General features: G+C 32.2%; 15 protein-coding genes and 1 non-coding gene across 20 annotated transcripts in view; 7 read left to right on the forward strand and 9 right to left on the reverse strand.

The window, feature by feature from the left end:
• Positions 1–865: 865 nt before the first annotated feature.
• LOC129909576 (uncharacterized) lies at positions 866–1,402 on the reverse strand. The gene has a single exon (XM_055986650.1). It carries the CDS (start codon positions 1,400–1,402, stop codon positions 866–868), a length of 537 nt encoding a protein of 178 aa, XP_055842625.1.
• A 12,519-nt stretch (positions 1,403–13,921) lies between these two features.
• LOC129911217 (GATA zinc finger domain-containing protein 14-like) lies at positions 13,922–21,088 on the forward strand. Its single transcript, XM_055988937.1, has 8 exons — positions 13,922–16,515; positions 16,579–16,870; positions 17,999–18,170; positions 18,230–18,373; positions 18,434–18,627; positions 18,691–18,812; positions 18,879–18,994; positions 20,799–21,088. Exons 1-8 carry the CDS (start codon positions 14,228–14,230, stop codon positions 20,960–20,962), a joined length of 3,492 nt encoding a protein of 1,163 aa, XP_055844912.1. The 5' UTR covers positions 13,922–14,227; the 3' UTR covers positions 20,963–21,088.
• Positions 21,089–65,017: 43,929 nt separating this feature from the next.
• LOC129911234 (tigger transposable element-derived protein 2-like) lies at positions 65,018–66,004 on the reverse strand. Its single transcript, XM_055988963.1, has 2 exons — positions 65,540–66,004; positions 65,018–65,467 (listed from the first exon to the last, which is right to left on the reverse strand). The coding sequence occupies exons 1-2, from the start codon at positions 65,912–65,914 to the stop codon at positions 65,165–65,167; spliced, it is 678 nt and encodes a 225-aa protein (XP_055844938.1). The 5' UTR covers positions 65,915–66,004; the 3' UTR covers positions 65,018–65,164.
• A 7,336-nt stretch (positions 66,005–73,340) lies between these two features.
• LOC129911218 (ankyrin repeat and LEM domain-containing protein 2 homolog) lies at positions 73,341–83,786 on the reverse strand. Its single transcript, XM_055988938.1, has 10 exons — positions 83,589–83,786; positions 80,259–80,423; positions 79,715–80,193; positions 79,496–79,648; positions 78,361–78,438; positions 77,206–78,276; positions 76,777–77,142; positions 76,588–76,703; positions 73,941–74,072; positions 73,341–73,869 (listed from the first exon to the last, which is right to left on the reverse strand). Exons 1-10 carry the CDS (start codon positions 83,638–83,640, stop codon positions 73,632–73,634), a joined length of 2,850 nt encoding a protein of 949 aa, XP_055844913.1. The 5' UTR covers positions 83,641–83,786; the 3' UTR covers positions 73,341–73,631.
• A 1,871-nt stretch (positions 83,787–85,657) lies between these two features.
• LOC129911228 (putative nuclease HARBI1) lies at positions 85,658–86,948 on the forward strand. Its single transcript, XM_055988954.1, has 4 exons — positions 85,658–86,084; positions 86,148–86,283; positions 86,336–86,489; positions 86,559–86,948. The coding sequence occupies exons 1-4, from the start codon at positions 85,672–85,674 to the stop codon at positions 86,930–86,932; spliced, it is 1,077 nt and encodes a 358-aa protein (XP_055844929.1). The 5' UTR covers positions 85,658–85,671; the 3' UTR covers positions 86,933–86,948.
• A 1,919-nt stretch (positions 86,949–88,867) lies between these two features.
• On the reverse strand, positions 88,868–89,669 carry LOC129909577 (uncharacterized). Its single transcript, XM_055986651.1, has 4 exons — positions 89,652–89,669; positions 89,409–89,597; positions 89,138–89,341; positions 88,868–89,071 (listed from the first exon to the last, which is right to left on the reverse strand). The coding sequence occupies exons 1-4, from the start codon at positions 89,667–89,669 to the stop codon at positions 88,868–88,870; spliced, it is 615 nt and encodes a 204-aa protein (XP_055842626.1).
• Positions 89,670–91,404: 1,735 nt separating this feature from the next.
• LOC129911235 (ubiquitin-conjugating enzyme E2 H) lies at positions 91,405–105,632 on the forward strand. 2 transcript variants are annotated; one of them, XM_055988965.1, is made up of 3 exons: positions 91,409–91,671; positions 91,741–91,929; positions 104,973–105,632. In XM_055988965.1, exon 3 carries the CDS (start codon positions 104,983–104,985, stop codon positions 105,529–105,531), a length of 549 nt encoding a protein of 182 aa, XP_055844940.1. In that variant the 5' UTR covers positions 91,409–91,671; positions 91,741–91,929; positions 104,973–104,982; the 3' UTR covers positions 105,532–105,632. The 2 variants fall into 2 exon arrangements, with proteins under 2 accessions (XP_055844939.1, XP_055844940.1); XM_055988964.1 differs by having other exon boundaries at positions 91,405–91,929.
• A 1,710-nt stretch (positions 105,633–107,342) lies between these two features.
• LOC129911231 (trypsin beta-like) lies at positions 107,343–110,555 on the forward strand. The gene is made up of 3 exons (XM_055988959.1): positions 107,343–107,524; positions 109,435–109,636; positions 109,770–110,555. Exons 1-3 carry the CDS (start codon positions 107,464–107,466, stop codon positions 110,443–110,445), a joined length of 939 nt encoding a protein of 312 aa, XP_055844934.1. The 5' UTR covers positions 107,343–107,463; the 3' UTR covers positions 110,446–110,555.
• A 4,221-nt stretch (positions 110,556–114,776) lies between these two features.
• Positions 114,777–154,279, reverse strand: LOC129911225 (gamma-aminobutyric acid receptor subunit beta-like). The gene is made up of 10 exons (XM_055988951.1): positions 152,560–154,279; positions 130,563–130,720; positions 128,923–129,026; positions 128,781–128,848; positions 123,744–123,928; positions 123,443–123,600; positions 118,316–118,600; positions 118,043–118,258; positions 117,744–117,965; positions 114,777–115,305 (listed from the first exon to the last, which is right to left on the reverse strand). The coding sequence occupies exons 2-10, from the start codon at positions 130,625–130,627 to the stop codon at positions 115,127–115,129; spliced, it is 1,482 nt and encodes a 493-aa protein (XP_055844926.1). The 5' UTR covers positions 130,628–130,720; positions 152,560–154,279; the 3' UTR covers positions 114,777–115,126.
• Positions 154,280–166,579: 12,300 nt separating this feature from the next.
• On the reverse strand, positions 166,580–212,177 carry LOC129911219 (gamma-aminobutyric acid receptor subunit alpha-2). The gene is made up of 11 exons (XM_055988939.1): positions 211,757–212,177; positions 175,327–175,515; positions 174,954–175,246; positions 174,713–174,873; positions 174,524–174,651; positions 174,315–174,397; positions 168,932–169,131; positions 167,382–167,630; positions 167,144–167,323; positions 166,923–167,085; positions 166,580–166,860 (listed from the first exon to the last, which is right to left on the reverse strand). The coding sequence occupies exons 1-11, from the start codon at positions 211,789–211,791 to the stop codon at positions 166,730–166,732; spliced, it is 1,812 nt and encodes a 603-aa protein (XP_055844914.1). The 5' UTR covers positions 211,792–212,177; the 3' UTR covers positions 166,580–166,729.
• A 6,215-nt stretch (positions 212,178–218,392) lies between these two features.
• LOC129909581 (uncharacterized) lies at positions 218,393–220,165 on the reverse strand. Its single transcript, XM_055986655.1, has one exon. It carries the CDS (start codon positions 220,163–220,165, stop codon positions 218,393–218,395), a length of 1,773 nt encoding a protein of 590 aa, XP_055842630.1.
• A 5,004-nt stretch (positions 220,166–225,169) lies between these two features.
• Positions 225,170–225,243, forward strand: Trnat-agu (transfer RNA threonine (anticodon AGU)). Its single transcript has one exon. It is a non-coding gene; the product is annotated as a tRNA-Thr (tRNA).
• Positions 225,244–231,339: 6,096 nt separating this feature from the next.
• LOC129911229 (mitochondrial uncoupling protein 4) lies at positions 231,340–243,510 on the forward strand. 4 transcript variants are annotated; one of them, XM_055988956.1, is made up of 7 exons: positions 231,340–231,464; positions 231,866–232,159; positions 232,222–232,440; positions 232,558–232,667; positions 235,170–235,483; positions 235,546–235,726; positions 242,902–243,510. In XM_055988956.1, the coding sequence occupies exons 3-7, from the start codon at positions 232,225–232,227 to the stop codon at positions 243,074–243,076; spliced, it is 996 nt and encodes a 331-aa protein (XP_055844931.1). In that variant the 5' UTR covers positions 231,340–231,464; positions 231,866–232,159; positions 232,222–232,224; the 3' UTR covers positions 243,077–243,510. The 4 variants fall into 4 exon arrangements, with proteins under 4 accessions (XP_055844931.1, XP_055844930.1, XP_055844933.1 ...); XM_055988955.1 differs by lacking the exon at positions 242,902–243,510 and adding an exon at positions 237,991–238,703; XM_055988958.1 differs by lacking the exon at positions 242,902–243,510 and adding an exon at positions 237,991–238,703 and having other exon boundaries at positions 231,346–231,464; positions 231,922–232,159.
• Positions 243,511–247,757: 4,247 nt separating this feature from the next.
• On the reverse strand, positions 247,758–248,255 carry LOC129911237 (U7 snRNA-associated Sm-like protein LSm10). The gene has a single exon (XM_055988967.1). The coding sequence runs from the start codon at positions 248,180–248,182 to the stop codon at positions 247,766–247,768; it is 417 nt and encodes a 138-aa protein (XP_055844942.1). The 5' UTR covers positions 248,183–248,255; the 3' UTR covers positions 247,758–247,765.
• A 3,676-nt stretch (positions 248,256–251,931) lies between these two features.
• Positions 251,932–252,762, reverse strand: LOC129911236 (gametocyte-specific factor 1 homolog). The gene is made up of 2 exons (XM_055988966.1): positions 252,426–252,762; positions 251,932–252,362 (listed from the first exon to the last, which is right to left on the reverse strand). The coding sequence occupies exons 1-2, from the start codon at positions 252,606–252,608 to the stop codon at positions 252,090–252,092; spliced, it is 456 nt and encodes a 151-aa protein (XP_055844941.1). The 5' UTR covers positions 252,609–252,762; the 3' UTR covers positions 251,932–252,089.
• A 30,700-nt stretch (positions 252,763–283,462) lies between these two features.
• The window catches only part of LOC129911227 (probable RNA 3'-terminal phosphate cyclase-like protein), a 6,399-nt gene continuing 6,344 nt past the window's right edge, over positions 283,463–283,517 (forward strand). The window contains exon 1 of the mRNA XM_055988953.1: positions 283,463–283,517. This exon is cut by the window's right edge and continues 857 nt beyond it. The gene's annotated coding sequence lies outside the window, so the exon portion shown is untranslated.

Here is a 283,517-nt window from a genome sequence, read left to right on the forward strand (position 1 = left end):
GGCAATGGGTGTGCTGGTAATAATTTTATTTTAAGTTACGTAGCCGATCAGAGTATAATCTTTATTATTCAGGAATCAACAACAACATCAGAGCAGGTGCAATGGAAGTGGGCAACGCTCTATAGGGCTTATAAGTCTGCCAAGGACAGAGGCACCGGAACCAGTGCAACAAAATTTGTGTTTATGGAGGAAATGGATTCCATTTTTCACGACAATCCCCTTTTAAACTCTCCCCATTCGGTGATGGTTGGAACTTGCAAACAACCCCAGCCTATTACCTCAACAACCATATCATTGTCGGAGGAAATAGTGGAGGTTTCCATTGAACCAACGCCAACGCCACCCCAACAAAAAAAATTGCCACAAAAAGCCATAAAACCGACTTCCCAATCCCACCCAAAAAAAAAATCATTGCTTGAAATAAAGCAAGAATACTACAAAGAAAAAATAGAAGAAAAGCGAAAGAAAAGAACATTTATGGAAAAATATTTGATTGAAAAAGAAGCAAATCGGGCTAAAAGGCACAAGGAGCAAATAGAGGTTTACAAAAAGCGAAATCAAATCTATGATGAAGACTGAATTTTCTTTCCCAAAAATAGTTTTTGTTCCTTTCTTTATTGTATTCCTCTTTTGATTGTTTTTCTTTTTCAAGTACATTCTTTTTTTGTTTTAGAATTAAGGTTTTTTTGTTTGTTAAATTTGTTATTTGTTTTTGTTTGAATTAAAATATTTTTGTTATACGTTTATACGTTTTAATATCTTTTATTTATCTTTTAATTCTTTTATACATAGATACACAGTTTTTATATACAAAGGTATACACATAAAGCTAGCAAGAGGCTGATCACCCTACACAAAGCACTAGCTAATCAAGTAAATGCCGTTCGAGCAACAAAGAAAACATTTGTTCCCTATGAGCAGAACCATTTTCAGGGTTGATCATGTCAGTTCCTCCTCCACTGTCATCATCGTTGCTTTCAAGATCCACCCACTCTTCTAAGTCATTTGCGTCAATACAAATATTGTGCAGTACACATGTGGCTACCACGCAGTTTACAATGAATCCAATGTTTGGACCCTCGAAAAATTTTAGCCTCCGGAAGCGAGTTTTAAGTAGCCCAAATGCATTCTCGACAACCATTCGAGTTGATGAATGTAAATAGTTAAATTTATTTTGTTGTCTGGTAAGATTGCCGAAGTCTTTGAAGGGAGTAATTAAATAGGGTTTGTCCGGGTAAGCAGAATCTCCCAGTATAACACCTCCTGGTATGATTAAATCAGGCTGCTCACAAATCTTTCTATAGAAATGTGACCGACGGAAGAGACGAGCATCGTGCATTGCTCCTGGTTCACCGCAATGCACATCAATGAACTTTTTGTTAGAATCAACAATTGCTTGCATTAAAATGCTGAAGTATTTTTTTCTATTGTAGTACGCTTCACTGTCATTCAAGGGTTTGCTTATCTGTATATGTGTTCCGTCAATGGCACCTGGCTTAGAAAAATTAGAAAAGAATTATTCAGAACAAATGGTATCTGTATACCCACCTATAACATTAGGGAAGCCTCTCATCATGGAAAATTTAATTTGACTTATTTTCATTTCAGACACAGTCGGCCACTTGATGTAGTTGTGGCTCTCCAGCACAATCCATTCGATGACTCTGTGCAAAACTCTGAAAACACTGCTCTTGGTGATATCAAATCTATCGGAAATTTGACGATATGTTTCCGTATTTGCTAAATACCAAAGCACAATGTATATTTCAAGGTTCGCAGCTATTTCCATTCGACCACCGTGAACGTCCTTAAGCTTAAAAGTATGGTATTTATCTGAGAGAAAAAAATATTTTATTTCTAGAAGGAAAAGTGTAATGCAAATGTTTCTTTTCTTCCTACCAATTAAAGTTTGTGCTACTGGTCGAATAAGACGAAAATGTTGTTTAAATTGCAAATCAGTATATCTTTCAATTAACTCCAAAAAGTTCTGAACTCTTGGTTTCTTTGGTGGACGTTCTTCGTCGGATTCAGAAGATGAGTCCGATGAAGAAGAGGATGTAAATAGAAAGTCCTCTTCACTGCTTGAATCAGATAATTCAGTCTTAAATAAACAAAAAAGTAGTTTAGTGATTTAAATAGATTTAATAAATTACAATTTTTTCAACTCACATTGAATAAATCCATTGCAAAAATTCTAAAAACTTTATAATTATTTCTTTCACACCCGAAAACATTCGCAAAATTATTATTTTTGAGAAACGTCAAATCAAACAACAACAATTTCTATTTCTTTTTACTGACGCCATCTGGCGTCGACTAGTATCGTAACTACTTCGAAGAACTACTTTGTCCACAGGAAAAAGTAGTTCAAAGCAGCCAGAAGTACTAAGCAGTAGATAAATATTTCCAAAGGAACGCAGCTATAATAATGTTAGTTGGAAAGTGTTTGATTTTTACCCAAGTAATAATTTAACTTGTATAAGGTTCAATACAAACTATTTTTTGACTTGTGTAAGAAGAAGGACAAGTCTTATGCAAATCATTTTGGCGCACATTACCGAATTTCCTCAAGACCTTCCTCCACAGGCAATTCACAAGCTAATAGCTTGTGACGAACAGCGTAAAACCATTTTATGCAGGCCTTTTTACAAAACAATGAAACATTTTAGGGATGTTATAGCTTCGCTAAGGAAACTATGATTTGCATTGGATGTTATAATAAGGCCTTATGGAGGTTGTTATAAGATGTTGAATTTATGAATAAAAAAGAAAAGATTTTATTGAGTTTTTTTTCTTATAATTTTTTTCTATTTTGTTTTTTCTTCTTTTTTGGCCATGTCAATGCTTTTTCTGTCGTTCTGAAATGGGAAGAATTTTATTTTAATTGAAAAAGAACACATTTTTTTTAATTTCACAAATGGCCCCGCCAGGAATCGATCCCACGTACCTCTGCATACCAAGCCAGCACCTTACCAGTAGACCCATGCTCGAATATTAAAGATGAGTGGAAAAAAGGGAGCTAATTGAAACCTCACATAAAAATGCAATGTTTTTTTCTAAAGAGTTACAAACATTGCATATCTGCAGGATAAAAGCTTTGCATACTTACTGGTAAAAAACATTGCATACTTATCAGATGAAAACATTGCATACTTACAAGAACCTCTTGGAACAGGTCTTATGAAAGCCTTCTGTCACTTGAAAATACAAGGCTTCTTTAGTACGGTTCAAACAGGTCTTATAAAGGTCTTCTTTAACTTATATTTACAAGGCTTCTTCTAAACACTTCGAGATAGCCTTAAGGAGACCTCCTTTATTTCCAAAATGGAAGATTTGCGTAAGTAAGCCTTAAACTAAACGTATACAAACTATAGCTTGCCGAATCGAAGAAAATGGACCTTATGCAAGTAAAATTGTTACTTGGGAACCTTACTAAAGTTTAAAAGCTGAAATGTAGCTTTTGTAATACCTTAACAGAAGCTGAAATGTTAGTTGGGAGTGTTGTCTGTGAATATATGTGAAAGCCACCACGTTGGTAAATGACGTTAACACGACATTCACCACACATCGAACACGAACACAACGATAGATTCACGATATTCACCACACCTCGCAGCTTGTAGGCAAACGTCATTAGACCGCTCAGTTTCCAGTCTTGATATAGTTTGTTTATGGTACGTACCAGCGATGAATGTCAAATGTTCACATGTGGAGATGTGTTCATGTTCACTTCACCAAAAGTATTTACTATGCTTTAATACTGCGCCAAAAATAAAATTACTAAATCTCAAAGAAAACCTAAAAAAGTGACAAACAATTCTTTAATTTGCTTGAAATGAAAATGAACAACCTTTTTACAAACTATTCACCGCTTGGGGACACAATCCATTTACAACTATTCACCGCTTGGTGTAATTTCCGCCTGAACTCATTCATTCTCCAACTCTCCAAAAAGAAACCATTTTAGCTCAATTTTCCCCCAAATGTCACCCAAAAAAAAAAATCAGCTGTCACTTGAAAAAAATCGTGCATTTTTACAATCGTCGTAGTCGTCCGTACCGCCGCAAGTTATTCCGATATAAAAAAAAAAATAGATTTCTGTTCGTCTTCAATTTGATAAATTTTTCAATATAAAAATTAAAAAGGTTCTACCTTTTTAAAATTTTACAATCTTGCTAGTTCAAGAAATATAAAATATTATATATATTTTTATTAAAATTATAAAAAAAAAACTCACTTTTGTGTGGAGTTTTCCCCCCGAGAGGAGATTACAAAAGAAAAAAAAAAAATCATGAGGTAATTTTTAATCATTTTTGTGCACTACTTTTTTTTTTGGGACGAACCACAGGCACAGCCATTGCCGCCGAATCGAACAAACACCATTGCATTTTTTGTGTGCGAAAAAAAAAAAATCAAATGCCTCTCAAAATTGCGAAGAGTGGTAAAATTATTTAAGTCCCGTTATTATTTTTAACTGCAGTTGTCTTGAAATGAAATAGAAATAAAAATGGATGCATTTGTTTTTCTGTTATGTCGGCTTACAAAAAAAAAAATGGAAGAATTAGAAAGAAAAAATACAAACGCTATCGTTGTCGCCGCCAAGTTGTCTATATTAAGGCATTACTTTGCATTAGCACAATTATTATGCAAAGCTCAAAGAGAACAATAATTATTCTAACCAAACTTATGCAAATTAGAATATTTTTTTATCAAATTCATAGGATTTTTTTTAAATTTATTAATTTGATTTCAATTTTATTCATCTCGGATGAGATTTATTATGTTTTGGCAATGAAAGTGTTTTTTTGTTTTACACGAAAAAGAAGAAGAACGTGATGTTGTTTTGAGAGGTATTAATTGAAAACTTTTATATGCATGAAAAAGAAAATCATATCAATAAAATCCACACAAAACAAACAAGTGGTTTGGTTTTATTTTTAGGAAAAATATAGTTTTTGGTACCTATTAGCGACAGTAGAACAGACTTAATTTCATCAGAAATTTCTATTTAGTTAGGCTAACGCCCATATCATCATTTTGGTAAATGTTAGGTTGGAAAAGGGTTTTATACTAAAAACAGCTCCTTGGTGGAAGCAGAGTGGTCTCTGCTTTTGCGAGAAAAAAAGTTAGCGTATCGTTTATTGTGGGAATGTAAAACTTGAGAGGGAACTTAGAATTTAGACATAACGGCACATCCTCTGCATATTTTTTTTTTTTTTCGATGGAATCAAATTGAATTCATTTTTGGTAACCAATAACAATTTAGTAGTTTATGGGGATGTAGGGCGACTAATTTATATTAAGTTGCTATTTGACAGACACGACAACATGTGAAGCCTTAGTGGTTGAATACAATGGTGCAAATTTAGCTGTAGCTTGTAGTACTGTCAAAATTTTAATGAGGGAACACCCTTAAAAATGGACTGCAGCTGAGGTAAAAGTTGAAAATTCTTCAACTTGCAATATAAGCTACAGCTACACAATTGTATATGTAATTCTATATGGGCAGGAAATAAATAATATTAAGCTACACAATTGTATTCAGAGGGTTAAGGTGAAGGAAATAAGTGGGAGAGTTGAAGTTTAGATCATGAAGTTTGTGGAAAATGAAGAAGAGATTTATAATATTGGCATAAAGTAGATTGATTGTTCTTGGTTTATTCCTTTCCGGTTTTTCAGATGCAACTTGAAATGTTGGTTTAGGTTCAGATTTAATTGGCGACTAGCTACTGTGGAAGGCTAACTCCTTGTTAAAGTAAAAGGAAACTACATAATGAATTACTTTTTTCTTTGGTTTATTAGTTTAGGATGTCAATCGAAGACAAAATTATTTTTGGCTCAACCTTCCTTTAGGGTCGCACGAATTTTAATACGCGAATAATTTTATGTGAAAGATTAATGACTAAAAGTAATAAAAATAACAATTTTAAAGTTAGGAAACGTGTGTTTTTATTATTAATTAATTTTTTAAAGTTCATTTTTTCATACAAATGCATGCAAATGACGACCGCGAAGAAAAAAATTTTTTTGAAGTTCTTTTTACATACCCAAACTTGTCCCCACCTCAAATCCTATAGTGAGCCCAAGCAGGGGGGTTGCAGGGGGGCAGCATGCCCCCCCCATACGCATCTCAACTTTTATACGCCTCAAACTTCAAATTCTTCGTGGTCGTCATTTGCATACATTTTGTATGAAAAATTTAAATATTTATTTTTTAATCATACTTAGGGGTGTTTCCTAACCTTAATATTTTATAAGTATTCTATTGAGACCCTAAGGGCGATTTTGTTCACTATTGCTCAACTTGAAGCAAACTCTCAAGTTAACAAACTTGAGAGTTGAATTAAACTCGAGAGTTAAAACAAAAGTTGAGAATCTATTTTGTTCACTATTTTTTTTCTTAACTCTCGAGTTTATAAAACAAAAGTTGGCTAACTTTCAGTTTTAAAAATATCCCTAGGATATTTGTGACAGCTGAAACAAATACTGCCAATTCAATGTCATTTATATCAATGTCATTTATATTTTGTGCATTTTTTGTGTTTCAAATGTGAAATTTGTTTTAACAATTATTTAAAATCGGCATTTAACTTTATTTCGTTTTATTTTAACTCGAATTTTAAGCAAATAATTTTGTTTTTTGCAAAAGTTTGAATGTGCCGTTTGACAACAAAAATTCTAAAGCTATATGTATATGTATATTAGGGTGTCCGTTATTTCCCAAAGTGATGTTTTCGGGGGAGACACCCCCTAGATCGAAAGCTTAGGGCCTAAATAAGGGGAATTTAGCAAAAAGAATTTGTTTGGGGGTCATTAACCCGTGCCTCTAGGGTCATACTTTCCCCATACAAATTTGTATGGGAAATTTTTAACTAATACATAAAATTTTTTTTCTCTCGCGTTAAATCATATTTTTTTTTAATGTTTAATAATTCTGGTTGGAAAACAGTTACTTTAAAAGATCACATTCAAAATTTCCCGTTAAAAATTTTTTTTATATTTTATTTCGGTTTTTGAAATTATTAGCTGTTTTCGTGGTTTTTGCTTTCACCTATCACACAATTTTAAATGCAGTTTTATTGTTTTTTAATTCTTTTCAAATATTGCATTCACAAATTTGTGAATAAATAAAAAATTTCAATTTTTTGAATTTTTTTTTTTTAGTTTTTGCAGTTTTTATAATAAATAAATATTATTAAATACTTTACCCTTCCTTGTTTGCAACTTTTTTGATGCAATTTTTTAGGTGAATAATTTTTAAATAAAATTCAATAAAAATATTGTAAACATATCTTTTGTAGTTCGAGAAAAATAAATTTAAACGTATAAAAACGGCAAAAATTTCAAAAAAAAATTTCAAAAATTGAAATTTTTTATTTATTCACAAATTTGTGAATGCAATATTTGAAAAGAATTAAAAAACAATAAAACTGCATTTAAAATTGAATCATTTATTTGCAAAACATGATAAGTCCACTTTTTTTCAAAATTCGTTTTTTTGACTAAATTTGTACTCCAGGGATAACCACGTCTGTCTTTAAAATATCAACTATTTACTCCATCTATATCCGATTTTACAGCTACGCGAAATATTTTTTTAGTATCAAAAACAGAATAAGTCCCGGACTTATCATCTTTTGAAAATAAACAACAGCTTCTTTTTGTGTAAATGGTATATTAGATTAATGGCTGAAAATCTTAAGTTTAAAGCTACTTTAAAGTTAAATTAGCAGTCCGGACATTGTATTTTATTCTCAAATACAATTGTTTGATAGACTGGGGCTAAAAGCAAAATTGCATATCCATTTAAAAACTAATTTCACATCCGTTTATTTTCAAAGTATGATAAGTCCAAACGCGTTTTTATTTTTTATCTTTTGAGCTATAGCTCCAAAAATTAAAAACGAAACGGTATTTTGTAGCTAGGCAAGAGTTCTACAGAATATATTTTTTAATAATTTTTCTACGCATATCAAAAGAAAATAGAACGTTTTTTTCTTCTCCTGAAAAATTTAAAATCATGGACTTATCATGTTTTGCAAATAAATGATTCAATTGTGTGATAGGTGAAAGCAAAAACCACGAAAACAGCTAATAATTTCAAAAACCGAAATAAAATATAAAAAAAATTTTTAACGGGAAATTTTGAATGTGATCTTTTAAAGTAACTGTTTTCCAACCAGAATTATCAAACATTAAAAAAAAATATGATTTAACGCGAGAGAAAAAAAATTTTATGTATGAGTTAAAAATTTTCCATACAAATTTGTATGGGGAAAGTATGACCCTAGAGGCACGGGTTAATGACCCCCAAAAAATTTTTTTTTGCTAAATTCCCCTTATTTAGGCCCTAAGCTTTCGATCTAGGGGGTGTCATCCCCGAAAACATCACTTTGGGAAATAACGGACACCCTAATGTATATGTGTGTAAATACAAAACGGCGGGAAATGTTAATGATTCATTTGATGAATTATAATTATCTAAACTAATGTTTTGATAATAAATGTAAAGTGCAACCATGAATGATGTTCGCCTAGATTTTTATTATTTGATTGCTTAATAAATCTGTCAAGTTCTACGAGCCATTTCAGTTCATTATTTAACATCCATTTTGCCCATAAAAAATTTTTTTTACCACGATAAATTGTTTAAAACAAAAATTTATAATAAAACATGAAATTTTTCTATGCAAAACCTCAAGTTTGCTTCATAACTTCTACTTTTTCTGGAAGTTGAGAAAATTGGAAGTTGATAAACTCTCGAGTTTAAAATCGAAAGTTATAAACGTCAACTTTTAGTGAACAAAATCAAATTCGAAAGTTGAAGATAAAAATCCTCAAGTTATGTTCAACTTCTAGTGAACAAAATCGCCCTAAAGGCTTGGCCACACCGGAGGGTATGCGGTAGAGGTACGGGTAGCGGTAACGATATTTGTATGAAAAAAATTTCACATCTGAACGTTGATATGTCAGTTTGGAATTTTTTTCATACAAGTACCGTTACCTCTACCCGTACCGCTACCGCATACCCTCCGGTGTGGCCAAGCCTAAGCTCACTGTAAAAAAATAAAATCACAACTCTTTGCGTGCGACCAGAAATGTTAAAATTCAACGAACAAACTATTAAATATTTAGTTTTATTTTCGTATGTTTACTTACTTGCAGTTAGGCTGCTATTTATTCCGTCAATTCCATTATAATCTTTGAACAACAACAACATTTTGAAGGTGATACCACCAAGTGCTTATGGCTAGGGTTACAGTACTGTTTTATGGATGCCAAAAATTACTAGACTAAGCACCACATACAAATGGAATAAAGGAGTCTGATGATCGGATTGGCATCCGTGAAACAGTACTGTAACTCTAGCCATAAACACTTTGTGGTAAGAACCTTCAAGATATTGTTGTTGTTCAAAGATTATATCAAATATTTATTTTTAGACATTTTCCAAAAATCCGAAAAGAAAATCCTGTAAGTTAAGAGAGAAAACAATACAGTAAAACCTGTTTAATTGGACCACCTTTCGGACCGAAGAAAAGTGGTCCGATTAGGAGGTTGTCCACTTATAGAGGTTCCTTTTTAATCGGACCGGTCCATTTAAAAAAAAAAAATTCTCTCATTCATACCTCTAACCCACTTAAAAATGGCAATAACATTAACATTTTTTTTTTTCAAATCAATTTCACAATAAAATCAACTTCAAAAACTCTATTGCACTGTCAAATTGTTTCCTTTGCCAAGAAACGAAAAATAAAATTAAACATTTTGAGGAATCCCCGCATATAACAAGTATAACTTTGCAAAATTGGCCAAGAAAAAAAAAATGCGATGCATACGTACATGAACATTGAACACACATGTTTCATATTTTTGACTTTTGGTCCAATTAAACAGGTAAAACAATAAGCAAAGAATGTTATGAAGGTGGTCCATGGTCCGATTAGCAGTTGTCCCGAATTATAGAGGGAAATTTGTATGAAAAATAGCAGGGAAAGCAATAAGTGCGGTCCAAATAGGAGGTGGTCCGATTATAGAGTGTCCCAATTAGCAGGTTTTACTGTATTTTTTTCGAATTTCTTACTTTTGTAGGCATTGGTACCTACATTTTTCAAGAAAACCAAGCTTTCAAAATAAACTGTCAGTAACATACTTATAAAGAAATTTCTGTGAAACATGTTGAACTATTTCGATTAAGTAGTATTTAAAAATTTAGTTATTAAAGTCAAAAGCAATTAACATACATCGTATGGTTTTTTACAGAAATGTCACATGGTGATATAAAGGGTTAAAAACTACCTCCAATATTTTACACAGTTCAGAGCACTCTAGAAACTGTTGATTGATGTAGGTATGCAATGTATACACCAACTGTAATTTAAAATTCAGGGTTTCCTACTTGTTGCAAATAGAATCTTTTAATGTATAAAGTGTCTATGAAAAAGGCACTTCACATTGAAATCGATTTTTTGTTTCGTAAAATCTGCTCGGCACATTGTTTACGATACGTAAACGCATTAAGATCGATTTTAATTCGATTTTTTTTTTGTTGAAAGGAATTCGACATTAATTATTGATTTGATCACGATTAAATCTTTCTTTCATTCATTCTAAAAAATAAACAAAATGTATGAAACCATAGCAAAAAAGAGTTATCGATTTGATAATAATCTTATGAAGAGCAAAGGCTTTTAGTTTTATTAAACTATCCCATGCCTCCAAAATTAACGTTTTAGATAATTCTCAATTAAGTTATTGATCAATAAAAAATGTAATAAGAAGTTGATATGTTTTAAATTGCATTATTTATAATTTTTTTTTTTCTAAATTTTTGCCGTTCTAAATTTTTAGGGCTACAAAATTAAATTAATGTTAAAACTGAAACACAATTATTATTACATACATTACAATGGTTTGACAAACATCTTTTTAGATTTATTATTCTAATCTTAAATCAAATTTATGGAGGGAAATCCCTCTGGACGACAGCTTTTTCAATAATTTTTTGTTGGAAAACCGAAAGCATTTATTAAAATTTGGAAAAGTGTATGATATTATTGACATTATAAATTTTGACACAATTTTTCTTGAAGTAAAAAAAAAAAAAAAACAAAATGGCAACTCTACAGCTCTATAAAGTTGACGCCTCGATTTTGCGCTGTGCAATGCTCAGGTCAGGTAAAGTTTTCGTTTTCGTATAGTGGTAGGTTCGGAACGCATGGATTTCGGGACTATCTAGAGACTTATGAGGCTTCATTTAAGGCTAAGACCACTGAAAATAGTTTCTTCGGTTGATAAATTAATTTATTAGGCAAAAAAAAAAAAAATAATACAAAAATAAAAAATTCCAGAGAGATTTCCCCTCTTAATAAAACTTTTTTTTTATCAAATATTTTGGAGTTGCTTTTTTTAATTTTTTAATTCTTTTCCTTTTTACTGAGAAATGTTTTTTAACTTGCGGAATATAATACAGTAAAACCTATTTGGACCGCACTTATTGCTTTCCCTGCTATTTTTCATACAAATTTCCCTCTATAATCGGGACAACTGCTAATCGGACCATGGACCACCTTCATAACATTCTTTGCTTATTGTTTTACCTGTTTAATTGGACCAAAAGTAAAAAATATGAAACATGTGTGTTCAATGTTCATGTACGTATGCATCGCATTTTTTTTTTCTTGGCCAATTTTGCAAAGTTATACTTGTTATATGCGGGGATTCCTCAAAATGTTTAATTTTATTTTTCGTTTCTTGGCAAAGGAAACAATTTGACAGTGCAATAGAGTTTTTGAAGTTGATTTTATTGTGAAATTGATTTGAAAAAAAAAATGTTAATGTTATTGCCATTTTTAAGTGGGTTAGAGGTATGAATGAGAGAATTTTTTTTTTTTAAATGGACCGGTCCGATTAAAAAGGAACCTCTATAAGTGGACCACCTCCTAATCGGACCACTTTTCTTCGGTCCCAAAGGTGGTCCAATTAAACAGGTTTTACTGTATCTGTGTATTATTTCTTAATTTGTTGGCAGCTCAGTAAGCATTTTACACTGTAAAACTAGTACAAACAATTGCTTCAAATTATTATTAGTATTTAGGGGGAAGTGGTCACCCTTCGTACACGGTCACCCTTCGTACAGTGAGCATAAAACAAAAACTAAACGGTATTCAAACACGTGCTTACTAGTGTGCATAGACATAGTAGGCGCCGAGCTACTAGATAAATTTTGAATCCTAAGTGCAACGGATTCGGTCGCCACAAGACTTTTTGTGTTTTTTAGTGCTCTGAGTAATTTTTTTATGTACATTTTATGTCATGTTGTGTTTAAGTTAAGTATGTTTTTGGCTAAACAGTACTGAAGAATTGTTGTTTAAAGTGTTAAATTTGTGTTTTAATTATAAATATTGCAAAATCTCAGTACATTTTTTCAAAAATCGATTTTTCTGCATTATGTACAGCTTGGGGAGCATTCGTACAGTCAAACATGGGGCACATTCGTACGCATACGTATGCCCGCCAGTAAATTTTCTTCAGCAGATAACAATCAAAACACGGAGTTACAGTTTTATTGAAACGAAATTTAAACCTCTATAATAAGTATTTCGCATTCTATAGTGAATTAAGGTTGGTATTTTTATATATGTAAATAATAATTTGTTTCAGAATCATCAAATCGCGAAAAATTAAGTTTTTTATTTGTTTTTGTTTTTTTCTGAGTCAAGTTCAATTAATTGATAAATTAATAAGTAATTAAATGTTTTAAAACTCATATTTGGCATTTGACAAATCAAAAGTTAGTCAAATTAACGTTTTAAATATCCTGTACGAATGTACCCCATGTGCTGTACGAAGGTACCCCACGGGTGGGGAGGATTCGTACAAAAATCTAATCCCAGTAAAATGGCTATTACTATTTAAGCCTTTGATTTAGAAGTGTAAAATTTTTTTCTAAAGTGTAATAATATACATGTTACAAATAAAGTCCATTTTCTCGAAACTGGAGTGAGTAAATAAATAACTAAAAAAAAATAAGTAAAAACTGTACGAAGGGTGACCACTTCCCCCTATTATTATTTTTAATCCTTTAAGTCCAGTCAAATAAGATTTCAACTTTGGTATAAATTGAAACATCTTAAGGGTCAAAGGGCGATAAAGTTTTCCAAAATTAACAAAAATATGCATTCTTTTATAACAACATTGGGTTCATGAATTGCATTAATGATGTTCTTCTTCTTAAATAAATCAACTAAATTATGTTTAAAACAATTTAATATCACATCACAATATTATACGGTAATACCACCAATACACCAAGGTTGAAAGATCATGTATACTAGGGTGTGTCATTTTGAGGAAACTTTTTTTCAACTAAAAAAAAGACTGAACATTTTCGAAAATGTGAAAAAAGAGTCTCAAAACATGAGCTCTTTATATAAATATTAAGAGGTACCTGTTCCTAATTTTCCATTTAAATAACATAAAAAAAATGTGATTTTTCATTGGGTTACTGTAGTTTATAACTAAAATACATATGAGATAAAGAAGATTAAATTGACGATAGTTTTAATGGTGTTGTGATCGATTGAATTTTTGCTATTTTTGGCAATTTGGTTGAAAAGGGCCGATATCAATTACTTAATTTGGACATTGCAGATCAATCGTGGTTGATTATCTTAATTAAGTAATCGCCATCTGGTTGAACCAAGCCATTTTAACTCAATAAATTTTTTCAACTCAATAATTTTTTTTTTTTAACGTGTCTATATTGAATTATTATTCAAACTCACTTCATCAAAAACAACAAAGGGAACATTTATAAAAATGTTCGAGTGGTGATTAATGTATAAATTGCAAAAAAATTAATAAATAAAATTCTAATGCTAATTAAATAACTTTGTTTTCTTCTTAATTTTTTTTTCAGTCAACAATAAAGTTCGTTTTAAAAAACGTTAAATAATTTAAAAAAGGAGAAAATTCCTGACCCAAAACTAAAAATGAAATTTTAGAAAAAATTTTGAGATTCAAAAAGTGTTGCTCATAAAAATTATATAAACCAACAAATGCGAACAAGTTGAGGTATAATCTTTATTATAAAAAAAAATTAAATACACTGGGATCAGGATTACACCAAAAATACACTTTTATAAATAATTTTGTTTTATTTTAAAAATCTCAAAAAAAAAACCTTGATATACCTCTTCGCTATACAAAGAAATTATTATTAAAAATGTTCGCATCAGATTTAAAAATTGTACCATTAGCTGCAAATGATGTTGTTCATTCATCTAAAGGCGACAATAATAATTCGCCAATGATAAGATATCAAAAACAACAACATCATTATTCACAAAAATATCAAAATAATCATCACAATAATAATAATAATGGGAATAATAATAGAAAGAAATTCCAAAAGGTACCAACAGTTAATAACAACAATATCAATGCAAATGTTAATGCAAATAAAAATCATCACAATAACAACAACAATAATAATGGTCAGTCTTATTCAACGAACAATCGTAAAAAACCTAATCATCAATTTAATAATAGCAATTCTTCTTCTAACACAAAATCTAATAACAACAATAGTAACAACACCAACAACAACAATAATATCACCAATAACAACAATAGCAATTTAAACAAAAATTCAAACAACACCTACAACACACCCACCCGAGGTGTCAGCTCCTCCTCCTCTACCACCACCAACAACAATAGTACTGTTGTTATTAAAAATAATAACACAAATAATAACATTTGCAGTGATCAAAACTTGGTACCAAAAAACCGCTGTGATACATTAGTCAGTAAAAATAATACTATTGCAAGTGATTTAACTCCTACGTCAAAACAGTTTCAAAAACCTGCAGCTAGCTCAAATTCAAACTCTTTAGTTTCATCGTCTTCTTCATTGTCTTCATCATTATCGTCGTCGTCTTCATCATCATCAAACTCCTCCTCCAACTCCACATCATCATCTACAGCCGCAAATATTGGTACTAATAACTCTAGTACCAATAACAACAATAAGAATCGACTAACAAATCGATTCAACACTGCATCAAATCATCATCGTAAAAAGGTGCAACAACAACCACAACCAGCTGCTGAATTAGAAATTAACAACAAACAGAAATCACCAATTCCAATTATGGTTATTCACAATAACAATAATGGGCTCTCGAATCATCATTTGCCAAGCAATCAACAATTGCCAGCTGTTTTCACAGCTCCAATTTGTACAACTTCGAGTGCGCCCTCCTCAGCGCCTGTCTCACCGAGTTCATATTCTCTCAATTTCTTACATTCGGTGGGTGTGCAAATGGCACATAATGGTGATTCTCGTCACCACATGGGAAATAATCATCACCAACATCACCAACATCATGTTTATAGCAACAGTGCGACGGTATCTCCAGCTGGAAGTACACACAATATGATTATGCAAGGACAACGAATCATTTACCAGGATGTGCAACAGGCTCCTCCTTCAGAAAAACAACGTCACTACCCCAATCAGAATGGACAGCGTAAATTTAGTCCAAAAGCTCATTCACCACCATACAATCATCGAAGTTATGATATTCCAATTTTGATTAATAACAATCATCATTCTGCTGGAGGTGATCATTTTTCATCGCCTTACAATTACCCGCCACTGAATAACAACAATCACAATAACTATAAACGTAACAGTTACATTCCTGTGTCACATCATCAATATCAAAAACAACAAAATGATTGTTATTCGAATGGTAATGCCCATACGCCGACGTACAATCGTAACAGAAATCAAAATCAAAAAGCATGGAACACTAACGGCGGCGTTAACGCACACAAAAATGCTACAAATGGCAATGGGATGCTGAAACATCATAATTCTGATTATAATAATCAATCAAATCAAATGATTTCGAGGGTTAAAAACCATCAAAATCTTAATAATCTTACCTATGTCACAACAGATGCTCCTCCTGAGACTAATAATAATAAGAATGTCTATGGTAATAGTCGATCACAGTCATCAAGTCCGAAAATGGATTATCCCCAAATGGTTAATAAGGCAACAAATACAACAGCCGAACATCGAGGTCCTATGAATATGATGACTCCAATTCCGGTTATTGGGAAAGGTGATTCATTTAGTCCTGGCGGCAGCGATGATACACATCAACGTGTTGCCAGCGAAGGTTATGAATCGGATTCATCGAATTCGAGTAGTTGTGATAAAAGAGCCAGTACTGGGCATAGTAATTTCCTCTCTTCCTCCTCGTCATCTCTATCGTCTACGGAAATTCCGTATCATCCACCGCCAAGCATTGTACATGCGCTTAATTATCCAACATCGTTTGCCGATGACGATCTTCCCATACAACATTATTATGGATCAGAACAGAATTTATCGCAATGGATACCAGCGCTGCATGCGCAATTTATGTTCAGTGCACATGGAATTTATCCACCGAATGGAAGTATTACTGAATTTCAGCAACAACAATTTAAAAAAAGGTGAATACAGTTTTTATATAAATAAATTTAAAATTGTATTAATTTATGTTTCTCTTTTTTTAGTCAATCAAATCGCAGTTCATATCGTGGAGGAAGAGGTCGCAATAAAATACACAACAATGATCGTTCGACGGATAATACTAATAATGACATTTCATTTTTTAACCCTGCAGATAGATTTCTTGGTCGTTCTCATATTGCTGAATTGAGAGAAGCACCTCGAACATTATTAACATGTTCAAAATGGGATAATTTGTCACAAGGAATATGGAATAAGTTTGTTAATGCACAACAAACTGATGATACATTTAAAAGGAAAATGAAATTATGGAGATATTTGTATATTATTGTAAAGGTAAATATTAAAAAATTATGTAGAGCTATAATTTAGTAAGAAGCTTGTTCTTGTCTGTCTTTTTCTTTCGAACATGGATTCCTTAGAAACAAAATGCCTATTTTTATTAACCACCTGTCTTTTACTCATTTTTATTATGAATTACTTATGAGACGGATTTAAGTCTCATAAGTAGTTGCACTAATACCAAAATAACTTTCTTTATTATACTTACATGCGAAATTTAACCATCACCATCTCTTTCTTTATTTTTTTCTAATGCACAGTCTCAAGCACGATTAGCACACTCTTTATTTCTCTTTAACAATCTATAATTTTTTTTATTTTTAATTATTGCTTTATTTAATAATTTTCTTGGAAAATGCCAACCATCTTTAAGTAATTTATGTTGTTTAAACGAATTAAGATTTTATATTAGTCCATTAAATGTTGAGTAACCACACAAATAATTTACTCTTTAATCGTTTGTAGACAGTAGACCTTCACAAGAACTGTGATGAATTTTGAGTTTTATCTCTATAGTTCCACATACGATTGTCAACTTTCGCTAAGCATATGTCGTGCTCTCTGAACCGCACGAAATGAGTAAATTTCTCAGAATAAAATGAAAACAACATGAAATGCAAGAGGGATGGAAGAATTAAATTAATTTTCACAATAAAAATGTGATAAACGAATTGTGGATGAAATAAAAACAGTTTTAAAAATATTTTTGATGTTCGACAGTGTTTAAGACTGGTCTAAGCGATGGCAAATCCTCGCACAGTGTGGCATCGATAATTTTTGTGCACAAAAATGAATAGCTTTTCGGTAGTCAATTTTAGTCTTGTGGCAGGATACTCCTAGTTAAATCGTCCCTAACTGCCATTAAAAGAGAACAAAAGCGTTTCAGTAGTATAATGTTAGCATACTGTTTTTTTTATTAAGACAAAAGGGAGTGATATCTTTTTTTTTTTTTGCTCTCAAGGGAATACTGATTTCTTAGTATAATTTCCCCCTGAAAGTAATTGTACATAATATCATAAACAACTCTTTATCCAAGAATTTAGTTTAGTTTTCAATTTTTGTGTAAAATAAGTAAAAATCATAAATTAGATACATAAATAATTATATTTCATCTTCTTTTAGAATGCGTATCCTCGATTGGGTCTTTATTTAGTTGGATCCACAATGTCAGGATTTGGCGCTGATACATCTGACATTGATATGTGCCTTGTTTCAAAAGCATTTTCTGCAATAGATCCTAGAATGGAAGCTTTATTTAATCTTACACTTTTAAAAGAATGTTTAATGAAGACTGGTAATTTAAATACATTTTTTTTTATTAAACTTATGTATAATTTTATTATTCTTTTGCAGGGGAATTTGAAAAATTCAATTTAATTGAAGCTAAAGTTCCTATTCTACGATTTAAGGATAAAGACCATAATCTCGAAGTTGATTTGAATTTCAATAATTGTGTTGGTATTAAAAATACACATTTATTATTTTGTTATTCACAACGTAAGTTCTGGAATTAGCCTAAATTATGTCAGATAAATGAAAACTTTAATTTTGTTTCAGTTGATTGGAGACTGCGGCCGCTTGTGCTTGTAACAAAACTATGGGCACAATATCACAACATCAATAATGCAAAAACCATGACAATATCTAGTTATTCGCTGGTGTTGATGGTTATTCATTTTCTGCAATGTGCTGTGAGTCCACCTGTACTGCCTTGTTTACATGAAATGTATCCCGATAAGTTTCATTTTCTTGTAAGTTACAAACAAACAAATCAACAATAACAAATAAATTTACAATATTTGAAACCAAAATAGCATCGTACAAATGATTTTGGATGCGTTGACATGAATGAAACACTCGATCCATATAACTCGCAAAACAATCAATCCCTTGGACAATTATTCCTTGAATTTCTACACTATTATAGTAATTTTAAGTAAGTTGTTCATTAATAATTTTAATTGTTTTCATTGTATTTTAACGGTTTTTTTTTTTATTTTAGTTACTCTCAATATGCCATTTCTATAAGAACAGGAGCATTAATTCCAATCGAATATTGTCGTCAGGCAAAATCATTAAAAAATGACATTCATCAATGGAAAGAGTTGTGCATAGAAGGTAAAAAGCATTATTATTAATTTTTGGGGAGAGTATGATAACTTTGGTGACATGAATATTTGACGACTTTTTGTAGAGGGCGTTATTATGACTTGCCAATCGCAAGAAAAATTTTGCGAATCAAATTTATTGTACCCTTAATAAGTCATCATTTTCTTTATTTTGACTGCATTGCGGGCTGGTCTTCGTAGTTTTCTAATCGGAATACTACGATATGAGTGTTTCCCAAATGGTACTCCAGTGAAAATTTGTAAAATGTTTCATTTGCCACAGGCATCTAAAATCTATAGTCTATAGAGTATTCATTTTTTTAAGGAAGCCCGATAAAATCAATGTTATACTTTTATACTTTTGTACCCTTTCGAAATTTATTTAAAATTAAATCTTTGTCATAGGAATTACGAATAAAATTAGTACCTTTAAAATTTTTTTCATGTTAAAGGGTGTTTTTTTGAGTTGTAAAGAAAGTGTGGGTTTTATTGTAAAAACTATGTACGTATTAATAAAATGGTTCTCTATTGAAATTCAGCAATTACATTATAGAAATAAAGTTACTATACAAATATGATTATTTAAAGGGTGTTTTTAATTATCAAAAACAAAATTGATGGGCCACTCTAAAAGAATTTAGTAACAAGACTTCAAAAAATAATTTTCGGTGAAAGGGTGTTTTTTTTCGAAGAGGGAGTAAGTTCTGTAATAGATAAGCCCAAAAAGCCAATGATTTGTTAAGCACTTTAGGGTATAGACTTTGTATTTGTAATACAAACAAGTAATAAAATGATCCTTTCTGTGAAAGGTGTTTTTTTTGACTGAAGGAAACAATACTAATGTTTCTTTCACTCAAACACCTATTTTGGGCTTTAGGAGCACACTACCTTCCAATTGTCACGTGAAAAACGCCTTTCGAAATAGATACACATTTCAAATGCATGTTTTGGCCTTTTTCAAGTACGAATTTAAAGTCACATTTATGCGCCGTTAATTTTATATGAATCCCGCGGAGTTCAGTTCCCTTTTCTGGAGGGTTCAAATTTCAATTTTAAATTAAAAGAAAAAAAAAAACATTTAAAGCGTCGAAGCGGGCCATGCTGCAAATTGCTTTTTAGTTTAAAGCTGTTGACATTTGCGCTTGCCTTGTTTGCGTTTGCGAGGATCAGAAATAGGAGATTAAATCGTGAGAACTGAGTCTCTCAGTGAATTTAGTTTCTGGGGACTTATTTCCTAGTGTTTTATGAAGACGCACAAAGCTCCCAAATAAATTTATGTATTAAATAACGAAGATCTGTTTTGATGTTGGCACTGTTAATGCCAAATCGAAAACAACAAAAAAAAAAATAACAATCTTGTAAGAAAGTAGTTTTTTTTATTTTTAAATTTTTTCAAATACTGCAAGTCATAGAATCGTATGGGTTTCAGTTTTTGATAAGTATTAAATTGTGGCAGTTTACTTTATATGTTAATTTAGAAATCCACAGTCTTGACAAAAATAGTATTGAATGAATTTTTTTTAACTTATTTTCCCATATTTTGACTATATCGATTATTTTAAAAACAATTGATCGAAATAACTTGATTTAAAAATTATAATTCTGTGTAAAGTACTGGCTTTTGAAAAAAGTATCATCCAGAATTTTTAGTCTTGTCGTTGTTTTCAAATAAAAACTTATTGTATTGAACCCCTTAACCGTTATTAATTCTTGGCGCTAAAGTTATCGTACAGGTTTTTATTTTTATTTGTACAAAATCGAATGCATACAATATATATTATAAAATAATTGTTTTTTTTTTTAATTATTTTTAGAACCATTTGATCTCACAAATACTGCCAGATCTGTGTACGATTCAGACACATTCGAAAGAGTTAAATTAGTATTTGTTTCTTCATTCAGAGTGCTCCAAGAAACACTCGATATAAATTCAATATTTTCGCCACTTGTTCCAGCCGGACTTGTACAGGAAAAATAAATGAATTGTTTGCTGTTTTCGACACCATCAGCAAACAAACAAAAGAGCTTTTATACAAAGAAACAACAAACAAACAAAAAAACCTACAAATGAAATTGATATCACCACTCGTGTTGAATGCATAAAGTAAGTCATTTATTTATTAAATTTTCTTTATATTGTTAGATATTCGAGACAAAAAAATAAGAAAAAAAAATTAAGATAGAAAATAGAAGTTTTTAAAACAAAAAAAAACCAATTCTCTGTACATAACATGTTTATAAGATAAATATCTCCTAAAAAAAAATCAACAAGACTGATTAGCTAGAAAATATTTGTTATCGAATATAATTAATGCATAACAAAAAAAAAAAAAAACAAAACGTAGTCTTATATTATACTAATTAATTTCTTATGTTTATTTTGTTAAATGTTTATTATTTTTTTTTTTTTTTTTGAACTTGTGCATCTTTTGGACAGATGTAAATAGGAATACAAACAAACTAAAAACTAAAAAAAAAAAACTATAATAATTCCTCTCGTTGAATAGACTGATTAATTATTAAGGTATTCTCTTTTTTGTCGAACAAAAAACAAAATATCAAATTTTCTTTTTTGAAGCTATGTTTTATGACAAGAAAATTTAGTTAATAGCTTAAAAGGCCTAGTTTTGGCAGAAGTCTAATTTAAAAAAATATCTTAGAAATACCTTTTTTCACTAAACAACATTTTTCTTCATTAGAATGATTAGAAGCCAAAGTCAACACTGCACAGTGCACGTATTATATGCATTTTGGGTTATATAACGACTGTCAAATCTTTAAGAAAACTGTTCGGGAAATGAACGACTTTAAAACTCTGAGTTTTTTTTAAATTTATTATTATCCATATTTTATTAACAAGCAATTAAAATTACAACCGAATTTCAAATTTAACAACTGTAGCTGCAGAGACTATTGACTTTTTTGCTAATGAATTTAAATTACTGTTTTGGTTTATTTTTTTGAGAATTCAGTGATGTTGTGATGCTTTTTTCTCGAGGCTGAAGTAAGCTCGCCGGTTTCCAGGGTTTTGCCGAAAAAAGCACAGTAAAACTCAGCTATAGAATAACCAAAAACGCAAATTCTTTATTTTTTATAATTTTCTTTTAGTAACAATTTTAATACAATGCCCAATGCCAATACTCCAAACGAGCAGGGGATCTTGGACGGAGATAAAAGAAATAAATCCTACGGTGGCCAAAATATGCAAAAAAAAAAAATGACCAAACTCAGAGTGAGAAGGTTATGGCTTAAATATGTGTATTGAGGGAGGGCTCATCTACTCGAAGTAAACTCAAAAGATCTCTGGTTTATTAGAACTTTTGTTACTTCTACTTCCTTATACAGTGGCGACAAAATAAATAGCACATGTACACTCAAATTTCTGAAATGAAAGCTTTTCTCACTTTAGACGCAACAAGACTTCGACATTTTTCAATAGGTACTGAGTACAAGGCTTGTTTAACTTCTTGCCAAAGTCTGTCCACATTTGAAACATCCGATCTATTAACTGCCTTCTCCACGTCATTCCATAAGTTCTCAATGGGATTGAGATCTGGGGACTGGGCTGGCCATTCTAAGACATCGATTTTTTGGGCGGATAACCATTGCTTCACAGACTTTGCCGTATGCTTAGGATCATTGTCCTGCTGAAATGTCCTCTTCAATGGCATTTCCTCCTCAGCATACGGCAGCATTGTATCCCTCAGGATTTCCCTGTATTTGATCTGATGCATTATTCCCTCTATACGATGGAGCGGCCCCACACCATACCAAGAAAAGCATCCCCACACAAGAATGCTACCCCCACCATGCTTAACAGTCTTTATGGTATATTTTGGGTCACATTCCTGGTTGATTCCGCGTCGGACATACTTTTTCCCATTTTGATTCGTCGCTCCATAAGATATTTCTCCACCAATTTGGTTCTTATGAAATATGCTCCTTTGCAAACCGCAGTCGACGTGACAGATTGCGCTTAGATACGTGTGGTTTTTTTCTGAGAGATTTTTTTTTTCCGAGATTTTGTTCAATTGACCTGATTTAAGTGCGCCTTGGAGCCATTTGACTTTGTTTATAAAATTATGTCTAGAAAATTAATTTCCCGTTATAGTACACTAAAAATCCATTACAAAGAAGCTTGCAGTATCGGCATTGTACATCCACTTTTTGTTAGAGTCCTAGAGAGAAATTTTAACATAACTGTGCTATTTATTTTGTCGCCACTGTACTTTTACAAAAACCAAATGTGAATTACATAAAGTTAAACGTTAAAATTGATGTTAAATTAATTACAATAATAGTTTTGTATATAAAACAAAATTGTATTTTCTCGTGTTTCTGTTGTTGCTGTTGATGGCATAGTCCGGGACATTGAGTTGTTTCGGTTTCAGGTTTATAGTCAGGGATGGGCGGTTGCCAAATAGTTTTAATTAAATTGATTTCTTTTGTTGCTCTTGATGGCATAGTCCGGGACGTTCTATTATTTCGGTTTCGGGTTTATAGTCTGGGATTGTTGGTTGCCATATAGTTTCAATCAAATTGGTTTGCGGTGGGAAGGAAAGTGTGACGCTTCGTTACAATGCTATGAATATTTTTTAAGTTGAGGATTTTGAGTATTTCATACATTGAATTCTTTTTGAAATTTATTTTAATTATGTTGGCAATTCTGGCAATGCATTGGGTTTGGGAAGTATTCCTTTACGTTATCACATTCTATGTTAAGAGACGTTGGGGGTTGGAAAATATCGAAAGTGAATAAGATTAAGCCAGCAGGATATTGCGTTCCATTTACAGTTTTATTAAATTTTAAAACTTCGGTCATTTCTTGTGATTGCATTTTTGTCAATATTTCACTATTTTTTTTATCTTCGGCTGTTCCAACTATCTCCATTGCGCCTTCGAACCTTTCAATCCATCTGGACCATTGTGTTTTATTTTTATCGAATTTCTCGAAAACTGAATGATCCGACATAAAAGATTCTAATCATCCTCGTCGCCACTAATCTGAAACACAACTTTCTTCTTTGCTAGGCGCACACTTTATTTATCTTGTTCTTAATTGGTAATTGACATTTGTACATAGATATTACAAACTAGACTAGAGAGAGTTCAGTGATAGTTAAGATAATAATAGGGATATAACTTACAACTTGTTTACTGTAATTATCCGAGTTATTGATAATGGGAAGATTTTTGGTGTTAGCGAGTTTTGCTTTCACAATTTTCGTAGTGGGACAGATTTTAGGACACCTTTTTGTCCGGGCAGTGATGGTGACATCGATGGTATCAATGCGTCCTTTGGAGGAGAGTTAAGAAGCGCGTGACCTTTTATTGGATCTGTTGAAAAAAAGGTCACCCAAATAACATCACTTGCTTATTCAAGATGATTTTTAAAAAATAAAACAAACAATTTACAATAATTGTATTAGTCCTTTCTTAAAATGAAACAAGTACGACTTTTATTGTGGGAAAAAATATAAATTAAAAAACCCACATTTATTATCTCCGTTTCCGAATGAACTAACACACGACTTGCACGTCTGAAGGACGTAACAAGACATTTTTATTTTATTTTTCCAATATTTAAAGTTTTTCGATGATATTAAATTGTTTTTCTTTTTTAGCAAAACTAACCCGCACAATTCAAGATTCGTCTTTAAACTGTGGCAAGTAGACAAACTCCTTCTAGAACATTCTCTTGTTGTAGAGAATATTTTGTTCTCCTTAAGTTGCGCGCGAGTTAAGTAACAGATCCTCCGGGATCTTAAAAAAATATAAAACTTCTCCTTACGTGGAGACAAAATGAAAACGCACAACTTTTAGTTTTAAGAATCAGATCAAGACGATCTTTCTTTATTCACGGTATGTTAAGAACTAACTTAAAACTAAGATACATTTGATAACTTAACCTACGGTGCCGAATTGATGTCTTTGAAATTATATTGAATAAAGTTTATGTGTTTATGTTGAATGGAGATGTTGTTCTGCTTGTCCTTTGTTTAGTCTACGATTATTGTTTAGTCTGGGGCTGGGGCATTGGTATCTGGATAGGTACCAACTGTGGTGTGGTCATGTGAATGGGTACCTTTGTAACTCGCGCATGAATATTTTTTGGTAATATTCCGATTCGCTCTTTCTCCATTCTCCGGTTATGGATTGTAGATATGTGTGAGTATATTCAGCACATATTACGTATGCTCCTGCATGATTTTCTCCATTATAATTTATTTGTGTGGATACTTGGACTCAGCACAAATTTATACATACTCCTGCAAGATTTTTTTCTAAAAATTTTGCTATGTGTGTGAATATATGAATATACAGTTTTGCAAGCTCCTGCATTATTTCACAAAAATCTCACTCCGGTCAAATGTTTTTTTTTTTTATAAACATCGCGACTCGAAGGACCATAATGTATTAGTCCTTTCTTAAAATGAAACAAGTACGACTTTTATTGTGGGAAAAATATAAATTAAAAAACCCACATTTATTATCTCCGTTTCCGAATGAACTAACACACGACCTGCACGTCTAAAGGACGTAACAAGACATAATAATTAAAATACAATTCAAACAAGAAATTCAAAATGGTTGACTTCAGTGCTGAATTAGGTGTTGACTTCAACGCTGACATGAATGGCCAGTGTTGCCATTCGTAACAATATTAAAGTAGTGAATTTATTGTTAACACGATTTATTAACATCCGTTCTCGTTAATGTCTCACAAACTACTCCCTCTAGAGATTTTCCAAGATACATAACTCCCACGATTCGATTAGCTGTTCCAAAGAAAAGAATTTAATAAAATATTTATGATGTTAAGAATTTGTTAGATTAAGATTTTATTGAAAAAGTTATTTTGCGAGATCAAAAATTGAAGAACGTCTACTTGTGTCAAAAGATGAAGCCAGAAGAAGGAAGGAGTTATTGAAGTTATGTTTCCTTACTAAAAATAACTTTCCTTCGTCAGGTCTGTTTGTGTAAACATTTGTAGGGAACAATTTTAATTCCAACAGGATCGTGTGTTTAAACTTTTGTTCCGCTGTTGTTTAGGTAATTATTTGTTTGGTTTACACTAGTAAAATATTCGTCGTCGAAAACAATGAATCAAAACAACACACTGATCTTTTCACTGAGTTTGGCCCCCTTGGTGAGATTTCGGGACTTTCGTCAGACTTTTTTAAATCCAATGATTTAGGTCTGAGCGTTGTGTAGGGTAGAATATAAATTCCATAATAATCTGGTCAAGTTTGAGAGAATTTAGTTAAAAGAATGTCAGGTATATCAAGATCATCTACTTCATTTGTTTCTGATTCACTACTACCCCCTGTTTCATAAGAAATTGAAAGGAAATAAACAAAAACTTAGAGAAAAAAAAAACTCAGTGACAATATTATAAATAAATTATAATAAAACTCACATTTACTGTTGCTTTTTATTTTGTTTAAATTATTTATTTTGTTAAACTCAACTACGTTAACACAATTAACACCACGCTGTTCAAAGCTTTACACTCTACTGAATGCAAATCTTTGAAGATTCTCGCCGATCTTCTCCTCCGTGCAGATTCTCATATATCCTTTCAGCACAGCCTCTCTTTCTATATATAACATGATAAATACTTCAAAATTATTATACTTAAATATTATCTTACAATTTAGTATTTATTTTACGGTGTGCAACTATTGCAATGGTGATGAAGAAATGAACTCGTGGCAAATGGCGAAATCAGGAAACAAGATGGCATTTCTTTTTTTTTGACAACCGTCGGCAGCTTAGCTTCAAGCCGCACAATAAGCGTTGCCAGGTTTGGTAACATAGTTAATATTTGGCAAATGGCGAAATCAGGAAACAAGATGGCGGCGATCATCTTTTTTTTTGACAACCGTCGGCAGCTTAGCTTCAAGCCGCACAATAAGCGTTGCCAGGTTTGGTAACACAGTTAATATTTGGTGTGAGTGTGCGTGCAGATGGCACTTCTTCTTCATTATCGTCTCCTGCTGGAGGAGCGGCATTTTAATCCCCAAGGATTCCCTCTGTTGTTCCATCATTTGGGAACAATGTATTATAAATTTCCATCGGGTGGTGGCCCGATTAGCCACAGGAATGTTGATTTTAATTTTGTTCCTTTTTATTTCTTATAACTTTACGTTGCTTTTGGGTTTTAATTAAAAACACCTTTTGGTTTATTTTTTTTTTTTAATTTTAATGTTATAATTTTATTTTGGGTTTTGGGGTTTTTATTAGTACTTTGAACTTGTCCCTGTGAATGCTGATGATTGAATTACTGCCAGTAAAGATTGAATGGTTGAAATTAAAATTGCAGAAAAAAAGGAAGGAAGGGCAGCCAACTGCCAGCCACAACAAATATTTGGTGATGCCAAATATTGTTTCGTCGATGATTTTATTTAAAATTACGTTAACACACTGACTAATTTGAAGACTTCTCGTAAGTTATTATTAATAACATTGTCATTTTCTATGCAAATTAAATTATAAGCTACACAGAGTAGGTTTTAAAAAAGATTTTATTTCTTATATCTAAACTTAAAGATACAATTAAACACACTGATTGAAGATCAAAGTAAATTAAACAATACTTGTTGTAACCTGAATGACACACAAATTGAACATGAAGTCTTAATACTCTGCAGAGCACTATTTATACAAAGGTTTCCTTTGTTCTTACTTATGACTAATTACGTCTTAAAACTATGAAACCATATGTTGATGGTGATCTCATCGGGATTCTGGATAGGTGCAATATGATCCCGTGTTATAACCTAAATAAGTTATACTTTGGGATAACGCATTGATTAAATTAACACAACTCTACTCGTTCACGTTTTAAGTTAGACTCACTGCAGTTCCATAGACCAACCTGGAACTTCTTTAAGAACTTCCAAAGTGCATTACTCAGCTTTGACCTACTGAGTTGCATTCTGGAAGTTGGCTTGGCCCACTGAGCGTTGCGTCACATTAAGTGTGACACACAACTGCCATTCTGCATAATTAGTATGCAGTAGGAACAGTGGGTTAGGTGGTAGGGTAATGTGGGCATAACATTCCTCCCCCCTTAGGAAGCTCAAGCCAGGTCTCTGGAACTGGTGTTTTTCTTTATTTGAATTTTAAAGCTTAATTCTAACAACAATTTACAATTAATTAGAAGAAAAAAAAAATTAAGTGCACAAGCTCAAATTTCCGCTTTGCACTTCATAAATTTTTTTTTTTTTTTTAAACAAATAGGTACCTACATAAACATTTATACGTATACTTACCTGTGGATATTTGCTACGTCAGTTGTAGCTTGTGGTTTTTTTTTTAACTTTGTTTTTATTTAATCACTGAATCACTAAATTTATATTTTTCCACTATTTTTTTTATTGAATTTGAATCACTAAATGCACTTTCTATATTTTGTATTATAATTTTTTTGTTATGAAACTTGAACACTTTTCTTGAATTCTTTTCTGTTATTTTTTTTCTTTTTTGGATATTATATTATTTTTTTTTTCTTTCATATTATATTATTATATTATTAGTATATTAATTTTTTTTTTTTTTCTTTTCGTATACGGTTTGCGAACCGGCTGCGCCAATATGTTATTAATAAATTAAAAAGACAAAGGACCGTCGCGGTTGATGGTTAATTTCAAACTCAACTCGAGTTCTAAAGACCAACCCGGAACTTCATGAACTTCCAAAATGCATTACTCAGCTTTGACCTGCTGAGTTGCATTCTGGAAGTTGGCTTGACCCACTGAGCGTTGTGTCACATTAAGTGTGACACAAAGTTGCTGCAATTCATTATTTAATTATAAATATATTTAAGTAGAGCGGGTCAGCTCTGAGTGATGTAATATGGGGCACAACACCCGGAACGTGCTTAGTAGGCTGTTTGCGATTTCTACATCTTCGGCACGATTTCAATTACCATTACTGGGTAATTATGACTCCTTAACTTGCATTCATCACATAAAAAAAAAACATTGGTTTGTGTTGACACTGCATTTAATTCGTATGCCGATTACTTCATGCACTTTTCCATGAAATAAACGTTTACAAAATCCAAACATTCAACTTAAATCGATTTCGTAGTAAACCGTTCCACACATTTCTTGCAATTTTCTTCCATTTTAGCACTTTTATATAAATATTTAATTATTTTTATCTTTGAAATTGATAAATCTTATGGGACCAACTTCTGACACGTCTGCTCCTTTGTTTAACATTTCTTTAACATATCTGGGTCCTGGTCAGTTTGCAATTGTCGGATCCACTTGAATGCCTTGAAATGTAATAATATGCCCAAATAAGCAAGAATTCGATTTCTCTCGTTGAACTTTGAGGTTGAATATTCTAAGATGTTGCCATACCTTTTTCAAATCTTCATTATGCTTTTCGAATCGTTAGTTTCAACAGAAATGTTTGCTTCGGGAATGCTTGGAGGTTTCAATAGCGCTAGTGCTTCTGGGGGATAAGACTGCAATTTTTTCGTGTGTGGTTTTTGCTTGAAGTAATAATAGGATCAGTGCTTAGCAGAAAATAATTGAAGATATCCTCATTTGTTTTATCGCGACCTGATTTTCTTGAAAAATGCTCTCGAACGTTTTTAAAATCTTTATTTCGAGCCTCTTGTGCTTCCTCAGATAGCTGCCCAAATAGGCAACAAGGCAGATTTTATTATTTCCGGGCCATTAATAAAGTACTTATGTAGAATTGGGGGCATATAATGCCAAGGATATTTACTGACAAACAGTCTTGCTGTTTCGTGTTTTCGGAACTTATCAACATCAATTTCATATCCACTGACCACTGGAAACTACAGTCATAATTCCAAAACTTAAGTATTCGGTGTTTATTGGTCTTGTAATCATTTCAACAATTTTATTAAATTCCTTGGAGGTTGCACCGCATAAATAACATTTTTGAGTAGATTTTGTTTCAGATAAAGCATTACAAATCTTTCCATCAATCATTGTTAAAACTAATGTATGTTGTACTTCCACTGATTTGGTACCCATCATGGGACGATTTCTTGCAGATTTTGAATCTCAGTGGTTACTCGCATCTTTTCAGCTTTTGAAATATCAGTTGACTCTTTAACATATTCAATTTTCAATGGGCGACAATAATTTGTTTTGCCAAATTATTTTTTCACCACTTTCAACTCGAATAGGGACTAAACAAGTAAGAAAAACATCTGAATCGTCAGCTTGTAATCCATGAAACGCTTGTTTATAGGAACTATGTCCTGAGCTGCCATCGAAACCCCACTTTGATATCAAAGAACAATTCCGAAGTGCTTCATCTTCCATTGTTTCTAAATAAATAAAAATTTACTAGAAAAATAAGGTAAATTTCATTTTATTGGGGAGTCATACCTATATTAACTTTACATCATAGTTAAATGTACCAGAAATAAAGTGGTTTACACCTTATTTTTTCTCTGTGTACCTATCGAAATTATCAAAATACTAAAATTCCTTTATCACTCTTAATCTTCTCGCTCTTGACCCTCCTTGTCCTTATCTACCGTAAGGATCAGTAGTTACAGATCCACTCGGTTTCTCAGGAGGATGTCAAAAAAGGGTGTCCACTCTCTTTATATCGGTATAGGTCTGCTTGTCTCAGCTTTTCCAGCTCGTTGGTGGGGTGAGTTCTTGATAATAGAAAGAGTACCGTGTTACTTTTTTATTCAGACCTAAAGTCGGAGGTTTTATTTGACTTTAAATTTTTACTGAACTTTTTTGTTATGGGATCGAGGGTTTGTCCTAAGAATTTGATTAATTAATACCTAGTTTAATTTTCAAAATGAAGAATAACTCACCTTTTACAATGAAGCCGATTGATTAGTGTCTTTTTTATAGGTTTTTTTAGAGATATGAAGGAAGAACTAATCGATCTTCTAGTGCTGGAGGGATTCGGTGACGTCTTCTAAGAAGTTTATATTATAAAACGTTCTTTCTGAACGAAAAACCTTATTATAACTCACCTATAGTAAATCTCAATTTAGTTTTTTTTTTTTTTATCGAGTCCACAATCAGTTTATTTCCAAAAAAAAAAGGAAATTACGTATACGCCCCGCTACACAGAGAATTAGAAAATTTAATAAATTCATCATTATGAATTGTGACAAAAATAAAAAAAACATCTATCTTACATTTATTCAGGGCACGTTCCAGAATTCTTTTTGTGTGACGAAAAATATATGTTTTCATTTATAACTTAAGATATGTAAGAGGAGTTTAAAAATTCTTAAGACTTTCCTCGTAGACATATTGTTAGAAACAATCGGTACTCGAGCATCTTCATCTGTTTGCCAGTACATATTCTTCCTTGGCATAGAGTTATAGCCGCTGTAAAGCAACACAAGATCAAAAGTGCTATGACTTGATGACGTTTCAACGAAGTCTAAGGCGCGTCCTAAGTTTTGAAAGCTTCTGCCATAAAAACTTGATGGTTTGATGCTTGGAAAAGCCATATCAATTTGAATATTTATCTAGAAAAAACGTGTACCTTTTATTAGCAATTGTACCCAAGCGAATACAACACTTTTTTTTACTTACCAAATGCTATCAAAAGTATTCTTTTTTCACAAAACTTTTTTTACGATATGAAAACACAAGCCGTTTACTTTCCAAATTTAGTAATAATGCTTTCAATTACAATGTAATTTTTTTTTTTGACGCTGACAAATGATGACAAGCCTACTGAAAACGTGCAAATTGACTTACACGAAGAAAAAAAAGCAATCTAGAAAGAACCTTATTTGTAAAGCGCGGTTTGAGTGAGCAAAACAAAAAAGAATCAACCGAAAAACTCTTTTCTATTCGGCTTAACGGCAATTTAAAAATTACTATTTTTCTGTACCCGCTTGGGTACAATGGCTATTAATACCATGGACACAGGAAATTATTCTTTCTGAAGTTATTTTCAAGAACTGGTTATTTTTAAAGTGGTCTTAGATATGCACGCTTTTCCTCTAAAAAAATGAAGGCCTTTTGACACTCTTTTACATTATTTTTATTTCCTGATGTTGACTTCAGAATACATAGAATCTGTTTTTCTGTAGAAGATAACTAAAAAAAAAAAAATTAATAATAATGACGGTGAAATGTTGGAATCCGTTTCTAACCGTTTTTATTTTCTTTTGTTCGTACTTTCATTGTATTTTTTAATAAATCCTATTGTCTTCAAGACACTTTTTTTCATTTGAAGTCAAATATATATTTAGAAAAAAAAGTAATTATTTTAACTTAGACGCCAATAAAAAATAAATTTTTAATAAATAGAGACAAACACAAACATATAAATTGTTCCAATATTTTTGAACAAGTGATGATTCTGGGTGAACTTATTTCTCTTATTTTTACTATTCCTTTATTTTTAGGTGTATCTTGTTTTATTTTTTTTCAGTTTCAAACAACTTACTGCGACCTTTATTTTTGGTGACTCCCTTTCCAAAAGCAAGTCTTTCCAATAATCTGGGTCGGCCAATGGCAGCTCTTGAGATGTGTCTGTTATCATACATCAAGTCAAGTTCTGTGCTGGTATCATTGGCCTCCATTGACCCTCTTTCGGTAATATCCAAAACTGTTGCTCAATCGCAACCTTGGAAGAAAACCATTGACTGACCTTTAAATCAGTTTTGTATTCTATAACCTTCCCTATCCCTACAAATAAAACTATTCAAATAAATTTGCGACTTATTTTCTTTATTAAGATTTATTCTTTTAAAGTCTTGCCACGAGTTTTTACTGCCGGTGCCCGATTCGACTCTTTCCGTATCTTTCCAACTTCTTTCCATCTTTCCTTCGAATCGAGCACGTTTGGCAGGCCCGCTATCTAGTCATTCTGCCTTTTCTTTCCGTTTTTTTGGCAGCTGCCCTCTTTCGGTTCTGCTCCTCCTTAGTACCGTGACATCAGGCTTCCGGAGCTCTTTTATTGGACACAGCAGACTGTTGTGCATCCGCTGGCCGGGACATCGAGTGCACGGACCTTGGAAGCAGTCCTTAGGTGCGTGACCACTCTTGAAACAGTTGGCGCAAATGTTCTTGGATCGCACCAACTCTTGCCTGGCCTTGAGAGACAAGGCGAGGAACTCGTCGCACTCCCATATCGGGTGTGTGAATGCTGTACATGCCTGACAGGAAGTCGACCTCTTTCCATCTTTCCGAACGAATCCCACTGCCGAGCGCCTTCTTTCCTGAGATCTTTCCAGGATCCTTTGTTGCTGTCTTTCCGTGAATCTTTCCAAGCCTCTTTGCGGCCGTCTTTCCTGCGTATTCAGACGCATTATTTCCATGGCCAACGCTTGCGTCGATGTCGTCGGACGCGGGCCATCTCTTATGCGACAATCCTGAGCACTCTCTAGAGCCACCGCCCATTTCTCCAGGAACGCACATACCTCTTTCACAGTTGGCATGCCTGATTTTCGGGATTCTTCCCACTTACATGCAGTTTCTGCATTCATCTTATCGTGTAGGACATGAACGATTATCATGTCCCATCCATCGGTCGGGATGCCTTGGGCTTTCAGTTGTCGCAACGTTGGACATTCTTTGAAGGTCGCTGGCCTTTACTGGCCCCTGAAGTGTAGGGAGCCTAAAGAACTGGCGAAGTAGTTCTCGGCAGGTGGCATATTGTCTATTGAACACCTCGTTCAACCTCTTCCACGCCTCGATATAGTTGGCACCAGTGAGCTGCCACTCACCAAGAGTTCGTGCCGCTTTCCAGTCAATGATCGCTTTAGGTATGCAAATTTATATGCCAGCTCGATGCGATCATGCACCGCAGCGGCGAAGCGATCACGAAAACCTTGCCACTTCGTGATGGTCCCATCAAACTCCTCCCAGGTATTCTGTACGTCATGCTGGGAAAACGGCATAGACACCTGGACGACGATTTGAGGAGCCTGTCTTTCCGGAGCTACGGGTTGTAGCTCAGCCTTTCTCTTCCTTAAGGCTGCTGAGGCCGCGAAGTAGTCTTCCTCAACCTCAGCTAGCTTTCTTTCCACTTCCGCCAGTGCGAACGGATCGCCTGAGCTTGTTAACTCACTTTCCTCCAACTTGGCCTGCGTCCAGGCATCGACCAATGCCTCTTGACGCACCTCGATTCCTTCCAGAGGTGTCTCAGGAAACCATCTTTCCGAACGAATCCCACTGCCGAGCGCCTTCTTTCCTGAGATCTTTCCGGGATTCTTTGTTGCTGTCTTTCCATAAACCTTTCCGAGCCTCTTTGCGGCTGTCTTTCCTGCGTATTTAGACGCATTCTTTCCATAGTCAACGCTTGCGTCGATGTCATCGGTCGCGGGCCTTCTCTTCTGCGACAATCCTGAGCACTCTCTAGAGCTACCGCCCATTTCTCCAGGAATGCACATACCTCTTTCCCATTTGGCATGTCAGATTTTTGGGATTCTTCCCACTTACATGCCGTCTCTGCATCCATCTTATCGTGTAAGACATGAACGATTATCATGTCCCATCCATCGGTCGGGAAGCCTTGGGCTTTCAGTTGTCGCAACGTTTCATGAGTCACGTTGGACATTCTTTGAAAGTCGCTAGCTCTTACTGGCTCCTGAAGTGTAGGGAGCCTAAAGAACTGGCGAAGTAGTTCTCGGCAGGTGGCATATTGTCTATTGAACACCTCGTTCAACCTCTTCCACGCCTCGATATAGTTGGCACCAGTGAGCTGCCACTAACCAAGAGTTCGTGCGGCCTTTCCAGTTAATGATCGCTTTAGGTATGCAAATTTATATGCCAGCTCGATGCGATCATTGTAATGCACCGCAGCGGCGAAGCGATCACGAAAACCTTGCCACTTCGTTATGGTTCCATCAAACTCCCCCCAGGTATTCTGCACGTCATGCTGGGAAAACGGCATAGACACCTGGACGGCGATTTGAGGAGCCTGTCTTTCCGGAGCTACGAGTTGTAGCTCAGCTTTCCTCTTCTTTAGGGCTGCTGAGGCCGCGAAGTAGTCTTCCTCAACCTCGGCTAGCTTTCTTTCCACTTTTGCCATTGCGAGCGGATCGCCTGAGCTTGTTAACTCCTTTTCCGCCAACTTGGCCTGCGTCCAGGCATCGACCAATGCCTCTTGACGCACCTCGACTCCTTCCAGGGGTGTCTCAGGAAACCGTTCATCCCGAGTAAATATATTCATACGGTGAATGAATTTCTCTGTGATAAATTTAATTCTTTCCGTATTTCTTCTTTACTAACTTCTTTCCTTTTTGTTAAATTATTTATTCTTTCCATTTTCGACCTTGTTATAAACTTTTCCACTTTCCATCCAACAACACAACGCTCACAAATAACCCTACCTTGCTTAAAAATAATAAAAAAAAAAAACTGTGGACTGTATTCCAATTACCTGTTTATTATATTTTTCTTTCGAGTAAATCTTTCCACTTCATTTTTCTTTCGAGTAAATCTTTCCACTTCATTTTTCTTTCGAGTAAATCTTTCCACTTAATTTTTATTTTTATTTTTCTAGAAAACTGTTTGTTTCTGTTTATTGTTTGATGGGGTTTTTTTATTTAAAAATGTTTCCAAAATCACTGAAACTACCGTTTCTGTTGCGCTTTACACAAGAAGTGAATGAAAAAAATTCTTTTCACCACTGCGCAACTGGTTTTGTGTCTCTTTACATATCTCTGTTGTGCAGCTATGCACGGCTCTTTCCACAGAAACAAGAACATGCGCACAACTATGTCACTTGTGCTGTTGTTTCTTTTTCGCCTTCACAAAAGTGGTGGATGGCATTCTTTCGTTTTCTTGCAGCGCCCTTTTTGTGTTCAAAAAGATGCGCGCGCATATTCTTTCATTTCTTTCGAAGAGAAAAATGAAAGTGTGTGTATATGTGCTGGTGTAGCACATTCATTCGTTCTCAAGCGATTGAAGCGAGAAAAATTAAAATGCCGTTGTTTGTGGCTTATTCTTTGGTCTCTCGTAAGAGAAAAAAGGTGTGTGTATATGCGGTGGTGGAATATTCTTTCGTGTGGGGAGATAAAATTTGAATGAAAATGCCGTTGCGGCATATTCTTTCCTCTTTACATAATATGGAATGATCTTACCATTTCTTTCCTTGCGTGTCTTGTCTTGTCTATATATCTTTCCGTTGGGATTTAAATCCATCGTACAAACCATTAGGAATTTTCGCACACTCTTTACCGACACTTTATATTCTTTTCTGTGTACCGCCATTTTTTCGTTTGCACTCTTTCCGAATAAAATAAAAAATAAAAATGATTATAAACACGCACATAAATCGCACATATATTCTTTCGTATTGCTTTTTTGAGCATTCTTTCTGCGGTACACATATTCTTTCCACGGCGCTGGTTCAAATTTGTCTCGAATGACCAATGTTTTAGCGCAAGCCCGAAAACCGGCACTAAATGAAACCCTAAATAAAACCCGATATAAATGAAACACAACTGATTTTTTTAACGTGGAAAAGCCTTAGCAAAAACCACGGTTTATTCTTTCCACTTTTCATAACTCTTTCTTTATACAAAACTTTCCGATTATAAATAACAATTCTTTCCGAGTTGATAATTCTTTCGATTAAAACAATTTAAACAATTCCTTCGATTTAAACAATTAAAACAATTCCTTTGATTCCTTCGATTCTTTCGTATTAATCTTTCCGAGTCCGCAACAAGACTAAAAACAAAAATGGTTTCTCTCCAACAAGAAGGAGAGAAAACATAGAACGAGAGCACAAAGTAGCTCTGTTCAGTTAAAAGAAAACATCGAACGAGAGTTAATCAACTCTCCGTTCGATACAGAGTACAACACAATCGAAGTGTGCTGAGTTCAACACACGACGATTTCCTCTGGTATAGGTATAGGAGGAGATACAACACACTTAAGCGCGTCGATTTCTTTTTGTTGAATACCGGTTGCTATAAAGTTTCTTCGATTTTGTCACTGAACGGTTACAGGATTGTTTTCAGTATTTTTAAGCATTGAACTGTTTCCGTGAAACACTTCAGCGACTGTCTCCGTCAATGTTTTACTGCTTTTTTTTTAAACATTCATCCCGTTTTTTTCTGAAGGATAGGTTCAATCTGGCTTACATATTCCACTTCCAGAGTGAACGAATATCATATACATATACAAGCTTTAAATAAAAAGTAATACAGTCTAAATATGTATTTAATTTAAATTTAATATTGTCCAATGACACGTAAAAATTGTTAAAATTAAATTTCTCACCGTTTTTCCTGAAGTTTTTTTCTGAAGGATAGGTTCAATCTGGCTTACATATTCCACTTCCAGAGTGAACGAATATCATATACATATACAAGCTTTAAATAAAAAGTAATACAGTCTAAATATGTATTTAATTTAAATTTAATATTGTCCAATGACACGTAAAAATTGTTAAAATTAAATTTCTCAACGTTTTTCCTGAAGTTTTTTTCTGAAGGATAGGTTCAATCTGGCTTACATATTCCACTTCCAGAGTGAACGAATATCATATACATATACAAGCTTTAAATAAAAAGTAATGCAGTCTAAATATGTATTTAATTTAAATTTAATATTGTCCAAGGACACGTAAAAATTGTTGAAATTAAATTTCTCACTGTTTTTCCTGAAGTTTTTTCTGAAGGATAGGTTCAATCTGGCTTACATATTCCACTTCCAGAGTGAACAAATATTAAAAGTTTCTCTCAGTCGATCTCCGAAGCCTCTTAGCAATTCGAGCTCTGCACTCTGCGTAGTTGACAGCCAATACCCATCACAAAACTTGACGAATGGTATTGTGATTTGCAAAAAAAGTTATTTTGAAAATATGATGTCGAGTATATGATGGATTCATCACTATAAACTTTTAAGCGCGCCGATTTCTTTTTGTTGAATAGCGGTTGCTATAAAGTTTCCTCGATTTTGTCACTGAAAGGTTACAGGATAGTTTTCATTATTTTTAAGCATTGTACTGTTTCGGTGAAACACAACAATTATTAGAGGATTAAGTTTTATGTTGATTTTTTAAAATTCGTCTCGTTTTTTCTGGCTTGCATATTCCACTTCCAGAGTGAACGAATATCATACAAATACAATCTTTAAATAAAAAGTAATACAGTCTAAATTAGTATTTAATTTAAATTTAATATTGTCCAAGGATACGTAAAAATTATTATAATGAAATCTCTCACCAGCAACAATTATTATGGCTGAAGTTTTGTTTTCGATTTTAAACATTCCTCCCGTTTTATTTTAAGCAAAGGTTTAATCTGGCTTGCATATTCCACTTCCAGAGTGAAAGAATAGGTTGAATCTTCAATTGTGAATTTCTTCAATTTACCATTGATATGATTTAATTAATTAATGAATTGATATCATTTAATAAAGTGGAAACAGAAGGTATTTTTTTAACCGTCTTGAATATTAAAGAAAAACATTTGTATAAAAACCCATACCGAAAAACACTGTGGAGGGTATGGAATATTATATACATAAACGAGCTTTAAATAAAAAATAATACAGTCTAAATATGTATTTAATTTAAATTAAATATTGTCCATGGACACGTAAAAATTGTTAAAATAAATTTCTCACCGTTTTTCCTGAAGTTTTTTTCTGAAGGATAGGTTCAATCTGGCTTACATATTCCACTTCCAGAGTGAACGAATATCATATACATATACAAGCTTTAAATGAAAAGTAATACAGTCTAAATATGTATTTAATTTAAATTTAATATTGTCCAAGGATACGTAAAAATTATTACAATTAAATTTCTCACCGTTTTTTCTGAAAGATAGGTTCAATCTGGCTTGCATATTCCACTTCCAGAGTACAACGCGACACGACGCGAAACAATGCGACACAACGCGAGACGATGCGACACGAAAGGGTACATTGTTTTGTACCCTTTCAAAACCTTATCTATGTACAGTTAACGCGTGAAGCAACTCCTTCATCATCTTTAACTATAGTTTTAACGGAGTTAACTTATTTAACTCCTTCAGCTTTTCTTTCGTTCTCGTTTCCTCTATTATACAGGTTCGATATCACTGATTTTCACACTGCATAATCTATTTTAAACAAGAAAAAAATTAAAAAATTATTTAAATGAATATTTAAATTATTGAAAATAAATATTAGACGAAAAATTGTTTTAAATGTTTTATATCATCTCTGAATATTTGTTGATTTGCTTCTCAAATACTCCAGATTATCTTCTACTTGAGTGCTACTGGCCACGTAGAGGAACGCCTCCTGAAAATCCTTTATGGTGTATTTGATAGTTGACTTTTTCCCATGATCCTGGCATCGGAATCAAAAAGCCGTGCATTCTGTGAAAAAGAATGGCATCTTTCGAATCTGAAAAAAAAGAAAACAATTTAAGAAAATATAAAAAAAACGTGTTATCTATGTACAGTAAACGCGTGAAGCAACTGCTTCATCATCTTTAACTATTGTTTTAAGGGAGTTAACTTACTTAACTCCTTCAGCTTTTCTTTCATTCTCCGTTTCCTCTTTTATACAAATTCGATATCACTGATTTTCACACTGGATAATCTATTTTAAACAAGAAAAATTTCTCTTATAATTCGAAATTTTATTTCTAAATTGTAATACATTTCAAACGCAAATTATTTTTATTTTTAAATTTTCAATAAATATAGACAAACACAAACACATATATTTTTATTGAAGCCGAAGGAAATTTGCATTCCTCAATGGCGAATTGACGAGATTGTTCTCACTTGCCAGACTTTCCATACTCTTATAAAGCTCCGATGGCTGCATGTCTTCGAGCTCAACTTTATTTAGGCGTCCAGCCGCCTTTCTTCACTATTCCGATTTCTTCCAATAAGACTTTTTTAAGATTTTCGTATTTATCTTGCGCGGGAAGAGAAACTTAAACGTTAAATATTCAGATATATTATAGTCGTCTTGACCAAGGCATAAAATAAATGGCTGAATTGTTAAGCCTATATTAAAATACTTGTTTATTAGTTCTTTGATATACTCTTCATATGTGTCAATAGATGGAACTCGCAGCACAAAACTCTCCTACGCATCAGAAATTGTGACTTTTCTCTTGTTACTCCCGTTTCTGTCTTTAAAGCCACAGATGCCAAGACCGAGTTGAGTAAGATTGCAAGAATATAATCTTCAGAATCTATTGTATAAAAAAAGGTCATTAATTAGTTTTTTTTTCACTTTCTTCACTATCCTGATTTCTTTGCAATAAGAATTTTTTAAGATTTTTCGTATTTACCTTGCGAGGGTGGGGAAGCTAAAACGTCGGCAACCGATTCCATTGTTTCATTATACACTGGCGCCACTTAATAATCATATTTTGTATTACTTGACGTAATATTTTTTAGTCGGAACTGAGTTTCAATTTGAAGAAACCATAAATCGTTCAATTTAGTTTTATTTCGTTCAATTTAGTTTTTTTTCGTTCACTTTAGTTTTATTTCCTTCAATTTAGTTTATGTTTTCATTCACTGAAACGAAAATATGTAGACACTAGGGGTTTACTTCACTTCAATTTTGCTTGGTTTTTAAGTAAAATTTCTTTGGTTTCACAGTGATTATTCCTTTCGAAGAATAGTTCGATAGTTCGATATTTTCTTCATATCTAACGCTTTGTATCATAATGTGATAGTAACCGATCCTAGTTTTATTCAGGATTACAAAACATTTAATTTATAAAACAAAAAAAAAGCAAACGACACAACATTAAGGGTTGCACCTGGTTGGTGTTGGAATCATCCTTGATCCGCTGCAAATCTGATTGGAGCTGTGGTGCATGTATCCAAAGAATTCCTTTTTTTTATTATTGTTTCGGACATTCTGTTTAAGTTCGATTCGATTGTTATGAATTTTCAATAAATAAAAGACAAACACAAACACTTATTTTCGTTTTTAAAGTAATACTTTTTATCCGGCGTTGGAGTGAAAATTAACTTTTTGACAAGAAGTGTCAAAAAGATTAGTAAGTAGCGCCCTCTAGTTTTATTTTTATATGACGTTAACTTTAACTTAATTGTCAATTGTTCAAGTTCTTAAACTAATTCGTATTTCCTTTCGAACATTCTGTTAAAGTTCGGTTCGATTGTTGTAAATTTTCAATAAATAAAAGACAAACACAAACACTTAAATTTTGTTTTTTTTTTTTTTTATATGACGTTAACCCTAACTTAATTGTTAACTGTTCAAGCCTTTAAACTAATTCGTTTTTCCTCTCGAACATTCTGTCGAAGGAGGATTGTATTAAATTTTCAATAAATAAAGGACAATCACAAACACATAATTTCGTTTATTTTTATGTGACGTTAACCTTAACTTAATTGTTAATTGTTCAAGTTCTTAAACTAATTCGTATTTCCTTTCGAACATTCTGTTAAAGTTCGGTTCGATTGTTGTAAATTTTCAATAGTTAAAAGACAAACACAAACACATATTTAAGTTTTTTTTATATGACGTTAACCTTAACTTGATTGTTAACTGTTCAAGCTTTTAAACTAACTCCTTTTTCCTTTCGGATATTCTGTTAAAGTCTGTGTTTATCATTAATTAATTAAATTCAAAAGAATTATCTAATATTCCACAATATGCATAAAACTATTCATAAAATTTTTTAATCCAAGAAAAGTGCCTTCCCATGGTACATACATTCGACGTTGAATGCAAAGCAAACGCTCGTTGAAAAAACACAGCAAATAATTTTTATTTTAATCTTACAATTGATGCTTACAGCTTGGTGGTTCCAGAAAGAAAGAGGAAGTTTTAAGTTGCAAATTTAACAACTGCAAAATTATAACAGAACAATATGTTTTGTAACTAACAGTTACAGGGTAATTTTCCAGTGAGTAACAAAAGTGTGGAACATAAATATTTTTTGATAGGTATTTTTATCCTTAAACAAACAACGCAAAATATATAAAAGATTTTAAACGAGGTGATCTCCTATATATATGTTCTCCTATATATATGTATAAATTCTATAGCGATTCTACTAGAGTTTGTTTCCTACAGGTTCTTCCTGAATTTGGCGCAGAATTTGGATTGGTTTTAACCAGTTCAGAGTCGGGTTTGGCATTTTTGTGTAGCCCCAAGCATAGACGATTTGTGGTGGCCACGGACCAAGACACAGACAGACTTTTATAGGCTAGAGTTAATAAAAAAAAAATTATTTCTAGGAAATATAAACAAAAAAAATCTAATTTTGTAAAGCACAAACTTTTCATGACCAATTACTTTTTGGAAACTGTTTACAACTTCTATACGTAAGTTTGTAGTTATGGACGTGTCCAGAGAGTTTGGATGGTTCACCCCTGATTCACCCAGAATCGGAGTTTGGGCTTTCCCAGCAAAGCTTAGGACACAGACGGACTTTACCGACTCGGATTTTAATTTAAAATTCTTTCCAATAATTTTAATTAATTGGACAAATTAAGTAAGCAATATTAATATCACTTGATATCTCAATAACGTTCGTATACAATTTCGCACAATTTTCACTTAAATTCTTTCTGCAATTCGGGATTTGGATGTTAACTTCGTAGTTGTTTCTGATATTTATTAATGAATAATCCCACTTGCTAAACAATAGGTGTTGTTTTCCAGTGTACATCAATTCGAAATCAATTTCAAACTTAAAAGAAAGTAAATAATTAAAAGTAGAGATAAAGAAATAAATTTTAATATTTAAAAATTTAAATTAAGAGAGGAGACTAAAATGTCGGCAACCGATTCCATAGTTTCATTATACACTGGCGCCATTTAATAATCATATTTCGTATTACTTGACGTAATATTTTTTAAGTCGGAACTGATTTTCAATTTGAAGAAACCATAAATCGTTCACTTTAGTTTTATTTCCTTCAATTTAGTTTTAGTTTTCAGTCACTGAATCGAAGATGTGTAGACTTAAGGTCCCTCTCACCCTAGGTCTTTACTTCACTTCAATTTTGCTTGGTTTATAAGTAATATTTCTTTGGTTTCACTATGATTATTCCTTTCGAAGAATAGTTCGATAGGTATTTTCTTCATAACGCTTTGTATCATAATGTGATAGTAACCGATCCTAGTTTTATTCAAGGTTACAAAACATTTAATTTATAAAACAAAAAAAGGCAAACGACATAACATTAACATAAAGGGTTGAACCTGGTTGGTGTTGAAATCATCTTTGATCAGCTGCAAATCTGATTGGAGCTGTGGTGGATGTATCCAATAAATTCCTTTTTTTTTTATTATTGTTGTAGTCTTTTGTGATTTTGTATATAAACGAAAGCGATGTGGTGGATGCGTCAATAGGACGACGACGATTATATTAAATACCGGTGGTAGTTGTTAGACACGTGGTTTGTGAACAGCTCTCCAGGTTGATCGAAAATGATTTTTTTGCGAATTGCTAATTGCGATGAGATATATATGATTACGAAGATAATGGTGGTTCGATGTGATCGTTTACCACTATCCGGCTCGAAGGACCAAATGTTGGGATATAACCCTTTGATTGTTTTTTCATTTTAGTATGCATCATTCAGCCCTGTACCAGATATGTGCAAAGAGGAATGATGCATACTTTCAGCTGTAGATGGCACGAACAATATCATTTGTTCCATTTGATATTTTGCTGGGAGATTTCGCCAACATCGGCTAGTCACTGTAAATTGAAATCGTGTAGTTTCGTTTAAAATCGAACATTCTGTTACTAACTTTCGGACATTTTGTTTAAGTTCGATTCGATTGTTATGATTTTCAATAAATAAAAGACAAACACAAACACTTATTTTCGTTTTTAAAGTTATACTTTTTATCCGGCGTTGGAGTGAAAATTAACTTTTTGACAAGAAGTGTCAAAAAGATTAGCAAGTAGCGCCCTCTAGTTTTATTTTTATATTACGTTAACCTTAACTTAATTGTTAATTATTCAAGTTCTTAAACTAATTCGTATTTGCTTTCGAATATTTTGTTAAAGTTCGGTTCGACTGTTGTAAATTTTCAAGAAATAAAAGACAAACACAAACACTTAATTTTTTTTTTTTATATATGACGTTAACCCTAACTTGATTGTTAACTGTTCAAGCCTTTAAACTTATTCCTTTTTCCTCTCGAACCTTCTGTTAAAGTCTGATTCGATTGTTATGAATTTTCAATAAATAAAGGACAATCACAAACACATAATTTGGTTTTTTGTTTATATGTGACGTTAACCTTAACTTAATTGTTAATTGTTCAAGTTTTTAAACTCATTCCTTTTTCCTTTCGAACATTCTATCAAAGTCTGATTCGATTGTATTAAATTTTCAATAAATAAAGGACAAACACAAACACTTAAATTTTTTTTTTTATATGACGTTAACCCTAACTTAATTGTTAATTATTCAAGTTCTTAAACTAATTCGTATTCGTAAACAAAAAAAATCTAATTTTGTAAAGCACAAACTTTTCATGACCAATTACTTCTTGGAAACTCTTAACAACTTCTATACTTTAGTTCGTAGTTATGGACGTGTCCACAGAGTTTGGATGGTTCACCCCTGTTTCACCCAGAATCGGAGTTTGGGCTCCGGACTTTGGCAGACGGACTTTACGGACTCTGATTTTAATTTAAAATTCTTTCCAATAATTTTAATTAATTGGACAAATTAAGTAAGCAATATTAATATCACTTGATATCTCAATAACGTTCGTATACAATTTCGCACAATTTCCAGTAAATTTTATCTTTTTTTGGCGTTTGCGATAATAGGTCTTTACACGTTGGTAGTCTAGGTAGAAACGGATGTTAGTAAGCCATGTCAAATGCAGCATGGTTGCATGGTACAATTTGGGATTAAAACGATAGCCACAATTTTGATATCGATTCAAAAGTTAACGAAACATTGAATGGCAAAGTTCAGTGCACATGAATAATTTAGAAGATATAAAGGCGAGTAGTAGGTATTAAAAAAAAAAAAAAAATTCTGTGCGGTAGTGGCCATGCAAATTCTTTCTGCAATTTGGGGTTTGGATGTTAACTTCGTAGTAGTTTCTGATATTTATTTTATTATTAATTTATAATTAAAAGTAGAGAAAAAGAAATTAAATTTTAATATTTAAAAATTTAAATTAAGAGAATAGACTTAAATGTCGGCAACTGATTCCCTTGTTTCATTATACAGTGACGCTACTTAATAGGTAATCTTATTTCGTATTACTTGACGTTATATTTTTTAGTCGGAACTGAGTTTCAATTTGAAGAAACCATAAATCGATCACTTTAGTTTTATTTCCTTCAATTTAGTTTTAGTTTTCATTCACTGAATCGAAGATGTGTAGACTTAAGATCCCTCTCACCCTAGTTCTTTACTTCACTTCAATTTTGCTTTGTTTTTTAGTAATATTTCTTTGGTTTCACTATGATTACTCCTTTCGAAGAATAGTTCGATAGGTATTTTCTTCATAACGCTTTGTATCATAATGTGATAGTAACCGATCCTATTCAGGGTTACAAAACATTTAATTTATAAAAAAAAAGCAAACGACACAAAATTTACATAAAGGGTTGAACCTGGTTGGTGTTGGAATCATCCTTGATCCGCTGCAAATCTGATTGGAGATGTGGTGGATGTATCCAATGAATTCCTTTTTTATTTTATTATTGTTGTAGTCTTGTGTGATTTTATATATAGACGAAAGCGATGTGGTGGATGCGTCAACAGGACGACGACGATGATAGTAAATGCCGGTGGTTCGACACTCGGTTTGTGGACAGCTCTCCAAGTTGGTCGAAAATGATTTTTTTTTTGGTGAATTGCGATGAGATAGAGATGATTACGAAGATAATGGTGGTTCGAAGTGATCGTTTACCACTATCCAGCTCGAAGGACCAAATGTTGATATAGATTTTTTTTTCTTACGATTTTCTCTTATGAGCATTTTAGTATGCATCATTCAGCCCTGTACCAGATATGTGCAAGGAGGAATGATGCATAGTTTCAGCTGTAGATGGCACGAACAATATCATTTGTTGATCCATTGATATTTTGCTGGGAGATTTCGCCAAAAATCGAACATTCTGTTTCTTACTTTCGAACATTCCTTTTAAGTTTGATTGTTATAAATTTTCAATAAATAAAAGACAAACACAAACACTTATTTTCGTTTTTAAAGTTATACTTTTTATCCGGCGTTGGAGTGAAAATTTACTTTCTGACAAGAAGTGTCAAAAAGATTAGCAAGTAGCGCCCTCTAGTTTTATTTTTATATGACGTTAACCTTAACTTTATTGTTCAAGTTTTTAAACTAATTCCTTTTTCCTTTCGAACATTCTGTCAAAGTCTGATTCGGTTGTATTAAATTTTCAATAAATAAAGGACAATCACAAACACATAATTTAGTTTATTTTTATATGACATTAACCCTAACTTGATTGTTAACTGTTCAAGCTTTTAAACTTATTCCTTTTTCCTCTCGAACATTCTGTTAAAGTCTGATTCGATTGATATGAATTTTCAATAAATAAAGGACAATCACAAACACATAATTTCGTTTTTTTTATATATGACGTTAACCTTAACTTAATTGTTAATTATTCAAGTTCTTAAACTAATTCGTATTTCCTTTCGAAAATTCTGTTAAAGTTCGGTTCGATTGTTGTAAATTTTCAATAAATAAAAGACAAACACAAACACTTAAATTTTTGTCACTTGCTCTTCGTAGATTTCGAAAAACTTTATATTATACACACAAACTGCTTTTAAATGATTAAAGAGTTGACTTTTTTCATACTTTTTCAACGCAGATTTTATTTTTATACAAAAAACTTCTTTTCCTCTTGTTTATCTTAACTGACAGAAAAACAAAATATAACGAAAGTCGTTCAGAATAGTTTTAGTTTTCATACATTGAATCTTAAGAAGATGAAGCTGGACGCTTCTCTTTTTTTTTGAATCTGGAGTACTAATTCATCAACAAATGGTGAAAGGAATGAGTTGAGATCATTGGATTTTGCTTTTCCGCAAAATATACCAATAATTTTTGGAGGAATTTTAGGCATTTCACTTATGTTAAAAAGAATTGGCCACAACTCAACTTTTGAGCTTTTGAATAGTGGCAATCCGTTCATGTATCTCTATAAAAGTTATTGCCTGTGAGACTTCAGTTTAAAGAAGCCCTTGTGTTAGTTGGGCGTCGCAATTCATGCCCAAGTAGCACCATAGTTATGGTGGTTGTGGTAGTGGTAGCTTTGAAGAAGCTCAAATCGAAGCATTCCACGAATACAAAATTCATCCGAAAGAATCATATTAAAACTAATATTAATAACATCAAAATAAATGGTCTGCCATGCTCGAAGGTTTTTACAGGATAAGCCTGTTCCTGCGGTACGAACTATAAAGACTAATATGGCTGTTCCTGTTAAAAATATTATCTTCATTTTCGAATATAGCTGAAGCGTTTTTTGGCTTCATCGAGTTCTTCAAAGTAAGCTTGGGTTTTACTAGATCGCGTATACCCCTAATATTTGTTCTTCCTTGTTAAGTTTATCTTTCGTCGCAACAGCTCGTTGTCTAGCTGTTGTTGCCTTTTTGTTGTAATTATAATATAACTCTCACCTATTTTTGACAATGTAGTGTTGGCTCGCCAATGCACGCACGCGCCCTTGTCAGTGGTCAGATTAGAACTGAACTACTTTCCAGTTGAGCATGCACACGAGACAATCATAGATGAGATAAGAGATTAGATATCAATATACTCAATATACTTACTCATTATTGTATTGAGATTGAGCATGTTTATCCATGCTCCATAAAATATGATGTTAATACACTACAGACAACTACTGTTTAACACTTTTCTGCTTCTAAACCTTAACTTCACTATAGAAAGTTTTGCACTCTGCTGAATGCAAATTTGTGATGATGTGCGTTTCAATAGAACTTGTCTATCATCATCGGTGATGACGACTGATTCTTAAACCGATTTCTTAAAAAGTGTATGGAGTTTTTGCAATATTCATAATTTAAGCACAAATTTAACACTTTTATTAACAATCTATCCTCGCTGCCTCCAGTTTCGCACGCCAAGTTGATTGAGGTCCCCTTCAATTTGGTTGCTCCACCTCAGACGGAGTTTTTTTCTAGACCGCCATTTCTCTGGGTGGATTTGAAAAGTTTCCGGGTTGGAGTATTGTTGTTCATGCGCTCCATGTGTAAGAAATCAAATAAAAACAATGACAAAAGAAAATAATTAATATTTTTTTTTTATTTCCATTTGCATAATAATTTAACTTTTATTTTAAAAGGTATTTTTTTAAGACCGTCCATCGGCAACTCTGGTTCTGAAAAGAAAACACTTTGAGCTGTTTAGCAAAAATGAAGAGAAGTAAATAAATCTCATGCTTAAATGAAACAGAAAATAAAAGAGAGACATTAACTAAGAGAGTTTGAACGAAGATGGAACCACGCACGCGCACCAACTTACTAGAAAATACAGAAATCACAAAAGTGAGTGGGATTGGGAGGGATTAAAAGAGATGAACCAAAATATGAAGAGTTCTTTTCTTCTTCTTAGTATCTTAATTTTTATTTTTTTTTTTATAGATTGTTGTTTTTTTTTTAAGTGCTTACCATTTTCTCTTACACGTGTAACCTAGCCATCTCTGGTGCTGGACTTTTACTCTCTTAGTTAGATTAGTATCCTTGTACAATCCTTAAAGTTCGTTGTTGTATCTTCTTCTCCAATAACCATCAATACACACGGGACCAAAAATCACACGAAGAATAATATAATTTTTAAACTTTACCTGAGGGTATAAACCTCTTGGTTAAGTTAGAAAGAGTGCCGTTATTTTCGGGCTCGGTTTGATCAGAAGAGTCTATTTCTTTCTGATCAGCTGATGGTTTAAACAAATCTTGAAGCAACTTCTTGCGTTGCTCAGAAGACATCCTAGGCTTAAGACACTTAACCTTAGGAGGAGTTTTATATTCAGAAATTTTTAATCTATCAGGGAAAATGATAGATTCAAACAAAACAAAAACACCGATTTCGTCGGTGTCAATATCGAGCGTGTTGGAGTTAAACTGCATATACTCATTGGTTTTTCAGAAAACCTGTTGTGCAGTCATGGATAAAGTGGCAAATTTACCATCTTTCTCCTTATATCTGACTCCACCAGCGCCAATTTTATCATTCGCATTGGCGAAATAATTGATAGAATCATAAACATAAACATCACAAAGATGTTCTTTAGCAATTTTTCGCGCCAAATCTTTTTGAATATTAATTGAAGCGCCAAATTGCGGCTGCTAAAAAGGGAAAACAACCAATCAAACATAGTAAATATTTATTTATTTATTTATTATTTTTATTTTTGTAGTAAGCAAACAAATCGGAATCTAAAAAGTAACCTTCAATCGTATCAAATCTCAAAACTGCCAAAACTTTGTGTTCAACGGAACGATGGGACCATGTCCTGGCAATGTTATCATAAATTAAATCGTTAAGGCTGTTCAATTAAATAACGAATATACGGAAATATATAAATCACGTTTAAATCCGTAGAGAGCAGTGAGCAAGAACAAAAATATTAATCCAGCATAAATATTGGAACGATAAGTAAGAAACAAAACAACAAAAAATTCAATAATCATATAATCTTCATTATACTGGAAGAGTATGTCGAAGAACATTGAAAAGATGGGTTGGATCGCTTTCATGAGTTCCTTCAAAACCGCTTTAAGCAAGTCGATCGCAAATACAGCAAGTTTCTGCGCCAGTGATAGGAACCAATGGACACAACTTTGAAATAACTTTTCCACCCAAACAAATGTTTAACAAATGTTAATGTTTATGTTGATGTTTACATTGATGTTAATGTTTAATCACTCTAGAAATTTTCTTAAATTTGTACAAAATAATTTGATTGAAATACTTGAAATAAAAATGCAACCACTTTGTTCGTTTGTAAGTTAAATTCGTTATATTGTTTTATTTTTAGTCATAAGACCTATCGTACAGCCGATTCGTACAATCAATCATCAATTTATTAGATTTAAAAAAAGTAGCTCAATAGTGGAACGTAATTTGCATATCATTGCCCAATGTATAATTTTAGTACTGAATTTACTACTTTTGTACTTTCGTACAGTTTATGTTGTGTTGTAAGTAAGAATCCTCTTGACTCGTTACTTTTTCAGCTCATCCGTAACAAGGTTGACATGAAGATTTAACTTTTGCTGAAGTGCAAATTTTTCTTCCTCTGCTTGGGCGAGGGACAACATAAGATGATCTAATTTTGTTTCCAATTCCTCAATTGTGGAAGATCCTCCTGTTGAACGATTGTTTTATCGAGCTGTTGGCTCGATAAAACATGATTATATTTGTGTAGTTTTACTTCTTCTTTAAATACAACTCGGACACCTATTTCGTTTTATCATTTTTTCTTTATTCAAATATTTATTTGTAGCAAAACAACCTTTCACTTTGAATTCTTTGGATAGACTAACTAACTTGGATGTTTGAATCTTCTCTCGTTTCTCTTTCGTTCGTTTGTGTCTGTAGTTGTATGTAGATCTGAGTATCGTTTGTCTGTATCGCTTGTGCATGTATCATTTGTGTCTGTCTGTATATCGTTTTCCCATATTTGGACACAAATTTTTTGTGTTTTTTTTTTTTTGAAAGCGTAAACGGAGTTGATGGGAACAATACGAGTTATTGTTAGTCTCTCTTTTTTTTTTTTTTTTTTTATTGCCGTTTCACACAAGAAACAAGGAGACCCCTTTCTATCGCGTTGGTATGCATAAATAAAAAAATAATAAACGGTATTCTTCTCTTTTTTTTTGTAAACAAATCACGACGAAAACTCGAGGGGTGAACAAAGTTGAACTCACTGCGCATGCAAAGATGTTAATTTGGTATGTGTATGTGTAAAAAAATCACACTCTTCTTTCTTTTCTTTTTTTATTACAAGGATTTTATTTATAATAAATATTGTTTCATTATGATTCTGTACTCTGTACATTTATTAATTTAATTACATTATATTTCTGTACTCTGTACGTTAAGATTAATTCTACTAACTTTATATAACTTTTTATTTAATAATAAAAACTCGACCGACATGCTTAATACGTCTAGTCTTTACCGGGCTATAGAGAGAACTGAATTATATAAAAGTAAGAAAAGGGTAGATTAACTAATATTATCACAAACAAAAATGGTAGACAATATTTAATACAGATACAAATACAAATACATTGACATTCTTTTGTATTGCATGTCGGTTCGATACAATATCTAATTTCACCACTTGGAATCCATGTTCTTCGGGTGATTTTATATACTATAAGATTTCCTTTGAGTCTTTCTGCAATGTTTTTTAAACCATAAGCTCATGAGGCTTGGTTCTTCTTAATCTCCGAAAATGGTTTCTTATATTCAGGACGGACACCATTTCAGAATTAGTATGACTTTGCATTCTCTGCGTATTTTTTAACAACTTCTGTAACCATTTCTATATTTGACAAATTGATCCAGTACTGTAACGTGTGGTTTTTAATGGTGCACGATGATGAGGATGGCTCTTCGAAATTTTCTACAAATTGTTCCGTTATCCAATCGGAAGTCTTCAGAGTTATATTCGGTTCCAAGCACATCGTGGACCACTCGCTGTGTTTAGAATACTTCTTAAATTTTGTATACAAAAAGTTTGATTAAAACACTTCGAAATATAATCGCAACCACTTTGTTTGTAAGTAAAAATCGTTATAAATTTTATTTTAGTCATAAGACCTATCGTATACTCGATTCGTACAATGGCTGCATCAATTTTATTATCCTTTTGAATAATAGCTCAATGATTATAGTACTATAATTGATGCAAAATTATTATGTCTAGTATTGGAGTGGATGAATACAAAAATCGCTCCGTGTAAACGCCATTCAAAACTGCTGTGTAAAAACTCTGTCTTTGGCATCACTTTTCAAGCACTATATTGCCGACCCATATTCAATACTTTTGTAATTTCGTACACGCTGTTTAAAAAGTCTTTCTTTTGGGCAATGACTATTTTCCGTGCGTAAAGAAGGGATTCCGTCAACATATGCAGAATTTTCTTGGCTTCGAACATCTTGGCTTTCAAAGAGAGTAACGTCAAAATCTCTATAATCGTAATTGAATGGATCAGAAATTCTTTCGTCCATATTATCTGGAGCAGTATTACAGAGACATATGAGTCATTATCTCTTGGCTGCAAGTTGTTGCTTTCCGCATTTCTGCGTCCTTATCTATTTTTTCGTGGTTTCCTTCACTTCTTCCGTTGCTTTTCTATTCGTTTTGTTCTTCTCCATCACTACTACTTCCTCGACTGCTTGAGTATTCGGCATCAATCTTTCGTCGTACTCTTCTAATTCCTCTCGATTCGGAACTTCTTTTTCCGATTGAATTTGCGAATCGTCGTCGATGATAACTGGATCCCGAAGTGTCACTTTCTTGGTAATCTTCATTTTCTTCTGAATACGAGTTATTGTTAGTCTCTCTTTTTTTTTTTTATTTTATTTTTATTGCCGTTTCACACAAGAAACAAGGAGACCCCACTCTATCGCGTTGGTATTGGTATGTATAAATAAAAAATAATAAACGGTATTCTTCTCTTTTTTTTTTGTAAACAAATCACGACGAAAACTCGAGGGGTGAACAAAGTTAAACTCACTGCGCATGCAAAGATGTTAATTTGGTTTGTGTAATTGTAAAAAAATCAAACTCTTCTTTTTTTTTCTTTTTTTATTACAAGGATTTTATTTATAATGAATATTGTTACATTATGATTCTGTACTCTGTACATTTATTAAGTTAATTACATTATATTTCTGTATTCTGTACGTTAAGATTAATTCTAATAACTTTATATAATATTTAGGTAATAATAAAAACTCGACCGACATGCTTAATACGTCTAGTCTGTACCGGGGTATAGAGAGAACTGAATTATATAAAAGTAAGAAAAGGATAGATTTACTAATATTATCACAAACAAAAATGGTAGACATTATTTAACACAGATACAAATACATTGACATTCTTTTGTATTGCATGTCGGTTCGATACAATATCTTATTTCACTACTTGGCTTGGTTCTTCTTAATCTTCGAACATGGTATCTTATATTCAGGTCGGACACCATTTCAGAATTAGTATGACTTTGCAGTCTCTGCGTATTTTTTAACAACTTCTGTAACCATTTCTATATTTGACAAATTGATCCAGTGCTGTAACGTGTGGTTTCCATGGTGCACGATGATGAGGATGGCCCTTCGAAATTTTCTACAAATTGTTCCGTTTTTTAATCGGAAGTCTCCAGAGTTATATTCGGTTCCAAGTACATCGTGGACCACTCGCTGTGTTTAATCACTCTAGAATACTTCTTAAATTTTGTATACAAAAAGTTTGATTAAAACACTTCGAAATAAAAACGCAACCACTTTGTTTGTAAGTAAAAATTGGTATAAATTTTATTTAAGTCATAAGACCTATCGCATACTCGATTCGTACAATTACTGCATCAATTTTATTATCCTTTTGAATAGTAGCTCAATTGTGGAACGTATTTTATATAGCATTGCCTAATGTATAATTTTAGTACTATTTTCAATACTTTTGTACTTTCATACATTCTCCCGCCTCAAATTGATGCAAAATTATTATGTCTGGTATTGGAGTGGATGAATACAAACATCGCTCCGTGTAAACGCCATTCAAAACTGCTGTGTAAAAACTCTGTCTTTGGCATCACTTTTCAAGCACTATATTGCCGACCCATATTCAATACTTTTGTAATTTCGTACACGCTGTTTAAAAAGTCTTTCTTTTGGGCAATGACTATTTTCCGTGCGTAAAGAAGGGATTCCGTCAACATATGCAGAATTTTCTTGGCTTCGAACATCTTGGCTTTCTAAGAGAGTGAGGTCAAAATTTCTATAATCGTAATTGAATGGATCAGAAATTTTTTCGTCCATATTATCTCTTTAGTTGATTCAGAATTTGATATATTAAGTTTTGGTTGTTTTTTAAGCGATTTGAGTATTTGTTGGTGGTTGTGTGATTCTTGATGTCTTTCTATATGCCGTTTGTTGTTTATAAGTTTCATTTTGCAATATGAACAAAATGGCTTTTTGTCAATTTCTTTCAGAAAAGCAAAATCACTCAACCATCCCTGACGAAACCTTTGTGTGCTCAATTTTGTAGCTTAATTGTGGAACGTATTTTATATAGCATTGGCTTATGTATAATGTTAAAACTATTTTAATACTTTTGTAATTTCGTACACGCTGTTTAAAAGGATGGTCACTAAATTCCTTAGAGAACAGCTGGATAAGTCTTTCTCTTGGGCGTAAAGAAGGGATTCCGTCAACATATACAGAATGTTCTTGGCTTTCAAAGAGAGTGAGGTCAAAATCTCTATAATCGTAATTGAATAGATCAGAAATTCTTTCGTCCATATTATCTCGAACAGTATTACAGAGACATGAGCCATTATCTCTTGGCTTCAACTTGTTGCTTTCCGCATTTCTGCGTCCACATCTATTTTCAATTTTTTCGTGGTTTCCTTCACTTCTTCCGTCGCTTTTCTATTCTTCTTGTTCTTCTCCATCACTACTACTTCCTCGACTGCTTGAGTATTCGGTATCAATCTTTCGTCGTACTGTTAGAAAAGGTCACCCAGGATTCAGTTATCTGTTCCAAATAAAAAAGTTTAATAAATATTTAAGATGATTAAGAATTTTTTAGATTTTATTAGAAAAAAAATTATTTTGCGAGAACAAAAAATTTAAGAAAACGTCTGATCGTATTAAAAGATGAAGCAAGGGGGAAACAGATGTTGAAAGTCTGTTTCCTTACTGAATATAAGTTTCTTTCGTCAGGTTTGTTTGTTTATGATTAAGGGATTCCTCTCGATTCGGAACTTTTTCTTCTTTTTCCGATTGAATTTGCGAATCGTCGTCGATGATAACTGGATCCCGAATTGTCACTTTCTTGGTAATCTTCATTTTCTTTTGAATAATTATACGAATAAACACTAGAACTTTCACTGTTTTCACTGTCACTTCCAGAACACATTTAAGCAGTTCGAAAAAACTGATCTCTATTTATATACGAATAAAATAAGTTTATATTTTCAATTATGCATGGTAAAACTAATAAAACATTGTGACAACGAAGGCGACAGCTGACGCTTTTGCCTGAAAATATGCAACGATTAAACTGGGCTCAGAAATTACTACCCATGGCTTGGCTTAATCATGGCCTTCGGCCGATTGTAATTTCGGAGCCCAGTTTTCACAATCTCAAAAACTATTTTTATTCCCAATTGGAACTTTTGCAAATTAATTAATCAATTTTTCCAACTTAACAAAATATCGCTCGAATATTCGAAATAATTTTTCGCTGAACTTTTTCCACCACTATCTCACTTAAAGGTCTTCCAAGAAGTGAAGACCAAACTAAATTTATGGTGGTGAATTATAAATCACATTTACGTTGGGCATGGGTAAATACTTCATGCCTTTATATCCTGAGTGAGTCATCTCTCACACATTATATTTAAATTGCATATTTCATCAAATCATTCTATGGACCACCCGTTCAAATAGATAATAATTCCACAAATAGTTATTATATGGACTGCCCGTCCAATACCGACTTTATAGTCTGTGTGAACCATCAATCACACGTCACACTATATGTTTTGAAGTAAACCTGTTTTGTTTGCTTTTTAATTACAACTAAAAAGGGCTTTTCGAAGTTATATTAGAACGACGTATATTTTCATCGATCGATTTCAAAATCGAATTACACCTTTTCTTTACTATTTATTGTTAATTATTAATTTTCGTTAAAAAAAAAAACTATATCAAATTATATTTGTTTTACGTATAATTCATGTTGTTGACATATACTACATTTCCTAACATATTTAGTTACATCTGACCTCATCTTAGGCCAGTAATATTTTGCTCCTACTCTCGAACATGTTTGTCTTATCCACATATATGTATGTAGGGACTAGGGCTCCCTACAAGGCTTTTCCGTTTGTTTTAAATAAAACACTGGCTCTATTCTTTAAATACGTTATAATTTATTGACTTAATAAATATTAGGTTTAAACGAATAATTTAGACGAAGTGAATTAAGTTGCTTGCGGCTTTTGAAAAAAAAATATGCGACTACTTGCTTCAATGCGAGTATACGATTAACTGATTGATTTACTTTTCTAAATGAAAATGGAATATGTAAAGGAAAATGAGTGGAAAGGGGCGCGTATTCTGTTTTGTTCGTTCGTTCGTTCGTTTGTCTGGTTTTATGTCTCGTCTTTCTTCGTTTGTTTTATCGTCACCGGGTGTTCCCGCAGAAAAGGCTGCACCTACATATATGAATCGTGAAATTGTATTTAAAATTAACGTTAATAAAAAAAAATTGTTTGGTATAATATTAAATTGAAATTATATGATAAAAAAAATATATTGAAATAGCGAAAAAAAAACTTACATAGAATTTCTGGTAATACATACAAAAGTATACCACTGGTTATGTTTCAGCTTCAAGTAGTTAGAGGAATCCCACAAAACAAAAAAAAAATACACCAATGCAATTGAATTGCTTATCAAATTTATTTGCACAATTTATAGCTTTCCACTAATGAATTATTTCCAATGATTTGACTGCAATAAAAAGAAAAACAACGACAGTAAAAAGCACAAGAATATTTTTTTTTAAATAAGAATTAAATAGAAAAAGACAACACCAGAGAAAGAATATAAGAAACAACACAGCACCAAATTATATGCTTTTCTTTTTATTTTCCACAATTTACAACGAGATTATTTAATGACCCTTGTTTCGTATTTTTTATATTTTTTGTCGGGTAGATATTTTATCCGCGCACGTCTGTATACTATCACTGATCGCAATCGCAATCTGTCAACTGTGTGAGATTGTCGATTGTTGGCCTGTGGTGGCCCTTCTTTTATCCTTGCGAGAGCTTTATGTTTCGAATATTGTATAGTTTTTTTCTTTAATACAAGAGCTTTTGTAAAGCTTTATTTAGCATGGAGTTTTAGATGAGTTATTTCTGTTTTGTTTAATTAGTGTTTTACACGTGCCAGTCAAATGAACAAATATACTTTTTTGAATAATGTTCAACAAAAATTATATAATTTAATTAAATAAAAGAAATGAAATTAGACAATGTGTCTTTGATAATAGTTTTATTTGGAATGAATAATTTCTTGATTTACAAATTACAATGGCTAGCAAAATTAACATGATTTAGCAAAAATTGATGTTGACAGGAATGACATCTTAGATTGTTGTTTACACTGTACGATAAGCAAGTTTGATGGTTCAGTTGGATGTATGTATGTTTACACTATAGGACTCCTCATTTACATGGTGCAACACATCTTTTTGTTCGCAGTTTGGTTCACTTATAACCATGTGACCATTTCCAAGTTGTAGAAACTCGTCTATTGAAAGGAAGGCTCTACACCGCAGTTGTGCGTCCAGCACTCACATACGGTTCACAATGTTGGACAATGTACAAAAAGTATGAGAGTAAGTTAACGGCAGCTGAGATGAAGATGCTTCGTATGACAGCAGGAGTAACAAAGCTTGATAGAATTAGAAGTACGAAGATCCGAGGAAGCCTTCATGTTAAAAACACCATCTCCCAAAAAATTGAACACGACCGACTCAGTTGGTATTGCCATGTTCAAAGGAGAGATCCTGAGAACCCCGTCAAAAAAGCAATATCATACAACGTTCCAACACGAAATAGAAAGAAAGGTAGGCCTAAAAACTCCTGGTACAAGCAAATGCAAAACCACCAGCATTCAGTTGGCCTTAGAAATGGAACAATACAAAACCGGGAGGCTTGCCGCCGATTTCTGAGGTCAACCCGGCGAACCCCACAGGCGGATCACTAGTGTGAAGCAGTTACGTGGGATAGTTATGATCCCCTCGACATCGAGATCATAACAGCGCCGAGAAAAAGGAAGAAGAAGAAGAAGAAACTCGTCTATTGTTTCGAAAGTCTTTCTGGGCTGTTTTAGCGCAAGCCCGAAAACCGGCACTAAATGAAACCCTAACCAAAACCCTAAAAGAACCCGATATAAATGAAACACAACAGATTTTTTAACGTGGAAAAGCCTTAGCAAAAACCACGGTTTATTCTTTTTATGTAAAAAACTTTCCGATTATAACTTAAACAATTCTTTCGATTCCTTCGATTCTTTCGTGTTAATCTTTCCGAGTTCGCAACAAGACTAATAACAAAATGGTTTCTCTCCAATAAGAAGGAGAGAAACATAGAAACATAGAACGAGAGCACAAAATAGCTCTGTTCAGTTAAAAGAAACATCGAACGAGAGTTAATCAACTCTCCGTTCGATAAAAATACTTCCAATGTTTTCCTTCGCAGTCCTCTTTTCACGAAGCTCTTTTCTTAAATTAAAAACTTCTTCGGTCAACCGCTGAAACATCTTTTTGTTCACATTTTGGTTGACCTCTAACATTTAAAATATCGGAGCAAATACAGGCATCTGAAACTAAATATCAAGTAAAGTTTAAAAGTTTGCATATTAATTATAGGTACAAAATGAATTACTTTTTTGACTTTCTTTTGATTGTCCAAATCAAGGATCAATTGTCTTGAGGTACCTTGTCCAAGTCGAAAAGCACGTGCCTATTTTAATCCGGCAAACAAGTGTTATGTACACATCCTGTATACTATCCTCTATACCCTTATCTCCAATGTTATATTATGACTTTGATTAAAATTAAAGAAAGATGATCTTGTTTGGTTTACGTTCAGCACAAGACTGACTCTTTATTATTGAAACTTTTATTATTGAAAGAAATAATAGAGATAGGAAGTAAAGATCTTACTGGAGCATCACAGATAAAAGCTAGAACTTTTATTTTGAAGTTCTTGTCCTGAAACTCAAAACCAGAATCCATAATTTCCTTAAATTTTTCTAAAAAATGGATGAAGAAAATTATCAGAATCACCTGGTTTTGAGTTTCCTCCAAGAACTCCCACTAAATGGAATTCCTTTGATCCAACAACGCTGCAAAGTATTGGCCAAACTTGGCTCCTTGAACTATTTGAAACCGCAAGCTCATCAATGTTGAAATCTAATAATAAATCTGTGTTTGTGTTCCTTCCTTTGTGATGTGCTTTGTTGTCAAAGGCTGAGGTTTCGCTCGCCGGATTCCAAGGTACAATTAAAGTAAGCACGTCAGCTTTAATCAAGCGGTTTTACTTTATTTAACTCTTGAATCTTATTTAACAAACATTAATTCTGTTAAACAAGTATGGCCCAGTTCCAACTCTACTATTTATTTCGGCTTGTTGAATCTGGAATTGTTCGTTTGACGGCTTTTCTTCGTTCTGGTATTTCCTCTAGTCGGCTTCTTTGAACCCCTTTGGCAAAGAAGGGTTTCGGTTGATAAAATCACGGATTGCTTCGGTAAAAATCACGGGTTCCCCCGGTAAAAATCACGGGTTGCCCCGGTAAAATCACGGATTACTCCGGTAAAAATCGTCGGTCGGATTATTAGACCCCTTACCACTGGTGGGGGGAAAGTCTAATAATGTATTATTTTTAACTTTATGTTGAGTGTCTAGCTTGCCACAGACCATTACCGGAGAGTGTCTAGCTTGCCACAGACCATTACCGGAGAAGGATTCTTCCAGAAGTTTTGCGTGTTTTTCCTGTATTTCGACCTTTCCTTCGGATCCAGTTTTGATCATTCGCCTGATGTTATTGATGCAAGTCTCGGCTAGTTTTAGTGTGGCATTGAGTAAATTGTTGGCGGTGCAGAGCTTCTCGATGCGTTTAATGATAATTGTTGGTATATTATCCGCCAAGCAAAATATACCCAGGCCACCATCCCGGATTGGGCATGGAAAATGCTACAGTGTGAGTGGGCGTTAATATGCAGAATTCTTCTGAGGACTAGTCTGATTTCGGAAGGTTCGGCATGCTGGAATCCGTCGGATTGGGGAGGTTCACTTCCGCTTCTGATTTTTTCCACAAAATGATTTATCATGCCGATTCGTGATAAGGGTAGGGAAATATATTAGGAATTTCTTTTCGAGCTACATATTTTAGTATAGGAGAACACGAGACAAGGGAAAATTGGAGTCAGATGTTGATGAATCACTTGGTACCCACCCAGGCAAATAGTTCGCTAGGTTTACGGGTTAAATAAATGTATTTTAAATGTGTTTAAAGTTACTCTATACGGTCCAACAAATATTGTTGCTAATTTTCCCTGAGTCATTTGGATCCGCTTTATGGCAACTAATTCATCCTTTTTGTATCTTATGGGTGGTTTTCTCTTCTTATCAAAACTTTTTCTATTTTCTTCTTGAATCTTTAAAATATTTTTGGTTGCTATATTACGAATTTCGTCTCGTTCTTGACAAAGTTCGTCATATACTTCATTATCTATTATTTGTGTGAGACTAGCAAGTTCTGAATCCTTCCTAAACTTCATTTCGCATGATAAAACATTAAGATCCGTTATCTTAACAACTGATGGTTTTGAAATGTTGCAACTACTAGATTTGTGTTCGTATTCATTGCAACGAAAACATTTGAAACCTTTAGATTTATTTGGACACGAATCTGTTGTGTGCCTTTAATCTCCAAAAATATGACATCGTTTGATATCATTTGCAAATCCAGAAGAAGACGCTTGAATGATTGGTTTGTGTTCATTTCTTTTATTTTTTATCTTTTCATAAATTTTGAAAGCTTCTTTTAATTCATCAATGGACTTAGCTCCATACAAGACATAAGTCTCACTACTTTTGTCACCAATACCTTCAATAATATAACTTATTTAAGTTTCCTCTTCTACGTTTCCGTTATTTACCAAAGCACTCATTTTATAAATATATTCGAGAAATGTTTCATCTCTCTTCTTTTTCCTACCTGTCAGTTTTTTATGCATCTCAGCGCTATTAAAGTTTTTTTTTTTTCAAATTCGCTAAGTGATTTTTCTTTTAAACTCTTCCAACTGTTTTTTCCTTCAAGCTATTTACAAAGAGTCGAGCTGACCCTCTCAGTAAACGCTTGGCAAAAATAAATTTTTGTAATGGGTTCCATCCTACAGTGTTACTCATCTCTTCAAACTCTTTTACTCAACTCAGAACGTTAAGTTCATCATCCCCTGAATATTGCGATATGGACTCTTCCATATCTCGAAATTTGAATCCTGCTCTCATCCCCACAGCACTATTTGCAACTGTATAATGGCTTGCACTGTCATCATTGTTGTCGCTTTGATTGTCTTTGTCTTGATTGTTGTGTCTTGGTTTTCGTTTCGTATGTCTTAAAAATGAGCAATTAACCGCTCTTGCAGCTCAGCCTTGTTCCCTGTACAGTCCAATATTAGTTTTTGAAGATTTTGTTTTCACTTAAAAAAAAACTAAATTCAAGATGTTGTAATTAGTTTTTGAAGATTTTGTTTTCAGTTTAAAAAAAACTAAATTTTTTTTTTTTTAGTTTTTTTTATTATTTTATTTTGTCATTTCAAACGTCTGCTTTGACGTTTCTAAACAAATTGTAAACAATTTATGGTTTGGTAGCACAGATTTAAAAATCTTCAAAAAAAAGTTAAGCCTAAAGAATTCTCCGGGCTAAACAACTAAGCCCAAGAGGCTAAAGTGTTGTTGTATTTGCTCTGAAGAATGCCACCCAGAGAAAAGTCGGTGTAAAATTAGCCTATTTCGGGCTCTAACTCTCCTTAGGACTAAGGCAATTTTGAGCTAGCTTAGTCCTAGGCTAATTTAGCCTATTTTGCTAAGGCAAATTGAAAATTTTCAAATTTACCTAAATCCTAACCTAAAATTTACCTATTTTACCTATTTCCTTAGGTGATTTAAAATTTCGGATAGTGCGTACTTTATTTTGTCCAGTACTGTATATGTAAAACATGGACTGTACAAAATAATACATTGATATGATTTAATTAATAAATGCATTTATATCATTTAATAAAGTTGAAACAGAAGGTATTTTTTTACCGTCTTGAATATTAAAGAAAAACATTTGTAGGTATAAAAACCCATACCGAAAAACACTGTGGAGGCTATTGAATATTTAATACATAAACAAGCTTTAAATAAAAAATAATACAGTCTAAATATGTATCTAATTTAAACTTAATATTGTCCAAGGATACGTACAAATTATTATAATGAAATTTCTCACCAACAACAATTATGTATTAGGGGCTGAAGTTTTGTTTTCGATTTTAAACATTCGTCCCGTTTTATTTTAAGCATAGGTTCAATCTGGCTTGCACATTCCACTTCCAAAGTGAAAGAAGATCTTGAATCTTTAATTGTGAAGTTCTTCAATTTACCATTGAATTGCTGCGATGATGGAGGCAATACTCCATGCAACAGAGTTGCATAGCAAATATTGACGTTATCTGAAAATAAATTAATACCTCATAAGTAAAAAATAATTAAAATAAATAACTGTTTCCCAGTCCCGCTTATGTTTCAGCTCGTTGCAAACCCTTTGCATCTCGGTCTCGTTTATTGGTTCTACATCACAAACCTCTTTGTAATTATCTTCCACTTCTGCTAGTTTAAGATTCCTTGATGACGTGGGATCAGTTTTATAGAGAGTTACCCACTTTTCGTTGATTTTTTTTACACATCACAGAAGTTCGATTCCACTTATATTGGCATAATGGGCTCTGCATTTAGCTACTATTTAAAATACAATTATTTGTTTTAATCTTAATCCTGACAATTAACTATATTGAATGCCTTACATAAATTCCAATTAAGTTAAAAAAAAATGAAACGCAAATTATTTTTTTAACAACTCGAGTGTATTAAAAAAAAATTATTTATTTATTTCACTTAAAAACTATCTTAAAACTATCTACGACGACGCGCTCACTTCAACTCGTTTTTGGTTGACTTCTGTTGATTGAATGCAAACTGAGTAAAATGGGAATGCGATGTTGGGGTATCCATATGGCAATGGCGTGGGTGTCATATCTTCCTGTGTAGCTGCGTGGGTGGTTCATTTTGCGGAGTGTGTTGTTTTATCTTCCTTTGTATAGCTGCATGGGTGGTTCTTTGGTGGAGTGTATTGTTCACTGGCAGTTATAAAGCTATCTGCCTTATGCAGGATATTATCTGATATTATATAATAAATATTTTCACCTGCAACAACCATAGGCTGTAAGTTGAGATGAAGGCCCTTGTGCGAGTCTTTTGTCTGGCGGTATTTCACCAAGACGTCTGCTTGGTTTTTTGCTTCTAAAATGTTGCTACTGATGGAGTCCTGAATGGAAACGTGCCATTTTTTTCCGTTTTACAGTTGAGTTTGTTGACTGGGAGGAAGTTTAAAATGCAGCAATTTGAAAGTAAGAATGTCTTTCTGATCTTGATTATCAGCATTTTTAATTTTATTCAATAACAGCTGCACGGCCTTACTTGCAGTCCCAGCTTGGTCGAATGCACTTTTCAAAAAAGCCGTTTGAAATTTTGACCAGTTTTTCTTTAAATTTAAAGACTTTTCTTCATCAAAAAGAGAAATGAAGTCTAAATCAATGAAATGAAGTCCAAAAGATTGAGTGAAAAGTGGCCAGTCTTCAAAAATGTCTGCGATATTCTCTAAAATGTCTGACCTCCTGATATTGAAGCAGTCTTTCCATATCATGAATACCAATTCTAATGGCTGTGTATTGTATTTAAGCCAATCTTTCGCGTTTAAGCTTTTGAGTGTTCTCTAACTCCGATAAACATGACGGCGATGAAGGTGATGATGAAGTTGAATTTCCCGATATTGAAGAAACCTGCTGTTTGGAGCGTCTTGATAAAACTCCTTTTTTTCTTAAAGTTTTAATTTTATTGTTATAGGTTGAATAAAGCTGGCCTCTAGCTCTACTACCATTTCCACTTGCCATCTTTGTTTTTTTTTTTTAGTTGTTCGTATTTCTTTTAGTTTTATAGTTTTTCGTATTTATTTTGCTTTTATTTTTTATATTTTTGTATTTCTTTTGTTTAAAAAGTTAAATTTTATGTTTTTCGATAGAAAAATGATCGCGTCGCAAACACAGAACACACTTCTTAGAGATGATTACACAAACAAAAACAAAGCGATATTATATTGGAACCCAGAACCGGTATTTTTATTGTCCTTTTATGTTTAGCACAAAAACAACAGTACTGACCTGGGATCGTCACCCGGCACGTGTTCGACGAAGACTGAAGTTTCAGAGCGTTGTAAAGAAGTTCCCTCACTAGCCTTGGTTTTATTTTCTTCTGCTTGAATTCTCGTAAGGTCTGTCTACTCGTGCCGATGCGACGTGAAAAGGTTTGATCGCGACTAAACTATAAATTGAATTATTTCATCATTTTAAAATAATTTTTCGGATAGTTTCAAATTAACTTATAACGTTTAATTGGTAACCCAGTTTAGCCCCGTCCGTTTCGATTATTGTAAATCTTCAATTATAAATAGACAAACACAAACACTTAAATTTTTTTTATTGTCATCGATTGATTTCAAATAATTCGATTTACACCTTTTCTTTTCTATTTATTACTATAATTGTTAAACTGTGTAGTTTTGATCAAACTATATTTGTTTCACCTATAAATCGCGTAACAATTTCAATTCGATTTACAAAACTTACTACTTAACCGCTTTGGATGTTCCTTGGCCTTCCGAGTCTCAGAAAAGAGTGAATTTCTTAGAAAAATTGTCAGCCTTTTATACTCTATTTGAGCTTGCAGCTGGTAGTTTTTTCAGATGTCTAGCCGATGATTGTTAAGATTTTGTAATTTTCTTTGAACCTGTTGGGAAGGAGAATTAATGTTAGTTAGATTTTCCATCTCAAAATTAATGAAAATTAAAATAAGCTAGACAAAGTTAGATCTATTACTTTGAAATATACTTTAAAACAATACAAGAACGAATTTCAAATAAAAGGATGCTACTTTTTATAAATTTAAGTATATACAGTGGAATCTCGCTAACTTGAACACCTACGAAACGAGGCCTGTTTAAGTTACTGGATTGTTCAAGTTACTGGAAAAAATAAAAAAGTCTTCGTTTTTATACGTTTTCATTATATTATTTTAAATGTTAGTAATTGACACAAAACACAATTGTATTTAAACCAACTTTGGAAAAAAATTTGTTATTTTACATTGCTTAGTTTTCTGCAAAACATTTTTTAGCGTACTTTCTCTGAGGTTTTGGAGTACTGTAAATTCAGATGATGTTCTGTTATTTTGACTGGCCCAATCGATCACTTTATCGATTGATTCGATGGCTTCGGTGTCAGTTACAATGTTTTGCACCATTATAACATCACCCGGGTCAGATTCATTTTCCGAATCGATGTCTTCATCTTCAACACCATCAGGAACATCTTCATCGCGTAACCATTCGTTTACTTCTTCTTCGGTGTAATGCTGTTGGATTGAAAAATAAAAGTTTGTTCATTAGGTACCTACTGTTTTGTACTTAAAGTCAAGAAATGTTACCTGATTATTGTCTATTTGTTCGAGCAAATGTATCAAGGGTGCTTCTTCCCCATCTGCAATCAAGTTTTCCCTCCAGCGTTCTCTGAGAGTAGATAATGGGACATCATCTTCGTCGTTAAAGAAACTGTTATCGACATCATTAAAAATGGGGTTCCAGCATTTTTCAAGAATTTGAGAAGTTACTTGATCCCACGATTTTGACATCAATGTAATGGCTTGGCGCAAATTGAAGTTCTTTAGGGCAGAAATTATATCTTCATTTTTGTTGGCAATGACCAACGACAGCAAGTTTGACTTATAATGCAGCTTCGTAATTCTTATGCCATTTTGATCCATCGGCTGAACTAACGCAGTGACATTCGGTGGTAAGAACATTGTGCAAATGTCTCCGTTAAGATACCTTAACTCTTCTGCCGATGGATGGCATGGAGCATTGTCTATAATCAGAAGTGCCTTAAGTGGGAGATTTTGTTCTTTGCAGTGTTTCTTTACTTGAACTACAAAGCTCTTGAAAAACCATTCCTTGAAAATGTATTTTGTCATCCCATGCATTCATAGAACTTTTGTATTCTATTGGCATTTCAAAATTTTTAAGACACCGTGGATTTTTTGACTTACCAATGATCATAGGAACGAGTTTGTGGGTACCTGTGGCGTTAGAACCGAGGAGTAAAGTCACTCTTTGCTTAGGAATTTTTCCTCCAAATGCACTTTTTTCATTAAACGATACATAGATTTTTTTGGGCAACAACTTCCAAAACAGTGCAGTTTCATCAACGTTGTAAATTTGTTGTGTTGTCAGTTGAAGAGCGGCGATTTTATCTTCAAGTTTTTTTTTGAATGGCTCAATAGGTCCTGGATCAGCAGCTAATTTTTCTCCACTAATAGTAAGCAATCGAATACCGAATCTTCTCTTCCATTTCTGAAACCACCCAGAACTAGCATTGAAAGAGCTACCTTCTTGACTCTTATACTTTATAAACAACTGTTTGGCTTTCTCTCTTAAAATGTTTCCGCTTATCGAAACATTTCTTTTGCGCTGATTCAGGAACCATTTGTAAAGGATCCTTTCCATTCTTGGATGCTCAGCTTTTTTAATTGTGCACATTTTGTCTGGTCCAGAAAAAGTATTCGCGATCCTTGCTGTGATTTGTTTCTCATTGCGCTTTATATTGCATATCGTACCTTTTGAAACACTAAATTCCTTTGCACAAACCGTAACGCTTTTTCCTTTCTTTATTTGTTCAACAATTGCTGCCTTTTGTTTAAGTGTCAACATTCTAATTTTTTGTCCTTTTTTGTTCGGAAATTTTCCGAAGTAGCCTCCAAGTCTATTGATAATTTCACTAGGCATGGAAGGGAAGTCAGGCACAAGGTGCTGACCAATGGCGGTCTCGATATTACCGAGAGACCGGAGTTGTAGTGCGATAGGCTCTGGTACTGCAAATTGAGCTGTTTGAATCATTGTCAAAACTTGCTGTTCCTCAGCAGTTAAATACTGAGAGTTTTTGCTCTTTAATGTTATGATTCTGAACCATAACATTGCGGTACTGAAATAATCGACATATTCAGGGAGGATTAGTTTGCTCAAATTAGGATTGTCGGATATGAGCTCTCCTGTCATTTCCCTAGATATCTCAATGAGAGCTGGTGCACTAGGAGTGAAAACGGTGCGGTTACCCACTTCGTTGGCTTTCTCAAATTTGTCCGAAAAGTTTCTAAAATGGATCCTCGTTTTATTTGAGGTTATAATAAAAAAAATTACATTGCTTTTGTCATGGACCACGCGCGAATTAATATTTTATTTAGTAAAATATATTTTTTTAAAAGATTTGTGGATTATATCCTTTATTTGAATCTTAATAAAATGTCTACAAAGTTATGAAACCTATGGCTTTGCTAATAAACTAAGAGTGACTCGAATGAGCACTGTTTGGTGTATTTATACACTTCTGTTACATATTGTGGCTTATGTGCTATATATATATAACGTTTTATCGTTATTTTAATATTTCTTGGATTTTGTGTACGTGACCATGATCATGTTTGCTTTTCTTTGTTTAATTCTTTATGTGTCTGGTTTCTATATTTAAAAGCAAATATGATTGTTGGTATCGTGCGCAAATTTTACAGTTGGATTTATTTTATTTTTTAATTTACAATGATATATTGGAATTAACTCGCGCCAACATCGACAAGGAGAACTTAAGGTTACGAACACACTTATTTTTATTATAAATTATTTCGATAACAATACCAAAATTATACTTAGCTTTTTTAATTCCCCAGATTCTATCTCCTGACTCTGAGATCTTCTAGATAATACTCTTCCTCCTGAGCTTATTTTTCCCCTCCTGGACAATAATCAGCTCACTCCTTTTTCAATGTTATAAATCCCCAACTGGGCTTTTTCTTTTTCCTCTTTTTTTCACAAAGTTAGTAAATTCGTAACAAAAACTATTTCTTTTTCTGTACCAATTCGTTTGGTGGGTTTTTTAAAAGCTCATGCATGAGGTTACACGGCATATAGCCATCCTTCTCTTTCGGACATTCAGCAACGTCTCTCCCATTGGCTGAGATTTGCGTCCAGGTGCATTGGTGAACATGATCACCAATAGCTCAGTGAACGCATTCAACCCTTTTCCGTCAATTCCAATATAAAAAAGTTTGCGAAAAACTATTTTTATAAAAACTCGCAAAGTAATCTCTTATTGTATGGGAGTAGAATAATAAATTGATCATAACAGTTAAAACTAGCTGTGATAAAATATACCGCAACACTATGTCAAAAGGGTTTTAAAGTAGCTAGAAATGTTCTTTACTTTTACTTTCAAGGAAAATACAACTCAATTTTTATGAATTAAATAAATTGCAGGTCATAAAACATAGTTAATTTAATAATATATTTCATGAATTTAAATTATTATTTTTATTTAATGCTTAAATTTATCTGTCCAAAATAGAGCACATTTTTTTTTGTTATTTTGTTTTGTTTATTCATGTCGTCATTGTATTAATGTATTATATCTCAGGTTGTTTATTTGTACGATATTGTTATATAAGGTCCAAGTCATAACATTATATTACTTAATTTTATGCTTTCAGAAAGAAAACAAAAAAAAAAAAGTTAAACTTAATAATAAGAAACATGGATAAAGCTAAAAATTAAAAACAAAAAAAAAATTACAAACTAATAAAAAAACAACAAAAAATAAATAAAAACAATATGAAAACTTGAAAAAAAAATTATAAAATATCTTTAAAAAAAAAAACCAACTAAAAATTTGCTCAGTTATTATAATTATTTAAAATTTGTTTAATATTCATGTAAAGCAATAGAAATAGTAAAATAATACAAAGTACTTGTGTCTTTGAATTTGAAAAAAAAAATAAAAATCACGTAAAAAGGTTGTGAATTTTTGTAAATGTATCTTCAATTTATTTATATATAAATGTACGCTTAAGTTAACGATCTATGAATGTATGTATTTTTTTTTTAATTTTATTTTTTTCTCTCTGTTTATCACCGGTTCATTTAAAATCGCATGTATAAAATATTGTTATAAGAATGTAAAAGAAAATAATTAAAAATAAAAATACGAGCGTGTCTAAATTGAAGATAGATAAAAAAAAACCTATTGCTAAAAAAACAACTAAATTTTCATTATGTCATATTTTTTTAAAACTTATCCAGTTTTTAAAGGCAAAAGTTCTTGTTATTAGGCAAAACTTAAATGAATTAAATTCCTATTTTTGTACAAAAAAGAAAAATTGCTTAAAACATAAAAATTATAAAAAAAATATAAAATAATAAAAAGAGAAGTTAAAGAAAGAAGGAACACCTCAACAAGAAAAAAAAATATTGTGAAGGGATGTGCAAGTACAAAATTTATTTCTGATCCTTCCAATAGTTTTTTTTTTATATACAGATTTATACATTTACTATTATTAATAATAATATATACATATTATAATATATTTGTTAGTTTTTTTTTGCTTTTTTTTCCATCTAAGTAACAACATCACACTCATATACATGTATAGTACTTTATGTACAGTTTGTAAAAAATATATATCAAAAACCATTCCTGTTAAAAAAAAAATATATTATTATGCTTGCACATCTTTTATTTATACACGGAAATTGTTAAGTAAATGAAATTAAAAAGAAAAATATATATAAAAAAAAAGTCTTTAAGTGAAAATAAAAAACAAAAGCACGGTTCCGTGGAAACGCGAATATATTCTAGTTTTATTTTTTTTTAGAAAAAAATTGAGTTATAGGTATACAAAATGGGAAGAATCAAGGACAGATAAGTATCTTAATATGTATAAGCAATTTTTTCAGAGATTTTAAAAGGGTAATTCCATGAAAAAGTGGACACGAATTTTGAACAAATTATGCAGTCTTTTTTACTTTTTTTATTAGCAAATTACTATTTACAAACGTCAACTCTTTATGCAAGTTGTAAGAAAAGATTCTTTGTTGTATTCCCTTATGGATAGACATAAAATTCAGGGAGTTTAATAATCTTAAAGCATTTTTATAGCATAAGCTTGCCAACAACAGAAGAATTTCACATGAAAATGACGGAAAAACAAGCAAACTGAAAATATGATGAGTCTAATAGTGACGATAACAATATCCCCTCGTGAGTGCTAAAATACATTTAAGCAAGCTTCGTTACACACTATTCGATTAAAAAAAAACTTGAGTGAAAATGCATCTTTTTTTTACTTTTGGAACCACAAATCGCAGGTAACATGAGTTACCAAAATAATGTAACGTGAGTTACCTAAATATTTAAAAAAATTTCCTCGAAATATTGAAAAAATGTTTGGTTTTGTCACTCATATTAAAAGCTTGTAATTTTGTATGTATGGAATCTTCATTGAAATCAAATTAAGATTCTTAATTTCACATAAAAACTTCATACTGTCGGACTCTAAAAATTAGTGTCCGATTTTTGTAACGTGAGTTACCATCAAACTTTTATTTTTCCCAAGCAAATGTTAAAAATAAAGACAATTTTTTCAGTTAATTATGAAAGTAATAGTTATGCTCCATTCATGGATAGTAATTTCGTATCAATTTACATTAAAATTGAAAAAAAAAAAATTATTTATGTGTTGGAAATTTTTGTGAATGTAACGTGAGTTACCATGGAATTGCCCAAAATGTGAACGCACTAGATAATGCTGCTGAATCTAACAGAAATAAGTTTGAAAGTCCAATTTTCTAAAACTTAAGCAAGTTCGTAAACGCAATATTTTGCGAAAGTCTAAAAAAGTGCTTAGCAAATTTAAATCTGTTTTCTTCTGTACTCAGTTGATAAGCAGGCTGCAGTTCATCCAAAAAATTTGCATTCATTCTATTAGATTTATCTAGTCAAACAAGACAAGATTTTAAACAGTATACAAAAGTAAGCATACGCCGTAGTGAACAAACATTTAAAATGGTGTATATGTACCCATGTAAATGCGCTGGAAGTTATACTTACCCCCGACCGACCCCTCCACAAATATGTTTGTGAAGATATAATATAAAAAAAAATATTTTCATACCGTTTTTGGATATTTTTCCTTATTTTGAAAATTTAAATTTTTCTTTGAGTCATTTAAAATTTAAACGATATTCATTAATAAAATTCTCAAATAAACTCAAGAGAATTTGATTTTGTTCATGTAATAGCAATTAGGAGTACAAATAAGTCATTTACAACTGCTAAAATGTGCTATTTTATTTCATCTCTAAACTAAACTAGTACTAAAATCGAAAAACTTGAAGAATTTATAGCTTTTTGTTTTGTCATGATACGATCATTTTTCACTGAGTCTATCAAAAATCAGTAAAAAAAAAATCACGCATTCGTTTGTTCCTTTAATTTTTTGAGACTCACATGAATTCTACCAGCAAACGCAATAATATTATAACAGCTAAACGAAAACGAAAGTTAAACGATAGGTAAATGGCAGTCGTAAAGATTAACGAGTATCGTTGAAGTAAAACGATTATCGTAATACGTAGTCGCATTTCAACGAAAAAGAAATAGTTTGAACGATAATCGTTTAACAAAATAGGGCCCCAGATCTCAAATGAACTCTTGGTTTGCATTCATGATAAAGCTTAAAGAGACCTTTCTTTTGATATCTCACTCGAAGAATGTGGAGGAAATTTTTTAAAATGCAATTTTTTTTCGCCATTTTTTGGTTTTTTTTGTTTTTTTTTTTTTTCAAAAACAAAAAAAGTTACCTAAATGCATAAGCCTGTGCACTGTGAACTCATATCTGTAAGCCAATAATTATTTGGAGCCTTTGTTCCGCAACATATTTGCCTCCGAATACAAGAAAAAATAAATATTTTGATGCAAAAAATAACTGAGCAACCACACCACACCTCCAAGAAACTTGTGTTTTTCAATAATGAAGAGAGCTCAAAGGTCAAAGAGACCTTTTTTTGATGTCTCACTCAATGTATTTGGATGATTTTTTTTTTTAAATAGATTTTTTTCGGCAAAGGGTTAACCTTGGTTTTTTTTTTTTGAAAATCTAAAAAAATAATATTATAATTTTTTTTACCTAAATGCAAAGGCCTGTTCACTGTGAACTCATATCTATAAACCGAAATCTGTTTCGAGATTTTGGTCCGTTGACATCTGCCTCCGAGTGTAAAAAAATGTTTGGATGCAAATTACTCAGCAACCACGTCTCCAAGAACGTTGATTTTTTTTCAACAACCTAAAAACAAAAATTGTTATTTTAAAGAGACCTTTATTTTAATGTCTCACTCGAAGAATTCATAGGCCCTGCTGTTCACTCTGAACTCATAAGTAAATGTAAACCAATAATTGTCTCGAGACCTTGTTCCGCTGATATCAGCCTCCGAGTCCGAATGCAAGCAAAAAAATGTTTGGATGCAAATAACTCAGCAACTACATCTCCAAAAAACGTTTGGTTTTCAGTTATGAATAGAGCTAAAACATACCTTTCTTTTGATGTCTCACTCGATGAATTAAGAGGAATTTTATTAAAATTCATTTTTTTGATTGATTTTTTTCAAAAATCTAAAAAAAAAATTTGTGATTTGTTTACCTAAGTGCATAGGCCTGTTCACCGTGAACTTATATCTGTAAACCAATACTTGTTTCGACCTTGATCCGCTGATATTTGTCTCCGATTATAAATAAGAAACATTTGGCTTTCAGTTATGAATAGAGCTTAAAGACCCCTTTCATTTGATCTCTCATTCGATGAATTTGGAGGAAATGTTTTAAAATGCATTTTTTCATCAAATATGTACATATTTATTAAATTCACTTTTAGAAGTTTATTTTTGTAAACGTTAATTAACAAGGCAAGTAAAAAGTTACAAATAAAGTTACATAAAATAAAACCATAACGGTAGATAATGGGGGGATATTGGGAATACAATTAGTTTAGTGGTATCCTCCGCACAACACATAAAATATATTTTCAATAAAAGAAAATGTTCCACATACGCCACAGTGACCGTTCAATTATTAATTTTCTTTATATGAAAAAGTTTACTGCTAATGATTATGAATCCGGTTGTATTTTCTGTGTTGTGTTACGTGATTTTTTCATTTGCCATTCGTTGTTTGCATTGTCCAGTATACTTATTTAAAGTTGGATAAAAATTGTTTTATAAATTATTAAACACCTTTAGTCGCTATTATTTTTTATTTCCAACTCTAACAACACTGTTAGCAATTAAAGCTGATTAAATCTAAAGTAAAATTCTTCAAAAACAATATAAGTAAGTATAAAAATAAAACACCACTTTTAAAAAATGCATTCGATAAGAAAAATATATTTTTAATCGATATTAAGGAAACAAAGAAGGAAAATAAAAAACTTTTTAATGATAAAATAATTAATTTGGCCGAACAATATTTATGTTTATATGTTTTATGAAATGCAAAGTATCAATTTTTGTTTTTGTTCATTTTTCCTTATTTTTTTAGTAATGCAGAAACAATACTGCTTTTAAAATTTTTGATTAATGATGAATAAAATAAAATAAAAAACATTTATAGTTCAAACAAAAAAATAAAAGTAAATAAAATTAACTTCAAGTAGATACATTCATCCATGCTAATTCACTGCAAGTACTATTTTCATTTGCATCTGGCGATGTGAAACTAACGTCTTTTCGATTTTCTCGATACAAAATTAGATTTTCCATTGTTTTATTTTTCAGTATAGACGATGGACGTGACGGTGAATTGAAGAGACTTCTAGGAGTTGGCAGTCGTTCGGTAATTGAGAATGATAATGACTTTTTAACAATTGCTGATGGTGATGGGAAACTAAAAAAGAAAAAAAAAAGAAAAAAGTTAGATACGATGTAAGCAAATAAAGTATTAAATTTTGTTCTTACTGATCCATTTCTTCGTTAGAATACCGTAAAACAGCTGCTTTCCAAGAGTAAATATACGGATAAGTTTCCTTGTTTATATCAACATGAAATATTGCATTTAATACATCTAGGTCTCGTTTTGTTGGCTCATTTCTGAAAGAAAGTTAATTTGATGTTATATATTTTTCTTAAGAAATTAAATACAATCATTGAATAATATAGACGTGACACCGATATTTTCTCATTATAAGCCCCAAACAAAATCAAAAATGGTATTTCCATTTCCACATAAAAATCAATTATTCGAACTTTCAGAGTGTCAGCTGACTCTTCGAATAAAACAAATGTTGGGAATAAATATTTTGACACAATATTGGACTATTCATTTCTTCATTGGAAGAAAAAAATCTTAATCTGTAACGGTTAAATATAAATAAAGCAAGTTGGCGGTTTTTTAAAAGGTATGTTATAAATGATGAATCTGAAAGTGCTAAATTTCTTTTTGAATGTTGATAAGGTAAGGTAATTAATTTTACATATTTCAAGGATGAATCAAACAGTTAAACTTGTAAAGACTCTGATGTAAAAATGTGGGCAAAAAGGCAGAACTAAACATAGAATTTGCAATACATAATTTCGGTCTGTCTGTTAACCAAATCATTGGAGAACTGAATTAACAGTGCTTACCTAAGAATTACCAATTAAGAAAACAAAATTTTTTACTGTGCAAAATTTAGCACGAAAAACTGTATTAATAGGAAACAGGCACATTTTGAGGCAATTTATTAAAAATCCCGGTTTGATCTCAAAAAGCAACGAGATCCTTGAAAAAAAAAAATTGTTAGCAAAAGAACAATTTGCAAGAAGCTCGGGGAAAACAATATTGGGATTTTTACCGTGAGATAATATCGAACTTACCTCTTACCACTTCTGATGGGCAAACCTAACAAAAAGAAGCAAAAAAGCTATTTGGCAGAGAAAGAAAACTGAGAAATGAATCCATAAAATTTTCATCTCAGAAATCTAAGAAAAAAAGAGCGCTGAACGGAGATTTTTTGTCTCACTTAAAAAAATCTCTGAGCCCTAATAAAAGTAATCTGAAAAACTTATTAGGAATTATGTCAAAATATAGCTTTCAACAAAAAAAATCCTGTTACGACTTAATAGCCTGATTTCACTAGACCTCATATGAGATAATTTCGCAAATACATAAGGTCAGTTCAAATTCTAAAAATTTCCTTTATAAAATTTGAATTAATCGGACCCCACTGATTAAAATCCTTTTGATTATTTTTTTCTACCAAGCCTTGAAAAAGAAAGCAGCAAATAAGGAATACATAAATATTGCTTATCTTGTTCTCGAAATGAAAAGGCTAAAATCTTTGTTTCGCCTTTATTTGTTTGAGTTTGGGACATTGGTTAAGGTTTGTTTTTCCCCTTAATAAGTACACAATCAGCGGCATTTGAGAGACTAAACAACTAAACACAAAAAAATAATTTAAAAAAAAATAATAAAATTGTAGCTAAAACACAAATGCGGTACAAAACAAGACACTCAGAAAGCTCATTTCCTTGAACACGGTCATAACTAAAAGAAACTGGTTTTCAGGAAACGAGTTTTAAATTTAGTATCGATTAGTTTTTAAAGCTAAGAAATGACTTTTTGCAGGATTAAAAATTACTTTATTCCAATAACTTTTGCATTAATAACTGAAAATTCGTGATTTTTGAGTTATGGCAATATTCAAGTAAATGAGCGATATGTTTTAGAAGAAAGACCAAAAATACAAAAAAAAGTTACAAATATCAGGAATTCTTAATTCTAAAATAAACAGTGTTTGTTTTTGCAGTTACATGTTACCCCTTTTCATTAAGACGATTGCAAAACAATTTTAGGATGGTTGTTTGGGGTCTTATTTTGTTAAGCGTTAAAAAATACCTTAAATAATGTGTCATATCGTCGGTGAAACGAGAAAAGTGTGTAACTCCATTTTAGCAAATTTTATAGGAGAGCAAAAAAACAAAATCGTTTTGAAGGCATTTGTATGAGTTTTCATTTTCTAATTTGCTAATAAAATAAAAACTATGAACTTTAAGGGGTTTCTCAGTTTAAGGAACAGTAGATATCAGGTTTGTCTAACAGATGGCATTCAAATCTAATTTTAGAAAATTTGGAGTTACACACTTTTCTGGTTTCACCGACGATATGGCCAAATTGCATGAATCTTAATAAACACAAAAACAAAATCCTTTTAAATGTGAATCAAAAATTTTAAAATATTTCTTTAGCCTCGATTATTCTAAAATTTTTAAAATATTAAACAAAACAAAAAACAAATACAAGTAAACAAAATATAAATAAGATTTTTTGCTTATAGTTTTGGTTACTTAGGCTGTGTTCCTTTGGGCTAAGCAAAGTACTTTTTAGTACTTCTGAATCCATTCAAAGACATTTTGTCTATAGAAGAAATGGAGTTGAATACAACCAGAAGTACTTAGCAGTAGATACTTTAAGCCAATGGAACACAGCTTTAGTAACTAAAAAGTCCTTTTCGGGGATTATTGGCTATTGAATACACAATCCTGTAAGTGTAAAGCGAATGTGGCGGATTTTTTTCCCGGTGTCACTTTTTTATATAAAATTATTAAATGATACATTTTTACATACCCCAATAGAAACAAATGATAATCTTCTGTATCGACACTATCTACAGAAAGTTCTGATGGACTTTCTGGAGGTGTTACAAAACACTCATCACCATCATCATCTGAACCTAAATCCGACTGAAATAATAACAAATAAATAAAATTAATAAGTTAAACGTTTAGTTATTCAAATTCTCTTATTTTAATTTACCCAAAATACATCTTCGCCATCATCATCATCATCCACTGAACTGTCTAACGTATCAGTCGAATGTGATCTCCATTCCTTTGATTTGACATCATCAACACGATTCATTGGCGGTGGTGGTGATCTCGCTTTGCGTGATTCAATCCGTGACCGACGACTCTCCCTACGACTTAAAACACTATCCCATTTGCAATCACATTTAGATTCTTTTAACCAAGTTTGCATGCAATTTTCCTCGGTCTTTAGATTTTCAGGCTGAATAATACCAATATTGCCATCCATATAGAATAGCATTTTATTGCAAACACATTGCAAATGCTCTTTTCTATCTCCAGGCGAAGAGATTATTTGTTGGAGACATTTTTGAATCTAAAAGAAAAGAAAAAAATCATTTAATAAAACCTAAAGATTAAAAAAAGAACTACAACTTACTTTCGATTTATTATTTGTATCAATACCCTGAGCATCATTTAGATAGCTAGCAATTAAGAAAGCAAATCTCGAGTGAACTTTTGTAAAATTCACATTCAAAAAACGGGCATCATCCATAAAGCTAACTATTAGCGATTTCAGTCTTTTTAATTCGGAAAGGAAGGCATCATTAATCGAAACAATGCTATCGATATTGTGTAGTAAATTTTTAGTCATTCGTTTGGCAAACACTTGCAATGACTTTTCGACACAGGTGTAAGGCATTGTTAATTGTGGGGCATTGTTTGCTATTGATTTATTATAAATTTGTCTGTCATTATCGTATTCCACAGTAGATTGTGTTTCAGTGCGCAAATTTAGCTTATCCAAAGCTGTACATAAATCATCGAGAAGTTCTTTATTTTTATTATTTACAACAGCAACTTGTGGTTTATTTTCCTTGTCTTTTTGTGCCAAAAAGTGTTCAAATTTTTTCAATCCTTTCTCTGAAGCAATATCAACAAATATTCCCAAGAAATCCCAATATTCTTTCCATTCGACATTTTGTTCTTTGGCCAATTCACGGCCAATAATTTCGAATCCTTTTTCAGCATCCATTAATTTAAGATGACGTTCTTTAAATCCAGGACTATCATAGGGATCACCACAAGTTCTATCTGCCAGCAGGGTATTTGATGTAATTGAATCATTAAAATTCAAAATAATTGGTGATGCAATATTATTCTCACGAAACATTGAGAAGAGGTCCTTTTTGCGATATGGTGTTGTGAGGCAATTTGAATTGAGGAGACCATTTTCATAGGTTCCACCATTGTTATTGTCCTCAATTAATTTATTATTGAATGATGAATTGTTTGTGTTGTTCAAATCAGTTTCATCAATATTTTGTGATTGTTTATTGTTCAAGACATATTTTCGATTTGGAGTTAGGGGGAAGGAATTATTTATTGATTTTGGTGTAAGTTTTGTTGGAGTACTACTAAAACGGACTGGGCTTTTGAATGGGCTATCTGGTAGTGGTAGGGAATTACCAGACATACGAGGAGGAGTCTTCCAGCGACGGCAAAATTTCTACAAAAATGTTTATTAAAAAGTTTTAGTTGATTTTAACGAAAGAATTCTATAGGTTAGATAATAACAAAATTTGAAATATACCTTTGCTTGTTCTTTATTCATAGGTCCTGCCACAGCTTGAATTTCAACTTCGGGACTCATTGGGTCTGAATTGAGATTCTGAAAAGAAAAATTGAAATGAAATTTTGTTTTTTTTTTAGATTGAAATATCATAGTGTAAGGCCATTAAACTGAAGGGAAGATGAGATGGTAGCTAAACACTAAAACTAATTGCAATCGACTGATCTCCATAGTAAAAGGACAGATACAGTGGGCGCATTCACAAAAGTAGTAACTACGTAGGCGAGTTTTAACTAGCTTTTGGAATGCGAATTTGCACTACAAAGCTAGGTGACAGATGCAATAAAAAAAAATGTGTTTTGAGTGGTTTAAATAGCTTTTTTTCATTGAAATTCCTCAATTTTATATGCTTTTTTCATCAATTCCACCAAATTTAAAATTCAAATAGAATTTGTTTCTATCAAAACAGCTGACTGAGAAATGTCAGCTAACTTTGAAGTCGAAAGGGAAATTGTAACTATTTTTTTAGTTCTTTTCAGCCAATCAGAACAAGTCGACTACGTAGCCACTAGGTTTGTGAATGCGCCCAGTCTCTCATTCATAATATTATTAAAGGATTTAGACCAGCATATGCTATCATGGAAAAGTTAGACTCAGTACCGTTGACTCGGCCAGAAGATCATAATGGACAGATTTAATTGAAGGATCCAGAGGAAAAACGGCACATGTCCACTTTTTGTCAAAAATAAACTAATAATGAGTTCTTGTAGTATTTAAAGGGCACTATCTGATAGCATCCTTACTTTTAGGAAAAAATAATACTTGCTAAAAAAATAAATAAAATAAATAGTCCTTAATGGTATGGAGAATAAAATTTTAAAATGTGTTTTTGTGCAATTATTTAGAATGGAGTTGTGCTGTTTTTTTCTGGACCCTTCAATTTTTAATTAATCACAATTTATTTTAAATATATTCCATTTAAGAAGAACAAAAATTAATTCAGGCAAAAATCCAGTCTCTCTGCAAGGAAGTTTTCCAATAGTAAGTACATTTAACCCTATATAATAAACTGATCTAGATTCTTTTGTTAACAATTGTTTTTCATGACGATTCCACTGATCACTAAGTCAGCAGAGATTTTAAGGTATATAATTACCGGTGGATTATTTGTTGAAAATGGTTGTCCTATCGTCGGAGGAACAGTATTGTTGGCAGAACGAATAACGGGAACATAAAACCGTTCTTCGAGAAGTGATGCAATTTTTTCTCTCAGTTCAGGACTTCCATTTGGATCACGTGAGCAAATAATCTAAAGAAAAATAGGAAAAGAAAAAATCAATTCAACGAAAATATAAGAAAAATACAAAATACTTACATCCTTTGGCAATAAACCCTCATTATTTAATGTCATTTTACATTGGCGATATGATGTCAAAACTTCAACAACTTCCACAGCTCCTATTTTAGCTGCTAAATGCAATGGAGTCTCACATCTTCCCTTCTCGGGCATATTTAAAAAATAATCCAATATGATTGCACTCGCTTCGATGCAAACTTTTTGATTCTTTTTGCCATAAACCAATTCAATAAATGCTAGATTACTAACTGTTTCGAGTATTAGTGCAGCAATTTGAGATTTTCTATTTAAAGCACAAATATGCATGGCATTGTAGCGATAGCCTTCTTTCAGTGATGTTGGTGTATCACCCGAACTGATTAGAAATCTTGGATTGTCCCAGATTTTTGTGTAAACTTTATCGCAATCACCCGATTCGATAACTTTACGAAATTCAGTTAGTTCTTGTTTAGTTGGAGCACGATATGCTGGTTTTTCAAGATTCACTGGTGAGCTTGCTGAATTTTGGAAGATAAATTAATAATATTTAAGTGTTTTGTGTTTGAAATAAAAAGGAACTTACCTTTTATGTCTGAATATTTAGATTGGCATACTTCGTAGCCAGTTTCTGCATAGTTTTCAGCATCATCTGTGTTTGAAAATACCTTGAGTCGGGCGTCTTTATGTTGCTTTAATACTTTTAGAGCTTCGCTTTTTACCCGAAAAACACATGCACGTCCATTGTTAACTGTGATTTTTCAAAAAAAATTTAATAATATTTTTTATTAAATAGATTTTTTATGGAATATAAATTTTAAATAAGGCAAAATTAATCTGCAACCGTTGTCGACTCGGACTGCAAAATCAATAAGAGGGGGTCATTGAACAGATAGAGCGAAAAGCAAATGGATATTATGTCACATTGTTAATTTCCGAAACGACAAGACCGCTAAAGGAAAGCATGCAAATGGAACATAAAAAATCTTGAAATTCTAAAGAGCACTCGCTATTTACTGAGCACTATTTAATGACATCCATACTTTTATAAAACCAATTTAAGCCTTGCTAAGAAAATAAATAAGTGACGTGCCTTTATTACTAATTTTTAAAATGTGTTTTTATCTGAATGAGTTGGAATGTATATATGCGAAATTACGAATAATTCAGAAAAAAGAATTAAAATATATGCTGTGATAATTTATTCTTATCGACGCGTCTACTTTTGAAAACCAGAAGTCCTTCGACAAAAAATTTGTACGTTTTGTCATGCAGCCTGTTTTTTTTTTATTTTCTTAAGCTCGATAAGAACAGCGTTTCTGCAGAAGCCTATGTTATTTGGGTCATGATTTACAATTTAAAAATTAAACGATTTCAAATTTTTTTGATATTTTTTTTTAACTAGCTTTATTTAGCTCATCAAATCCGTTTATATGACTTAACGATCTGATGGAAAAAAGTACTGAAAAAATGTTTTAAGCTCAACCATTAATGTCAGACAAATGGAATGAGAACATGCCCTACATTACCAATGGAGGTTATTCTAGATGTAACTCCAATCAAGTGCAACATTACATTGCAATGCAGTAACACACAAAGGATTCAAACACCTGGGCTGGTACCAGGACGAAGAGGAACATTTAGAGCGGAATTCAGAGTCGTCACTCAAGTAAAAATTTTACTCAAGTTTACGCTCTTGCGCTTGGCCCACTGCTACTCGTTACGTTAAGAAAACCTAACGGCTCGGGTACACCAAATCCGTCATCGGCCGAATTATAGTCGGGCGTTGTCGGCCGAACTCGGCCGATAGAACCAAGCACATAGAAAGAAAAGAAAGTGCGTACACCACTGAAAGTGACATCGTTCGTTGACGTACGTTGACGCCCGATAATAACCGATCAACCGGCATAATCCGAACTTGTTTGGATTTTTCGTCCGTTGTCGGGTTGATTTATACATAGATATTGCTAAAAGCCTTTTCTTTGCAAAAATTGGCGGTATGAATTTTCAAAAATATAAATTTCTTCAAAATATTCCATTGAAAACAATTATTATATGCACTTCAAGTTTCACAAAGTCAGAATACAGACCGGCAGCGACGTCCTAGACCGGAAGCAGTGTATGCAGACGATCGTCCGAGAAAGTCGTCCGAGTAGTTCCGACCCGATGTCGGCCGATAATTCGGTACGCGAACGGTAAGGGTTTCTTTGATTTAAGCTTATAAATACCAACTGAGGAAATTTTGAAGTAAATGCTTGAGTTTACTCAGAAAACTCATCTCGGACTTGTGCTTGAGAAAAAATTTTACTTGAGTGACGACTCTGAATTTCTCCCATACACTTTATGAAAATACTCAATTTCGTGAAAGGAATTAAGTTAGAGGAGGAGTTGTAATATGGGGATGAGGAACTAACTCAGTTAGCTTAAAAGGAGAAACAATAGATCTTATAGGTCCTAACTGCTTCAATCTTACAAAAAATAAGCCAAACCTGCTTTTTTTTCATAAAAAAACAAATATGTATTTGACTTAAAATTGCTATAAAACAATGTATGGAAATATATTTACATATATATATAAAATATGAAGTTTAAAAGAATTCACATTTTTGGTTCTAGTTGTTTTTACTTGTTGTTTTTATTTAATAAAAATTATTTTTTTTTTTTACTATAGATTTTTTTAAAAAAAAAGGGTATTTTGAAATCTGGTTCCATTTTTTCTCAATCTACTTCCATTTTTTCTTCAAATCTACTTTGAATGTTTTTTCTGAAAATGGTAAGTCAGTTCACTCGACCTAAATTTTTTGGATATAATTTTAGTAGAAGATATCACATAATTTTAAAAATTATTGTAAGATGAAACATAATGCGAATAGTCAAAAAAGGACCTTGATTGAAGGATGTTATGACAAAGTTTACTCCGATGAATGGAGTTTCTTTTTGTACTATGATGAAGAAGAAATGAAGTTTTTGTTAAGTAAAAAAGGAACAAAATTAGTAAGCTATAACGACCGAAATTTTCTACTTCTTTTTTATAAAGCATAATCAAGTTTCGCATAATTTTCAGTTAAACGCATTTTTTGTTACCTAAATAGATAAAAATCAAAAGATGATGCACTGTCACCCTTTTCTCGTCACAATATCGAAAGCCCCTAGATCTCAAACAACAAAGTGTGTTGAAATTTTCTAAGAATAAATCATGAGATCGTTTTAACAACAAAAGATAAAAAATAAAATATCACGTTTACATGACAAATCTAATTTAAATCATACAATTGAAAGCTGCGTGGCCCAAGGAACAAGCAAAGGAATGTTAAATAAACATCTGTTATTGGCTAAATGCCAGTCCACCAACTCATTAAAAGAAGGGCCGGCCAGCCACTGTGCTGATACCTATTGAAAGTGTATTGACTTTTCTTAAACAAAACGTAAAAATAAAAAAATAACAGAACAAAACTAAAATTAACAACATAATTAAAATGGGATTCCTCGAAAACTTAAAAAATTTCAGGTAGTGTTTTTTGTTGTTTTGTTTTGAAAACAAATCATTGGAGTGCACCCAAAATCGAAAAAGCCGAATGAAAAAGGTTGAAGAAAAAAAAATAAATGACGAAAAAATCACACCATTGTTGTCTGCCTTTGCACCTTTGTCATCAGTCTTTTTTGAGGCAAGACGACAATGCAAATGCAGGTTATCTGAGAAAAAAGGTTTTTTGGTCGCATTTTAGAAAAAAGTTGTATTCTTTGAATAAGATTGGAATTGAATGGAGGAGATGGACATTTAAGGGAAAAAAAAAGAAAGTTTCATCAGGTTCATTCAGGATGGACGAAGACGAAGAAAAACGAAAACGACACACTTCTATAAGGCGGCAGAAAAATAATCATCATTTTTTTTTTTTTTGTAAAAAAGTTTACTTACCCACTGGATCTAAGCTGGGCTTTTGTGGAATGTGCACACTATAAAATGACATTATAGTAAATTCCAATTAAATATAAAATAAACAAAATTTATTGCAAGTTAAATTATCAAAAAAATAATATTTTAACTGCGGCTTAAAATTCTTTTTTATAATAATCTGTTTATCTGCTGTTTTTTATATTAAATTTATATTTGACAATTCAAAAACAAAGATGTGTGAAGTTGGATGTGGTTTAGTTTTTGTATTTTTTAAAGGTATATCCACAATGTGTTCGCGTTCAGGTAAATAAATGTTGTCCCAAATTAAAGCTAGGAACACATTCATCAATTTTTGCAATGAGTATTACCTATAAGAATTTTTCCAAGCCCACACATTTTTTAGCAGTATATTTAACTTTTAAAAGGGGCCAACACATAGAATTCGTCGCACAATGGGCCAAAATTGTGAAAAGCTGGCATTAAGTGAACCAAAAGAGCTAAACATTTGAAATTTGAAACAAATCCTACTGATACAAAAGTTAGTACATAGCCAAAATTTCGAATGGCCACATCAATTTTTAGGGTTACCATCCTTACACTTTATTTTTTTTAAATAAATTTATTTAGGTACCTAACCATTTTTTTTTTAATATTTTCTTATACATAAATACACATTTTATAAATGAACGAATTAAATATTTTAAATACCTTTATCACTCTCAATTATTACCAAAAAAAAAAACGAGTACTTATAGAAAGTGACGTCACCAACTAAAAATAAACAATTCAGACATGGGAGCTAAATAGTAGCAAGAAAACTTGTCATATTCTAAAACAAGACAAAACACTGAACAAAATGATATAATAAAACTTATTGGCTTGTTACGGCGAACACATCTCACAAGGTGTTGATAACTCGTTTTTGTGAGGATTTATTTCTCAAAAACTTCTTGTGAGCCTAGGACGCTGCTGAAGTGAAACGAAAAATTTTGAAGTCTCCAAAGTCAACAGCGGACAACTTAACGAAATATATCATCGGGTGTTATAGCAAAGTAAAAATAATATAACTACAGATAATAAAATTCAAGAAAAACATCCGAAAATATAAGTTTTAAAGCAAAAACAAAGAAATTTAGTTTCGTTCAAGATTTCGTGGAAAATTTCGTTTCCTTTCAGCAGCGTACCAAGCTTTAAGTAGGTCGCTCGGAAGAATGATGGAGTTGAACTGGGGTCGAACTACGGCATACGTACGTTAAAGGCTTGGCCACACCGGAGGGTATGCGGTAGCGATACGGGTAGCGGTAACGATATTTGTATGAAAAAAATTCAACATCTGAACGTTGATATGTCAGTTTGGAATTTTGTTCATACAAGTACCGTTACCTCTATCCGTACCGCTACCGCATACCCTCCGGTGTGGCCAAGCCTTAACTGATTGACGCTATATGTCTCTATTATTTTCTTCTGATTAAATATATATATATAGTCAAAACGTTAACGAACATATGCCGTAGTTCGATCCCTGTTTTGAACGTTTAAAAAAAAAAGTGCATTTTGAACACTTTTTATGCAACGCCAATGCATTTTCTGCAAGAAGTGCATTTTTTAACATTTTTAGCCTGGTACGCTGCTCGCGCTAAATTTTAGCTTTCATACAAATTATCGATAACTTTTAGCCGAGATAAAATGGATCCCATACAAGTTATCGATAACTTGTATGGGAATTTTATCTAAGCTAAAATTTAGCGCGAGCAGCGTACCAGTGCCCATGTTCTGTAACTTAGGCGATAACTTTTCGCATCGTTAAAAAACCAAACCAAAAATTCCATCCCTAACGACCCTGGAAAAAACTGGGTTTCTGTAAGTCAATGCGATAAGTTTGATTTCCATCGTTATTTGAACTGGAATTTCCATTGCAATGGAAGGCGATAAAAATCGTCTGTCAAATTCAAAAACAAAACAAACAATTGAAAAAAAAATTACAAAATAAAGTTTTTTTTGGGCAAAATAAAGTGTTTTTTTGGCAAAATAAAGTGTTTTTTTTTTTGGCAAAATAAAGTGTTTTTTTTTTGGCAAAATAAAGTGTTAGAGAAAAGGTACCGAAATGTTTGCAGTGTTGCTATTATCCGAAGCCCATGAACGTAGAAATAGAATGCGAATTCAACGTCGTAATCTTCGCGATACGACAAACCCGTTTGAAATGCCTGAAGAACGGTTTAGGGAACTCTTTCGGCTCACTCGTGATGCAGCACAGATTCTTTTAACAGAAATGAGTCCTCACATGCATCAAGGACAAAGAAAAACTTTCATCCCGATACCCATCCGTCTTTGTGCCGCCTTGCACTTTTACGCATCGGGATCGTACCAACGAGACATCGGCCAAGATTTTTCGGCAGCCATGAGCCGAACTATGATATCACGAATTGTTGGTGAAGTTTCGCTTATTTTGCAGAATAAATTTTCAGGAAAATGGATTAAATTTCCTAGAGAAGATGAATATGATTCCATAAAACAAAGGTAGGTAATCATAATTTTAAAATTATTCCACACCAACATTCTGATTTTTTATAAAAAAAATAGATTTTTTGAGGCGACGGGTTTTCCTGGGGTGATTGGAGCAATTGACTGTACACACGTCAAGATTCAAAAACCCAATATGGAAGTGGAGGCTTGTTACCTCAACCGAAAAGGGTACCATTCAAAGAATGTGCAACTGGTGGGTACATTTGATTTTCTTTCTCTCCGAAAACTAATATCTTGAACTTTAGATTTGTGACTTCAATCTCCAAATACTAGGGGTCTACGCACGATTTGGAGGTGCATCACATGATTCCTTTATATGGGAAGCATCTTCGATAAAAACCTTACTTGAACAGCGGTGTGAAATTAATGGAGTTGCAGAACAGAGCTCTTGGTTGTTAGGTATGTATGGTCTTTATAGTTCTCTTTATTTGTTTTTAATTTTTTTTTTTTTTTGTCTTTTTAACAAAGGTGACTCTGGCTATCCCTTGCGTCCCTGGCTTATGACTCCTTATCGCTCTTCTACAGATGCTAACGAAAGAGCATTTAATACAATCCACGCAAAAACAAGAAATTGTATAGAACGGCTCAATGGAGTCCTAAAGTCCGTTTTCCGGTGCCTTAAAATAGGATTATTTTATTCCCCTGCAGCTGCAGGGAGGATAATAAACGCTTGTTGTGTCCTTCACAACTTTCGCATTAAACACGGAATTTATGACGATATCCCAATTGAAGAATTAAATAATGACGATGAAAACATATACCATCCTCCTGAAAACAATTCTGTTCACCATCGTGCAGCCTTAAGAATTCGCGACCGGCTTAAGACAAATATCTTAAGATAAGACAAAAACCATTGTATATGCCTTTTCAGTTTTTCAATAAAAGCTTTCAAAAAATAAAAACTTAAATACTATAGTTTCTAATAGTCGTCTTTTCCACTTATAGCATTTATATCACGATGAATTTATATTTACATTCATCGTGATTCATCTTGAATGTGCTAAACTTACCAATTTCTAATCTCCAAATCTTAAGATAATCCGAAAGTTTTTATGTTTCAAATTGAATCTACTTAACAAATTAAAAACACTTTTCACTTTTTTGATAGGTAAGTATTTAAAAATATTTCATCTCCAGACAACTTCTTCACAATCGCATTCACGATTTCTTTGAAAAAAACATGAAATTCGCGAATGTGAAAGACACAGAAAGCTCTCAATTCCAAACCTCTTGGTTTTTTTTGACGATTCGAATGTACCTCAGTTCTAAATTGAATGTACTTACAAAAATTAATGCCACTTTTCGGTTTCAAGAAGTATTTCAAAATATTTCATCTCCAGACAGTTTCTTCAAAATCGTTGAACACACGAAAATGATGAAATTGCTCCAAGATAGAAAATTTTTGAAATAATTGTTTAAATCTAAAATTAACTTTAAAATCTTTTAGGAGACTCAGTTTGCAACTAAATGCATCTCATTCATTCAAGTGCATCAAGTGGTTCATTCAAGTGCATCAAGTGGTTTCGAAAATGTGTCTGGCACATTCGCGAATTTCATATGTTTTTTCAAAGAAATCATGAATGCGATGGACTTAGGAGTGTTTATTTCGAAAACCACTTGATGCACTTGAATGAATGAGATGCATTTAGTTGCAAACTGAGTCTCCTAAAAGATTTTAAAGTTAATTTTAGATTTAAACAATTATTTCAAAAATTTTCTATCTTGGAGCAATTTCATCATTTTCGTGTGGTCAACGATTTTGAAGAAACTGTCTGGAGATGAAATATTTTGAAATACTTCTTGAAACCGAAAAGTGGCATTAATTTTTGTAAGTACATTCAATTTAGAACTGAGGTACATTCGAATCGTCAAAAAAAACCAAGAGGTTTGGAATTGAGAGCTTTCTGTGTCTGGCACATTCGCGAATTTCATATGTTTTTTCAAAGAAATCATGAATGCGATGGACTTAGGAGTGTTTATTTCGAAAACCACTTGATGCACTTGAATGAATGAGATGCATTTAGTTGCAAACTGAGTCTCCTAAAAGATTTTAAAGTTAATTTTAGATTTAAACAATTATTTCAAAAATTTTCTATCTTGGAGCAATTTCATCATTTTCGTGTGTTCAACGATTTTGAAGAAACTGTCTGGAGATGAAATATTTTGAAATACTTCTTGAAACCGAAAAGTGGCATTAATTTTTGTAAGTACATTCAATTTAGAACTGAGGTACATTCGAATCGTCAAAAAAAACCAAGAGGTTTGGAATTGAGAGCTTTCTGTGTCTGGCACATTCGCGAATTTCATATGTTTTTTCAAAGAAATCATGAATGCGATGGACTTAGGAGTGTTTGTTTCGAAAACCACTTGATGCACTTGAATGAATGAGATGCATTTAGTTGCAAACTGAGTCTCCTAAAAGATTTTAAAGTTAATTTTAGATTTAAACAGATATTTCAAAAATTTTCTATCTTGGAGCAATTTCATCATTTTCGTGTGGTCATAAAGTTAATTTTCAATTTTTCAAAAATTTTCTATTTTGGGAGCGATAACATAAATGTAAAGAAATTGTTCCGAGATGTTTAACATTGAAAGATTGTAGTACCGAAGATTTATGAAATGAAAAAAGAACACATTGACATGAACTTGAAGATTTTTATATTAATGAGTAAAAATATTTTATAAGAAAAATACAAAAAACAAAACAAAAAGAAACACTTCAAAAAATTAAATAAAAATTAAATCTAAGTGAAAACAAAAACAAGTAGTAATTAAAATTATTCATTAAAATTTTGTAGAATCCTGAGGATTTCTTTATTTTGGGCAACGATTTTGTCGAGTTTTTCCACCAACTCTTTGTGCATTGTGCCTGCTTGTTGGAGTGCACTTTCGTAAGTGTTTTGGGTAGTTTTTTTCTTCTTTGTTCTTGGTTCGGATTCGTCCACGTCGCCATCCAAAGGAACGGAAACCGCTTCGTTATTCTTAAAATAAAAAGAATAACGGATATTATTTTTGAATGCCTTGCAAAAGGAACCATCTTCACTTACTTCATTCAAAACTTCCAACCGTCCAAGTTCAGGGGTGGAGGCATCACCATCGACAGCATCATTAGTGATGATAGAGAGCACTTTCTCCTCAAAATCATTCAGCTGGCGAGGTCCATCGGTGATGCTACCACCACCTGTTTGATTCAGGAACGATTTATAAGCACTGGCCTGTTTCTTAACGCCAGACTTGATGTCAGTCCAACACTGCAACATGAATAAAATATATATTTGATGAATTAAAAGCATAAATTAACTTTCATGCTCAATATACCTTCTTCCACTGGTCGACGGTCTTCACAATTGCACCTTGTGAATTTAACCTGTTACATAGGGACTCCCAGGTACTGTTGATATTTTGCCGGCAATTAATGTCATTGAATTGCCCTCGAGCAAATGCCTTATTCTCGTACATAAATTCCACCAGAATTTGTTTTTGGGTTTTGGAAACCCTTGCACCTCTCTGAAAATAATAATTTTGTTAAAAAAACTAACGAAATTTTTAATTTTTACTTACTTTTTTTGCTTCAGCCATGATCCCGTTAGTTTATCGCTTGCTTGGTAGGTGGTGATTTATTTTGGCATTTGAAATGAAAAAGTTATCGCTTTTCGGTCTTACAGAACCGCAATTTATCGCACTTTCCAGGATTTTTTTCCAGTCGATAAAATTATCGATTGTCAAAGATACAGAAACCCGATGAAGCGATAAAATGAAATCTACTACAATTTTCATATTTTATCGACGAATTTTATCGTATCGATAGTTACAGAACATGGGCACAGGCTTTTGATGCAACGCCAATGCACTTTTGGACCCAAAAATTTTGGTGTTGAACTGTTTTGAACATTTTTTGAAAAAAGTACACGGATGCATTTTTACCATTTGGGTTGCAAAGCCAATGCATTTTCTATCTAAAAATAATGATCTTGAATTGTTTTGAGCATTTTTCAAAAAAGTGCATTTTCAACACTTTTTGATGCAACGCAAATGCACTTTTTGAACCCAAAAATGATGATTTTGAAGAAAATCGTGACTTGCGGACATGAGGTTTCTCTAGACTTTTGAGGAAAGTTATAGAATGCCAAAACGACGTTTTTGTGAAAGAAAAAAATTCGATTAGCATTCATTCTGTGGTTTACCCCTTTTTTTTACCTGTGCGCCGTGTGTGAATTGTGTTAAATAGTTAACACCGTGTAAAATTTTTGACACTATTGAGGTGAACACAAAAATTTCAGCTGTATGGCTTAGAGCCGTTTGCTGAATCGAAACTTAAGCATTTATGTTCCACAGTACACATAAATAAGGTAATATATTCCGAAAAATGTCAAAATTTGTTTGTCAAAAAATGGGCACCAATCTGTCAGGCCGGCCTTTAATTTTTATATTTCAATCGCAGTAAACAAATTTGTTTTTGTTTTAATTTATAAAATGTCATTTGCAAATATTTTAAATTGAAAAATAACAAATTTTCTGTGTGTTTTGTCTCGGAAAATAGTAAATAAATGTTAAAAAATTAGTTGTGTGCGTGGTTTTTCGGTTTTGTGCGTTTTTCGTCGGTAATTTAAACAATAAAGAATTACGGTAGTTTGACATTGGTCGCCAAATTGTCATGTTTTGACAATTTGGCGACCAATGTCAGTTCGGAATATATTACCTTTTTATGTGTACTGTGTTTATGTTCTACATAAATTCTTATGTGGCAGTTTAGGCGGAGGAAAAAGTAGGGAATAAGAGCTTATGTTCAACGTAAATTATTTAAATCTGCAAAAAAAAAATTAACCAGGTCCCAGAGCCCAATAAATTTTTAACAGCTGAAAATTTTTTATTCACCTCAATAGTGTCAAACATTTTACACACGGTGTTAACTATTTAACGCAATTCACACATGGCCCTAAAAACACGGCAGAGGGTATACGGTAGCGGTACGGGTAGCGGTAACGGTACTTGTATGAACAAAATTCCAAACTGACACATCAACGTTCTGATGTGGAATTTTTTTTAATACAAATATCGTTACCGCTACCCGTACCGCTACCTCATACCCTCCGGTGTGGCCAAGCCTTAATTTAACTGTACTATTTAATAGAATATACATCATGTGAACTTAACCTTAAAACTTTCCATTCTGTTTTCACCTTAAATAAAATTTTCAATTTATTTCTTTCACTGAATTCACTTCAAAAATAAAATATTTTTGAACACATCCGCTGTCTTAAATCGATGCAACCCTGAACGGAATTATTTTTCTCCAAAAACAAAAAAAAAAAATCAAAAATGTTCACAGAAGCAAAATAGCAAGAAGAAGATCCATCTACTTTGTTCAGAAATAAAAAAAAAAAAAAATATATAAAATTAGCAATTCTTCTCTTCAAGGCTGCTTTTATTTTTAATTCATTATTATTGTTATTCGTCGTTTAAAAATCTATTAACAAATTATATGTTCAACGAAATATAACTGTAAAAATTGAACAAAAGTGTACTTAAAGTAGTGGCTCTTCTACAGACACACAAAAATTATATTAAATTAAAACAAAGAGTACTCCCGTTTTTTTTCTGTCGAATTCAGTTATAATAAAATCACTTCATTGTACTGTTTTTTCGACAGACGACGACACAAATCCAATTGGAATTATATCGGATTTGGTATAAATTAATAAGACAACGGAAAAAGATTCTTAGCCAAAAAAAAAATAAAATAAAAAACTTAATGGAATAACAAAGCGTGAAAATAGTTTTATCAAATCTATCGGAATTTCACGCAGCTGAAACGCAATAGAATCTTTTAATAAATTTGGTAAGAAAAAAAAAACAAAAATCAAATTTTTTCAAAAGTTTACAGAGAGATAAAAATCTATTTGAAAATGGTTTTTTTTTTTGTGTGCATTTTAATGAAACAAAGAAAAAAAGAGCCCCTATTACATAGTTCTTGATCTTTTTTTTATATTTCTTTTATTTTTTTTCCTTTGTTTACTTGTCATCATAGACTTCGCATTCGCATGTGCTATCAATTTGTTATACCTTAAATATACTCGATTTGTATTGAATTGAAGTCTCGACTTGATTCTGTTAAAGAAGTCACAAAATTCAAGATTTTATTTATTTATTTTTATTTTTTCATATGAACTTGTTTTTCTCTTCGATCTATTTTGTTGGGAAATGAAAAAAAAAAAGACCAAAAAAGGAAGATAATCTTTAGGTTTGCTTATTTTTGTTTTTTGTAGGAAGGAAATAAAAACATTACTTTGCTTGTTTGTTTGTTAACAAAAAAAAAAAAGTGGGTGAGGGTCATTGTAAATTAGTTGAAATACTGAGTAGAGTAGTTGGGTGAGAAAAGATATCGATGGATAAAGGGACAAACCTATTCAAGTTTGTAAAGAGCAAAGCATTAAAACTTAAAACACCCACCCACTCTCGTTAAAAATTAATACACAATTGATATTGCAGCTGCTAACATTGGATCACATTTTTATTTATTATTATTTTTTTTTGTTTTTACTTTTTTGTTTTTTTTTTTTTTTTTTTGTTGTTGTTGTTGTCTGTTGTGTCATAATCGAGTAGAAAAATATTATATTTTAATATGCACAACAAAGTATTAAGGTATTATTAGATATACAGCTATGGACAAAGAAATAGCACACTTTTGATTTTTCTTACAAAAATTGGATTTATTTGGGACCTTTTAACTTATATATTATAATTTTTACATCAGGGCATGCATTAGCTTATGGGAATTCATAAAATTAATAATTATAAATTATTTTATTTCAATTCAATTTTTAAAAATATAATTTCTAGAGAATACCCTTTTTTCTTGTGGACAAAGAAATAGTTCACATTCCGAAAATCATAAAAATAATCATTTCTAAGCAAAAATTCTTACAATTTCCAATAAATTCAATACTACTAAGTTAGTAACTTGTTAGTAGACCACAGTTTTTCAAAGTTCTTTTGCACCTCTTTGGTAAACTTTCAACTAACGTCTGGTATCCACTTTGTGGAGTACGGCACCACGCTTCTTTGATTCTGGCCCAAAGATCGTTTGAATTTTTGAATTTCCTTTTCCCACGCTTAACATTGACATCAATTTATAAGTTTTCTATGGGGTTAAGATTGTGAATTTGAGATGGCTAGGTGCAAACATCGATTTTTTCGTCCGAAAACCTATCTTGTACTATTTCTGATGCATGTTTGGGTGATTGTCATGTATGAATATCTAATTAACTGGCGAGAAATATGGTTCCTCGGTATTCTAATGTAATATTAAGACAAAAGAATTTATCAATTTTGCCATCCACCTAACCAATCGGTCCTTACCATGCCAGGAAAATGCGCCCCAGATCAAATCCTATCCTCTTAGTTTCATCGTCTTGAGATAATACTTTGGCTTGTCCTTTTAACATTTTAGGCGATGGACAAATGTTTTGTCATCGGTTCCAATGCGGTTAACCTTTATTTCATCACTCCAAAAGACTCTCATTCAAAACAGCATGTTTTTATTCAGATGTTTTATAGCTAATGTTAGGTGATCTTTCATGTGTCTTTTTATATCATTGGATTTTTCTTGCTTACCTGTCTGTACAACTCAGCATCATTAAGTATCCTTCTTAAAAGTCTGCTTGACACTTTTTTCGCCGAATTCTATATTTACTTCGGGCAAAATCGTGCGAGATGACTTAAAAGGCTCACATTTGCGTTTCTTTGTGATCGCTCTATCCACTCGTATGGAAGTTTTGCGGGGAAGAAGTTAACGCAATTTAATTTCAGAGTTTAAATTTCTATTTGCTCTTTCCAAATAAATGACTTTATCCATCATTTATTCGAGAGAATTAGAGTTTAAGCTAATTAAGAAGGATTTTTCCCTTGACTATGAGGCTCGAAAGTAATTCTCCCTTTTTTCGCAGTTTAATGATGTTTTCTGCCTATTTTTTTCAAAAATACTTGTTAATTAAATAGTAGCAATAAAATGAATGCATTTTCGTCTACAACTTTTGAACGCGGAATAAAAACTTAACGGTTAAACAAATGTGTGCTATTTCTGTGTCCACTAGCGAAAGAGACAGAAAAAGCATTATATTGCTAGTGCAAATAAATATAGAAAATAACGGTACTTTTAAGATATTTTTGTCTCCATCACTTTATTTCGATAATATACCAAAAGAAAAAAATTTATAAAAAGCATTCCTAATATCTAAAATTCGATTCGCATGATTTTTCTCAATAGTGTGCTATTTCTCTGTCCATGGCTGTATGAGTGAGCTTCCGGATAGTACTTATTCCCAGCGTTGCCAACCCATTCAGTCAAAATTATGCCTCACTTAAAAAAAAAATTATGCCTTTTCAAATAAATTGAATCGGTGACAATAGTAACATTTTTATTTTTTTTCAGGAGAGACAAAAAACTCTGTATTTTTGACGACGCGGCCGCATTGACAATTTTAGCTTTAAATTCGGTTTAGAGGCCTTGTTAGGAGTTGAAACTAACTAAAAGTTTAAAAAAAATATCTTTATCAAAGAAGATTTAACAAAAAATAAATATTTTTTATAAGTTGTTTTAACACCCAGCGTTTTGTTGGGAGTCAAAACCACTTAATTACTTGGAAATAATGTTGTTTTGACACTCATTTTACATCCAAAGTATTAGCAAATTTAATGGAAATGAATAAAAAAACGATCATAATTCAGCAATTTTATTAATACATACATTAAAAAACAAGAACATTAAACAAATAGGCGAAAGTGGACGTTCCACGGCCAGCAATGAATTTGTTATTTTTTGACGTAGTCTTACTAATATTGTGCAAATGTTTAATCCTTGTGACGTAGGTACTTCAAAATAGTATAAAATGCATTTTTGCATTTAACACTTTTTATTGATTGTCTCATTGAATTTTAATGTTTATTTGAAGTGAAAAATATGATGGTTTGTAATTTTCCCTGAGTTTAAAGACCTTGATTTAGAATATCAAACCAATAGAACCCAAACTAGAAGCCTTTAAGACAAGATTTACGAATTTTTTTTTTATTTATTTTGCATTTTCAATTCTTTGCTGGTATTAAAAGCTTGAAAACTCTAGAACAAAAAGTCGAAGTTAATGGCTCAGGGAAAATACCAGAGCATCATATTTTATATTCAAAATAAAAATTAAATTCAATATGTCCTGCACACATTGCAAGATGCATTACCAATACTAATATTGCAATATTTTACATTCTTAATCCAAATGCAGAAAAAAAATCATAGTAAAACTTTTTCCTAAGATATAGTTTTTTTCATTTGGTACCAATTTAATTTATTAACAAGAACATTTTGAAAGATGCAATTCCATTCGAATGACCGCGATCAACTGACTGACACTAAATCATCGATAAACTGTAAGAAACAACAGTTTACTTACTTCGTTTTTCCAGCGTTGAATGTAAAAAAACAAATTAATATGAAGTACTTAAGGTGTTTTAACACTCAATTTCAAAATTGGCAGAATAGATATGTCGTTTTAGCACTAAATGCGTATTTTAACCTCGAAATTTTATATGATCCAAATATCAAATCATGTTGGTTTTGCTCTCAACGCTAGCTCTACCCATAAGCAATGCAAAACAGTTATAAAAGTGGTTTCAAAAAATTTGTCACTTATGTTATTTTAACAATCACCGATTCAATTATGCCTCAATTTAAATTTCTTAGTTTATTCTTAAAAATTATATACACAAAGTATGTTGGATATTGATTCTATTATCAACATCCGTATTCAATACTTACGTTTCATATACTTATATTTACTTTGTTATAATTTCAACTTTACAATATTTTCTAAATCTTTACTTTGACAAATCTGTTTTCTCTGTATAAATTAATTTGTTATTTTATTATTCATTCTACGTTAAACTATTGTTCAATAAACAACTTATAATTCTCAAAATATTCTTCTGGAATTTTCTTCAATTGGTGAAACAATATTTCACAGGTTATGGGCCCAGGACCTAAAGTTCCATTGTGGTATAATCATTTGAAGAATTAATAAGAATATATTTTGAGTTTTTTTATTAACTAACGGTTTTAACGTTGGTAAGAGTTTTTAAATTAATTTATTTAATTGAAATGGCTGCGGGTCTTGCGACAACGTATAGTTCTTCACGAATGGAGTTGCTATCTAAGGAGAACTATGATACGTGGTGTATGCAAGCGGAGGCACTTCTTATCAAGAACGATTTATGGGATTTTGTAAATGGAAAATCTCTCAAACCAGCAACTGGTGATGCTGAAATTGCAGCATGGTGTAAACAGGATCGTAAAGCAAAGGCTGATCTTATTCTGTCCATTCACCCATCAGAATTGAAGCAGATTCGTGGATGTGAAACCTCGAACTCAGTGTGGCTTAAATTGGAGTCCATATATGCTTCAAAAGGTCCAGCTAGAAAAGCTACGCTTTTAAAGCAATTAATGCTTCAAAAGTTGGACGATGGTGATGATGTTAGAGAGCACATGGCTAAATTCTTTGATGCAGTTGACAAACTAGAAAGCATGAAGATCAAAATTAATGGTGATCTTTTGTCAATTATGTTGCTGTACAGTCTTCCATCGTCATTTGAGAATTTTCGTTGTGCCATAGAGTCTCGTGATGACTTACCTTCTGCTGAAGTGCTTAAGGTTAAAATCATTGAAGAGAGCGAAGCACGAAAACAAACAAATGGAGGTGTCGTCATGGCTATGGCTGCCCGAAATGGAAAATTCCAATATAAGACACATCATAAGACTGAAGAAACATCACAGAAAACTTCTGGTAAAAAGGTTAAGTGTTACAAATGTGGCGTTTTAGGACACAAAGCAAATGCATGTCCTGCTAGAAAACCAGAATATTCAAAAAAGAAATCCAAGCAATTTGTCCATAATGCTGATGATTCTTTTGCTGCAAATGATTCAATCGCTGTTGGAGAGAGTTACATGTCTGAGCCAACTAGAACATGGATTCTTGACAGTGGATGTACGTCTCATTTGTGTGGTGATGAAGGTCTCTTCAAATCATTATGTGAATCATCTAAGGCGAAACTGAATCTTGCAAGTCATGCAACAGCTGAAGTCAAAGCTAGAGGTGTTGTACATTTATCCGTTGCAAATGATACAGGATTTCGCACAATTGCATTCAAAGACACGTTATTTGTACCAGAATTACGTACAAATCTGATTTCTGTGGCAAGACTTACAAACAAAGGGCATGAAGTCAAATTTGGTAAAGATTGTGCAATTGTTCAAGCAAAGGATGGTTCTGTAAGTATGATTGCAGATAGAAGGGGAGACCTTTACGTCCTTCGAGAACGGCCAGAATGCTCAAAAGTGGTCGTCCAGCCTGATTGCTCCGAACTGTCGAAGTGGCATGAAAGGTTGGGTCATTTGAACAGCAAAGATCTTCTTAAGCTGATTCAAATCGGTGTAGTTCCTGCAATTGATACAAAGAATCATGAAGAATTATTAAAATGCGAAGTTTGCTTGAAAGGAAAAATGGTAGCGTTGCCCTTTCCAAAGTCACGAGAGTCCTGTGAAGAAGTTTTGAAAATAGTTCACTCTGATGTTGTGGGTCCATTTAGGACGGAATCACTTGGAGGAGCTAAATATTTTGTTACCTTCATAGATGAAAGCACAAGGTGGTGCGAAATATATTTCCTTAAACAAAAGAGTAGTGTTTTTGAAGCTTTCAAATTCTATAAAAATCTTGTGGAAAAGCAAACGGGGGCGAAAATCAAATGTTTGCAATCCGACAATGGTGGTGAGTACTGCAGTTCAGAATTTGAAAAATATCTTTTAGATCAAGGCATCAAAAGAAGACTCTCAATTCCTCATACTCCTCAACAAAATGGCTTAGCCGAGAGGATGAACAGGACGCTCATGGACATGGCAAGATGTTTGTTGTTGCAGTCTGGATTGAGGGGTGGTTTTTGGTCTGAAGCAGTTGCCACTGCTTGTCATATTCGGAATCGTTGTCCGACAAGAAGTCTGAATGGTGAGGTTCCATTTGTCAAATGGTATAAAAAGAAACTTCAACTTAACTACCTGAAGAAGTTTGGCTCACGTGTGTATGTCTTGGATAAAAACTCTGGCAAAGACAAAATTGCGGCAAGATCCATAGAAGGAGTATTTGTTGGATATCCTCAAGACAGAAAAGGTTATCGAGTGTGGTTACCAAACAAACACCAAGTTATAAATGCTCGCGATGTTAAGTTCATTGAAGAGACTCTACAGATTCCAAGTGCTGTTCTTCCTGAAATGGATGAATTGTTTATAACGTGGGAAAATTCAACTGATCTCAGCACTCCAATTGATGAGGATCTTTTGCAAAGTCCACCAGAAAACGAAGTCAATGTGGAAGTGGAGCCTAAAACAGTTGAAAAAGAACGAATTCCAAATCACGATTTAACAAGAGCTCCTGGAAGACCACGTCTTGTTCGAACTGGCAGTAGAGGGCGACCAAGAAAAATATTTCAAGCAGCAAAATCCAAGAAAGAAGAAGAAGAAGAGGAGTTTCATGGGTTCAGTGAAACTGAAACTGAAGACGAACATGAACATTTTGCTGGGGTTGCTGAAATAAGTGTTGCCGATGCTCTGAAGAGTGAAGAAAGTGTTGAATGGAAAGAGGCAATGGAGTCAGAGGTGATGAGTTTGCTCAAAAACGACACATGGGATATCATTGAAAATGAAAAGAAGAATGATGTCGTTGGCTGCCGTTGGGTTTTAACTAATAAACATGGCCCGAATGGTAATATTGAGAGACGAAAGGCTCGACTCGTAGCAAAAGGTTACAGTCAGACTTATGGAGTCAACTTTCATCAAACATATGCTCCAGTGGCAAGATTGGAAACCTTGCGTTTGCTATTGGCTCTTTCTGTTCAAATGGGTCTTAAGGTTTGGCAGTTTGATGTGGTAACAGCTTACTTAAACGGAACATTAGATGAAGAAGTTACTATGCGAGTACCCGAGATGTTATCTGAATTGCTGCAAAGAATAATTTCCAAACAAGGGGAAACATCGAACTTAAGACGAAAAGCCGAGAAGATGCTCAATAACTTACAGAATGGAGGTAATGCTTGCAGGTTACGAAAAGCCATTTATGGGTTGCGGCAAGCTGGTCGTCAATGGTACCTCAAATTAAGTGGAAAGTTATTAAGCTTGGGGCTGAAGCCGACTGCAAACGAACCTTGTCTCTTTCGAGATGATTCTGGTGGTGACATTTTGTTCGTTCTGATATATGTCGATGACATATTAGTTGCTGCAAAAGATGTTGAAAAGTCACTGAGAATACGAAACCGTTTGCTGGAAGATTTCGAGATTAAGGATCTGGGCTTGGCAAAATACTGTCTTGGATTGGAAATTCATCAACAAAAAGGTATGATTGAACTATTTCAGAGAGGGTATACTTTAGGACTTCTCAAACAGTATGGTATGGAGAAGTGTAATCCAATAGCGACACCCTCAGAGAAGAAAGAATGTTTCGATGATACAGAAGAGATGAATCCAAAAGAGAATTTTCCGTATCGAGAATTGATTGGGTCTTTAATGTATTTATCAGTTGCTACACGTCCAGATATTTCAAACACCGTATCAAGATTGGCACAGTATACTAATAATCCAAAGAAGTGTCATTGGCAAGCAGCGAAGCGAGTTCTCAGATATCTTGCTGGAAGTGCGAATTTTGGATTAATGTATACAAAAACCAATGAATTATTAACTGGATATACGGATGCAGACTGGGCTAATTGTATAGTTGATCGTCGATCATATACTGGCTATGCATTTCTACTCAGTGGTGCAGCTATATCGTGGAAGTCACAGAAGCAACGAACCGTAGCGCTTTCATCGACTGAGGCTGAGTACATCAGCTTATCTGAGGCGTCGAAAGAAGCAATTTATCTAAGAAGTATTTTGATTGAACTTGGATTTTCAAACCTTGCTAAGACAACTATCTTTGTGGATAACCGTGGAGCAGAGTGTTTAGCAAACAACCATGTGTTTCACGCTCGCACAAAACATATTGATATTAAGCACCATTTTATCCGAGAATCGATTATGACTGGGATGTTTGTATTGAAGCATATACCAACTGAACACATGATTGCAGATGTCCTGACTAAAGCGTTATCACGAGAAGTTCACTGGAGATGTCTTGAAGGTCTTGGATTTAGAAAGAAAAATGAATTGCATAATGAACGTTCGTCTTGAGAGGGCGTGTTGGATATTGATTCTATTATCAACATCCGTATTCAATACTTACGTTTCATATACTTATATTTACTTTGTTATAATTTCAACTTTACAATATTTTCTAAATCTTTACTTTGACAAATCTGTTTTCTCTGTATAAATTAATTTGTTATTTTATTATTCATTCTACGTTAAACTATTGTTCAATAAACAACTTATAATTCTCAAAATATTCTTCTGGAATTTTCTTCAATTGGTGAAACAATATTTCACAAAGTACACAGGTACATCAATTTATGTACAAAAGTACATACATTATTCAATTTATACATTAAGGGCCAATTTTTCAATAGTCAGATAAACCTCAGATAGAGATTATTCCTAGGAATACAATTTTTTATATTGAAATTTATTCTTCTGATAGTCTAACTGACGATTAAAAAATCGGGGCTAAGGCAACTTATTTGTCACGTAACGGAAACTTATTTTCTTCGAAAGAAATATTTCAAGACGTTGCTTCATATAATTGAAATAAATTAGCGGCCAATTTCTTTCACCAATAAAAAATAATAACCTATTTGCAAGCGTTTTAGACCTTTTTACAGCAACAAAATTAGTTTTTTTTTCTAGTAAAAGGGATTAGTGTGAACAAAACTCTTCGAAAAATTAAACAGTACCAAGAGTTTAATTTTAAAAACAAATTCTGTAGATAAAATTTCGAACAACCTTTATTTAAAAGATATAGAAAATATTAGTTTTTAGTCTTTTTATCAAAATATTTAAAAAAATATAAGAAACTTTTAAAATATAAATCAAGAGTAGAATGAAAAAAATTATGCCTTTTTGGCAAAAAATAAGCCTCAATGCCTTAGCTAATAAAATTATGCCTAAAAGGCATAATTATGCCTCAGTTGGCATCGCTGCTTATTCCGTAGATACATATTTTTTTTTTTTTTTTTTGGTAGACAATACCTTTTTAGTTAGACTTTGTTCTTATTGGAGTTTTTTTGTTCTCGTTGTAAAGTCTAATAGGAATATGATATTTACTATTTACTAGAATCCAATAAAGGAAATTTATCTCAGAAAATACACACGTAACACTTGGATATCCTCACCAGAGAGCCCAACGAGTCGAGTTATGTTTTACGAACATCGAGTACTTACTCGAAAAAACGATCTCGAACAAACAGAATAAACACAACTGAAATATGTTCGAGCTGTCCTGTTTACGAGTATGATGACTCCTAAGTAATCCTACATTTCAAACGAGTTCAAACGATAATTTTTCTGTTCGAGTAAAATCGAGTAAAATGATCGTGAACAAAATGTTCATGATCAATGTGATCGAATATACTCGAACTGGAAATGAAATGTTCATAGTGTTCGAGGGTGGTTTTTCTTGTAGCATAAATAAAAAGAGAATCAGTTTGGTACACAAAAGCAAGTTACATTTGTTTCATTTAAATTAATTAATTTGACAAGAGAATGAAATGAAGAAAACATACCTATTAGGATAAAATTAAATAAAATACAGAAAAAAAGAAAAATTTAATAAAACTTAATGTTAGATACAAAGTGTTTCAGCACTCGCTTTCTCCGAAGCAATTGAAATGAAGATTATTTACTAAGGTTTTGATGACATTGGATCCTATGTCAATAACAAAACGAAAATAGTTTATGCTGTCTGTAATTCCATATTGTAAGAAAATATTTTTTTTTATTTTGTCAAAAATATTTTCTCCTGACAATGGTGCTTCAATTTCATCGACAACCAATACCCGTTGAAACAAACTTTTATTTATTATGTATTATGTAATTTCTTTACAAAATCTGTGCCTCAAAAGGTTTGTCGTTGTTTTAAAATTTTTCATCACTTATTTGCACGATCTGCATGCCACAAAGTTTGGTATAGTATCACCGTTTTGATTTTTTATTTCGCAAAAGTCCCCCATACATTAGTTCGGCAGTTTCTTTTGTCACAAATAGAAAATATATTATTATTATTAAGATTTAAGCTAATACTTTGCTCTTCCATTATTTTTTATAAAATTATTACTTTTTTAAATGAACTCAGATGATTACTATTTAAATATTAGCTGTGTTTTATTTTCCTCTTGATACGGATCAGAAACAATAACAAAACAAAATCCTGCTTTTGTTGTAAGGCTTATAAAAACAATGATCTGATCTGGATTACGAGGAAAATAAAACAAAGCTATTATTCTCGCAAAAAATCAGCTTTTGAACTAAAATTAACTTTCCCTTTAACCCTTTCATGCAGATTTGTAATTTCCCCAATATACCTACCCAAAAAAATAGTAATTTGTTTTAAAAACAATCATCCCAAATCGCATTATTGCATATTTTTTAATAATATGTTTCTATTACGCACCTAACTGCACAAATTAACTGGGCATTGCCCACTACCACATTTATATATTGTTACCTAACGACTAATTACTTTTTTGTTTACTCAGTCATTGATAAACCCTTTCTAAAAACACAATTGTAAAATTAAAATAACATGCTTTAATTGCAGGTACCTATAGGGCGTAACAATTGGAAGTGGTTGTTTTCATTGTTCAAACTGTTCATGATTTTTCGATCACGTTCGATCACTTTCGATCATTTCGAGTAAAGCCTAGTGTATGGATCTCACCCATAGTTCACTTGTAAATCATTGTTTTTTGTTTGATTTGTTTTTTGAGAGAACAGGGTGTCACTATTGTTTCTGAGATAATTTTATTTGATTGTTTAACCCTCTGTAGGCACACCTCTTTTTTGAGAATTTGGCTTATACTTTTTCATGTCGCTAGAACTTTTTTCGGTCTCACTATTTTATAAAGAATCATGTATGAAATTGATGTAGAATTTTCCGAGAAATTCGAATATTGTATTCACAATTCCAAAAAATTGTATTTTCACCCTTATAAAGACACTTTTTTGTGACCACATTTTATTTTTGTCCCGCCAAATTCGCACCCGTCCGTGTGCCGACAGAGGGTTAACAAATTAGTTGACTTTTCTTATATGTATTTAAAATTAATTTTTTTTTTATTGTAGACTTAAAGTCAATTTTATTTTATTTTTATCATTTATTTTTGCCCCTACGAAAAGAAAAGTCACCTAATTTGTTAAAGAATTTATTTATTGGAGGTCTCGCCATAAGAAAAAAATAAAAGAATGCAATTTTACACTTATATCACTGAGGAATACGGAATAAATACTACAAATAAACTTATAATAAAGTCAAATAAGGTGAAAAAAGGGGTAAACCTCGGAATGAATGCTAATAGAATTTTTTTTGCTCAATACCATCGTTTTGGCATTCTATAACATACCTCAAAAGTCTAGAAAAATTTCATGTCCGCAAGTCGCGATTTGCAAGGTCAAAGCGTGAAATGGAGATTTTCAAAATTATCAAAACTAGACGATGGTATTATATAAACATATGATTTCAAGGTATTTTTACATGCTGATTCCAACCTGTATTAATATAACAGTTGCAAACTCACTACTGAAAAAGCCTTAAAAGTAATAGTAGAGGAACCAAATTTTGCATGAAGGTTTTCATATCCATTATCATTAAGAATCAATACAATTCAATGCAAAAAACATTCATATCTATGAAAAAATAGCATTTTTGAGAAAATGGAAAATTTTGGGATATGCACTAAAAACATCTGGTAGTCCAGTAATTTTAGGTTTTATTTGCGGAAAAATTCCTACTAGGCTGAATTTTGGTATAGACCTTCGTTACAACATTGTAATGAAGATGTGAAAATCGACATTGATATCGCGCCGGCGTTAGAAGTTATAGAGGTCAAAAGGTCACGAAATGCATAAGGCAATATTTATAGATAATTTTATGACGAATAGTTTTTCTATAGACCCCTATTGACCTCCGAGCAACAGGTCGCGAGATATATGCAAAAAACTGATTTTCTTGACCTTTTGACCTCTATAACTTCTAACGCAGGCGCGATATCAATGTCGATTTTTCACATCTTCATAGCAACGCATGCCCCACTGTGCGTCGCGGTGTCATCTTCAGCGATCTGAATTCGACTAATTGATTAAAATAGAACACAAATATTCTATCGATATGACAGATTCTAATTTTAATTTAAATAAATGACAGTTTTTGTTCCATATTTCATAAATATCCCAAGGATATTTTTCAAACTTGAAGTTGACCAACTTTAGATCTTTAACTGAAGTGTTGAGAAAATAATTGGTGAATAAAAAGAAATTACAACCTGCGTTTCAACTCTTGAGTTAAAGTCAACTCTCAAGTTGGCAAACTCAAGTTGAGCAATAGTCAACAAAATGGCCCTTAAAGAGTTCGGCAAATAGGTCACATGCACCAGAAGCTTTATGAGTCTTGACTCTTGAGTGTTCGGTATTATATTTAAAAAAAATTTTTGCTCAATTTAGAATTTGAAATCGAGGAGTCCTTTTGATTCCTTTTAAGTTTATAGGTTCGTTACATCTACTGGAAAGTTTTGTTGCTTAATTATTTAAGCTTAAATTATTTTAGAACGGAATACAATGGCAAAGATCGAACTTATACTATTTAATCTTTTTATTTCCATTTTAAAATTTTGTATCTAATATATGGTTTTTTTTTTGTCGTCTTATTACAGAGCAACAAATATGTCATCCCCAAGTGCTGGTAAACGTCGTATGGACAACGATGTGATCAAATTAATTGAAAGCAAACACGAGGTGACAATCCTCGGTGGTCTAAATGAGTTTCATGTGAAGTTCTTCGGGCCACAAGGTACACCGTACGAGGGTGGCATTTGGAAGGTACGCGTATATTTGCCAGATAACTATCCCTTCAAATCACCTAGTATAGGTTTTGTCAATAAAATTTACCATCCTAATATCGATGAATCATCGGGCACTGTATGCTTAGACGTAATTAACCAAGCATGGACGGCGCTTTACGACTTATCCAATATATTCGAGTCATTTTTACCGCAACTCCTAACATATCCAAATCCGGTCGATCCATTAAATCGTGATGCTGCAGCGTTGTACTTGCATGAGCCAGAAGAGTATCGGCGAAAAGTCGCCGATTATGTTCAACGGTACGCAACAGAGGAAGCTTTACGTGCACACCAAGAGCGTGAGAGCTCAGACAGCGAGTCAAGCATGTCCGACTATAGTGAAGATGAAGCTAGGGATATGGAGTTATAATATTGTTTTCGTCGTTTTAATTTAAAAAATAAATTTTACAAATTTATTATTGTAACTATACACATACATAATAATATATTAATTATAAATTATGAATAATAGATGACTTTTTTTAATTAAGTTTCAAATAAATGAGTTTTATTTCAAAATAACAAAAAAAAAATGTTGAGTCTGTATTTTATTTGAATTAAAGAGAATTTATTTAGAGCTTTGGTTAATCTGGGTCGCATACACGCCTTTACGTATGCACTCATTAAAGCGTCCCAAAACAGCAAATTATGCCAACTGCAATACTATCTTAAAAGAATTGATTAAAAAAGCTCAAATCGAGCTGTGCTTGAAAAAGAAAGAACCAATTATGGGTACAAAATATCACCCCATATTTAAACAAACTAAGGATACAGAAGTTGACGGTAGAATCGCAGGTCAAGAAGTGGTTGGCAAAATCTGCCCTGCTAACTCATGTTGTGGTTATATAACACCTGCTATCCCACTAAACCTAGTTAGAGTTACACTAGCCCAAAAAATTAGGAGAACAAAAAAAAAATTCGTGATTTTTTTTAGTGATTTTTGATAGGCTGTATCTCAGTAAAAAATTATAGAATCATGACAAAACAGAAAGCATGTGAAAGCTACATTCTTCTATAGTTTAACTCAAATTGTTTTGAGTTGATAAATATCGTTTAAATTTTAGATAAACAAAGGAAAAATTAAAAGTTTTCAAAATAAGGAAAAAATATCCAAAAATGGTATGAAAAGTTTTTTTTTTCAAAATTTAACTTTTTTTGAAAACTTTTAATTTTTTTTTTTGTATGTGATTTGACAGATTTTTAATTTTTAATGGAGACTTTAAATATAATGGAGAGTGAATAAATTGGGTATTAGAGCCTTAGCTTTCACATGCCTTTTGTTTTGTCATGTATCGATCATTTATTACCGAGATACAGCCTATCGAAAATCACTAAAAAAAATGTTGTTTGTTCCCTTAATTTTTTGGGCTAGTGTATAAGCAAATTAATTTGAATTGTATAACTATTAATCGCAATATTTCTATAGGCGAAATTTTGGTGGTGACTCCGTGATGATGTAGAGCGCTTTCTCTGTAATTCACTTAATCGAGAATGTACAGCAAAGATTATGTTCAAGTTATCCGATGCAGTTTTGTACCCTTTTCCGCTGATCACAGTGACCAAACTTCGATTTTTCAGCAGGACAATGCCAGAATCCATATACCATAAGAGCAACAATTTATTGGTTGGAAATTAATTCATTAAAAAAAAATAAAACAAGTATACGCCACAGTGACCGCAGAAAATAGATACCAATAATGTGGATTATAAAAAAAAAACAAAAGCAAACTCAACAAACTCTTGACTGATTGCCATAAACTATAGTACAATTTCTAAACGCAGTTTACATACATTCTCAAACACAACAACTTTACTTTTATACAAAACCGCTTTATCCTTATACTTTATTCAACAACTTAATTAATGATGTCACAACTTTTTTTTTTATCTATCAGTTAAAAAAAAAACGTAATAAATTCTAATCTACTAATGATATTTTTCTAAAGTTTATATGAAGACATAATCTAAAGATATGATAACAAAAAACTTATCAATAATCAGCTGGTAATGTGGTTCGATTTTTTTATTCAGCAGTACGCTCGAAGACTTAGATTGAATGGGTAAAACCCTTATACTTTTGGTTCATTAGAACCAAATAAAGGTTTTTCAAATTAAAATTCCTTAATCTTGTTTAAAACCTAAGCACCGGGAACTATAAAATGTGCAACACCGTCCAAAGAGCTATCATTTTCGTTCGCGTGTCGGGTCGTGGTCACTTGTGCAACATAATAGTTAGCTTTCATATTTGAAAGTTGAAGTGAATTTATATTTTCAAAATTAATCAAAACTACTAAATTTCAATATGATACCAAAATTTTGCAGAATCTTTTGCTTGGTTTTCCTGATTGGAGATTTTCATTCAAGTGAGTTGGACAATTTGTTTTTTTTTATTTATTTTGGTGTTATTTTCAAATTATCGTATATTGGGATAAAAAGATTTTTTCCATCTGCATAAATTGATCATGCAAAGACAAAGAAATAAAAGGGCTCTATTCCGGTATCCAGTTAACGTGATAATCCAAAATAAGAATCATTTAAATAGAGCTCAAAATTAAGTTTAAACAAACAGTTTTTGTTAAAGTATCAAAAACAAACAGAAAAAATGTTTTGCCATCAAAATATAGAATGTGAATTCAAAATATAGATTTTTGAAATATTGAACTTTGAATCAAAAGTGCTGGGACCGAACCATTCGACCAGGCTGGACCTTGTTATTATACAAACATATACGAAAAAAAAAACTGGTGATCGCTTGCACCCTCTCTTATATCATAATCTTAAGTTTTATTACCTTTGAACAGTACGGTTCACTTGGTACGATCGTTCATTTTTTTTTTAGCCTCTGAACAGTGCGGTTCACTTAATTAGACCATTAATTTATTTTTTTTTTAGCTAGATTTCAAAAGTTTGAAAACACAATTTAAGATTTATCCGTATTCATATCAATGTGATATAACAGCTCATTTCTATTCGGATTCAGATTTGTTTCAGATTTGAAAATGACTAGGGTTGAAAGAACTCTCTTGGTGGTTCATAATATTCGATATCCTTTTCCAACCAGCTTGAACTCAGGCCAACAGTCTCAAGCGCCTTAGATCTTATGAAATCACCTTTAACAGGGTTGTTAATCGGTTGGGTTGTTTCATAGTTTCCTGTAGCTTTTGGTGTCGAAAACTATGGATTTGACCTTCGATGTTAATTGTCGCCTCTCAAGCAAGTGTTCCAGCATTTGAATGAAAACTCACTTTCCTAGTAGCGAAGACACAAACCCAACATAGCCCAGTTTAGTAAGTACACCTAAACTCGAGATAATAGCTATTATAGCTTGGGCTTGGTCTAATGCACAACTTCTCTAAGTATAAGTTAAGTTAAAAAGTTAAAAATCAGTAGGGTTTTGACTTAGTAACTTACTAAAATGGCTTTAGCATTTTACTAAATCGTTTAAAATTTTGCGCCATTATATTTAAAGTCCCCATTAAAAATTTTGAAATCGCATACAAATGTTAAAACTAGCCTTTTTAATGGCGACTTTTAACTTAACGGAACGTGAATAAAGGTTATTTAGTTAAGATTGCTTAAATATTTAAAATACCCTTAAAGCAACGTAACTAAATTCTTATCTAAAATCGACCTCCCTTTTTTTTCTAAAGCCTGATCGAGCTTAACGATCAAACCAAAAATACCCTCTTTTCTAACCTTGACGTTAAAATCACCAACGGCTTGCCCGTTCTGATATTTTACCTAATATATGTACCGGGTATTCATCACGTAAACCCTTTCCCCATCTTAACATCATCAGTGAACGTGACCTGTGCACAGCCAGCGTCGTCGTCGACAACCAGCATTTTTACAGCTTATTTCGTCAAAACCGAAATTATCTAAGATTTCTCAAGTGATTTTATTTTCTATCCACAAATAACCCCCTTCTTATCAATATCATAACCTTATCGACTTAACAATACAATTTTTGGTAGCAGCAAATGCAAGAATGTTATACGTTCAGGCATTAAATGCATGATAAACTATCAAACGATCATTCAAAGAAATAGAAACCAAAGGCAAATTGCATTGGGACATAAAAATGTATTTATAGCTTTTCAATGTTTCGCAAATTATTGTTGTAAAAATTGATAATGATAATTCTAATTGATGCCATTAATTTAAACCTCTTTGGTTATTGACTTTGTTGTAAGGTGATTGATAAGTTTTTAAGACCTTTAATGACATTTCGCAACTTCAGACTCAATACCTTTTCTTTTTATATTCATTTCAGGTTTATCCCACTTCGATAACAATAGACCAAAACTATTAAATTCAAATATAAACAATGGATCTATCGCTACATTGGATGACGCACGACATCAGGCGTCAATACGTCTAGTTAACAAAGATGTTACCTTCGGTGAAGGTCACATTTGTAGTGGTTCTTTGATATCATCACGAGTAGTTCTAACAGCTGGTCGATGCCTTTTCAAGTAAGTTATCGATAAGATCTGTTTGATTATAACCCAAAACAAAACATGCTTCGATAACGTGTTATGCTAGGAATACAAAAATTTTCCACAAAATTTGTAAATCTGATTAAATATTTTTGTTTCTTCTTTACAGTTCAGATACCAAGACCACGCGTCATCCTGCCGAATTAATCGTAGTTTTGGGTTCGATTAATCGATATCAGCGGACTGCTGATACCGTGATTTCTAGAATCACGCATATTCGATATCCATCAACCTTTGATATGGAAACAATGAGTGACGATATTGGTTTATTATTTTTGAGTCATGAAGTTCCCGAGAATCATTCAACTATTCGACCAATTGAATTAAATCGAAAAAATATCGATATCAATATGATGCGAGGAAGAGTGACTGGTTGGGAACTATCTAAAAATGGTGACTTATCTCAACAACTTTTAGTCTCGAATGCATCCATTGTTAATCAAACAAGCTGTGTAACTAAAGTCGAAGGACCTCATATTAGAAATGGAATGATTTGTGCCAAATACAATCGAATTGAAGGTAACCTTTGTCAATCCGATGTTGGGGCGCCATTAGTGAATGCTGGCAAACAAATAGGATTGGCATCTTGGACAGCAGATAGTTGTTCGACACAAAGTGACCATCAACTAGCTTCTTATACAGATGTTGCACATCACACCAAATGGATTCGAACAGAAATGTCAGATGGTAATAATACTGACAGTTCTGTTTGGGGTGCTCTTGGATTTCTGGCACTTTCGTGGTTTGCATTTAAGGACAAGCAGAAATTAAGTTTCAGATTTTAGACTTCGTAATTTTTGTTTTCTGCCAAATGAATCTGATTAGTGATTATTTATGTTTAGTTAATTTAAAAAAAAAAAATAGAAAATATACAAATTAAAAAATAGTAAAAACACGTTAGTGGTTTTTGTGTATTCTCTCAGATTTGGCATCACTTTGGGTGAGAATGTACATACAGTATGTATTTTGTGTTTGGTTTCACCTTCGGGACAATCTTTAAAGAATATTGAATTTTTTTACATTACATCGAATTCCTTTCGATTCGATTTTAAACCGATTAATAAATCATATTCGGCACATGGTTTATGAAACATAAAATGTACCATATCCATAAAAGAGGATTTCAAGAAAAGGTGCTTCAATTAAAAAGTTTCAAAAATAAGAGATAGTATGCATGGAGTCGCACAAAATCGCTCATGTAGTTTTATTCGCAAAAAAATCTACATTAGATACTGCAAGCCGTAAATACATGCAAATAGACGGTCGTTTTCATTTCATCAGGACAATGACTTGACATAGTCCTTTTCGAAATCGGATTGGTATTGACTATCGTTTGCCCAACGCACAGGGTATTTGACCCAAAAAGGTGATCAAAGGTATTTTTAAATGAAAAAGGTTCTTAAAAAGTGTAATTAATAGACAAAAAAATTACTTTCCATATTTTACAATTTGTATTAACCCTTTCGGACCCAGCGTTACTCTCATGTAACATTTTTTTTAAAATTCGTAAAAAATATTAAATTAAACAATTTTTTAGGTTACGATCTCTTAATTGAAAGATAATAATGCCTATAGTTACTGGATTATTACAAAAAGTTAGTCATTAAAGTTACCTTTAATTTTTTTTTTTATCGAGAAAGGGACTGTAATTCACATTTTTTTTTTTTGAAAAAAAAAATTTTTTTATACAGGGTGTCCCAAAAGTAATGGATCAAACGAAATATGCTGATAGGCCAACTTAAGGGCTCTCAGAATTTGGTAACTTGTTCATCCCAAATCCTTACGGTTTTCGATTTAATGCAATTTTTGTGAAATTTCGAAAAATGCCGACTTTGCATCGGTATTTTGCTTCCTCCGCTCATAATTGATTTTTGTTTTTTACAATTCTTCCACTAAAACGTTGCCTAATAATAGGAAATAATTAATTAATCAAAATATTTTTTATTTCATACGCCATTTTGCTGCAAATTAATTAACAGTTTCATGTTTTATAAAAACTCAATTTCTTTCTTTTATTTCAGAGCAACACCCTGAAAAAAATTTGTATGGTGTGGCACTGGTTTATTATTTTGAAAACTTGCCGTGTTATTGCAGTTTTCAAAAATGCATAAAAGTTTCCAAAGTTGTAATTAGAACAAAAGATATTACAATTTAAATGCAACAAAACAGGGTTTTTCAGAGAAAAATAACAAACAAAAGTCGAGACTTTTATTCAAAACGAAATAAACAAACAACTGTCGAGAAAATGTGTTTATTTTTCTTTGTTATTTTTTTCTGAAAAGCCCTGTTTTGTTGCATTTAAATTGTAATATCTTTTGTTATAATTTCAACTTTGGAAATTTTTATACATTTTTGAAAACTGCAATAACACGGCAAGTTTTCAAAATAATAAACCAGTGCCACACCATACAATTTTTTTTCAGGGTGTTGCTCTGAAATAAAAGAAAGAAATTGAGTTTTTATAAAACATGGAACTGTTAATTAATTTGCAGCAAAATGGCGTATGAAATAAAAAATATTTTGATTAAATAATTATTTCTTATTATTTGGCAATGTTTTAGTGAAAGAATTGTAAAAAACAAAAATCAATTATGAGCGGAGGAAGCAAAATACTGTTGCAAAGTCGGGATTTTTCGAAATTTCACAAAAACTGCATTAAATCGAAAACCGTAAGGATTTGGGATGAACAAGTTACCAAATTCTGAGAGCCCTTAAGTTGGCCTATCAGCATATTTCGTTTGATCCATTACTTTTGGGACACCCTGTATATGGTCATAATTTTGAAAAAAAAATATGTATAAAAAATGTTAATGCAGAAAGTGTTTTGTTTTTTTGCTTAGAAGAAGTAGCATACATTATAGTTTCATAAAAAGTTATTTTCTCAGTTCTCCGACTTTTTTTGGTGGTCTTAGGCAGTGCATTTTACTTACATGTAACATGAGAAAAACACATTAGTTCTGCTATTTATTATTTTGGAAAATAACTTCTTGCTATTCATAATTCTTAGTTGTGATGTTTTTGACCCGATAATACCGAAAAAACATTTTTTAATATTGATTTTCATAGCTTGGGTTCGAAAGGGTTAACCAATGAGATATTTCAATATAAAAACGTTACACATACGCCACAGTGACCCACGGTTAGGACGCAAACAAAATAATTAAAACACATTTATAGCTGACTAAACAATATTAAACCAGTTCACTTTTGTTGGTTGTTCAATAAATGTCAAAATAGTTTTAAGGTATCAAGGGCTAATGGGCAACTATACCTACTATATTAATTTTTATTTTTTATTTTTCGTGAAAAAACACTTTGAGCTCTCACCTCAAAAATAAAAAAAAGAAAATTTCTTAATTGAAAAAAGTATGCTTTAAATAAAGAAAAAGGCGCAAAATTTTAAACGATTTAGTAAAATGCTAAATCTATTTTAGTAAGCTACTAAGTTAAAAAGAAGAACTTGCGAATTTTAAACGATTTTACCTATTTACTATCTCTTAACATTTTACTAGAGAATCAGAAAACGGCTGCTTTATCTTTTAGTAACTTGCTAAATTCATATTAAATCTGTCATTTTCCTCGAAATAAATTGTAATTTCAATTTTATTTGAGAAAATTAAGGTGTGTTTTTTAATATTTTTGTTTTTAAATACTTAATGTACATAATAGGTACATAAATTTTAAATTTGAAAAAAAAAAAAAAATAAATAAAAAATATTTATTTTCGAAAAATGTTTAACTAGTAGGTAATACTGCCCATAATCTCGTAAAGGCCCTAACTACAAAAATTTCGATTTTGATTTTTTTCCTATTTTTGGAGTAAGGGCATTGTCACTGATTTATCCTCATTTATTTTTTTATCCTAGGTCTTCAAATACGTCAGAAAAACGGATCCACATGGCTGGCGTGGCGAATATGGTTGTCACATGATGTATTACCAGAAAAGTCGCAGTTTTGGCAAAGAAAGATTTTTATTTACCAAAGATGAAGGAATCATTAAACAGGTTATTTCAAAGTGTATTCCTAGCATTCCGGCGTCAAGAAAAAGCGGAGAGTTAATATCGGGATAACTATTAAAAAGTTTAAAAAATGGTTATTTGTGAGTATTTTAATAGTCAATAAAGACTATTTATAATAGTTAGTTACGCCTCGATATTTTAGCCAAGTTTCTGTACCCAAAACAAAAATTAAAACACATTTAATAATTTTTAAGTTTTTTTTATTTTTTTGTTTTTCCTAAAATTATTTTTAATCTTAACAGGTTCAATTACAATTAAAAGAGTTAAATTCAATACTTTTTATTTTTTTTTTTTACTAATTTCTAGAAAAAAAATCTCGTTTTATAAAAATGAGTCTTGAAACATTGGAATCTCCATTTATCAACCCGTCGAAGGATATATTTTATTTATATATATATATTTTTTGTTTTCGTATTTTCATAAATTATTTTCCAAATTGTATCTTCTTATAAGCAGAATAGTTCAAACATTTTCATTTTTTGTTTTATTGTTTTTTTTTTTTTTTTCAATTTTATAGTTTAATTAGTCAATCCTTATGCTTACCTATAGTTTTTGTTTTTTATTGAGAACCAATGGCTATAAAAATTTATAATTTAGTTTTTAATTAATTTATTTTGATATTTAAAATATTTTCCAATTTTTTTCCTAATTTATAACAATTTATTTTATTTATTTATTCTAATATTTTTATTTGTTCGAGTTTTTGTTTTTGTTTAAAGGTTAAGTTAACAAATTTTATTTAAATCTCTTAATAGACTCTCTAACAGCAAGTTTTAACATTGTTGTATGAGATTTTTATAATTAACAAGGTATTTTAGGCTAATATTGTTTTTTATTTTATACAAAATTTTTTCTATAGTACTATTATTCTACTTTTAGCATTTTTTCTTTCGACAAAATTTGCCAATTTTTGATTTTGATTTTTCAAAATTTTGATCTTTTTTGAGTTTTTTTTTTATTTTATTTTTGTGATATGAAAATTTGATTTTTTTCTTCAATTGATTTTATTTCCTTTTTTCATAATTTCTAAATTTATGTAGGTAGAAATTTTTGATTCTTTTTGTATTTTCTTGGTTCATTTTAATTTTTGTACCTAATTTATTTTTTCTTTTGATTTTCTATATTCTCTCATTTTAAAGTCATTTGCCATTTTTATTTTGGTTGGTTCTTTGAATTTTGATTAACATTTTTAAAAGTTTTATATCTTTTTGTTCCTTTTTGATTTATAACCAATTTTTGTTTGTGTCCTTTTTAAGTTTCAAGTTTTGTGTGAAATTCACTCTCTCATTTAATGTTGGTTAAAGATTTTAATTTTGTTTTCTTTGTTTGGTGTCTTTAATTTTTTTTTGTTGATTTTTTTTAATTTTTTTTTTGATTATTATAAATTGAAAAAATTCTAACACTACACACCACTGAGCTATTTTGCGTGAAGTGTTGACAACTGCTATCATTCTAAAATGTAGAACAGCCAATAGCCAAGATTAAAGGCTAAAAAGCTAACCGGGAACACCATGCGGGAATATTTATCAATAATATTGACATCTTTGATTTTTGGTATTGACGCTTTCAGTGCGGATGCGCCCTTTTTGAGAGCATGCAGCATTCGAGGTTTTTGGTTACCAGTCGCTGAAATAAAGAATAAATATTAAATTATGTCATAAAATATTTTAATGGGAATTTATATTTAAAAGTGGATATTTTTAATTTCAAAACCAATACTTGAAATACTATGAAATAGGTACTATAAAATTTAAGCAACATTTTTGAAAAAAAAAAATTTTAAGAACTGAAAGGAGAATGGGGATTTTGGACGTTGAGTGGCCATTAATAAAATTGGTATCAAATGAAAGAGCTATAGCTTAGGAAAAACTTTTACATTGGAAGTTTCATCGTTTAATGTGTGAAGGAAAAATTGAATTATATTTTTATTTTAAATATGTAATATGAAGCTCTGTCATTTTTAATTACCCTGAAGACATTGATCTTCAAAATCCGACCAATAGAACGCATAATACAAGATTTTTAATCCAAACACCTTTGTTTTTGTTCGACAGTTTTTCAAACGATTCAAACTAACAAAATAGGCTTGAAATTGTTGTTTAAAAAAGCTAATAGTTTGGGTTCTAGTGTTTGGATATTCAAGATTAAGGTCTTTAGAGTCAGGGAAAATGAGAGAATATCATAATATGCACTTAAAATACATATTAAAGTAACAACAAAGAGACAATCTGCATAAAGTGTTAAATGCAAAAATGCATTTTATCCGTTTTTGAAGTACGTCGCAAGGATAAAACTTCTGCAAAACATATGTAAGAAAAAATAAAATGCACGACTGGGTCGCACGAACTTGCTCTTAGAGTTGAAGTTGCTTAAATTTTTAAGACTTTTTATATAGAAACTTGGGAAATGTAGGTACATAAAACAAAAAAAAAAAAAAAACAAAAATAAAATAAAATTCATTTTTCAAAAAAATAAAACAATATCTGAAATTAAATCGCCCCACAAAACAAGTATGCAGTTTTATTTGATATATTAAGGTGCATTTTTAGAAAAAAAATTTCAAAATCGTTAGAGCCGTTTTTTAAAAAAACTAATTTTTTATAAATAATTTTTTGAAAAAAAAGTTTAAAAATAAAACTGGTATGCCATTTTGTAGAAATAACTAATCAACATCTAAAAACAAAATTTCAAAAAAATTCAATGTCCCGTTTTCGAAAATTTGATTTTTCAAAAAAAAATTTTCAAAAATTATTTTTTTCAAAATTTTATTTTTGGCTTATATTTAAATTATATAAATGCTTTTGTATAAAAAATTTCGTTGAAATACAATAAGTAGTTTTGTAGAAAATCCGATTTGAAAAAAGCGGTCCTATGGCAGGTACCGTTAATAACGATTTTCAAAAAAAAATTTTTTCTTCAAAAGATAGACATTGTTTAAAAACTAACATTTGAATTTTTTTAACAAAATCGTTGGAGCCGTTTTCGTGAAATTAAACTTTTCCGAAATTTTTGTATGACAGGTACCGTTATTTTTGGTCCGAAAAAATTAATTCCAAAAACCCCTCTGGAGAGTCTCCAAAAACTACTACATAGCAAGTTTGGAGTCAATCGGTCCATCCGTTTAGGCTCTAGTTCCTTATACAGACAGACAGACAGACAGACTGACAGACTGACAGACAGACGGACAGACGGACTTCCGGGACCCACTTTTTTGGCATTGTCTATCATCGTAATGTCATGGAAAAATGTTATCTCAACTTTTTTTTTTGTACGAATGCATAACTTGATATATAGTACCTATATCGCAAGTAAAAAAAGATCTAAATTGACATTTTTAATTCTTTTTGTCATCGATATTTAATAAAATGCACATGGAGTGAATTAACATAACAAGAGTTAAAGAAATTTTAAAGAAATATGTTTTTCTTGGGGTGTTTTTTATGTAAGAGATATAACCTTTTTGAAATTCACGGAAATAAGTAGCCAAAATTTAGAGCTTTAAACAACGCTTGTATTGTAATACTTCTAAATTTGTATTAAAAATGAAAAATAACAACAAAATACATAAATGAGTGGCAAAGTCTTTCAGAACCTTCTTTTGAAGAAATTTTGTATTTTGTATTGTAGATATAAAAATGAATTATATTCGAAAAGGGCACATTGCCTATACAATTCTGAACTTTTCTGTAAACATCCATGTCAATATCATAAAAAATTATATGCTGGAAAGCATATGCATATAAGAAATTGGCATTTTTTAAGAAACTAATCGTTATGCAGGTTGTGGAGTTGTTTTAAAATGCTCATCAATAACTATTTTAATAGTGACAAATTAAACTCACTATGATGTAACAATCAGCTATTTTTAACTATTAAATATATTGATACCGATTCACAATTTTGAAAATTATAACCCCCCTCCCCTCTAATATCTAGTTTTCTATTAGAGCACCAAAATCTAAGATGTTCAATAAACATTTGTTCATGCTAAAAGCAATGAGATCGCTCTCGCAATGTAATTTGAATTTAACCAGATATGGATTGAAAATTTTTACTTAACTTACCTCTGCTCCCTCTATATCGTAAATTATTTCGATTCGTTCCGTAATTTCTAGCAATTCTAAAACTAGGTGGAAATTTAGCCAAATCTAATGTTTCAGATCCTATTGATCCAATTGTATTATTGTAGTTGCCCTTTCTCAGCGATGGAATAGGACTCATTCGAACATCTTGCAACTCAATGATATCCTCAGTAGTTGAACACGTTTCGGATTTATCGCTTTTACCTAAAATTGTAAAATTTGTAAATTATTAAATATAAATTAAAAAATTTTTGTTTTTAATTCTTATTTATTTATTATACCAGTTTTCTTTTCATTTTCTTTAACTTTCTTAAGTTTCTTTTTCGCTCTTTTGCCCCAATATGTGTAATTAACTGCTGCATATTCTAATAATGCAGCAAATACAAACACAAAACACATCACCAAATAAATATCAATGGCTTTGACATAAGATATCCTTGGCAAGGAACTTCGCACACCAGTACTAATAGTGGTCATTGTAAGAACAGTTGTGATGCCTAAGAAATAAAGTAATAAAAGTTGTTAAAGAATTTAGTTAGAATCTGATTTCTTACCTAAAGCAACTCTCGCACTAGTTGCTTCATGGTTTATCCAAAATGACACCCAGGATAACATCACAATCAGTATGCTGGGCAAATATGTTTGGAATACAAAGTATCCAATATTCCTTTGCAACTTAAAGGATAACGATAGCCTTTGATAAATGCCAGTTGCTAGTTTCTCTTTTCTGTCGTTCGTTTCATAGCCGATTATTGTGAATTGTGGCAGTTCGGCATCTTCAACACCACGCACTGGTGTTGGTTTCCAGTACATTACTACATCAGTTACGGTGTATCCATCTTGAGAAATTAAAAAAAGATTTTATAAAACATACCAATTACCACTAATTGTATACAAAAAAATTTATTGTTTTGGGATAAAGCCTAAAAATGATACATATTTGCTGCATAAATTTATCTTGAACTGCCTATAGCTCTTTCACCGATCACAGTGGGACAACTTTTTAAGAGTCGTTGTAATAATCAAATTTAGCGTCTGCTTAAAATCCAAAACTAATTTATTTATTGTGTAAGGGGTAAAAGGACTCGGCTGATAGAGGTAGTCAAAGTTGCCTTATTTTTCAAAAAAGTTAATTGGAAAAATCACAGTAATTACTTATAATTTTAAAAATATGTAAAAATATGTGAATATAAGGTCTTTTTAAAAACATCTAATTTTAAGACTTTCGTGACATGAATTCATTCACCTAAGGCTACGGCCACGTCCTGAGCGGCTGAGCGTCTAAGCGGCTGAGCGTCTGAGCGGCTGAGCGTCAATCCTGAGCGACGAGGTGGCCACGTCCTGAGCGGCGATCCTGAGCGGCAATTTCAAAACCCTACAAGTGCAAAATATTCGATGAGTATTCGGCTCGCACGCGGGAGTCCCAGGTTCGATTCCTAGAAGTGCCAATTTTTTTTATTTTATAATTCTAAATTAAATAAAATTGGTATGCCATATTGTAGTAAATATAGATCAACACCTAAAACCCAAATTTCAAAAGAATTGAATGACCTGTTTGGAAAACTATAGATTTTTCAAAAAAAAAATTCAACATTTTTTCAAAAATCCAAAAATGCATTTCTTTGAAATTTTATTTTTGATTTATACTAAGACTATATAAATGCTTTTGTATAAAAAATTAAAAAACAAAATTAATAAGTCGTTTGAGAGAAATTCAGAGTTTAAAAAAACTGTTCTATGATAGGTACCGTTAATAATGACTTTCGAATAAATCTTTTTTTGTTAAAAGATATGCCTTGTCCAAAAACCCACACTTAATTTTTTTGTTTTAATCGTTAAAAGAGTATTTGAGAAAATTATACTTTTCTAGAATAGGTGCATCACAGGTATGGCTAGATAAGGTTCTAAAAAAATTAATTCCATAGAATCATCTGCACAATCTCCAAAAACTGCTACATACCAAGTTTGAAGAGAATTGATCCATCCGTTTAGGCTATAGCTTCTTAAACAGACAACGAGTTCGAGTCCCAGGTTCGATTCCTGTCGGGGCCTTTTTATTTTTTTTTTTATTTTAACGAAAAAATTAATATTTTTTTAATATTTTTCTTCAAAAGAAACCATAATTTTCACCATTTACTAAAATGTTCGTGGTAATTTTTCTAATTTAGTTTTGACGCTCAGGATTGACGCTCAGCCGCTCAGACGCTCAGCCGCTCAGGACGTGGCCGTTCCCTAAGAGTATTCTTTAAATTTGGGCTTGCTTCCCTTTATGATTCATTTGTTTTTTCAATATTGCAAAACTTGAAGTTATAAAATTTCCCATGAAAGTCCTCGGACAGAACTCAATTGAAATATAATTTTTGACTATTTCTGAAACATTTACTAAGAAAATCAACTGCCAGTTTTTGCCTATTTGAGAGATTTTTATTGAGGAAGGTACTGCATCATGTGATAACAATATTCACCACGTCATATCATTCCGACGCTTTTATTCTAAGTCAAAAGTTAGTGCTTGCCGTATAGATTTTTTTTTTGCGATTGTGTTATAATGTGTTTTTTAATAAGGTTTTACTGGATTTACTGTGTTTTTTTTGAAGAGTTTTTTTTGCCTATTCATTATATTATATTATTACAAAAGGGAAAAGTTATTAACTTTATATGAAACCATATATTATTCAATTAAGCAAGTTTCTTTTTTTAATTTTGATTATTTAAAGTGTTCTCGTGTTTTTGTGTTCGTGTTTTTTTCACGAAAGCTGATAAATAAAAATTAAAAAAAAGTAACATAGTAGCTTCTGATAACTATGTATTATTTTTTCCGATCAGGTAAGAAAAAAAAGTTCCATCAACTTCCGCCATATTTTTACGATATGTTTTCTTCGTGGGTTACCCATTTACGCTTGCGATACTTAATGTATTTTTGAGATTTATTAAATGGTCAACAAAGGTGAACTGGTGTAATTGTTTAGTCAGCTATAATTTTTTTTTAATTATTTTATTTGTGTCCTAACTGCGGGCCACTATGGCGTATGTGTTACTATTTTAGATTGAAAATATCTTTTTTTATTTTTTATTTTTTAAATGCCAACAAATAATTTTGATCACCTTTTCGGGTCAAATATGTGCGATGATATGTAAATGTTATATTGTTGCATAGGGAAAGTACTATAGAATATAAGACATTACTAATTGGAGAATTGTCAGAAGAAATTTAGGTACAAAAACACATGTAAGTTTTTAAGAATGCTCCATAACGAAGAAGTAGTTTTTATCTTTTTTTTTTAATAAAACTTTTGCTGTCATATATTGCAAAACACTTCATTTTCTTAAATAAAAGCTTTATTGATATTTATTTAACATATACAAATATTTTAAATAGGTACTTGCATTGTAAATATCAGGCAAAAAAAAAAAAAAAAACATGAAGTTCAAGACAAGATTCTGAAACACCATGTAAGCCGATTTTCTTGAAACTCATCATACATTTTTACAATTATTTAAAAATCATTCAAATATTAACCCGTTCATTTTGCAACGAAATATGAAAGATGGCCCACTGTGCCCATGTTCGTTTAACGTCAATTTGTTTACTCATGTTTGGAAGCTGATAACATCGGAAACAAGTTTCGAAACAAGTGTTTGTTTAAAGATATCATTTGTTATATCATTTGGGCAGACACAAAAATACACTCAGAGAAAAAAAAATTAAAAAAAACAGTTATTTTGTAACTATTTGCATAGTCATTTTATAGAATTCAATGAAATTTTGCGAATAAGTATTTGTGAACAGAAAATAGTCACAAAACAGTTAAAAATGCGTGTTAAAAATGCCACAGCAAAATAGTTAAAAGTAACTATTTTCTATAGTTACAGACAACTATTGCAGTACGTGTACAAGTTTCAAGTCTTGTGATACAAAAATTTGTTTGATTCTTTTTTAACAAAGTGTCTATTTTCCAGTACAATTTTTTTTTCGCAGGAATAAAAATAAGACATTCATTTTGAAAAGTCAACTGTTCCTAATCTAAAAAAATGTTTCAGGTATTTTTCGAGATTTTACAAGAACTGGATTAAATCGAACAGTAAGTAATTGGGATAAACAAGCTACCAAGTTGTGAGTGTTCTTTAATTGGCCTATCAGCATAATTTGTTTAAACCTTTACTTTTTGGAAACTCTGTATATAAAACAAAAAAAAATAAAAAAAAATAAAATAATTTTAGTCGTTGTCATATAATTTCTTCTCCCACATAAGAGGGGGAGATAAATCACTCTCGCCCTCTCCTCCAACTGTAAACAAAATTCATATAATAGTCCCTCCATCTGACAAATAACTATTTATAATAGTTATCCCGATTTAAACTATGAAAATAGTTAAAAAATAGTTATACAGGGTGTCCCAAAAGTAATGGATCAAACGAAATATGCTGATAGGCCAACTTTAGGGCTCTCAGAATTTAGTAACTTGTTCATCCCAAATCCTTACGGTTTTCAATTTAATGCAGTTTTTGTGAATTATCGAAAAATCTCGACTTTGCAACAGTATTTTGCTTCCTCCGGTCATAATTGATTTTTGTTTTTTACAATTCTTTCACTAAAACATTGGCTAATAAGAATAAATAATTATTTAATCAAAATATTTTTTATTTCATACGCCATTTTGCTGCAAATTAATTAACAGTTCCATGTTTTATAAAAACTCAATTACTTAATTTTTTTTTCAGAGCAACACACTGCAAAAAATTTGTATGGTGTGACACAGGTTAATTATTTAAAAAACTTGCCGTGTTATTGCACTTTTCAAAAATGTATAAAAGTTTCCAAACTTGAGGTTAGAACAAAAGATATTACAATTTTAATGCAACAAAACAGGCATTTTCAGAGAAAAATAACAAAGACAAATAAACACATTTCCTCGACTGTTGTTTGTTTATTTCTTTTTGAATAAAAGCCTCGATTTTCGTTTGTTATTTTGCTCTGAAAACCCCTGTTTTTTTGCATTAAAATTGTAATATCTTTCGTTATAATTTGAACTTTGGAAATTTGTATACATTTTTGAAAAGTGCAATAACACGGCAAGTTTTTAAAATAATAAACCAGTATCACACCATACAATTTTTTTTCGGGATGTTCCTCTCAAATAAAAGTAAAAAATTGAGTTTTTATAAAATATGGAACTGTTACATAATTTGCAGCAAAATGGCGTATGAAATAAAAAATATTTTGATTAAATAATTATTTCTTATTATTAGGCAATGTTTTAGTGAAAGAATTGTAAAAAACAAAAATCAATTATGACCGGAGGAAGCAAAATACTGTTGCAAAGTCGAGATTTTTCGATAATTCACAAAAACTGCATTAAATTGAAAACCGTAAGGATTTGGGATGAACAAGTTACCAAATTCTGAGAGCCCTAAAGTTGGCCTATCTGCATATTTCGTTTGATCCATTACTTTTGGGACACCCTGTATATGACTATTTTTTTTTTCTGAGCATTTTAAAAAATTAACTCCAAATCCAACGAGTGATACATCAAAAGAAAGCCCTCTATTAGCTCTTTTGAGAAATAAAAACCAAAAGTTCTTAAAAAATGATTTTGGTGTAAAAAAACTAAGATCCAAAATAGCAAAAACGCGATGTCAGTAACCATTCAATATAAAAAAATCTAGTTCAATTAACTTACAACTTTCGATTTCTACAGTGCAGTTCTGTGAATCCAGCGGATAATAGTGCAAGTCCATCATACAAGCCAGCGTTGTAGTAAATCTCATTCCATATGTGACAGCACCATCTCCACCCAAACGCACAAGTTTGTTGCGTTCTGTTACATCATGCAGGAAGCTAATTAATTACCCAAATTGAAATACAAAAAAAATACATATTTCCAATCAATATAAAACAAGAAAAAAAATATGAACAAAAAAACTCATTTAAGGATCTGTCACACATCAACATCATCATCAAGCAAGCAAGCAAGGACTCACCTGTTCTTGTCGTTTGCAAAAAACGTATCCGGCACCCAAATTTTCTCAGCAAAATCTCCTGACAACGTCAGAACATCATTTACACCATCATCGTCGGCGTCATCGTCGTAGTAAGGGCCATAGGCGTTGAACGCTAAACGCTCATCCCTCCAGTATTGATTCAAGTACATTGTGATTGTGTAATCCTTTTTGGTTTTGGGAGAGGTTGTGTATGGTGCAGCGTGTAAACAACATGGAACGAAATAAGAGCAAAAGGACATCATTTTATTATTTTTATTTTTTAAATACAGAATAAAGGTGTTGTGGAGGTGTGTATGAGGTTTGTGTTTGCACTTTGCATTCAACCTATATGCCTCTTCTCTACATGTGGTAGCTGTGCCTAACCCCATCACCATCACCACCATCATCATCATCATCATCTTGTGTCCTGGTGAGATGGTGGTTTGGTTAGTTTAAAGTGAAATGAAGCAGGTGATTCGGAGGAGATTCTGTGCCAAGGACGAAAACATTAACTCCTCTGGTTGTGTATAGTCCTTTTCCTTCCTTCCGCTGACTCCTCCTCGTCGGAGAATACCCTTATCGTTAACTACATGTAAGTTCTCACTCTCTCTGTCTCTCTCTCTGGAGAGTGTTAAGTGTGTCGTGTGGTTTCGATAAGAGCTCGGAGGATATTTATATTTCTTCATTATTTTTTTTTTTCTTCTACTCATTTTGATGGAACTCTTCATTTATAGACGGTCGACCTAATTTTTTTTTTTAACATTTGAAATCATTTAGACATTTTTCATGCAAGGCATTTTGGTTGTTGTGGTGGTAATGGTGGTGATGATAGTAAGAGGAGTAGAATTCTGAATAAATTTCTTCGTTTAGTTTCAATTTGATTTGAATTTATTTATGCAAGTTTATGGCATATAATTTGTAGAAAATTATTTAAATTTAGAAAAAAAAAGAGAGAAAAAAGTGCTATTAATGTTTTGATATTTTGCCTTAAAGAGAATGATGGCCTTGACTTTTTACCTCTTATTCTAGATATAAAAATATAAAGACAGCAAAACGAACCCTTATACAAAGATCAAACTGGAACACCTCATTTTAAAATTCAGCTTAAATTTATAAATCTCATAGAGATCATAAGATTTTCAAAGGCTATATTTAAAAGCTTCAGTAAAAGAAGTAGAAATTAAAATTAATTGATCAATAATTGAGCGGTCAGTAATTAAAAATACTTAGACCCGTGATATCCCTTTTCTAAGGTTAGATTATTTTTGTTTTTTGTTTACAAATAAAATTGAATGCCACGTTTGGGCCAGATTCCATTTGAAAGTTAAGGAAATATTCAATAAAGGTCACCTCGTCATCTATTTTGATTTTTCAGTAAAAAAAAAAAAGTTACACATACGCCACAGTGACCATCAAAACTAAATCAAAAAGAAAAATAATACAAACTTAACGACTGGACCACACGACTTTATCTTTGGAACTTTAACTTTTGGTTATGTTATTGTATATATAAAAAAAAAACTGGCAAAACCAAACCGATTCTGGGGACTGCTTACTACATCAACTACATCAGCGATGGAATGTAGCTTAATATATATACAAATACATTGTCTTGTCTGGTTATATCGTTGAACTTATTAAGTATGCTCAAATTTGATTTGAAATATTTGAACACTACTAAAACTACTGCTAGGTATTTATTGGACTAAAATATTTAGATTGAGTCACTTAAGTCGAATGAAGAAAAAAATCAACTTTTTGAAAAAGACAAAAAAGTTGACCAAAAAGATTTATTGAAAGAGATTCAAGGCCAATAATGTCGGCCAATTCAGAAACTGACATACTAGGAACGGAATGACCAATTAATTGTGGTATGAAATCAGGGTTGCTAAAATATCAATTAAAAAATATGCATTTGAAAATAAAATAAAATGCACGACTGGGTCGCACGAACTTGCTCTTGGAGTTGAAGTTGCTTAAATTTTTTTGAATATAGAAATTTGGAAAAAAAAAATAAAATGCGTTTTATAAAAAAAAATAAAATAAAATCTGAAATTAAATTGCTCTCCAAAACAAGTATGCAGTTTTGATAAATATATTAACGTGCATTTTTAGAAAAAAATTTTCAAAATCCGTTTTTTAAAAAAACAATTTTTTATAAATAATTTTTTGGAAAAAAGTTTTAAAATAAAATTGTAGTGCCATTTTGTAGAAATCACTAATCAACATCTTAAATCAAAATTTCAAAAAAATTCAATGTCCCGTTTTCGACAATTTGATTTAAAAAAAAAAAAAATTCAAAATTTTTTTTTTGGAAATTTTATTTTTGGTTTATATTTAAATTATATAAATGCTTCTTCACAAAAAGTTTCGTTGAAATCGAATGAGAAGTTTCGGAGATTTTCGAATTTGGAAAAAAAAAAACCGTTCTATAGCAGGTACCGTTAATAATGATTTTCAAACATTTTTTTTTCATTGAAAAAGAGACTTTAACTTAAAACTAACATTTGAATTTTTTAAACAAAATCGTTAGAGCCGTTTTCGAGATATTTCAATTTTACTAAAATCGGTATATGACAAGTACCGTTATTTTTGGTCCAAAAAAATTAATTCCAAAAACCCCTCTGGAGAGTCACCAAATAACGCTACATACCAAGTTTGACATTAATCGGTCCATTCGTTAAGGCTGTATCTCCTTATACAGACAGACAGACAGACTGACAGACAGAGACGGACTTTCCGGACCCACTTTTTTGGCATTGTCTACCATCGTAATGTCATGGAAAAATGTTATCTCAACTTTTTTTTTGTACGAATGCATAACTTGATATATACATAGTAGGGGAAGGGTGCGAACAGTGAGACGGTGCAAACAGTGAGACAATCCATTTTTCTCTTTTCTGAAAATAAGCACAGTAACGCTAGTTTGGGTCAAAACGTTTATTTCCCCGTCTGCGTCTTTTAATTTTGTCCCGACTAAATTAAAGCTGTCCATTTTCCCACGCCGTAAAATATCACATAAAATCAGGTGAAAGTAGTTTTTGGAGTGTTATAAAAAGAGTGTATAACACAAAAAAATCTGGTTAGTGGACAGAACTTTTTTTACATATGTATGTATTATATTTATATGTTCTTTCATAAAAAATATCATTGAATTAGAATTCCTTCTCGTTTTTTGTAATTTTATATTTTTCCGAAAAATGACAAAAAGTAAACAGTGAGACATTATTAAAAAGCAAACAGTGAGACATAGGTTTTTTAAAAAGCAAACAGTGAGACATATAGATTTTTAAAAAATCTATTATTTTAGCATGACTTCAAAATGATTTCGTATTGTTTTTTCTTTCGTTTTTTTTTTGGCTTTTTGTTATTTTTTTTTTTTTTTGAATAAATGGCTTAAAGTAACATAAATTAATTAAGTATATACTTGTCAATTACCTAATTATTTGACGTTTTCGTTAATTTTTTTTTCACCTAAGAATGTCTCACTGATCGCACCCCTTTCAAACAGTGAGACGTTTTGATGTTGAGACATTTTAGTCCAATGTGATGCCCTCATTCATTCTTTAACTATACGTTTTTTTGCAACATTAAGATAAAATATGTCTTAAACTCACTTCAAAGTTTCGTTAAGCTATCTTGAAAACATTCTAAGATATACCAATTTAAAAAAAGGGTGTCTCACTGTCCGCACCTCTCCTCTACCTATATCGCAAGTAAAAAAAAATTATTGCAAATGAAAAAAAAATGTATCTATTTATTGTAACAGAAAAATAATTGCATTGAAAATAAAAAAAAAAATTAAAAAAAAAAAAAAATCTTGTTGCACACATTATGTTGAATTTTTTTTTTTTTCAATGCAGAAAAAATGTTTTTTTTTATGCAAGATATATGTATTTGCAAAATATTTTAAGTAGCAATAAAATTATTTTTTTAATGCAAAATTTTTTTCACTTGCAATAAATATTTTTTTAATTTATTTTTTTTTTATTCGAGACAAGATAAAGGGCAAACGAGGAAATGTTCTCTATCTTTTTTTCAAAATTGTGACCATATAAAAAAAAAACTTTTACCAAAAAAAAAAAAATGGGAATTTCGGTCCCTTTTTCGATAAAAAAAATTAAAAATATGATATTTGACTAGCTTTTTGTACCAATCCTGTAACTAGACATTATTATCTTTAAATTATGAGAGTAACACTGGACTCAAAAGGGTTAACTCAGAGATTAACACAACGGAAATAGGTTATGCAAACAACTATCACAACCATTAGCGGTGAGCTTACATCTAGCGAAACAATGCGAAAACTTTTGCAGGCTACTTTTAAGACAATTATTTCCATCCAAATCCACCATGTACCTACAGGCCCCGGATTTCTAGATGGATTAGACTTTTATGTTTGTTGAATGCAAACGTATTAGGAGAATTCCTTTAACAACACAAATTTTATTACTTTTGGGAGAATAGAAGAAGCCAACTAAAGATATCAGGAGGACCTGATAAAATCTGCAACTTTGTTCTAAAAAAGACTACCCTAATTTATTATGATCATTCTGGCGATACTCCTTCACAACTGATATTTTGCCACCAATAATGGAAACATTGCAAACATTGTCGCACATTGTCTCCTTTGCAAACTCATAAGAAAGATTGGATAGATTTCTACTCCCCAAAATGAAATTGACAGATATCTCCTCCAATTTGGTACAATTAGTCTCCAAATCTATTAAAATACCCAAATCCAATGATATGAATACATTATCAGCAACCCACGACCTCAAGACCTGGCTTAATAAATACGAATGATGAAGAGTTAATCTAAATCACCGAACTTGGCTGACCTCTTTTTTGTCTAAAGCATAAGTTCAGAGACCTACCCTTTTCTTTTTAAACTAAAAACTTCTAGAGGAATAATTTTATAAAGTAATCCTTTCTAAAATAACCTAGTGCCTTCTTCAAAAATTTGTCTGTACTATATAGCAAACCAGAAATCCTTTTTTCTTTTACATTTTAATATTTTTTTTTGGTAATACTCACCATATTCACTTCAGAAATTGCATCAAAACTGGCTATGGTCAGATCCATTCCCACATGAAGTGGGTCTCCTTAAAATAAATTAATTTATACAAAAGAAAACATCCTCGTTAAGTTAAATACAAGTATTTCCTTTGTGACTCACCACCAAAATTTGGTCGCAACCTTATGTCATAACCTTCTAGAATTTTTGATATAGTTTGTGTAACATTTTCCAAACGACCGGCTGGCATTTCTTTTCTCTTGCATCTAAAATTGTGCAAAAATAAAATAGAATATTTTTTTTTTATTGAAAGGAACCTTCACTTGCACACACAAAAAAACAAAAAAAAAAAAATTAAAGAAATTTTTTAAAAGTTTAAAAGTTTACTCCTTCGAACGATGAAAGTTCAGTGAATCTTGGTATAAAAAAGCTAAAATATTTTATTAAGGTATTTTCTATGGAATTTATGTGCTAAGAAGAATACTTTTCTCCTTGAGGAATTTATGTTTTTTTCTATATACTAGTATGTATATTTTGAAATGCATTCTGGAGCATCGTATCTATATAGGGTAAAAGCGGGTGAGATGGCATACCTTTTTTGTTTTTGTCATATTTTTCAAAGTAAACCACATTTCATATTTCTAACAATGCAAAAATGTTCTATATTCAATATCCAACGTATTATTTGTTTTACAGAATTTTATATTTTAAATTCGTATTTTTAATTTAATATAGAAAAAAAGTTTAAAAAAAACCATCTCCCCCTATAGGGTGGGTGAAATGGCGCACGAGTTTGTTTTAGGTTTCTATTGCCAAATTCATTGCACAAATGGTTGAACGATGTAAAGGAGTCAAGCACCAATGCATGCCATATAATAGATTTCAACTGGTCGTCTTTTTTATAATATTTGAACTTGGCTGAATTACTTAAAAAATATTTTGAGGGTGATATGGCACATGCTAACACTATACTCAATTAAAAAATTCTTGTACGGAATACGCCATTTCACCCGCAAAAAATTGCGCCATCTCACCTTTTTTCGCATAATTCCTATATGTAAGCACCCATAAAAAGCAGATAGAAATAGAGCTCAGATTTCACACGCAATGCATAACTTATACTCTCTTGTATGTATTGGCGTATCAAGGGCATCTAAAGTCCCAACGATTCACAAAATATCGGAACAAAAAAAAAGAGCGAAAAAAAATTCGAAAAAAATCATCACATGATTTGCTTTGAAATTTTTTTTTATTTTTTCTATCACAGACAAAGAAACGAATACTGGCTACTTCGATTTAAAATATTTAAAGAAAGCTAAAAATATTTTTCATACATTTTTAGAGCAATAAATGTAAAGGATATTTCAAGTGCGCCATCTCTCCCACCGCGCCATCTCACCCGCTTTTACCCTAACCTAAAAGATTTATATACATTTAGGACTTCGGTTTTAGAATAAGGATAGAGTCTTTTAAACTAAACTTATCAAGAATTTTCCTCACAACAAAAAAGTTTTAATGAATGGAAACTTCAAAAGATATAAAGGTGTTTTTTGATATTCATTCACCTTTAAAGCACCTTTCACTTACTTTATTCTTAATTAAAATATTATAAGTTACTGTATCCTTTTTTGAACCGATATCAAGAAACTATCTTGCACATTTCAAAACAAAAGAAAATTTTAAGCGAAAATATTATTTTAATTAGATTATAATCTTGTACGATAAAAAGCCTACAAGAACTAATTAGTAGGTATAGATTAAAACAAAACAAAATCTTAAAGTAACTACATGCTCGTACTCACCTTACGAGTGGTGTGAACATCATGATTACAGTGCATGCAAAGAACAGGCCCAGAACTCTTAACATGTTGCAATGGCGATGTCGTCCTTCGTGAATTGTTAGTCATGGAAATTGTGTTGTTGTTTATTGTTGTACCACAAACAAATCATTTCAGTTTATCTAAAATGAGTTAAAAAAAAAAAAGATGAGGTTATAAATATTGTAATATTAATAATGTAAATCTTATTAAAATTAATTTTAGTCACAAAAATATTTTTAATTCACCCGCAATTTTTACAGATAAAGAATTTAATTTTAGGTTCTATAAATGATCGAAAAACTGATATTACTGACATACATTTTTTTTTTTTTTTTTTTTTACCGACCCAATTGTTTTGAAGATACATAATTTTTGTAAAGAAGCGTTTGAGAAGCCGAAGTACTGAAATTTTGCAAAACTTTAAGAAAAACAATACCAGCCGTATTTATTAGATTTGCTTAAATTGGTTCTCAACGGTTGTTTAGTTAAGCTTGCTTAAATATTTAATTCCCCTTTAAGCAACGTTGCTTAGATTTGTATTTATAATCGAATTTCCACAGATGATTAACTAATCGATAGTTGTGTCAAAAAATGAAGGGAAATTGACTAATCTAGTACAAAATACTATTACATTTAAGAAACATCACGTGGTTTTTGACAGCTTGTATGTATTTTTGTAAACAAAAATTCTTAAGCTTGACTGCAAAAAAAAAAAAAACACATTTGGTCGTTGAGGATGATTTTGCTTTCGTCGGGTTCCTTAATAAAATGCATACAGCAAAGTCAGAGAGCATTGATTTTTTTAATTTATATTAACTATTTTAATTTTTTTAACATTCTTTAATTTTAATTTAAAATTCAAGCTCCTTTTAGGGAATAATTTCATTTCAAACCAAAATGACGCCTTCACCCCACACCCTAGATAAATTATTACCATGATACTGAGCTCACGATTTTAGTAATAATTCATATGTGGTCAAATCAATCTTAAAATGGCTCTAAACAAGCTCTAAACGCGGTGAATGGCGTTTAAATTAAGCAATCGTTAAGCAACGTTGCTCAAATGTGTTCATTTTTTATAAATACACATTTTGTACTTAAAAGCTATTTAGAGGTTGTTTCTATTATTTTAGCATGACTTCAATATGATTTCGTAGTGTTTTTTCTTTCGTTTTTTTTTGGCTTTTTGTTATTTTTTTTTTTTTTTGAAAAAATGGGTTAAAGTAACATAAAGTAATTAATTATATACGTGTCAATTACCTAATTATTTGACGTTTTCGTTAATTTTTTTTTCACCTAAGAATGTCTCACTGATCGCACCCCTTTCAAACAGTGAGACGTTTTGACGTTGAGACATTTTAGTCCAATTTGATGCTCTCATTCATTCTTTCACTACAAGTTTTTTTTGCAACATTAAGATAAAATATGTCTTAAACTGACTTCAAAGTTTCGTTAAGCTATCTTGAAAACATTCTAAGATATACCAATTTAAGAAAAGGGTGTCTCACTGTCCGCACCTCTCCCCTACATTTTAAAATATGGCTGTACATTTTTAAATGAAACAAAAAAAAAATTAATTTATTGAAAAGGTATAAATGAATTTTTTTTAACTATGGCAAGATCAAAAATGACGCAAACTAAAATTTAAAATTGAAGCTTGTTGCAAAATTAAAAAAAAAAAAAAAAAATAAAAGCTCGAAGCTGAACCCGATTTGTCTATGTTGATGTATTAATAAGAAGTAAATTCTTCAAATTAATAGTTCAATAATTTGTATAATTTTTGTGAATTTTAACTTTGCCATCTCGTATCTTGTCCATCCAAACAAGAACATCACAAAACACTTATTTAAATCCAAAGATATGTATGTGTCAATCTATTTTAACATCTGAATAGAATGAAATAATTTCACAACCAAATAATGTGTGGTATCTACAAATTCCTTTAAAGATGGGTATGGGTAAAAATATAGCCTAACAGGGGCCAATAATTTACATAAAATTCATGCCTTCTATTAAAAAATATTTCTATCAAAGGGATGAGAAATGAAAAGCACTACCTACTAGAATGTTTAACTTTTTATAGCATTCACACAAAATAAAAATTAATATAATTTTTTACATTAATTTTATGAGAAATGTAAAAAAGTATAAGAGTTTGAATATTTTTCATCTCCGTTTGATTTCTTATATGTTAACGCATTTTTGGATTGTTAATTGTAGGAGCCGTTGAAAAAAAAAAAATAGTTTATTGAATGTAATCAAATTTTCCAAAATGTTTTCAAAAAATTGGCAAGTTTTTCGGAAGAAATTACTAACCCATTATTAAAACACATTAATACGAAATTACAGCAAAATTCTCTAATCCGTATTTAAATAATTTACATAAAATTTTTTTTTACAATTTTTTAAAAATAAGACTGATATTTTTGAAAATGTTCTTAAATTTAAAACTAGGTTACTAAATTACTTTCATTCAAATTTTTTTTGCTAAAATCGATTAAACGACGCACGTCCCGACCGACGTGAGAAATCAAAACAGATACCGTTAATAATAGCCGAGTAACGTGTTTTATTTCCATCGTGATCCAAATATGATGATCCTGAACTTTGCAGACAATTTGTCTGCTGAGGTTTGGACAGCCACCAAAGTCGCAAAACTAGTCTGATTTTGAAAAATTAAACGGCATTCGCTTCGTTAAATAAAAATCTAGGGGCGATATTTTTTAGTTTTTTTTTATTTGTCTTAACAAAAAAGTTATGGCCAAAAAACGCAAAACCCACCAAAAAATTAATTTCAAAATTTTTGGACTTTCGTCACCACTGTAATAATGGACACATTTCTAAAAACTAAACGCCATTCGCTTCGTTAAATAAAAATCTAGGGGCGATATTTTTTAGTTTTTTTTTTATTTGTCTTAACAAAAAAGTTATGGCCAAAAAACGCAAAACCCACCAAAAAATTAATTTAAAAATTTTTGGACTTTCGTCACCACTGTAATAATGGACACATTTCTAAAAACTAAACGCCATTCGCTTCGTTAAATAAAAATCTAGGGGCGATATTTTTTAGTTTTTTTTTATTTGTCTTAACAAAAAAGTTATGGCCAAAAAACGCAAAACCCACCAAAAAATGAATTTAAAAATTTTTGGACTTTCGTTTTTTGGTGGGTTTTGCGTTTTTTGGCCATAACTTTTTTGTTAAGACAAATAAAAAAAAACTAAAAAATATCGCCCCTAGATTTTTATTTAACGAAGCGAATGGCGTTTATTTTATGAAAATGGGTCCACTATTACAGTGGTGACGAAAGTCCAAAAATTTTTAAATTAATTTTTTGGTGGGTTTTGCGTTTTTTGGCCATAACTTTTTTGTTAAGACAAATAAAAAAAAAACTAAAAAATATCGCCCCTAGATTTTTATTTAACGAAGCGAATGGCGTTTAGTTTTTAGAAATGTGTCCATTATTACAGTGGTGACGAAAGTCCAAAAATTTTGAAATTAATTTTTTGGTGGGTTTTGCGTTTTTTGGCCATAACTTTTTTGTTAAGACAAATAAAAAAAAAACTAAAAAATATCGCCCCTAGATTTTTATTTAACGAAGCGAATGGCGTTTAGTTTTTAGAAATGTGTCCATTATTACAGTGGTGACGAAAGTCCAAAAATTTTGAAATTAATTTTTTGGTGGGTTTTGCGTTTTTTGGCCATAACTTTTTTGTTAAGACAAATAAAAAAAAACTAAAAAATATCGCCCCTAGATTTTTATTTAACGAAGCGAATGCCGTTTAATTTTTCAAAATCAGACCAGTTTTGCGACTTTGGTGGCTGTCCAAACCTCAGCAGACAAATTGTCTGCAAAGTTCAGGATCATAAATTTTTTTTACTTGCGTTACAAAAAAAAGTTATTTTTGTTATTGTACCGCAAATAAATACAATAATCTGATCTGGATGACGGGGGAAAATAAAACTCAGCTAATGATTCAAATATATTTTTGAATCAAAGCGTAGGACCTTACTTGCCAAAGTCAACAGATTTTTTTTGGAGAAAAAAGAGCTTTTTTCATTTTGGTCATATAGCAGGTACTGTTAATTTTTGTCATACAAATTTAATCTCAATTTTTTTCTAGGAAATCATTATAAACGGTACCTCCCAAAAAACCTATTTTAGCTTTATGTAATGAAATCTTAGAACTAAATTTTGACCCACTTCCATTTATCGTATCTAACTAAAACTTTGTACATATATGTATGTATATTTCGGATGACAACACAATATTTTGGTGGTCCGGACCCTGGGAAAATCTAGATCGCTTTTTGATCTAACCATTTCCAATAAGTCATTTAAACTGTTTTATAGTTTTTAGTGCGTGATAAAAGCGTATTTTTAGTTTTCCAAACTATATATTTTTTTTTATATACAAGAGTATTATTTATATATCTTTAATTTCAAATTCAAAATTAAAAATAAAAACAAAAATTTTGGAAAAATTTTAAAATAAATTTTTGGAAGACTTTTTGGAATTTTTTTTGCACTACCTATATTTAAAGCAATCAAGTTTCGTACTTTTTTTTTGGAGTTTGAAATCCGTTAAAGAATATATTTGTTTCTCTTTAATGTCGTTTTCGATTGGAATCACTCAAGGATTCACTCATACTGAAATCCAATAAAACAGTTTGAATTGCTTCCACTCAATTCTATTTTTTTTGTGTTTGTTTTTCTGTGAAATTTAAAATGTCAAATATGGCATAAGACTTGAAAAATAATTAACATGTGAAGAAAATAGTACCTAATATTCAACAAATTAATCGGGAATTCGTTTTGCAAAATATTTTAAAAGCTTAATTTATTTGTTTGAAAATATATAAACAAATTAATTTCAGAAAACGAAAAAAATTTGAATGAAAAATAATAAAAAACAATGATTGAGTGTATCTTTGACATGTGAGTATTCATGTATTAGTGCTTCTCGATTTGATTCTGATTTGAAATCAAGAAGAGAATTTCTCTTCTGAGAAGCGTTCTGGCTCTCATTTTTATGCCAATAAAACGGTTTCAGAAGTCTTCTGAATGATTCCGGACGCTTCCGGAGAGCCAATCGAAAACGACATAATTTTTATTGTTATTTTTTAATTTTTTATTTTTTTTTTTTCTATATTAAATATTTTAAACTGTAAGCAAATTGAACTCTAAGAGCAAATTCGTGGGAACCAGTCGTAGGTAGGTATATTTTATTTGCAACTGCTTTCGTTCTTTTGAAATAAAATAGTTTTGCGTTATTTCTTAATGAGGATCTAAATTCTAATGCACGCTTATTAATTGTGTATGTAAATGGCGCACTCGGTGCAAAACGTAGCAAACCTATTGAAGTTCTGTCAGGCGTTATTGAGAAGCTTTAAATAAGTGAGTTAGGAAAGAAATATTTTATTATAGCCGAAAATTGAAACAATATAAACATGAATTTGATCAATAAATCGTCAGCTACACTGAGGGAAAAGCCACCATAAAACAACGTAAAATCAATGAAAACCACATTGGTTTAACTATTATTCGGAATGATTTTGCGTTGAAGATGAACATATTAAAATCTACGTGGAAAAAAGGTTAATTTTTGATGGTTTCGTATCTTAAAGTCACATAAATCAAAGTAGTTCATCTTTGAAACAACGACGTTACAAATTCAATTTATTTTTTCCCTCAGTGTATGCATTGAATCGTCATAATATATTACTACCCATGAAACGTGACCTATGTATGTAAAATTTATGGTTTCTCGGATAGTTTTTGTGTCTGACTCGGTTTCTATTCCATTAATATCATAAAATTTTAGGGTAGCAGTTAATCATAATTATTTTTAATCGAAGAATAAAAAAGTATAAAGTTCGCTGCTCAGCTCTTTTGTTTCAAAGAGACCAATCTGTTTCAAGATCTTACCAACGTAAAAATACAGTTAACTGAACAAAAAAAATTGCAGTCTCATTCATTTTGAAATGACCTAGTGAAATTGCCAAATTTCAAGTAAATAGAAAGAACCGGGGCCGAGTTCCATTCGGGACTGTGACCACCGCACCTAAAGTAAGTACGAAAATTTTAGTATGACAGAATCCAAACTTATTGAAAATTTCCAGATAGTCAGATTTAAAAGAGATAAAAGATAAAGCCATGGTTTCCAAATTTTTGGGGCATAACTGAAACGTGTTAAAAATGTATTATTTTACTGTATTCTAAGTTGCAAAGTCTTTAACGTTACCCTTTTTAAAAATATCGTTGGGATTTGCAAGTTACTGGGGGGCCACCTCCATTAAATATCTAAGCCAATGATAGTCACAACGACCCGTTTTAAAGATATAAATAGAACATCATTCTACATAATATTTGACCATGAATCACATTATTTTGAGACAGGTCGATATCAAATATTAAAACGAAGAATGTGTCATAAAATTCATCAATAAAAAATAGATGTTACGTAATTTGATTCATAAATAATAACAATTCAACTTCAAAATGTTCAAAGCGTTTGTGATTTCAATTTGTTTCAATTTCAATTTCTTTTATTTTTGTTTTGAAAATTTTACCATTAAATCCATTTTGATTGACTCAATCTTGACGCTCTCTAAAATATTTACTCTAAGACTAAAAAAAGTCTTACTGCAATAAAATATGTGTATAAGCTTCGAATAGAAATCAAATCAAATTGAATAAAGTCATCTGGCAGACATTCAATAATAAAAATCAGAATCACCTAACAATTGGTACTTGTCCTTGTCCCACATTTGTATATATCAATCACACACTAATTCAAACAAAGCAAAAAAAAAAACAACAAGAAAAACTAAAAGAAACAACACAATGAAGCCGCCACTCAGCCCATTTGTTATTGAATCCAAGTGCCACCACCCCTTATTACATTAAGAACTAGAAGAAATATTAAAAAAAAAAAAAAGAAAATCTCTTCCATTCCATTACATTTTTTGTTAAAATACAATTGGAGAAAATCTTTTTTTTTTTTTTTGTTGTCCTAGATTTATGAAAAAATGGCGATGCATATTATTGTTTCTTACTGCTATTTTTCTGCTGCTGTTGCTGATGCTAAGGCAACTCCTACTTAAACCACGCACAATTTTAAAAGCATTCACCACAGCAACCAACAACCCTCAGGGACATTTCTGTGATAAGCTTTTAAGACCAATGATATAGTGAGTCCTTAAAGTCGTTGATATTTATTTATGTTTGATGTGAAACAAACAAACCCACGACGAGCACAATTTTATACACAAAACAATGGGAAAATGCAAGAAAAAGAAAAATAAGCAAAAAAATAGAAATAAAATCCATAGAAAGGACAACGTGTATTGTTGCGGTCAACCATGATAGGAGATAGCTTTTTTATGTGATGCTATGCTTTAGCACTTTGTTGTTAGGGTTTCAATATTATACTTAACCATGAAAAGAGGCAAAGGGGACGCAAACTATGAATATGGGATTATTTCCTCTACTAACAAAAACAGGAGAGAAGGAAAAAAAAAACTCAAATGGTAGTGAAAATAATGTTCATTTACTTCGGTGAAAAAAAAAATTTAGTGAAAAAAAAATAATAAAAAATAAAATACTCGCTCGGGAAGTCACTTAGGATAATTACAGCAGCGAACATTAAAAGTGTGGGACTCATGAAAAAATTATCCACTTGATGGAAGGACTTTTTATTATTTTTTTGTTCCGTTGGAAAGTTTAAATAGTGATTTTTTTTTGTTATTTAATTTTTTTTTTGTTGGAGTGGCAAGTGTTGAATAAATTCATATAAGATCACGAGTGTTAAAATTATTATGTAAATTGTTATAATTGTAAGTTCAAGTATTGCTTTTGTTGTTTGGTTAACCTACTATGTATTCAAATTGTTAGGAAATTATTTAAAAATTGATCCGACACACATAAGAAAAACATAGTTTCACAAAAAAAAAGTTTTTTTTTGTTTTTTTCTTTTGGATATACGAGTATACAATAATATTTTATTGAAATTAAAGGTAAAAAGGATACATTAGTTTTTAAAGATTTTTTGTTTGTTTGAATAGAACCCAATGATTAAGAAACAGATGACGTGGGGATTCAAAACAAGAACTAAAATTAGACGATTAACGAAATTGGTCAACGCGTTGACCTTCTAAATTAACTGAACCAACATCCTCACTCTGTCAACGCACTGTCAACTTCAAAACTATGTGCCAACCCGAGTGTTCATCGTACCTGTCATTGCAGTATTTTTCGTTGACTATCACAAGAGATAACATTTTTGAAACAGATTTTCACACCAAAGAGTTCATATTTTCTTTTTCACTCCCTTTTTATTTGAAATTTCAAACCCTGTTTCTTAAGCCCGTGTGACCAAAATGACTTACAAGAGGGCAGATATTTTACCAATTGACAATTTTCTACACTTTTTGAATAGGGGTGACCCGAAAACAGTAAAAAATCGGTTTATTGGATTTTCTAAATTTAGAACGTTTTTCAAACCAAGTTTGATTAGATATTGATTTTATAGAACATAATGTATTAATACGTTAAACAGTTTTCGATAGATTCGATAAAAAGCATTTTTCTCTGATCTTTACAAGGAACTTAACCATCAAGGAGCCGAATACATGCTTTGAATTTTTTGTTTTGTACCCTGAACTGCTGACTATAGTGATTATATTTATAGCACACATCATTCAAAAGATCCAATGGTAATACAAAATAATTTAGGTATGGTTGGATTAATTTGATATTATAAAATAATATTACTCATACGCCATAGTGATCATCTTTTAAAGCCATATGTTTGTTTTGCTTATTGTATTTTAGTGGACAAAATATTGATTTTTTTTTGTTGAATATTTGGTTTTAATATTGATTAATAACACTGATCAACAACTTTTTCCACAAGAACCAATATATTTTTCAGAAGGTTTTTTAGGTGCTGAACTCGAATCCGAAATCAGTAAAAATTTTATTGACTTCTGTTGTTTTGAACTATTATTCAAACCTTCCGAAATGTTTGTTTTGGTTCTTGTTGCAAACAAAATTTAAGTTTGCTGACTAGTGTAATTAATACAAAATGGCATGCATAACAACTTTATTTATTTTTTTTTTGTCAAAAAATTATTTGGAATTTTTGATTTCTATAAAAATACATCCTAATTAAAGAAATCAAATTGCAATTTGTTTTTAACTTAAATACATTTAGGATGCTGTTTTTATTTTTCATTAATAGGGTAGGGTTGCCTATTTTCGGCCGTCTCCAGTTTCCGGCCACCTTTCGGGAAATCGTTATAACTAGGGATTTCATAGGGTTTATTCCAAAATTGTGCTGTTATGCTGTTCCCACTTAGAGATGATTTAAGAAAACTCTTACTTTAGTATGTCTTTACTCATATAAATGTAAATTTCTCCATTACTACTAATAATAGAAACTTCGTTTTTTTGTAACTGCATGTTAAAAAATGTTAACATGATTTTATATGTTGTTCAGATATTAATTTATAAAGCTGTTATTTTTTCCTATCCACTATAATTTTTAACTTTGAGGCCAATTTTTTAAAGAAATGTGTGATAAACATAGTGTTTTATTAATTTATTCTGGATAAAAAGCATAGCTGTAGAAAAATATTTTCTTAGAATAAAGCTCAGAATCACCCCTTCAATTATCCCGTAACACCCTGTATATTAGGTGTGTTTTTTTTGTTTATCTATGATCATTAACATTAGTTGCGTCGTTCTTGTGTTATAAGCGTTTGAAGGTAGCTATATTGAATTTTTTTTTCGATTTTTATTTTTTTCTAATTTTTCGAAAAAACTTTGTTAATTTTATATATATATTTATTCAACAATCTTATCAGGATCCATTTAAGACTTTTATCTGAAAAATTCATTGCGTATATCTCGAAATATTAACATTTCAATACAACCATGTCAAACAAATTTTTGATTTAATTTTTTCTATGAGAGCTTTTTTCAAACCTCATTTTCTTTTTTTTTTTGTTAATATTTTCAGATATTTTTGTATGAACACAACAATTAAACTACCTTGGCACTACTATTTTTATCGAGAGAAAGTAAAATCGGGATAATTATCTGGATTTTTCAAAAATCTATGCAAATAAAGTTTTTGTTGTTTTTAACACGTAAATTGTTTTGATTTCAAATATCTCGATGTCGTTTTTTTTGCACAAAATCTATATATATATAAACAAAAAAAACACACCTTTTGTTTAAAATATTAAAAAAAAAATAAAATTAAAAGCAACTAAGAATTTTCATTATTCTTAAAATTATATCTATAAAATATATCTTTCATATCTTCTGTGTTTGGAAATAGAGAAAGAAAGCAAAAATCTTAAAAATGCAATTTAAAATTTTTCAACCATATCAATTTATATTTTTATTGATCAATTTTAATATTTATTATTTAATTTCTATTTATGAAACATTTTATTCATAAGTGTTACCAATATTCTATTGATATTTTTTTTCAAAGTTGAAATCAACAAATTTTGCCGTCGCCTCTTCAGAATGTTTAATAATAATTCAACGATTAATACTATTCCTGCAAGTAACAATCCCCTAAATAAAACACTCCAAGCAAAATGCAATGTTTCCAAATTAATCGAAACAAGTCCTGATTGATGATAAATCCTCTGTGGTTTTTCCATATGAAATCCAGCCATAATAGATTGCTTGTAAGCATCGTCATCCCACTTCTGAATAAATCCACCTTCTTTCATATGCATTATTAAAAGATCAAGAATTTCAATAAATGGTGAATGCAAATCCAACAAAAATCCATGTTCGAAAATAATATTAGAAAAAGAAATTGAACGAAATAATGATTGTTGTCCAAGATGTTTTTGCAATCCAATAAGAAATTTTGTTCTATCTTCACCAGCACTATATGCAACACTTGTGTTTTTAAGAGAATTAATTTCCTTAGAATAAACAGGATATTTAACTGGTATAACAATTTCCTTCATCCCTGGAGGACAAACGTTCATTTTTTGTACATATTTCCAACTATCTTCATGCATTATAATTGGTATATTTCGTTCTATAAGATCATCAATGGAATGAATCTCTTTAATTTTAATAAAAACCGTTAGAAATGACGTAACAAAAATTATATATAAATTTTCAAAAATAAAAGTAAATAAAAATACTTGAATTTGTATTCGGAAAGGTGTAGTTGATGGTCCTTCAGAAGGCATCGATAAAAATGCCAGAAATATTTCACTGAAACTATTCCAAAGATCAGCTTTTAAGTTGGAAAATTTCTTAATAAAGTAATCAATCAAAGCTATGTAAATTCCAGTTAGAGCTAAAAGAATCCAGACTATTGTGGAAAATGGACGCTCAAAGTACTCATTCGGATTTATATGACCAGTTTTTGGTACAATTAACGTCCATCTCATTTGTTTCAACTGTGCAAGGTAAAGTCCTTTTGTCTTAAATAAAACATTCATACTGATATCGATTTGATTGTTCAAAGTAGCATTCATAACTTCCGGTAAAATAAATTTCCTCGAATTACTGGGATAAATTTCTTGAAAACGTGCATTGTGTCGACGAAGAAAAGCTAAAAACATTTGAGCTGCATATCCTCCGAGTTGTGAAATTCCTTTAGAATCAATGTATCGAAAAGTCCTTGGTATATCCTTTAGAATTGTTGTACGAAAAACAAAACCATTTAAGTCCTTCAAACCGTTTGGCAATGATTCTTCTGCTGAAAGCCTTTGCATTTTATTATCAGCAAAAGGTAGAAATGCATACGAAACATTTTCATTAGTTGTTCCAAAAATTCTAGTAAATTTCCAACTATCGAAAAAGTTAAAATATTTTTGTAAACAATCAAAACTGATTCCATAAATTATGACAAATTTTCGATTTTCCATTGTTTCAATCAATTTTTGCAACATGCCAAATTGCTGATTATAATGCTGACTCTGACCATGAACCACAACAAGTGCACTCTTCAAAGAAACTTTTTTGAAGTAGTCATTTAATGATGAAAATATGAGAATTGCCGTTTTAGAGGTCGTTTTTAAATTTTTAATCAAGGAATTCTCTTGCATTCCAATAAAACACATTGTCTTCGAATTAGTTTCTTTGTGAATTTTAACAATGAGTTCATTAAGATCTATTGTATTGCTGCTATGCACTGCAACAATTAACAGAAAAAACACTAAGAAATTTTGAGGAAACATTTTGAATATTGTTTTCTGTTTTTTATGGTTAAACACGGATAAGGTTGAGATTTGTAATAAATATGATGGAGTTTATGCAATGGCTTTATTTGCATAAATAAATTGAAAAATACGGGCTGGACTGGACATGCAAAGCAGATTATTAGTTATTATTGGCTTATCTAAATGGAAAGTTATATGTGTAATTAAAGAAAATGCGTGTTGATTAACTATAGTACAATTATTAGGTATGGTATTTTAAATGAAACATTGCATAAATAAACGAGTATGACCTTCTCGATAACATTTGTTGTTAACGGGTTAGCTGGTTTGGGGGAATAGTTTTAAAGCAATAATACCTATATAATTGAAAATAACACGTTGGAAGTTTTATACAATATTATATATATTTCTATTTCATTTAACAACTCAAAGTGCAGTTAAACGTGCAAAACCAATCTAATTTTCAAAACAACTTTTGGATTTCTTTAATTGTTTTTTTAAATTGACATTCCGTAATGCAGTTTCTAGACTTACCAGGACAAACCTATAAGTTAATTTTTTTTTCTAGCCAATCAAACCAATGCACAGTGGTACCGGTTTCTAAGAAGGGCGGCCATAGGGGATTATGGTTAGGATAGCAACAAAATATACTTGAATATGTGTGAGAATATATTTTTTCAGCAATAAAAAATGAATTAATTTAATAACAATTGTTTTATAAAGAAATCTTGTATATATTTAATAACAAAATGTAAAAAGAGGCCTTGAATCTACATACAAACAAATGATAAGTTATTTTTTAAAATTATTTATTTGGTTTTTTTTTCAATTTCAGTCATAATTTTTATGTTACATTTCAGATTAAAAGCTTGCTTAATATCATATATTTTTATAAAAATATGTGCAAAAACTTAAGGAAAACATAAAAACTTAAAAAAAAAATTTTTTTTTTGAAAAAGTTTTAAATATGAGAAATATGGGTAAAATTGAAACAATGAGTGTGAAAGAGTCAGTCGTAGCCCGTCGCACTTATTCGCAGACAGATTCAATTGTTTAAGAAACTACACGTGCTAGAGAAAATTTATGTATATGAATCATGTATTTATATTGATGACAACATAGTTAAAAGTTTCGGTAAAGTGAGAAGAAAAACAATAGTATGGAATTTGAACCTGTCCTTTTCTAGTCTGTTTTTTATTGAAAATTTTAAATAAAATAGAATTGTAAACTCTTTAAATAAAGTACATACCTTCAACTTTAAGTTCCATAACAAAAAAAAACTTTAAAAATAATTTTAACCGAAAAATACACTTAAAAGTTTAAGTTGATTTGGGACCAAAAATAAAGCATTGAAATCAGACTTTTTTCGACAACTTTTCATGGTCGGTATGAAAAGTTCCGTTATTTTCTCAAAATGTCTGTTATGCTATCTTAAAGAATAGGCTTTTTATAACAAATATAACGAAAAATGACGTCATTATATTGACATCGATATTTCGGCCTATGGCCTACTACGGAACCACTGTGCAATGACCTAAATATATAATTGTATTATTTATTTGGTGACAATTTTTAATTTGCATGTGAAAATAAATGATTATATAAAGAAAAATGGTTCAAAAAGACCAAAAAACAGTAGATTTTGAAAGTCCATATTTTATCCAATTTTAGACGTATTCAATTTTTGTGACCATTGTGTTAAAAGATAAAGTATCTTCTTTACATGTTCAATATCTATAAATGCTCAAATGATAAAAATAGACTATTTAGTAAAAAACATCAAAAATTTCGTTTTTTTTCTCCTTTCTTAAGTGTTTTGCAATATTTCAATTTGAATGTTTTTTTTAAAAGGATACACATCGATAGGAAATTTAATTAGCTACAAAATGTTACTTGGTAAAAATTTTTAAATTTGGCCCGCTTTTCAAGTTATAGACAAAAACTCAAAAAGTAACAAAAAAAACTCAAAAATATTAACCGTTACAAAAATGGTCATAGCTTTAAAATGTATCCATAGATTTTAAAGAAAATTATCTTTTTATCTTTGCCAGAAAGTGTACTATAGGTACATGAAAAATTTAAAACTATGAGGATTTTTTCTTTCAGTTATAAAGTTTTTTTTGCAGAAATTTCCTTTAACAACTGTTTTAATACATTACACTTAAACATCTGGAGTTACCCAGAAAAGTTGTTCTGGTGTTTGTTGCTTATTTACTCAGGTTTCAGTCGCCGGCTTTTTTGTTCCGATTAGTAGTTTATTACTAAAGATATAGCCCAAATACTAAGTAAGGCTGGAAAAAACAACGACAAAAAACTTTGAAAAATCATATCTCGAAAACGTATCCATCGTAATTTTTTACAAAGTGATTTCCAAGTCCAAGTTCGTAAGAAAAAAAATAGTGGGATTGAGTGTCCATTTTGGCTGTAAACCAGTGTAATTAAAAGGTCAGGTAACTAACTGAGCAGATTTTTGGTTGTGGGTTTTCGAAAAGCAACAAAAAACTCGAAACAGAAACTGTATGGTTACTAGTTACGTTTTTTTGCATTCTTTTATAAATAAAATGTACGACTGAGTCACAAGTACTTGCTCTTATGGTTAAAGTTAAAATTGCTTAGAATGCTAACTGGTTGAACACAATGGTGTAGCTGTGGCTGTAGCTTGTGTAACTGTTAAAACTTTAATGAGGGAAACATATAAAAATTGGGGTAAAAAGTTGAGAATTCTTCAACTTGCGCTACAAGCTACAGCCACAGCTACACCATTCTATTCAGGGGGTAAATCTTTTTATAAATTTCGTCAAAGAATAATTTCAATTTTAAAAGAAATGTAAGAAAAATATAAAAAGTTTATTTTAAAATTATGAAAACACCGTTTAAAATGGTTTTAATCTAAATGAAGTATGCCATTTGATTTCTTATAGAACAAAGAATGTTTGTAATTTTTGTTTTGAAAATAGTTGGACCCGTTTTTTTAAAAATAATTTTCTGTACAAATTTTCGAAAACTTTCCAAAAAAAAAAAAAATTTAAATGCCATTTTGATGAAATTTATTAATTATTTTTGCACATATCCACCAAAATTTCAAGTAAATTTATTGATCCATTTTGAAATTTTTTTTTAAATATTTTTTAAAAATACAAAATTGAATTTTTTTAAATTTTTTTCTTAGTTTTTTTCATTAGGGCTACTAAAATGTTTTTGCATAAAAGTTTTCGTTAAATCAAGAAAACGGTTTCATGGCAGATATTAATAACGGTTCAAAAAATATTTTTTCTATATTAAAAGTAGGACCTTATACGCAATAGCAATTACCTTTTTCATTTTGGTCATATAAGAAGTACCGTTAATTTTTATCTTACAAATAAAATTTCAATTTCGTCCCTAGGGAATCTTATGAAATGTTATTTGAATTGAACAGCATCAAGCCCCAATATGACGTTTTTGTCATGAACGGGTTTAAAAGTACTTCAAACACATAACCAGCCCAACAACGCTACTTTTTGAATTTAATGCAAAAAACTAAACTTGTTCCTAGGCAAGAATTAAACAGTTCCTGCCTTTCTTCATAACCATCAAAGAGCAATAGATTCTTTCCTTATCAAAGCATTTTATTTTTTATATACTAGGTGCGATTTTATATTTTTAGAAAATTTACCTTTGAAATTCAAACAACAATAAAGTGCCGACAACCTTTTGTAGGGTTCGGAGGAGAAACTGCATAAGCCTACTTAAAATGATATGAAGAATAATACAAATACCTACATAGCAGGTTCATAAAAAAAAAAAAATATTAACAGTTTGGATTTTGTATTGCATTGTTATTTGAAGTCTGAATCATAAAATATGAAAGAGGAAATATCGATCGTAAATTTATGATTTCATTATTGAACTCGAAACAACAATTATACATTTATGACAAAGATGATAGAAAATCCAAAAAATGTGTCTTGCACTTTAACATCTCTATCTGTCTTAACTAAATGACTTTGGCAAAGGATCTTCTGCCGTACTTGGAATTGCCTTCTTTTACTTAAACAAAATATGTTTAACTATTGCAATAATTTCTTCTTATTACATTAGTTTAACACAGATGATTTTTATGTGTGTGTTTTCTTATAGCCCGTTTCGACTAGGGGAATGAGATAGTTTCCCATACAAATTTTAATTTCGAAATGAAATTGGATCAATAAAGGCCGTAGTAGAAGTTAAAACATTTCAGAAGCTAACATTTCAGTTTGTTTTTTTTTTTTCTCATTTTTAACTTTCTCTTATTATATTTCAATAATTTCTGTAGGTACAAAATATATAAACAAAATTTTCAAAAACAAATTTTGGATTTAAAAGAAATTTTGGTTTTTGGTGTTGATTAAAATTTCTACCAAATGGCATATACAAATTCTATTAAAAATATTTTTTTTTGTTAAAAAATTAAAACGACACCAAAGTTTTCTAATTTTTTTTTCTTAAAACGTATGTATCTTAATAAAAGAATAAATGTTGCAGTTTTTGTGCTCTTATAAGAATGTAATTTTCCTGATTTGTTTTTTCTTTTAAACGCCGAAGTAAGTCAAAGAATCACAACACAAAATTTTAAGTAACTTTCATTATTGTTAATTTGTCACTTGTTCAGAAATATGTTTTTATTCACTAAACATTTGAAAATTGAAGCGATACCTAAGTGAAATTAACTACATCCAGTTAAAAATCGATTCACATAGATACATCAGACCTTTTGATATTCTTCTCATGTAGATTTAAAATTTCCGGTAAAAAAAGGCAATATGGATCCTAAACGAAGAATCTAGAAACAATGGTGGTTTCATTGTGGATCTACTATATGAGGGGGTTTCGGTATAATACTTATCGAAAAAATTTTAAAAACTCTGAAACGCCCACCTAAGTCATAGAGATTGATTTTAATTTAATATTTAAATTAATAAAAATAAACAATAAAACTAGTGCAATATAATGTTTGTGTATGTATTTTATGTGCCCATTTTGTTCTTTAATTTTTCGATTTTCAATGAAAATGCAATACACAATGCAACTTTTGCGCTGTTATGTTTTTTTTCGCTGTGGCCTAGATACCCAAGACACGCTTAATTCACTGTCGAAAAGCTCTGACCCTATAATGCTCAATTCACTTCGCAAAAATAGAGCTATTTAAAGAACGCAATACCGAAGAAGAAGAACAGAATAACCATTATAACTCGAGAACGAATTCGAAAACGACTAAACTGAATTAAACGAATATTTGGTATACGGAGGCGCTTAAGAAGCCTCTACATCTACTATTGATAAAATAAATTCAAAAAATAATTATTTTTTTTTACTTAAATTCAATTTGATTTTGAAAAATAAATTTTTTGAAATCAGGAAGGTCTATACCTAATAATTATTTGTTTTTGAAATTTTGGTTATACAGGGTGACCCATAGTCACCACCCCAAATGATAAAGATGGATTCCTGAGGTCATTTTAAGTCGAAAAACTTAAGTGGCAATTTTCTCGTTTTCGTCCCGTTTTCGAGTTATGACGGTTTTTATCATTTTTGATCTCTTTTCCTTTAACTATCCTAATCTTTGCTTACTACGTCTGATTCGAAAGATTTTTTTTGCAACCCATCAAGAATTTATTACAATTTTAGTTTGTCTTAAAATTTGTTTTTCTGCGGACAACCGTTTCTACGCAATGTTGCATCAAACACAATTTTCTTCGTTTTTTTAGTAATTTTTTACACTTTCATATCATTTTAGCCAAAAAACACGTAAATGCCCAGTTTATTTTCTTGAAAAAAATAAGTTTTTTTTTCATAAAAAAGATTAGGTACTGAAAGTAATTAAAAAAAAATATGTAAACAAACTGATTGAATTAAAAAAAAAAAATAATTTTTAGATACAAAATTAATTTGAATGAACTAAAAACTTTTTCTGAGCTATTGTGGTTAAGAAAAGAACAAATACATAAAGCTCAGTAAAAGTTTTAATTTATTTAAATTAATTTTTTATTTAAAAATTATTTTTTTTAATTCACTCAGTTTGTTTATTTTTGACTTGCTCTATAGGTACGGTGACCATATTTCTGGAAGCGAAACCCGGGACAGTGGATCGTTTTGAAAATATTGATTTTTCAAAAAAAAAAAAAATTTTTAAATGAGTTTTCATAATTTTTTTTTATTTTGATATCAAGATTTCCTAAACGATTTTATGAGAGCGTTTTTGTTGAAATCATTTAAGTCGTTTACGAAATCAGAAATCAAGAAAATGGTTTTATAATAATATATGTTGATAACTTCTAAATATTTTTACTTGCTCTATAGGGCAAGTATTGGTTTCGTGTAGAAAAAAAAAATCGAGGTTTTAATCAAAACCAACATTACGATGATGGAGAAGATCAAAAAAGTGGTTTTCGTCATGCCGCCCGTCGGTCTGTGCGTCTGTGCGTCTGTGCGTCCATCTGTACATGGAGCTAGGGCCTAAACGGATGGATGGATTTGCTTGAAACTTGGTACAGATGATTTTTACGTAATTCCCTAGGACCGTTTTTTTTTTTTAATATCTCCATTTTAACGCATATCTCCCATATAACGTTTTCGAGGTATTGCAATTTTTTCGAAAACGGCTCTAACGATTTCGATTAAATTTGGTGTAGGTAATACTCTTATTGATTCTAACAAAACTGCGTTTTTAGTTTTTCTCAAAAAATGCGGAGAACGGAAATATGGCTTTGCCGTTTTTCAAAAATCGACATCAAAGCATAAGTCAATTTTATTAAAAATTTACAGACATCATTTTGAAGTATAAAATGTAAAAAAAAAAATATTTTTAAAAACATTTAAAAAAAATTTTTTTTCTAAATTTAATTTTTAAACTTTCGATTTTTTTTTTGACACTAAACAAAATCTTAAATTTCCAATAGATATTTAAGATAAAGATACTGTGAACTACAAGACCAAGTACGTGCGACCCAGTCGTGCATTTTATTTTAATTAGTTTCAGTAATCTTTTTTATGAAAAAAAAAACTTTTTTTTTTCAAGAAAATAAACTGGGCTTTAACTTTAATAATATGTGCAAGAAATTAATACTCATTTATGTGTTTTTTTTTTAACTTAAATGATATGAAAGTATAAAAAAAAACTTAAAAAACGAAGAAAATTGTGTTTGATGCAAAATTGCGGAGAAACGGTTGTCCGCAGAAAAACAAATTTTGAGACAAACTAAAATTGTAATAAATTCTTGATTGGTTGCAAAAAAAATTTTTCGAATCAGACGTACATAGTTTGGCAAAGATAAGGATAGTTAAAAGAAAAGAGATCAAAAATGATAAAAAAAACGTCATAACTCGAAAACGGGACGAAAACGAGAAAATTGCCACTTAAGTTTTTCGACTTAAAATGACTTCGGGAATCCATGGTTTTCATTTGGGGCGGTGACTGTGGGAAACCCTGTATATGTCGATTAATTTTATCAATTTTTTTTTTAAATTGTTAGAAATTTTGCATGTAGGTACTTATGTACACTCCGCGAAATAATTATAAGGACAAATTTTTTTGATTCGTCTTAAGATATATAAAGGATATTATTTTTTATTTCTTTTATGAATAAGGAGACATGTATATGGGGGATTGTTTCCCACCATTTGTTTTTATTTAATTCATTAGAATACAATAATACAGTTATTTTTTCCGGGTCTGGAGCGAAATAATTATAAGGACACATCTGATTTTTGCACTAAAAGTGAGGTTTAGCGAGATCAAATGTAAACAAAAGTAAGCAAAACAGCTAGAAAATTAATTTAAACCCATTATGACAATTTCATAAGTAAAATTTGTCGGTTATTTTTAAAATAAGGCGTGAAAAACCCTTTATCCAGGCAGAAATGGGCAAAATCGAGGCCTACCATGAATAGGGCTTGTGTTAATGGGAAAAACTGGAGGATTAGAAAGGTCAGATTGTGTAATTGATAATTTAATTTACAAAAGTGACATGTATGGTTAACTAAAACGATCAGGGAGGAAGCCTTTGGTCGAAGAGAGAGCCAAAAGTAACAAAAAATGAAGTATTTTTCGTGAGAATTTGACAGCAAGAGAAATTTTCGAGAAAATGAAATTGCAAGTGAGAGTATGTTGAGTGCACTAAGTAATGGAGGCGGACTAAGCCCATTCCTACGAAGCCAAATGGTGAAAACCGGCGCTCTTGCCGAGACATAAACTTGCCCGCCTTCGCCTAGGCAAAAAGCATATGTTCTGGGATGAAAAATGGAAAAACCGTTAGGTACACCATCTAGGCTATCCAAATTAAACTTTCTCTCATTGATGAACTTAAAAGTTTTTCCATTTTTCATCCCAGAACATATGCTTTTTGCCTAGGCGAAGGCGGGCAAGTTTATGTCTCGGCAAGAGCGCCGGTTTTCACCATTTGGCTTCGTAGGAATGGGCTTAGTCCGCCTCCATTACTTAGTGCACTCAACATACTCTCACTTGCAATTTCATTTTCTCGAAAATTTCTCTTGCTGTCAAATTCTCACGAAAAATACTTCATTTTTTGTCACTTTTGGCTCTCTCTTCGACCAAAGGCTTCCTCCCTGATCGTTTTAGTTAACCATACATGTCACTTTTGTAAATTAAATTATCAATTACACAATCTGACCTTTCTAATCCTCCAGTTTTTCCCATTAACACAAGCCCTATTCATGGTAGGCCTCGATTTTGCCCATTTCTGCCTGGATAAAGGGTTTTTCACGCCTTATTTTAAAAATAACCGACAAATTTTACTTATGAAATTGTCATAATGGGTTTAAATTAATTTTCTAGCTGTTTTGCTTACTTTTGTTTACATTTGATCTCGCTAAACCTCACTTTTAGTGCAAAAATCAGATGTGTCCTTATAATTATTTCGCTCCAGACCCGGAAAAAATAACTGTATTATTGTATTCTAATGAATTAAATAAAAACAAATGGTGGGAAACAATCCCCCATATACATGTCTCCTTATTCATAAAAGAAATAAAAAATAATATCCTTTATATATCTTAAGACGAATCAAAAAAATTTGTCCTTATAATTATTTCGCGGAGTGTATATGTACAAATTTATTTAAAAAAAATGGCTTTAAGGATTTTGAAAAAAAAAAATTTTAAATTTTTTGCTTTACAATTAATTAAATGGCATTCATCGATCAAAAGCTATATGTGTCAAAAATGACGCCCAGAAGAGAATCTCTTGTCTAATAGTTAAAGCAAAAAAATATATTTATTATTCTAATAAACCAAACAAACAGGAATCCATTCAAAATAAATGTTGATTTTCAAAAATCTCCGATTTCAATAATTCTTACCTATACACTTATTTGCGGTTTTACTATCTAGCATTGTTAATCAAAACATAAATTCAAACTTTTGTTCATTTTAAATAAACGTCTTCAATCAAAAATTAAATGACTCAAATTATTCAATCTATCAATGAATTGCTTTTGCTTTATAAAAATGACATCCAATTACACTTCAAGTAACACTCAATTAAAATGAGCGCAGAATTTTGCAAATATCTTATTCTGTCATTTCAATCAATCAATCACTTTACCTAGTCCATGGAATCTACAAAAAAGGAACAAAAATAACTTCTGTTTTAGTTTGACATTCACCAAATTTTCCAATCACACCCACACAATTTCATTTAAATATTCTCAAAAAAAAAAGACAACTTTTATTAAATTTATATTTAACGAGGTTTCTTAGTCCCAGTTTCCAATATTCCCACACAACTCAACTCACCTCTGATCAATCTCATGAATGTGAATCATCCTCGTTTTCTCGTTCTTCAAAAAAAAAAAAAAAAAATTCCTCCCAAAACACAGCAAAAAAAAATAATAATATGACACCAATGGCTTTTTTATATCCGCAATAAATGATGCCACACGATATGTCGAATAAATTTTATTTCGATTTCACACACATACACCGAATACGTATAATGAACAAAATTATAATTACTACACTCGCACACACATAAAGATCACATATAGAAAAAGCCCCGTCAAAGGAACGGGGCAAAATGAGTGTGATTTCAAAATGACGTATCACTCGACACACATTTTAAATAATTTCCAAAAAAAAAAAACGACGGCAAAAAAAAAAAAAAACAGATAGAAAATGGAAGAGACACGAAAGGATAAAAGGATATTCTAAACTCGACAACGAATATATCCTTTACCACCCACACACACCCACTCTCAACTTGTCTATCCTTTTCCTCTTGCTTATATTTTTTATAGGGTTGATTGCACAGAGACGTGTATTATCACCGTTAAACTCTCGAAAATATAGATACTTTTTTTTTATATGGGGCTGTCTTCGTCCTTTCTGGGAACTAGATTTTTTTTTTGTTAAACTTTATTTAACTTTCAACCGATGTCCTAAAGTTTGCTCCTTGAAAATCAATCCACTTGATAAAATCCTTGATCGGCAGATGCAGATAAGAAGAATTTTTTTAGGAGCAAAAAGACTCCTCCTGTGCGGTAATGTGTGAGAGTGTATTTGTGGGAAAGCCACTTGATGCCACAGTAGGAGATTAAGGTTGTTGTTATCCTTTGTCGTATCAGTAGAACAGAAAAAATCACATCATCACACAAAAATTATTACACTAACCGCACTTAAATTGACCCATTTATTGGTGTGTGCCAGCAACAGTACGCTCTTTAATGCGACATGACCGACAATGCGGGACAGTGATCAAGCACTGAGAGTGACATCCTTGTATTATGCACTCATACATACACACAAACACGAGAAAATACAGATACACGAACACGAGAGCGCATTCAACAAAAAATTAAGGACAATTAGGTAATTTCAATATTTTCTCGAGTGAAGAACTTTTTGCTGGCATCGAAATGTCTTTTCTTCACATAGCTTTTCTCAAGACTTGCCTCTGATTTCTTTTACACTGCTCTCATTTTGTCGTCCTTCAAGGACTCACACTAAAAAAAATTACTGTATTATTCACTTTAAAGTAAAGTGAAGAAAAGATTATCCACTGTTTTTTTACATAATTTTTCACTTGAATTCCTTTTTGAATTATAGAAATTATATTATGTGACCCGTTTTCAACTTTTTTTTTTTTCTAAATGTGTCGTTATTTTTCGTCGTTTATTCGTTCGTTCAACCGTGACACCTTTTTTTCTGAGAAGTACGAGAGAAGAATGCTCGAATTGAAGAAAAGGACATTATTTGACGAGAATACTATAGATATTGCTGTGATAACAGGATGAAAAATGATGCGAAAGGACTTAGTTAGAGGATAATGAAATGATGGATGTGCGCATTTTTTTCCTTTTATTTTTTTATTATAAACTTTTTTTTTATATATTTTGCACGCACCGTGAATATTGAATTAAAAAATGACAAAAAAAATGGAGAGGAAAGTAACTTTTATTATGCGCGTGGATGAGTAAGTGAGAATATATTTTTCCGTCTAGTGGATGTCGGATGCTGTAGAGAAAATGTATGTTATGAAGTTCAAATTTTTTTGGGATGTGCTTTTTGTTTTGTTTTTGTAATAAAAAAAAAAGGATTTTGCGCATAAAATGAAAAATGAGAGTGTAAAAAAGAGCTTTTTATGGAATTTTATGTGACATCTATGTGTGAGATATTGAAGATAATATTAAAACGATTTCTTTTTTAATTTTCATCAAGAGACAGTTTAATTTAAATTTATCAACATAAATAAAAAGAATGATATACATAAAATTGCTTTCTTCACTATTGAAACAGATTTGCAACTAAATTTCGATTTGATTCTGTTTTGTAGAAAAAAAAAACACGTATACGCCGTAGTGACTCATTTTTTATGAAATAAAAATTTAAGTAGTATTTTGTTATACATATTTTATAGATGAAAATACTTCTTAAAAGCCACCAGACGTTGTACAAATTTAATTTGGTTTGGAATAAAGCACCAAAATTAAAGAAATTCAAAATACAAAAAGAATAGAATGAATAAGACCAGTTTTGTTTTAGTTTGCAAATTTATTTATTCGATTTAAGCTTCTAATTATAAAATGAAATAAGCCTCTTTAAAATGAATTGAAGCTCAAAAAAATCTAGACTTGGTTTATTTTGGCAAAAAGAGTTTCTGGAAAAATAACTATTTGGGAATGTCAAAAAGTAAATTTTCACTTTGACAAACGCCGGAAAAGAAGTATAACTTCAAAAAGGAAGAATAAATCTTTCATCAATAAGCAGATAAATGCAGTCCTTTGAATTCCCCGGGATTTTTGTTTTTTTTTACATTAAAGTTGTTTCAACTTTGAAATTAAGCAAAAATTGAAAAAAAATACATAAAAACTGGAAGCCACTGGGGAAAAGATTTGTGTTAAAAGTAGGACGTTTAAAAAAAAATATATCTTCTAAACGGTTAAAGCAATCAATTTGATGCCAAGGAATTTTTTGTAGAACGTTTAAGCCCCTACAAGAATACATCTTGTTAATTTAAAAATAATGAAGTTTCAGTGGATTGGAAAATTTTTAAAAGTAAAAATTTTTGTAACAATTTTTTTTTACTTTGACCTCGAATATCTTTAGAATGGTTAGATTAATGAAAAAAGTTAATAAGACCTTTTTTGTGGAGCAATCTGTTTCCTACAAAAATATGCCATGCGCGTTTGATTATACTGGTCTGCAATTAAATAAAACTGTACTTTTATAAAGGATTTTTGTATGCTGATTCCGAATCTGATGTCAGAATTGACCTAGCACGTCACGTTTTTTAGATATTCCCGTTAGAAAATCTCAAAAACCCATTTTTTCGCTGTTTTCGAAGAAATATTTTGGCATTATGTAATCTTTTTCAATTAATATTGATACGGTTTATGAAAGAACTTATTTTTTTCTTTCAAATTCAATTTCAATCTTCTCAATATCTCTTTTCTTCTCCGAGATATCTTAATTTAAGTAAGTTTAGTAGGTTTGGTATATCTTACCATAAAGAAACTGATCTCTAAAAATTAATACATCTTTCTCCCTAGATCAAAAGTATACTTTTCTAATGGACTTTAGTGTGCTGATTTGGAATCTGAACTCAAAAAATTTTGGTCAGCTCTGGTTTTTGAGATATAGTAGTTTTCTTGAGATTTTCTAAAAAAAAACTTTTTGTTTTTGTGATACTTTAATGCGAATATCTTATAATCCTGACGTAATAGAATTTTTTTGAATTCGGATTCTAACTCAGCACATCAAAAACTATAAGAAAAGTGAACTATTGTTTCTAGGAGAAACAAATCTGAAGCTTTACAAGGCAGTTTATCGAATGGTTTATTATTATTACAAATAAGATATTTCTAAATAGAAAAATAGTAGATACAATTACAAAACACGTAAAAATTTTGTTTAATGTATTTTATTTTGGTTTTCTTTACATTTTAAATATAATGGGCATTGATATTTTACATTTTCCTTAATTAAGGTGCTTTTGTTCATGTAGGATTTACTAAAAAATGAATGATTTCGAAAAGTCTGCTTTTTTTGTCAATCAGTATTTTAAAAAATGAGTAAACATGAATGTAAAAGAACATATTTGGTGTCAATCGATAGGTCATATTATGAAGAATAAGTTCTCCAAATTTGAGCTCAATGCGACCAATAGTTTTAATTTTATACAAGTTCAAATGAATCTAAAAGGGTGATTTTTTAGAAACTACTCACATTTTTCAAAAATCATTTTTACAAAAATGGTACCTGAAAGAATTTTTCTGAAACCAGATTTAGATTCAGGAAAGTCTAATCTTTCATAATATCAAAAAATTATTTGAAGGAAAAAAAAAGTTAAATTTTGCAGACCAGTGTTATTATAATTTTTCAATTTGTTACAAAATTAAGAACAAAAAACGAATTTTAAAAGATTTTCTCGATTTTTGGACCTCAAATATGTACTTAACGGTTAGATAAATGAAAAAAATTTATGTGACAAAGCCTTTTTTGTAGAGCGTTCAATTTTCTAAATATGTAAAAACATTTGCTAAAAAGTCAATTAATAAAAAAATGATTTTTTTTTCGTAGAAGCTTGATGTAAAAATGGAAAATTTCGAAGCGGAGGACCCTCCCATTAATATAAAGAGCTCATATTTGGTGTGTATATTCTAAAGGTGTCTAGCAATCGATTATTCGGAGTAAAAAATAGAAAAAACGAATTTCGATTTTTTTGACCCACCCTAATACTTATGTAGATTCTGGAGTATTAATCGTTATTAACCGTTATTAAATGTAGAATCTTTCTAGTAGACCTTTTCAAAATAAACGATTCAATTGACGACATTAGAAAACTCAAAGTCAGAATTTTTGTTATACATATCGCTGGCTGAGAATTATAGGGTTGTATGTCAACTCCCCTTAGTTTTGAGAAAATCGATCTCAAAGTTTTTTAAGGCTGGTTTTTGGATAAAATAGTTACATAGCAGTAAAGTACTGATGCAATCTTATAAAGAACCCTTAAAAAATCATAAAACCATGAAAAAAACATTAATTTCACCACAAAAAAGGATTCTATGAGCATTTTTTAAAAATGACATAGAACCTTTTTATGAAAATGTTTGTAAAAAAATTTGAAAAAGGTTCTATGTTCGACATAGAACCTTATAGTTATAAAGAGCTTACATGTAATAAATGGATTTTATATGAAAAAAAGTGACTTCATCGTGAAATAGGCTTTGATTTAATTTAATTTTATTAAAGTTTTGCACAAAACAGTCAAATTCTATTTTAAATAACAAAAAAAAATACCACAAATCACAATTCCTGCTTTTGTTGAATAAGGTACCTATACAGAAAAAAGACATGCTAAAAACAATTAGAATTTGTATTAAATCAATCGGATTTTTGCATGCTTTTTTGCCAAAAAGACAGTCGTCTTAACACAATCATCTTCAACGGTGCAAAATGTATGCCAAAAAAAAAATTGAAAGTTTGTTTAATCTTTTAATTTTAATTAGAATGCAAATAAAAAAATGAAAAATCATTTCAATCTAAAGAAAAAAATTCTTGTTAAAATGAAGTTCACTTGGATTTTAACAAAGTTTAAACAAATTTGACTTATTTTTATTAGAAATCTTATTAATTTAAGAGGATTGGATTTAAGAAGAGTATTACCTTGATTCTAAGTGCCTTATTTGTCTCCATGTATAACGTAAATTTGCTTCAAGTTAAAAAAAAAAGTTTTATTCGATGAAACTATTAATAGAAATAAACTAATATAATTGTAAAGATGAATAATGAAGTGTTCACTTCGGTTAGTAGAGTAAAATCTTGACCTTTGAAAAAAAAATACTCAATTTTCCAACTAAATACAACTAAAAATTAGTTAATTTTTTGTTTTTTGGGTACTAAGGTGAATGAAAGCTGAATCTCGTATGCAGTTTCCCTATCCTAGTATATCTTGCTATCGGATTTAGGTTTGTCCGAAGGTAGCTTTTTGGTACTGTTTGAGTTTTGACTTCTTTTGTTTTAAGTTAAGGAATCTAAGTGTTTCTTTAACTTTTGGTTTATTAATACGAACTATGAAATTCCCAACCCCGATTATGAAAAAAAGGTTTCAAAAAATCACTTCCAATTCTTGGAACACAAAAAACATTACTCTAATTTAATTATGATGTAAGAATATCTGGGTTAGGTAACCCGTTAGTACATATTTTGGTTTAAAGAGTACAGAACGAGATACAAAAATTCTTTGCTGTTTAGCAAAAGCCCTGGAGTGAAATCCGCTAGCTTAATAGTCGATAGTTGATAGTCAAAAACTACGAGTTATGGAGCAAAATCGTCGTTTTTGACTGTCAACTGTTGGCTATCAAGTTAGCCGATTCCACCCCTGTTGTTCTTGATCTTTTATTTTTAATTTAGTTAAAAAAAACATCATTTCCATAAGATTTCATTTTGAAAAATTTGCGCAAAAAAGTTCTATGTAACTTAAATCAATGTATTTTTTTGTTTGAAAAAAATCAGTAAAAGGGTTCTATGTTGCAATTTGAATGACATAGAACCTTATTATATCAATACATTTATGTGAAATCATGAAAGTTGTATGTCTTTTTTACCTGTACCGTCGCCATTAATTTTTTTCTAATTTTTTTTTAAATTTTATCTGAAAGCCGTTAGAATTACGAAAATTTTGGTGTATAAAACTCATTTTTTGTATTTTGTATGAAATACACCCTTATAATTCTCAGCCAGCGATATGTATGAAAAAAAAATCATGTGTGCAATTCACACGTGGTTGAAGTGAAACCTTAAAAATCATTTAAAAAAAATCGAAAAAATATAATTTTTTTTTATTCCATCACTTTTTTTTATATGACAACCTACAATAAATTTTATACCATCTGAAAGCTTATTGTTTCAGCTCAAAATATTTATATCGACCATGTCTATACAACATCTACAAAAAGAGCTAGAATTTTTTTAACCCAATTAGTTTTCATAAAAAAAGCCAAAACAATCAATCTCTTTTCTCTTCTAACGCCATTAAATCCATTTTTTAAAAGACAACCTATAATAAATTTTATATCATTATTATTTCACCTTTTATATGACGCTTCAATCATATTTCTACCATGCCTACAAAAAAAGTAAGAATTTTTTAAAGCCAACCATGTCGAAATTTCAAACTGAGATTACGGTACTTCCTCTACACAGGTGTTTTAAGGTATTTTTCAAGTTTTTCAATTAAAGATTATATAACTTGTAGAGCACGTAACTTTATGTGTGATATATTAAATGAAAGGTAATATTATCAGCATGCGTATTAAAGTTAAATAAATTTGTTATGTGCTCTAGATCAAAAGATATAACGTGTTTAGAAAAAAAAACATCTTTCCACCGTTATCTCAGAATTTTGAATATGAAATTAATTGAAATTTTGCACAATCATAATACCTATCATTCATCTATCTATTAAAACAAAAAAGTTATGATCAATTGATTTTTCGTGTCGCTTTTTCGTTTCATCTTGTTTCAAATCACTACGATACTAAAGAAGTTTTCACTTCAAAAAAAATGTAACATACTTAAAGAACGTTTTTAGTGCACAGTGTGACTCCAAAAAAAAAATAAAAATATTTATCAATTTATTTTATATCACCCTTATTGCGATTTGCAACCATCAATTTATACCTACTTAGTTGATAAAAATTAAAATTCGTTATTAATTTAAGTATATGTAATTGACAAAATCAACTATACTGATTAGTAGAGTAACTAAAGCAAATTATTAGGGAACCCGGCCGAACAGCTCTGATTTTGACGATTTTTTTTTTCAAACGTAGGTAATTAAAAATACTTTAAAGTCTATAGATTAAAAATTGCCGGTGTTGCCGTATTGATTTTTAAAATTAAAATTAATGTTTTTTAACAAAACCATTTTTTTTGCTTAAATTTCATAAAACAAATGATAGCAAAAGATTCTCTAGGTAATTTAAGGAAAATATATAAAAGGCAGTAAGGGACAATCTTCCATCGTTTAAGCGATAAATGCAATTTTCTAACATTCTGACCTCAAACACAAACAATTTTTTTTTGAAAACAACGGCAACACCTACAATATTTTAAAATACATTTTTAAAAAGCCAGAAGCTCATTCTTATCTCTTAAATTTAAATCCACTACATTTAATCAAGACTTTTTGAAAAAATGGTCCTCAAACTCAGAATTAAAAAAAAATGTTATTAGAAAAATTTAAAATGACTTTTTTCCAAATTTTTTCTAATAAAATATGAATTTATTTAACAAAATTTTTGGCCATAAATATTATCAGTTGAATTTCAAAGCAAAAAAGGCAAAATATATCACACTTTTGAAAAATGAAAAATTACTTCAATTTCAATGGTATTTTTTTATTAAAAGTGAATTTTTGCATTGAAATAATTAATTTTCTCAAAGACTGTGGTAAATAGGAACTTTAAATTTTTGCTATTTAACTTTCAACAGTAAGGGTTATTAAAAGAATAAAAAATAATTTTATGTTTAGATGTTGAACTTAAAAAAAAAAATAAGTTACACTTTTTTTCAAAACTTTTATTAAAAAAAGTTCTTCGAAAATGAAATACTTTTTAATTTTTTTCATAAACCGTAATACATATTGACATTTCCTTTTATAATTTGAAATCATAATAAATGCGGCCAAAAAAATTTGAAAATAAATGCATTTTATATTACGACCAAGTTTAAAAAACGACATGTTAAAAGATTTTCAATAATTTTTTTTTTTTCAAAAATCTGAGTTCAATTACCATTCTTTCAAAAGCCGTTCATTCAATTAACTTAATTTTAATTTTACATATATAACTAAGCTTCTAGCTTTTAAAAAATGTATATTTGAATATTGTAGGTGTTGCCGTTGTGTTCAAATTTTTTTTTTGTATTTGAAGTCAATTAATAAGAAAATTGCATCTATCGCTTGAACTATGGAAGATTGTCCCTCACTCCCATATTTTTTTTCCTTGAATTTCCTAGACAATCTTTTGGCATCATTTAATTTATGAAATTTAAGAAAATTTTTTGAAAAAAATTTGTTTTTGTTCACAAAAATCTTCAATTAAATTTAAAAAATCAACACGGCAACACCGGTTATTTTTAATCTATAGACTTTAAAGTATTTTTAATTACCGACGTTTGAAAAAAAAGATCATCAAAATCTAAGCTGTTCGGCCTGGTTCCCTAATATTGCCAATTTTTGAGCTTTAGTTACTCCACTAGATAGTTGATATTCGCAATACGGGTTACTATAAAGTCAAAGTCAAGGAAAAACAGTCAAGATTAAAAATTTCAAAAAATCCCTAGCGTAGAAAATTATTTTCACAATAAAAACCAAAGCATCTAACATTCAATCATTCATCACATCCCACTTGAAATGTAGGTAAATGAAAAGTAAAATTAACAAAAATTCAATATTACTTTGACTAACATTTTTCTAAGAACATTATTTTTTTTATTTTCAAAACTCAAGCAACATTTTGTAGGTACAAAGATTTGCACAAAGACAGCATGATTTTTAATTAAGATTTATTAACTTCACAAGAATACAATGCAATAAGATAAAGTTTTCAAATTACATAATTTTACCTCTTAGAATTTTAAAACTCCGCCTTTCTCACTTACTGATGCTATAATATAATAAAGTTAATCATGTTATAAGCGCACTATCAAAACAATTACATCATTTCCTTGTAATATTACAATATATAAAGTCAAAATTCTGATTTAAAGTTTTTCAGTAGTGAAAAACTTTTTCGCGTAGAAAAAAAAATTAAGCAAAAAAAAAAAAATCGACAACATAAAGTTAACATCTCATTTGAATATGCAAATTTATTTTTGCAACAAAAATTATATGACAAACAAGTTGTGATTTTGTCAAAATTAAAAACTCAAATATTTGAAGTTCTTCGTTCGTTTTTTTTTATTCGTATAAAGAACAACAATATTTTTGTTTTGTGATTGAACGTCAAATATTTACGTTAGATTTTAGAAGAATGAACATAAAATCAGCAACAAAATGTGCATATCCTTTTCTCAAAACCGAAAGAAAAAAAAAAAAAAAACAAAAAAATAAACACTTGACAAAATCCTTACATAAATATAATAAAATAAAAAAATATTATAAATTCAATTCACACAATAAGAATGCAATTGAAGTGGATAAAATCATAATATTTACTAAAGCGCTATATTTGGCCCTCAAGAAAGTGCTTTCAGTTTTCAATGTTGATGCCACGAAGGGTACACAACTACACGAGGACAATACACTCGTCATATCGAAATAGAAATCTAGAAAACGTTTTCCAGAGAAAAGTAAATACCGAAAATGAATAGTCTGGGAAGTGAAGTGGTAAAACTGGTCAGGGTCATAAAAATAAGACTGTTATTAATTTGGTCATAAAATTTTGAAAAAAACTTTCGAGCCTCAAAAAATTAACTGCCCAATCCGCAATAATTTGTTTAAGAATATTTTTGAGCAAATCAAATTGGAATGCAATCATGAACAAAGCAGCGGTTTTGAAATTGAATGATTTTAATTCAATCTTGTCAAATTTGTTTGTGATTTTTTTTCTTTATTTCCTTTTTCTTATTTATGACCTGGAAAATAATAGGACGTAAATGCAACAATACTTCTCAGAATATTCGACTAGACTAGAAAAAAAAACTCAGAGAGATGAAACCCAAGAGCAAAAAAAAAGTGCGTAAGTACTTGAAAGTAGTTTCCATTTTGTTCACTTTATTGCATATCCTTAGGGTGTAATATCATCATCAACTATTTTACACTTAAGTATTGTACGAGTATCGTTTTCAATTTTTTTATTTTCTGTGGAATACTTGGAACTAGATGTTTTATTTCACACAGAAAAGGAAAGTTTTTTTTTCTCCCTTGTTATGTGACATTCATGCATATTAAAGGACAGCTAAAAGGGATTTTAACAAGTTTTAAAGTGGGAGTTGGACTTCTGTATATCAGTAAACTTTTTAAATATTTTGAAAGTGTAAATAAAAAAATATATTTAACCCTTTGCTTTCTAGTAGTTTCAGCATGAAACCACCTATTAATTATTTTTTTATTTTTTGTTGCAATAATCAAAATTTGAAAATTAGTGCATGAGCTATTGCATTATGAGTACTATGACCAACTAAAAATTTAAAATCTGTATAAAAGTTAGTATTTAGTTAAAAAAAAATGCAGATTTGTGAGGGTTTTCTCAATTAAATAACGGTTACACTGAAAGAGAATGATTTTATAGACTTTTTGGTAAAACACATTGGTTTTTACTTTTTCCGTGCATTTTTATCATTTAGTTTTTTTTTTTTTTACTTAAAAATGGACTTAAACTTTTGTACTCTCAGCTCAAAACATTCCTTATTTCTCAAGATTTTTGTTACTCCGGGAAGAAAAGGTTAAAGAAATTTAAAACTACGCAAAATCTGGTAATGTTATTTTAGTTTTCTTAACGTAACGAGTAGCTGAAGTTAGCCAAACGCAAGAGCAAATGTTCACTTGAGTAAATTTTTTACTTGAATGGCGACTTTTAACGTACTTTATTTTTGGCTTATTAATTTCTTCGGCACCCAAAAAACTTAAGTAGGTAGGTACTTCAATTTCAACACAACTGTCAAATGAAATTTCACTGTCATTAAGCTGGAACATTTGCTGGAACATCGGTTTACGTTCGGGTCAACAAATGTATTGAGCAACCCATCCACATTTACTCCACTTTGTTGATCATCACAAATTAACATAATGTGGACGCAGCTTAATTTTGTAGCTCGAAAGCTTTTTATCAAATCACTGTACGAAAAAGTTTCAAAAAAGTCTTTTCTCGATTTTTAGGTACAACAAACAGTAAGTGCACTTTTAAACTTTAAAGTGAAATAAAAACTTACCGTTAGGAACTACAAAATGTTCAATAAGATACACGGAGAAAAAAATGTCACCTTAAAATAAGACGATGCGCACATTAAATTTCACCACCTTAAAATAAGGTGATATCCGCTTAAAATAAGTTGATTCCACTTAAACTCAGTTAAATTAAATGTGGACTTGATCTTATTTGAATGTTCATCTTAAAAATACCGAAAAAAAATAAAAAATTTTAAATTATAGTCACACCTTAGCTTTAGTTGCACTTTATCATACTTTTTTCCAAACAGTGAGATAGGACGACGCACGGTAAAGGCACTCGCCTAGTAACCTAACAGTAGTAGGTTCGATCCCCGGTGGCTGCCAGTTTTTTCTTTTTAATTTGCGCATTCAAGAAATTAATGTAACTTGCCATTGTCATCTTAATTTAAGGTGAAAGTCATCTTAGCAAAAAACCATGCAGAAATCCGCTTAAATTAAAGTGCGATCCGCTTAATTCTATGTGGTCTGTTTTCTCCGTGTACTATATCAAAATAGTAAAAAACTTATATTTTTTTAGAAAGAAAAATAAAGAGAATAAGGGCTTCGAAGTTAGTTTTGCCCAGCGGGGCCCGCCTTTTAAAAATATTTTCTTCTTTATATTGGTCGTCATAAGATATAATAAAAAGTAAAAGTGTATAAGTGGGCTGTTTAGGTGGCCTCGAGACAAGAAAACAATTATTGTGCTGATGAGAGGATCCAATTGCCTCCATTTAGTCGGAAAAAGTTAAAAACAGAGTTTCAAAAAATTAAATTTTTTAATTAAATTTATTAAAAATCGCTTTGCCGGGATATTGGAGGGCAATCCAATTATGACTTGCTTATCTCGGGAATAAGTTTTCAACAAAAATATAAATAAATATACTGCGGCACTCGATGAGAGAATGTCTTGTTAGAGTGATCTTAAACTAAAAAAAGGCAAATTTAAGATTCGAACAAATATAGAACTTTAGATGACAATCATTACGATAATAGAGAATTCAAAAAAGTGCATCTCGCAATTCTGTATGTCTGCAACCTAAACCACTGAAGAAGTTTACTTCAAACTCCGTAGTGAAGAGATTTTGATTCTCTCGAGGGTAAATTTAAATTTTGTTTTAAGATCAAATTGTTTTCTCAAAAACTACTTTAACTATTTTGACTAAAAAAATCGTGTAGGTATAATACCGAAAATCAGATCCCACTTTTGAAATAAAAAAAAAAATCAACTTTTTAATGACCTTTTATGATAGGTCATAGAACCGTTTTCTTGATTTTTGACTTTCTCGAAAAAGGCTTATTAAACCGTTTGAAAAGCCTTCATGTTACAATTAAAATGTAATAACAAATACTGGATTCTAATCCAATAAATTCAGATTTTGTTTTTGAAAAATCATGTTTTTGAAACGGACCGATGAAATTTTTCAAAAGTTTGGTTTCACTCTTATATTGTGTCGATTAGTATTTTTCCTTTTTAATTGAATTCAAATTTTTTTTTATAACTCGGTTAACAACAATATTTTGCTATCAAGTCATTCTTTAAGATGTTAGAATCAAAGAAAAAAAAGTAATTAGTTTCCCCTTCCAAAAGCATTTCATATACCTAAAAAAACTAAGTTTTTTTGTTTTTTTTTTATTTCATCAGAATAGGTAGGTACACAAAAAGACTGATGAAAAACAAGTCCATGAAATTAATTTAATCCAAGTTATTCAAAAGTATTTTATTCATTATATTAATTGTATAGTGGCTTTTTTATTCATAAAAAATAACAAATTTGTCCCAGCATTGCATTGTTTAACATATAAAATAAAACTGAATCTCTTTCCTAGATTGTAGTTTTCTCTAAAAAGGCCTAGCAATTTTTTCTCTTTTCTGATATCATTGGTTTTAGAAGAGAGAAGAAGCTTTTTGAACATTAATTATTTTGGATTGCAAAAATTTGTAAATAAAGTTTTACAGAGAAAATTGTGTAAATTTCAGCTTCATCGGATTGTTAGTTACTATATATCACACAAACTCAAAATGTGCTGTCTTGAGAAAAAATCGTTTAAAGTTTTGAATTTATTTATGTTAACTACTCAAGTAAGGCTTTCCAACAATTTACAGTGCACGCTTGTTTAATAATAGCCAACTGTCAAACAGTTGCTTATATATTTAGAAAATACCTACAACCTACATACATAGTCTCAATTTAATGAAGCATTATAATATTTTGTTAAGATTAATTCAAAAACATAAAAATGTCATATCTTTTTTGAAAATGGACTTGATAGCTGTTTAGAGTCTTGTACCAAAAAAATTTCTTTTATCAAATAAACCAGTTTTGCAAAATATTTAAATTTGTATTTCAATGTAATATTTTTATTTTAATGTCAACAAGCAATTTATTTTATTAATAAATTATAACAAAAACAAAATACAATTATTTTTTTACATATTTAAAACAACACAAAAATCACGTTGATTTTGAACTAAATGCATTTTATCTGCTTTAACAGCGCATCTGCTGGTAGAAAGTCTTGATGCTTGTCTCGAGTTTACCATGGGAAATCCTTCTTATACATTCCATAAGCAAGCCAATACAATAAATTAAATAGTATAAACGAGGCTGGAAATGCAATACGCGCCACTTGGTCAATCAATGAAACACTATTCATATGCCGACCGCCTGCAAAGAAATATTGACAAATAGAATCAATTTTTATCTAATTTTGAAAAAAATGACTATACCTTTGACAGTTGCATCTCTTTCACGTTGTTTTCGAAATTTATCATCTCCAATAAAACACAACCAAACTTGTTTGCATTTTGAGACGACAGGTGGCTCTGTTTGAGTTGTCCTTTCCATTGTCGATGCATGAGATGAAGGGGCTTGAAAGATAAGTGTTGGATCCTACAGGAATATTAATATTTTATTTTTTTAAACAAAAACACTAAAACATAGAACATACATTATAAATAGGACAAATCATTGAGTTCCGTTTGCGAAATGCTCCCGACACCGATTGTGGAGATCCTCTTACAGATTCAGTGCTTTTATGTTCGGATGTTACAACTCCATCAGATTCTTCAGCCATTTCATCGACATCTTCCCATTCATCTTCACTCACGGGAATTTCTCCACTTCCGGTCTAAATAACATTTGTAAAATTATTTTCACTGCATTGAAAAAAGTATATATTTAAGTACCTTTGTAAAGTAGTGAACTCCTGCAAACTCAAGCAAAGTTGCAATGCAATATAAGAAGCTCATCAATAAAAACCAATCCAAAGCTGTTGCATATTTGACTTTGGGCAAATCCGTTCGAGAATCCAGGCTGATAGTTGACAAAGTTAGCACAGCCGTGATGCAAAGTCCAACACGATCACTTGTTGCTTCACGATGTATCCAAAAGGACACCCACGAAAGGACCACAATCAAAATACAAGGCACGTAAACCTAAAAAATAGTGTTTATGTTAATGACATGGATAAGCCTGGTGTCATAAAAATTTTTAAAAATGTATTAGGGTGGCCGTGGTCAAAATTGCTTTCAATATTTTTGTGACTAACTAATTTTTTTATTTATGCCTCATCAGGTTTTTAGATTTTTTACTTGCGATATAGGTACTATAGGGCAAGTTTAGGATTCGTAAAAAAAATCGAACTCGAGATAACAATTTTACATGACATTACGATGATGGAGAATGCCAAAAAAGTGGGTCCGGCAATTCTGTCTGTCTGTCTGTCTGTCTGTCTGTCTGTCCGTCTGTCTCTATCTGGAGCTGCAGCCTAAACGAGTGAAGTGATTTTCTTCAAACTTGGTAGTTAGCAGTTTTTGGTGATTCCCTAGAGGGGAAATTGAAATTTTTTTTTTATGACCAAAACTAACGGTACCTGCCATATAACGGAAATAGAAAAGGTAATTTTTTTCAAAAACGGCTCTAACGATTTTGATTAAAATTTTTGTGTGTAGTACTACACATAAGGGCCAACTTTTTAAATAAAAAAAATATTTTTTGTACCGTTATTAACGGTACCTGTCATAGAACGGTTTTTTTCGTTTCTGAATATCTCGTACAAAATTAACCCGATTTAAATGAAAATTTTTATACAAAAGTGTGTAAGTAAAGATAATATTAAAATTTTAGAAAATTTTCAAAAAACGCATTTTTGGTTTTTTAAAAAATATTTCAAAATTTTTTTTTGAAAAATCAATTTTTTGAAAACGGATCAATGAAAAATTTTGAAATTTAGTTTTTATGTGTAAATTAATTATTTCTTCAAAATGGCATACCAACTTTTTTTTTGAAAAATGTTAAAAAAATTTTATATATAAAAAATTATTTTTTTAAAAAACGGCTCCTACAATTTTCAAAATTTTTTTTCTAAAAATACCTTTTTATACGAGAAATAAAATGGCATATTTGTTTTTTTTTTTAAGATATTTTAAAACGGAGTTTTATTAATTATAAAAACAGATTTAATTTTTTTATACTACTTATGAAATTTCTTCAAAATATCGAATTTTAAATTTTTTAAATAAAAAGCTTTAACATTATAGTTACTTTAAGCATAAGAGCAAGTACGTGCGACCCCAGTCGTGCAATTTATTTTTTTAGATTTGATTGGGTCTGGCAACCCTATGTATTCACATTGACTTTTGTATATTGGGATTCTGGGCTAGCAGAAGATTCTTACCCATAAAATAATGATACGAAAAATTATAATAGGTTACATATTACCTTAACTTTTGTTTACCTGAATTAGAAAGTATCCTGTGTGTCTCTTTAGATTGAAAGCAACAAGAAGCACTGAAAATTCACCTTCTCTTCTTTCATAAGTTGAATTTCTGTGGGACATGCTGATCAAATCAAACTGATTCAAAGTCATTCCGGGAACGAAATTCACTGCATCATCACTGTACCATTCGTAAACTAACTGTCGGGATGTGTATCCATCTGGAATAGAATAAAATTTAAAAATTAGATAAAAAAAATTTGAGATAATTTAATATTTAGAACGTTTATCGAGATCGGTTTAAGGTGATCCTTGTTTAAAAAAAAAATTATAAAAAAAAGTTGATCCGCCATTTGTAGAAGTTATCAATAAACCAAAATTAAAAAAGAATTGATAAAAGAAAAAACAAATACGTATTAAAATATAAATATTTTTTTGGGAGCGTGTCGTATTACGGTATTTCAAAAATTCTGTATAATGTACGTTAAGTTGCCGGGGTCTCGAAGCAAATTTGAATTTGTAGGTCCTTTTTTTCTTTATTTTTTAAGAAAATGTATGGAGAAAGTAAGTTGGTATCTCTTCTTCATTCAATACGCATTTTGAAGAAAAAACAGTATGTCAAAATTGTTCACAAACCAAGTTGAACATTTTATTAAAAAACTTTTTATGCATAACGATTTTGATATTTAATGGAAACAGTATTTTTTGCTATCAACACATCCTATTTATTTTCTTGAGCCCCTTAAAAAAAGACCCCAGAACATTTTTTATCTATAGGTACACACTTTATTTATTATAAAGATTGCCTGTTCCGTACAATCTTGCTGTGATTTTGAAATGGAAATAATCGAATTTTGTATTTGGAATTTAAAAAACCCATTTAAATTTTCAGGAGACCCAATACAACTAATTTTTTCAAGGTTCAGTCTCAGTAATGCCATGGGCATGAAAAGGCCCAAAAAATGGTACCTTCTGTTCCTGGTGGTTCATGTTCTTAAAAATATTTATTCACTACACAATCTTCCATGGGGACTGTATGCGCCTGTCTGGAGGCCCTTAAGTTGATCTTTCAGCATTTTCCGTTTGGACCATTACTTTTGAGACACCCTGTATATCAAGGAATGCATTCGTAAAAAAAGGAAATATGAAACTGAAACATATTGCATCATGATGATAACGAATGAAATAAAAGTAGGTCCGTCGATTCACTTCAAACTTGTTATGTAGCAGTTTTTGGAGACTGTACAGAGGTATTTTTGGAATCATTTTTTTTAATTACAAAAAATTACGATACCTGTCATGTACCAATTTTAGAAAAGTATAATTTTCTCAAAAACGACTCCTACGATTTTCGAAAATCTTTAATAACGGTATTTGCTATTGTATGAGTTTTTAAGGTTATTATGATATGTAATTCTACAAAAAGATTATTATTTCTGACCTGAACCAATAAGAAAAGTAAAAATATAAAATAATGTGAAGATCATCTAAAAATTATGTATGTATGTATACCAAAAAGATCGAAGTTGAGATATCGAAAATAATGATATTACGATTTTAGAAAATATAAATCAAATTATGTTGCAAAGTGCATGACTCAATCTGTTTGTTTCTCACTCTGAAATTATGTATAAAGCGTAACAGTATAAACGTTTTTTTTTTTTTTTTTAATCCAAAGAGAGATTTTTGAAATTCACTTGATGGTTTCTGCCAGATATAAATAAGACAGATAATTGTTTTTCTAAATCATTTATTGAACATAAACCTACCCTTAAAACAGACTTTGATAATATTTTTAATTCAACAGTATTTACGCGTTGACCAGTGTAATTTGTTTCGGTTTCGAGAAAGAATTAAAATAGTTTTGAATTCAAATGGAAGTAATTTTAAGTGAATTAATTTATTCGTGAAGCTCATCTTCGGATAAAAAAAATCAACGGTCGAATCAATATTTTACAACTGCGATCGCTGCCTGGTTCACAGACACAAATACACACCAATACTATAGCAAATAAAAATCAATCTGAAAACGTATTCGTTTCGTAACGAAAAAAATCAATTTATTGATCAAAATAGAAATTTACCAAACGAAAACCCCATTATACATCAGACCGTGCATTCGGTAGGTTTAACTTGTAACAATAGCCCAATGAACGTTCGAGTCATAATCTTTCTGGCACAAAAATACGAAAAAAAAAAAAATACCTACTTCAGTTTTTCTGACTTTGCAGATTTTCAGATTTAAAGGAGTACCTAAGTTTTAGAAAAAAAATTATTATACGAATCTCTGCGGTTTTAAGATACATTTATTGCTTTTCAAATTTTGTCCATTTCTTGGAAATTGATTGATTTTTTTCAATACAATTTATACAAGCAGTCCGGTCAGTGGAAACAATGTGAGAAGGTAGATGACCTTCTCTGAAATAATTTTGCATGAATCCTTGAGAGTCCTTATTTTCATTACAAATTAAAATTTTATCACTAGACCTTTGTTTGCCAACGTTATTTTGATCTCAAATTTTTTATTGTGTGCTCTACAAATTCGCAAAACATTCTTTTTTCGAAAAATGTTCCTACTGATATTGGTCAGGTTTGGGGTTTTTTATTTATTGAAATAAAAGAGTTTTAATTTTTTTGTTTCATACTTCATCTTTATAAAATTAACTAGCTGACTCGTCGGACTTCGTTCCACCATTTCTTGTATTTATTTCTAATTTTTGACTCTGTAATTAGTTAATTTTCAAATGATAAAGAGGATCAAAAAAATAAAAGACTACTCAAAAATGTCCCTAAAAATTAGTTGTTTTTCAAAAATTTTTATTGCAAAATACAGGGCCTATGAAAAAAATCCGTATTAGACCCCTAATTTTTACTTGCGATATAGGTACTATAGGGCAAGTTTAGGATTCGTAAAAAAATCGAACTCGAGATAACAATTTTACATGACATTACGATGATGGAGAATGCCAAAAAAGTGGGTCCGGCAATTCTGTCTGTCTGTCTGTCTGTCTGTCTGTCTGTCTGTCTGTCTGTCTGTCTGTCTGTCTGTCTGTCTGTCTGTCTGTCTGTCTGTCTGTCTGTCTGTCTGTCTGTCTGTCTGTCTGTCTGTCTGTCTGTCTGTCTGTCTGTCTGTCTGTCTGTCTGTCTGTCTGTCTGTCTGTCTGTCTGTCTGTCTGTCTGTCTGTCTGTCTGTCTGTCTGTCTGTCTGTCTGTCTGTCTGTCTGTCTGTCTGTCTGTCTGTCTGTCTGTCTGTCTGTCTGTCTGTCTGTCTGTCTGTCTGTCTGTCTGTCTGTCTGTCTGTCTGTCTGTCTGTCTGTCTGTCTGTCTGTCTGTCTGTCTGTCTGTCTGTCTGTCTGTCTGTCTGTCTGTCTGTCTCTATTCTCAAGAATTAAAAAAAAAAATTGTTACACTCATGAAACTTGGCAAAAAGTTTGCTTTTGGGACAAGAACCAAGTACAAAAAAAGTCAATAAAAAAAAGTTGGGTGGAAGGGTTTTTTTTCGCGGAGGGAGGGGGTGAAGGTAAAAAATATACTGAAAAAAATTGTTTGTCGAATATCATCATATGACACATTTTTTCAAGGTATTTTTTGATGCTGATTCTAATGACATAAAAATATATTCAATACGATTGCTCTAAAAAAAGTTATAGCCGATTGAAAACAAGGGTGCTTGTTTTTTGACTTCAACAGGTAAAATATAACCGAAACCCATGGAAAAAAAGGGTACACTAATGAAATTCGGGATGAAATTTTTAAATAAAGCAGGGACAAAGGATTCATATAGTTCTTAAAACTATTTTTGGTGAAAGTATGTTTTTTTGATGGGTTCAGTTGTGTGTGAGGAAGGTATCATAACAGCTGACTTAAATTTTATTAATTTTTAAAACTTGGTGTAACTGTTTTGGTTGGTATAAGAATTAAGAATCTAAAAAGTGTACAAAATTATCTTGAGTGAAAGGGTGTTTTTTTTTAAGAAATGATGAAATTCGGAATTAGTAAAACAAAAACTAGGAAAAAATTGTTACACCAATGAAATTTTTTAAAAATGTTTCATTTTTAACAGAAACCAAGAACCGAAAAAGTCTATACAAATATTTAAGGTTAAAGGGTGTTTTTTTGGGAAATTGGGAAAAATCCACGATAAGTCCAATAAAATCAATGGTATAAATGGTACCCTTACGAAATTCATTAAATATGTTCTCTTTCCAATGGAAATTACGAATAATGTAAGTCTATAAATTTTTTTTATGTGAAAGGGTGTTTTTTTTAGAAGTAAAGAAAATATGGGTATATTTGAAAAAGTGTGTAATACTAGAGTAATGTAAGTGGTACCTTATTGAAATTTAGCAATTATGTTACTTTTAAAATAAGAAACAAGAATCTAAAGTGTCTATAAAAATATCGTGGTTAAAAGGGTGTTATTTTGAGTGAAAACAAAAATGATGGGTCACCCTAATGAAATTTGGTAAAAACATTGATTTTGGGATAGAAAGAAAGAATAGAAAGAATAGAAAGAATAGAAAGAATAGAAAGAATAAAGAGTTTTTATAAAAAAAATTTTGGTGAAAGGGTGTTTTTTTCGAAGAGATAGTAAAATCTACAATTGGTCCCAAAAAGCCAATGATTCATTTTATTTATAGTTTTGATGACAAATTAAACATTTATAGATAAGTTCTTACACGTTTTACGCGAATCATTGGCTTTTTGGGACCAAATGCAGATTTTACTGTCTCTTCGAAAAAAACACCCTTCCACCCAACTTTTTTTTATAGACTTTTTTTGTGCTTGGTTCTTATCCCAAAAGCAAACTTTTTGCCAAGTTTCATGAGGGTAACAATTTTTTTTTTTTAAATGCCTATTTTACCTCTACTATGTGTGCTCTACAAATTAGCAAAACATTCTTTTTTCGAAAAATTTTCCTACTGATATTGGTCAGGTTTGGAGTTTTTTATTTATTGAAATAAAAGAGTTTTAATTTTTTTGTTTCAAACTTCATGTTTATAAAATTAATTTTCTTAACGTTGCAAATTTTGGTATCAAATATTTAAGTATTCTACCCAACTTTAACTCTATGAGCAAGTACATGCGACCTATTAGTACATTTTATAATTTCCAAAATTCATTACTTGCCCTAAAGTGTTAAACTAATTGAGAAACATTTATATGTAATAAATTTGATTGAGGAAGTTAGATCTCAAATCCAAAGATATCGTTTGAGATATCTGATGAGGAAACTCAAAAACTTTCTGACATCCTATCTCCGCCAAACCCCATCCAATTTTGGCATTTACTCTGTCTTTCGGCATATAAATGCGGTTTAAGTATAATATAAATTTTCAAAATAAAACAAACACAAACTCAAAGTTACAGAAAATCTTAATTTGAATCTGAACTAAAAACTTACAGCTTCCAATTATCAATGGGCACGACTGACGGTCCATGGGAAAGTTTTTCAATTCCATCGGGCATGTAGCTTTTATCGTCAACCTTTTTTTTGGAAGAGCGGGTATATAAATGCAATTAGCTTAATGGATTTCCAAAATTTCATATAGCAAGTGTGTGATGCAAAAAGTGCAGATATAGATTTATATATGTATAAAAAGATAAACCAACCTCATTGAATATAAAATATCTCCATCCTGACTGAGTCTCAGCAATTTATTTGGCACTGTGATTGTATGAATGTGCGAATGCTTTCCATTGAAGAAAAAAGTATCTGGCCTCCAGATTCTTTCAAGCATCTGAAAAAATAAGAGGGTTTACCCTTTTGTCGTCATGATGGTTCGGATAGCAACCACACACCTTTATGCTGAGTGACAAACTTTTAATGGGTCCTTTGAAGCTGAGCCTTTTGTCTCGCCAATATTGCCGGAAGTAGCAGTCCATTGAATAGTCCATGTCTAACTCGGATACTGGACCCATGCTTCGAATAAGGATGTTCGTCCTGACTATTGTTGGGACACCTATAAAAAAAACATATACAATTTGAAAGTTCTCAATCTTTCTCCCCTCTTTTGGAATTTTTTTTCTGTGTCCTTGTTACCTTTTCCATGAGTGGGCAATTGTGACTGTTCGTAGCTTTTTAATAAGTTCTCAAGAATAATTGAAATGTTCTTGCTAAGGTAATCATTGGATGCGCCTCGTTTGCGCATCAAAGTCGTGCCATTCGAACTCGTCGAACTATGACTACGATGGGTGGTTGTCGTCCTGAAAGGGTCATCATTGCTATCAGTGGGAGAAATTGTCCTAAACGATTCGTAGATACGCGAAGCCGTTAGCTGTGGTGAAATGATTGGTGTTGTTGGGCTTCTGGACGGAAATGTCATCCTCGAAGGACTAAAAGTGTGACGACGAAGAAGACATATTGTTGACAAGAGTGTTTTATGGTCAAAACATGATAAAAAAACGATACTTACCCGGTATCAACTATAAGGTCCAATGTTGCATTCCTTGGAAGGATAATTGTTGTTGTTGCTGTTTCGGTTGTCGAAGGTAGTAGCTCCGAGGGAGGCAGTTGGGCAATAGAGTCATTGTTATCTGGTGTCTTTTGTGATGTCGGGATGCCATGGCAAAGAAATGCAACCAAACTTATTGCCACAACGAGACTGAAAGGTCGAAAAGAGAGGAAGTTTTAACATCACAACACGTCCGGAAGTAGTAGTAGCAGCAGGAGCAGCAGATGTATCGTATAGAAGCAACAGGAAAAGGAAGGAAGAAATGAAAAATTAGAAACGGTTATTCGATGGGAAATTAAATAGGAAAATTTATGTCATCGTCCTTTTGTTACCATACCAAAGGATAACAACTGCAAAAAGTGCCTCTTTAAATTTGAAAATTGAAAAAAAAAGAAAGGAGAAAATACTTTAGCTGCATATAATTGGTTGATGAATAAATGTCTAAAGAATGACACCAATTAGCTTCAAGAATTGAAAAAGCCGGAGACGACGACGATGATGCGGTTGGTGATTTTATTTTAGGGAATCTGGGTTCTGCCAGTTCAAGGCTGTTTCTTTGGCTGGTAGTGTCATTATCATTATTAAGGACAGACATTCTTTTATTTTTTTTTAATTATTGTTAGACAAATATTTGATGGGGGAGATATTTTTTTGGCTCGATTGCAAGACGGTAATAAATGATGGGGATATTGTTTGTATTAAAAATTTTAAATTGCAATTTCCATACATTTTGAAAGTATTTTATTTATTTAAAAATTTGAACTAACAAAAATTTAAACTGATGTTTAATCAACTCAATAATTTGGAGAAATCTGTTCTTTGTCATCATATAAATTTTTAAACCAAAAAAAAAATTTATTACTATAGTTGAGTAATAGCTCAGTAATGTATTACAGTAGTATCATAACAGTAGACATTAGAGTGTTCGTTTTTTAAGGGTTTTTCGAGAATCAATTTCCTTAATTCGAAAACTATTGCAAAATAATAAAAAAAAAAAAAAAATCCCCTAATTTTTGCAGATTTTTATTTTGAAGCTAGATAAGACCCCACGAGAGTAAAAGTTTTTTCTAAGATATATTTTTTTTAGATATAGTCTTAACGTAATGTCAACATTAAACACCGTATTCAAAAAGGTATAAAATAAACCATCTCTAAGTTCAGTCAGGACATGCATGTTTTTTGGATTTTATTTTATTTTTCATGCAATTTAGTATGCTTGGTTTAATAAACCCAAAAAGTATGCATGTCCTGACTTAACCCCTGGCACCCGTAAAATCATCAGAAAAATATATTTTGGTTCGTTTGGCGCTTTCTAAACAGTGTTCTTAAAATATCGTTCCCGAATTGAAAAATATTGATACCTCTACCATTTTTCCGATCTTCTCACAATCCAAAAATAAAATAGCTCAATAATATTTTGAGAGATCGGGCAAAAATAATTCCTTTCAAATTTTGTTTTCTCACGGAAAAAGATTGAAAAGATCTGAAAAGTTCTGAAAAGTTCTGAAAAGTTCTGAAAAGTTCTGAAAAGGTCTAAAAAGAACTAAATGCAGGTGTTTTTGAATTTGCTTGCACCAGTTGTTTTTAGACCTACCTTTCGTATTACTTCGTACTATCAAAAGAAACAAATAAATAATGTTTTATTTTATTGAAAACTTAGAGCCGATTTTTCAATCCTCTAATAAACAATCAGGTAATTGTCCGACGAATAAAGTTATTAGGCTCATAAACAATCAGATAACAACATTGATTTTTTCAATCACCCAGTTAGCTATTCTACAGAATAACAAAAAAAAATGTGAAATTCAAAAATTTTCAAAACGTGATTTTAATTCATAATTGTTTTTGTTTTATCAAAATTGTAAATTAATGTGTGCATTTTTATTATCTTAACTATAAATCAAAACAAAAAACAAAACTAAAACACTTAAAAATGAAATACATATTATGTAAACTAACGATCAGTGAATAGATATTTTGTTTTTTTTTAAACATTTGTTTATTTTTCATTCGTTATTTTCAAAGATCCAAAAAATAAAACTCACGAACTATTTTAAAAATTAAAATTCTCGGTTGAATTATTCGATTGCGAACGATTCGCTTTGTTAAGTGGGGTTTTGATAAGAGTTGTATCTGCTGTAAATAGGGTTTGATTTACTTTTGCAGTACATTCTTAAATGTATCTTTTGAATAGTACTTGGACTATTATTACTGGAAATCTTTTACAGTGATCATGTTATTTGCTCAACACATAATATTCATTATTCGTCTTCCCTCATTAAAAATATATGTATTGGGTACATAAAAGCCTATAATTGTTGAACAAAAGTCAGCGTATTTCGAGTATAGATTAGTGGTTCACTATGGCGTATGCGTAACTTTTTGTTTTCCAGGTAAAAACTTGACAGTTTCATCACGCAGCCTGTGTTTATATTAAAAATGATGAATGTGATTTTTTTTTACCATGGAAATGTTCAATTTTAGCAATACATTTGTAACTTACAAGGGAAGTGTGTAGAACATCTTACGTGGGTACACAAGTGTGTATTTATGGACAAACATCACTTAGAAAATTACATATTTTAATTTTTTGTATGTATAGTAGACTGGGCCAAAAAAAAAAATATTTTTTTTTTTGAAAGTTACTTCGAAAATCTTGTTCAGGATGATGAAAAAAAAATTTGGTGAAAATTTGAGCCGTTAAAAAAAATTTTAAGAGGTCTTGTTTCGGTGTTTTTTATTTTTATACATGATATGATGTTTTACAACAGAACTGCTAGACGATCAAAGTAAAAAAAATTTCTGTTCATTTTTTCTTATATAAAATTAAATTTCCTACAAAAAAGATCTTATTGAAAATTTTCGTCAGACGAGCCGTATTCGAGTAATTAAGCTTTTTAAATCGAATTGTTTTTTCAATTTGACTGTTTCACTTTGGAATTTTGTGATGAGCAAATAAGTGAATAGAAAAACAAAACCACGACAGATTCTTATAGGAAATTTAATTCTCTACAAAAAAGGTCTTGTAGTAATTTTCCCTAAATTGAGTTCTAAAGAAGTTATTCACGATTTAAATCGAGAAAAAATTAAAAAATCAAAATTTTCTAATTCACTGAAAATTCAATATTTTCAAATTAGCAAGATGTTTTCTTGTAGGGACTTAAACGTTCTATAAAAAGTTCCCTGGCAGAAAATTAATTGCTTTAACCGTTAAGAAGATATTCGTATCAAAACCAATGCCCACTGATTTCAATAGTTTTCTTATGACAAGCATGCATTGCGATTTGAATACGATTATCTTCTAAACGGTTAAAGCAATTAATTTGCTGCCAAGGAACTTTTTATAGAACGTTTGAGTCCCTACAAGAAAACATCTTGCTAATTTGAAAATATTGAATTTTCAGTGAATTAGAAAATTTTGAAATTGAAAATTGATTTTTTAATTTTTTCTCGATTTAAATCGTGAATAACTTCTTTAGAACTCAATTTAGGGAAAATTACTACAAGACCTCTTTTGTAGAGAATTAAATTTCCTATAAGAATCTGTCGTGGTTTTGTTTTTCTATTCACTTATTTGCTCATCACAAAATTCCAAAGTGAAACAGTCAAATTGAAAAAACAATTCGATTTAAAAAGCTTAATTACTCGAATACGGCTCGTCTGACGAAAATTTTCAATAAGATCTTTTTTGTAGGAAATTTAATTTTATATAAGAAAAAATGAACAGAAATTTTTTTTACTTTGATCGTCTAGCAGTTCTGTTGTAAAACATCATATCATGTATAAAAATAAAAAACACCGAAACAAGACCTCTTAAAATTTTTTTTAACGGCTCAAATTTTCACCAAATTTTTTTTTCATCATCCTGAACAAGATTTTCGAAGTAACTTTCAAAAAAAAAAATATTTTTTTTTTGGCCCAGTCTAATGTATAGTATATGCTTTGATATTTTAAGCAATATGAAAAATAGCAAAAAGTACGTAAGGACACTGTCATGCATTTATTTTTTAATACAAGCTCCATAAAAAAAAATCATGTTTATTCAAAGCATTAGAAGTCAAGAAGGTTGAGGTCGAGATCCACCCTGAACCATATAAATCAGTAAAAATCAAGTAAAAACTGTGGGAAAATGTTCGTTTCTGCATTTTAAAACGTGCATATATTTTGCAATCTTAAAAGGAGTTCAAGCAACTTTACAGTTTTTGATCTCAAGAGTGTCATATCTTCATAATCTTTTTGAAACTATAAATTTTTATGAAGAACTAAAATTTACATGTTAAAGTGTTCTTGAAAAAAAACTACTTCAGTGGATTTTTTCTTCCTCTTTAACGAGTAACGTACTCCTTTTACTTTAATCATCATTTTTCAATGAAGAACAAAGTGAAAACCTTAAACTTAATGCATATCAACATCACAAACACCGAAACCAGAGTCTCACATCCACCCATCGATGTGGTCCCACAGGAATCTGTAAGTAAAAATGTCTGATTTTATAGTCAAAGCTGATTTGTTTCTTAGATTTCCCCAATGACAATAAATTTACTATTGGCCATTATTAGAACTAATGAGGGCACGTTGAGTGGATTTTATCAGCACTTTGACTTTTTATAGTCCCAATGTGACCTTTTCTTTGAGTTTCCTGTTACTATACATATGACCATTACCACCACCTCCAACACTATCACTCTAATATCCTGGACCAAAAAAAAAAAACTTAGGAGTCTATATTCAGACCATTAGAGAGTATGCATACTTTTTTTTTTTTTTTTGTCATACGGTGGTCAGACAAAAAGCAAACAAAAAGGCTGACTTTTCTCTTTGAAAAGGGTCATTTACAAAGGTGCGGCATGTTGAGTCTTTTTTGTGTACGTGATGCAATGCATAATAGAAAGAGGCTTAAATGAGTGTACGCAAAGTGCTTAGTTTCAATAAATATAAAAGCATTTTCTGATACCGAATTATATTCATTTAAAATGGTGAAAGTGGGTAGAAAAAGGATAAAATATTTTACTTTGGTTGACATTTGGTTAAGTCTATGGTAGTATTGTTGAATCAATGCACGTAGGTAATACATATAAGTATTATAACTTAAATGTATACAGAAAGAATAAATGTCATGTCAAGCTCAATTTATTGTATAAGCAATAAACAAGACTTGTTTAGTCCAAATGACACATTTTTTACTTGTTTCTATTTAAATCTTGTAAAGGAGTTAACAAAGTGCAAGATAAAATAGTTTTTTAAAGGCTTCATTTGTCTGAATTGGGGAGATTTTGGCATCCTTTTTACTGTGGCTTAGGTAAGCTTGTTTGATTGAAGAGTTTGCTCTGAAAAATCAAAGAAGCCATTAAGGTGAGATAAGTACCAGTAAAATAACACAGGTCAACACGAAATTTGTGATTGGGTTGTGACTATGAAATTATGATAGATATATTGATTCTCATCTGGAAAACATTTTTTTTTTTTTTAATTTGCTTTTGAAGTCAGCAGAGCAATTTCCAGTATTCAAGTAAATCTGTCTTTTACAAAAATTGTCGTGCTTAATTTTGACAAAAACTCGAGAACGTCTCAACCGTCTTAACGTCTGATTTTTGTTTTGTTTTCTTCATTTTAATGCTGTTTTCATATTCATATTGAGAAAAAATAAAAAAATCAGGAAATTTAAGAAGAATAAAGAAAAATTAAATCGAAATTTTCGTTTTATTCGAATTTTTGTCAGATGGGAGCTTGAGGCATTATATGATACCTTCTATTTTCAATATTTATGGTAAAAGTAATTCACTCCGATGGTATTTTTATTATACAAAAATAACTATATCCAAACATGAGCCAATATAGTTTATATTGAAATTCTTTATTTATTGAAAAATTAAATTAATTTGTTTGCATAGTATTTTTATTATTTTGTTGCATAATGCAGGGTCTCTAAAAAGTAATGGATCAAACGAAATGTGCTGATAGGCCAACTTTAGATCTTTCAGAAATTGGTAACTTGTTGATCCCAAATCCTTGAGGTTTTCGATTAAATATGCAGTTCTTGTGAAATTTCGAAAAATCCCTACTTTGCAACAGTATTTTGCTTAATCTGCCCATAATTGATTTTTGTTTTTTACGATTCATTCACTAAAACATTGCCTAACAATTATAAGAAACAACTAATTTACAAAAATATTTTTTATTTCATACGCCATTTTTCTGCAAATTAATTAACAGTTCCAAGTTTCATAAAAACTCAATTTCTTACGTTTATTTCAGAACAACAACACAAAAAAAAATTTGTATTGTGTGACTCTAGTTTGTTATTTTAAAAATATATCCCGGCATTGCAGTTTTCAAAAAAGTATAAAAGTTTCCAAAGTTGAAGTTAGATCAAAAAGAAATTTCAGTTTGAACTCAACAAAACTGGGTTTTTAAGAGCAAAAAAAACCTTGTATTCATCATAACTTTTTTTCTATAATTTAAGTCGAATAAAGTGCTTAAGCAAAAATGTAGGACTTTAAATTATCTACATTTTATTCCTTAACAGTTTTTTTGTACAATGCACGGTTCTTGCACTATAGCTCATAAAACTGGAATTAGGCTCATAGGGTATGATAATTGTATTTTTGCTTCCAACACTACAAAAGCAAATCTAAGGAGGGGAAAGGGTGATTTTCTATTGTTTTGGTTTACCATTGACCCAAAAAGTACAAATTAAACCCAAGCACAAAAAATACTTTTATTTTTGTCGACCTGTGTAATTTAAAATGCTTAAATTTTAAAAAAGTTGTATGTACAAATTTTGTACAATTAATCAAATAAAAACAAAAGGTTAAAGAAAAAAAAAATACGGTGGACGTCCAGTATAACGAATGATATAATGTTCGATTTTCATTCACTATATCGAGCGTGTTGGTTATATCGATCGACTTTTCATTTTAAAAAATCCAATAAATTGATTGGTAAATTTATTTATAAATACGTTTTATTAATACAGCTTATATGAAATTAAATGGTTCTGTTATTTTTTTTACTCATAATTTTTTTTTTCATTTATAAATTAGATTTAAAAAAATTATACAAAAATTTCGTTCAAAATACTGTTATAATTGATTTTTCAAACAAAAAAAAAGGCTCTTTAGAGCCGTTTTCTCAAAACTCAAAATTATTTTAGGGGAGGTGTTCGTTTTAGGCGAGATATTACAAAAAATATCAAAAAACAACCAATTCAATGGAAATTTTTACAAATGAGTACATAAAAGATACTTGTACGTCTAAATTATTCAAATATAGCGTTTTTATTACAGTTTAGCTGAACATAAATATTAAAAGACAGGGAGTTAAAACACAAAGAGTTTTGAATGACTCAAACTGTGATTTTCAAGCCTTTTTTATTCAAAATAAAAAAATTCAAAATCGTTAGAGCCAATTTTTCAAAAACTATTTTTGATAAATAGTACTTATGTAATTTTTTTGAAGCAATATGTTTTTAAAAATAAAAGTGCTACATATGCCATTTTGTAGCAACTATTAATGAAAACCTTAAACCAAAATTTAAAAAAACGTTCAATGTCACGTTTTCGAAAATTTGGTTTTTCAAAAAAAAAATCTAACTTTTTTTCCAAAAATTTTATTTTTTTAATTTTTTTAGATTAATATTGATGCAATTTAAATGCCTTTGCATTAAATAAACTCGTTAAAATTTATCATGTTATTTGGGAGATAGTCAGAAATAAAAAAAAAACGTATCTAGGAAGATAACTTAAATAACGATGAATATTCTCTAAGAACTATTACGATTAATAATGAAAATCGTAGGAGCCATTCTCGAGAATATAAAAGTTTTCCAAAATTGGTATATGACTGGTATTATTTTTGGTCCAAAAAAAAAATTAATTCCAAAAACCCCTCTTCATAGTGGCAAAACATCTGCTACATGATAAGTTTGAAGTCGATCTGCTTGATATACATACATATTCTAAGTACCTATATCGCAAGTAAAAATTAAGGTATAAGTTAAAAATTCCCATATAAATGAGGAATATAATATGATATTAGAAAGCTCAAAATTTTTGTTTTAAATTTTTGTTGAGTAAATGACGTTATTATTAGTAAGTGTATATCTTCTTTCAGAATTTAAGGAGAATATTTTTATAATATTGAATTTAATTAGGTTTGATATCTGTAAAGAAACGCTCTAACCCTGATATGGTTTCAAGACAAAACGTACATTTTTAACCTATTGATTTACCTAACATACTGTATCATTTGAAGTACTTAAACCTGTTGATATCACTTCTTGTTTACGCAGCTCTCTATAACTTTATCTTACAATATTAATATCCTTGACATTTTCCAAACCATACCCTTAGATCAAATATGCAACAAGGCCACGTTTTCAATACCGGACGTTAGCCATCACCACAGAAGGTTATCACTTCCTTTCAAACTAAAAAAAAAAACAAGAAAAAAAAAATTAATTCCCTCAAGCAAGTCCCCAAAATTTGTATTCACACAAATTTTTTTTCTATCTATCATATGTACCTCCACCCCGTTACTTCGTCGAAACACATCACAATTCCATCAATTCCTCGTCCTTGCTTATGCGATGACATCAAAAAAACATTTTAAAAAACAAAATAAAAATAGGAATGTTAGCTATAGGTACAGCAACAAATCCCCCGTTTTTTTACATTTTACTCTGCTACATCTCTGTACTTCTGTAAACACCTTTGGGGCAACAAATCTTTTTCACCTTCCTTCAACATGAAAACAAAAAACCTTAGTACCGCACAATTTCCAACAACCAACACCTTAGGCTGTTCATTTATATCTTCGACGAAGACGACGATGTTGATGATGACGACGAGATTTGACGTATATGACAGTCTATGATTACAACCTTCATAACCGTTATTTAAGACGAATTTCGTTTGTGAACCAAAAAAGGAGAAAATCCAAATTTTTCGGAAGCTTACTTCCAACCAAAAGTCATTTAGCGCAACACCCATCCTTTAATCAAAAAACCCAAGCAACCTCACACACAACCAATCAAAATGCATCTTTTGACGCTCTTGACGTTCTGACATTATAATTCACATTCACTTTTTTAAATGAAATTTTGTGGCATTAAAAACTTAATTACAGGAAACAACATAGCCAAAGCCATTTTACCACACTATGAAAAGTGCTCTTTAACTTTATAGTTTGGTATTTCAAAGGAATTTCTCTTCCTTCCCCCAAAACGTCAAACTGAAAGAACAACTTGCCATATTTGACACATTGTTTTATCACATTGTGACAGGAAGTTTATTTTTTTCTCTCTCTCTCTCTCTGCGAACGCACACGCTCTCTCTCTTAAGGGTATGATAACCTTTTTTGCGGCAGTTAAGTCATTCAAACTATTCATTAAACTGCCCTCTTGAGAAATTGAGTCAAGTTCTCAGCGTATTTCAAAAATAGTTTCTTAAGGGTCACTATTTTACCCTTAAGCTTTATAAAACATACAGTTGCAATGGACCTTATATGTACACATTCTCTGTTCTGATTTTTTTCTTCTTTTTTTGGTTCAAAAATTGCATGAATGCAGTTACTCTAGTGGTTGATATCGTATGTCAGGGTGGCTGTGTGAGGGTGGGGTGGGGATAGAGAACTAGGTCTTGATGGGAGATATAATTTAGTTCGATGGGCTTTGAAGAGACATGTCTATCTTTGTAATATTAGACCAAGGATGTATGAATATGAAGAACTGGGTAAAAAGGTAGGTAAGAAAAAAGTCATACGTAAAATAAGGGAGTTCACACTATTCGCAAAAAAAAGTCAAGTACCTAGCTATGTGAATTTTGAAATTATGAAATTTTTGGAACCAAGGGTATCTTATGGTGATAAAATGCGTGTTTGGTTGTGCGTTTGTATACTCATAGATTGATAGATGAGTTTCATGATGAAAGAGAGTGGGTATGTGTGTAGACAGTTTCAAGATTGAATGATGCCACATCTGTCCATTGATATTGTGTTTAATATTCGAAGAAAAGAATAGTTGATTGATTTCCAGTCTATAGTGTAACTCATACACTTAAAGTAAAAATAAACAAATGGGTCACATGTACCGGTTTATATACCATTATATGAGAACTGCATACTAGAATTTTTTAACGGTCACTGTGGTGTATGTGTGACTTTTTTTTTGTAATTTTGTTGGTTGATTTTTGTTATTCTAAACACAAAATTTAATTGATTGACCTTTGTTATCCTTATCATAAAATTATTTAGTGGCCAATCATAATTTTACATTTTGAAGTGCTGATCCTTGAGAACACTGTTTAATACACCTGATCTAGCGACTTTGTTATTTTTTTATTGAGCATAAACTAACTGAGGGGTAAACTCTTGTGATGTTTGCAAATAAAGTAGGTACATATAGTGAAAATACTCTTTAAAATTTTAAACTACCCCTAACATTTATCAGCTCATATGAAAAAACGATAACGTGTTTAAATCTTGACTGTTTTACCTAGCAATTTTTATGATTTGCATTAAATAACAAAAAATAATTTGAATAATGTAGAGGTCTGCTGCTAGAAAACAAGTTATGTAATATTTATAAATAAAAAAATTGAACAATTAAAAAAAAAATTGATTTGCCTTAAAAAAGACAAAAATAAAAAAGTATTTAGAGGTATATTTTCAAAATCATATGGCTAGAAAATAAATTTCTGTAGTCTTTAGTTTCACAGATCTACTAAAGTTAATAGGGTTAATAAGTATTGGTTATTTGCAATATGTTTTTTTCCCTTAAGGAAAAAGAGAATGATTGCTTCCAGCTTCAAGAAACTCTGATTTTAACACGAAAATCTTTATTTAATTAAAAAAAATTAAGAAGGTGTTTGTTTTTTTTTGGTTAGGTATATAGGTAAGTGTGAGACTCATTGAATATTTACAGCTACAAGTTCAAAAATTTCACAATTGTTATACAGAAAGTTATTTCGCTTTTTAATACAATTTTAAAATTAGTTTGTGAGCAAATTTTCAATGTTTTTTTTTTTCTTAAAATTAAATTTTTTTTTATTTCTGTTTGTTTTTAATAAAAAATTTGAATAAGACTAAAAAAAATCCATAGATTTTCTTTAAAAGAAAAATAAAAAGAGCAAGTACTTCCGACAGCTCAACGCCTCTTTTAGACAATTTCATATCTGTTTTAAAAGACGATACGTAATGAAAAGGGAACGAAAGATTGAAACTTGAAGCTTATAATTTTTAACAAAAGTTCTATCGCAAAACATATTGACTACGAGGTACTCATTTGAGGAGTGAATAAACGAAGTATTTTTATTTAAACAAAAATCAGACCAAAAACTGTGACAATGAAGTTCAGTTTTTGATGGGTCAGTTTATATAATAAATAAGGCTTTTTGCCAGTTTCTATTGAAGGGAACATGTGCAGTTTTGCTTTAAAAAGCAGATTTCATTATAAAAATGAAAATTATGAAAAGTGAACTCAAGTAGCAAAAAAGTCTAAAATACACCAAAATATTTGGAGTATTTTTTGCACTTTCGTGATATACATTTTGAATATAAAAAATATACCATTTTCTCGTATATAAAAAACACCACTGGTTAAAAAATTACACCAATTTTGGTATATAAATAGCGCTAGTGGTATAAAAAATGATCTGGTTTTTGGTGATAATTATAATTATAATTTTCCTTTGAAATTGAAAAAATACACAGTAAATCTATGGATAAAATACACTATTTAAATTATTCTGATTTATAATTTGAACCAAAGTTTATTTTTTTACCTCAAACACTTTGAAATGAAAATGAAAGGAAATTCTACAAAGAAGCCATCAAAAGAAGTCAACAGGACCAGATAACATCTCTAATTTTATTCTTAAAAGAATACCTCATTCAGCGATAATTTTCTTGGCAATTATCTTAAACAACTGTGTTGTCAATTGCTACTTTCCCAGCAAATGGAAAAAAGCTAAAGTCGTGGCCATACCAAAGAAGGAAAACAACAAGGACGTCTCTGGATATAGGCCCATTTCACTTCTAAGCAATATGAGCAAGATACTCGAGGAGCTAATACTTAGGCGGCTGAAATCTTTTTGCAGCGACAACTGCATAGTGCCAGATATGCAGTTTGGATTCCGTCAAAAGCACTCTACACTCCATCCACTCCTAAAACTCCAACACGATGTTGCCGCCTCCCTAAACGGAAACCAAGTCACTGTCGGATGTTTTCTCGACATAGAAAAAGCATTTGACAGTGTCTGGATTGAAGGACTTATTCACAAACTATTCCAGCTGAGATTTCCAATTTCACTAATCAAAATTATTTACAGCTTTCTTCATTCCAGATCATTCTTTGTACAATTAGGAAACAGCCAATCAACAATGAGGACAATCAATGCCGGAGTTGCACAAGGATCGAAGCTAGGACCATTCCTCTTCAACATTTACACATCCGATCAGCCCCAACCAGAATTAGCTCAGAATCTCTTGTTTGCAGACGACTCTCTCACGTACGCGAAGTCGAAGTCACCCATATTAGCCGCAAGGAAAGTGGAAGCCCACATAAGACAACTTTACGAGTTTTATAAGCGCTGGGGCTTCAAAATCAACACGGCCAAATCGGAACTAATATGCTTTAGACGACCAGCCACCCCAGGAAATCCTAGAATACGCTCAGCCAGGAACTGCAGGAACATCAAGATAAGCCTTCCCGATGGAACACAAATTTCAGCAAAAAATAACGTCAAATATCTGGGAATACAATTCGATGAGAAGAACCGATTTAACCCTCAAGCAGCAGCCGTTTTGAAAAAAGCCAATTTCGCCTTTCATCGCATTCATCCGCTTATGCGGAAAAGAAACGGACTCAGCCAAAAGACAAAGCTTCTCCTGTACAAGCAGCTCATCAGGCCTATCATCACCTAATGTTTTCCTATCTGGTTCACGGTGACAAAATCCCATCTAAACAAGTTAGCAATACTGGAGAGGAAGATCTTAAGGATCTGTACAGGCATGCACTACGACAGGATACGCAGGAAACACGTCAGCAACAAGAGACTGTATGAAGAAGCCAAAATTATAAAACTCGACAAATATCTTATCCAATCAAGCAGAAGATGCCTACAGAACCTGAGCAATCATCCAAACCCAATAATAGGAAGAGTAATAAACCAGCCAAGACATCCTAACCAGCGGTACCTAGAAGCTAAGGAACTTTTGGATGAGGATCTTATATCAACCAACGACGAAGAGAACATCCCCTTCTACGCTGATCCTGGATCAGCTCACTATCGTGGCTGAAAGCCTCACCTCTCCCTAATCCAACCTTTACAATGACAACCGGACCTGAACAACCCGAGTTAAGAAGCTGCCAACAGAATTAATATTTAAAACAAACACAATGACAATTAACTGTAAATTTAGCTTTAAAAAAAAAAAACAATGTAAAAACGTTAGGCCCCTTTTGTGCCAACATATTACTAATATAATCAATGTACATTTTTAGATTACTAGCTTTAAGCAAATTGTATATATAATAACTGTTCAATAAAAATATCGTTAAATCGTTAAAATGAATTTTTATTCACCATCACAATAATAAGAAACTAATGATTAAATATGAATTTGAGTGCCTAATTTAAGAACGAAACACATTTTGTCTACTGATTTTAGATACTACCCCGTCTAAAAATCGAGCGCCTCAAAAATTTCAATGAATTAATGATTTTTTTTTTTCGATTTTAAAAATCAGTTTTTCAAAAATTATAATTTTTTTTGTCGTCTTTACTTTTTTTTGAAGAGTTCTTTAATAATATAATATAAACGAATCGAAAAAACTAAGAATGCGGGGTTATTAGGTCGATATTATATACTATTATAGTAAAATAATTAATCGCTGTCTTCATTTTTTAAATGGCGGCCATTGAAAAATATGGCGTCTCCCACTTATGCAGTCTGGTGAATTTTATGTCCACAGGGTGTAATTCCTACACCAAAGAGAGTGTACAAAATATACCGTTTTGGTTGATTTCAGAATCGGTTAATTTTATGCACCATTAATTGTATATTTTAAAAACAATCGAGTATCGGTGTATTTTTTGCACGGAATATTAAAAAAATGTTGAAATGTACAAAAAAACACAGTAGTATAATGTTTATACCACTTAATTTGAAAAATACACCATATTTTTTCAATTTTCTCAATTTACACCAGAATTAATGAATTTACACCAATTTATACACCAGTGTGCTACTTGAGAAAATACGGCCTATTGTTTATTCACTCCTCGTCCTCATTTAAAAAAGCAAGAACTTATCTAAAATAATAATTAAGAAAGAAAACTATTTTCATTTGGGTTTCACATATAAAATAATTTTCTTTTTCGTATTATCAGTTAAAATTTTTTTAAATCAATTAAAAAAAAAATGTTACACATACACCATGGTGACCCGACTCCATTGTTCTTTTCAAATTAATTTTTACTAAAGGTTATCTATGTGTCTCAAAATCATGGAGGTGGAGAGTATCGAGGTCCGAATTATTAAAAATTAAATTGTGTTTTAGTCATAAACGGGCAGAACACAAGTAATTTGTTCATCAATTATAACCTCCAACACTAACGTTCTACAAAATTATGGAGATGTCTTTTAAACGACTGTAGGGATCTAGAAATAGTATAAATTTGAGTGGTTCATTTATTTAAGGCCCGGAAAGCGATATTGGCTGAACTGATTTTGAAAAATTTTTTTTTCAAGAAACAAAATTTTCAGGAAAGTGATTTTTTTTTAATTTTTTGGTAATTTTGTTGATTAAAAAACGGGTTCCAAAAGGTAATCCAGGTTAGTCTAGCAATCGTTAAGATAACACAACACATAAGTGTTTCCTGGAAGTGCACTGTCTAATTACATAGTATTAAAGTAAAGATTCTGAGCATAGTGATGAATCCACAGAATACATATATAGGTACCTACAGCGAAGCGTTTTCTGGAGAGTTTGTGTAGAACACTCACAACGACGAGCTTTCAATAGTTTTATCATCTTGTTAACAAACTTGCCACTCAATAACTACAAATGTATATAAACAACAAATAAGGATGCGCATCTTCTTGGATAGCATCTCATCTAACCATTCTACAAACAAGTTGAGTAACAAGAGTTGTTGAATATAAATAATGTTAATAAACAGCTATAAGAGCAGTGAGTGCTTTGAAACTGTTATTCTTACCTACTTAACTTCTTAGCCTATCACAATTCAACACCACTATTGCTATAATTCAACTTGGTGAATTCCTCATTCCAAGGCTTCTTGACACCTAGACCCTCTAGACTTACGGCTTTTGATACAACTATTTTAAAAAGGCGATTTCACAAAGTAAACAAATACTTCTCTTTATAAAAACTTTTCTTTAATTATAAAAAATTGTTTTTATGTACGAGTATAACCAATTTTGTTCTTTTGAAATGCAGACATAACTGCAATTATACCCAAGTCAAAAACCACCACCATCAACTCAAAGAACTCCAATATTTTTTCTAAGGCGTCTACCTATACACATGAATATGCAAGAATGTGCATATATTTTTTCTTGTATAGGATAAACGAATGTGGTGAATGCTTAAGAATTTGTATGCAAGAATTTCAATTTGGTAAGTCAAGTATCATTTTCTTGGACCGTGTAGACCGACATCATCGTCCTCCTCGTTTGGCTTAGCAGAAAAAGTACTTCACATGTCCTTCTAAAAACAACATTGTGACAAATTGCTTTCTCCCAAATGCACTACTAACTTATGTTTCCTTCTTTTTTTTTGTTGGTTTGAACTTTTCAATACGAGTGTGTCCCCCAAAATTGCTATTCTTCCCCCGTTTTTTTTTAGTTTTCTTTGTTGATCAAATTCTAACCAATTATTTATTTAAGTTAAATTATATTTTTTAAAAGATTTTAATTGAATACAAATAAAACGGAACATGGCCAGTACTTGTTATCCTTTCATTTCCTTTAAAAAAAAAACATGGAATTTTAAATCATTAAACCCTCATTTAAAAAATGAGTAGATAGTGGAATATATTTTTTTGTCTGAAACCCCATTCAAGGTTGTTTTTAGGTTTTTATATTTTATTTTAATGTCAGTTAAAGTTTTTTTTGCAATCACTATTGTCATTGAGTTTTTTCAAGTTCCTATTCCGGTTGACTAAAATCATCATTTTATAACCTTGACACTCGCTAAAGACCCTTTAGATGAAAATTTAATTCAAATATTAAATAGAATGCGACAACAACCATTATGGTTGCACAGATTAGTATTTTTCAAGTATATTTTTTTTTTGTTGGCCACCAGAAAAAAAAAATTATAATCGCTTAGGGCTGAAAAATCCTTTTCAATTTTTATTAAGTGGAAGCTATCGAAGCAAGTGAAAAATAAAATATGAAGCAGCACTTCCGGGGTAAAAATTAAAAAAAAAAAAATGTCGCAAAAAAAGTTGAAAGTTTTGGTTTAAAATTTAATTAAAAGAAGAAAATTCTTTTGTCACCTTTCAATAAAAAAGATCGTGAGAGAACGATAAACAGGAAGTAACAAATTTAATGGGCGGTAAAAAGACATTTCTTGATATTGAAATTAATTTTTTTTTCTGTCTACAACCTTGAAATCAACGATGAAAAGATGAAAGAAAGGAAGATGGTGGAAGTCTAGATAAATCAGACTAACGATAATTACTAAAGAAGGGATAATTAATGGACATCAATAGTCGGGACTTTTTTTTAATCAGGTTTGAAAAGGTCTTTTTAGGGTGTTTAAAATATACACCTGAGATGAGGAGAGTCTGTAATTTTTACTTGCGATATAGGTACTATGTATATATCAAGTTATGCATTCGTACAAAAAAAAATTTGAGATAACATTTTTCCATGACATTACGATGGTAGACAATGCCAAAAAAGTGGGTCCCAGAAGTCCGTCTGTCTGTCTGTCTGTCAGTCTGCCTGTCTGTCTGTATAAGGAGCTACAGCCTTAACGGATGGACCGATTAATGTCAAACTTTATTTGGCGACTCTCCAGAGGGGTTTTTGGAATTAATTTTTTTGGACCAAAAATAACGGTACTTGTCATATACCGATTTTAGTAAAATTGAAATATCTCAAAAACGGCTCTAACGATTTTGTTTAAAAAATTCAAATGTTAGTTTTAAGCTAAGGTCTATATTTCAGTGAACAAATTTTTTTTGAAAATCATTATTAACGGTACCTGCCTTAGAACGGTTTTTTTCAAATTCGAATATCTCCGAAACTTCTTATTCGATTTCAACGAAACTTTTTGTGAAGAAGCATTTATATAATTTAAATATAAACCAAAAATAAAATTTCCAAAAAAATAATTTTTGGATTTTTAAAAAAAATTTGAAAAATTTTTTTTTTTTAAATCAAATTTTCGAAAACGGGACATTGAATTTTTTTGAAATTTTTTTTTTTAGATGTTGATTAGTGATTTCTACAAAATGGCATTACAGTTTTATTTTAAAACTTTTTTTCCAAAAAATTATTTATAAAAATTTGTTTTTTTTTTTAAAACGGCTCTAACGATTTTGAAAAATTTTTTTTCTAAAAATGCACGTTAATATATCAATCAAAACTGCATACTTGTTTTGGAGGGCAGTTTAATTTCAGATTTTATTTTATTTTTTTTAACGGTCGCAAGTCCGTGCGACCCAGTCGTGCATTTTATTTTTTAACATTTCCTAATTTAGAATATTAAATTGGATATTTTTTTTTTTTACTCATATTTCAATGATAAATAATAAAACCCAGAACCCCACAGTCGGATCACGAATGTGAAGCAGATAAGCTCCAAAATAAAAAGGAAGAAGATATTAATAGTGTTGCGTATTTGCGTTACATTAACTAAGTGAAATCCTGCTTTTGTTGTAAAAAGAATGATCTGAATAATACATAAATAAAAAATAAAACACAGCTTTTATTAAATTAATTTTTTTTACATTCCAACTGTATTTCATCTTCTTAAAATAATTTTTTTTGTTAAAAAAATTATAGAACATTAAAAAGATATGAAATTTTTATAAAATATTTAATAAATAAAAATTAAAAAAAAAACAAAATGTATGACAGGGTCACAGGTACTTGTTGTTATAGAAAAAGTTGTTAGAATGTAAGAGCAAAGAGCTTTGTTAATTGAACAAAGAGTTAAAAAAAAAATGTAAAAAAAAGTGGTTGTCTGTAATGTATGTTCACAGACGATAATTTTACGTGATAACGTCATAAGAAAACAGGTTGTTTGCATATGTTAAAAACAAATGATCAAAAAATTATTTATTTGTCAACTTTTTTGTAAAAAAAAAATTATAAGACAATAAATCTTATAGTAAAGTACTTAAGCTAAAGATTAAGACCTTACATATCAAATCTGTTTGTTTTGTAGAAAAATAAAATAAAATAGCTTTTTTAATCCAATCATAATTTACACGAAAAACCTAAAAAAATACATTTTTTTTTCTTTTCTCAATATATATCAATTTTATTATATGAAAATCTTACAAAAAAAACTACACCATTAAAAGTTTAATATTTCTTCTAAAGAATAAAGCCATACTTATTTTTACAATGCGTAAAAGGTATACAAATAATTTATTGAAAACAATCATTTTTCATGAAAAACTGAAAAAAATTAAACTTTTTTCTTTTAACACCATTCGTTTTTTTGTATCACAACCTATAATAAATTGTATACCTTCTGAAATCTCAGCTCAAAAAATTCATGTCAACCATGACTGTACGACATCTACAAAAAGCTAGAATAAAAAAAGCAAACAAAAAAATCAATCTTTTTTAACTTCTAACACCATTAAATCCATTTTTACTTGCTCTATAGGCTAGGTGACCATATTTCTAGAAGCGAAACCCGGGACAGATAAAAAATTCGTTGGATCATTTTGAAAATATTGATTTTTCACAACAAAAAAAAAAATAAAAATTTTATTTTTTTAAAATGAGTTTTTATTTATTTATTTATTCAACTACAGACTACGTGTCTAAGTTGTTAAAATAGTAACAATAGTTATTTTAAAAAATTTAAGAAATCATAATTAACAATTCAATAGTTTCGTCTTTAAAATATTTTTTGATAAATTAAAATCTATGTTTTGATAATATTGATTAAAGTCCATGCACATAATATTAACAGGCTCATGAATTCCATAGTTAACTCTGGATGAAGCCGTATAAAAAAATGAAGGGTTGCGAGTAAGTCTTGGGCGAGTGTTGATGTTCAGCATGCTGAGGATAGAAGGTGAATTGATTGATCCGGATATAAGTTGGTAGACAAAAAGAACATTGGTGACTTCTCTCCGTTTCTTAAGTGTCGACAGTCCAAGAAGCTTTAAGCGATTTTCATAAGCCGGAAGATTTAGATTCGGGTCCCAAGGGAGATGTCGAAGAGCAAATAGTAAAAAGCGTTTTTGAACACTTTCAATTTTATTTATGGCTACGTCGTAGCTAGGACACCATATACAGCTACAATATTCAACGATGGGACGGACGAGAGCACAATACAAAACCTTTAGAATATGAGGATCATTGAATTCTTTTGAGAACCTCATTATAAAACCGAGGCGACTCCTTGCCTTGCTTGTGATGATGTCAATATGAGGGTTGAACGACAGCTTTGTATCAAATAAGACACCTAAGTCATTGAAATGTTCAACTCTTTCGATCATGTATTCTTCAACAAAGTAGTAAGATAAATAGGGGTTCCTGCTCCTGGAATAGGACATTACTTTGCACTTTTTTTTGTTAAGTTCCATTCCATTTGTATTGCACCATTCAAATATTCTGTCAATGTCGTGTTGTAGAAATAAATAGCCATTTGGGTTCGAATAACCGTAAAAAAGTTTGAAGTCGTCAGCAAATTTGAGAATTTTACAATACGAAATATCCTTAGAAATATCATTGAGAAAAAGGATAAATAAAAGTGGTCCAATGTGGCTACCCTGTGGAACTCCGGATAAGACATCAATTTGCTTAGATATACTTTTCTTAAAGATGACAAACTGTGTTCGTGCTTTTAAATAAGATTTTATCCAGTCAAGAAACCATTCAGGAAAACCGTATTTTGCCAATTTGTTAAATAGTATGGAGTGGCACACTCTATCAAAAGCTTTGCTAAGATCAGCGTAGAAAACATCAGTTTGGAGGCCATTTTGCAGATTGATGTTAACATTGTTAGCAAACTCCAATAGGTTTGTTGAAGTTGACTTCTGCAAGCAGAACCCATGCTGCTCAGGGGAAATTAATCCTTGGCAGTAAAATTGAATATGTTTGCAGACTATTTTCTCAAATAATTTTGGTAAGCATGAGAGTTTCGCAATTCCTCGATAGTTTTCAACGTTATTCTTATTTCCACTCTTATGAAGAGGAACAATAAATGAAGATTTCCACAGCTCAGGAAAAACACCAGTTGACAGTGAACAATTATATATATACGTAATTATAGAACATATATAGGACTTGCTTGCTTTGACAAATATGGACGGAATTTTATCGGGACCGGACAAACAGTTACTTTTTAATTCGTCAATATATTGCACTACTTCCGCTTCAGTCAATCTTATAAAAGGTATATCACAGGTTGGAAAACTTAAATCTATATTATCACAGTAATTAGGATTGCTCGAGGTATATGTCTGTTGGAAGAAATCTGCAAATATGTTACTAATTTCTTTATCACAGCTAGAAATTTTATCTTTATATTGCACGGTTGACGGATATGTTGAACTTTTTCGTTTGGAGTTAACATATTTCCAGAATGATTTCGGATTACCTGATATATTGCACTTAATTTTATAAATATAGGCTTTGTAAGTTGTTTTTAAACTTGTGTTAAATAGCTTGCGATAGTATAAGTAACGGTTATAAAACTGGATGCAACTCGTTCTTTTCCATTTTTTGTGACATGCGTTTTTAAAGTTTCGTAAGCGTCTTAGATCCTTATTTAACCAATTCACTGATGGAGGATTTGTTTTTTTTCTTATAACAGGAACACAAAAATGAATACAATTACTTAAAACAGCATAAAAGTTTTCAACACATGCATTGACATCACTTATACTTAAGACACTTGTCCAGTCAAAATCGATAAAAAATTGTTCTAACTTCACTAAATCGATTTTACTAAAATTAAAGTCATGGTCTAAGTTAGGTTCAGCAATAATATTTGAAGAAATTTGATGATCGATTTGTATATTGCAATTAAGTACGTTGTGGTGAGGTACTTTTGGCAAAAGCCAGTCATTTACACAAACAGTATCACAGGAAACAGGGAAATCAGTAAACACGAGATCAAGAAATCGACGAAATTCGTTTGTTAATCCATTAATTTGAGTTAGACCACATAAGTGTACTGTCTCAACAAAATTTCTTTGAAATATTGGACCATGCTCTAGCACATTATAAGTATATTTCAAATCATCATCCCTTTTCCATTCAAGATTTGTTAAATTGAAGTCCCCAAAGATAAATATATTACTCATAACTGAATTTTCAACAATATCCGATATAGCAGATGAATACAGTTCATAAACAGAAGGCGATGATCCAGACGGGACATAAATATCACAGATGACAAACGAAGAATGACAGTAATTTATCTTTATTGTGACGAGTTCCAAATTTGTATGCTTGTTTGAAAACAACAACTCAGATTTAAGACAACATTTAACAGCAATTAAAACGCCACCTCCATTTTTGAAAACGCTATTAGAAGGGTTTCTGTCTAAACGATATAAGTTATAATCAGGTGGACATATCTCAGCATCATGTACAGATGAATTAAGCCAGGTCTCAGTTATAATGATAATGTCATAAGTTCCATTAATACAATTTAAATAAAAGTTTTTTAGTTTTGATTTCATTCCTCCAGCGTTCTGATAGTAAATATTTAGTTTTTTGACTGAACCATGGATGGGTTATTATCAAAAACTGGGAATCTACCAACGTTTTCTTTTCTAGGGTTGTTCTTGAATTCATGAGCAATTGTAAATTTTGGCCAGAAATCAGGAGACAACATAAGGTTAATAGTAGGATCAGGAGCAAATAATTTAAACGATGAAATACGACGTTCATACGAAAACTGCATTTTGTAACACTTCAAAGACAAATCAGGCACAGAAAGTTTCTTTTTTACATAGTTAACAACCATTTCACAAGTAGTATTTGGGTGAAGACGTGATATAAAGATAGACTTCTCAGGTGGTACAACAACTAACCCGTCCGAAACACCCTCATCCATTTCGGAAGCTATTGGGCCGACGCACACAGGTCAATTTTCCCAAAAACATGGCCAAAATTATTTTTTGTTTTTATTCAATTTATTATTGCATGATTATATCAAAATAAGATAATTTCCATAAAATTCACCATTTTTAAGTAAATTTACACGAAAATTCACAAAAAAGAAGCAAAAAATGAAAAAAGTCGTTTTTTTTTACGCCATAGGGTTTCTTTCATTTGACATTTAATAATACAATATTTATACATTCAATAGATTGAAAAAAACAGTTGAACAGTCGTTATTATAAATAAGTAAATAATGCAGGCATAGATAACAACTATATACATAAATAAACATGAGTGTGAGTTTGTATGTGTGTACATCATTCAATGACTTGTGAGTTGTGAAACTGTAACTATAAGTCTGCTTGCTCGATCTCTGGTTCTATTAGAAACTGAAGTATTTCAGAGGGAAACGCATTTTTTGTTTTAGGATTTAGTTTTCTCAAACCACTCATTAATGGGTCAGAAGACACCAAGAGATTATAAAACACATCTTCCATATTTTGCTGCCTCGAAAATTTTCTTGGGAAACTTTCTCGAAACGCTTTATATCTTTGTTTCTTGATTCTTGGGCTTCTTCGCCGAGCTGTCCAATGAATGAATAAATTTTATGGTTATTATGAAACTAAGTTAATTTTCCTTCAACAACTATTGAAAGTGCTTCTTCTGATGTATATGGAATAATTTTCTGGTCAATTTTCTTCAAAGCTTTTGATATTTTTCAGCACGTGAAGGAGTTGAAAATATTATATTTTTCATTACATTTGATGAACAAGTTTCCCTTTTTCTCGCAGTTGCATGGCGCAGCATAGCTTAATTCTTCGGCATTATAGTTAGAACGTAAATCTTCTGTTTTACGTCTCTTTGACCGTTCGCTTAGGTCTGAAAAATCCATTCGAGGCCGTCCAACAAAGCCATGAGCTCAGCATGGAAACGATATTTCATATTGCAACCAATTTATATTTTGTTTTAAGAAGGTGTTGTTATTTCTGGAGGCACTCAGCCATCTTCTTCTATGTTCATATATGCAAAATCAAAATCCGTTAAATTTTTCTCTATTTGCTCCGAAATTTCAATATTTCAACCTTTGGTACCAAAAAAATTAATTTTTTCTGTAATGTCACGTGACGAACAGCTTTTTAAAAATTCAGAAAGCTTATTTCTTGAAAGAAAAATGAAAGTTAATTACGATCCTGTGTCAAAAAAGAAAAATCTAATTAAAACAAAAAAAAAAAATCACCGTCCCCAACACCTTTTGAAGCCAATATTATAAAAAGTCGCAAAAAACCGCAATGTTTTAGGATTGTTTCCCATAAAGGAAACATTTAACTATTTTTCAACACTATTTTCAGTACAGAAAAACGCAAATCAACTTAACTTTTTCATTATCAAAGAAAAAAAATTTGTTTGTTTTTACTGCTCAAACACATTATCTTAAGAAGCTTTAAAATTTACTTTAGACTTAAAATTTTGCATTATCTTTGTCATTATCTTTTTTTAACATACCACTAGCAACAGAATCCATGTTAATTATTTTTAAAATCGCCAAAAAAAATTAAATAAAAAATAAAGCAAACTACTTCTTATAAGAAACCAACCTTGCTACTGCACTCGTTAATTAAAATGTTCTACTTTGAAAGCGTCTACTGATTAAACAGTTACAATTTGCATCGCATGATCAATCAGGTTCTAAGCTTATGTTATTTGTAAACAACTTGGCATTAAAAAAAAACAACAAATCGCAAATTTTTTTTTTGTAGTTTTGGCCATGAATTTGGGAAAATTTACCTGTGTGCGACGGTTTGCGAGCTAGCAGTTTTATCACCCAAAAAAGATCTTTTTTGCGACACGGTAGGAGAATAAGGGATTTCTTCAATTATTGGTGTTGAGTAAGTTATCTGCGAAGGAGCTACGAGAGATAGTCTCGACCCTGTTGGAACGCAGATAACGTTATTTTCTGTCTTCTTACGTTTTGGCGATAAATCCTTGTCTTCGAAATTCATGTCGTTGAAGAGCAATTCATAATCAGACAACTTTTTTTGTATTTTTTTCAAATCATTTGTAATATCATTAAATGTTTTTTTAGATTTTTTAAGGACTTGAAACAAATCAGTAGTTTTTTTGCAGTTGCAGTTCTTACAGAACCAGCGTAAACCATTACCAATTTTAAGAAGACCTTCAATTATTTTGACATTAAGACCAGCACATTTCATATGGGCAAATCCATCACATAACCAACACAAACACATTCTTTCTCCATCGCCAATAATTTCTTTACAGATAATGCAATTCATTTTAGTAGACGTTATAATTCAAATTTAAATAAATAATAATCTAAAACTATGCAATTGATATCGGCGTGTTTGAGTTTATGCAATACTAATTTTTAAAATTTAGTTTGCCTAAAAGTATGCAATAAGAAATTTACAAAATAAAGAAATCACTCAAGATAAACGTAAATATTAAAACAAAAACAAAGAAGTTTGGAGAGTAAAGTAAAAATGACTCACAGAAAACAAAGAATTACGATTAATTTTCTGGAACAACACAATGTGAAAATCACAATTTAACACCAAAATATGAATAGTTAAGCAGAAATTGTGTTTTAAAACAAAAATACCACTTTAAAATTTCACTTTTAATGTTTTATTTATTTTTTTCACTTGATAAAAACCAGGAAATACAGATAAAAACACTATAACGATTACTAACACACAGCTTAAGCTGAAAGAGCAGCGATGTTATGTTAATTTCCTTATTTTGATACGAAGATTTCTTAAACGATTTAATGAAAGCATTTTCATTGAAATCATTTAAGCCGTTTCCGAAATCAAGAAAGCGGATTTATAATAGGTACCTACTGTTAATAACTTCTAAAAGAATATTTTTACAATGAAAAAAATTTTTCCTGATATAGATTTTCAACTCGACAAATACAAGCTGGAACTAAACAAAATGACAAAAAAATTTTAAAACTAAAGCCTAGTCTTGAAGTGAAACGAAAATTTTCATATAAAACCAGCACGACGAAATACGAAAATATAGTTTTTCGATGCACATTTACGCAGCTTAACCACCGAAATTCTTTACTGTGCTAGAATATTTGGAGAGTTTTCAATCGTTTTTCACTGCCATTTAACTGTCCAAGTAATTTTTCTTACTCTAAAAGAGTTTTTTGACTTTGTAGACTTATTAGAAAAACTTTTATTTAAATCAACCAAAGACTGTTTTTTCTTGTTTTCCGTACAAAGTTTTTAAAATTTTGAATAAACAATCATTTTTATCAAAAAGAAAAACCGACTTCCATGGATCGAAACTAGGTTTTATCGTTTTCTCATAGATTCTATAGCCAGAACTGGACCACGCTGCAAGCACCTCCTCCTTTTTGGAAGTCGGTAAAATAAATCAGAAAATGTGGAAATACGGGACAATCACGGGACAAATTCCAAAATACGGGACACTTATACGTCCCGGGTTTCTTACTTAAAAACCCGGGACAAGCTGTTGAAATACGGGACAGTCCCGGGTAAACCGGGACGGATGGTCACCGTATCTATAGGGCAAGTATTGGTTTCGTGTAGAAAAAAAAAATCGAGGTTTTAATCAAAACCAACATTACGATGATGGAGAAGATCAAAAAAGTGGTTTTCGTCATGCCGTCCGTCGGTCTGTGCGTGTGTGCGTCTGTGCGTCTGTGCGTCCATCTGTACATCGAGCTAGGACCTAAACGGGTGGATGGATTTGCTTGAAACTTGGTACAGATGATTTTTACGTAATTCCCTAGGTCCGTTTTTTTTATTTTTTTAATATCTCTAATTTAACGCATATCTCCCATATAACGTTTTCGAGATATTTCAAATTTCTCGAAAACGGCTCTAATGATTTCGTTTAAATTTGGTGTGCGCAGTACACAGAGAAAAATATGACCCGCTAAAAACTAACAGATTGCCATATTGTTTTACCGTCCATACATTTCATAAGAAAATCTTATTAAAATCAACGATTAATAAGGTTTTTTTAAGGAGATTTCTTATTATTTTTATAGAGAAAATCTTATTAAAATTTGACTGAAAAGTTGATTTTTTTTGCAACTTAACACTAGAACAAAAATCGCGATCAATATTTTCATGGCAGGTTGGTTCAGGTGGTAAGGTGGGCGACTAATGATTCGAAGTCTCCAGTTCGATTCCCAGCCTGGTCATCGTTTTTTTTATTTTTTTGCAGATTTTAAAACAATAAGGAAAACCCGATTGTTTTAATAAGGTTTCCTTCTTGGATGAAAACCATAGAGAAATCTTATTGTTTTTGTTCTATTTTATGTGGTCTATTTTTCTCTGTGTACTCTTATTGATTCCAACAAAACTGCGTTTTTAGTTTTTCTCAAAAAATGCCAAGAGCGGAAATATGGCGTTGCCGTTTTTCAAAAATTGACATGTTTTTTAAGTCCATATATTTCATCAAAGCATAAGTCAATTTTTTCAAAATTTAAAGACATCATAGGTATTGAAGTGTAAAATGTAAAAAAAATTTAAAAAAAAGTTTTTCAAAAAATTTTTAAAAAATTGAATTTTTTTAACTTTCGATTTTTTTTTTTGTTTTTATTTTTTTTTCTTCACAAAATCTTAAATTTCCAATAGATATTTAAGATAAAGATGCTTTGAACTACAAGAGCAAGTACGTGCGACCCAGTCGTGCATTTTATTTATAAAACAACCTATAATCAATTTTATATCATCTTAAAGCTTATAATTTCACCTTTTATATGACGCTTTTACCAATTTTTTCAAAACGTTTTAAGCCTTACAATAAATTTATAACTTTGAATTTATCTATCGATTAAAAAAAAATCAACTTTCTACAACGTCGCCGTATAAAAAATAGCCATTTTTTTGCAATTCGGTTTTACCCCTATTTACCCTTTTTAATGATTGAATTTTTCAAAGTCCTTTATTTGTATTCACCTTTTATTACCTTTCAAATAAGCTATAGATAATTTTTGTAGTATATTTTTAATTTTTAATTGAAATTTATGCTAAACATTTCCAGTGAAAAGGGAGAAAATGGCGTCACTTTTTCGCAGATGTTGCCATGGTTCATCAATTTATAGGACGTTATCACGTCAAAACAAACATGCTTGTAAAGAATCCGTCATTTCAAAAAACACTTCCCAAAAATTTTTTTTATAAATATGTAGGTTCGGTATCCAAGTCAAGGATTATATTAAATCTACCTTATTTTAATCCGCCGCTCTGGCTTCGTTTTTTATTTATTTATTTTACGCGTTTCGGCAATCGAATTGCCATCATCAGAAAATTTAAATTTTCGCCATGTCACCTTATCGCCATGTTGCCTTGTTGCCATATCACCTTGTCGCCTTGTCGCCATGTCGCCATGACGCCTTGTCATGGATTTTTAAAACAATTAATTTTTTTTTTTTTCAAAAATCAAATTTTCGAAAACGGGACATTTATTTTTTTTTTGAAATATGGGAAAAATAAGCCACTTCCTTCGCCTCCCAAACATTTTTATTTTTGTTTTGACACGCTCTAATTTTTGGCACACCTCTTGCAAATCAACATGTAGGTATAAAGAGTTTTAACCTAGGTCTGTGGTTTTAATATCTCACATTAAAATTTGAAGCTATTCAATAAATATGAATAAAGATATCAATGAAGGATCATACAAAATCAATTGGTTGGATATAGAAATTTTATATAAACTGCGTTTTAGTTTTGTATACAAAAAAAAAATGGTACGCATACACCACCGTGACCCATTTTTAAATAATAGGTTCCGGTTAACTCAGAAAACTTTGTTTCTTATAAATTAACATAAATAAAGTTTATTATATTTTTTATTATATTAAATAAGATTTACTCCCAACTTTCGTATGAATTTTCTTATAAACATAAATTAACCCTCAAAGAACGGAATTTCGTCAAATTTAAGTTTTATAAAGAAGTTTTGACACACATTATGCTGATTGAATAAATACCCTGCAGGTTCTTTTGAAAATATTCTCTTAAAATTAACTTTGTTTATTGCATTGCCAATTTAGTTTATCTTTTCCATTCGAAAAACATTTCAAAGTTTCATCTTAAACTTTGAATTTCAGTAAGTCGCATTGTTTATATTATGAAAAGTGTATCTTTTTCTTGTCAATGAGAAAAAAAAAATACTAGAAGATATAAATCAAACACAAAAGAATACAAAAGCATTTTTGAAGTGTCCTCTTTAGTATTAAGTGCTTGTATGCACAAATAAAAAAAAAATCGATTAAAAAACAGGACAAATTTTACACTTTTTTTTAAATTTAATTAACAAGACTTAACACAGAAAAAATCACCAACAACAAAATCAGGATTTTCTTTTATACAAAGTAGCAGGACATACAGCAATTCCAGTAGATAATTGAGTTTTGGTACATCTTCCTTTGAAAACTTAAATTTTTCGATTAAAAAAAGAAGACTGCACTGCCTCAAAGGGATTTGCCTCTGGTTGGTGTCAGTTTGGTTTTTATTTTTTGTTTGTTAAATTTAAATCAATTCACAGTTGAGCTTTTCGAACTCCCAACATTTACTTGAACAAAAGGGCTTTGAACCTCTGAATACACTATATACTTTTACACTTTGAATCGACCTTCACCCTTATATTCATTTTTGTTTTGTTTACAATTCGCACATCATCATTTACAATATCATTGTCCTTCGCATATCCTTATCAGCGAAATGTGTTGTTCTTGCCATTTTGTAAGCTAAGAGCATGAATTATGCTTAGAAGTATAGTTTTTTCTAGATCACAATGACAGTGGGGAATTAAATCCTACAACGAAATCCACGAATAATAGAATAAGCGATTAAAATGTTGTTTTGTTTTTTTTTAATAGTTTCTTACATTTCTCATTGTTTTTTTTTTTTCTCTTTTTTTCTTTTAATATGTTTTCAAAATACCAATGTCATCTTGTACTTGAAGTGACACTGACTAAGTCTTTTTAACAAAGAAATTACTCCAATGAGAATTCACTGCTAAATGTTGGTTTGGTTTTGTATTTCTGCGAAAGTAATGTATTAAGTTGCAGCAGTCTATTATGATATCCGTGACAGTGGCGTAGATAAGAAAAATTTCAATTGATGAATCTTTAATTTTTTTACAAATGTACAAATGTATTTGTATTCGATTTTTTATTTCTTCAACTACAGTAGTAGTTTTAATTGTAATTGTATTAATTGTTATTTGTTAATATTACATATTTTCATGATTGCCCAGAGAAATATCATTACAAAAATTAAATTGAACTGCATATTACTCCGCTTATCAGTGTTTTTTTACAAAATTAAAAATAAATATTACGCATACGCCATAGTGACCCAATTCAATATTAGTATTCATGAAGAGGTGTACTTTTTCATTATTTTCTTTTGATGTACCAGATTGAGATATGAAACAGTTGCCCAGATACCAAAAATAACATATTAACATTTCGTCGATTAAAAAGAAATTTAAGTCGAAAAAGTTAACACCAACAAAATGTAAAAAATTACTGCAAAATCTTTCCCAAAGTGTCATGTTGTGTAGTCGTTAAGAAAAAAATATACTGTCAACTCGATGACGTGTACAATGACAGTCACTCTGACACACAGTTTCGAGTTGACAGCGCGTTGACAGAGTAAGACAATGGATTTGGTGAGTTCAGGAAGTCAATGCGTTGATCGTGTTACTATACCTTGTAGTTCTATATTTGTAAATATTGAGTTCAAACTTATATTAGAATAAGAAAAACAAAATGCGGTTTGGTAAAGTTTTGCACGAACTAGACTTAATTTTATAGAGAATAAAATATTGCGTATACACCACAGTGACCCATCTCAATAATTGGTTGTTTTTAAGAATGTTTTTTTTTTTTTAACTTTTTTTTTGATGTTTATGATAAAGATACCACACTAAAAAAATACAACAACAAAATCTTATTCTAAAAGCTAATGGAGGAGTAAATAATTGGAGCATCAGGGTTTAACTACCACTCCCTACTAACAATTTTGCTTCTATAATGCTTTACAAAACGACGGTTAAACTGCAAAACCTCGTAAGTCGTTTTTGACTCTTTGTTTAAAAATCGAAAAAAACCTTAAAACAATTAAAAAAATGAAGAAAATAAAAAATTTGTTTATTTAATAACTCAAATCAACTATTTTTTTAGTTATTTAATTTTTTTAAAATTTTTTAAGAGGTTTTTTTCGGTTTCTAAACAAAGAGACAAAAACGACTTACGAGGTTTTGCAGTTTAACCGTCGAAAAGCAACAATTGCATCTGCAAAGCATTATAGAACCAAAATTGTTTGTCGGGCTGTATCAGCTGTATCCATGTAACAGGGTCCCCGGGATATAGGGCCCCAAACATACAGAGCACTAAATTCTATAAAACTCAAATAAAACTAGAATTTCAAAAATGATATGATTATAATTTTTTCTACAATGTAGTCTATGGGAGAGTTTTAATATCCGACTTTTTTTGGGTCGATTTACTTCGACAAAAGTTTAATTTTCTCAAAAAAAAGGCCCAAACAAATATGAGAAAATTCATGTTTGTTTTTAAGCAAAAAATTAAGAAAAAAAAAATGTTTGGATTACAAAAAAAAAAAACTTTTTTGAAAAATTAGGTTTTTGAAAATGGGATAATACATAATTTGATTTTGAAATTATGGTTGAATTCCTATTAATTAATATTAATTACTACAAAATGGCAAACCAAAATTATAATTATTTTGTTTCAAAAATTTTTTTTATAAAATTTTTGTTTTTTTAAATACAACTCAAACGATTTTGAAGTTTTCTTTTTAAAAATGCATCTTAAAAATTAGTCAAAGTACAAATTTTTTTAGAGCTAAAATTCATTTAAAATGCTGCTTTTTTCTTTGGAAAAACGAATTTTGTTTTGTTTCTTTTTTTTTCAATTACTAACTCTGTACATAAAATGTTAAAAATTTAATTAACTCAACTCTGAGAGCAAGTTCATGTGACCCAGTCGTACATTTTATCTAAATTAGCTCAAAAATGCGAATATTCCGTATGTTTTTGTGACCAAGCAAAAGTCCAAGCAAGAGGGCCCCCAAAAAAAATTTGGATAGAGGGCCCCCAAAGGGCTTGAGAGCATATATATAATGATAGTGCAGTCCAAAATATCCCGGTGAGAAAGAACCATAAAAGTCACCGAAAATTTTATGAAAATATTAATGGCCTGACATCATACCAGACATACAATGTCATACGATTATCACAACTTATTAAACAAACAAGTGATTTGTTTTAAAATTTTAAAAAAATTTAAAAAGTATAATTGTTACTTTCGCCAAACGGTTCATTATTGTGTGTTTCTCAACTCAAGCTTAGTGTTGAATTTATCTTTCATAAGCAACTAAATTTAAGTGACGTTTTAGATAATAAACTATCCAAACAAAATCAACCAACCACAGTTGAAAAATTTAGTAAAAAAGCAATAAACATTGATACCAAGTTCACTAGATTTATTGATGCTCCATTAAAAAACCTCGTATTTGTATTTTTTAAATAATAAAATATTACAAATTCTAGGATAGATATTATTTTTATTTCTAAATATCCTGGCATTTACTCGTATATCGTTGATAACGATATGAAGATAAAAAAAAAATACTACATCCTGTTCAATGTTGAACATAATAAACTGATAAAAGCTTTAAGGTTAAAAATGTGTATATTTCACCGTGTGGTCTTTTGTCCGAGTTCATGTTGTCATTTTAACCCTACCAAATATACCTACTGTGGGCAGATTTATTAACTTTTGGACTGTTTTTAATGTAAACATCTCTCTTTTTTTATGTGAACCAACGATTTTTGTTTAAATATTTCGAAATAAATTGCCATCATTAATTGGGTTGACTTCATTCTTAAATTATGTTCATCACGCTGTGATGGATTGTGTTTTCATTTTTTTCAGTTCACGTTTTTTTTATTGTTCGTTGAACTTGATTTCAAATTTAAAATTAATTCCATTCATTTGTCCTTTAAAAATATTGTGTTTTGTTATTCATTTTAATTTTTGATCCGATTAACCGAAAGAAAGAAACTGATTTTTTCATATTTAAGATTTGTACTTGCTTTTTGGAACTGGTATTGATTTTATGTAACAAAAATGGAGATCAAAGCAAATAAACTACCATTACGATGATAGAGAAGTTCAACAAATGTTATTTTCGACATACGTGTATTTTTCAAGTTTGGTACTGACGATTGATTCCACATAACAGTTTTGAGTTTAGCTTTTTTAAATAAAATAACGTGAAATATTAATTTTCAAAATCAAAATTTTGAAAAAAAAAATTTGGAAAAAAAAATTTCAAACTACATATTTTTTTCAAAATTGTATGTAGTTCAGTTTTTAAAATTCGATGCTCTTATTTGTTTTAAAACAAAAATAGAAAACTAAATCCAAAAATATCTTTTCATTTTCGAGAAATCAACAAAAAACCAAAACTATTTTTTTCTAAGAAACCTCTTTATTTTTTTTGTTTCTACGCATTCGTAATACAGTAGATAACAATCAAACATAACATTACTATGATAGAGAATGCAAACAAAAAGTGGGTCCTGCAACTCCGTCTGTCTGTTTTTGGAGACTCTAGAGAGGAAGTTTAATTTTCACGAAAACACAATTTTGAGATAACGGTAAAATAAAATTTTAGAATTCAACAGGTTATAACTTTTGACCAAGAGCAGATAGAAATTTTATTAAACTTTTATGAGCATCCTGATACAATTACGCTTCATTTGGTATATCACACATAACGGTAGACTAACTACAAGCTACACAATGTTAAATCAAGAAACTTGCGAAAAACCTCAAAACACCAGTGGAGATCTGTTGCCCCCCAAACAGCCGCCAGTGTGGGAAGTACCGTCATCTCAGTCTGGAAAGTCGACATGGTTGACTTTAAAAAATTTAACTTCTGTTGTAGGCATCTTTGAAATGAGATTGATACGTCATATGAAAGGTGAAATAATAAGCTTTCACAGGGTTTATATTTTTTATAGGTTGTCAAACAAACAAAATTGATTCCATAGCCTGACAACATAAAAATAAATAAATGTTTTTTTTTTGCTTTTTTTGTAATGAAATTTGATCGAGTTCAAAAAATTCTAGCTCTTTTTGTAGATGTCTCATAGACCTGATCGATATATATATATTTTGAGCTTTCAGATGGTATAAAATTTTGTATAGCTTGTTAGGGAAAAAAATTGAATTAATGACGTGAGAAGATAAAAATTCATGTTTTTTTTGGCTTTTTTTGATGAAAATGATTGTTTTCAATAAATTATTTTTATACTTTTTGCTCATTGTAAGAATTTAAAAATGGTTTTATTCTTAAGAAGAAATATTTGGCTTTTAAATTGCATAATTTTTTTTGTAAGCTTTTAAAATAAAAAAATTAATATAATGAGAAAATAAAAACGGTATTTTTTTTTAGCTTTTTCTTGTAAATTATGATTGTTTGAAATAAGTAAACGCGTTCAATTGACTCATTTTAAACAAAAGCACGCAACCTGTTTTCTGAAGACGTTATCACGTAAAATCATCGTCTGTAAACCGGCTTTACAGACAACCTCTTTAAAAAAAAAAAAAATATTTATAAAAAATTATTTTTTTTGTATAGTTCGTTTAAGACACTATTTTTTTTTTCCTTTGAGGAACGAATTTTATAAAAAGTTTTAAAAATATAAGCAACTTGAATTCTAAGAGTAAATGCTACCAAATCGTTCAGTTTTTTTTTTTTTTTCTTTATTTCAATTTTGGAGTTCAAAAAGGTTAAATGAGTAGGTTTTTTTAACCATAAACACAAATTTTATATTTTTTTTTTTTCAAAAGGCTAAATGTCTTCTTTCAAAATTGTGCGACAACGAATTCAAAAAATTGTTTTTGTCGCTGAATCCCTATTTTGGGGGCATATTGAAAAAAAAAACATTAATTTTTTTATATGTAACAGATCCTACAAAACGTTCTAGTTTCCGAGAAAGATATATTTATTTTTTTTTTTTGTTTAAGGATTTTGTAGATGTAGGTTAAGAACGAATTAAGTGTACAAAACTCACAGATAGAATTCAAAGCCATATTTGGTGAGTTTTTATATTTGTGATGATTCGTAACAACGCAACCTGAGGATATTATATCCGGTACTTATGTCGTAAAACTTAAAGAATAAATCTTTTATGTATATTTTTTATATTTATACGATAAATTTTCATTCAAATGCATTGTATCGAAAATCACTAAAATCGAAAATTGATACACTAGAATTTAGTTTGTTCCTTTAATTTTTTGAGCTTGTTTATTTCTCCAATCTAGTACTTTCACTTTACTATAACTTTAGTTGTATGGTCGTACAAAACTGTACAAAACTTATACAAATTTCAAGTTTTTTTTAAAATTTTGCTTTTTGCAGCGCTGGGGACATTATCTACATTAGGAACCATTTTGAAAATGATCTTGTCTTTGCTGATATGAATACAACTGGTGGCTTTAAAACACTGAGTTTTTTTATACAAAATTTATAATTTAACAAATGAAAAATACAATAAGCTTATACTTTGCTTTTGCACTAACAGAAAACACGGACAATTTGAGGCAATTCATTAAAAATGCCGGATTGACTCCTAAAAGCCTAAAGTTGGAAATTAAATTCTTTCAAAAAATTCCAGTTAGAATATCAAAAAAAAAAAATTATCTTCATGCTCGGGGAAGACAATTTTGGGATCTTTTTTACGAGATAATACCGTATTTAACTTATAAAAACAAAACTTCAAAGAATTGAAAATGGCAAAAAAAAAAAAGATTTGGTCTGAAACTAAGTTTTACAAATATTCTATAGCTAATTTTTAATTTTACAGTCAATAAACTTTTCATTTAAAAAAATACTAATATTTTTGTATGGAAGTATTTGAAAGAATTTGCATATTTTTCGCAATTTTTTTTTATTAAAAAATAACGGTGTATAGAAAAGTTTGAAGTTACCAATGTACATAATTCCGTTTATTTTCTTAATCATAAAATGGATTTGTTTTGTGATAAACCACAATGAATGTTCGATCATACTAAGTTGCAACAAGTCTTACTTTAACAAAATTAATCATATAAATATTTTTAAATTGACAAAAAGTAAGAAAAATTTGTATTACTTAACAATAAAAAAAAAACAATAAACTGTATACAAATTCAATCCTTTTCTGATTAATAAACATACTATTTTTTTGGTTTTGCAACATGTTTGATCGCCTGGAAAATTCTGTCAAACTTGTTGAAAGAAAGTTTTTCAAAAACACATGCCAAAATGGCAATTGCTTATTATTGAAAAAAAAAAGTATTACAAAATTTACTAATTTTATTAATATTTGTTATAGTTTTTTTTTACAAAAACTTGCTACCATTTCAATTTTAAATATTCTTTTTAACACAACAAGTTTGGTTTATTTATGAAAAATTCACTCGACAATTTCAAAATTTGTTCTTATGAACAATTAATGAATTTGAATATTTTCGTCTATAAAATCATGAAGATACTCATTTCCTCCAATTCAACATGACAACAATCCAAACAACTTTTTATCACTTCATAAATTCAATTTAAAGTTGAGATTGAGTCATTAAAAGATAACCCCTTTCTTAAACTGCAAACATACTATTAAAAGCTGCACTTAACTCAAATGTTATTACTTCTTCCAATAAATCACTCAGGGGACATCTTAGCACTTTGTCATGAATCTGCATACGTTGTTTACATACACAACACACATAATATTTTACAACCAACATCTATTTGTCACATACGAATAAACAGAATTTTTATTTATTTTTTTTTTTTTTTTTAATTTCCTCAAGTAAGTTTTTAAGCTTTCAAAACGCATGATTATCCTTTGGGGGTTTTGAAAAATGTTCCTAGGTAAGTCCATTTGTCATTGTGTCAAAATGCGTTAAAGATTATTTTTTCAAAATTTAAATTTAAAAGAAAAATGTATGCAATTAGCTTACCACCAGTAACAGGATGTTTTAAAAAAAACTAACATTATTTCGTTGTTTCAGACCCTTAGCACTTTTAAAAAAAATACATTTATATATAATTATGGTATTTTTTTTACTTCAAGAGACCCTCTTAAGGATCTTGAAGGATATAATAACTAATTCCTTTTTTTTTTTTGTAATGATTTTCAACTTTCACCACTTTCCTTTTCACACCCAAGTTTTCACTAAAAACTTTAAATTTCAAAAACCCTTACACACGAAAACGGCCGTAAAATAGTTGCGATATAATTATCTCATGACAATTTTGCTTTATTTGAAACTCGCGCTTTATAAGTTGTGTTCGAAAGGACGACAACGACGAAAATCCTTAATCAGTGTTCAGCTGTTACAGCGGCAACGGTCCAAAATGCAACTGATGGAGCACGTTGGATTTTCATACACAAAAGCATGCACTGGCTAAAATAATCCACGAGGATTTTCATCGTGTCTGGTTTAAGGATATAAGTATAAAAATCGAAAAGAAATACAACAACAACTTTAACAAAAATAAAAATTCAAAACCAAAGTCGTGTGTCGTGTGGAGGAAAGGAATCAGGACTTGCGCATTTGACAAGTGGAGTAAAAATGGAAAGTACAAATACAAATTAAAGGAGGCAAACTATTTCATTCATTTATTTGAGACGCGATGTGAATGAAATCCAGTGGTGTTATTATGACGGGGGAGGGTTTGGGAGGGATCATTGTCTTGCCTCAACAAAATATTAGGTAGCATGAGATTAAACGTCACCACCAAGCATCACATCTATCGAGTGGTTGTGATCAAGTCTAACAATGCAAATTTAGTGTGAAGCATGAAGAAAAAGAGATTTGATAACACAATCTAAGGGGAGGAGAGTATGACTTGTGACGAGAATTTCGGATTTTTTATTTGTGATAAACTTTTACCATTATTGGGATTATGTTGTACATTCAAAAAAAAAAAAAAAAAATATGCCGAGGTTTTTTTACATTCGTTGCCACACAACAATGTGTTCCTAATAGCCGGGTAGTCGGTGCCTTTTGTCCCGGTTCGGTTACCGGCTGTGTGTAAAATGTGCCTTACAGTCATGTTATTGATGAACTTAAAAAAAAAGGACAATTTTTACACTGAAAAAAAATTGATTTTTAAGGAGTTGGTAATTTGAAAAAAAGGTTTTTGTCATAATTTTTAAACTAAGTGATGCAATTTGTTGGAACTATCAAGGTTAGTCGAGAAAGGTCTAAAAAGTTCTATTCGTGTAGGTACCTGAAAAATAAATCTCCTCACACACTATTTCATATTTTTTGTTACTGTTGAAAAATTTTTGGATAGATTTCACTAAGTACGTAGCTTTTATAGGTGCAAATATTTCAAACCAAAAAATCAATGATTTTTACACTTGAAAAATATTTGTACTTTTTTTTTAGGTAGGTAAAGGTGAAATTGAACTATGTATCTGCGAATAATTATTCTAAGGAATAATCTCAACAAAAATAGTGTGTCGAAACTGTTTTAAAAAACACAAGAAAACAAAAACAATTTTTAATAAAAATGACGTTTAATTTTAATTATTTTTGATTTTGACATTATTTTTTTATGTTATTCTGTAGAACAGATTGAAAAATTCAATGTTGTTATCTGATTGTTTATGAGCCTAATATCTTTATTCGTCAGACAGTTAACTGACTGTTTATTGAAATTGAAAAATCGGGTCTAAGTCAAATAAATTACATTTGAGGTGCAATGTCTACACCAGTAGATATGCTTTTTCTAAATTATAAATTAAAAAAGGTCACTATGGTGTATGCGTACTATTTTTTTTTTTTTTTTTTGAAGTGAAAACTTCTTTAGGGCCGGTTTGTTCACACTCGATTATCTTTTAATCAAGGATTTTTGTATGGAATAATCCTTGATTAAAACATAATCGAATGTGAACAAACTAGCCCTTAGTATCGTAGTGATTTGAAACAAGATGGAACGAAAAAGCGACAGGAAAAATTAATTGATTATAACTTTTTTGTTTTAATAGATAGATGAATGAAATTTATACTGTAGGTAAATAAATAAACTATAATTGTGCAAAATTTCAATTAATTTCATATTCAATATTCTGAGATAACGGCAAAAAGATGTTCCTTTTCTAAACACATTAGATTAGGTATATCTTTTAATCTTGAGCACATAAACATTTTATTTGACTTTAATAAACATGCTGGTAATATTACCTTTTATTTGATATATCACACATAACGGTAAATGCTCTATAATTTACACAATCTTAAATTGAAAAACTGGAAAAATACCTCAAAACACCTGTGGAGATCTGTTGCCGATGACCAGGAAGTACCGTAATCTCAGTTTGAAATTTCCACATAGTTTTTTTTTTTTTTAAATTCTTACTTCTTTTGTACACATGGTAGAAATATGATTGATACGTCATATAAAAGGTGAATTAAGCTTTCAGATGATATAAAATTCATCAGAGGTTCTCATTTAAAAAAATGTATTTAATGGTGTTAGAAGAGAAAGAGAAAAAACATTGATTTTTTTGCTTTTTTGGTGAAAAGTGATAGCTCTTTTTGTAGATGTTGTATAGACATGATCGATATAAATATTATGAGCTGAAACAATAAGGTTTCAGATGATATAAAATTTATTATAGGTTGTCATATAAAAAACATGGATTTAAAGGTGATAGAATAAAAAAAGATAGATTTTTTCGATTTTTTTTTTGCAAGAAAAATGATTTTTTAAGGTTTCACTTCTACCACGTGTGAATTGCACATATGATTTTTTTTTTTTGTGAGGTGAATAAAAACAAATGCTTCTATAACACGGTGTTACAAAAATGAGGTTTTAAAATATACGCGGGCGGAGACCTATCAGGTTTTCTAGAGCTAGTCGCACTGAATACGAAACGGTATTTGAAAATCCCCTAACACCCCCAAAATCTGGAGTTACGGGCAAAAAACGGTTTTTTGGACCTTCATCCATTGAAAAAATTCTAGCTTCGACAATTTTTTACCCATTTTCGATTTTTTTACAGTTTCTGATAGAAGATAAATATACTTTTTTAACAATGTATAAAACATGTAACTCGGTTAAACCACTTAGAATTTATAAGCTGTCAAAGTTCAAAAATTCAATTTTTTTTGTCATTTGCCCAACTTCGGCATCAATTTAAAGTATATGTTTTCAAAACAACATGCTATTTAAAAAATATATTCTAAAACTATATCTATTTCCCAATTGATCGAGGTATTTTTTATGAAAATCACTTCAAAATTGGCTTAGAAAAAAAAAAATTTTCGATTTCAACCCAGATACAGAAATTGGAACTTTTAGGTATAGAACAAAAATGTTGTTTCGGCACGTAGTAGGATAAGTTGGGCGCCAGGAATTGATGAAAGGTTTTTGTAGAGGAGCTCAATACAAACATTTTTTTTCTTTGGGAGGGGGGTCTATCTCCCCCCGTTTAGGTAGGAGGGGGCATTTTTCTAAAAAAAAATTATCAAAATAAAAAAAAATTATTAAAAAACAACGGCAACACTTACAGTAATAAATGATACCATTTCCAAAAGGCAAAATTGTGCATTTAATTCTAATTTTTAAATCAATATAATATTCCCAATAGTTTTTGAAATAATCGATTTCAAAGTTAAAAATAGGGGAAAAAAATTTTTTTAAAACTCATTTTATACTATTTTTGTCCAGACTGTGAATTTTAGTAAATAAATTACTTAAACAGAAAACTGCCTCAATTGATTCCTTATCGAACCGTGAAAACTATATGTTTCTACGTCTTCTAGTTTTTGGGAAAATTGAAAAATTATTTTATCAGATTTTTCTTTTTTCAAAATATTTTTTGTTTTTATTTGTTTTTATTTTTCAATTTTCTCAAAAACTAGAAGACGTAGAAACATATAGTTTTCACGGTTCGATAAGGAATCAATTGAGGCAGTTTTCTGTTTAAGTAATTTATTTACTAAAATTCACAGTCTGGACAAAAATAGTATAAAATGAGTTTTAAAAAAATTTTGTTCCCCTATTTTTAACTTTGAAATCGATTATTTCAAAAACTATTGGGAATATTATATTGATTTAAAAATTAGAATTAAATGCACAATTTTGGCTTTTGGAAATGGTATCATTTATTACTGTAAGTGTTGCCGTTGTTTTTTAATAATTTTTTTTTATTTTGATAATTTTTTTTTAGAAAAATGCCCCCTCCTACCTAAACGGGGGGAGATAGACCCCCCTCCCAAAGAAAAAAAATGTTTGTATTGAGCTCCTCTACAAAAACCTTTCATCAAATCCTGGCGCCCAACTTATCCTACTACGTGCCGAAACAACATTTTTGTTCTATACCTAAAAGTTCCAATTTCTGTATCTGGGTTGAAATCGAAAATTTTTTTTTTCTAAGCCAATTTTGAAGTGATTTTCATAAAAAATACCTCGATCAATTGGGAAATAGATATAGTTTTAGAATATATTTTTTAAATAGCATGTTGTTTTGAAAACATATACTTTAAATTGATGCTGAAGTTGGGCAAATGACAAAAAAAATTGAATTTTTGAACTTTGACAGCTTATAAATTCTAAGTGGTTTAACCGAGTTACATGTTTTATACATTGTTAAAAAAGTATATTTATCTTCTATCAGAAACTGTAAAAAAATCGAAAATGGGTAAAAAATTGTCGAAGCTAGAATTTTTTCAATGGATGAAGGTCCAAAAAACCGTTTTTTGCCCGTAACTCCAGATTTTGGGGGTGTTAGGGGATTTTCAAATACCGTTTCGTATTCAGTGCGACTAGCTCTACAAAACCTGATAGGTCTCCGCCCGCGTATATTTTGAGTGTTACACCGTGTAATTTTTAAATTAAGCGTAGGATAACGAAAATATCCTATCCTTCGCAAAGTTTGAGCAAACGAACCACAGTGCAAAACCAACAATTTATACACTGAATAAAAAAAAATTTTGTTTTGTGATTTTTAAGGAAATCTTAGGCTATTCTGGGCAAACCTTGGGCAATCGAACCAGGCAGGTTAAGTTAGCTTGCTATACAGTTTAAAACAGTTTTTGTTAAAAATTTTATATTAGAAATACATTAGATTTCATTTGTTCGTTCATTCGTTCATTCTTTGGTCGTTGTCATGTGCGAAGGACTTAACTCTCTTGGATTGAAACTGCGAAATAGTCATTTTCAAAACCTGCCATAAGAAGAGCAAGTGTACCCAACCTATCTGTTTGCTTTGTATTACACGTTTTCTTCAGCTTTTCTTTCTTTGATTGAAAAAGAAAATGAAAACAAGAAAAAACTTTGAAGAATCACGATTGCGGCTTCGAATATATTTTTAGATTTACATTCATTTACACATCACACTACATACCTTTTGTTACATTGAGTCCAAGAAACACACATACAGAGACCATTCGAGGATATTATACAATAGTGGTGTGTTGTGCAAGTTAATTAATTTTTATACCTACAGGTGTACTCGTCGTACTCGTACCTATTATTGTCAATGTGGTGTGTGATTGAATTATATTTTTGCCTTCTACTGTCATTTTCTTGAGAAGCTTTATATTCTTCTTAGTTCGTGTTCGTGTTCGAGTTTTTTTATGTGTGTTTTTATGATTTTTAATTATGTCCTGTCAATTGCAGTTCATATTATGGAAGATGAAGGATATTGTGCGAAAATAGTGGAATTAAGATAAGTCTGCATTTTTTTCGTTAGTATATTTGCATAATGCATATAATAAAATATGAGGTCAATAAAATCGATGAAAATATGTAGGTAAATTAAAAATTGGAAAGATATTACCCGAAATAAGAATCCGAATAAAAATAATACATAAATACTTTATTTCAAGTAACGATTTATGGTGAGGAGGGCCGAAACTGGAAATTTTGTGAACTAGGCAAATTATTACGTTGCGCGATGTGTTAGAATTTGAAACCCCGAAAACCCAAAATACCGAAAATCAAAAATTCCGAAAACCCATAATTCCTGAATCCCGAAAGTCTATAATACCGAAAATCCAGAAAACCCAAAATCAGGAAAACACAGAATTGCGATAACCCAAAATCCGGAATGGGATCCCGAAATTTTGTATTAAATGAAAAAATTTCGCAAAGTTTTTATTTACTCATCATTTTTCGGGATTTCGAAAAAATATTCCTGATTTAAAGCATTTCTCGAAGCTGAAAGTGTTCTTTATTTCATGTTGAGCCTTCAGAAATAATGAACGTAACATTTTTCAAACTGTTTAAAAAAAAAACATATGAAAAGTTGTCTTAAGAATGTTGATAGGTATGTTTTATTTTCGAAATTTTAGGTTTTTTGGAATTCTGGATTTTCGGTATTCTAAGGTTCCGGGATTCTGAATTTTCGGAATTCTGGGTTTTCTGGATTCAAAATGTTGGTGTCCGTCTCAGAACAGAAGATATTGAAAGGATCCCGAAAGATCTCAACTATCTTTCGCAGGCCCGCTAAAAAGGACAAACAAAAATCTGATAAAACACAAAATAACGCACGGTACAAAATATTTAACACAAATTGATTTTTATTATTTTTTTTTTCTTCTAACTTAAGGCACATATTAATTGTAATAATAATTCTATTAATTATTTGAATGATGAACAACAACAACTCTTAATCTAAACCGACTTATCATTTCCATAAGATTTTCCAAAACAAAACAAATTGTTGCCAAAAATAACCCCCCAATCAATGCAATCCAGGCGAATTGAAAATGTTCCATTGTAAGTGGTAATGCCTGTTTTCCAGTTGATGGCAGAACCTTTAAAATTCTCGCTTTAAGACCTGTTGAATACATATCATTAAACCATTTGTATATCAATCCAGCTTGACTAACACTCAAAATAAAACGATTCAAAATAATTTCAAATGGTGATTGTTTGGCCAGCAAAAATCCAATCGGAATAGTTGATACACACTCATCGACAATTGTGTACAGCGGTTGTTTCAAATGTATTTGTTGCATTAACACAAACAAAGCCTTATCATCGGTAACAGTGTAAGCTAGACTTTTATTATTTATCAAATGTTCTGGTCGAGATACTTCAGCCGCTGAAATCGGGGTTAAAAGTCGATCAAATCCTTTGGGCAGGCCCATGTTCTTAAGAAGGATTGGAATTTCAAAATCCAATGTTAAAATGCTTATGTTTTTTTGAACCAGCTCAGCAAGGGTTTCAATTTGTGGCTTTAAGATGATTTTAGCTAAGAAACTTGTCAAGTAAGCCAGATAGAGATTAGTTAGCATAAAGCCAAGCATAAAAATTAAAATTTGTCTAAAGCCTCGACGAAATGCAAACGGTCTAGAATCACAAGTTGGCAGACAAAGCATAAATCGAAATATATTACAACATGATCTTCCAAAATCATAATGACTTCCTCGCAATCTTTCTTCCAAAACAACGCAGCATGAAATTCCAATCAATGCTGCCAAACAACTTAACCACAAATGGAATTGAAACGGTCTTATAAAGTACCAATACGCCTTGATTTCACCTTGACTAGGAACCAGAATACACCATTGCATCATTCGTACAGGATAGCTTGAACGTACTCCCCCAATTCCCATATAAGTGTGAATGCTAATATCAATCTTTCCTCGATTAATGAGGTGCACTATCCCCGGCATGTTGTAATCTGTAGAGTTATTGATTCGCACTTCTTCCATAGTTGCATTGTATCGGTCCAAAAATGCTAAAAATAGTTCTGCACAATATCCTGTTATCACATGATGACCCCATAAGTCTATATAAGTGTAAACTCTTGGTGGATCATACTGCAAAGGACTTCTAATTGGATATCCCATTAAATCATTAAATCGATCAGGAAACAGTTCGTCCTCAAGTGTTCCACGAAAAATCTTCATTTGTGGAAATCTTGTATAGGAAAATGTTTCATTTGTAACCAAAAAAACCACAACAACGTTAACAAAGCCACTTGCCCAGCACCATTCAAAATGCCTCCAAAGATATTGTAAATTCTTATATCTCTCGCCAGGAACTAAAAATACACTCCTCGAAGCCGCATGAATACCATGAAAGGCAATATCTATTCTATTCAACATAGACTTGTGCCAAAGGTTGATACAGGCAACCACAAGGATATGCTTATTAAAGTCGCCAGCAAAATAAAGTTCACCATACGACTCAGTGAAAACCATCCTTGGAATATTTGTGTCTGCTGCGTCGAGTAAAACTAATTCCAATTCATAGATGCGCCCAAAGAAGGCAATTGTTGATACATCTTTTTCTTTTGATGTTCTTTCGATAATATCCTTAATTTGGAAGGAAGTTGAAGTTGTATGAATTGGCAATAAGACTAATAGGAAAAATTTAAATCGATGTGACGGTGAAAACATCTTGAAGGAGACTGCGACTACAACAACTTTTCTTTCGTATATATTTTCCAAGCAATTTTTTAAAGAAAAACATTGGCGAGTTTTTGCACACTCTACCATCACTACTATTATCATCATCATGGTAATCAGAGTAATGGATTTGCAATTCAAATAATAAATTGACGTTTGAAAAATAGAGCATTGTGATGGAAGTTTTATTTACACATTATGATGGAGGGGCGGAAATTTTGGAGTAAGTTTGATGATTGAAGTGTTATTGAATTAGATTTCACTAAGCCTTTTGCTGCTATTCAGCAGGAAGTTTTATTCACAATTAAGTACCAGGAAGTCTTGGTTATTCCTAAAATTTGTGTATTTTTCAATTCAACCTAAAAACGTTGAATTGTTTTCTTTATTTTCCCTTAATAAATGTCTAAATTTATTCGCCACTAAAAATTGAAAAAAATTGAATTGTTTTCTTTATTTTCACTGAATAATTGTCTCAATTTATTTGCCATTAAAAATTGAAAAGCTGTTAAATCACATACAAATTTTAAAATTTCCCATTTTAAATAGCGACTTTGAACTAATTGGAGATTGGATTCATTGGCCCTAAGTTTATCGAAAAATTTTCCAAAGTGTTTTTCCCTTTCAGTATGATCCCCAGTTTGACGTCTCCGAGTCTTTAAAGATTACCTTGAACCTGGTCGCTCCAACGGATATAAGGTCTCCTGCGCTATGCACAACAGGACTGAGATGAAGAGTGTTTTAAAAAGAGTATCTTGGTGCAATACCTGCGAATTCATATTCATGCCATAGAATTCATAATGGCGGTTTTACTACAGATTTCAATTCATAATGGCGGTTTTACTACAGATTTCAATTGGGTTATAAGTGAGGCAACTTGAATGAACATTACTAAATATAATACAAGATTTATTGAAAAATATACATACATACATATATTTTTTAGTTTTAGTTTTTAGTTTATTATAATAATATTTTTTATTATTACTTAAAGTATTTTCGTTCTAATTTCTTTAAAATGAAACAAAACATTGCTGAAAGTGATATAATAATGGTGATATTGTCTCTACAATTTGATTCGCAAACAACGAGTACATAATGAGATTATAAAATCTAAATGCCGATCAAATTTTGTCAGTTTTTCACACACTTTATTTCAAAAAGGCCAGAAAAATGAAACATTCTGGCTTAATTTCCAATCTTCATATTGGAACAAGAGCCAGAAATCTGTTTTTAAAATTTTTGTTACATTTTGCCAAATTTTCCATTAAATTATGTTATTAAAATCTAAAAAGAGTTTTCGAGCTCTTTTTACTTAATGAAAAAAAGACTAGATTTTTTCTGTCATTTTTTCTAATTTTTTATTTTTCAGGCTTTTTTTCCTATTTTGAAAATGGAAAAAAAAAACAGAAAATTTCTGGCAAAAAAGCCAGGACTTTGTTCTTATGAAAAATTTGCTGGCCATTTTTCCAAAAAAAAAATCTAGCGTAGTTTCCGAGAGCCTTTGATTTAATATTAACAAGAGAAAGAGAAATGTATAATTATTAAGGTGCCTCAATTTTTTAATATTTTTGATTACAATTTAATGTTTTTTTTTTTTTGTATCTATTCAAAATAAGGTTTTTACTACATAAATATTTAAAAATAATAACAATATTATTTAAAAACTGTGTAATAGAATCGCAGTATTAAAAACTAATTTATTTTGTACTGAAAAAGGCCTAAATAACGACAGAATTTTGAAGAAAAAATTTCATACCTAAATTCATAATCGAATATCTTTTTAATATCAATTAAGCTAAATTTTTTTGTAAACATACTGTTTTGAAAAAGTAAATTCCATTAAAACGCATATTCTGCAGTTCCATTGCAGTTCTCCATACTAATATAATTCAGTGCACCAAATTTCATGATTTTTCGTCAAAAAAAGGAAATGGATAAATTTTATCTGATTCTCTCTTCTATCCTTAAAAAATGTAGGGAGTAAGGGAGTCATTTCATTTATCTCGACAAATACTAAAAACTAGGTGTTGGAGTTTAAATTTCTTAAATTTTAGTTCTTCAACGGATTTAAAAGACAAACAATGTTGAATTCCAACAGAAGTATGTAGTAAGAGCTTCAATATTATTAGAACCGTTTTTCTTTTAGTACGTAAATAATTTTTTGAAAAAAAAAAAAATTGAATAGCTTAACTTTAAAAATAAAATTTGTATCCCATTTTGTAGTCCTAATTAATTAACACAATACCACCTACTTATCAAAAAACAAGAATTGAAAAAAAACAATGTTAGAATTTTGAAAAATTAATTCAAATTTTTTTTTTATAAAATGCAATGATTTAATGGGAAACCGACGAAGTTATGAATACCAGAGTTATGCGCGACTATGAATCCTCTCTCCCGGCTAAACGGAGGGGAATAGACACCCCCGTTCCTTACAATTTTTTTCTTGCCTTTACTCAACCTATACGCTCTAGCTTTTTGGTACGTTCAAAAACATCGTTTCATAGCTTTGGTGTTCATAACTCTGGTTTTTCATAACTTCGGTTTTCCGTAACTTCGGTCTTTCATAACTTCGGTCTTTCATAACTTCGGTTTTTCGTAACTTCGATTTTGCGTAACTTTATCGCTCATAACTCTGGTATTCATAGCTCCGATACCATTTCTGATTTAATTATTATTTTTAATCAATTTTGATTCAGGCTAGATAAACACCTAAGAAAAACTAATTAAAATTGAACAAGTAAGTCAAAAATGAACACAAAATGGGACGCAATGTTATAGTATTTAGTAATAAAAAAAAATTCTTATTTAAAAATTATTCACATATCAAAATCGTTAGAGCTATATTTTCGGGTAGATTGCAATAACTTGAAAATTTTACATGTGAGCTTTCTTAACTCGATACTAAAAACAAAAAAAAAAAAAAATCTAATTTCAGGATTCCATAAAAATCAACTGTACCAAATTATAAGAAAATCCGCCGACCTTATTAGGAAGTGGTGAAAATGTGTACAGATGCACCTTCCTATACCGACTTGATGACGAAAACCACTTTTTGGATTTCTCAAACCTCGTAATGTTGGTTTTAATTAACATAGATATAGAATTTTTTTGAATTAAATCGACCCACATGTTAACACAGACAGAATTATTGTAAGACCAACTTTTTCTACACTCCTTTTAACCGTAATATTTGATATTTATCTCAAGTCCGATTAGTTTTTATTCTAATATAATTTGAAATATGTATTCTACCTGTATCGCAAGAATAATCTTTTTCGGTATCTGTGATAAAGTTATAAAAATATATTTTCTTTCTTACATCTTTTCTTTCAACTTAACCTTTTAAAAGCACTTACCTATCTATTCTCTATAAGCGTAATGAAACATTAAGAGCCCTTCAATTCAACTTCAATTGTCTGACATACATTCGACAAGATACGAGTATTTTGTGCAATCGCGTTGATTTCATTATTTTTTCATTATTATGTATTATCGAACTGATTGACACATTTTTATTGTGCCAAAGGACATATATGGCTCGTGTACATTCGTTCAGACATGGATAGAGTGAGAATGAGGACCATATTCTCCTCTGGGGTACAAAAAATCAATGCATCAAGAGTATCGACTTTTGAGTCTTGAACAAAACACATCCTCGCATTGTGTATAGAACTAAACTACCCACACATTATCTCTATATAAACGAAATATGGAATTGAAAAACTTTATCACTAACCCAGCCATAAATATCGGTCAAAAAGTTTCGAAATAAAAGAAACTAAAAAAAAATAAACTTACAAAATAGCAAAGCAAATGAATCTCTATCATCGAGTGGTCGACAGAATTTAGATTCATTTTTTGAGATTTATTCCATGGCAACCAGCATTATTTTCATCTTTTGTCATGTTTTCCACTTGATGCTGCATTCATATAGTAGGTATAGAAGAGAGAGTACCATTGCGAAATTTTGCCTTGTGGCGATATGAGTACTTGGTTAAAAATAATTCAGAAGCATCTTTTGATCTTATGAGAGATGACAAAATCCGATGAAAAAAAAAACATACACACATTTTTCTTTGAACTCTTTAAACCTCCTTTGAATATCATGAATAACTACCCTTTAAGGCTTTTAGAATAAAAAACACCCCTCCGTTTGATTTATGTTAAGTTTCTAAGAAAGGGCTATTGAATAAGTATAGACATGTAATTGCCACTAAAAATTGGTAAATTATTCTCAAATAGAGAAATTTACTTGCAGAAATTCACGTTCTGAGCTTTTGCACAGTGGTTTATAGTTATATGACCCAATGAAGACCTTAAGTTTTCGGCCTCAAGTGTCAAACCCAAGTTGGCAGAAATCCAAACAAAAAAAAAAAACACCCGATTTTTCAGTAGTATTATTGTTGACTTTAGGTCTTTCAATCCAATATTTCTCAGACTCGATCACGGGCTAGAAGCCAATGGTTTCCAAGATATATCTTTTCAAACATCATCAATTTTGTCAAAATTGAATTTTTCAATACTGTTTTCAGTACAAGAAGATTTTTAGATTTTTCCCACAAAAAAAGTAAAAATACACTCATCAACATCTTTTCAATGATATATGAAATTATGTTAAAAGGTTCCTAAAATAAATTTCATTATCAGAAAAAATGATAATCATTTTTATCAAAAAACAAAACCGACTTCCATGGATCAAAACTAGGCTTTATGGTTTTTCTAATAGTTCTTATGGCCAAAACTGACCACACTGCAGGCACCAGCTTTCCAATACAGAAAGAATTATCAAAATTGGTTCACTCCGTCCAAAGTTATGAAGTAACAAACATAAAAAAAAATACAGACAAATTGAATACCTCCTCCTTTTTGGAAGTCAGTAGCTGATATTTCTCTAAAATAGATCACGTCATCATGGTTCATGAAAACACTAAATTTCTTTTCTATTTTTCTATGACAAGAATTGTAACCTTTTGGACAAATAGACGCAACGTCGGCGCCGTGGCTTAGTTGGTTAAAGCGCCTGTCTAGTAAACAGGAGATCGTGAGTTCGAATCTCGCCGGGGCCTTCGAGTGGTTTATTTTTTTTTTTATTTTTAAATCAAAAATTTTAAATCAAAAACTTAGAAAATATGTACAACAATTAATTTGTCATGAAAGACCATTTTTTAGATAACTTTATTTCACTCTTTATGTTGCATAGTTTATTTTTGTGTGCGAGGGCAATGTACGAATACTGAACTTATGTAAACAGCTATAGTAAAGATATCAAATGGGACAACGTGGCGTATGCGTGACATTTTTTTCTACAGAAAAACTTAAACAATTATTACACTGTGCTACAAAATAAAAAAAAAAAAATACACCCGAGAAATAACATAGTGTAGGCTGTTCGTATGGTCGAATAATGCATAAAAATATTTTTGTTATATTTTTGGAACCCTCCATTTTTTTTTTATTTACAAAAAACCATTTTTACAGACCTTACGATGTAATCTATCAATATTTTAGTCATTTTTCTAACTACTCTCAATATGTTATATGTTTTTGGAAAGAAGATTTCCAGACCTTTTGAATGATGTATAGAAGTCTATTGTTTAAACAAATTAAGTGTAGGTTTTTATCCCACAAATCTTGTAAAAGTGATTTTTTTCCCAATTTTTTCCACTTTACCCAATTTTTTTTGCAAAATAAAACAAACAAAAAAATAAAGTAAGGTTATATTTTGAAAGAATATACATTTAGGCACAAATTGGCGTATTTTTTTATTGAATTTGATCAAAACTGCGGAATCTATGCTATTTTTTCGTAAATAGAAAATGTGGCTTTTCATGATGTGAATTGCAAGGTGCACAATAGGGTGTTCGTTATTTTAAAATAATAAGATTTTCTATTCTCCTAGGATCTTAAATGGTTGGAAATAAACTAAAAAAAATATTCTCCAAGTTTCAAGTCTCTAACTTAATTCTAACCCGTGCCGCCAAGCGGTTGAAGTTTCTTATGGGAATAACATGGGGTTTCTTGGACCTTGTTCGATCAATTTTAAATTCCAGCCAAACCATTCGTTCAAAAAACTTAAAACATTACAGACTTAAATTTAATAAGTGTAGCTATCATGTGAAAATTTTTCAGATTTTTAATTGTTATAATTTTAGAGATTTAGCTTGGTAAAAAAAGTCATTTTTTCAGACTTTTTCAAAAATGGCTTTTTACCCGTTTAATGTCAAAAAATTAAAAAACATACATTTTTATTCACAAATAAGCGTAGTATGTATATTTAAAATTTATATTTAATTCAAAGTTATATAATTAACTAGTTTTTTATTTATTTACTACAGTACTTTTTCTTAAATCGGGAACACGTTTTTTGAATATCGATGTGACTTGAAGAATGAATACACAACAAATTTTTTATATAACTATGAATTGAATTTGCATTTTAAATATACATGCTATGCTTATTTGTAATTAAAAATGTAAGTTTTTTTTAATTTTTGGCATTAAACGTGTAAAAAGCGATTTTTGAAAAAGTCTGAAAAAATGACTTTTTTTACCAAGCTAAATCTCTAAAATTATAACAACTAAAAATCTGAAAAATGTTCACATGATAGCTACACTTATTAAATTTGAGTCTGTAAAGTTTTAAGTTTTTTGAACGAATGGTTTGGCTGGAATTTAAAATTGATCGAACAAGGTCCAAGAAACCCCATGTTATTCCCATAAGAAACTTCAACCGCTTGGCGGCACGGGTTAGAATTAAGTTAGAGACTTGAAACTTGGAGAATATTTTTTTTAGTTTATTTCCAACCATTTAAGATCCTAGGAGAATAGAAAATCTTATTATTTTAAAATAACGAACACCCTATTGTGCACCTTGCAATTCACATCATGAAAAGCCACATTTTCTATTTACGAAAAAATAGCATAGATTCCGCAGTTTTGATCAAATTTAATAAAAAAAATACGCCAATTTGTGCCTAAATGTATATTCTTTCAGAATATAACCTTACTTTATTTTTTTGTTTGTTTTATTTTGCAAAAAAAATTGGGTAAAGTGGAAAAAATTGGGAAAAAAATCACTTTTACAAGATTTGTGGGATAAAAACCTACACTTAATTTGTTTAAACAATAGACTTCTATACATCATTCAAAAGGTCTGGAAATCTTCTTTCCAAAAACATATAACATATTGAGAGTAGTTAGAAAAATGACTGAAATATTGATAGATTACATCGTAAGGTCTGTAAAAATGGTTTTTTGTAAATAAAAAAAAAATGGAGGGTTCCAAAAATATAACAAAAATATTTTTATGCATTATTCGACCATACGAACAGCCTACACTATGTTATATCTCGGGTGTATTTTCAGTGTCGCACCGTGTTATTAATAAGAAAATTTCTATTAGGTACTGCGCAAATAATATGAATATGAACAGAAAACTAAGGTACACAAAAAGGAAAAGATCGATTAAACCACAAAAGATAAGAAGTGTGTGATGAGGTTCGAAAACAGATTTTTACCGACTAAGGTAAAAATCTTGTGTAATTAAAAGTCATTGATGAAATTTTGTGTTAAAATGTATTTTTTTTTTATTTCCAAAAAAAGCTTGATTTTTTTCAAAAAGCTAATCATAAATAAATTTTGACAATTTTTTTATATGAAAAAACGCCTATTTCTCATTGAAAAATATGACGAAATAATGTTTGAACATTTTGATATGTTAAAGATTTTATAAAAATTCATACTTCTATTGTGAAAAGGTTTTGTCCAAAATGGTAAAAACCAAGCGTTTTGGTCTCCATATGAGCACGCGACATAGAGTTTAAACATTTCGAAGTACATATGTACTTTTTTGTTTTTAGTTAAAAGTTTAAAATAGCTCTGCTTACCGTAGAAGAATTTAAGAATGTACCGAATATAAAATGGCCGAATATTAGGCGGCATCTCTAGTTTAAATTGGTACAAGGAGTGATAAGTTGTTTGATATAAATTGCGAGCGTTAGCGAGGAAGAAAATTTGTTTGAAGAAATAAATTTAAACCATTATTAGGCTTTATACAAAAAATTATTTAGCACAATTTTATATATAAAAACATTGAAAATGAAATTTTTCTCCCACAGAAATTTTGTAGCAAAAAATTGATATATTCTATTTAGTTCTAAATTAAATCGGGAATACTTAAAATTAAAAATTTTAAATAATCCAAGTTGTTTGGCATGAGCTAATTTTCTAATTTGAAACAATTTGATAATAGAAAGCTAAAAATATAACGAAATATTTTACATAGGTACTCTCTGAAATAAAAGGATAAGATGTCGGAAAGACTTAAATAGATTTAACGGTAATATTTCAAAAACGAGATGTGATCGAATATTTTTGTCTTCGGATTCGGATTCAGCAACCCTTTGAAAAAGTATAGTTTAGTCTCGACACCAAAAACCTTGTAGAAATACTTGTGTTTTTTAAAGGGTTCTTAAAGCCTGAACTACATCAAAACACAAAGTCAAAAAAGTACAAAAACTAAAAAAAGCTCAAAATATAAAAATCACATGTATATATTTACCTGACATCTATTGGAAAAAAATTAACTAAAAAAGCTCTTTTGTTTTTGAAGTTTTGAAATTTCAAATAAAAAAAAATTGAAAAAATAAACAAATTACAGTCAACTCCATCTAAGTCGAATTGTCACAAGACACGAAAATTGGTTCGAGTTAGAGGGAAATTCGACTAACAGGAATCTATTTAATCTTTTTGTTGCAGGCGGTTCCATTAAAAACGGTTAAAAAATTTGAGTTAGAGGAAAATTTTACCTAAATGAAGTACGACTTATAGGGAATCGACTGTATTTGAAATTTCAATTGTTTGTCAAAAGAGCTTTTTTCGCAAAATGACAGGAACTATGTGATCGAAGAGCTACCTTACGGAAAGGATATAAAATATTGTTTGAGTGTATATGTTTTTAAAACTTTGTGAAAATTGAAAGCTTGGTCTTGTTCAAGCTTTTTGAATCGAATACTTTTTTTAAATGAAAGAGAGATATATGTACAAACAAGTTACTAGGGGGAAGAAGAAAAAACATCGTGTTTACTTTTTTGTACTTTTTTGACTTTGTGTTTTGATGTAGTTCAGGCTTTAAAAGAACATTTTAAGGTGTTTACATAGTGCTTTAGGAAATGATCAAAGAGTTAAAAACTAGTTTTTTGACAAATCCCTTACCAAACGTTGTAATGGACCACAAAATTGTTTTTTTTTCCTTATAAAAACTTCATCGACAGCTTCTTTAACGATATGAAATTGGTAAAGACTTTTAGGGAGATTTTCAGCTAGGTAATTAAATTACTAAAATACACAAACAAACCATTTAGTACTGCAAATATTAGACTTGTATTTGTTTATACTATATCTTTTGATTTTCCGGAAAAAAAAATTTCGGGGGGGTTAAACCCCATACCCCCCCCCCCCCCCCCCCACAAAAAACACAATATTTTTTGGGAATTCGGGGCCGAATCACGGCATACGTTCGATAACGTATGGTCACTATATGTAACTATCTTTTTCTACTGATTAAATAGAAACAGCAATAGGTAGTCAATAAGTTAAAGTATGATCGTAATCGTGTGCCGTGATTCGACCCCAGTTTTTCGAATTTTTTTTCCTATCAAATGTTTCTTTAATTTTTTTTTTGTGAAAAAAAGAGCAATTGTAGGACAGCCTTTAAAATATAAAAACAAAAATCGTGCAAAAAAGCGTCGGCCATGTTTTTTTTCGTCGGTCGTCGTTGGTGTGACAGCCTGCTTGCAGCGCTGCACCCAAAAAGGGCCCAACCCATAGAATCCGTCGCATCCGTTACGTCGACGGATTTAACTGACAGCTTGATAAAATACGCACGTTCTTATCCCTACTAACAATTGTGCTTCTATAATGCTTTACAGAAGCAACAATTGCATCTGTAAAGCTTTATAGAACCAAAATTGTTTGTCAGGATGAGAACCGACCCATTAAATGCATCCGTCAAGTCCGTCATGTATGGGTCGGTTCTTATAAGAACGTGTGTATTTTATCGGGCTGTCAGTTGTAAACTTCGACGTAACGCACGTGACGGATTCTATGGGTTGGGCCCTAAATACAAGTGCATCACTTTTAAATTATGGATGCTAATTTCTATCAAAAAAAAAAAAAATTGATAACCTTGATATTTTTTATAATTTTTTTTTTTGTAAGAAAACGATAAAAATGGATTATAAGCGGTTAAAATGGAAGAAATAATTGAATTTATAAAACAAAACAACCCTGCTAACAATTTTGCTTCTATAATGCTTTACAGAAGCATCAATTGCATCTGTAAAGCTTTATAGAACCAAAATTTTGCTTCTATAATGCTTTACAGAAGCATCAATTGCATCTGTAAAGCTTTATAGAACCAAAATTGTTTGTCGGGAAGATGGTTATGTTTTTTTTTCTTCCATTTTAAGAAAATCAAAACGAACTTTAGTTGAATTTATGAATGATTGATTGTGTCAACTGCCAATATCAGTAATGCCAAATAGCGAGTATTTTGTATTTTTGTTGAAACTTGGCATGGAATTTAGAAATAGAGACATATGATGCAGCTCTGCGCTGCATGCAGATTTTTTCTCCCATAAGAGCCCGTGTCATTTTATTTTGCTGCAGGGAAAAAACTGCACGCCTGTTTTGACCATTACTCTTTAATTTGAATTAAATCGCAACCAAAAAGAAGTTGTCAAAATGGATAAATCTAATGTCGAATTCCTTTAAAAAAAAAATCGATCTGAAATCGATTTTTCGTTCATTAAAGTATGCTCGGCCCAATGTTTACTACATACACGTAAAACGTATTGAGATCGTTTTTAATTCGATTTTTTTTTTAATCGAATTCGAAATAACTTAATTGCAAAAATGAAAGAATCAGTTTAAACTATTGAAAATTAAGAACTAATGACTTTTTTCTTCAAGAAAAATATTGAAATTCCATAATAAAATCCTTTTAGAAACAAAAACATCCGACACAATTTTTTTTTTAATAATTCGCCTTGCTTGCTGAATACAATTTCATATTTTTCCTCCATAAAAGCACTGAACTCTTTCATTCTACTTACAAAAAAAAAACATAGAACCAAAAAATCAGTTCAATGTTTCAAAACCAGCCAGCAAACTGTCAAAATATTTTTTGTTGTTATATTTCATTTCGGTTAAAAAAAAATCCACTTTGGCAAATAGAGTGTTGTGTTTTTTTTGTATTATTTAGTTCAACACTACTTCTCATTTAAAGGTAAAAAATATATTCTCTAATATACTAACAATTTAAAGTTAAATACAACAAAATGTAAATAAAATCTAATCTATTCTAATCACCTTAAATAAGTTGTTATCTAGACATGCACTTTTGTCTAATCAACCACTTAACCTTTGGAAATATTTTTTTTTTTTTTTAACAAAATTTATTACTTTAACAATAAGAAGAATTTAAAGTAAATAATAACTTCTGTCTATTTTTGTTAAAAAAAAAATTATTGTCTACTTTAATTCTAATTAGACAATAAACTTTGCCAAAAAAAACTATTTGCACAACTCGATTCTATTTATAAAAAGGTTTTTTCTTTTCTTTTTCACTTTTTTTTTTTTTTTTGTTTAATTTCAACCAAACACAAATGACAATTTATTTTTTGGTAGTTTGGTTCCTTGAAAGTTGGTTATATAACTTCCGTTTTCTCGATTGTTGATCACAGAGAAGCCAGAAGCAGGCGGTCGGTCGGTCGGTTGGTGGAAAAACACAGAAACATTATTTTCTTGATCTCGTGATCAACTTATTGTTGGTACATGGTCGTTGTCATTGTCGTTGTTGTCGACGTTGTGGGAGAGAAGACAAAGGAACTATGCCCAGTTGAGGACAAGTGAATTAGTAGCGAAATTTCTCGTTTTATTTCATTTCTCAAGACTCCAAATTTTGGGATTTCTCACTTTTCCGTAAGGTTTTTTTTGTATGTTTTTAGAATCTTTTAAAAAATTGTATCCTTTTTTGTTTTAAGACAATGCCGCGTCATCAATTGCACGAGGCAATTGCAACCGTTTCCACAAAACCCGATCAAACGCTAAGCAAATATCGATTTGTGGATTCTGTTGCTTGCACGTACATTGTATCGGTATTTGCCGCTTCTATAGCTGAACTTGTTACATATCCATTGGATCTGACAAAAACACGGTTACAGATTCAAGGTGAAGCTGCAACTACTTCGTCAAAATCAAAGGTAAATTGGAGAATGTCTCTGTTGAATGAATGAGTCTCTTGTACAATTGAATAATGAGATAGTCTTTCAATGGCAAACCACCTTTAATAAGTTAAAAAACAAACAAATTACCTACAGTTGCAGTATCGAGGAATGATGGCAACGGCAGCTGGCATAGTTCGAGAGGAAGGTTACATGAAACTCTGGCAGGGAGTTACGCCAGCTTTATACAGACATGTTGTCTACAGGTTTGTTGGTTTTTTTCTCAATACTTTTAATTAATTTGCAATATTTTAAGTAAGGTTGTAGTTTAAGATACAGGTTACTATCAGGAAAATTGTTAACTCACTTAGGCCAATTAAGTATATATGTCCATTTGTGATACTACAATAGATTGCTACAACATTTCTAGCTATTTAAACCAATCAGAGTTTTTAATAAAATGATAAAGAATAGAGATTACTGTGTTCTTTTGACACCTTTAAAGTAGGAGTTGATTTTATGAAAACAAAGTTCAGTGAGTTAAAGTCGGATTGACTGTCTGCGAAAATCCGGATATCACGTTTTCAAATTACGACAGCCCTTATGGCCAGAAAATCCAATATCTTTTTTATTGTACCAAAGTGCCACTGTTGCTTTTGGACTTTTATATTAAAATAAAAGTAAAAGTAAACAAATTTTAAATTGGTTTTAAAAAGGGCAGTCCTAAATCCACTTTGTTGCATTGAGAAACGAGATCAAGTCTTTGATCTTTGATTCTGAGATTTTATCTATGACATTAAAGAATTCACTCCACAGAGAGAAAGTGCTCTCTCCTAGCAAAGGCAGGATAGAAAATGGAAGACCATTTCTTTTTCTTGCTGGTCTAAGCAGCTGCAACAATAAGTATAACACAAAGTCCAAAGACATTAACTAACTAGGAATTACTACAAAGAAGTTAATAAGGGCTATCGTGAGTATGAAAAGTTTTCCAGCGTCTCTTCAAGCCAACTCGATCTCCCACTAGTCGTATCTAATTTTGCATTTAAAATTTTTGGAGGCCCTCGTCAACCTAATTGGTCCAAATCAGTCCAAATGCAAATCAGAACATAACTCGCAGAACATATGGAGGGCTCAAAGCTGAAGTGAACCAAGTCACAAAAAGTGAATTCGGAGATATGGAGGTTTCAAAGCTGAAACGGACCAAGTAAAAAAATTTTTTAAAAACCAAATATAGTGCCAAAATCTGCGCAAGATTTGACTCTACTAAGGTCTGTCATTAGTTTGATCCAAAAGTGTTTCGATTCAAATTGGCATTTTTTCGAAAAAAAATATTCACCATAAGATTCATGCACCAGATTTAGATTTTTGTATTTTTTTTTTTTTACTTGGTCCGGTACAGCTGTGAGACCTCCATATGATCTTCATTTTAAAAAGTGTTGACGAAATTGTCAGCTCAACCAAAGAGCTTATGTTCTGTAAAGTACAATAGAACTTGGGTTCTTAATATTTTATAAAGCGTCACCTTGAAAAGTACCTTATTCTTCAAAGAATCAGCTGTTAGCAATAGGTATATTACGCTTGATTTTTGTATAAAAGCTATTGTCGAGTTTACAGCTAAAACATTTCACTACCTTAAAGTTAAACCTGTCGATAGCCAATGTTTGACGTAGTCTATGATAGGCTTCCACTATAGTTAATAACAGCATTTAATCTGTGTTTGCCTATTTTTTTTTTTGCCGAAATCTAAGATTTGTGGTTTTTTTTCCATTTGCGTTGACTTCGGTGCTGCGCAACCTTTTATTTTCAACAGAAATAATATTGTCTGTACCCAAATTTGACTTCGAACTTTCTGACAACAATTTATTATACAGGATGTGCAATTTTCGTGAATCATACATTATTTTTACTAGTGTAAATAATTCTCTTTTGAGTCAGTTAAACGCCTTTTTTAAATCATTCAAAACTGAAAAAATATTAAACAAATATAGGTGTATACATTTTTGACACTACAATTCCACGGTCATGGCCGTGGTCAACCATTCATTTATACGTGTAGAATGTAGATATCTTCTGAGAATGGAAGGGACCTACAATTTACCGCCTGGTCTAAACGACTAAGAAAAGATACACTTTCCCGTGGCAATGATACTCACACAAAAATTCTGGGTGGTGGAGGCTAGATTTGAATTCAGAAATTCTGGAATGACAGTTCATCGCACTTAAAACTGCGTCGTTTGGTATTGAACCAAATATTCAATGCACTTATATCCTTTAACGCTTTGGCCTTTAAATGCTTTGTTAACACTTCTGCTTCTAAAGCGGGTGCGTTGATATAATGGCTCTTATCACGTTCCATGCTACGTTAAACTTCATTAATTTTTATACATACAGATTCTGTGCTGCTAGTTGGTCTTAATTTGTAAGTATGGTGATTCCTTTTTTATTGGTGCATTGAAAATTGGGTATTCGTGTGTTTATCCGAAATCCTTATCAAAACAATAGTGTCAAATTGCTTAGCTCAGTTAAGTACCGAGGAGTTGTTTTCTTTACCAGATGTCCTGTAATCCTAGCAATCGAAAATTGCTTGAAATTTCTTCTAGGAGAAAAATATTTTAAAATATTGGTTCAAAAAAAAAATGCTCTTATCAACATAATTTCTTGAAATAATATTATAACACATTTTATATAAAATAAAAGTATCTGTTTAACTTTATACTAGATTAATTTAATTTTATAAATTTAAGATAGTAATCAGATTATATTTTCAGTGGAGTTCGAATAACATTCTACGATTACCTGCGAAAGGAATTGGCCAAGGGTTACACATCCCATGAAGTGGTACCTATTTGGAAGTCAGCAATTTGTGGTATATTTGCTGGCTGTGTAGCACAATGGCTAGCATCGCCGGCCGATCTAGTCAAAGTACAAATCCAAATGGAAGGCAAACGTCGTTTGATGGGTGAGAAACCGAGGGTTAAGAGTGCCGCAGACGCTTTTATGCAAATTCTTAAGCGTGGTGGTGTCAGTGGACTATGGAAGGGAAGTGTACCTAATATGCAACGTGCTGCGTTAGTTAATTTAGGTAAAATTGAAGATTTTTTTGTAAGAAAAAATGTATTAATAGTGAGATTTGTGACTTTATAGGTGATCTCACAGCTTATGATACAATTAAACAAACGCTTATGAAGAAACTTAATATGCCAGATAGCAGGCCAGTACATATATTATCGTCCTTTGGGGCTGGTTTTGTTGCAGCAATAATGGGCACACCAGCCGATGTGATAAAAACAAGAATAATGAATCAACCTACAGATGAAAAAGGAAGGTAAGTTTTAAACAATTATATGCACAAGTAGTTTCTTCAATTTGATCATTTCATGGTAATTTAAATTAGACGCTAATACATTTTTGTTTGGGTATATCATATTTGCTTTATTGGAAGGTTCAGCTGTGCAAATATTTAAATATATATTTTTTTTCAAATTGTTTGGTTCTCTTAAAATAAATCGTAGTTACATAAATATGTCTTGCTGTCTAGACGTAATGTTTAAAATCAATATTTATGACGACAATTTTGTATGAAGTAATTTTTGGTCGATTGCCAGATTCACTTTTTATTATTTTCTTATTCTTTCCCAATCGACATTCTATTTCGACCTTGACTTGTTAGCATAAGGTTAATAAAAGTGGGAGTGTTTATTTATTTATATGTTTAGATTCAATTGTAAATGTAAACGACTAGAAGATGATTCAGTAGTAATACACTTTCGGAATCAATAATTATTTACTTCCGTTTATTCAAACATTTTTGTTTTTGTAGGAAGTCAACAAACGCGTGCGCAAATTGAGTTGCGGCTACCTCAAATAGTGAAAAGTTTATAAACAAACTTTGTTGTAACATAGTGAAATGCAAAATAATTGAATTTGGGATAGTCGCCAAAACTAGATATTGCCATACATAGTTTTTTTTATACATAAATGTTGTAATACGTGGCCTTGAAACCGAACAACTTTAGCAACAGACGATATACGATGGTACAACCCATGGTATTAGATAGAAGAGTTTTTACTGAAGTATGTATACGATTTGGTTTAGTCATGCTATTCTCCTGAAACAAGTGAGATAAAATTGTACACTATGTTATCGATACTAGTAGTGTTTCACATGTATAAGAATTGAGATTTATATGCACTTGCAAGTTGCAACACTGCAATCATAGAGTAAACTTGTTTGGTGTCTTATAATAATTTGAACATGCAATTTTAGTTTTCAACTCAACCATTTTGCTGTTTATCATTCGTAATTTACTGACCACTACAAAAAATAACAGAAACATAACATATCAAAGATATATAAAAAAAAAAAAGATTTTTTGAAAAAAAAAAAACACAATTTAAACTCCACAAAGTTTTTTGATGAGCTAACCACTATGAAAAAATAAATTTTAAATTTTAGAAGTGTATGCTTGCCCATGGAACAATTTCAAGCAATATTTGAATTTATGACATTTTCACCAATTTTTCGTTAAAAATGTATGATCATTTTAGGTCAAAATGGTGATCCTGCCAAAAATTCGATCGATAAAACAAAACAAACAAAAAATGACTTGATGGATTGAATCGAAACTTTGTAGGGTTTTTGGGCATATTAAACTATAAAAGTCACAATCAACATTCTCGATATTTCCAACTAAGCGCCTGATTATCAAAAAAGCCACCAAAAAAAGAAATTTATTCAAGATTTCAAAACCCTTCTTAATTTTCCTGTGCAATCAGCGGTTGTTGAGATATTGATGGTTTAAAATAAAAAGATCCTTTTCCATTCAAAGTTCGATATGCCAGCGTGGAAGGGGTCGTATCGAACTTTAAGCCGATCCATATGGAAGTTAAGATTGGAAACATTTTTTTCCAAGTTTTTAGATAAAAAAAGAACCGTAAAAATTTCGAAAAATTAAATTTTCGATGTTCATGTTATTTATTTTCCCCTCTTTAACGGTAATTTTGACATGAAGAAAGAAACATATCATTAATCTGGGAAGTTAGCCCTAAAAATAAAAACGTATATAATAAAACTCCAAACATCCAATTTTTCAATAAATTTATCTTAATTTTGCCACATTTTTTTTTTTAATGTTTTATTCAAGATGGTTTAATTGTTCTCTAGCTTCAAAAAAAACCTCAACTTCATCATTTTATTTCAAAAATATTTTTTTAACATTATTATTGCCAATGTATAAATATTTGTAATTTTGTGAGAAAAAAAAAGATCGAATCTAATTTGAACTGTAGTGGAAATATGCTATTAAGCAAAGTTCTCATAAGCTGATTTTGTTTCTTAAACGAATGCGCTTCTTGAACATAACTAATTTCATTTGCTTGTACTATCAATTTTATCATTCTTAGTATTTTTAGTTATTTCAAACTTTCTAAATTTCTTTTAAATGTTCGTAGATTCGCCTCATTTTAATTTTCATCTTCTTGAGGCACTTTTCATTTGCTATTTTTCTTTTGTTTCATAATTTTGTGTTTTTATCAAAGCTCAAATTAATATTGAAACTAAAATTCCAAAAACCAATCGTTATTTTCCAGAGGACTCCTGTACAAAGGACCTGTGGATTGTTTTAGTCAAACAGTTAAAAAGGAAGGTTTTGCCGCGCTCTACAAAGGACTTTTACCCTGCTGGATGCGAATGGCACCTTGGTCATTATCGTTTTGGTTAACATTTGAACAAATACGCAAAGTTCTTGGAGCTTCTTTATACTAAATTATAGTTGTGTTCACCAGAAAAAAACTAAAAACAAAAAACATATAGCCGCCTCGACCAACCCAAAAACAAAGCACATCCTCAAAATTGATTACAACAACAAAATAAAAAAACAAAAAAATAATTATTATTATAAGCATAATTATAAGCATAAGCAATGATTGTACAAATATACAAAATAGTTATTTTTATTATTGTGTAATTATCGAATAAGCATAAGGTATTATGTTACGTGTATATTTTGGACTAGTGTAATGCTTTAATTGTGGTTCTGCCCATTAAATGGGGACAAAAAAATACAAGTTTTTAAGACTTAAAACATTATGACTCTTAAGAATTTAAGAACAAAAAAGAAGCGACCTGCTTTAAAAAAAATTAAACACTATTTTGTTAGATTTGCATGGAAATAGTAAACGAATGTTTTATTTTTTTTAATTTAATTTATTAAACAATCTCTTTTTTTTAATTCTTTTGTTTTGCTTAAAAGATTAGTTTCATTGTGATGTGAAATGCAAATAAAACTTATATTGTTAACAGATTTCACTCTTAGTTACTCATTTGTTTTAATGGGTCATCTTGGTTAATGAATGAAAAACGATAAGGTCTTATTCGATTTTGCGATCAGGAGTGTATAATCCCTTATAATTTGGTTAGATCTTTTTCAAAAGGATCACGACGCAACCTACTGAACAATTCTGTCCCCGTTTAATCAAGTTGAATTGTTCGCTTTTCGTCGAAAATTCAACGATTTTGTTTCAAATTTTTTGAAGGATATTTTCTATTTCGCTACATAAAAACTTCTATAGGATACTTAAATGTCTTTGAAAAAAAAGTTGAAAAAATACAATAACTTTTAATATGGTGCAGTTTTTATGACCGCAAGTCCCACAATATTGTTTGGGAAATCTTCGTCTTTGTGGCAGAAGTTTTACTAAATACAACTGTGTTCTTTGAACCTTCTCTTCACTTCTGTTTTATTTTTTATGACGTTTTGTCCTATTCCGCAACTTAGGTCTTTTCGAGAATGTAGCTGTCTCCTCATTTTTCCTGAACTAAAAACGTTCAATTCCAAAAAAAGAGTACATTTTTTTGCTGTTATGTTAATCATTAAAAGCATTCTGAATGATTTTTAAATCGTTAATTTGGTGCCAGATGAAGTAAATAATTAAGTCCTGAGTTGAGTAGAGGAACCAGAAGCACTCACACATGGAAATATTTAAAATATTAGAATCAATGGACTAAATACGCAGAATTAAATAAAGCTGGAAAAAAAAAAACAGTTTTATGAGAGCAAACTTAGAAAAAACAGCGTTGCAATCGAAAAGCTCAGGTACAGGAATTTTTAATCGGATTATTAAATTATGCAATATAATATAATGAATATCATAATTGCGTATTATGAATAGCGATAGTAACTTATGTTCCACAGTTGCAAGCAAAAAAAAATATTAAATCAGTCCTGCAAAGATTTAAGATTCATACCAAGAGGTTAGAGGTTGTTTAACAAAATACAAATCCCATGACGTAATCTAACACTTATATACATACTTACTTAGTAGGGTGGGTCAAAAAAATCGAAATTAATTTTTTTGATTTGGTACTCCAAAAAATCGATTGCTAGACACCTCTAGAATATACACATCAAATATGAACTCTTTATATTAATGGGAAGGTCCTCCGCTTCGCAATTTTCCATTTTTACATCAAGCTTCAACTAAAAAAAAATCATTTTTTTATTAATTGACTTTTTAGCAAATTTCTTTGCATATTCTTGTAGGCAATTGAATGCTCTACAAAAAAGGCCTTTTACACTTTTTTCGTTTATCTTACCGTTTAATACATATTTGAGGTCCAAAAATCGAAAAAATCTTTAAAAATTCGTTTTTTGTTCTTAATTTCGTAACAAATTGAAAAATTATAATCATCAAACGCGCAAGACATATTCTTGTAGGAAATTGATTACTCCACAAAAAAGGTCTTATTAATTTTTTTCATTAATCTTACCATTCTAAAGATATTCGAGGTCAAAGTTAAAAAAAATTATAAAAAAATTTTTTACTTTTAAAAATTTTCCAGTTCACTGAAAAATTATTATTTTCAAATTAGCAAGATATATTCTTGTAGAGGCTTAAACGTTCTACAAATAATTCCTTGACATCAAATTGATTGCTTTAACCGTTTAGAAGATATTCGTATCCAAATCACAATGCATGCGGGTCATAAGAAAACTATTGAAATTAGTGGGCATTGGTTTGGATTCGAATATCTTCTAAACGGTTAAAGCAATCAATTTGATGTCAAGGAATTATTTGTAGAACGTTTAAGCCTCTACAAGAATATATCTTGCTAATTTGAAAATAATAATTTTTCAGTGAACTGGAAAATTTTTAAAAGTAAAAAATGTTTTTATAATTTTTTTTTACTTTGACCTCTAATATCTTTAGAATGGTAAGATTAATGAAAAAAATTAATAAGACCTTTTTTGTGGAGTAATCAATTTCCTACAAGAATATGTCTTGCGCGTTTGATGATTATAATTTTTCAATTTGTTACGAAATTAAGAACAAAAAACGAATTTTTAAAGATTTTTTCGATTTTTGGACCTCAAATATGTATTAAACGGTAAGATAAACGAAAAAAGTGTAAAAGGCCTTTTTTGTAGAGCATTCAATTTCCTACAAGAATATGCAAAGAAATTTGCTAAAAAGTCAATTAATAAAAAAATGATTTTTTTTTAGTTGAAGCTTGATGTAAAAATGGAAAATTTCGAAGCGGAGGACCTTCCCATTAATATAAAGAGTTCATATTTGGTGTGTATATTCTAGAGGTGTCTAGCAATCGATTTTTTGGAGTACCAAACCAAAAAAATTAATTTCGATTTTTTTGACCCACCCTATTACTTAGGGTGACCATGCGACGCCGCACTGTTGTCCAAAATGACTTATCTCGTTGCAAAAATCATAACTTTTGAACGGATTGAGGTAGCGGTACAGTTTTTTTTTTAATTTGAAGGAAATTTCCAGGGCTGTTACACCAATGAATTTCAAGAAAATTGTTTTACAGGGTGTTTAGGAATCATCGGCCGAAAACCGATTTTCTTAAAAAAAAAATATTTAAATTAAAATTGGTATGCCATTTTGTAGAAATCACTAATTCACATCTAAAAAAAGTTCAGATTACACTTTTCCATGATATTACGATTATAGAGAATGCCAAAAAAGTTGGTCCCGGAAGTCCGTCTGTCTTTCTGTCTGTATAAGGATCTACATCCTAAACGGATGGACCGATTGACTTCAAATTTGGTATGTAGCATTTTTTGGAGACCCTCCAGAGGTGTTTTTGGAATTAATTTTTTTGGGCCAAAAATAACGGTACTTGTCATACACCAATTTCAGTAAAGCTGTAATTGCTCAAAAACGGCTCCAACGATTTTGTTTAAAAAATTCAAATGTAAGTTTGAAAACAAGGTCTATCTTCTAATGAAAAAAATTTTTTTGGAAAATCATTATTAACGGTACCTGCCATAGAACGGTTTTTTTTAAATCCGATATTCTCCGAAACGGCTTATTCGATTTCAACGAAACTTTTTTTGAAGAAGCACTTATATAACTCAAATATAAGCCAAAAATAAAATTTCAAAAAAAATAATTTTTGGATTTTTAAAAAAATTTTGAAATTTTTTTTTGAAAAATAAAATTTTCGAAAACGGGACATTGTATTTTTTTGAAATTTTGTTTTTAGATGTGGATTAGTGATTTCTACAAAATGGCATACCAATTTTAATTTAAACATTTTTTTTAAAGAAAATCTGTTCCTTCTGCCTTCATTTTTTTTCAAAGTACAAAATCTCGGCAGTGCGCAAGCATGCGCAGCTAAATATTTTTATTTTGAATCAACAATTGATTGGTACACATACCCTATTCGGCTTAATGAATGGAACCGAATGGATTTTTTACGGTACCTGCCATAAAACCGTTTTTTTTCAAATCCGATATTCTCCAAAACGGCTTATTCGATTTCAACGAAACTTTTTGTGAAGAAGCACTTATATAACTCAAATATAAGCCAAAAATAAAATTTCAAAAAAAATAATTTTTGGATTTTTAAAAAAATTTTGAAATTTTTTTTTGAAAAATAAAATTTTCGAAAACGTGACGTTGTATTTTTTTGAAATTTTGTTTTTAAATGTGGATTAGTGATTTCTACAAAATGGCATACCAATTTTAATTTAAACTTTTTTTTTAAAGAAAATCTGTTTTTGGCCGATGATTCCGAAACACCCTGTGAAATAATTTTATTGAAATTCATTGGTATAACAGCCCTAGAAATGTCCTTCAAATAAAAAAAAAAATTGTACCGCTAACTCAATCCGTTCAAAAGTTATGATTTTTGCAACGAGATAAGTCATTTTGGACAACCGTGCGCCGTAAGGCGGCTGTGGGTTTGGGCCTAAACCAACAAGCTTCGCCAAACAGCTCTATCCTTACCTCGCTGTTTCCAGTTTCGCACGCCAAGTTGATTGAAGACCCCTTCCACTTGGTTGCGCCACCTGAGACGAGGAAACGTTTTCGGTTAATCGATTGACAACACATATGTACGCATTTGAAAATTTCTTGGAATTATTTTATTAAGTGGAGATGCTGACGACCTTTCTTTTTTATTTTTTATTTAAATTTCGTTTGTTTATTTTTTTTTTTCTATTTATTTTATTTTATTTTCTTTTTTTTTATTTTCAGAGGAAAGCTCTACAATGGAGCAGTGGACTGTTTAACAAAAACAATAAAATCTGAAGGCCTTCTTTCAATGTATAAAGGTTTTTTACCATGTTGGATACGCATGGCACCATGGTCTTTAGCATTTTGGTTATCATTTGAACAAATACGTTCAGTAATAGGAGCAACTGCTTATTAGTAACATATTTTTTTTTTTTAATTTTTATATTTGCCATTTTAAAGTCTCTATTGTAGAATTCATCAAAAGAGAAAACTATTTGGGCTTGTTTTAGTTCCATAGTTTAATAAACGTTTGTTGATTTTCTTAAGTTAAATATTGATAGCAAATTTTTAAGGTTTTCTATAATTTCTCGAGAGTATGTGAACAAAAAAACAACGTTAAAGAGTCAAGAACACAAAAAGAGAGTTCCTAATTTTTTTTTTTAAATTTTAAATGATTTTTTTTTTTTTTGTACTTATACATAACTGCCCTAATCGAACAATGCACACAGAATCTTTAGTTTCAGTTTGAAAAAGAAAACAAGAAATACTACAAATAATTTAAGATTAGTCGAAAACTACAATAGAGAAATGTTAAAGAAAATAATTCAATGCTAAGTATAATTTAAGTTTAATAATTAATCATAAGCATGTTTTGTATAAATCTGATTTTGTTGCAAATTTTTTGTTAGTTTTTTTTTTTAATAATTATTTAAGTTTATTGTTTCAGATTTGATTTTATTGTTTTTTTACTAACATCAATCTACTGATTTAAAAGAGCAACAAACAAACAAAAAATGTTTTCAGTTTTAAATACCACAAATTGTTACAGTAAACTATAGACACACAAAAATGTTATAGTTAATTTATAGTTGCGTCGCGCTTTACTATAAGGGAAAATAAAATTTGTATATGTTTTTGGTCATAATGATATGGATTTTTATTTTGCAATTTGAAAATGATTATTTTTAAGCTAGGATTTTTAATTGCGTACAGGCGCAGGAAACATTTAACAGGTAGGTACTTGATATTATTCCAAACTCTTATACTTATGTTTTAACAGAGATTAAATATAAGCGACACTGTCAACGTTTAAAATAGTACTCATCCTGTGGTGTCATTTGGTTAATCGTAAATCATATTATCCACAGTGAATGATCTTCGGCACAATTAAAGTGCCAGCACATATCAAATATTGTCTTATTTCACCACTGATTAACCCAAAATAATAATATCCAAGATGATAACGAATGACAAGTGAAATATGATGAGTTCAAAGTATGACCGTACTCACTCGTAACTATGGGAAGAAGTACCACAAAACCATGTACCTAGTCAACTACTCTTTCCTCACTGAAATCAACAGAAATTACAATGATAAAATCTAAGCTCCGTGATGCTAGAACTCGGACCTTAAAATTTTTTAACATAACTAGTTTAATTCATTTGTCAACCTTAATATCCATGTAAGTCCACCCAAAATTTTCATTTTCAAAAATTATTTAGGGAAAATTTATTTTTTTATAGGAAGCCTGAAAAATGAAAAATCGCGTTTAACGCCCAAATTTTGTGATAGACATATAAAACAAATTATTGCAATCGTTTGTTCACCTCAAGTTATTATGTATTAAAAAAAACAATTTTACTATAGCAACCAACTTTCATATAAAATTACGACTTTACGACAATAGAGAATGCCAAAAAAGTGGGCCCCGGGGGTCCGTATGTCTGTCTGTCTATATACGAATCTACAGCCTAAACGGAAGGACCGATTAGTGTCAAACTTGGTATCGGTATGTAACTTTATTTGCCGACTCTCCAGAGGGGTTTTTGGAATTAAATTTTTTTGACCAAATATAACGGTACTTGTCATATACCGATTTTAGGAAAGTTGAAATTGGCTCCAACGGGTTTTTTTTAAATTCAAATGTAAGTTTTAAGACAAGGTCTATCCTTTAATGAAATTTTTTTTTGAAAATCATTCACTGGCCAACAATTTTCAACTTTTAAAATTTTTCCAGAAAGATTTATATCAAATTTTATAGATTTGGGTCCAGTTTGCTCAAAAATTATATTGGTTTCTTTCTAGCAGCTCTAGTTTTTGAAATATTTAATTTTTCTTATTTGGGAGAGTATTCATACTAATTTTTAAATTTTCCTTGTTTTGAGCGTTTATTCAAATTTTCCAGAAAAATGTACATATGTATATTAAAGTTAATGTCAGTAAATCTAAAAATCACATTCCTTTATTTGTGGTAGCTCTATTTTTTTTAATAGGTATTTTAGTTTTTCACATTTTGGGGTAATTTCGTACTAATTTTAAAGTTATTTTAACTGTTTCCATTTTTCAGAAAATTTTCTATCGAACCTAATGCATTTGGGTTTACTAAGCCTAAAAATCACACTGGTTGCTTTCTAGGAGCTCTATTTTGTTTAGATATTTTCATTTTTCACATTTTGGGGATAATTTCATACTATTATTAGGCAGACGGCAGAATTTATTCTTAATACTGTAAACATTAGTATATGAAATAAAGAATTTTATCTATCTATCTACTATTTTTTTTTTTTTTTAGATTTTATTATTACAACCGTTTTTAAAGTTTTGCTGGAAAAATAATATTTCGAATGTAATGCATTTCGGTGGAGTAGTAAATAAAAATACAAAAAAAAAAATTACCAAAAAATAAACCGTATGAATTTCAATGCGTTTTCATGTATGAATAATTTAGAGCAACTAGAGGAATCAGCACTTTAAATTTAGTAAGAAATGATAAACAAAGGTCTGGAAAATGTTTGTGTGTTGATTTTCTCCGAAACTACTAATTCGATTTCAACGAAATTTTTTGCATTTATATGATTTTAATATAACAAAACAAAATTTGAAAAATTGAATTTTTTTTTGAAAAATCAAATTTTCCAAACAGGACAATGTTTTTTTTTTTAAATTGGTTTTAGATGTTCATTAGTATTACTACAAAATGACATACCAAATTTTTTTAAACTTTTTTTTACAAAAAATTACATATCAAATTTTTTTTTTTGTTTTCTAAAAATGGTTCTTAATAAAAGAAATAAAATTGTATATACGTTTTGGAGATCAGTTCAATTTCAGATGCTGTTTTTTCGTTTGAAAAACGAATTTAAAGTTTAAAAACAAAATTTTCTAAGTTTTTATGTATGTAAATACCTACCCTACTCTTAAAAATTTTAGCAACTTAGAAAAACTTTTTCAAAAATCCCCCAAAAAATTTTTTTTTTCAAAAATTCAAAGAGCAATCGTTTGTCCACCTCGAAAAATGGATACAAACAAAAAACCATAGTTTTTCCAGAATATGAAGATATTCAAAAACAAATTTTGTACTGCAAAGCCCTCAAAATTTAAAAAAAAAAAAAACCTAAACATAAACCTAATGTCTTTTCCTTTAACTGGCTTTATCTTTGCCAAACTACGTCTGATTCGAAAGATTTCTTTTAAAACCAATCAAGAATTTATTAAAGTTTTTGTTTGTTTTAAAACTTTTTTTTTTCTCCACAATTTTTATGATTTTTGCTCTCTTTTCCTTTAACTGGCTTTATCTTTGCCAAACTACTTGTGATTTGAAAGACTTTTTTTACAACCAATCAAGAATTTATTAAAGTTTTAGTTTTTTTTTTTAACTTTTTTTTCTTTGGACAACCGTTTCTCCGCAATTTTGCACCAATCCCAATTTTCTTCGTTTTTTTAAGTTGTTTTTTGCACTTTCATATCATTTTATTCAAAAAACCGCGTAAATGAGTATTAATTTTTTTAGTAATGAAGCCCAGTTTATTTTCTTAAAAAAATAAGTTTTTTTTTCATAAAAAAAAAACTATTTAAAGTATTAAAAAAAAAAGTAAACAGTGAATTAAAAAAAAATAATTTTTAACTACAAAATTAATTCAAATGAATTAAAAACATTTTCTGAGTTTTGTGTTTAAAAAAAGAACAAATAGATAAATTCAGAAAAAGTTTTGATTCATTTAAATTAATTTTTAAAAATTCTTTTTTTTTTTTTTAAATTCACTCAGATTATTTATTTATTTTTTTTATTACTTTCAGTAGTCTTTTTTATGAAAAAAAAAAACTTATTTTCTTAAGAAAATAAACTGGGCTTTAATAATAAGCTAAAATATTTAATACTCATTCACATGTTTTTTGGAATAAAATGATATGAAAGTGCAAAAAACAACTTAAAAAACCAAGAAAATTGGGATTGGTGCAAAATTGCGGAGAAACGGTTGTCCAAAGAAAAAAAAGTTAAAAAAAAAAACTAAAACTTTAATAAATTCTTGATTGGTTGTAAAAAAAGTCTTTCAAATCACAAGTAGTTTGGCAAAGATAAAGCCAGTTAAAGGAAAAGAGAGAAGAAAACGAGGAAATTACAGGAATCCAAGATTTTCATTTGTGGCGGTGACTGTGGGACACCCTGTATATGCATATATTATACAAAATAGAGACAACAACATTCAAGCCAGTTTTTATGTTTTTTAATTTTTATGACTTAACGTAAGGACAACGTTTAATTTTCAGTTAGTGAATGGTTAAAAAATTTCTGGTGGTTTTACCATTCAATTTACTATTAAGTCAGTGATTAAATTAGATTAAACTTAGAAGTCACTGTGGTGTATGCGTAATTTTTTTTGTTGGAATTGAATTTTGAACTTGAATTTTTAAGTACAAATTTGTTTATTCGAATATCTCGAAGAACTCAAGCTGAACAAACGATGGCAACTGGCTCTATACGTCCAACTAAAAATTTTAGCGTTTAAGCGGTTTTTCACTTTTCAGACTTCTTATAAAAAAATTGAATTTGCTCTAAAAATGTATTATTTTATTTTATTGAAGAACAAAACTCAAATCTTTATTTTACTTTGCAGCATCTTTATTTTGTTGTTGAGCAATTTCATTAACAATCTCATCATGACGATCTTTTGCTCTTTTTTCTTTTAAATTTCTCTTTTGATTTCTTGGCTCACGTTTGCCAACCTTTGACATCATTTTATCCAATTCATTGGCAATATTTATTTCTTTTGGAATTTGTATTTGTCGAATGCATCTATTTTTAACAATAAACTCATCAAATTCATATTGCAAGCCATGACGGTCGATAAAAACAGCTTCATACAAATGAATGTTCATGAAACCATCAGCATTTAGAATTCTTCCAGCAACAGATGTCTCGTTTCTGAGATCAATTAGAATTGATTGGCCTTCTAATAAAGTGGGAATGCATGCAAGTGAATTGCAGATTAAATATTTTTCTTTTGCACTAACTGTTTCCATTTGAATTTTTTGTAATTTTTAATTGAAAAAATAAATAATTAAATAACTTTTTTGTTTTGTTGCAGTTTTAGCTAGCCGGAAGCCGGCTTTTGAACTTAAAAAATGTAAACAAAACAAATAATAAAAATTAAAGACATGATTTTGACAGCTTGAATAGTGATGGGTCAATTATCAATTTGATATCGACTCTATCGATTACCTGACCCACTAATCACATTAAAGCCTGGTACGCTGCTCGCGCTAAATTTTAGCTGAGATAAAATTCCCATACAAGTTATCGATTACTTGTATGGGATCCATTTTATCTCGGCTAAAAATTTTCGATAATTTGTATGGGAGCTAAAATTTAGCGCGAGCAGCGTACTAGGCTTAAAGCCTGGTACGCTGCTCGCGCTAAATTTTAGCCGAGATAAAATTCCCATACAAGTTATCGATAATTTGTATGGGATCCATTTTAGCTCAGCTAAAATTTTTCGATAATTTGTATGGGAGCTAAAATTTAGCGCGAGCAGCGTACCAGGCTTAAAGGCTTGACCACACTGGAATATTATGCAATAGCGGTATTGGTAGCGATGCAGGTACATCCCTGCAAACCAAACCTCAGTAGTTTAGGGGAAAATACAACCACAAACAAAGCTTATTTTGAGGATGTATGTGTTTCCTTATTTAAGCCTGGTACGCTGCTCGCGCTAAATTTTAGCTCCCATACAAATTATCGAAAATTTTTAGCCGAGATAAAATGGATCCCATACAAGTTATCGATAACTTGTATGGGAATTTTATCTCAGCTAAAATTTAGCGCGAGCAGCGTACCAGGCTTTACCAAAATCTCTCCCCTCCAAAAATAGAAGTTTTGTTTCTACTGAAAAAATAAACTCTTCTTTGATAAATGGGAGGAAAAGAGCGCGATGTATGCAATGCACAAAGTTTTGTCTCTTTTGTAATGGCGGCTCGCGTTTGATTTGACTTTTCCTACATTTTATATTTTCTAGTGAAACCAGTAAAACCTTGATAGCCACAGCCACAGCAACATCAAAAAAATTTTTCGCTGCTCCATTTGAAGAATAAAAATAAAAACAATTTAATTTAAAAAATATATTATCTTCTCAGTGTTGAGTGTAATTTGTGAAAACTATTTTCTCTAAACAATATCTACCACACAAATTCTTCGGCACGCCACAAAAGTTTATTTCCACCATCAAAATGCACAGCCTCAGCCTTGTGCATTTAGAAAAAAAAGTAATACAAAAATGATACAAAAACAACCACCAATTGATTTGGAAAATAAAGGTATGCTGATTATAAAATTGATAAATTATAAAGTTGTTGATTTTTCTGTCTTTTAGTGGCGATCAATTCCAGACATCATTGACTGAGTTTACAGCAGCTTCAGCCTTGAGCACTTAGAAAAAAAATCAAAACAAGATACAAAAACTACCACCAAAGTGCAGACTGCAGAGTATTTTTTTCTTTTTCATTTTTCTCAACTGGCCAGGCCACAGTCGCGTGCCCAAGGATCTTTTTTTTATGTATTTTGTTTTCAAAAAAAAAACTATTTTGTGTTTTCCAATAAAATATTAAATAATAGTTGTTTAAAAGAATTGTTTGTTTGTTTTGAAGATTTTTTTATTTTCAGATGAAATTAAAATATGGATTTTAGCCCATGAACCCATGAAAGTGCTCCAAATAAGTACTTTAAAAGTACAAGTTTCAGTGCTTTTTCTGTAGGTAAAAAAGTACTGGAAAATGTACATCAGAACCACTTCCAGAAGTGCTTCGCTGATGCACTTTTGAAGTACATTTGTCTGTACTATTAATGGAGGGGAAATTTATTTCATCTTGCATGCAAGGAAGAGATAGCTGCTTCACGTATTCTTATAAACAGAAAGTATATAACTGAGTTTTTTCCCGAGCTCCTATCTTTTTTCAGTGGAAAAGAAGTACTTCTTTTACGTACATATTTCACCGGTTTTTTCTGTAGTTCTGCGTTTGCTGGGATGTATGAAAAATATTCCAAAAGGACATATCAACGTTCAGATGTGGAGTTTTTTTAATACACGCACCGTTACCGCTACCCGTACTGCTACCACATACCTTCTCTTTCTTTAATTTCTTAAGGCTTGGCCACACCGAAGGGTACATGTGGTAGCGGTACAGGTAATTGTATGAACAAAATTCCACATCTGAACGTTGATGTGTCAGTTTGGAATTTTTTCATACAAGTACCCGTACCGCTACCGCATGTACCCTTTCGGTGTGGCCAAGCCTTTATCGTGTTGACGTTTGTTTTTTGATGGTGTACACTGTACAGTTATAAAAGTGCTCAAAAAATGAAAAATTTAATGAAAATTTGAAGAAAATGTTATTATTTTGAGCTTGCTTCACGAAATGACTTATTTTGAAATAGTTTTTTTTTCATAATTTAATATTTGAAGAAAAGTTGCAATTATGTGAAGTTGCAGTTGAAGTGTTGGATTTGAAAAAAATTGGATTCATGTTAAAAACTTGTCCCACAAAATTTCTTTCAAAATGACATTGAGACCTCAGGGATATTTGGTGGGACGCGAGTATTCTTTCGCTCAAAAGTTGAACTTATTTCAACTTCTTCGCGCGACGAGTTTGACGTTCATGACTTTTTTCTCGAACTGCTTTTTGTTTACAATTTCTGATTTTTGTATTCTTCTCATGTTGGTCAACAGTTTCTGATTTTTGTTTTCTTCTCATGTTGGTCAATGGAATTAAAAAAAAATGCAAAAAATATGAATTTTCAATTGAAAAAAAAAAACGATTGTTTTTAGCCTGTACCAGGCTTTTGGACTGTAGTGATATACAGTCCAAAAGCCTGGTACGCTGCTCGCGCTAAATTTTAGCTCCCATACAAATTATCGAAAAATTTTATCTGACCTAAAGGCTTGGCCACACCGGAGGGTATGCGGTAGCGGTACGGGTAGCGGCAACGATATTTGTATTAAAAAAATTCCACACCCGAACGTTGATGTGTCAGTTTGGAATTTTTTCCATACAAATACCGGTACCGTTACCTGTACCTCTACCGCGTACCCTCCGGTGTGGCCAAGCCTTAAAATGGATCCCATACAAATTATCGATAACATGTATTTGAATTTTATCTCGGCTAAAATTTAACGCGAGCAGCGTACCAGGCTTGAGATAAAATTTTTCGATACTTTGTATGAGAGCTAAAAGTTAGCTCGAGCAGCGTACCAGGCTTTCATCGAAAATATTGATGCTAAAAATCATCAACAACATGAACACACCTACTAACTTCAAAAACAATTTGTCGTGTTCAATGTAAAAATTCTCAATTTCTATGCCCTCCAATTCAGAATCAACTCATTGAACGCATTAGACTCCCATTATATCCTTGAAAGTATGTTTACATGACGTCACAGACCAAAAACAGGTACACACAACAAAAACAAATGCAATCTCTTTTGTTTTTGTCTAGAACTTTCTCTACTTTGATTTGGTCCCCAGATACAAACAACAACACTACAGTAAACAAAACAACAACTGTACCAAAAAACGGGATGATAACAAAAAAAAAACCAGTTATCATTCCCAGGTCAATTTCTATAAATAAAACAATTTTTTATGGCTCAAATCAAACCCAAACATTTTTTTTATATTGCACCTGCAAACTGTTGCATCTTCCTTAAAATTGATATGAGGGTGGATTCCATTCAAACACATGAAATAGAGAAATTCGAAAGAAATAAAAAAAACAGGTCTTTTCTATGTTATCTTAAACATTTATTATTAATTACTAAAAATAAACACTCAGTAAATATACTTATATATCAACTCTCAAAAAAGTAAAAAAGAAAATAGTATTAATTCAAGATTTAGTCAAGGTTTTCAAGCTCTTTGGTTTTTAGCTAGCTTTAGCTTAATCTTCCAATCGTTTCAATCGCAAATGCTCAGCCTTACGGAAAAACTTCCGTTCCAAAGGCGGAGCATTTTGACATAATCTCAAAACCGGGGCATTGGCTGCGTATGCTTTTGGATCATACGTTGGAACATCTTCTTCATCGTCCCAATTTTCGGTGGTTTCAATCTCGGGCATAACATTGACTGGAGATGGAATTGAACGCGAATTTGGTGCCACAGTAAATTTGAAATTCTCAAAGGATTTCCTATCGGGGCAAATTTGTACATGCCACTGGCAATAAAAAAAAGATTAAATATTTTTAGCAGGTAGAAATTGGGATATTGATAAACTTACATCCAATTCAGGTTTATTTATTCGATGGGTAATATTGAATGGACATTCGACTAGTGGGACATTTTTGTAGTTTCTTCGGCATTTCATCAAATGTCCTTGCATGCGACCGCGTTTGATTATATGGACAATGTCGTAGGGGCATATTACTTCTTCGTTTTCAGTTCCTAATGGATTGTTCATCATTTTGGAAAGGTTGGTTTTTTTTTGAGATTCTAGTTTATGATAATTCAAGAACAAGTTAAACTGAAATTACTGATTAGGAAAAATTGCACAATAACAACCACTAGATTCAAGTGAAATGATGAGACGAACTGTGACGAATGGCTGATAAAAAATAGACAAAAGATCAAAAAAGCCACTTCATAAAAAACAGTCATGCCAAAAATTAAAAATGAATAATTGGTATAATCACAGACAGGGATGGCAATTGTAGACTTTAGTATATCAACGAGTGGGGGCGGGATAATGATAACATTGGCGGGATTAAATTTGATTATAAAAGGGGCCTTGTGAATTTTTACAATTTAAATTTGTGGTTTGAAATGGAATCAATTTTAGCCATTTGTTGTGAGAATTGTATTAAAAAGGAATTGTTTACCGATTTTTCTGCGAAGATTTAAAAAATTTCTCTCTTCATTTTAGAAAATTTCCTCAAAAAGAATAATTTTTTTTTCAACTAAAATAATTCCTCGTACAAAACCAAACTTAAAAAAATACAAAGTTAGTAAAAAGTATCTAAACCTAACAAAAAACTTTATTTATCTCGATTTTGAAATAAAATTTGTTATTTTTATACAACAGTAAAACATCCTCAAACGAAAATTCCTCTTTTTCGATATTTTGTTTATTCTGTATGATAACACTACTGAACACTAGTTTTTTACAGCTGATATACCAACTTACATTTCAGCTTCGGTAAAGGTATTAAAAAAGCTACTATTCAGCTTCTTTTTAACTTTGGTAAGGTTGTTAGGCATGGTATAAGGAGAACGTTATACAAGTTGGACCTTTTATAACAATGTCCTTATGAGGTCTATAAGAAGCTTAAACGAAGGTCTACCGAAGCTTTGAGATTTGACAGTAAGCTTCGGAAAAGCTTGTATAGCTCTTTAACAAAAGTCTTATAGAAATTAAAAACAAAAACAAAAAATAATTTTCATTTTTAATAATTGGGTTTTGATTTGATTTTATAAACTTTTACGGCCATATTATTCACTCTAGTTTAGTTTGGATTAAGGCCGTGTGTGAATTGCGTTAAATAGTTAACACCGTGTACAATTTTTGACACTATTGAGGTGAATAAAAAATTTTGAGGTGTTAAAAATTTATTGGGCTCTGGGACCTGGTTAAATTTGAGTTAAATTTTTTTTTGGAGATGGTTTTTCATGGCAGAAAAAATTTTAAACAATAATCCATACAGCTGAAATTTTTTTTATTAACCTCAATAGTGTCAAAAATTTTACACGGTGTTAACTATTTAACGCAAATTACACACGGCCTTAAGTATGAAAATTGTGGAATTGGATTTATTTTTGACATTAGCCGTTTTTTATTATCCCACTTGATCCATATAGATCATTAATTACCCAAGTAACAATTTTACTTGCATAAAGTCCATTTTCTTCGATTCGGCAAGCTATAGTTTGTATACGTTTAGTTTAAGGCTTACTTACGCAAATCATCCATTTTGGTAAAAAAGGAGGTCTCCTTAAGGCTAACTGGAAGTGTTTAGAAGAAGCCTTGTAAATATAAGTTAAAGAAGACCTTCATAAGACCTGTTTGAACCGTTTTAAAAAGCCTTCTATTTTCAAGTGACAGAAGGCTTTCATAAGACCTGTTCCAAGAGGTTCTTGTAAGTATGCAATGTTTTCATCTCTCAAGTATGCAATATTTTTCACCAATAAGTATGCAAATCTTTTATCCTGCAGCTATGCAATGTTTGTAACACTTTAGAAAAAAACATTGCAATTTTATGTGAGGTTTCAATTAGCTCCCTTTTTGCCACTCATCTTTAATATTCGAGTATGGTCTACTGGTAAGGTGCTGGCTTGGTATGCAGAGGTACGTGGGATCGATTCCTGGCGGGGCCATTTGTGTAATAAAAAAAAATGTGTTCTTTTTCAATTAAAATAAAATTCTTCCCATTTCAGAACGACAGGAAAGGCATTGACATGGCCAAAAAAGAAGAAAAAACTAAATAGAAAAAAATTAAAAGAAAAAAAAAATAAATAAAATCTTTTTTTTTTATTCATAAATTCAACATCTTATAACAACCTCCATAAGGCCTTGTTATAACATCCAATGCAAATGATAAATTCCTTAGCGAAGCTATAGTTTCCCTAAAATGTTTCATTGTTTTGTAAAAAGGCCTGCATAAGGTCGTTTTACGCTGTTCGTCACAAGCTATTAGCTTGTGGATTGCCTGTGGAGGAAGGTCTTGGGGATATTCGGTAATGTGCGCCAAAATGATTTGCATAAGACTTGTCCTTCTTCTTAAACAAGTCAAAAAATAGCTTGCATTGACCCTTATGAAAGCTAAATTGTTACATGGGTTTTGTCGACGACTTTTGTCGACGACTTTTGTCGAAGACTTTTGTCGACGACTTTTGTCGAAGACTTTTGTCGACGACTTTTGTCGCCGACTTTTGTCGAAGACTTTTGTCGACGACTTTTGTCGAAGACTTTTGTCGACGACTTTTGTCGCCGACTTTTGTCGCCGACTTTTTTCGACGACTTTTGTCGACGTCGACGACTTTTGTCGACGACTTTTGTCGACGACTTTTGTCGAAGACTTTTGTCGACGACTTTTGTCGCCGACTTTTGTCGAAGACTTTTGTCGACGACTTTTGTCGAAGACTTTTGTCGACGACTTTTGTCGAAGACTTTTGTCGAAGACTTTTGTCGCCGACTTTTGTCGCCGACTTTTGTCGACGACTTTTGTCGAAGACTTTTTTCGACGACTTTTGTCGACGAGTTTTGTCGACGAGTTTTGTCGACGACTTTTGTCGAAGACTTTAGTCGCCGACTTTTTTCGACGACTTTTGTCGACGACTTTTGTCGACGACTTTTGTCGACGACTTTTGTCGACGACTTTTGTCGAAGACTTTTGTCGAAGACTTTTGTCGACGACTTTTGTCGACGACTTTTGTCGACGACTTTTGTCGACGACTTTTGTCGACGACTTTTGTCGAAGACTTTTGTCGACGACTTTTGTCGACGACTTTTGTCGACGACTTTTGTCGACGACTTTTGTCGAAGACTTTTGTCGACGACTTTTGTCGACGACTTTTGTCGACGACTTTTGTCGACGACTTTTGTCGACGACTTTTGTCGACGACTTTTGTCGACGACTTTTGTCGACGACTTTTGTCGACGACTTTTGTCGACGACTTTTGTCGACGACTTTTGTCGAAGACTTAAGTCGCCGACTTTTGTCGACGACTTTAGTCGCCGACTTTTGTCGACGACTTTTGTCGACGACTTTTGTCGACGACTTTTGTCGAAGACTTTTGTCGACGACTTTTGTCGACGACTTTTGTCGACGACTTTTGTCGACGACTTTTGTCGAAGACTTTTGTCGACGACTTTTGTCGACGACTTTTGTCGACGACTTTTGTCGACGACTTTTGTCGACGACTTTTGTCGACGACTTTTGTCGAAGACTTTTGTCGACGACTTTTGTCGACGACTTTTGTCGACGACTTTTGTCGACGACTTTTGTCGACGACTTTTGTCGACGACTTTTGTCGACGACTTTTGTCGACGACTTTAGTCGCCGACTTTTGTCGACGACTTTTGTCGACGACTTTTGTCGACGACTTTTGTCGAAGACTTTTGTCGACGACTTTAGTCGCCGACTTTTGTCGACGACTTTTGTCGACGACTTTTGTCGACGACTTTTGTCGACGACTTTCGTCGACGACTTTTGTCGACGACTTTTGTCGACGACTTTTGTCGACGACTTTTGTCGACGACTTTTGTCGACGACTTTTGTCGACGACTTTTGTCGAAGACTTTTGTCGACGACTTTTGTCGACGACTTTTGTCGACGACTTTTGTTGAAGACTTTTGTCGACGACTTTTGTCGACGACTTTTGTCGACGACTTTTGTCGACGACTTTTGTCGACGACTTTTGTCGAAGACTTAAGTCGCCGACTTTTGTCGACGACTTTTGTCGACGACTTTTGTCGACGACTTTTGTCAACGACTTTAGTCGCCGACTTTTGTCGACGACTTTTGTCGACGACTTTTGTCGACGACTTTTGTCGACGACTTTTGTCGACGACTTTTGTCGACGACTTTTGTCGACGACTTTTGTCGACGACTTTTGTCGACGACTTTTGTCGACGACTTTTGTCGAAGACTTTTGTCGACGACTTTAGTCGCCAACTTTTGTCGACGACTCTTGTCGACGATTTTTGTCGACGACTTTTGTCGAAGACTTTTGTCGCCGACCTAAGTCGCCGACTTTAGTCGACGACTTTTGTCGACGACTTTTGTCGACGACTTTAGTCGACGACTTTTGTCGACGACTTTAGTCGCCGACTTTTGTCGACGACTTTTGTCGCCGACTTTTGTCGCCGACTTTTGTCGACGACTTTTGTCGACGTTTTTGTCGACGACTTTTGTCGACGACTTTTGTCGACGACTTTTGTCGACGACTTTTGTCGACGACTTTTGTCGAAGACTTTTGTCGACGACTTTAGTCGCCGACTTTTGTCGACGACTCTTGTCGCCGACTTTTTTCGACGACTTTTGTCGACGACTTTTGTCGACGACTTTTGTCGACGACTTTTGTCGACGACTTTTGTCGACGACTTTTGTCGACGACTTTTGTCGAAGACTTTTGTCGAAGACTTTTGTCGACGACTTTTGTCGACGACTTAAGTCGCCGACTTTTGTCGAAGACTTTTGTCGACGACTTTAGTCGCCGACTTTTGTCGACGACTTTAGTCGCCGACTTTTGTCGACGACTTTTGTCGACGACTTTTGTCGACGACTTTTGTCGACGACTTTTGTCGACGACTTTTGTCGACGACTTTTGTCGACGACTTTTGTCGACGACTTTTGTCGACGACTTTTGTCGACGACTTTTGTCGACGACTTTTGTCGAAGACTTTTGTCGAAGACTTTTGTCGACGACTTAAGTCGCCGACTTTTGTCGAAGACTTTTGTCGACGACTTTAGTCGCCGACTTTTGTCGACGACTTTTGTCGACGACTTTTGTCGACGACTTTTGTCGACGACTTTTGTCGAAGACTTTTGTCGAAGACTTTTGTCGAAGACTTTTGTCGACGACTTTAGTCGCCGACTTTTGTCGACGACTTTTGTCGACGACTTTTGTCGAAAACTTTTGTCGACGACTTTTGTCGACGACTTTTGTCGACGACTTTTGTCGACGACTTTTGTCGAAGACTTTTGTCGACGACTTTAGTCGCCGACTTTTGTCGACGACTCTTGTCGACGATTTTTGTCGACGACTTTTGTCGAAGACTTTTGTCGCCGACCTAAGTCGCCGACTTTAGTCGACGACTTTTGTCGACGACTTTAGTCGACGACTTTTGTCGACGACTTTAGTCGCCGACTTTTGTCGACGACTTTTGTCGACGACTTTAGTCGCCGACTTTTGTCGACGACTTTTGTCGCCGACTTTTGTCGACGACTTTTGTCGACGACTTTTGTCGACGACTTTTGTCGACGACTTTTGTCGACGACTTTTGTCGACGACTTTTGTCGACGACTTTTGTCGACGACTTTTGTCGACGACTTTTGTCGACGACTTTTGTCGACGACTTTTGTCGACGACTTTTGTCGAAGACTTTTGTCGACGACTTTAGTCGCCGACTTTTGTCGACGACTCTTGTCGACGACTTAAGTCGCCGACTTTTGTCGACGACTTTTGTCGAAGACTTTTGTCGACGACTTTAGTCGCCGACTTTTGTCGACGACTTTTGTCGCCGATTTTTGTCGACGACTTTTGTCGACGACTTTTGTCGACGACTTTTGTCGACGACTTTTGTCGACGACTTTTGTCGACGACTTTTGTCGACGACTTTTGTCGACGACTTTTGTCGACGACTTTTGTCGACGACTTTTGTCGAAGACTTTTGTCGACGACTTTTGTCGACGACTTAAGTCGCCGACTTTTGTCGAAGACTTTTGTCGACGACTTTTGTCGACGACTTTTGTCGACGACTTTTGTCGACGACTTTTGTCGCCGACTTTTGTCGACGACTTTTGTCGACGACTTTTGTCGACGACTTTTGTCGACGACTTTTGTCGACGACTTTTGTCGACGACTTTTGTCGACGACTTTTGTCGACGACTTTTGTCGAAGACTTTTGTCGACGACTTTAGTCGCCGACTTTTGTCGACGACTTTTGTCGACGACTTTTGTCGACGACTCTTGTCGCCGACTTTTTTCGACGACTTTTGTCGACGACTTTTGTCGACGACTTTTGTCGACGACTTTTGTCGACGACTTTTGTCGAAGACTTTTGTCGACGACTTTTGTCGAAGACTTTTGTCGACGACTTTAGTCGCCGACTTTTGTCGACGACTTTAGTCGCCGACTTTTGTCGACGACTTTTGTCGACGACTTTTGTCGACGACTTTTGTCGACGACTTTTGTCGACGACTTTTGTCGACGACTTTTGTCGACGACTTTTGTCGACGACTTTTGTCGACGACTTTTGTCGAAGACTTTTGTCGAAGACTTTTGTCGACGACTTAAGTCGCCGACTTTTGTCGACGACTTTTGTCGACGACTTTTGTCGACGACTTTTGTCGACGACTTTTGTCGACGACTTTTGTCGACGACTTTTGTCGAAGACTTTTGTCGACGACTTTTGTCGACGACTTTTGTCGACGACTTTTGTCGACGACTTTTATCGACGACTTTTGTCGACGACTTTTGTCGAAGACTTTTGTCGAAGACTTTTGTCGACGACTTAAGTCGCCGACTTTTGTCGACGACTTTTGTCGACGACTTTTGTCGAAGACTTTTGTCGCCGACCTAAGTCGCCGACTTTAGTCGACGACTTTTGTCGACGACTTTAGTCGACGACTTTTGTCGACGACTTTAGTCGCCGACTTTTGTCGACGACTTTTGTCGACGACTTTAGTCGCCGACTTTTGTCGACGACTTTTGTCGCCGACTTTTGTCGACGACTTTTGTCGACGACTTTTGTCGACGACTTTTGTCGACGACTTTTGTCGACGACTTTTGTCGACGACTTTTGTCGACGACTTTTGTCGACGACTTTTGTCGACGACTTTTGTCGACGACTTTTGTCGACGACTTTTGTCGACGACTTTTGTCGAAGACTTTTGTCGAAGACTTTTGTCGACGACTTAAGTCGCCGACTTTTGTCGACGACTTTTGTCGACGACTTTTGTCGACGACTTTTGTCGACGACTTTTGTCGAAGACTTTTGTCGACGACTTTTGTCGAAGACTTTTGTCGCCGACCTAAGTCGCCGACTTTAGTCGACGACTTTTGTCGACGACTTTAGTCGACGACTTTTGTCGACGACTTTTGTCGACGACTTTTGTCGACGACTTTTGTCGACGACTTTTGTCGACGACTTTTGTCGACGACTTTTGTCGACGACTTTTGTCGACGACTTTTGTCGACGACTTTTGTCGACGACTTTTGTCGACGACTTTTGTCGAAGACTTTTGTCGAAGACTTTTGTCGACGACTTAAGTCGCCGACTTTTGTCGACGACTTTTGTCGACGACTTTTGTCGACGACTTTTGTCGACGACTTTTGTCGAAGACTTTTGTCGACGACTTTTGTCGAAGACTTTTGTCGCCGACCTAAGTCGCCGACTTTAGTCGACGACTTTTGTCGACGACTTTAGTCGACGACTTTTGTCGACGACTTTTGTCGACGACTTTTGTCGACGACTTTTGTCGACGACTTTTGTCGACGACTTTTGTCGACGACTTTTGTCGACGACTTTTGTCGAAGACTTTTGTCGACGACTTTAGTCGCCGACTTTTGTCGACGACTCTTGTCGCCGACTTTTTTCGACGACTTTTGTCGACGACTTTTGTCGACGACTTTTGTCGACGACTTTTGTCGACGACTTTTGTCGACGACTTTTGTCGAAGACTTTTGTCGAAGACTTTTGTCGACGACTTTAGTCGCCGACTTTTGTCGACGACTTTAGTCGCCGACTTTTGTCGACGACTTTTGTCGACGACTTTTGTCGAAGACTTTTGTCGACGACTTTAGTCGCCGACTTTTGTCGACGACTCTTGTCGCCGACTTTTTTCGACGACTTTTGTCGACGACTTTTGTCGACGACTTTTGTCGACGACTTTTGTCGACGACTTTTGTCGACGACTTAAGTCGCCGACTTTTGTCGAAGACTTTTGTCGACGACTTTAGTCGCCGACTTTTGTCGACGACTTTAGTCGCCGACTTTTGTCGACGACTTTTGTCGACGACTTTTGTCGAAGACTTTTGTCGAAGACTTTTGTCGACGACTTAAGTCGCCGACTTTTGTCGAAGACTTTTGTCGACGACTTTTGTCGACGACTTAAGTCGCCGACTTTTGTCGACGACTTTTGTCGACGACTTTTGTCGACGACTTTTGTCGAAGACTTTTGTCGACGACTTTTGTCGAAGACTTTTGTCGCCGACCTAAGTCGCCGACTTTAGTCGACGACTTTTGTCGACGACTTTTGTCGACGACTTTTGTCGACGACTTTTGTCGAAGACTTTTGTCGAAGACTTTTGTCGACGACTTTTGTCGACGACTTTTGTCGAAGACTTTTGTCGCCGACCTAAGTCGCCGACTTTAGTCGACGACTTTTGTCGACGACTTTTGTCGACGACTTTTGTCGACGACTTTTGTCGACGACTTTTGTCGAAGACTTTTGTCGAAGACTTTTGTCGACGACTTTTGTCGAAGACTTTTGTCGACGACTTTTGTCGAAGACTTTTGTCGAAGACTTTTGTCGCCGACCTAAGTCGCCGACTTTAGTCGACGACTTTTGTCGACGACTTTTGTCGACGACTTTTGTCGACGACTTTTGTCGAAGACTTTTGTCGACGACTTAAGTCGCCGACTTTTGTCGAAGACTTTTGTCGAAGACTTTTGTCGACGACTTAAGTCGCCGACTTTTGTCGACGACTTTTGTCGACGACTTTTGTCGACGACTTTTGTCGACGACTTTTGTCGAAGACTTTTGTCGACGACTTTTGTCGAAGACTTTTGTCGCCGACCTAAGTCGAAGACTTTTGTCGAAGACTTAAGTCGCCGACTTTTGTCGACGACTTTATTCGCCGACTTTTGTCGACGACTTTTGTGGACGACTTTTGTCGAAGACTTTTGTCGACGACTTTTGTCGACGACTTTTGTCGACGACTTTTGTCGACGACTTTTGTCGACGACTTTTGTCGACGACTTTTGTCGACGACTTTTGTCGACGACTTTTGTCGAAGACTTAAGTCGCCGACTTTTGTCGACGACTTTATTCGCCGACTTTTGTCGACGACTTTTGTCGACGACTTTTGTCGACGACTTTTGTCGACGACTTTTGTCGACGACTTTTGTCGAAGACTTAAGTCGCCGACTTTTGTCGACGACTTTATTCGCCGACTTTTGTCGACGACTTTTGTCGACGACTTTTGTCGACGACTTTTGTCGACGACTTTTGTCGACGACTTTTGTCGACGACTTTTGTCGACGACTTTTGTCGACGACTTTTGTCGACGACTTTTGTCGACGACTTTTGTCGACGACTTTTGTCGACGACTTTTGTCGACGACTTTTGTCGACGACTTTTGTCGACGACTTTTGTCGACGACTTTTGTCGACGACTTTTGTCGACGACTTTTTTCGACGACTTTTGTCGACGACTTTTGTCGACGACTTTTGTCGACGACTTTTGTCGACGACTTTTGTCGACGACTTTTGTCGAAGACTTTTGTCGACGACTTTTGTCGACGACTTTTGTCGACGACTTTTGTCGACGACTTTTGTCGACGACTTTTGTCGACGACTTTTGTCGACGACTTTTGTCGACGACTTTTGTCGACGACTTTTTTCGACGACTTTTGTCGACGACTCTTGTCGACGACTTTTGTCGAAGACTTAAGTCGCCGACTTTTGTCGACGACTTTTGTCGAAGACTTTTGTCGACGACTTTTGTCGCCGACTTTTGTCGACGACTTTTGTCGACGACTTTTGTCGACGACTTTTGTCGACGACTTTTGTCGACGACTTTTGTCGACGACTTTTGTCGACGACTTTTGTCGACGACTTTTGTCGACGACTTTTGTCGAAGACTTTTGTCGACGACTTTAGTCGCCGACTTTTGTCGACGACTCTTGTCGACGATTTTTGTCGACGACTTTTGTCGAAGACTTTTGTCGCCGACCTAAGTCGCCGACTTTAGTCGACGACTTTTGTCGACGACTTTAGTCGCCGACTTTTGTCGACGACTCTTGTCGCCGACTTTTTTCGACGACTTTTGTCGACGACTTTTGTCGACGACTTTTGTCGACGACTTTTGTCGACGACTTTTGTCGAAGACTTTTGTCGAAGACTTTTGTCGACGACTTTTGTCGACGACTTAAGTCGCCGACTTTTGTCGAAGACTTTTGTCGACGACTTTAGTCGCCGACTTTTGTCGACGACTTTAGTCGCCGACTTTTGTCGACGACTTTTGTCGACGACTTTTGTCGAAGACTTTTGTCGACGACTTAAGTCGCCGACTTTTGTCGAAGACTTTTGTCGACGACTTTTGTCGACGACTTAAGTCGCCGACTTTTGTCGACGACTTTGGTCGACGACTTTTGTCGACGACTTTTGTCGAAGACTTTTGTCGACGACTTTTGTCGAAGACTTTTGTCGCCGACCTAAGTCGCCGACTTTAGTCGACGACTTTTGTCGACGACTTTTGTCGACGACTTTTGTCGACGACTTTTGTCGAAGACTTTTGTCGAAGACTTTTGTCGACGACTTTTGTCGACGACTTTTGTCGAAGACTTTTGTCGCCGACCTAAGTCGCCGACTTTAGTCGACGACTTTTGCCGACGACTTTTGTCGACGACTTTTGTCGACGACTTTTGTCGACGACTTTTGTCGAAGACTTTTGTCGAAGACTTTTGTCGACGACTTTTGTCGAAGACTTTTGTCGACGACTTTTGTCGAAGACTTTTGTCGAAGACTTTTGTCGCCGACCTAAGTCGCCGACTTTAGTCGACGACTTTTGTCGACGACTTTTGTCGACGACTTTTGTCGACGACTTTTGTCGAAGACTTTTGTCGACGACTTAAGTCGCCGACTTTTGTCGAAGACTTTTGTCGAAGACTTTTGTCGACGACTTAAGTCGCCGACTTTTGTCGACGACTTTTGTCGACGACTTTTGTCGACGACTTTTGTCGAAGACTTTTGTCGACGACTTTTGTCGAAGACTTTTGTCGCCGACCTAAGTCGAAGACTTTTGTCGAAGACTTAAGTCGCCGACTTTTGTCGACGACTTTATTCGCCGACTTTTGTCGACGACTTTTGTGGACGACTTTTGTCGAAGACTTTTGTCGACGACTTTTGTCGACGACTTTTGTCGACGACTTTTGTCGACGACTTTTGTCGACGACTTTTGTCGACGACTTTTGTCGACGACTTTTGTCGACGACTTTTGTCGAAGACTTAAGTCGCCGACTTTTGTCGACGACTTTATTCGCCGACTTTTGTCGACGACTTTTGTCGACGACTTTTGTCGACGACTTTTGTCGACGACTTTTGTCGACGACTTTTGTCGACGACTTTTGTCGAAGACTTAAGTCGCCGACTTTTGTCGACGACTTTATTCGCCGACTTTTGTCGACGACTTTTGTCGACGACTTTTGTCGACGACTTTTGTCGACGACTTTTGTCGACGACTTTTGTCGACGACTTTTGTCGACGACTTTTGTCGACGACTTTTGTCGACGACTTTTGTCGACGACTTTTGTCGACGACTTTTGTCGACGACTTTTGTCGACGACTTTTGTCGACGACTTTTGTCGACGACTTTTGTCGAAGACTTTTGTCGACGACTTTTGTCGACGACTTTTGTCGACGACTTTTGTCGACGACTTTTTTCGACGACTTTTGTCGACGACTTTTGTCGACGACTTTTGTCGACGACTTTTGTCGACGACTTTTGTCGAAGACTTTTGTCGACGACTTTTGTCGACGACTTTTGTCGACGACTTTTGTCGACGACTTTTGTCGACGACTTTTGTCGACGACTTTTGTCGACGACTTTTGTCGACGACTTTTGTCGACGACTTTTGTCGACGACTTTTGTCGACGACTTTTGTCGACGACTTTTTTCGACGACTTTTGTCGACGACTCTTGTCGACGACTTTTGTCGAAGACTTAAGTCGCCGACTTTTGTCGACGACTTTTGTCGAAGACTTTTGTCGACGACTTTTGTCGCCGACTTTTGTCGACGACTTTTGTCGACGACTTTTGTCGACGACTTTTGTCGACGACTTTTGTCGACGACTTTTGTCGACGACTTTTGTCGACGACTTTTGTCGACGACTTTTGTCGACGACTTTTGTCGAAGACTTTTGTCGACGACTTTAGTCGCCGACTTTTGTCGACGACTCTTGTCGACGATTTTTGTCGACGACTTTTGTCGAAGACTTTTGTCGCCGACCTAAGTCGCCGACTTTAGTCGACGACTTTTGTCGACGACTTTTGTCGACGACTTTTGTCGAAGACTTTAGTCGCCGACTTTTTTCGACGACTTTTGTCGACGACTTTTGTCGACGACTTTTGTCGACGACTATTGTCGACGACTTTTGTCGACGACTTTTGTCGACGACTTTTGTCGACGACTTAAGTCGCCGACTTTTGTCGAAGACTTTTGTCGACGACTTTAGTCGCCGACTTTTGTCGACGACTTTTGTCGACGACTTTTGTCGACGACTTTTGTCGACGACTTTTGTCGAGGACTTTTGTCGACGACTTTTGTCGACGACTTTTGTCGACGACTTTTGTCGAAGACTTTTGTCGACGACTTTAGTCGCCGACTTTTGTCGAAGACTTTTGTCGACGACTTTTGTCGACGACTTAAGTCGCCGACTTTTGTCGAAGACTTTTGTCGACGACTTTAGTCGCCGACTTTTGTCGACGACTTTTGTCGACGATTTTTGTCGACGACTTTTGTCGACGACTTTTGTCGACGACTTTTGTCGACGACTTTTGTCGACGACTTTTGTCGACGACTTTTGTTGAAGACTTTTGTCGACGACTTTAGTCGCCGACTTTTGTCGACGACTCTTGTCGACGATTTTTGTCGACGACTTTTGTCGACGACTTTAGTCGCCGACTTTTGTCGACGACTTTTGTCGACGACTTTTGTCGAAGACTTTTGTCGACGACTTTTGTCGACGACTTAAGTCGACGACTTAAGTCGCCGACTTTTGTCGACGACTTTTGTCGACGACTTTTGTCGACGACTTTTGTCGACGACTTTTGTCGAAGACTTTTGTCGACGACTTTTGTCGACGACTTTTGTCGACGACTTTTGTCGACGACTTTTGTCGACGACTTTTGTCGACGACTTTTGTCGAAGACTTTTGTCGACGACTTTTGTCGACGACTTTTGTCGACGACTTTTGTCGACGACTTTTGTCGAAGACTTTTGTCGACGACTTTAGTCGCCGACTTTTGTCGACGACTTTTGTCGACGACTTTTGTCGAAGACTTTTGTCGACGACTTAAGTCGCCGACTTTTGTCGACGACTCTTGTCGACGATTTTTGTCGACGACTTTTGTCGAAGACTTTTGTCGACGAATTTTGTCGACGACTTTTGTCTAAGACTTTTGTCGACGACTTTTGTCGACGACTTTTGTCGACGACTTTTGTCGACGACTTTTGTCGACGACTTTTGTCGAAGACTTTAGTCGCTGACTTTTGTCGACGACTTTATTCGAAGACTTTAGTCGAAGACTTTTGTCGACGACTTTTGTCGACGACTTTTGTCGAAGACTTTTGTCGACGACTCTTGTCGACGACTTTTGTCGACGACTTTTGTCGACGACTTTTGTCGACGACTTTTGTCGACGACTTTTGTCGACGACTTTTGTCGACGACTTTTGTCGACGACTTTTGTCGAAGACTTTTGTCGACGACTTTTGTCGAAGACTTTTGTCGACGACTTTTGTCGACGACTTTTGTCGACGACTTTTGTCGACGACTTTTGTCGACGACTTTTGTCGACGACTTTTGTCGACGACTTTTGTCGACGACTTCTGTCGACGACTTTTGTCGAAGACTTTTGTCGACGACTTTTGTCGACGACTTTTGTCGACGACTTTTGTCGACGACTTTTGTCGACGACTTTTGTCGACGACTTTTGTCGAAGACTTTTGTCGAAGACTTTTGTCGACGACTTTAGTCGCCGACTTTTGTCGACGACTTTTGTCGACGACTTTTGTCGACGACTTTTGTCGACGACTTTCGTCGACGACTTTTGTCGACGACTTTTGTCGACGACTCTTGTCGACGATTTTTGTCGACGACTTTTGTCGAAGACTTTTGTCGCCGACCTAAGTCGCCGACTTTAGTCGACGACTTTTGTCGACGACTTTAGTCGACGACTTTTGTCGACGACTTTAGTCGACGACTTTTGTCGACGACTTTTGTCGACGACTGTTGTCGACGACTTTCGTCGACGACTTTCGTCGACGACTTTCGTCGACGACTTTCGTCGACGACTTTCGTCGACGACTTTTGTCGACGACTTTTGTCGACGACTTTTGTCGACGACTTTTGTCGAAGACTTTTGCCGACGACTTTTGTCGAAGACTTTAGTCGCTGACTTTTGTCGACGACTTTATTCGAAGACTTTTGTCGAAGACTTTTGTCGACGACTTTTGTCGACGACTTTTGTCGACGACTTTTGTCGACGACTTTTGTCGACGACTTTTGTCGACGACTTTTGTCGACGACTTTTGTCGAAGACTTTTGTCGACGACTTTTGTCGAAGACTTTTGTCGACGACTTTTGTCGACGACTTTTGTCGACGACTTTTGTCGACGACTTTTGTCGACGACTTTTGTCGACGACTTTTGTCGAAGACTTTTGTCGAAGACTTTTGTCGACGACTTTAGTCGCCGACTTTTGTCGACGACTTTTGTCGACGACTTTTGTCGACGACTTTTGTCGACGACTTTCGTCGACGACTTTCGTCGACGACTTTTGTCGACGACTTTTGTCGACGACTCTTGTCGACGATTTTTGTCGACGACTTTTGTCGAAGACTTTTGTCGCCGACCTAAGTCGCCGACTTTAGTCGACGACTTTAGTCGACGACTTTTGTCGACGACTGTAGTCGACGACTTTTGTCGACGACTTTTGTCGACGACTGTTGTCGACGACTTTCGTCGACGACTTTCGTCGACGACTTTCGTCGACGACTTTCGTCGACGACTTTTGTCGACGACTTTTGTCGACGACTTTTGTCGACGACTTTTGTCGAAGACTTTTGCCGACGACTTTTGTCGAAGACTTTAGTCGCTGACTTTTGTCGACGACTTTATTCGAAGACTTTAGTCGAAGACTTTTGTCGACGACTTTTGTCGACGACTTTTGTCGAAGACTTTTGTCGACGACTTTTGTCGACGACTTTTGTCGACGACTTTTGTCGACGACTTTTGTCGACGACTTTTGTCGACGACTTTTGTCGACGACTTTTGTCGACGACTTTTGTCGACGACTTTTGTCGACGACTTTTGTCGAAGACTTTTGTCGACGACTTTTGTCGACGACTTTTGTCGACGACTTTTGTCGACGACTTTTGTCGAAGACTTTTGTCGACGACTTTTGTCGACGACTTTTGTCGACGACTTTTGTCGACGACTTTTGTCGACGACTTTTGTCGACGACTTTTGTCGACGACTTTTGTCGACGACTTTTGTCGAAGACTTTTGTCGACGACTTTTGTCGACGACTTTTGTCGACGACTTTTGTCGACGACTTTTGTCGACGACTTTTGTCGAAGACTTTTGTCGAAGACTTTTGTCGACGACTTTTGTCGACGACTTTTGTCGACGACTTTTGTCGACGACTTTTGTCGACGACTTTTGTCGACGACTTTTGTCGACGACTTTAGTCGCCGACTTTTGTCGACGACTTTTGTCGACGACTTTTGTCGAAGACTTTTGTCGACGACTCTTGTCGACGATTTTTGTCGACGACTTTTGTCGAAGACTTTTGTCGCCGACCTAAGTCGCCGACTTAAGTCGACGACTTTTGTCGACGACTTTTGTCGACGACTTTAGTCGACGACTTTAGTCGACGACTTTTGTCGACGACTTTTGTCGACGACTTTTGTCGACGACTTTCGTCGACGACTTTCGTCGACGACTTTTGTCGACGACTTTTGTCGACGACTTTTGTCGACGACTTTTGTCGACGACTTTTGTCGACGACTTTTGTCGAAGACTTTTGTCGAAGACTTTTGTCGAAGACTTTTGTCGAAGACTTTTGTCGACGACTTTTGTCGACGACTTTTGTCGACGACTTTTGTCGCCGATCTAAGTCGCCGACTTTAGTCGACGACTTTTGTCGACGACTTTTGTCGACGACTTTTGTCGCCGATCTAAGTCGCCGACTTTAGTCGACGACTTTTGTCGACTTTTGTGGACGACTTTTGTCGACGACTTTTGTCGAGGACTTTTGTCGACGACTTTTGTCGAAGACTTTTGTCGACGACTTTTGTCGACGACTTTTGTCGAGGACTTTTGTCGACGACTTTTGTCGAAGACTTTTGTCGACGACTTTTGTCGACGACTTTTGTCGACGACTTTTGTCGACGACTTTTGTCGAGGACTTTTGTCGACGACTTTTGTCGACGACTTTTGTCGACGACTTTTGTCGATGACTTTTGTCGACGACTTTAGTCGACGACTTTTGTCGACGACTTTTGTCGACGACTTTTGTTGACGACTTTTGTCGACGACTTTTGTCGAGGACTTTTGTCGACGACTTTTGTCGAAGACTTTTGTCGACGACTTTTGTCGACGACTTTTGTCGAGGACTTTTGTCGACGACTTTTGTCGAAGACTTTTGTCGACGACTTTTGTCGAGGACTTTTGTCGACGACTTTTGTCGAAGACTTTTGTCGAAGACTTTTGTCGACGACTTTTGTCGACGACTTTTGTCGAGGACTTTTGTCGACGACTTTTGTCGACGACTTTAGTCGACGACTTTTGTCGACGACTTTTGTCGATGACTTTTGTCGACGACTTTTGTCGACGACTTTTGTCGAAGACCCTAGTCGCCGACTTTTGTCGACGACTTTTGTCGACGACTTTTGTCGACGACTTTTGTCGACGACTTTTGTCGAAGACTTTTGTCGACGACTTTTGTCGAAGACTTTTGTCGACGACTTTGGTCGAAGACTTTTGTCGACGACTTTTGTCGACGACTTTTGTCGACGACTTTTGTCGAAGACTTTTGTCGAAGACTTTTGTCGAAGACTTTAGTCGCTGACTTTTGTCGACGACTTTATTCGAAGACTTTAGTCGAAGACTTTGTCGACGACTTTTGTTGACGACTTTTGTCGACGACTTTTGTCGAGGACTTTTGTCGACGACTTTTGTCGAAGACTTTTGTCGACGACTTTTGTCGACGACTTTTGTCGAGGACTTTTGTCGACGACTTTTGTCGAAGACTTTTGTCGAAGACTTTTGTCGACGACTTTTGTCGAGGACTTTTGTCGACGACTTTTGTCGAAGACTTTTGTCGAAGACTTTTGTCGACGACTTTTGTCGACGACTTTTGTCGAAGACTTTTGTCGAGGACTTTTGTCGACGACTTTTGTCGACGACTTTAGTCGACGACTTTTGTCGACGACTTTTGTCGATGACTTTTTTCGACGACTTTTGTCGAAGACCCTAGTCGCCGACTTTTGTCGCCGACTTTTGTCGCCGACTTTTGTCGACGACTTTTGTCGACGACTTTTGTCGACGACTTTTGTCGACGACTTTTGTCGACGACTTTTGTCGACGACTTTTGTCGACGACTTTTGTCGACGACTCTTGTCGACGACTTTTGTCGACGACTCTTGTCGACGACTTTTGTCGACGACTTTTGTCGACGACTTTTTTCGACGACTTTTGTCGACGACTTTTGTCGACGACTTTTGTCGACGACTTTTGTCGACGACTTTTGTCGACGACTTTTGTCGACGACTTTTGTCTACGACTTTTGTCTACGACTTTTGTCGAAGACTTTTGTCGAAGACTTTAGTCGCCGACTTTTGTCGACGACTTTTGTCGAAGACTTTTGTCGAAGACTTTTGTCGCCGACCGAAGTCGCCGACTTAAGTCGACGACTTTTGTCTACGACTTTTGTCGACGACTTTAGTCGACGACTTTAGTCGACGACTTTTGTCGACGACTTTTGTCGACGACTTTTGTCGACGACTTTCGTCGACGACTTTCGTCGACGACTTTTGTCGACGACTTTTGTCGACGACTTTTGTCGACGACTTTTGTCGACGACTTTTGTCGACGACTTTTGTCGAAGACTTTTGTCGAAGACTTTTGTCGAAGACTTTTGTCGAAGACTTTTGTCGACGACTTTTGTCGACGACTTTTGTCGACGACTTTTGTCGCCGATCTAAGTCGCCGACTTTAGTCGACGACTTTTGTCGACGACTTTTGTCGACGACTTTTGTCGCCGATCTAAGTCGCCGACTTTAGTCGACGACTTTTGTCGACTTTTGTGGACGACTTTTGTCGACGACTTTTGTCGAGGACTTTTGTCGACGACTTTTGTCGAAGACTTTTGTCGACGACTTTTGTCGACGACTTTTGTCGAGGACTTTTGTCGACGACTTTTGTCGAAGACTTTTGTCGAAGACTTTTGTCGACGACTTTTGTCGACGACTTTTGTCGACGACTTTTGTCGAGGACTTTTGTCGACGACTTTTGTCGACGACTTTTGTCGACGACTTTTGTCGATGACTTTTGTCGACGACTTTAGTCGACGACTTTTGTCGACGACTTTTGTCGACGACTTTTGTTGACGACTTTTGTCGACGACTTTTGTCGAGGACTTTTGTCGACGACTTTTGTCGAAGACTTTTGTCGAAGACTTTTGTCGAAGACTTTTGTCGACGACTTTTGTCGACGACTTTTGTCGACGACTTTTGTCGCCGATCTAAGTCGCCGACTTTAGTCGACGACTTTTGTCGACGACTTTTGTCGACGACTTTTGTCGCCGATCTAAGTCGCCGACTTTAGTCGACGACTTTTGTCGACTTTTGTGGACGACTTTAGTCGACGACTTTTGTCGACGACTTTTGTCGACGACTTTTGTCGACGACTTTCGTCGACGACTTTCGTCGACGACTTTTGTCGACGACTTTTGTCGACGACTTTAGTCGACGACTTTTGTCGACGACTTTTGTCGATGACTTTTGTCGACGACTTTTGTCGACGACTTTTGTCGAAGACCCTAGTCGCCGACTTTTGTCGACGACTTTTGTCGACGACTTTTGTCGACGACTTTTGTCGACGACTTTTGTCGAAGACTTTTGTCGACGACTTTTGTCGAAGACTTTTGTCGACGACTTTTGTCGACGACTTTTGTCGACGACTTTTTTCGACGACTTTTGTCGACGACTTTTGTCGACGACTTTTGTCGACGACTTTTGTCGACGACTTTTGTCTACGACTTTTGTCTACGACTTTTGTCGAAGACTTTTGTCGAAGACTTTAGTCGCCGACTTTTGTCGACGACTTTTGTCGAAGACTTTTGTCGAAGACTTTTGTCGCCGACCGAAGTCGCCGACTTAAGTCGACGACTTTTGTCTACGACTTTTGTCGACGACTTTAGTCGACGACTTTTGTCGACGACTTTTGTCGACGACTTTTGTCGACGACTTTCGTCGACGACTTTCGTCGACGACTTTTGTCGACGACTTTTGTCGACGACTTTTGTCGACGACTTTTGTCGACGACTTTTGTCGACGACTTTTGTCGACGACTTTTGTCGAAGACTTTTGTCGAAGACTTTTGTCGAAGACTTTTGTCGAAGACTTTTGTCGACGACTTTTGTCGACGACTTTTGTCGACGACTTTTGTCGCCGATCTAAGTCGCCGACTTTAGTCGACGACTTTTGTCGACGACTTTTGTCGACGACTTTTGTCGACGACTTTTGTCGCCGATCTAAGTCGCCGACTTTAGTCGACGACTTTTGTCGACTTTTGTGGACGACTTTTGTCGACGACTTTTGTCGAGGACTTTTGTCGACGACTTTTGTCGAAGACTTTTGTCGACGACTTTTGTCGACGACTTTTGTCGAGGACTTTTGTCGACGACTTTTGTCGAAGACTTTTGTCGAAGACTTTTGTCGACGACTTTTGTCGACGACTTTTGTCGACGACTTTTGTCGAGGACTTTTGTCGACGACTTTTGTCGACGACTTTTGTCGACGACTTTTGTCGATGACTTTTGTCGACGACTTTAGTCGACGACTTTTGTCGACGACTTTTGTCGACGACTTTTGTTGACGACTTTTGTCGACGACTTTTGTCGAGGACTTTTGTCGACGACTTTTGTCGAAGACTTTTGTCGACGACTTTTGTCGACGACTTTTGTCGAGGACTTTTGTCGACGACTTTTGTCGAAGACTTTTGTCGACGACTTTTGTCGAGGACTTTTGTCGACGACTTTTGTCGAAGACTTTTGTCGAAGACTTTTGTCGACGACTTTTGTCGACGACTTTTGTCGAGGACTTTTGTCGACGACTTTTGTCGACGACTTTAGTCGACGACTTTTGTCGACGACTTTTGTCGATGACTTTTGTCGACGACTTTTGTCGACGACTTTTGTCGAAGACCCTAGTCGCCGACTTTTGTCGACGACTTTTGTCGACGACTTTTGTCGACGACTTTTGTCGACGACTTTTGTCGAAGACTTTTGTCGACGACTTTTGTCGAAGACTTTTGTCGACGACTTTGGTCGAAGACTTTTGTCGACGACTTTTGTCGACTACTTTTGTCGACGACTTTTGTCGAAGACTTTTGTCGAAGACTTTTGTCGAAGACTTTAGTCGCTGACTTTTGTCGACGACTTTATTCGAAGACTTTAGTCGAAGACTTTGTCGACGACTTTTGTTGACGACTTTTGTCGACGACTTTTGTCGAGGACTTTTGTCGACGACTTTTGTCGAAGACTTTTGTCGACGACTTTTGTCGACGACTTTTGTCGAGGACTTTTGTCGACGACTTTTGTCGAAGACTTTTGTCGACGACTTTTGTCGAGGACTTTTGTCGACGACTTTTGTCGAAGACTTTTGTCGAAGACTTTTGTCGACGACTTTTGTCGACGACTTTTGTCGAAGACTTTTGTCGAGGACTTTTGTCGACGACTTTTGTCGACGACTTTTGTCGACGACTTTAGTCGACGACTTTTGTCGACGACTTTTGTCGATGACTTTTTTCGACGACTTTTGTCGAAGACCCTAGTCGCCGACTTTTGTCGCCGACTTTTGTCGCCGACTTTTGTCGCCGACTTTTGTCGCCGACTTTTGTCGACGACTTTTGTCGACGACTTTTGTCGACGACTTTTGTCGACGACTTTTGTCGACGACTTTTGTCGACGACTCTTGTCGACGACTTTTGTCGACGACTCTTGTCGACGACTTTTGTCGACGACTTTTGTCGACGACTTTTTTCGACGACTTTTGTCGACGACTTTTGTCGACGACTTTTGTCGACGACTTTTGTCGACGACTTTTGTCGACGACTTTTGTCTACGACTTTTGTCTACGACTTTTGTCGAAGACTTTTGTCGAAGACTTTAGTCGCCGACTTTTGTCGACGACTTTTGTCGAAGACTTTTGTCGAAGACTTTTGTCGCCGACCGAAGTCGCCGACTTAAGTCGACGACTTTTGTCTACGACTTTTGTCGACGACTTTTGTCTACGACTTTTGTCGACGACTTTTGTCGACGACTTTTGTCGATGACTTTTGTCGACGACTTTTGTCGACGACTTTTGTCGACGACTTTTGTCGAAGACTTTTGTCGACGACTTTTGTCGACGACTTTTGTCTAAGACTTTTGTCGACGACTTTTGTCGACGACTTTTGTCGACGAATTTTATCGACGACTTTTGTCGACGACTTTTGTCGACGACTTTTGTCGACGACTTTTGTCGAAGACTTTAGTCGCTGACTTTTGTCGACGACTTTATTCGAAGACTTTAGTCGAAGACTTTTGTCGAAGACTTTTGTCGAAGACTTTTGTCGACGACTTTTGTCGAGGACTTTTGTCGACGACTTTTGTCGACGATTTTTGTCGACGACTTTTGTCGACGACTTTTGTCGACGACTTTTGTCGACGACTTTTGTCGACGACTTTTGTCGACGACTTTCGTCGACGACTTTCGTCGACGACTTTTGTCGACGACTTTTGTCGACGACTCTTGTCGACGATTTTTGTCGACGACTTTTGTCGAAGACTTTTGTCTCCGACCTAAGTCGCCGACTTTAGTCGACGACTTTTGTCGACGACTTTAGTCGACGACTTTTGTCGACGACTTTAGTCGACGACTTTTGTCGACGACTTTTGTCGACGACTGTTGTCGACGACTTTCGTCGACGACTTTCGTCGACGACTTTCGTCGACGACTTTCGTCGACGACTTTTGTCGACGACTTTTGTCGACGACTTTTGTCGACGACTTTTGTCGAAGACTTTTGTCGACGACTTTTGTCGAAGACTTTAGTCGCTGACTTTTGTCGACGACTTTATTCGAAGACTTTAGTCGAAGACTTTTGTCGACGACTTTTGTCGACGACTTTTGTCGAAGACTTTTGTCGACGACTTTTGTCGACGACTTTTGTCGACGACTTTTGTCGACGACTTTTGTCGACGACTTTTGTCGACGACTTTTGTCGACGACTTTTGTCGAAGACTTTTGTCGACGACTTTTGTCGAAGACTTTTGTCGACGACTTTTGTCGACGACTTTTGTCGACGACTTTTGTCGAAGACTTTTGTCGACGACTTTTGTCGACGACTTTTGTCGACGACTTTTGTCGACGACTTTTGTCGACGACTTTTGTCGACGACTTTTGTCGACGACTTTTGTCGACGACTTTTGTCGAAGACTTTTGTCGACGACTTTTGTCGACGACTTTTGTCGACGACTTTTGTCGACGACTTTTGTCGACGACTTTTGTCGACGACTTTTGTCGAAGACTTTTGTCGAAGACTTTTGTCGACGACTTTAGTCGCCGACTTTTGTCGACGACTTTTGTCGACGACTTTTGTCGACGACTTTTGTCGACGACTTTTGTCGACGACTTTTGTCGAAGACTTTTGCCGACGACTTTAGTCGCCGACTTTTGTCGACGACTTTTGTCGAAGACTTTTGTCGACGACTTTTGTCGACGACTTAAGTCGACGACTTAAATCGCCGACTTTTGTCGAAGACTTTTGTCGACGACTTTAGTCGCCGACTTTTGTCGACGACATTTGTCGACGACTTTTGTCGACGACTTTTGTCGACGACATTTGTCGACGACTTTTGTCGACGACTTTTGTCGAAGACTTTTGTCGACGACTTTTGTAGACGACTTTTGTCGACGACTTTTGTCGACGACTTTTGTCGACGACTTTTGTCGACGACTTTTGTCGACGACTTTTGTCGACGACTTTTGTCGACGACTTTTGTCGACGACTTTTGTCGAAGACTTTTGTCGACGACTTTTGTCGAAGACTTTTGTCGACGACTTTTGTCGAAGACTTTTGTCGACGAATTTTGTCGACGACTTTTGTCTAAGACTTTTGTCGACGACTTTTGTCGACGACTTTTGTCGACGACTTTTGTCGACGACTTTTGTCGACGACTTTTGTCGAAGACTTTAGTCGCTGACTTTTGTCGACGACTTTATTCGAAGACTTTAGTCGAAGACTTTTGTCGACGACTTTTGTCGACGACTTTTGTCGAAGACTTTTGTCGACGACTCTTGTCGACGACTTTTGTCGACGACTTTTGTCGACGACTTTTGTCGACGACTTTTGTCGACGACTTTTGTCGACGACTTTTGTCGACGACTTTTGTCGAAGACTTTTGTCGACGACTTTTGTCGACGACTTTTGTCGACGACTTTTGTCGACGACTTTTGTCGAAGACTTTTGTCGACGATTTTTGTCGACGACTTTTGTCGACGACTTTTGTCGACGACTTTTGTCGACGACTTCTGTCGACGACTTTTGTCGAAGACTTTTGTCGACGACTTTTGTCGACGACTTTTGTCGACGACTTTTGTCGACGACTTTTGTCGACGACTTTTGTCGAAGACTTTTGTCGACGACTTTAGTCGCCGACTTTTGTCGACGACTTTTGTCGACGACTTTTGTCGACGACTTTTGTCGACGACTTTCGTCGACGACTTTCGTCGACGACTTTTGTCGACGACTTTTGTCGACGACTCTTGTCGACGATTTTTGTCGACGACTTATGTCGAAGACTTTTGTCGCCGACCTAAGTCGCCGACTTTAGTCGACGACTTTTGTCGACGACTTTAGTCGACGACTTTTGTCGACGACTTTAGTCGACGACTTTTGTCGACGACTTTTGTCGACGACTGTTGTCGACGACTTTCGTCGACGACTTTCGTCGACGACTTTCGTCGACGACTTTCGTCGACGACTTTCGTCGACGACTTTCGTCGACGACTTTCGTCGACGACTTTTGTCGACGACTTTTGTCGACGACTTTTGTCGACGACTTTTGTCGACGACTTTTGTCGAAGACTTTTGTCGACGACTTTTTGTCGAAGACTTTAGTCGCTGACTTTTGTCGACGACTTTATTCGAAGACTTTAGTCGAAGACTTTTGTCGACGACTTTTGTCGACGACTTTTGTCGAAGACTTTTGTCGACGACTTTTGTCGACGACTTTTGTCGACGACTTTTGTCGACGACTTTTGTCGACGACTTTTGTCGACGACTTTTGTCGACGACTTTTGTCGACGACTTTTGTCGACGACTTTTGTCGACGACTTTTGTCGAAGACTTTTGTCGACGACTTTTGTCGAAGACTTTTGTCGACGACTTTTGTCGACGACTTTTGTCGACGACTTTTGTCGAAGACTTTTGTCGACGACTTTTGTCGACGACTTTTGTCGACGACTTTTGTCGACGACTTTTGTCGACCACTTTTGTCGACGACTTTTGTCGACGACTTTTGTCGAAGACTTTTGTCGACGACTTTTGTCGAGGACTTTTGTCGACGACTTTTGTCGACGACTTTTGTCGACGACTTTTGTCGACGACTTTTGTCGACGACTTTTGTCGACGACTTTTGTCGACGACTTTTGTCGACGACTTTTGTCGAAGACTTTTGTCGAAGACTTTTGTCGACGACTTTAGTCGCCGACTTTTGTCGACGACTTTTGTCGACGACTTTTGTCGACGACTTTTGTCGACGACTTTTGTCGACGACTTTTGTCGAAGACTTTTGTCGACGACTTAAGTCGCCGACTTAAGTCGCCGACTTTTGTCGACGACTCTTGTCGACGATTTTTGTCGACGACTTTTGTCGAAGACTTTTGTCGCCGACCTAAGTCGCCGACTTAAGTCGACGACTTTTGTCGACGACTTTAGTCGACGACTTTTGTCGACGACTTTTGTCGACGACTTTAGTCGACGACTTTTGTCGACGACTTTTGTCGACGACTTTCGTCGACGACTTTCGTCGACGACTTTTGTCGACGACTTTTGTCGACGACTTTTGTCGACGACTTTTGTCGACGACTTTTGTCGAAGACTTTTGTCGAAGACTTTTGTCGAAGACTTTTGTCGAAGACTTTTGTCGACGACTTTTGTCGACGACTTTTGTCGCCGATCTAAGTCGCCGACTTTAGTCGACGACTTTTGTCGACGACTTTTGTCGACGACTTTTGTCGCCGATCTAAGTCGCCGACTTTAGTCGACGACTTTTGTCGACTTTTGTGGACGACTTTTGTCGACGACTTTTGTCGAGGACTTTTGTCGACGACTTTTGTCGAAGACTTTTGTCGACGACTTTTGTCGACGACTTTTGTCGAGGACTTTTGTCGACGACTTTTGTCGAAGACTTTTGTCGAAGACTTTTGTCGACGACTTTTGTCGACGACTTTTGTCGAGGACTTTTGTCGACGACTTTTGTCGACGACTTTTGTCGACGACTTTAGTCGACGACTTTTGTCGACGACTTTTGTCGATGACTTTTGTCGACGACTTTAGTCGACGACTTTTGTCGACGACTTTTGTCGACGACTTTTGTTGACGACTTTTGTCGACGACTTTTGTCGAGGACTTTTGTCGACGACTTTTGTCGAAGACTTTTGTCGACGACTTTTGTCGACGACTTTTGTCGACGACTTTTGTCGAGGACTTTTGTCGACGACTTTTGTCGAAGACTTTTGTCGAAGACTTTTGTCGACGACTTTTGTCGAGGACTTTTGTCGACGACTTTTGTCGAAGACTTTTGTCGAAGACTTTTGTCGACGACTTTTGTCGACGACTTTTGTCGAGGACTTTTGTCGACGACTTTTGTCGACGACTTTAGTCGACGACTTTTGTCGACGACTTTTGTCGATGACTTTTGTCGACGACTTTTGTCGACGACTTTTGTCGAAGACCCTAGTCGCCGACTTTTGTCGACGACTTTTGTCGACGACTTTTGTCGAAGACTTTTGTCGACGACTTTTGTCGAAGACTTTTGTCGACGACTTTTGTCGAAGACTTTTGTCGACGACTTTTGTCGACGACTTTTGTCGAAGACTTTTGTCGAAGACTTTTGTCGAAGACTTTAGTCGCTGACTTTTGTCGACGACTTTATTCGAAGACTTTAGTCGAAGACTTTGTCGACGACTTTTGTTGACGACTTTTGTCGACGACTTTTGTCGAGGACTTTTGTCGACGACTTTTGTCGAAGACTTTTGTCGACGACTTTTGTCGAGGACTTTTGTCGACGACTTTTGTCGAAGACTTTTGTCGAAGACTTTTGTCGACGACTTTTGTCGAGGACTTTTGTCGACGACTTTTGTCGAAGACTTTTGTCGAAGACTTTTGTCGACGACTTTTGTCGACGACTTTTGTCGACGACTTTTGTCGAGGACTTTTGTCGACGACTTTTGTCGACGACTTTAGTCGACGACTTTTGTCGACGACTTTTGTCGATGACTTTTGTCGACGACTTTTGTCGAAGACCCTAGTCGCCGACTTTTGTCGCCGACTTTTGTCGCCGACTTTTGTCGACGACTTTTGTCGACGACTTTTGTCGACGACTTTTGTCGACGACTTTTGTCGACGACTTTTGTCGACGACTTTTGTCGACGACTTTTGTCGAAGACTTTAGTCGCCGACTTTTGTCGAAGACTTTTGTCGAAGACTTTTGTCGACGACTTTAGTCGCCGACTTTTGTCGACGACTTTTGTCGACGACTTTTGTCGACGACTTTTGTCGACGACTTTTGTCGACGACTTTTGTCGACGACTTTTGTCGACGACTTTTGTCGAAGACTTTTGTCGACGACTTAAGTCGCCGACTTTTGTCGACGACTCTTGTCGACGATTTTTGTCGACGACTTTTGTCGAAGACTTTTGTCGCCGACCTAAGTCGCCGACTTAAGTCGACGACTTTTGTCGACGACTTTTGTCGACGACTTTAGTCGACGACTTTTGTCGACGACTTTAGTCGACGACTTTTGTCGACGACTTTTGTCGACGACTTTTGTCGACGACTTTCGTCGACGACTTTCGTCGACGACTTTTGTCGACGACTTTTGTCGACGACTTTTGTCGACGACTTTTGTCGACGACTTTTGTCGAAGACTTTTGTCGAAGACTTTTGTCGAAGACTTTTGTCGACGACTTTTGTCGACGACTTTTGTCGCCGATCTAAGTCGCCGACTTTAGTCGCCGACTTTAGTCGACGACTTTTGTCGACTTTTGTGGACGACTTTTGTCGACGACTTTTGTCGACGACTTTTGTCGACGACTTTCGTCGACGACTTTCGTCGACGACTTTTGTCGACGACTTTTGTCGACGACTTTTGTCGACGACTTTTGTCGAAGACTTTTGTCGAAGACTTTTGTCGACGACTTTATTCGAAGACTTTTGTCGACGACTTTAGTCGCCGACTTTTGTCGACGACTTTTGTCGACGATTTTTGTCGACGACTTTTGTCGACGACTTTTGTCGACGACTTTTGTCGACGACTTTTGTCGACGACTTTTGTCGACGACTTTTGTCGAAGACTTTTGTCGACGACTTTTGTCGAAGACTTTTGTCGACGACTTTTGTCGACGACTTTTGTCGATGACTTTTGTCGACGACTTTTGTCGACGACTTTTGTCGACGACTTTTGTCGCCGATCTAAGTCGCCGACTTTAGTCGACGACTTTTGTCGACGACTTTTGTCGACGACTTTTGTCGCCGATCTAAGTCGCCGACTTTAGTCGACGACTTTTGTCGACTTTTGTGGACGACTTTTGTCGACGACTTTTGTCGACGACTTTTGTCGACGACTTTTGTCGACGACTTTTGTCGAAGACTTTTATCGACGACTTTTGTCGACGACTTTTGTCGATGACTTTTGTCGAAGACTTTTGTCGACGACTTTTGTCGACGACTTTTGTCGACGACTTTTGTCGCCGATCTAAGTCGCCGACTTTAGTCGACGACTTTTGTCGACGACTTTTGTCGCCGATCTAAGTCGCCGACTTTAGTCGACGACTTTTGTCGACGACTTTTGTCGCCGATCTAAGTCGCCGACTTTAGTCGACGACTTTTGTCGACGACTTTTGTCGCCGATCTAAGTCGCCGACTTTAGTCGACGACTTTTGTCGACTTTTGTGGACGACTTTTGTCGACGACTTTTGTCGAAGACTTTTGTCGACGACTTTTGTCGACGACTTTTGTCGACGACTTTTGTCGAAGACTTTTGTCGACGACTTTTGTTGAAGACTTTTGTCGACGACTTTTGTCGACTACTTTTGTCGACGACTTTTGTCGAAGACTTCTGTCGACGATTTTTGTCGACGACTTTTGTCGACGATTTTTGTCGACGACTTGTGTCGACGACTTTTGTCGACGACTTTCGTCGAAGACTTTTGTCGACGACTTTTGTCGAAGACTTTTGTCGACGACTTTTGTCGAAGACTTTTGTCGACGACTTTTGTCGATGACTTTTGTCGACGACTTTTGTCGACGACTTTTGTCGACGACTTTTGTCGAAGACTTTTGTCGCCGATCTAAGTCGCCGACTTTAGTCGACGACTTTTGTCGACTTTTGTGGACGACTTTTGTCGACGACTTTTGTCGACGACTTTTGTCGAAGACTTTTGTCGACGACTTTTGTCGACGACTTTTGTCGACGACTTTTGTCGACGACTTTTGTCGAAGACTTTTGTCGACGACTTTTGTTGAAGACTTTTGTCGACGACTTTTATCGACGACTTTTGTCGACGACTTTTGTCGATGACTTTTGTCGACGACTTTTGTCGACGACTTTTGTCGACGACTTTTGTCGACGACTTTTGTCGACGACTTTTGTCGACGACTTTTGTCGACGACTTTTGTCGACGACTTTTGTCGACGACTTTTGTCGACTACTTTTGTCGACGACTTTTGTCGAAGACTTCTGTCGACGATTTTTGTCGACGACTTTTGTCGACGATTTTTGTCGACGACTTGTGTCGACGACTTTTGTCGACGACTTTCGTCGAAGACTTTTGTCGACGACTTTTGTCGAAGACTTTTGTCGACGACTTTTGTCGAAGACTTTTGTCGACGACTTTTGTCGAAGACTTTTGTCAACGACTTTTGTCGAAGACTTTTGTCAACGACTTTTGTCGACGACTTTTGTCGACGACTTTTGCCGAAGACTTTAGTCGCCGACTTCTGTCGCCGACTTTAGTCGAAGACTTTTGTCGACAACTACGTGTTGTAGAATTGCAATTTTTAGTATTCAACCTTAGGTTATTATCTTTCAAATAAGCTATAGAAAATGTTTGTACCCTTCAATAGTTTATTTTGTATTGAAATTTTTGCGGCACTGCTAAAAATTTGAGGTGGAACGGGAGAAAATGGCGTAAATTTTTCGTGGATGCTTCTATGGTTCATTGATTTATAAGACGTTATCGCTTCAAAAACAACTCTTTAAACGAAATTGAGCTCCAAAAAAATACGCAGTTTGATTTCTTTTATAAAGACGAATTTAAAAAAAAATTTCAAAATCATTAGAGCCGGTTTTATTTTTAAATATTTTTTTATAAATAATTTTTGAAAAAAAAAATTTTTTGAAATAAATTCGGTATGCCATTTTGTAGAAACTTTTAATCAACACGTAAAACCAAAATTACAAAAAATTTCATTAAAAAAAAAAAAAATTTTTTTTTATATCCAACAATTATTTTTTTCCAATTTTTGTCTTTGATTTATATTTAGATAATTTTAAATTAAAAAAAAAACGGCTCTATAGGAGGTACCGTCAATAAGGAATTTTGAAAAAAACTTTTTTGATAGACCTTATTTAAAACTAATACTTGATTTTTTAATAAAAATCGTAGGAGCCATTTTTGAAAAAATTAAACTTTTCCAAAATTGGTATATGACAGGTACAGTTATTTTTGGTCAAAAAAAAAAAATAATTCCAAAAACCCCTCTGTACAGGATCCAAAAACTACTACATACCAAATTAAGAATAGATCTGCCCATCCGTTTAGGCTGTAACTCCTTATACAGATCGACAGACATCCTGACAGATAGACGAACTCTTTCATCGTTATGTCATGTTTGATTGTTATCTGAACTTTTTTTTTGTACGAATGCGTAACTTGATAAATACCTATATCGCAGGTAAAAATTCTACCCGCATTTTCATTTTGACAATCCGCTTTCAATTTTTAAATGGTATACAAAAAGAAACATTTTGGCAGCACTCCTCTTGTGCAGACATCTGCGAATCTTCCCCTCAAAACTAACTCGTCTAATGTCAAAAAAAAACTGTCAACAAACGCACGTTGATTTGTTTTCATTCCTCATTTCTCAAAAATAAAA

This window comes from Episyrphus balteatus, chromosome 2 (assembly GCF_945859705.1).
Source record: "Episyrphus balteatus chromosome 2, idEpiBalt1.1, whole genome shotgun sequence".
In the NCBI taxonomy this organism is placed as follows: Eukaryota; Metazoa; Arthropoda; class Insecta; order Diptera; family Syrphidae; genus Episyrphus; species Episyrphus balteatus.

Excerpts from the sequence above, each read along its gene's own strand:
- LOC129909576 (XM_055986650.1), bottom strand. The coding sequence starts at position 1,402 with ATGCAAGCAATTGTTGATTCTAACAAAAAGTTCATTGATGTGCATTGC.
- LOC129911217 (XM_055988937.1), top strand. The coding sequence starts at position 14,228 with ATGTTCGCATCAGATTTAAAAATTGTACCATTAGCTGCAAATGATGTT. Across the intron at positions 16,871-17,998 it reads ATTTGTATATTATTGTAAAG|AATGCGTATCCTCGATTGGG; the intron begins GTAAATATTAAA and ends ATCTTCTTTTAG. Across the intron at positions 18,995-20,798 it reads GAAAGAGTTGTGCATAGAAG|AACCATTTGATCTCACAAAT; the intron begins GTAAAAAGCATT and ends AATTATTTTTAG.
- LOC129911234 (XM_055988963.1), bottom strand. The coding sequence starts at position 65,914 with ATGTTCTTACCACCGAATGTCACTGCGTTAGTTCAGCCGATGGATCAA. Across the intron at positions 65,468-65,539 it reads AACAAATAGACAATAATCAG|CATTACACCGAAGAAGAAGT; the intron begins GTAACATTTCTT and ends TCAATCCAACAG.
- LOC129911218 (XM_055988938.1), bottom strand. The coding sequence starts at position 83,640 with ATGTCATTTTATAGTGTGCACATTCCACAAAAGCCCAGCTTAGATCCA. Across the intron at positions 79,649-79,714 it reads AGGGTTTATTGCCAAAGGAT|ATTATTTGCTCACGTGATCC; the intron begins GTAAGTATTTTG and ends ATTTTTCTTTAG. Across the intron at positions 77,143-77,205 it reads ATACAAATAATAAATCGAAA|ATTCAAAAATGTCTCCAACA; the intron begins GTAAGTTGTAGT and ends CTTTTCTTTTAG.
- LOC129911228 (XM_055988954.1), top strand. The coding sequence starts at position 85,672 with ATGTTTGCAGTGTTGCTATTATCCGAAGCCCATGAACGTAGAAATAGA. Across the intron at positions 86,085-86,147 it reads TATGATTCCATAAAACAAAG|ATTTTTTGAGGCGACGGGTT; the intron begins GTAGGTAATCAT and ends TAAAAAAAATAG. Across the intron at positions 86,284-86,335 it reads ATTCAAAGAATGTGCAACTG|ATTTGTGACTTCAATCTCCA; the intron begins GTGGGTACATTT and ends CTTGAACTTTAG.
- LOC129909577 (XM_055986651.1), bottom strand. Across the intron at positions 89,342-89,408 it reads CCGTCGACCAGTGGAAGAAG|TGTTGGACTGACATCAAGTC; the intron begins GTATATTGAGCA and ends TTCATGTTGCAG. Across the intron at positions 89,072-89,137 it reads GGTTGGAAGTTTTGAATGAA|AATAACGAAGCGGTTTCCGT; the intron begins GTAAGTGAAGAT and ends TTTTATTTTAAG.
- LOC129911235 (XM_055988964.1), top strand. The coding sequence starts at position 104,983 with ATGTCATCCCCAAGTGCTGGTAAACGTCGTATGGACAACGATGTGATC.
- LOC129911231 (XM_055988959.1), top strand. The coding sequence starts at position 107,464 with ATGATACCAAAATTTTGCAGAATCTTTTGCTTGGTTTTCCTGATTGGA. Across the intron at positions 107,525-109,434 it reads GATTGGAGATTTTCATTCAA|GTTTATCCCACTTCGATAAC; the intron begins GTGAGTTGGACA and ends TATTCATTTCAG. Across the intron at positions 109,637-109,769 it reads GCTGGTCGATGCCTTTTCAA|TTCAGATACCAAGACCACGC; the intron begins GTAAGTTATCGA and ends TCTTCTTTACAG.
- LOC129911225 (XM_055988951.1), bottom strand. The coding sequence starts at position 130,627 with ATGTTAAGAGTTCTGGGCCTGTTCTTTGCATGCACTGTAATCATGATG. Across the intron at positions 128,849-128,922 it reads GTTGCGACCAAATTTTGGTG|GAGACCCACTTCATGTGGGA; the intron begins GTGAGTCACAAA and ends ATTTATTTTAAG. Across the intron at positions 115,306-117,743 it reads ACGATATAGAGGGAGCAGAG|CGACTGGTAACCAAAAACCT; the intron begins GTAAGTTAAGTA and ends TCTTTATTTCAG.
- LOC129911219 (XM_055988939.1), bottom strand. The coding sequence starts at position 211,791 with ATGTTAGTTTTTTTTAAAACATCCTGTTACTGGTG. Across the intron at positions 175,516-211,756 it reads AAAACATCCTGTTACTGGTG|TCTCGTTGTGGCAATAAGTT; the intron begins GTAAGCTAATTG and ends TCGACCTTTCAG. Across the intron at positions 174,874-174,953 it reads ATTGCCCACTCATGGAAAAG|GTGTCCCAACAATAGTCAGG; the intron begins GTAACAAGGACA and ends TTTTTTTTATAG.
- LOC129909581 (XM_055986655.1), bottom strand. The coding sequence starts at position 220,165 with ATGTTTTCACCGTCACATCGATTTAAATTTTTCCTATTAGTCTTATTG.
- LOC129911229 (XM_055988956.1), top strand. The coding sequence starts at position 232,225 with ATGCCGCGTCATCAATTGCACGAGGCAATTGCAACCGTTTCCACAAAA. Across the intron at positions 232,441-232,557 it reads CTACTTCGTCAAAATCAAAG|TTGCAGTATCGAGGAATGAT; the intron begins GTAAATTGGAGA and ends AATTACCTACAG. Across the intron at positions 232,668-235,169 it reads TACAGACATGTTGTCTACAG|TGGAGTTCGAATAACATTCT; the intron begins GTTTGTTGGTTT and ends TTATATTTTCAG.
- LOC129911237 (XM_055988967.1), bottom strand. The coding sequence starts at position 248,182 with ATGGAAACAGTTAGTGCAAAAGAAAAATATTTAATCTGCAATTCACTT.
- LOC129911236 (XM_055988966.1), bottom strand. The coding sequence starts at position 252,608 with ATGATGAACAATCCATTAGGAACTGAAAACGAAGAAGTAATATGCCCC. Across the intron at positions 252,363-252,425 it reads TAAATAAACCTGAATTGGAT|TGGCATGTACAAATTTGCCC; the intron begins GTAAGTTTATCA and ends TTTTATTGCCAG.